The 225,308-nt window shown below is 53.9% G+C and overlaps 64 protein-coding genes and 1 pseudogene across 65 annotated transcripts, besides 1 other annotated feature; 27 read left to right on the forward strand and 38 right to left on the reverse strand.

Moving 5' to 3' along the window:
* Nucleotides 1–7,203: 7,203 nt before the first annotated feature.
* NCS57_00059100 (TRNA (guanine(37)-N1)-methyltransferase) lies at nt 7,204–8,895 on the reverse strand (the record flags this gene model as incomplete). Its single annotated transcript, XM_053050675.1, has 6 exons — nt 7,204–7,722; nt 7,785–8,203; nt 8,254–8,331; nt 8,389–8,490; nt 8,546–8,819; nt 8,890–8,895. The coding sequence occupies 6 exons, from the start codon at nt 8,893–8,895 to the stop codon at nt 7,204–7,206; spliced, it is 1,398 nt and encodes a 465-aa protein (XP_052919190.1).
* A 304-nt stretch (nt 8,896–9,199) lies between these two features.
* On the forward strand, nt 9,200–10,274 carry NCS57_00059200 (Fe2OG dioxygenase domain-containing protein; the record flags this gene model as incomplete). Its single annotated transcript, XM_053050676.1, has 3 exons — nt 9,200–9,295; nt 9,350–9,612; nt 9,671–10,274. The coding sequence occupies 3 exons, from the start codon at nt 9,200–9,202 to the stop codon at nt 10,272–10,274; spliced, it is 963 nt and encodes a 320-aa protein (XP_052919191.1).
* Nucleotides 10,275–10,341: 67 nt separating this feature from the next.
* Nucleotides 10,342–11,428, reverse strand: NCS57_00059300 (Ditrans,polycis-polyprenyl diphosphate synthase ((2E,6E)-farnesyldiphosphate specific); the record flags this gene model as incomplete). Its single annotated transcript, XM_053050677.1, has 3 exons — nt 10,342–10,817; nt 10,868–11,276; nt 11,330–11,428. 3 exons carry the CDS (start codon nt 11,426–11,428, stop codon nt 10,342–10,344), a joined length of 984 nt encoding a protein of 327 aa, XP_052919192.1.
* A 672-nt stretch (nt 11,429–12,100) lies between these two features.
* NCS57_00059400 lies at nt 12,101–14,710 on the forward strand (annotated as a pseudogene). The gene is made up of 2 exons: nt 12,101–12,308; nt 12,375–14,710.
* Nucleotides 12,101–14,710: a sequence feature.
* A 156-nt stretch (nt 14,711–14,866) lies between these two features.
* NCS57_00059500 (RING-type domain-containing protein) lies at nt 14,867–18,727 on the reverse strand (the record flags this gene model as incomplete). The annotated part of the gene is made up of 6 exons (XM_053050678.1): nt 14,867–15,494; nt 15,542–15,866; nt 15,922–16,024; nt 16,078–16,156; nt 16,539–18,008; nt 18,057–18,727. The coding sequence occupies 6 exons, from the start codon at nt 18,725–18,727 to the stop codon at nt 14,867–14,869; spliced, it is 3,276 nt and encodes a 1,091-aa protein (XP_052919193.1).
* A 1,160-nt stretch (nt 18,728–19,887) lies between these two features.
* NCS57_00059600 (Complex1-LYR-dom domain-containing protein) lies at nt 19,888–20,188 on the forward strand (the record flags this gene model as incomplete). Its single annotated transcript, XM_053050679.1, has 2 exons — nt 19,888–20,000; nt 20,065–20,188. The coding sequence occupies 2 exons, from the start codon at nt 19,888–19,890 to the stop codon at nt 20,186–20,188; spliced, it is 237 nt and encodes a 78-aa protein (XP_052919194.1).
* Nucleotides 20,189–23,815: 3,627 nt separating this feature from the next.
* NCS57_00059700 (Molybdopterin synthase sulfur carrier subunit) lies at nt 23,816–24,509 on the reverse strand (the record flags this gene model as incomplete). Its single annotated transcript, XM_053050680.1, has 3 exons — nt 23,816–24,132; nt 24,310–24,349; nt 24,432–24,509. 3 exons carry the CDS (start codon nt 24,507–24,509, stop codon nt 23,816–23,818), a joined length of 435 nt encoding a protein of 144 aa, XP_052919195.1.
* Nucleotides 24,510–24,835: 326 nt separating this feature from the next.
* Nucleotides 24,836–27,134, reverse strand: NCS57_00059800 (uncharacterized protein; the record flags this gene model as incomplete). The annotated part of the gene is made up of 7 exons (XM_053050681.1): nt 27,021–27,134; nt 26,910–26,969; nt 25,723–26,858; nt 25,299–25,352; nt 25,165–25,235; nt 24,990–25,073; nt 24,836–24,897 (listed from the first exon to the last, which is right to left on the reverse strand). Exons 1-7 carry the CDS (start codon nt 27,057–27,059, stop codon nt 24,836–24,838), a joined length of 1,506 nt encoding a protein of 501 aa, XP_052919196.1. The 5' UTR covers nt 27,060–27,134.
* Nucleotides 27,135–27,813: 679 nt separating this feature from the next.
* On the forward strand, nt 27,814–29,516 carry NCS57_00059900 (Restriction of telomere capping protein 4; the record flags this gene model as incomplete). The annotated part of the gene is made up of 2 exons (XM_053050682.1): nt 27,814–28,372; nt 28,423–29,516. The coding sequence occupies 2 exons, from the start codon at nt 27,814–27,816 to the stop codon at nt 29,514–29,516; spliced, it is 1,653 nt and encodes a 550-aa protein (XP_052919197.1).
* A 225-nt stretch (nt 29,517–29,741) lies between these two features.
* NCS57_00060000 (Glycoside hydrolase family 13) lies at nt 29,742–31,682 on the reverse strand (the record flags this gene model as incomplete). Its single annotated transcript, XM_053050683.1, has 5 exons — nt 29,742–30,246; nt 30,298–30,636; nt 30,693–31,095; nt 31,149–31,416; nt 31,482–31,682. The coding sequence occupies 5 exons, from the start codon at nt 31,680–31,682 to the stop codon at nt 29,742–29,744; spliced, it is 1,716 nt and encodes a 571-aa protein (XP_052919198.1).
* Nucleotides 31,683–35,128: 3,446 nt separating this feature from the next.
* On the forward strand, nt 35,129–42,177 carry NCS57_00060100 (Adenylate cyclase; the record flags this gene model as incomplete). Its single annotated transcript, XM_053050684.1, has 4 exons — nt 35,129–35,514; nt 35,670–36,360; nt 36,550–41,892; nt 41,944–42,177. The coding sequence occupies 4 exons, from the start codon at nt 35,129–35,131 to the stop codon at nt 42,175–42,177; spliced, it is 6,654 nt and encodes a 2,217-aa protein (XP_052919199.1).
* A 617-nt stretch (nt 42,178–42,794) lies between these two features.
* Nucleotides 42,795–44,577, reverse strand: NCS57_00060200 (Mannosyltransferase; the record flags this gene model as incomplete). The annotated part of the gene is made up of 3 exons (XM_053050685.1): nt 42,795–43,984; nt 44,042–44,491; nt 44,565–44,577. The coding sequence occupies 3 exons, from the start codon at nt 44,575–44,577 to the stop codon at nt 42,795–42,797; spliced, it is 1,653 nt and encodes a 550-aa protein (XP_052919200.1).
* Nucleotides 44,578–44,998: 421 nt separating this feature from the next.
* NCS57_00060300 (uncharacterized protein) lies at nt 44,999–45,515 on the forward strand (the record flags this gene model as incomplete). The annotated part of the gene is made up of 4 exons (XM_053050686.1): nt 44,999–45,101; nt 45,160–45,219; nt 45,274–45,381; nt 45,460–45,515. Exons 1-4 carry the CDS (start codon nt 45,074–45,076, stop codon nt 45,513–45,515), a joined length of 252 nt encoding a protein of 83 aa, XP_052919201.1. The 5' UTR covers nt 44,999–45,073.
* A 766-nt stretch (nt 45,516–46,281) lies between these two features.
* NCS57_00060400 (Ubiquitin carboxyl-terminal hydrolase) lies at nt 46,282–48,795 on the reverse strand (the record flags this gene model as incomplete). Its single annotated transcript, XM_053050687.1, has 4 exons — nt 46,282–48,304; nt 48,357–48,370; nt 48,466–48,609; nt 48,757–48,795. The coding sequence occupies 4 exons, from the start codon at nt 48,793–48,795 to the stop codon at nt 46,282–46,284; spliced, it is 2,220 nt and encodes a 739-aa protein (XP_052919202.1).
* A 4,741-nt stretch (nt 48,796–53,536) lies between these two features.
* NCS57_00060500 (Mitochondrial phosphate carrier protein 3, mitochondrial) lies at nt 53,537–54,803 on the reverse strand (the record flags this gene model as incomplete). Its single annotated transcript, XM_053050688.1, has 3 exons — nt 53,537–53,608; nt 53,681–54,469; nt 54,531–54,803. 3 exons carry the CDS (start codon nt 54,801–54,803, stop codon nt 53,537–53,539), a joined length of 1,134 nt encoding a protein of 377 aa, XP_052919203.1.
* Nucleotides 54,804–56,094: 1,291 nt separating this feature from the next.
* On the forward strand, nt 56,095–56,640 carry NCS57_00060600 (uncharacterized protein; the record flags this gene model as incomplete). The annotated part of the gene is made up of 2 exons (XM_053050689.1): nt 56,095–56,169; nt 56,215–56,640. 2 exons carry the CDS (start codon nt 56,095–56,097, stop codon nt 56,638–56,640), a joined length of 501 nt encoding a protein of 166 aa, XP_052919204.1.
* A 372-nt stretch (nt 56,641–57,012) lies between these two features.
* NCS57_00060700 (uncharacterized protein) lies at nt 57,013–57,667 on the reverse strand (the record flags this gene model as incomplete). The annotated part of the gene is made up of 2 exons (XM_053050690.1): nt 57,013–57,519; nt 57,614–57,667. The coding sequence occupies 2 exons, from the start codon at nt 57,665–57,667 to the stop codon at nt 57,013–57,015; spliced, it is 561 nt and encodes a 186-aa protein (XP_052919205.1).
* Nucleotides 57,668–59,590: 1,923 nt separating this feature from the next.
* NCS57_00060800 (uncharacterized protein) lies at nt 59,591–60,888 on the reverse strand (the record flags this gene model as incomplete). Its single annotated transcript, XM_053050691.1, has 3 exons — nt 59,591–60,215; nt 60,288–60,588; nt 60,687–60,888. 3 exons carry the CDS (start codon nt 60,886–60,888, stop codon nt 59,591–59,593), a joined length of 1,128 nt encoding a protein of 375 aa, XP_052919206.1.
* Nucleotides 60,889–66,220: 5,332 nt separating this feature from the next.
* On the reverse strand, nt 66,221–67,235 carry NCS57_00060900 (F-actin-capping protein subunit beta; the record flags this gene model as incomplete). Its single annotated transcript, XM_053050692.1, has 3 exons — nt 66,221–66,612; nt 66,716–67,143; nt 67,207–67,235. 3 exons carry the CDS (start codon nt 67,233–67,235, stop codon nt 66,221–66,223), a joined length of 849 nt encoding a protein of 282 aa, XP_052919207.1.
* A 1,081-nt stretch (nt 67,236–68,316) lies between these two features.
* Nucleotides 68,317–69,779, reverse strand: NCS57_00061000 (BAH domain-containing protein; the record flags this gene model as incomplete). Its single annotated transcript, XM_053050693.1, has 4 exons — nt 68,317–68,898; nt 68,954–69,084; nt 69,138–69,431; nt 69,497–69,779. The coding sequence occupies 4 exons, from the start codon at nt 69,777–69,779 to the stop codon at nt 68,317–68,319; spliced, it is 1,290 nt and encodes a 429-aa protein (XP_052919208.1).
* A 737-nt stretch (nt 69,780–70,516) lies between these two features.
* Nucleotides 70,517–72,533, reverse strand: NCS57_00061100 (Autophagy-related protein; the record flags this gene model as incomplete). Its single annotated transcript, XM_053050694.1, has 2 exons — nt 70,517–72,174; nt 72,239–72,533. The coding sequence occupies 2 exons, from the start codon at nt 72,531–72,533 to the stop codon at nt 70,517–70,519; spliced, it is 1,953 nt and encodes a 650-aa protein (XP_052919209.1).
* A 1,468-nt stretch (nt 72,534–74,001) lies between these two features.
* On the reverse strand, nt 74,002–76,770 carry NCS57_00061200 (Argininosuccinate synthase; the record flags this gene model as incomplete). Its single annotated transcript, XM_053050695.1, has 18 exons — nt 74,002–74,127; nt 74,180–74,344; nt 74,403–74,477; nt 74,843–74,889; nt 75,077–75,100; nt 75,163–75,201; nt 75,252–75,395; nt 75,450–75,504; nt 75,562–75,582; nt 75,637–75,730; nt 75,783–75,875; nt 75,954–75,972; nt 76,043–76,135; nt 76,188–76,211; nt 76,270–76,439; nt 76,582–76,606; nt 76,672–76,685; nt 76,748–76,770. 18 exons carry the CDS (start codon nt 76,768–76,770, stop codon nt 74,002–74,004), a joined length of 1,251 nt encoding a protein of 416 aa, XP_052919210.1.
* Nucleotides 76,771–80,253: 3,483 nt separating this feature from the next.
* On the reverse strand, nt 80,254–80,863 carry NCS57_00061300 (uncharacterized protein; the record flags this gene model as incomplete). The annotated part of the gene is made up of 2 exons (XM_053050696.1): nt 80,698–80,863; nt 80,254–80,513 (listed from the first exon to the last, which is right to left on the reverse strand). The coding sequence occupies exons 1-2, from the start codon at nt 80,834–80,836 to the stop codon at nt 80,254–80,256; spliced, it is 399 nt and encodes a 132-aa protein (XP_052919211.1). The 5' UTR covers nt 80,837–80,863.
* Nucleotides 80,864–82,459: 1,596 nt separating this feature from the next.
* Nucleotides 82,460–83,507, reverse strand: NCS57_00061400 (SGNH-hydro domain-containing protein; the record flags this gene model as incomplete). The annotated part of the gene is made up of 3 exons (XM_053050697.1): nt 82,460–83,041; nt 83,092–83,150; nt 83,204–83,507. The coding sequence occupies 3 exons, from the start codon at nt 83,505–83,507 to the stop codon at nt 82,460–82,462; spliced, it is 945 nt and encodes a 314-aa protein (XP_052919212.1).
* Nucleotides 83,508–84,520: 1,013 nt separating this feature from the next.
* NCS57_00061500 (uncharacterized protein) lies at nt 84,521–85,692 on the reverse strand (the record flags this gene model as incomplete). Its single annotated transcript, XM_053050698.1, has 3 exons — nt 85,494–85,692; nt 84,892–85,423; nt 84,521–84,839 (listed from the first exon to the last, which is right to left on the reverse strand). The coding sequence occupies exons 1-3, from the start codon at nt 85,597–85,599 to the stop codon at nt 84,521–84,523; spliced, it is 957 nt and encodes a 318-aa protein (XP_052919213.1). The 5' UTR covers nt 85,600–85,692.
* A 167-nt stretch (nt 85,693–85,859) lies between these two features.
* Nucleotides 85,860–86,307, forward strand: NCS57_00061600 (Glutaredoxin-like protein; the record flags this gene model as incomplete). Its single annotated transcript, XM_053050699.1, has 2 exons — nt 85,860–86,132; nt 86,182–86,307. The coding sequence occupies exons 1-2, from the start codon at nt 85,932–85,934 to the stop codon at nt 86,305–86,307; spliced, it is 327 nt and encodes a 108-aa protein (XP_052919214.1). The 5' UTR covers nt 85,860–85,931.
* A 267-nt stretch (nt 86,308–86,574) lies between these two features.
* NCS57_00061700 (HpcH-HpaI domain-containing protein) lies at nt 86,575–87,663 on the reverse strand (the record flags this gene model as incomplete). The annotated part of the gene is made up of 5 exons (XM_053050700.1): nt 86,575–86,816; nt 86,872–87,139; nt 87,189–87,214; nt 87,270–87,362; nt 87,414–87,663. 5 exons carry the CDS (start codon nt 87,661–87,663, stop codon nt 86,575–86,577), a joined length of 879 nt encoding a protein of 292 aa, XP_052919215.1.
* Nucleotides 87,664–88,422: 759 nt separating this feature from the next.
* Nucleotides 88,423–89,092, reverse strand: NCS57_00061800 (uncharacterized protein; the record flags this gene model as incomplete). The annotated part of the gene is made up of 4 exons (XM_053050701.1): nt 88,423–88,438; nt 88,492–88,661; nt 88,711–88,791; nt 88,844–89,092. The coding sequence occupies 4 exons, from the start codon at nt 89,090–89,092 to the stop codon at nt 88,423–88,425; spliced, it is 516 nt and encodes a 171-aa protein (XP_052919216.1).
* Nucleotides 89,093–91,120: 2,028 nt separating this feature from the next.
* On the forward strand, nt 91,121–91,862 carry NCS57_00061900 (uncharacterized protein; the record flags this gene model as incomplete). Its single annotated transcript, XM_053050702.1, has 3 exons — nt 91,121–91,153; nt 91,250–91,333; nt 91,407–91,862. 3 exons carry the CDS (start codon nt 91,121–91,123, stop codon nt 91,860–91,862), a joined length of 573 nt encoding a protein of 190 aa, XP_052919217.1.
* Nucleotides 91,863–93,248: 1,386 nt separating this feature from the next.
* On the reverse strand, nt 93,249–95,357 carry NCS57_00062000 (uncharacterized protein; the record flags this gene model as incomplete). The annotated part of the gene is made up of 1 exon (XM_053050703.1): nt 93,249–95,357. One exon carries the CDS (start codon nt 95,355–95,357, stop codon nt 93,249–93,251), a length of 2,109 nt encoding a protein of 702 aa, XP_052919218.1.
* A 2,886-nt stretch (nt 95,358–98,243) lies between these two features.
* Nucleotides 98,244–101,907, forward strand: NCS57_00062100 (Carbamoyl-phosphate synthase arginine-specific large chain; the record flags this gene model as incomplete). Its single annotated transcript, XM_053050704.1, has 3 exons — nt 98,244–98,586; nt 98,684–101,742; nt 101,800–101,907. The coding sequence occupies 3 exons, from the start codon at nt 98,244–98,246 to the stop codon at nt 101,905–101,907; spliced, it is 3,510 nt and encodes a 1,169-aa protein (XP_052919219.1).
* A 1,606-nt stretch (nt 101,908–103,513) lies between these two features.
* On the reverse strand, nt 103,514–105,607 carry NCS57_00062200 (Nuclear protein localization protein 4; the record flags this gene model as incomplete). The annotated part of the gene is made up of 4 exons (XM_053050705.1): nt 103,514–103,801; nt 103,851–105,291; nt 105,346–105,470; nt 105,524–105,607. The coding sequence occupies 4 exons, from the start codon at nt 105,605–105,607 to the stop codon at nt 103,514–103,516; spliced, it is 1,938 nt and encodes a 645-aa protein (XP_052919220.1).
* Nucleotides 105,608–106,308: 701 nt separating this feature from the next.
* On the forward strand, nt 106,309–107,104 carry NCS57_00062300 (uncharacterized protein; the record flags this gene model as incomplete). Its single annotated transcript, XM_053050706.1, has 3 exons — nt 106,309–106,461; nt 106,517–106,774; nt 106,829–107,104. The coding sequence occupies 3 exons, from the start codon at nt 106,309–106,311 to the stop codon at nt 107,102–107,104; spliced, it is 687 nt and encodes a 228-aa protein (XP_052919221.1).
* Nucleotides 107,105–107,598: 494 nt separating this feature from the next.
* On the reverse strand, nt 107,599–108,039 carry NCS57_00062400 (uncharacterized protein; the record flags this gene model as incomplete). The annotated part of the gene is made up of 1 exon (XM_053050707.1): nt 107,599–108,039. One exon carries the CDS (start codon nt 108,037–108,039, stop codon nt 107,599–107,601), a length of 441 nt encoding a protein of 146 aa, XP_052919222.1.
* Nucleotides 108,040–109,235: 1,196 nt separating this feature from the next.
* NCS57_00062500 (uncharacterized protein) lies at nt 109,236–111,677 on the reverse strand (the record flags this gene model as incomplete). The annotated part of the gene is made up of 7 exons (XM_053050708.1): nt 111,597–111,677; nt 111,326–111,538; nt 111,204–111,277; nt 110,918–111,152; nt 110,729–110,868; nt 110,407–110,680; nt 109,236–110,354 (listed from the first exon to the last, which is right to left on the reverse strand). Exons 1-7 carry the CDS (start codon nt 111,645–111,647, stop codon nt 109,236–109,238), a joined length of 2,106 nt encoding a protein of 701 aa, XP_052919223.1. The 5' UTR covers nt 111,648–111,677.
* Nucleotides 111,678–112,385: 708 nt separating this feature from the next.
* NCS57_00062600 (PWWP domain-containing protein) lies at nt 112,386–114,474 on the reverse strand (the record flags this gene model as incomplete). Its single annotated transcript, XM_053050709.1, has 6 exons — nt 112,386–112,424; nt 112,478–112,936; nt 112,987–113,196; nt 113,255–113,582; nt 113,632–114,157; nt 114,306–114,474. 6 exons carry the CDS (start codon nt 114,472–114,474, stop codon nt 112,386–112,388), a joined length of 1,731 nt encoding a protein of 576 aa, XP_052919224.1.
* Nucleotides 114,475–115,265: 791 nt separating this feature from the next.
* On the reverse strand, nt 115,266–121,940 carry NCS57_00062700 (uncharacterized protein; the record flags this gene model as incomplete). The annotated part of the gene is made up of 2 exons (XM_053050710.1): nt 115,266–115,806; nt 115,861–121,940. The coding sequence occupies 2 exons, from the start codon at nt 121,938–121,940 to the stop codon at nt 115,266–115,268; spliced, it is 6,621 nt and encodes a 2,206-aa protein (XP_052919225.1).
* Nucleotides 121,941–122,553: 613 nt separating this feature from the next.
* On the forward strand, nt 122,554–124,113 carry NCS57_00062800 (uncharacterized protein; the record flags this gene model as incomplete). The annotated part of the gene is made up of 1 exon (XM_053050711.1): nt 122,554–124,113. The coding sequence occupies one exon, from the start codon at nt 122,554–122,556 to the stop codon at nt 124,111–124,113; it is 1,560 nt and encodes a 519-aa protein (XP_052919226.1).
* A 108-nt stretch (nt 124,114–124,221) lies between these two features.
* On the reverse strand, nt 124,222–125,518 carry NCS57_00062900 (Replication factor C subunit 2; the record flags this gene model as incomplete). Its single annotated transcript, XM_053050712.1, has 4 exons — nt 124,222–124,386; nt 124,434–125,222; nt 125,273–125,351; nt 125,403–125,518. 4 exons carry the CDS (start codon nt 125,516–125,518, stop codon nt 124,222–124,224), a joined length of 1,149 nt encoding a protein of 382 aa, XP_052919227.1.
* Nucleotides 125,519–126,861: 1,343 nt separating this feature from the next.
* Nucleotides 126,862–128,668, forward strand: NCS57_00063000 (uncharacterized protein; the record flags this gene model as incomplete). The annotated part of the gene is made up of 9 exons (XM_053050713.1): nt 126,862–126,945; nt 126,979–127,012; nt 127,072–127,166; nt 127,227–127,248; nt 127,298–127,394; nt 127,442–127,453; nt 127,504–127,672; nt 127,722–128,593; nt 128,653–128,668. 9 exons carry the CDS (start codon nt 126,862–126,864, stop codon nt 128,666–128,668), a joined length of 1,401 nt encoding a protein of 466 aa, XP_052919228.1.
* A 552-nt stretch (nt 128,669–129,220) lies between these two features.
* On the reverse strand, nt 129,221–129,976 carry NCS57_00063100 (uncharacterized protein; the record flags this gene model as incomplete). The annotated part of the gene is made up of 1 exon (XM_053050714.1): nt 129,221–129,976. One exon carries the CDS (start codon nt 129,974–129,976, stop codon nt 129,221–129,223), a length of 756 nt encoding a protein of 251 aa, XP_052919229.1.
* A 4,061-nt stretch (nt 129,977–134,037) lies between these two features.
* Nucleotides 134,038–134,547, forward strand: NCS57_00063200 (uncharacterized protein; the record flags this gene model as incomplete). The annotated part of the gene is made up of 1 exon (XM_053050715.1): nt 134,038–134,547. The coding sequence occupies one exon, from the start codon at nt 134,038–134,040 to the stop codon at nt 134,545–134,547; it is 510 nt and encodes a 169-aa protein (XP_052919230.1).
* Nucleotides 134,548–136,771: 2,224 nt separating this feature from the next.
* Nucleotides 136,772–138,442, forward strand: NCS57_00063300 (uncharacterized protein; the record flags this gene model as incomplete). The annotated part of the gene is made up of 2 exons (XM_053050716.1): nt 136,772–137,215; nt 137,276–138,442. 2 exons carry the CDS (start codon nt 136,772–136,774, stop codon nt 138,440–138,442), a joined length of 1,611 nt encoding a protein of 536 aa, XP_052919231.1.
* A 2,863-nt stretch (nt 138,443–141,305) lies between these two features.
* Nucleotides 141,306–144,954, forward strand: NCS57_00063400 (uncharacterized protein; the record flags this gene model as incomplete). Its single annotated transcript, XM_053050717.1, has 4 exons — nt 141,306–141,680; nt 141,736–142,432; nt 142,491–144,454; nt 144,508–144,954. 4 exons carry the CDS (start codon nt 141,306–141,308, stop codon nt 144,952–144,954), a joined length of 3,483 nt encoding a protein of 1,160 aa, XP_052919232.1.
* Nucleotides 144,955–145,963: 1,009 nt separating this feature from the next.
* On the reverse strand, nt 145,964–148,947 carry NCS57_00063500 (uncharacterized protein; the record flags this gene model as incomplete). The annotated part of the gene is made up of 4 exons (XM_053050718.1): nt 145,964–146,605; nt 146,662–147,149; nt 147,967–148,204; nt 148,270–148,947. The coding sequence occupies 4 exons, from the start codon at nt 148,945–148,947 to the stop codon at nt 145,964–145,966; spliced, it is 2,046 nt and encodes a 681-aa protein (XP_052919233.1).
* Nucleotides 148,948–150,009: 1,062 nt separating this feature from the next.
* NCS57_00063600 (uncharacterized protein) lies at nt 150,010–151,395 on the forward strand (the record flags this gene model as incomplete). The annotated part of the gene is made up of 1 exon (XM_053050719.1): nt 150,010–151,395. One exon carries the CDS (start codon nt 150,010–150,012, stop codon nt 151,393–151,395), a length of 1,386 nt encoding a protein of 461 aa, XP_052919234.1.
* Nucleotides 151,396–151,848: 453 nt separating this feature from the next.
* NCS57_00063700 (HMG box domain-containing protein) lies at nt 151,849–152,800 on the reverse strand (the record flags this gene model as incomplete). The annotated part of the gene is made up of 2 exons (XM_053050720.1): nt 151,849–152,259; nt 152,321–152,800. 2 exons carry the CDS (start codon nt 152,798–152,800, stop codon nt 151,849–151,851), a joined length of 891 nt encoding a protein of 296 aa, XP_052919235.1.
* Nucleotides 152,801–153,387: 587 nt separating this feature from the next.
* NCS57_00063800 (Proteasome subunit beta) lies at nt 153,388–154,281 on the forward strand (the record flags this gene model as incomplete). The annotated part of the gene is made up of 3 exons (XM_053050721.1): nt 153,388–153,417; nt 153,473–153,620; nt 153,674–154,281. The coding sequence occupies 3 exons, from the start codon at nt 153,388–153,390 to the stop codon at nt 154,279–154,281; spliced, it is 786 nt and encodes a 261-aa protein (XP_052919236.1).
* A 685-nt stretch (nt 154,282–154,966) lies between these two features.
* On the reverse strand, nt 154,967–157,592 carry NCS57_00063900 (Glutamine--fructose-6-phosphate transaminase; the record flags this gene model as incomplete). The annotated part of the gene is made up of 4 exons (XM_053050722.1): nt 154,967–156,758; nt 156,891–157,122; nt 157,281–157,351; nt 157,588–157,592. The coding sequence occupies 4 exons, from the start codon at nt 157,590–157,592 to the stop codon at nt 154,967–154,969; spliced, it is 2,100 nt and encodes a 699-aa protein (XP_052919237.1).
* Nucleotides 157,593–161,046: 3,454 nt separating this feature from the next.
* Nucleotides 161,047–162,409, reverse strand: NCS57_00064000 (putative 26S protease subunit rpt4; the record flags this gene model as incomplete). The annotated part of the gene is made up of 4 exons (XM_053050723.1): nt 161,047–161,167; nt 161,243–161,699; nt 161,756–162,142; nt 162,199–162,409. The coding sequence occupies 4 exons, from the start codon at nt 162,407–162,409 to the stop codon at nt 161,047–161,049; spliced, it is 1,176 nt and encodes a 391-aa protein (XP_052919238.1).
* Nucleotides 162,410–163,349: 940 nt separating this feature from the next.
* NCS57_00064100 (Mago-bind domain-containing protein) lies at nt 163,350–164,048 on the reverse strand (the record flags this gene model as incomplete). Its single annotated transcript, XM_053050724.1, has 1 exon — nt 163,350–164,048. The coding sequence occupies exon 1, from the start codon at nt 163,947–163,949 to the stop codon at nt 163,350–163,352; it is 600 nt and encodes a 199-aa protein (XP_052919239.1). The 5' UTR covers nt 163,950–164,048.
* A 2,068-nt stretch (nt 164,049–166,116) lies between these two features.
* NCS57_00064200 (Calcium-transporting ATPase) lies at nt 166,117–169,866 on the forward strand (the record flags this gene model as incomplete). The annotated part of the gene is made up of 5 exons (XM_053050725.1): nt 166,117–166,781; nt 166,832–168,730; nt 168,785–168,854; nt 168,907–169,295; nt 169,350–169,866. 5 exons carry the CDS (start codon nt 166,117–166,119, stop codon nt 169,864–169,866), a joined length of 3,540 nt encoding a protein of 1,179 aa, XP_052919240.1.
* A 513-nt stretch (nt 169,867–170,379) lies between these two features.
* NCS57_00064300 (Complex III subunit 9) lies at nt 170,380–170,830 on the forward strand (the record flags this gene model as incomplete). The annotated part of the gene is made up of 5 exons (XM_053050726.1): nt 170,380–170,382; nt 170,448–170,470; nt 170,537–170,602; nt 170,664–170,712; nt 170,771–170,830. The coding sequence occupies 5 exons, from the start codon at nt 170,380–170,382 to the stop codon at nt 170,828–170,830; spliced, it is 201 nt and encodes a 66-aa protein (XP_052919241.1).
* Nucleotides 170,831–171,711: 881 nt separating this feature from the next.
* On the forward strand, nt 171,712–178,247 carry NCS57_00064400 (E3 ubiquitin-protein ligase; the record flags this gene model as incomplete). Its single annotated transcript, XM_053050727.1, has 2 exons — nt 171,712–177,923; nt 177,980–178,247. 2 exons carry the CDS (start codon nt 171,712–171,714, stop codon nt 178,245–178,247), a joined length of 6,480 nt encoding a protein of 2,159 aa, XP_052919242.1.
* An 812-nt stretch (nt 178,248–179,059) lies between these two features.
* Nucleotides 179,060–180,687, forward strand: NCS57_00064500 (uncharacterized protein; the record flags this gene model as incomplete). The annotated part of the gene is made up of 2 exons (XM_053050728.1): nt 179,060–180,138; nt 180,207–180,687. The coding sequence occupies 2 exons, from the start codon at nt 179,060–179,062 to the stop codon at nt 180,685–180,687; spliced, it is 1,560 nt and encodes a 519-aa protein (XP_052919243.1).
* A 9,824-nt stretch (nt 180,688–190,511) lies between these two features.
* NCS57_00064600 (uncharacterized protein) lies at nt 190,512–191,516 on the forward strand (the record flags this gene model as incomplete). Its single annotated transcript, XM_053050729.1, has 1 exon — nt 190,512–191,516. One exon carries the CDS (start codon nt 190,512–190,514, stop codon nt 191,514–191,516), a length of 1,005 nt encoding a protein of 334 aa, XP_052919244.1.
* A 2,115-nt stretch (nt 191,517–193,631) lies between these two features.
* On the forward strand, nt 193,632–194,403 carry NCS57_00064700 (uncharacterized protein; the record flags this gene model as incomplete). The annotated part of the gene is made up of 2 exons (XM_053050730.1): nt 193,632–193,869; nt 193,931–194,403. 2 exons carry the CDS (start codon nt 193,632–193,634, stop codon nt 194,401–194,403), a joined length of 711 nt encoding a protein of 236 aa, XP_052919245.1.
* A 287-nt stretch (nt 194,404–194,690) lies between these two features.
* NCS57_00064800 (Mitochondrial import inner membrane translocase subunit TIM54) lies at nt 194,691–196,073 on the reverse strand (the record flags this gene model as incomplete). Its single annotated transcript, XM_053050731.1, has 1 exon — nt 194,691–196,073. One exon carries the CDS (start codon nt 196,071–196,073, stop codon nt 194,691–194,693), a length of 1,383 nt encoding a protein of 460 aa, XP_052919246.1.
* Nucleotides 196,074–198,490: 2,417 nt separating this feature from the next.
* On the forward strand, nt 198,491–200,556 carry NCS57_00064900 (Serine/threonine-protein kinase cot-1; the record flags this gene model as incomplete). The annotated part of the gene is made up of 4 exons (XM_053050732.1): nt 198,491–199,107; nt 199,165–199,665; nt 199,734–200,207; nt 200,256–200,556. The coding sequence occupies 4 exons, from the start codon at nt 198,491–198,493 to the stop codon at nt 200,554–200,556; spliced, it is 1,893 nt and encodes a 630-aa protein (XP_052919247.1).
* A 752-nt stretch (nt 200,557–201,308) lies between these two features.
* Nucleotides 201,309–202,031, reverse strand: NCS57_00065000 (Matrin-type domain-containing protein; the record flags this gene model as incomplete). The annotated part of the gene is made up of 1 exon (XM_053050733.1): nt 201,309–202,031. The coding sequence occupies one exon, from the start codon at nt 202,029–202,031 to the stop codon at nt 201,309–201,311; it is 723 nt and encodes a 240-aa protein (XP_052919248.1).
* A 331-nt stretch (nt 202,032–202,362) lies between these two features.
* Nucleotides 202,363–203,781, reverse strand: NCS57_00065100 (uncharacterized protein; the record flags this gene model as incomplete). The annotated part of the gene is made up of 3 exons (XM_053050734.1): nt 202,363–202,974; nt 203,027–203,519; nt 203,570–203,781. 3 exons carry the CDS (start codon nt 203,779–203,781, stop codon nt 202,363–202,365), a joined length of 1,317 nt encoding a protein of 438 aa, XP_052919249.1.
* An 865-nt stretch (nt 203,782–204,646) lies between these two features.
* On the forward strand, nt 204,647–206,348 carry NCS57_00065200 (CP-type G domain-containing protein; the record flags this gene model as incomplete). Its single annotated transcript, XM_053050735.1, has 2 exons — nt 204,647–204,674; nt 204,733–206,348. 2 exons carry the CDS (start codon nt 204,647–204,649, stop codon nt 206,346–206,348), a joined length of 1,644 nt encoding a protein of 547 aa, XP_052919250.1.
* A 230-nt stretch (nt 206,349–206,578) lies between these two features.
* Nucleotides 206,579–209,580, reverse strand: NCS57_00065300 (S1 motif domain-containing protein; the record flags this gene model as incomplete). Its single annotated transcript, XM_053050736.1, has 2 exons — nt 206,579–209,334; nt 209,385–209,580. 2 exons carry the CDS (start codon nt 209,578–209,580, stop codon nt 206,579–206,581), a joined length of 2,952 nt encoding a protein of 983 aa, XP_052919251.1.
* Nucleotides 209,581–219,284: 9,704 nt separating this feature from the next.
* Nucleotides 219,285–221,676, forward strand: NCS57_00065400 (uncharacterized protein; the record flags this gene model as incomplete). Its single annotated transcript, XM_053050737.1, has 3 exons — nt 219,285–219,351; nt 219,630–219,710; nt 219,917–221,676. 3 exons carry the CDS (start codon nt 219,285–219,287, stop codon nt 221,674–221,676), a joined length of 1,908 nt encoding a protein of 635 aa, XP_052919252.1.
* Nucleotides 221,677–223,276: 1,600 nt separating this feature from the next.
* NCS57_00065500 (CBFD-NFYB-HMF domain-containing protein) lies at nt 223,277–224,368 on the reverse strand (the record flags this gene model as incomplete). The annotated part of the gene is made up of 4 exons (XM_053050738.1): nt 223,277–223,674; nt 223,731–223,849; nt 223,905–224,038; nt 224,114–224,368. The coding sequence occupies 4 exons, from the start codon at nt 224,366–224,368 to the stop codon at nt 223,277–223,279; spliced, it is 906 nt and encodes a 301-aa protein (XP_052919253.1).
* Between the last annotated feature and the right edge of the window lie 940 nt (nt 224,369–225,308).

The raw sequence follows: 225,308 nt of genomic DNA on the forward strand, positions 1-225,308 counted from the left end.
CTGCGTCTCATCTCCCACGCGGCTGTCGGTCCCTGCAGCAAGTTCGAAACAGCAACTCCGAGCATGGCTTGGGCCCTTGTCTCGCTATCAGCACGCCGCCGCCGCCGCCGAGGAGGAGCCTCAAGAAAGCGTTTTCGAGATGATATCAAGCGCCGTCCATAGCTCCTTGGCCAGGTCCAGGGTGCTCGTTGCATCGCAGGAATGCACGCCCAGAGCGTGGTGTTGTGGCCACAGTAAGTTGCGACACTGGGCCGCTAGGGTTACGGCATTCCAAGTCCTCTGCTCTGCTATCAACGGTACGGTCCGTGCGACCTTGATGATCGACCTCTAGGTCGATGCCTCGATGATCTACCGTCTCCATAAGTGGGAACCCGAACCTGGAGGAGAAACACCTCGACTGGACTGCGGATACTGTATCTATTCAATGTCTGGGCTTCCGTTCTTGGCCGAGTAGCCGGTCAGCTTTACAGTATTGCGTCTTTCCGTCGCTTCAGAAATCGAGGCTCTTGTGGGACGTGGAGGTCCTCCTTGCACTCCACTCGGACCTCATCGTCATAATGACATTCCGATTGCCCTGATTTCAATCCCACGTCGGAGACTCGGCCACCATGGCCAAGCCGACCACGAGCATTGGCAATTGGCAAGGAGCATGTCTGGATGACGGGTTGTCTGAAAGGCGTTCAGGGGCCGATGTGATGATGGCTGCCACGGCCAAATCTTCCGAGAAGCCGGTGTGCTGCCATCGTCAAGGTGGTGGCCACAGGGTAGCTCTTTGGAAGGCACCGTGGAATAACAACAGAAGCCCTACTTGTCCCTGATCCGAATTCCCATGACGGATGGCGGAAGTCTTTTGCCGTGGTGTTGTTGGTGGCACCAACAGCCATCCATTGATTTGCACGTTGGATTACCGGGATCTGAGAATTTTTGCATTCATACCTGGCATGTCTCCAGGGCAAACAAACAAGATACTCGTCGAGAAACCAACACGCTGACATCCATATCGCCTCTCGTCAACGCCATGTGTTTCCTCCCCTGGACCACATTGTGTCATGCTGTAGGGGTATCTCCCACCAACAACAGCTTGCTAACCGAGTTCGGGTCAACGGCCACGGCAGTCAAGCTTGCTCGCGACGATCCCGAGCTTTCCTAGTTGGTCTGTGAGTGAGGCAAGAGAAGCTATCACAGCGACCAGCGTCAATTGCCCTGTTTCAGTTACGCCATGTTGAAGAAGACAAGGACAGGGTTGCTGTCGATCCCAGCAACAGCAAAAAGCAAAGGTCAGAATACGTAACATCCAATCGATTGCGGGCTCTGTTGGCGACATGAGATGATGGCACTGGCAGTGAACACTGGGCTTGTTGGAGTTTGGCAGCCACCACCCACTGGGGCTCCTGCCCAGACCTCCATCCAAGTCCACCCCCTCACAACGAGAAAAATCCCCAGAATCTCTCCCCAGGATCCATCTCCCCATGGATCACAAACACCCCCCGGGGATCTTCGCGCACCCCCGGATTCATCGTGCTTGTCCTGAGCAACCTCTACACAAGGCCAAGGGGCTATCCATCCATCCATTGCTTGCTTATCTCTCTTATCAAGCATCCGGTCGTCGTTCATTCTCCAACTACCCGCCATGTCTTCAACCACCCACGTCGATACGAGTCACACAAGGCGCTTATCAGACCTTCTCTGGCGTCTCCGCCATCGTCTCCATCTTGCTCCATCTCTCGTCTCCCTGCCTGGCTTGGCTCTTGGTCATGGTGTTGTCTCGTTCCCTGCAACGTAACTCGGTCGGTTTCCGATAGCTTCTCTCGCCACACACGCACCTAGACCTAGGTACGCAGGAGTAGCAATGTCGGGGAAGCCAACTGGAACACTCAGCATCAAAGTCGAATCATTTTGGGTTGCCCTCGGACCTCTTGCGCCATGAACCATCAAGCACCAGCCATGAGCCACCATCAGACCGCCCTGGTCTGCCCCGGGTAGGTCATCCTGTTTCCTGACAGCCCCCCAGTGTTTCCAGAGGGGAAGTTCTGCTGTGAAACGCCCTGCAGGCGACCTCGACGGCCAATCCACGTTGACACCTGCTCCATGTCTTGTTCGCTATAGCCCATTGGCCACTGTGGCTTGCATCTGGCTTGCGTCTTGCAGGTTGCATTTGTCTCCGCAGACGCGGCTATGGATGCGGGCGCGGATGCGGATGCGATGTGGCTACTGTAGGGCCATCCTATCCCCGCCCTCGCAAAGGGTTAGCTACATCAAATTAGAGCAGCCTGACAGTAAACGAGCTGCCCGGAGACGAACAAGGTCGACCCAGGCGCCTCTCAAGTCGAGTGTTGGCGGCTGCCACGCACGAGGAGCTTGACCACCAGCCACGGTTGTCGACAGCCGAGATGCTGGATGCAACTCTCGGGTACGGTAACACGGTCTTGAAGAGCGCCTCTCATGCTGTGTGAGCTTGGCTGCGCCCTCGGAAATCGCCTTATCGGCCGCTACGATCACGATTCAAAGGGCTCCTCATCAATCTCAACTCATAGATTACGACGCACATAAGCCAAGTATTAACGGTATCCAAACACCGTCGATTTATATGGACACATCCTCTGTTCCACCTGTTTGCCCAGGTATCCAGTTGCTCTGGGCTAAACGTTGCAGTTACTTGGGCTTGGTTGGACTTGGCCCAGCCACAAGCACGCCTCTCATCTCTTCGCTGAACTATGGATGACGCCATCTGCTTCTCTTTTCGTGGAGCTGCTGGCATAGCTCGGGCGCTGTAGCTCGAGGCTTTCCGGGGGCTGTCGTTTCATGAGCGTCTGTGCGAGCGAATATTGATCTGTACAGGTTAATTGCCTCAGTTCTGGAGTTGCCGTTCACACAATTTGCACAGTACTTATTAGGTAAATATGAATATCCATGGTGTTGAGATATTTATGGATCGAACTAATCACCTATTGATGGGTCAGTTTCGGTCCTATCTCGCGCCGTCTACACAAGCACACAAGCTCGCTCACCATCCACGCAAGCCGCCTCGGATGAGCCTCGAAACCCACTCATGCCCGCTGTGGATATCTTGCTCGCCGTCTGCATCTCGAAACTCTGATGCGCAGGATGCACTTCTCGTCACAAACCGGTACACGACAAAGGACCCTGATCGGCATGCTGCACCTCCGTCACTTCCCACCTCAACACCATCTCGCCGTACACAACCCAGGTTTCCCGTTTCTGTTGATTGCACAGATACTGCTTGTTGAATGTACGGCAGTTTCGTAACGGGAGCGGCAGAGGCTGGCTGAACCTCGTGCTTACCGCTTGCCACTCTTTCAACACCAACCTTCCCGCGGAACCCGTCCGTTATAACGATGAGCTAACTCAAAGATCTAGACCCAAGTTCTTATCCAGATCGGCTGATATGGCCCGTGGTTGCTCTTGTCGTGTCCCCACCAAAGAGTAAGCTTCGGCTAGCTTCACTGGCGCGACGACTCGGGAGCGTCCCTGCTCACAACGAGAAAGGATCTCCGACGATTGCTACGCTGCATGCTGGCGGCAGATTCATGGTTCGTAAGAGTAGCATCACCTGGCAGCGAACCCAGGCCCTCGCACTTTTGCGTACTGCCCACTGGCAACGCATCGCGAGCTCCCACGACCTGCACAAATACAGGGATCTTCTGATGCCTTATGTTTTAAACAACGGGGGCGTGGAGGATGTCGCAAGGGTCCTCAGGTTGACCGGTGATGAATGTTACCCCCCAAATGCTAATCTCAGGATGCCAGGCAAGACAAGCTTTCCATCCGCGGTCTATCATCATCTTGGTTCAGCCAGTACCTGAACTTGGAGTTGCGATGTAGCGTCTCACTGTCGCCGTTATCTCGCCGGCTGCCTGGAGAGGTCTTGATCATTATGACATGAAACTGGGGAGCCTCTGCAGCAAGTTGTGTTCAAGGGCATGAAGCAAGTTTTCTGGTGTATCTCTCCTGTTTGGCTGTCCTATCACATTTGGTTGCTGGATTACACCTCTCTCCCTGCTCTTGGTCTTTTCTCTTGAATTCTGGTCTTTTCTCTGTAACCCCATCTTCTCTCTCCGTTGACTACCTATCATTGTCGCCCTTACACCTTTCACCTCCCCTAGCCCTATAAGACATCCAACTAAGAACTCAAAACACAGGGACCAGTGCCGATTCGATCGGGCCAATCGTGTCTTCCCCTCACCCCTCGTTGGTCAGCAGCCGTCAACTGGAGTTGCTTGTCATCAGCCATCGGATCGGCCGAGACGGAGGACTCAACAAGTCGCAAGTCCGTCGGTCCGAGACTATTGGAACTTGTGCGTGCGTGCGTCTCCAACGACAAGAGAGAAAGAGAGTCTTGGCAACTCGTGGCTCTTCAATGGCTCCTGTGCTGCCTGTTGCGGCTTCTGCAACCAGTTCTCGATTCTTCCTAGTATTGTGGCTCCCTTGCTGGGGTTGAGCCAACGGACCCAGGTATATCGACGGAACGGGTTCTCTGGCATGTGAATTATCAACTTTCAACCTGTCACCAGCATATCCAAATTGCAGGGGCCAACTTACGAGTTGGACTATCACGAGCGTTCCAGATGTGGAAGCTCGTGGATGGCTCATGGGGATTTTTCCTCTTTCCCGACTTGGCGCAAAGCACGCATCTTCTTGCGACATCTAGTCCCCTCTGCTATCATCTTGATCGACCGTCTTGTTGCTATCTTTACGCCTGCAATAGCTGGGCTGCAACCCTCTCGGTTGCGAGTGTGTTTACTAGCTCATCGACTTGCATCCTCAGCCTCCTACTCGACTATCCACTTTGCTTCATCTCAAGAGGCTCTCCACACCCTATTCGCTCCAAGCCCCGGCTTCCGCCGTGCTGCAGCAGATCATAAATGGAGATGGCCCCTGGTGCAGATATGCGATGTGTGATGTGCGCTGCATGTCAACCAGGCAGCGGATGATCTCCTTCAGCCTCCTCTGGTGGCTGCCCCAAGTAGCCCGTTGCTGTGGTCATGTCTCGGGTCATGGGTGTTTGATATCCCAGTCCCTGGAGCTGGACATCAACTCGAAGGAACGGCATCGTGCTTCCTTGTCCATACTGATTCACATAAGCGATTGAGGCCCCGCAACGGCCCGCCTCAGAGGGATCAAGGGGTAATGGTGACCGTGGTGGGTTGCACTTTTTCCATGTCAATTGCTCGAATACGGATGGCCTCGCAGTCACCGAGAATCCGGAGCCTCGCCGAGGTCTTGGAGAGAACAAACAATTGCCAACCGAAATGAGTATCGTTATTCTCGCCACCGGGTTGAATCTTTTCGGAGTGAGTACCGTTTTCTCAATCCATCGCCGTCTCGCTTCGAGCCGGGGCCTATCATGAATGTCGGCACGGATCATGAGTTCAGTGACCTGGCGCGAAGGACGACTTTCGGGCCTCAGCGCCTGTGAAATATGACCATGCTCCCCTCTGGAGTTTTGCTCCGGCCGCGAAAAGAGACGCTGAACGGCCCCCCACCCTGAGCATGGGTGCTGATATCCTTGCTCGATGGAGCCGTTAGCTGCGGAAGCGGCATGGAATGGCATCCGTGGCTGAAGGGTCCTGCTCTGCCGTCGAGCCGACGTGACTTGTCGAAGGAAGAATTAGTGCTCATTTGATTGACGGTAATTGTCTGCGGCCTCAAGATATGGAAAAGATGGTGGGAGCATGTGGCCTGGAGAGGATTGTTTATCATTCACCTATTCACCACAAGCACGCAGTTGGAGGCATGATCTCTCACCGCGCTGTCACAAAATGGCTGAAGCGCATCGATCGGTTAGGGGAACTTGCGTGGGATGGCAGCACTCTTCTCCATGGTTGCTGCGTGGAGGGTTACGAGACACCACACCGAGGTTGCCCGGGCTGAAGAAACCCTGGACTCGGAGAGCAGGGAAATGGGAGCATGGGAACAGAACAGGCGTCGAAAGAAGGATCCCGAACATCTCGGCATAGGTAGGTACCAACGTCAGTCAAACCCGTCATGGGCTCAGCCGCCTGTATCATGGCACGACATTGACACGATGCAGCCACATCAAGAAGCTCGTGGGCGCTACCGTTGGAATCGGCAAGCCACGCGCAGTAACGGCGCAAACATTTCTTTTTCCTTGTCTCATTGTCTCGTCTCGCTGTCTCAAGCAATCGGTTACCTTTCCCATTCCCCATGGGCCATCCCCGACTTGATTTAGGCACAGACAGTATTACTTCCCAGTTCCACAGCAGGGGAGAGCATGGCAGGGCAGGGCGCGTCAGCTCCAATGCATGCAAGACGCAGTCGAGCAGGCCGACTGTCCAACGGCGCTGCGGTGCGACCGAGCTCATGCGTGGAATCCAGGCCGGTGCTTCGTCTTGGTGTTTGCATATGTTGGTGGATGAGGACCTGGAGGGGTGCTTCTGAGTTGTCCTTGTCGAGACGTCCATCCACTGATATTGCTCCCCCATCCCAGGGCTTTGGGGTCGGCCACGCCTTTGACTCAGAAGAGGGTGTCGAGGCTGCATCTCTGGTGGTGGGCACCCGTGAGCATCCGTGGGCCACAGCACGTCCTGGGCGAACCAACCGTCCCACGAGCAGGGGGAGGGATGGATGGAGGGGAGGGGCGTGCCGCGACCTGGCATCTGCTGTTCGTATCGTATCGCATCGTCGATCTGCCAGAAAGTCCCGGGCGGCTTCTCGACGTGCGTTGACCGGCTGCATGCGAGGCTGTTGTTAGTTAGTGCCTTGCCTTGCCTTGTCCTGCGCTCTGCTCTGCTCTGCTCTGCTTTGCTTTGCATTGAGTCGCTCAGACGAGGCCAGACAGGATCAGGGTCGGGGTCGCCCGAGAGAGCCCCACGGGCCGTTATCGCGGCTATCATTCAAGCGTCATCGTGCCTGAACTGGAGGCGGGGAGAAACCTCCCGGACAGACGAGGGGCAAGATATCGAGCGATAAAGAAGCGCTTACAGTACGCACTTGGTCTTGACGGAATACGGCCCCGTTGGAATGCGACCCTGCTCACTACCTAGGGACGCAACGAGCGTCGCATCGGCCCAGGGCTCGCCTCGCCTGTTTTGACTTTTTCTTTTTGTCTCCCTTCTCAATCGTGTCGGGTCGTGTCGTCTCATCTCATCCCACGCACGGAGAGACCGTCTCGAGAACGCTCCGGCCGCCCGCCAGCCGGGACCCGAGATCAACCGGGGCTATCTAGGCCCTGGCGGCGAAGGCCACCTCGCGCGGCAGCCGGAACGAGGCGCAAAACATGCGTTTCGCAGGCGCGACGTCGCGGACGTCGTAGATAAGCACCTCACCTTCTTTCTCAGCATCGCCTGGCTTGAGCATGACGCCGATCTCCTTGTGTATCCGCTCACAAATGTCCTTGAGCGGCGTGTCGTCGTCCGTCTTGGCCGAGAAGCAGTGGGCGTGGACAATGGGGAGCTTGGTCTCGGTGTGCGGCTCAAAGAGGTCCTCGTGGCCGTGGTACAGGCCACGGTAGTTGTGGAGGAACTCGATGGCCGACGCCGGGAGGTTCATGACGAAATGGGAGATGGTCGGAGGCACGGGCACCCGGACTGGCTCCGGGGGCGGCGCTGTAGACTTCCTTGGTGGCCTCGGTGGCTTGATGACGGCACAATCACCTCGTTTGGATGCCTCAAGGACCAGGTCTGCGGATGTGCGGATGAAGTCATGCCCATCATAGTTGAAGGGCTTGACGAATTCCGAGACCTAGAATCAAGTGTCAGCAACCAACTATCAAGGCCCAGGAAGAGGACTGGAAGGGTGTCTACCTTGTTCTTCTGGATCGCATCCTCGAGATAGCGATGACTCTCGGGGTTCTTGTCGTTGGCCCAGACGAAGACACCCTTCTTACCAGCGGGCACGGCGAACGGTCCAATGCCGGCCATGACATCTGCCACAACCTCCCCAGGTTTGAACAAGCTTGTGATTCTCTTGTGCTCTGTATCAAGCTTGCTGTTCCAGTATACTTTGGAGTAGTCGAACCTGAAGGTACAGCCAGCCTCGCTCACCTCGACGTTCATGTCGTCAGGCCCGCCAAGGACCTCGTAAGCAAAGGTTCGAAACTCATTCTCCGAGCCGACATTATCGGTCTTGTTGATGACGGTCTTGATGTGGGGGTTCTTGTCTAGAAGTACCTGGGCGATGATGTTCTTGTACGGTAGGTACTGGTCCCGGATGTTGAGATGGGCTGTACGTGTTAGGATATGACTTGACGTCTCGAGACGGATATCAACTTACCAACATGCCCTACCGTGTTAAAACCACTTGGAATCTCGCCGTGAAGTTCCTCTGGGAGGATAGACTTTATTACATCCACTTTGTTTGTTCTGTTAGTCTTTTGGCCGTTGAGTGACGCACGTCTGAGTCACATACAGTAGTTCCAGAAATCATAGGTAATTTCAAGATCGTAGGGAACAACCTTGAGCTCTCCAAGTCTAGATGCTTCTTGAAGAGTCGGACTCCACGTCTCTGGCGCTGTATCATTTTGTAAGTGATTGCATCCGACATTGGGGAAGTCAACTCGACTCACAGGCAGGCTTGATCTGAGGAGACAGCACAATGCACTTTCTCCCCTGAGAAGCAAGCGACGGATCCGGATCAGGCAGGATAGGGTTGAACCTCTCCATGAACAAGACCTCTTGGGTCTTTTCAAGCTCCTTGCGATACTTGGAGAGCAGACGGTTCTCCGAGATGGACGCGGCGGCTGCGTTGAGCGTCTTTGCAAAGACCGACCTGTCTAGCGTCTTTGCCGCGCGTGCGGCGGGGGCTCTGAACAGGTTCATGTCTCTCAGCTGCGAGTTCTTCTGTTAAATAATTTATCTCATTAGTCTTTGCCCTCTTTATACAAAAAATATTACTTTCTGTTGGACTAACATCCATGGTTGATATATCCGTTGGGTTTGGGCGAAAAGCACTGACTGAGACAAGGGTGCTGAGGCTGAGATGAGTTTTAGGGCTTGGGTAAGGCTTAGGTTTGGGGAAGGGGGTTGTGCACCGCCACAAGGAAACGCCACATTTCTTGATGGGCCTGCGCAAGGCTGGGAGTGATGTCACGACTTTCAGCGTTGATGAATTCGAATTAGACGGTATCCTCACCACAACCATTCTTTCACTCGATGATTCAAGTATAAGCTCTACGTATACTACAGAATTACCATTTCAAGTTCGCACTCGTAGACGCATCATGTCAAAGAAACGAACCCTTGATGCCTTCTTCAGCCCTGTAGTCAAGAAGCCCCGGAATGAGACCAATGTCAACAGTGAGCAGACTGTCGAAGAAGTGGGCACATCCAAGGCTATATCTCATATTGACCAATTCTAACATATGATGTAGGTTACTTATTCAAAACACCGGCAGTATCCTCATCCCATCAAAAACTTGCCAACTTCTATTAGCAACGAGCTGGTCACTCTGCCAGCTCGACCCGGACGGGAGATCAATGACCAGCCCGACCTGGACCTACTATACTTTGAGCCGTTTATCCCGGGCCATGTTTCTAGGAAGCTGTTTGAGTTCCTCCGCGCAGAACTGCCTTTTTACAGAGTTGAATACAAGATTAAGCGCGGTGGCATAGAGACTCAAATCCGAACTCCAAGGTAACAAGACGGCATCAGCCTGGGCCCCAAGACATCACACTGACTTATATATCTCAAGATGGACAACAGTCTTTGGCATCGACGAAACATCAAAGTTCAACGACAAGGGTGAGCCAATCGACGCCAGCACCGGCTCCAGAGCGTCGGACAAGCGATACGACAGGTATCCGCCCCGACGCATACCGGGATGCCTCGATGAGCTCCGCCGGCGCACCGAGGCGGCCACGGGCTGCCAGTACAACTTTTGTCTCGTCAACTACTACGCTTCAGGAGCGGACAGCATCAGCTTCCACAGTGACGACGAGCAGTTCCTGGGCCGCGACCCCGCCATTGCCTCATTTTCTTTGGGAGCCCGGCGAGACTTTCTCATGAAGCACAAGCCGCCGTGTCCAGACGCCCCTCCTCAGGAGTCGAAACCCCTGAAACTACCTTTAGGCAGTGGTGACATGGTGTTGATGAGAGGCAGGACACAGTCTAACTGGTTGCACTCGATCCCGAAACGGACGGGCAAGAATGAACAGGACGGAGGGAGGATTAATATCACCTTTCGGAGAGCCATGGTCAAAGGTGGAACAGAAAATTACTACAACTACAATGTGGGAACAGGACCAGTGTACAGATGGAATGGGGAATCTCGTGAGATGCTGGTATGGAAACCATGAGCCTTGGTTTGGAATAAGAACGATGTAGTATGATGAAAACGACAAAGAAACATTAACTGGTAAGCCTCTATTTACCGCGGCGCATCTGGGCTCCGCCGTAATGTTGCAGGGCCTTGAGGAACACCTGGTAACCGACCCTCTCGTTATCCTGTAGACAGAAGATCTCGGTCAACCTGATCTGCCAGGGAGGGTAGCCTGAGAGCTCGAGGTAAGGCCCAAAGGTGATTAGGAGATCCGGCTCAGCCATGATGCCCTCGGACAGCTCGGCGTCGATCAGCTCCATCGAGATGTCCCTTGGAGAGAGCTTTCCCTTCTGGGACATCTCGGCCAGGGTGCGGGTGAGATCGACCATGGACTCGCGTCCATCCTGCTGCGAGATGAGGTGTAGTCGCAGATGCGACTTGGGGCTCTCGCCAAGAGTGGTCGGGAAGTCTTCCTTGTGAGGTGACGTAACAGTGAGGCTGGGGTGCTCAGGGCCAAAGTAGAAGGTGAACTTTTGGCTGACGGCGTCATATACCCGGGGCATGTGCTTCTTGAGGATTCCTACGTAACGTAAGCATGTATGAAGAGAAGTTGGAACCGTGAATACAAACCTGTCTTCTCATAGACCGAGAACATGGGAATCTCAGCACACGCGCACCATGTCGCAATCTCGGCCACTTCATCAAGAAGTCGGTCGAGGTCGGCCTTTGTCCGGTGGTTCTCCTCCAACTTGAGAATAACACTCAGATGCTTGGGCATCTTCTTCAGTGCCATGACGTCCTTCTTGATGTACTGGGGTGTGCCGTGGTGGTACTTGAGAACGGACGAGGTCTGGTAGCAGACCACATTCCACATCTGTCGGGTCTTGATGTAGAGGGAGAAGATTCCGTGCATGACGGCAAAGATGAGGATATGGATTTGGTTCAGGACAAAACGACGGAGTCCTAACCGAGACCTGCGCTGTGTTCGCGAACCGCCAGAGATAGTAGGCGGGGGATCGTTGGGCGTTGGGAGATAGGACTAGGTCTAGTTAGCACCAGGTCCAGGCATATGAGCGCAAGTGCCGCGCATACCTTGAGCATCCTCTGCCTCTCCTGCTCGGACAATAGCGTGTGGTCCTTCTGATCGTCGGCCCTGTAGGCCTGGCGATCGCGGGCGGTCATCATGGGCATGGTGTAGTCGGCGCAGCCTCGAGAGGCTGTCTAACGGGATTGGCGATGGCTTGTGGTGTTTGGAGGTTCAGGTATAAACCAGAGAACTAGAGGTCGTAGGAAAGGCTCAGGATCTAGGATTGCGACCGCGAGGCGACCGAGGGATGGTGCCGCTTATAAAGGAGCTTGGACGAGCGAGCGAGCGAACGAGTGTGGGCAGACGTGTCTCTGTCTTGGTATCAAAAAGCTCCAGCTGCCAGGGAATTAATGAATGGATTGTGGCGGTGCAGCCATGGGTTACGCATTGACTCCACTTGCCGAGCTCCTTGGCGTGTTCCTCAGCCACATTACGCAGGGCTGTCGTGGCATGTGCTTGTTGTACCTGTGGCTCAGCTCAGCTCAAACGTTGGCGGCAGGTACAGTACGACGGGAGCTTAGTACCAGCGCGGGGCTGGGGCAGGTACGTACCTTGCGCATGAGCCCCAGCCAAGCAAGCTCAACTCAACTCCAGACAGCAAGGCAAGCATCCATTCGCCATGACCATGAATGTTCCATGATCAACTTTTTGGACATCGACCACGCGTCTTCGCGATCACGACGACCTTGCCTTCCATCGATCGAGCCCACAAATCAACGGTCGATTGCCCCTCCCCACATGTAGCGCCTCTGCCTCGTTCAGCGTCACCAGCTTAGGTTCCCACCATGGAGCGGTCCGCTTCGGGCCCAAAGAGTCTCTTCCCCAAGGGGCCGAGCTTCACCCTCGATGACTTCTCCAGTAAAGAATTCATCGTCCGCGACTTCGTCGATAGCCTTGCAGAGAGCGCCGTACCTACGAACCGCCGATCTGGCGGCAACACCCAGGCACCTTTCGATCCCAAGCCCCTGATCCGTACATTCGAGAGTAAGATGTCGCCGGGTTACACGCATACATTGTCGAGGAACCGGCCATGCTGACCTGGTGCCCCAGATGCCCTCGATCAACTTGGCTCTCTTGGAGCTGAGCTCCAGGACAAAGAGTCGGAGCTCATGTCACAAGTGCGCCGTGCAGAGGTCGCTCACGATTCAACCCTCGACACACTAGGTCGGAAGCTCGATGAGTCCATGCGGGCCTTTGAACAGCTTGACCTCTCCCTCAGTCAAGACCACCGCCGTGGCAGGGGGCATACAGGGGGCAACATAGCCGTCCAAATAGGCGAGAAGCTGGAGGATCTGGACAAGAAGCGACGGCGCGCCAACGATGCAATGTTTCTGATCACCTGCTGGACCGAGGTCAGCGAGACTGGGAAGTTGACTTCACTTCAAGACGTGCAGAGGCAGGGCGGCTCCGAGAATAAGGTGCGCTGCGCAGTCATTGTGCGGCAGCTGATGCGCATCAGCCAGCGACTCGACCCGGCATCGTGGGGTCAGACCAACGGCCACAGCCCCCGGACCGGCGTTACAAACGGCGTTGTGGGAAACAACAGGTCGCACAATACCAGAGAGGTTCTCGAGAAGTTCTGTGAGACGCTGGAGCAGGAGCTTCTGCAGCAGTTTGAGAACAGCAGCAAGAGAGGCAACTACGAAGACATGATGGAGTGCGCAAAGGTTCTCTACGACTTCAACGGAGGCGCTAGTGTCATTGCAACCTTTGTCAACCAGCACGCCTTCTTCCTCGACCGCGACCAACTTCTGGCAGATGAGGTCGCCATGGACGGCGAGACGTGGGAGCAGCTTGCGGACCCCGACTCAGAGCCCCCGACGGTTGAGCCCAGCTTACAGAACCTGGTGGATGAGGTCAAGATCGTCATGCAGGACGAATCCAACCAGATCAAGCTGGCCTTCCCCTACTACGAAACCGTGCTTATCAAGTTCATCCAGCGAATATTTCAACAGTCAATCCAACAGAGGCTCGAGATGGTGCTGGATGAGACTGACAAGATCTCGTCTCTGGCGTTTTTGAGAGCATTGCACTCGTCGAGGAGTTACATTGGATCTCTGGTCGAAGACCTCAAGTCACACGGCTTGACTGAGCATCCAGAACCTTGCTCTGCTCAAATATCACAGACACTCGACCAGCAGATGGAAGAACTATTTGTGCCATATCTGGTTGGAAACTCGTATATCGACCGCGAAAGGAAGAGTCTTGAGGAAATGTACAGCTCTTTGCTGTTCAAGTTTAGTATTTATCACTCACGGCGCAAGAAGGCGCCCACCGGCTTCATGGCCTCGCTCGCCCAACAGGGCACGCAGCTGATTGCATCCGCAAAGGACGCCTACCTCGAGCGTCTCGACTCGTCGGAGCTCACGCCCACACAGAAGCGCATGATGCTGCGCGTTGCCGGTGTACAGGACAAGGACAAGGACAACAAGAACGAGATTGAGGTCTCAGAGGAAGACGGTGCCCTGAGCATCCCTAACGCAAAGCGTATGCTCAAGTGGCTGGCCGAGAGCGTCCAACGCACACTGGAGCTTGGCTCCCAGACCGAGACTCCCAAGGACGTCAATGTTCTCCTTAACTTGCTTCTGACGAGCATGGGCCAGGTCTACATCGAGACGGCACTGGATGCTGCCCTCGACCAGGTCTCGGTGCTGGAGTACGCAAAGACCGAGCCCGACCTGTCCTACTTGCCAGGACTACAACCGGCCGTCACCATCACGAGTCTCATGGATCGGTTCATCACAGTGGTTCTCATCCGCCTAGCCGAGTCAAACACAACAGTCAGGAGGAGTATGGAAGCGCAAAAGAAGGTAGCGATTGATAACATTGAAAAGAAGACCAACAACGTCATGAAGGGCACCATCGACGTCGTGGCCAACTGGGTGACCAAGTCGCTGGGCGGCCAGAAGAAGCAGGACTTCCGGCCCAGGGACGGCGAGCTGGATTCTCTGCAGACGGCGACTTGCCTGAGCATCTGCACATTCCTGGCCCGCGCTCAGCGGCTCGCCCGCCAAGCCGTCGACGGCCAGAACGCTGAAAAGTTCTTTAGCGAGCTGGCCCTGGTGATCCTGAAGCTGCTGTTTGAGCACTTCAAGAAGTTCCAGGTCAACGCGACTGGCGGTCTCATGGTGGCGCAGGATATTGCAAAGTACGTCTCGACGATGCGTGAGTGGCCGCTGACCAAGGAGGTCGGCTCCACTGTCGAGATGCTCACCGAGATCGGTTCCCTCTTTATCGTTGGACCTGAGGCGCTCCGTGAAAAGTACCGCACCCTGGCCACGGTGGGCACAAGGGGCAAGCTGTCCAGGGCCGACTTCCGGGCCTTTGTCCAGAGGCGTGACGACTCGGGGACCGTGGCTATCCAAAGCGTTCTATCTGGTCTTTGAGCGTCGGTTCGAGAGTGTAAGAGGTGGAGCTCTGTGTAGCCTTGTAGTAGAGGGTGTGTTTTTATGTAGCATTCATGAGATACCATGCTTGGTCGTTTGAAAGATGCAATTCATCGTGCATGACTCATGAGGATGGTGACGGGCGTTTCTGAATCCTCATAGGTCTCGTCTGAGGCCACCAGTTCTCCCCGTCTTCTCATCAATCTTGTCATCGAGAAAGTCCATGATCTCGCATGTATTCGTCAGCTTCATGAGCTCTGCACGCTCCTTTTTATCCAGGAGACATGACTTGTCAGGACCCATCCCGGGTGCAGTCATCTCGATGATGTGGTGCTGCACCAGCTTGAAGGGGAGTGGTGCACGGGCAACGTTGCACATGAAGGTCTCGATGGCCTCCCAGGGGCAGGCCTCGTGACCGGCGAACATGGCTGGGTTGGCGAGCAGGCCGCGGGCGGACATGAAGCCGGAGAGGTGGGTGTTGCTCGGCTTTGGCAGGTTGACGGCCGAGTTGGTGTCGTTGAGGACCAGCTTGTCCAAGGACGGCAAGGGGGCGTCGTTGTTGGTGGTGATTGTGGGCTGGAAAGGGAGCGTGCTGAGGTCAAAGACGTCTCCTGACAGGAGGATCGGGAGCGTGCCAGCATACTTCTCCGTCAGGATCTCGAGTGCCTCGGTTCTAATTGGGACGGTGGATGGCGTTGATCTTGTCCTTGGGTGGATAGTAACCCAGTCAACTAGGCGGTTCTGAGGATGTCCTATCACGGTGTCGAGGAAGTCCATGGTCTGCCTATACTCGAATGAGTCACAATATCTTGCCAGTGAAGGGGAACTTACCTCAGATCCTTATGTATCCTAATCTTGACACTCACGCTCCGGCCCTTGGAGTTTTCCATATCGGCCTCGAGGCCAACACCCCATCCGTCACTGGCCAGGCGCTGTCGAGTCTCGACAACCATGTCGCGGACCAACTCGCGATGGTTCATCAGGGCGGCGCCCAACTTCTCAGCGCAGGCCCAGGACTGTGGACACCCGCAGTTGAGGTCGACGCCCTGAACGTCGGGCGCAACGAGGGCAGATGCTCGAGCTAGCTCGAGGGGGACGTTGGCTCCGAACTGCACAATGGTTGCAGGCTGGTTGGGTTTGCTGGAGATGGTCAAGTCTGGTTTCACCGATTAGTTTCTGCGCATCTCCGTGTGTGGCGGATTGAAAATTACCGCTATCTCGAGCAAAGCTATTACGATTGAACTCCTTGGCCAGAACCATGGGAGTCCAGCAGAGGTCGACGCCATACTTGTGAACTGTCTGTCTGAAGGCGAGCTATTTCTGGTGAGCAGATGAGGGAAGAGGAGGCTTGATTGTCTGCAGTCTACCTTTCCGTACCGCACCATAGGCGCAAGAGCATATAGAAAACGGTCCTGTTTCCGAGTGACATCGAATATCTTGAGGGGGCTGTCGAGGTGTTAGCAAAGCGTACCCTAGATGTGTTGATTTTGTGTGAGCCTACTGGGAAGAGACCCCCGTATCGCCGCCTATAGACATTTTGCAAGAAGGTGCTTCAGGATAAATGTTGGTATTGGTAGTGAGAAGCGTTCGTTTAGTGATGGGGTTTATTGAGTCCCGCTTTGTGGTGTGGCGAGTTGAGATGGACATTGAATTATACACACCAAGTAGAGGTTTTTTGTGAGCAATGGGCCCACGTGATTGGACCCAACCATCAACCATAAGCTACCTGCTCATGAAGAGGTAGTTCAATTCACACCTTCAACAACAAAAACATGGACCATGATGAAATAGGGGTAGTTATTTTACATATATACCTCAACATGCTCACGAAGCTGTGCCCAAAGCCTCACGGGCATCCACAAACTCCTCAGACTCTCTCCCGAACAGGCTATCTGCGTCTCCTTCAACCTCCTGAACCTCCCACTCACCCAGCAACCTCTCCCTTTCCAAAATCACAACCTCGAGCCACTTCTTCTCAGCTGCCATCCGTCTCATCATCTCCGCCTCCTTCTCTTTGTAAGAATCGCTCAATCTGTGCTTGGCACTGTACATGAGCTCCTCGCGGAATGTCCTATTATCCTCGAGTGAAGCTTCATACTTCTTCAGCTCCCCAGCTTTCCACTTCTGCCACGAGTGGTGCTTCTGGTCCATGCGCTTCTTCAGGGCTAGCATGGAAGCCTCGATCTCCTGTTCTCCGTCCTTCTTGTCCTTCCAGTATTCTTGAAGTCGCTCGTGGTAGGCCTCCTCGATCTTGCTCTCCTCGGCTGCTCGGATCTGAAAGTCCTTGTTAAGCGTGTACTCCTTCTCAGCTATCTTTGTCCTCATGAGGGACTCCAAATCAGACCTCTCGGTTTCGTGCTTCTTTGAGAGCTCTTCCTTTGCAGCCCTGGTTTCGATGACCAACTCCTCAGCCTCCTTTTCTTGATCGACATCAACCAACACTTGCTGCAAATCGTGCAAATCGTTAAGTAAAACACGCAACTCTTGATACTTGATTTCAATATCCCTGCGGCGGATACTCTCTTGCCGGACTCTTTCCTCAAGTTCGCGTTGCCGACGCTCTTCTTCCAGCCTCTCCTGCTCCTGACGCAGTAGTTCTGCCTTGAGGGCTTCTTCTCGTTCAAACTCCTCAATCTGAAGTAGAATTTGGCGCAACTCTTCGGCTTCAGCCACTTCTTTGGCTCTTCTCTCAGCACGTCGAGCTGCTGCACCGTCCTTGTGTGCAGTGAGCTGCTCCATCGTGCAGCCGCATGTCCGCCATCGCCGGCAACAGACATAGCAGAATTGAGTACCGCATCGGCAAGTCATGTGTTGGCAAGCCTCCCTGTGCTCTACCAGGGCGTTGCAGTTGAAGCATCTTTTCCATCCTTCCTCTTCAGCCAAGAGATTGGTAAGGTTCATGTCATTGTCCTGCGGGCATTCCTCTCCTCCGTGAGCGGGAGCACGGCATATCGTGCATGTCACATGAGAATTATCGCAGACTCCTTGGCGTCTACTGGCATCGATGCGCTTGGGACTGATCCAGAGGCTGCAGCTTGGGCTGCTGCAGTAAACACGTTCGCTGACGGGGATCTCCCACTCCTTGGATCGGTCGTCAAATGTCTTCTTGAGGTCGGTCGGGATGAACCGCAGGATCGTCTTGAAAGGGATCTCGTTTAAGCAGCACTTTGGAGGCCATTGCTGCTCATTTTGACACGCAGCAGTAATGAGCCGGACAAAACAATCATGGCAGTAGCTGTGACATGTTACCCTGATGACGTCCTTGGGGTGGAAGTCATCGAGGCAGGACACGCACTCGCTGGAGGATGTTAGTTATGACGACACTACAACCGGACTCCCAACTTACACCTCTTCCTCAGGGTTCGGCTTTTTTAAGCGACCGAATCGACTAGAGAATGGCCCTGGCGACTCAACCTGCTCTCGTAATGCCCCGAGAGCTGCCCCAGTGGCACTGCTTTCACCCTTCTCATGCCTCCGTTGGAATAATCGACGGAGCGCAAACAGACGCTTCTTGTTGGCCTTTGCTTTCGTGATGGCTTCGGGTGTGTTTGTGGTTACAGGTGTGCCGACTTGACATATGATAGAGACCAGTGGAGTAGTAACCGGTTGAGCAGAAGTGTCGGCTGGAATAATGATGGGCAGATATGGCTCCTTGCCCTTGCCCTTGTCTTCCTCGGCCAGCCTCCGTTGCTCCTCAGCTTCTTGCTTTTGGCGATCTTCCTCGAGGTTACTAGCCTTGACATTCTCGAGTGACGTCCAAAGAATATCAAGCAGAACTTGAGATGTGATATTGGGGGCCTTTCTGAGTGCAGCTGGAGGGTCGTATTTATGCCAATCGATATCAGCGACGTCGATCTCTGAGAGGTTCTTTGCCGACCAGGAAACAGGCGGCTCGCGGTCCTTCCAAGCAGTTTGAATCTCATCAAGTGTTTCAAAAGGGTTGTCGTAGAAGTCAATGTAGTCTTCAGGCCCAAAGGACCCTGGCATGAGCTGCTGATCACGCCTCAGACCGATCATGGTTGTCGGCGCCTGTTTGGCCAACAACACAAGTAGGCAAACACGGAGATGCCCCCGCAGGCATACAAAGGGGATGCCTTGGCGATAGACAAAAAGGGCGAGAGTTTGCGGGTGCTGATAACAAGGAGGAGCAGCACCACTTGTACGAGGCGACCAAAGGTGTCAACAACAACTGCTCATGCGACAGGAAGCTATATAAAGAAGCAAAGGTCCAGGAGTGCCTTGGGCCTGCAGGCCTTCGGTCAAGATGGCAGGACTGTTGGCGTCCCAATCGAGTCTGGTCGAGCTCGGGTTGGTTGGCTTCAGTGTAAGAGCACGGAAGCCCCAGGCGGATCGGCGTTCCCAAAGGCCTGACAGTGGAGAAGACGCTGCAGACAACAGTTGACTAGCAGACCAGGCAGCATGTTGAGCACAGAATCAGCCCCGGAGGCGCTGTCCCAGACATGACGGCGAGGTGCTGGAATGCCTTGGGATGGAGCTTGGTCCTGGCAAGGCCAAGGCCTGGATAGGACTGGGCCAATGGTATCTCGCATGTGGTAGCACGCCCGCATTTGCCTGGTAATTCATGGACAGCTCCCGCACAGGCGGGCAAAGCGGCACGAGCTGGGGCGGAGTCTCAGCTCTGTATCTAGCGCGAGCAGGGGGAGCGCGTGGTCTGAAGCGATCGTCGGGGGTGTGAGGCAGTGCTACTGATGATTGCTGATGATGGAAGTGGAAGAGGATGAGATGACAGAGGACGTTCCCTGTGGAGTGACCTGGAGGTTTAGTGGTTAACAATGGAGGCACCTGGGGCTCAGCACACTCACTGGCTCTACAGGGGCTCATCATATCTATTCCGTCAAATGTTGTACCAATTCCGCTCTTTTGACACTTCTTAGGCTTGGGGCCCAAAGGTGAAAGTTGTTATTATTATATCCTTATTATTGCTACCGGAGAACATCTTTTCCCGTCGTTGTAGAGCAAAGTCATCGGATATGCTGCAACTTGACGCTTGGCCGAAAGTCCCCGGTCCCACATTGACGGGACGGGAATGATTTCAACGTCGGGCCGGGGAACTTTTCTACTTTGACTCAATTACATCAGCATCCTTCATTGACAACCGCAATACTACCTGACAGCTCCAATTGAACATCAATTCTTGGCCCATACAATCATTCCAAATGGCTCGTCTCTCAGGATTGCAAAAGGAGGTCCTGGCCCTCTACCGTAACTGCCTCCGGGAGAGCCGCAAGAAGCCACAGGCCACTCGTCCACACTTCGAGAACTTTGCCAGGTTTGCCCACTCCATGCCTCAATCAAGTCATGTTCAAGGGGTGTCTAACAATACATGCTACAAGAAATGAATTTGCAAGGAACCTGAAAATTGACAAGCGCGACTTTGCCGCCATCGAGTTTCTCTTGCGGAAGGGAAGACGTCAACTCGAGGTCTACGCTTCTCCTGGCATCAAGGATGTTAGGTAAACTGTCTCACCGACCTACCTACCTTTCAAGAAGCAGTGCCTTGCTGTCCACTTGGGAAACTGTGGCTGGACTTAGCAAAGAAGCTCCTGCCATGGAACCTTCTCTCTTCCTTCCCGAGCGGGTCTACGGGAACACCGTTCTGCCATCGCTTCACACTTCTCTCTCCCCTCTCCCCAACTTCTTCAACTACACGCTTGTATCATGACACAGAAATTCGATTCTATCTCGACTCTTTTCCATTTTGAATACCCTCCCTTGGAACGCATTATCCCGCCCGCCCCAAGATGGTCACGTTAGCATCTAACCCCAACTCGCACACCTCTTTATCGCCCTCTAGTACACGTGCTGTTCGCGCTTTCAGGCTTGGCTCCCTGGACACGGCAAGCTCTCGAACTCATGTGGTAGGACTACCACGACGTCCTCTACATGCACAGCTGCGAGGCCCTCGAAACCGATATCGAGCCAGTTCTGCGCCTGCTCATCAGATCCCCCCTTTGGTTTATCAGTATGGCAACACTGAGAGCGTGGAGACCATGCAAAAAGCTGCATCCAAATACAATTCGAGCCAACCCACTAAGAACATGAACTCGAATATCGATCCGACAGCCAAATCTGGCATTGAACCTCAACATCAGTCTCCCTCTCCCCGCACCTCATCCTCGGTCCAATGCTCTCCTTCAACTTTCAAACCCTCTCCAAAACCTGACCCACCGCTCAAAGAGATATCCAACATTACAGATTCTACGCGGCGGGCAACTCCTGCACCAGCAACACCTAAACAGAACATGTCCGATCCTAGCTTCAGCGACCAACCACACAACCAGTCCCACGCCAAGTTACCCCTGAAAAAAGCTATCCCCCAACTTCCCACTGGAGATGCAACCTGTGAGGCTTCAACCCCGAGACCACTTGAAATAAACCACCAGCTGGTAGAAGCCATCTCGAGGAACATTGCGCAGCAATTGCAGATGTTATCAATCAAGAACGAAGACCAACTTGAGCAGCATGGCTCAAAAAGAGCCGGGTCGCCAGTCACAGATGATTGTGATAACGAGTCCAGGACTCCAAGTCAAAGGGAGGCTCTTGATCGTTTCACCCAGGAACTTCACCGCTACGCCGAGCAGTCTGGAGCCAAGAACAAGTTGCCGGTCTTTACACCAACACCTCACTCGGGTGCAACGGTTCATACAGTATCCGCCCTTCTTCCCTTTCGTTCCGAGTTCACAGCCGCTAGTCTCGCTGTCACGTCCAAAGACCAAGCAGGGCCATTTTCTTCTCCAACCAAAAGGGGCAGAACTCAAGCTGCCAAAACTCGACCGTTGCGATTTCACTCCAAGCGGCCGCATCCTGGTCAACTGGATAGGAACGAAGGGTGCCAGAGCTCGAGCGCAGAAATCTCATTCACTGCCGCTCCAGATATGGATGACTGGAGATATGCCTTGGTAGATCAGGTTCCACCACAAGGGCATATAAGTTCCCCTGATGAGCAGGTTCCTGAGTCTCCTTGTGTTCCTTGCCTTCCAAACGATAGCAGCCAGTGGAGAGATTAGAAATGCTTTCAGCTTGCACAAAAACCGAAACCGCGGCCTGAGGACCATGCTCTAAGCAACAAGACACAGCCACTCTTGACTGGGCCCAAGTCCAAGATGCCCAAGGTTCAAGCAAAGGCTTTTCCAGAATGGCGCAACATGGCACCTCGGGATGACAAGGTGCTCAAGTATCGAAAAAATGACAGGATACAGGCAACGGTGCCAGCCAGCTTGGCTGGTCAAACAGTGAAAGAGAAGCAACATCCGAGGCCAGCCTTTTTCTCAGGGCCAAAGAACAAGGTCCAACCAGTCAGGCCTCTCCTACAACAACTAGCCAAAGACCAGGGTACCAGTGCTGGACCAATTCAACCTTCAAGATGCCGACCTCCCGAGGAGCCAAATCAGCCTAAGCTCGTTCACCCTTCTCCTAGGCGCTATCAAAGCTTTCCTCCTGCACTTCTCGCTCCGCCACCATCCCAGATGACAGGAGTTTTCAAACCCCTGCCTGATCTGCCATCACCAGATGGATCTCCGGCACCTTTCTGGGATGCTTGCAGGCTGCGTGTTGGGGCTGCCTTCGCAGAGGCAACAAAAGGGCAAGCCAATGAGGAATGTGCCAGCCCATCACCAACCCAGGAAAGGCACGGCGTCTCCCCCATAATTGCAAGTCATGTCACCCTATGCTCTCGGGAGTTTGCTAGCCAAAGGATTGCTCGACCAAACGTGCCTCAGAGGACATCATCCATGCGAAGCCTCCGTATAGCGAATCGGGGGTACGACCAAGGCGAAATTATTGATCGTGATGTTCTGAGAGGCCTTCATATTGCGGCTTCGGCGGCGTGCAATGAGCAGATTGATGCCTTTATTCGCGAACAAACCGGCTTACACATTCGGCGGTTTCTAGCTGACCTGATGCCGCTTGAAAACCTGGGCGATGAGCCGCTACGGGAAGTCAAGGTAAAGCGGACGAGAAGACGACAGGCAGAGTTGAGGTTGGCTAAGCGGCGAGTACGGATGTCTCGACAATTGAGAGAAAGGGACGTGTGTGGGCTTGATGGAGTTGATGCCGTTACGTGTGGTAGGACTTGACCATGTATTATTAGTTGACGATTCTTGTATACTTGATGCCAATGCTTTAATAGACCATGATGAAAGGCCATGATGCATCTTCACATCAATAAACAATGTTTCCTTTGAGCCTAGTTAATCCATGAGCTGCTCTACAGGGGTTGGTTGTTTGGGTTTACGCTTTCCCCGCACTGGGTCAGCCTTGATGATAACTCAGCCACGATGACACCTGTGCCTTATCTTCATACTGATGATATTTCTGCCTGGAAACTGATTGCTTTGCTCAATATCCTTCACCGCAGTGACTGAAAATGAATGCGCCCTGGCTTTCCTCTGACGAAATTCAGGCTCTTCGTGCCAATTTCAGTCAGACCGAGGACCAGGATGATCATTTCCTTCGCTGCTGGTCCAAGCAGACATGTCACAATTGCCTCGCAGCCTCGCAATGCAGCTGGTGTCCGTTTGTAGGTTTTCCTCTCCTTCGATCTATTCTCACCCAGCCTGCCTCGAGGCGACCTACTAGGGACTCCTCGCTCATCAAGTTGGTAGTCGTGGTCCTGTGTTCCAAATTCTCACAAAATCCCCCTCCTGGCCCCAGCGTATGACGAGAATGTGTGTCCACACTGGGCCGAGCGATGGGAGCTACGAACACGACCTCTGGGATGTCAGGTCTCATCGATAACGAGCATTACCTCCATCGTCTCCATCACATCTACTCTCGTCTTTGTCCTCCTGGTCTTTCTCATCGTGAAGGGCGTTCGCTGGTGCCGCCATTATCACAAGACGCATCCTAGATGGTGGCGGCAGCTGCACAGGTATCGCTGGTACAGGATCCTGACACTAAGAGAGGGCGAGTACGAGCCCTTGCTGCCGGGGAGTTGGCCGGGGAATCCGGGCGACGGGAGTCCCTAGGAGATGGCTTCTGCGAGACGAGCTCCCGTGCAGCTACGAAAGTCTTTGGCAGATCATCACGTCACAGATACGGGTGCACGGGGCGAGCTTCCATGCAATTTGACGTGCATGATATCCTTCAACCAGAGCTGACGGGAGGGATGATGGCCACTTCGTCTGCTTCCTGGATCACGGTGTCGTCGACGCCTTCCTCGCTGGACAGTTCTACATAATCGAGGTTGACCGTAACGAGGCACGAGTCAAGGATCTTGCTCTTCATGCCAGGGTACCTCGACTCCAGCTCTGCAAAGAGCTGCTTCAGTGACATGGCTGCGGGCAGCGCATCATAGTCCTTGCCCGTGAAAGAGCTGGCAGTCGCAAAGTAGAGGACGTTGAAGTGGCCAGGCGGAGGCTTGGGTGCCGATGCCATTGTGGAAGTTGATGTGCCTATGTACGCTTTGGATATGTTAGCCGACTGTAAAAGATCATGAAGTTCGACAACATTTTGGGTGGAAGGAGTTTGGGTCAGAGATCTTGGTGATAAAAGGTACATCAATGTGTATTCAGGTAATACATGCTTTTAAAGCATCATTCCAAAGAGGTGTGTATGTGAAAGAAGACAAGCTGACTTACCAATTGAGTTGTGGGAGTTGTAGAAGGAAGTTTGCGTTCCCTGAGAATGATGAAGAGAAAGAAAATGTTTTGGCCGCCCCGCCCAATTTGAGGTTGGACGTGTTCACGTGACCCGATCTCACAGTGAAGCGAAATTGAAGAATGACGATGTCAGCCCCATAACGAGCAGACGCAGTTCCTATGGCAATGTCAACAGTCATAAAAGACAATGCGATAAACGTAGTCGTAACACGTGTCGATTTGGAAAGACAAAGTGCTGCCTTGATGTCTCGAGGACGGGGGCGGGACGTGAAAGAGCCCAAAAATAATTCACTTTTCGTAGTAGTCGGATTCCATGCTGCAGAAGAATTGCTCTGGATTTCGCGATGCCAGATCCGTGACTCCTTCTAACAAATGAAACTGGAGTGCGGGTGACGCAGCCCCAGGCAATGTCCCAGTACAAGGCGCGCCCGCCTTATAGCATGCAAAGACCATCCATCCGTCGTCCGTCCAAGAAACCACCCTTGTTGCTCCCCAGAACGCACATTTATCGCAACCGCCGGGCCTCACGCTCGGACTCGAGCAGGCAGAGGATGTCGTCCTCACGGACTGAGTTTGTATGTCAGCACCAACACTATTCACTGGCTTCCCTCCGAGTCGCCCTCATCCGGGGAGGAAGGGTGCTTTGTTGTATATCGTACCTGGGCCCTTGACGTTTCGGATGATCGATCGGGACTGGTCGTCCATGAACTCGACGCGGACCTGAGTCACACCACCACGAGAACCTAGCCAGCATGTCAGATTGGGGTTCCGTCGATGTAAAATATTTCGAAGTTGTGTTTTCTTTGCATCAAATTCGAGATCGTGGGGACGCACCGGTTCGGCCGAGGACTCGGGTAACCTTGACGAGCTTGACGGGCTGCTTGGAGGCGTCCATTTTTTTCGACCTGGGGGGAAATGTGAGCTGAGGGGATTCGCGCGCGTGGGATCGAGGGGGATTGTCGCCGTACTGTGAGGAATTTGGTGGATAGGCTGTGGTCGCGGACGTGAGCTGGAGATTGGGGCTTGATTGGGGGGTGAACTTTTTGGTGAGTTTGTCAGGGTTTTCGTGTGCTCAAGCCCTTACCCCACCACAGCAGCCGAAGCGGCCAGCGGTTGGCTCTGGGGTTTGGACTAACTATTATCCGAGAGCTCCGAGCTTTGGGCGGAATCGTGAGATAGCACCAGCCACTGTGGCGTTGACTGCCTTCTGGAGCATCTTACACAGGTTCTACGACACATCCTGCTACGCAGCCTGGCAGCTTCTAGGCAATTGTTAGACGAACTTCATTAATATGACTCTGCTCATCTATCACAAGATTGTTTAATAGGGTATCTGACCAATGCATCATTATTCATAAATCCTCCATCCTCTCCTCAAGGTCCTTCACCCACTCCTCCATGACTTTCTTGTTGTTCTCGATGGAAACACTGCCCTCTTTCATGGCAGCCTCAATCTTGACAAGTCCCTCATTCCACTGCTTCAACTCAGCAGCCATCTCTGTCTGCTGTTGTTCGATACGGCTCAACGTATCGCTTGCTGTCGCGGCATCCGCGTGGATTGCTCTCAGAGATCGCAATCGATCCAGAAGAGGCGGCAGAATAGGGGTTAGATTCTCAATCGTAGGCAAGATGCCGTAGAGGGCGTTGATCTTGGCTTCCTGCTCGGATTCTTCGGCTGGGGCCGTTGGGGCGCCCCGGCCAAGTTCTTCCCTTAGGGACTTGGCCTTCTCTCGAGAGTCATTGAGCTTCTCTTGTTCCTGAATCAGGGTGCGCACTCGTCGACTTATAGTGTCGAGGTTGGCTGTAGAGGCCTCGGCAAGTGTAGAAATCTGCTTGTTCATAGAATCCAGCGTAGGCAGAATGGCTCGGGGAAGTCCATTAACGTCAGCTTCTGGCATCAGCGAGGCGTTAATTCCCAAGCCCTTCTCCAACATCAACAGCCGACGGTCAAAGTCGGCTGCCTTGGCGAGAGCGTGGCTTTGCTCATATGTCGGTGCGTATGTCACAGTGTACGTGGCGTCGTCTCCTGCCGGTACATCAGGCTTCTCTTCCTGGCTCGTAGGTGGAACTGCCTTGGAGGCTTGGGCAGTAACCCGACGTCCTGTAGGTTTGGATATCTCATCCAGGACTTGGCTCAGAGATACCAGTCTGTCGTCGCCTTTGGCAGCGTCGTCGTCTGCTTGCGCTGAGGCTTCCGTTTTTCGCTTCGCGTATTCGTCCTTTGCCTCCTCCACTTCACGCTTGAGGCGAGCAATGCGCCGTTCCAAGCTCTCGTCATCGTCATCGTCGGAAAGGTCGCCCAGCTCTTCGGTGCCGTCCTGGAGAATGCGCTGTCTTCGACTGGAAGCCTTGTATGACTTTCGTTTCCCATCAACTCTGTCCGAAAAGTCCACGCCGTTTGCGTCAACGTTTGCGGGTAGAAAGCGGGAGCGGGCTTCGTTTATTCGTAAACGGGATCGAGAGATGCCAGGGGTATCGTCTTCCACATCGTAGAATTCATCATCAGATTGGGTTCGAGCGGCGGTGGTCTATAGCTTATGAGGGCAAGATCAGACAGAAGAGAGGATAGATGAGCTCACGGGAACCGTAGAGTTGTCGTCTGTGAGCTCAGGGGTTTCGTAGATATCTGGAGCGGAATCCTAGCCAGCAGTTAGAAAGCGAAGCAGCTGGTGGTAGTTCTAGGAGCTCACCAAATCTGGAAGGGCCGCATACTTCCGGTTCAGGGCCATTGTCAGAAAATGGAGCGCGTAAGTGACGTTCTCAGCTTCAAAGCTGTCGGCAAGACAGATGTGCAGGCCAGTTTTCTCAAGATGCGACCCAGGTCCAAAGGGTCATGTCAAAGGCCAGGTGCTGGAGGTCGCGCAGTCAACGAACGGGCAATGAAACGGCCCGGAAATTCCCCCTTTCAGATTGGAGCACGCACCTGCATCAATGAGAGCTGCCCGGCCGGGGCCCGGGCGTCCATGCCCGTAGAAGCGGGCTCCCCGCGCCCTGAACCCCAGCGACTTTAGCGCACCTACAGCGCTAATGTCAGCTGCTCAGCGGGTGCTTGCAGTGCCCAAGCTTCTCATCATTTGACAACTGGCAGGAAGCTGCCGGGTACGGAGCGGGGGTTTGAATTGCCTGGACCGCGTGTGTACGCGTTTGGCCGGCAAACCAACTTGAACCTCTCTTGTCAATGAACCATGCACCTCAACGCCATGAGTGAATGAGCCCCCTGCAATTCAAGTCTTCGCCCATCAGTTCGCTTTGCTTCCTGCTTGCCTTGCTCTTTCCCATCTCACCTTTGCTCTTCTGCAAGGACTCTAGACTGCGCTTTTCTTCTCGTGCATTTCGCAGAACCAACTCCTACGTCGACAGCTTCATTCCTTAAGGCAGGAGTGCCACATCCGCCGCAGCAACACCAAAGTAGCTTTCATTGCATCCCCTCGCCATAGGCATCGTCTTTTCCAGGAAGACGGGCCAGGGGAGACCGGCGCGAGGATGCTTGGCTTGAGCAGAAACCAACGCCCCCAGCGGCTTCTCCGTCAAATCGGAGGCAAAATCCAGCCCAGCCCTGAACCACAGACCGTCGAAGATGTTTCCGCCCCGCCTTTATCTTCCGACAATGAAGATGACATTCCCGAGACTGCTTCACTAAAGCTAGTGTCGAAAAGCACCAGTCGCCAGTCTCCTGCTGAGGATTCCGAGCTAGATGAGCCAGCTCGGGGTGATATGAAGCGCACACGATTTCCCAATGGCACCAATACATCTCAGAGGGACAGTAGGCAGGCTTCTAGTCGGCAAGGCCTAAAACACTCAGTGGGTGAAGATACCGATGAAGCATCATCCTCCAGCGCCAAGCGAAGAAAGCTAGTCACCAGTAAAGAATCCGCTCCAGCGAAGACAAGTCCCTCCAGCTCAGCCACTTTCCTCAAGGACGAATGTGGTTTTACCAAGACCAGAAGGTCCAAGGCGACCTATGGTTTGAAAGGCAGGGGCTCGCAAGGGTCACAAGGATCTCAAGTGTCAAAGAGATCACAGGAGACTCAAGCAAAGAAAGGTTTGGGCGCTCGATGGCCAAATTTCGCAATATCACTGACTCGGAATCAGGCCCAACAAAGACTTCCAAAAACACGATTCGTGACGCAGACGAATCTGGACTCTGGAGCAGCCCTGAGAAGTCAAGCAAGGCCAAGTTCAAAGCGCTACCAGACGATACCCTCGGTACCCCAAAGAAATCGAACAAGGCCAAGTTGAAGATTGCACCGGGGGATTCATTCGATTCCCCTGAACAAGAAAACAAGATGAGGCCTATTCCCAAAGACAAACCTTCTCCCTCGCCAACAAAGGGCGGGGTGCTCAGGCTCTCGCAAAACGACGATCTCAGCCAGAGATCTTCCTCCTCACAACAGAGGAAATCTATCTGGAGTAGGAAACTAATTGAGAAGAAAGCACGAAAGAAGGCCAAAGAAGCACCACCCAAGATCGAGCGTGCACAGTTCATCGTACCAATCGACATTGATGACGCGATCGGGTATGGAAGCACAAGAACTCTCTTAGATACGGATTCCAGTGACGCGGAATCTGTCAAGGACGAGCCAGTTCAGGAGGAAGAGAGTCTTGAAAGCGGACTAACGAAGTGTCCATGGTGTCAAGAGTTGGTATCGGCAATAGCCCTGGAGGAATACTCGAAGGGAAAGAAGTTGCTGAATGTGCAGATGCAGAAAAGATTCTGCGAGAAACACAAGAAGGAGACGGCCATGGAGACATGGCGCGAGCGAGGCTACCCCCATGTGGACTGGGAAATGCTGGAACGCCGGTTTGGCGACCATCGAGCTTACCTATCGAGGGTCATTGACGGCAAAAAGTCACACTTCCGTGACATTCTGGCGGAAAAGATCGAAACCGGCCAAGGCAGATCCCTCAAGAAGGAAGGCAACCTGAACCCCGGGTACTACGGTCCGCGGGGTGGTAAGCTCATGCAAGATTACCTTGTGGAAGAGTTTAGCGAGCTGTTGATGGAAAAGGCCGTGAGCGACCATGTCATTGCCGGACGTGGATCGGCGGCTTTCATTCAGTCTGTACTGGTTGCCGAGCTTGCTGTCCAACTCATCATGGAGGACATGGATGTGTCTGCCGCGGAGGCGAGGGGGATCATGGAGGAGAGCAAAGCTGTCGGCGAGATGATACATGAAGAGGTATGACGCGATTTCGGATGTAAGGGAACAACTGTCACGGAGGTGTAGCATGGCGTGTAAGGTTTGGACTCTGGTTTGCACTTGGGCACCAGCAATGATTGCTTTAGAGGTTCTAATGTCACTAGATGTAGCCGTGGTGGTCACGATTTCATGAATACCAAGGTTATTCTCTGAACTATCTAGGGGCTGTTTGAGGTCAAGACTACACTTAATGCTTCCTCTAGCTTCTAATTACATGAGAATTGCAAAGGCCTCACAAGGAGCAAGCTGGATCTCTCTACCATTCAGCTCCTCCAAGGTCCTCCCGGTAGGACTGATCAACACCTCCCTGGCCTTGGCAGGCAAAGTCCACGAGACCGTCTCGGCCGCAAAGTTGCACACGACGAGCGCAGCATCACCGTTGTCGGCCTTCCGGGAGTACGCAAACACCTTTTCGTGCGCCTCGTCGACCAGCTGGAAGTCTCCGTAGACGAAGATGTCGACGTGCTCCTTGCGCTTCTCGAGCACACGACGCCAGCAGTGGTACACCGAGTCCGGGTCCGACGTCTGTGAGGCAGCATTGATGTCACGGTAGTTGTCGTTAACGCGCATCCAGGGCGTGACTTCGGCTGCTGTAAAGCCCGCGTTGGGGGTTGCATCCCATTGCATAGGGGTTCGGGCGTTGTCGCGAGACTTGAGCTGGTACTCGACCTTGTATGAGTCGAGGGTTGCAGCATCGGCGTTATCCTTGTGGGTGCTGGCTCAGTGTTAGCTGGCGATTCCCTCTTGACTATGTCCTTTTACTTACTTCCAATGGCTGAGGCAGTCAATATCCTTATACTCCTCCAGGGGCCAGTCCTTGGGCACATTGGTCATGCCAATCTCCTGGCCCTGGTAGATGAAGGGCGTGCCGGACTGGAAGCCGAGGAAGACTGCAATCAGCTTGGCGCTTGCGACACGATTCTGGGGATCATCGTGAACGAAGCGGCTGACGGATCGAGGCTGGTCGTGGTTCTCCAGATACAGGGCGTTCCAGCCCTGGTTGTCGTACATGAACTTCTGCCACTTGTGGGTGGTGGCCTTGAGCTCTGACAACTTCCAGGTCCTAGGTGTGAACTTGCCCCCTGGACCGTGGTCAAGATCCATCCTACGCCATGTTTAGTTCCACTGAGGTGAGAAGGCCATGTGAGGATGTTGACTTACAGCTCAAAGTGGAAAATCATACTCAGCTCCCCACGGTCAGCACGCACAGCCTTGATCAACTCGCGCTCATCGTGAACGCACGGCATCTCGCCGACGCTAAAGGCATCGTATTCCCGCAGGATCTCGCCAATCTCCTTGAGATACTCGTGGCATCTCGGGCCGCAGGCGTAAAACTCGTGGCCGCGGAGGACGGTCTGGTCCGAGTCGGGGAAGGCCTGGTCCTTGCTAACAAAGTTGATGACGTCCATGCGGAAGCCGTCGGCTCCGCGGTCGAGCCAGAAGCGCATGATCTCGTGGACCTTTTTCCGGACCGCTGGGTTCTCCCAGTTGAGGTCTGGCTGCTCCTTGCAGAAGAGGTGCAAGTAGTACTCGTCTGTTGTCTCGTCGTACTCCCATGTGTCTCCTTTGAGCAAATGTGAGCTTGGGGTGCGGGTTCGAATCATATGGTGGCCTCACCTTGGAAATGACCATGCCAGTTGTTCGGAGGCTGTCTATTCCCATCTGCATCGTACTTTGCAGGTCGCCAGACATACCAGTCACGGTACGGGTTATCCTTGGACTTGCGAGACTCCTTGAACCATTCGTGCTGGTCGCTGGTATGGTTCACGACTAGGTCGAGGACTAGCTTCATTCCTCGCTCGTGGAGCTTGTCCTTGAGGACATCGACGTCCGAGATGTCCCCGTATGGGGGATCGATGACCTCGTAGTCGCTGACATCATATCCCTTATTTTGTTGTTAGCATCCCTAGATCATGGCATTGGTTTCCAGGGGCTAGGACAGCAACGTACCATGTCAACCTGGGGGCTTTTGAAGATTGGTGAAAGCCACACTATGTCGACGCCCAGGTTCTTGAGGTAGTCGACACGAGATATGATGCCCTTCAGATCACCCACTCCGGTGCCTGTCGAGTCTTGGAAGGATGCAGGGTAGATCTGGTATACCGAGCTCTCTTTCCACCAAGCACGGGGGTTCTGGTTTGAGCTGCCCATTATGATTGTTGCGGTCTTGATTTATCAAGTTCTCAGTCTGATGGTTTGGGGATACTCTTGTTGCAAATATGCTTGCTCAACAAGACGTCAGCTACTGCGTTGAGGCCACTGATAAGGGGCTTGATACTCACGACTAAGAAACGAACACGCTGCCCGTATTCTAGTATCTAGATATGTTTCTGGCTTTGATATTTTGGTTCCGGGATGTGGTAATCAACTTGCAATTGGCGCTTCTTTATCATTCCTCTGCAGGTGACATCAACCTTGCGGGGTCCGTGGAATCGTGGTGTTTCCTTAGTGGAGGTGGCTTCGTCACACAGCGTCTCGCCCGCTCAGTGAGGAGTTCGCAGCAGGTAGCCCGCAGTGGAACGACAGAGAGAGTGAAGGAGGATAGCGGCGGCATCTTGCGTCTTAATTAATAGGGTGTCACGGAGTATTTCCCGGGGAATATATGCAGATCGATGGATCAGCCAGCCCCTCTAGGGTAAATTGTTCGGTAGCTGCTCGCAGAACAGAGATAAGTTGAAATCATTCATTGGAGCTTAGCTATGCGAGGTCCCGAGCCGTCTCTCGTGATCAACTTGTCGCATGCTGCACTCGCTGCCTGTGGAGGCTGTGTGGCAATATTAAACAGAATGCACCAAGGTCTCATGTAGAGCGAGGCCCTCTAGGCCAACACACAGTCCGCTTCAGATAGAGCACACTGGCACGATTATTGTTATTCGTGGTTTCGGGTTTCAAAAATGATAACCTGAAGCTGAGGGTGCGCCAGACATTCGAGATCGGCTGTGAGCCACGTATGAAGCAGGCTAGGATGGAGACTATGTAGTTGTGGGTTGAAAGTATTGTAGTGGCGGTGTCGACAACACCGCCTGCAGCCGTATATCATTGGTAGGGCTGCAGCATCTATTCCCTCCATATGGAGTAAAGCAACATGAAACCCTCTCTCGACGGAACCAAGTATCCCGCAAGCTTTGACAGGTGATTCAGATCTCCCGTCTATTGCCTCCCCCGCTGCCACGTTCCGCTGAACGGCTCGTCTAATAATAATAAAACCCATCTGCCGGTTGCGAATGCAGGATCTTACTGCATGCCGCACTGGGATCCGTGCAATCATGTACATATGGGATATCCGTATTGCCAGCTCTCCATCTGCCGTTGACCGTCTGGGGCCAGCAGAAGAGGACGCACAGATCGCCCAAGGGACATGCCGCGAATATTACTCCGTACCTTGTGATGTTAGGTAGCGTGTGTACGACCAACGGATATGCAGCTGTTGCACCGGGCGAACATGAAGGCGGAAGAGGAGCAGTAAGACGAGAGAAGAGACAGACGGTGCTAGGTTCCACCAGAGTCACATCAAAGGATGGGCCTTGCCCTTACGAAACACACACAAACGACACGATACAGTCGCGCCATTGTGTTTCTCCCTCGACAGATGGGCGGAGATAGGGCTGGGCTCGGTGCTTAGATGCGCCCACAGGCAGGCAGGGCTGGCTGGCTGGCTGACTGCAGCGGGATCAGAGGGACCCGACGAGAATGGATTGGATGGAGGAGGGTTTGCGCTTGTCCAGTTGCATATAATGGCTCATCAAGGCAGGCAGCCATATTTCTACTTTATCTCGGTCCATCCATTCCCATACCAGCTTCATACTGTCCTGGAGGGAGGTATTCCAAGGCGCCGACTAACATGACAACCTACCCACATGAAAGGATCCCCCTTGTCACGGAGGGCTCAACGTTACAGCGTCACCGACCGGGGCACAGAGGTGGTGACACACGTGAGAGCCCTCAATGAAGAGGCTGGAGGACAAGACACCCCTGTAGAGGAAGTGAAGAGAAAGAGAAATCCTCAAGTTGAAAATCCCATGGGGATCCAACCTATCCGGAAAAAGCAACGATAGCTCCCAACTAGAGACCCTGAGCCTGGGCGGAGCATGGGCCGTCCCCTCTTGGTGCATGATGATATGGAGCCCGCTGCCAGTGCCAGCCTGTAAACGGGCTAGCTGGGCCGTCTTTTTTGATGGAATTTTGATTTTTCTCTCTCTCTGATCTCGTACCTGGCTGGCGTGGACATGGGGATTCGCACACTGGGGCTTGGAGGTTCGGTCTACTTTGAGCGAGATTGGGAGAGTCAGAGAAGGACAATTATCTACCCATAGAGTCAGACCTCAACATATGATAGTCCAAGGCTCCATATTGCTTGCCTGTCTCTTCCATGTGGAATTTGCTGCCGGCAATGGCCAAGTCATGGAGATGGAGCTCTACCCAAGGTATTAGAGGCAGTGGTACGTGCCATGCCGCGCCTGTGTCGCCCGATTGCAAGGTCGCTACTTGGCGATACCTGAGCCGAGGTATTCGATCCTTTTGACTTTGCCCCGACCTGTTGTGACCTCGAGCGGTGCATCTTTTGCGGCCGACGTCTGTCTGGGCTGCTTGGTTCGTTCCTGGCGAGCGGCACCGAGTCAGAGGAAACCTACCCTTCCCCTGGCTGCCGCGTGGTAGCAATTAAGCTCTGCAACCCCATCGCATCTCCCCTTAGATCAAGATCAACAATATCGCTTCCAGAGACGGGGCACCATTCCTCGGTCGCTCAGGTACACCTGAATCTCTGCTCAGGTGTCACCTAGCGGTACCTCTGTCGGCACCAGTCATGGAAGCAAGCCCCCCTCCCAGGCGGTCCCCTCACTCTCTGGCTCCTCTCCCCTCCAGGTCTCCCTCGTGGATCCCATCCCATCCCATCTCAACCAACCAACCAACCATCGTCGTCATATCCCCCCAAGCACCGTCCATCATTTTTCTCTTCTCACACCCCGGTCGCCATCCCCCGGGCGGCGGTAGGTGCTTGCTGCACCGTCCAGTACAGTACAGCCCGTACAGCAACTAGCTAGCGCCCCCAAGACCAAAGCAGCCAGCATCGTCGACGCTTAATTCCATGTTGGGCGATGGACCTAGCAGCAGCAGGCGCTCGCTGGCTGCATTTGCGTTTGCCTGGGCTGCAATCCCGTTTGTTTGAGTGAGCTTTCCTCCGCACCTCACCTCAACCTACAGGACCACAACCTCCTCTTCCGCGAACCTCAGCTCAGCCTCCCGTCTCTATCACCGCATAACTCGAGATACCATCATCTGTTCCCTCTTCGGCTCCCCGCTCCATTTGGCCACTCTTTGAGACATGACTTGAACAGGCATCGCTTCTCATTTCCGCTCCGGCAGCCCTATAACCAAGCATCATTTACCTTTGTCTCCGTATCTGGACACCCCCCGCCCGCCAGCCCTTGCGACTCGACTCGCACCCCGAACCCATCTCATCCCAATCCCCATCCAGTCCACCAACCTTGGCCCTCGCCCTCTCTCCACCGCGTATGCTCTCAGCTGCCCCGTGCTGTCCTCATCCGGACCTTATGGCCTAGGGCCCTGCCATCGACGCCATCTACGCCCCGGCGACCATGACCAGGAATGAGGCCGGCAATCGCATCAGCTCCATCACGAGCTCTAGCACAAGCACCGACGGCAGCACCCACTCCGCCGTCACCGTGAAGCCCTCGTCGTCGCTGTCGTCGTCCACCACCACCACCACTGCCACTGCCGCCTCCTCCACTGCTCCCGCCTCTGCCACCTCCACTCCCATTCCCACTCACTCGCCTACTCCCAATCCGGACCATACTACCACTACCACTCCAACTCCAGCTCCGTCTTCCGCTGCTGCCGCTCCCGCTGTTCCAGGAGCTTCCTCAGCTTCCACTTCAACCTGGGCCCTCCCCACCGCGTCTCGCTGGCACTCTCACCCTGCTCGCTCCAGCGCCGACGACAATGCTTCTTTGATGAACCAGTGGTGAGTCGTCCGTCCCGCCATGCCGCCTCCCGTGCCCGTGTTCATCCCTCCTCGTCCCCCGTTCTCCCTGCCCGTCGGCGCTCGTCTGACCTTCATCTCGCCTCCCGCTCCCGCCGCCTCCCGTCTGCCAGCTAACGGCTTCCTGCGTCTCTCAGGTCCTCCCCCAAGGATGAGCATCAGGTCTCCCCGACTACCACCTCGTTCGCCGCCCGCGGCATCGCCAATGTCGCATCCAAAGACCGTCGCATGAGCGACCTCACCAATTACCGACGCGAGCTTGCCGTTCTCGAGACCCGAATACCTCAGATTCAGCACAATCCGCCCACCGCAAGCCCCAACCCTCACATTGCTCCGTGGATGAACCACAACGGTTCCTCCACGCCATCCTCCACCATGCCGACCAGCTTTTATAACGACTCTAGCGACAATCTGTCCCTCGCCTCCCAGCTCTCACCGGGCCATCCTCCCAACCACCGCCAGGTCGCCGCGTCTCACGATCCCCCGGATGCCGCATACTTTGATGGCAGGCGTCCATCTGCCGCCAGCATCCTCACCGCGAGCAGTCAGGGCTCCAAGACCAGCGTGACCCGTGGCGGTTTGCGTAAGTTGCAGGGCTTCTTTGGCGAGGAATTCCCCGGGCGCGATAGCTCCGAGAGCAGCCTACCCACTTCGCTCGTGGGCAGGGACCAGCGGTCGCGCTCATACAGCCACAGTCGCCCCACACACAGAGATCGCAACTATTCCAATGCCACTGATCATACTAGAGATGGTTCCCCGTCATCATCGAGACCAAGAACACCCGTTCCAGCACCAGAGGTGGTGCCGTTCTTGTATCAGGACAACACTGTACGTCCGCCACGTGCCTCCCTGTCTCATCACCCTAGCTACTCATGTCCCCCACTGGCCTGGTCCGCGATCGATTCATTCCTCTCCAATCTCCCTCCCTTGACCTGTTTCGCATCATCTCCAGATCCCGATGCTTTCCCGACAGCGTTCCTGCTTGCCAGAGTTGACTGGTTAACCTCGTTCGAATAGGACATTGCGCGATATGGCGAAGCCCCCGTACGAGATATCCTAACTGGCCCCGATCGAGATCGATACGTAAACGACGGATCCTCGCAGGTCCCTCCAAAGACATCCTCCTCGTCGAGGTCCGGCCATTCCATAGTGCATATGCCCGGCCACCACCGACACCACAAGAGTAACGATGATCCCCGGACTTTGCGACCAACTCTGAGCAGGGACGACACAGCCATTGGCACACAACTTCAGCGCGACCGAGGAGGCAGCAGCGTTGCCATGTATTCGACGAGGTCAAGAGGGCAGAGCCCTACGCCCAGTACTAGGAGCGGAGGAACGACATGGGGTTCGAAACCCAGCCAGTTGGACGGACAGACCTCACCTGGCCACCACGGCAAACGTGGATTGCTTGGTCGGTTTCGACGACATCATAAGGACAAGGAAGATGCCGCCAGGCTCCGCGATCTACCCCAATCTACAAAGTCCCTGCAACCCAAATCCTCAAAACCCGACCTCCACCGGCCAGAGCTATCACCTTCAGTATTACCACTCTCAGGGACATTTGGCCCTGGAGACCAGAGCGATGTTCCAGATTCGCGACCTGGGACGCGGGGCGCAGCGACCTTCAACAACAAGTTCCCATTCTCCAAGAAGGGGCGATCTCACCGACCACACGATTATGTCGACGAATCGATTGGCCCGACAGACCGTAATGATCCCGACAAAATTTACCACCTTGACACGAATCTGAACGACATGGAGGGGATCTTGACCAAGCCTCCGCCTCTCACACCCATGGACATTAGTTTTGTGAACAATGTCGAAGCAGATCGCACCGACTCGGTGGTATCGATAGCTCCTAAGGGTCGATGGGACGCCCCGGACAGTTGGGCGGTGCGGCGTAATACCGAAGACAACTCATATAACGGACCTGATCTCGACGAGATTGGAAGCCCCCCTCGGCCAGAGGAGAAGACGGCGCCGTACTGCATCCGAATCTTTCGGTCAGACGGGACATTCTCAACTCATTCCATGTCTCTGGACTCGAGCGTCACGGACGTCATCTCACAGGTCATCAAGAAGACATATGTGGTTGATGGCTTGGAGAATTACCATATCATCTTGAAGAAGCATGATCTCATTCGGGTGCTGACGCCTCCTGAGAGACCGCTGCTGATGCAGAAGCGTCTGCTGCAACAAGTTGGTTACGAGGACAAGGATAGGATTGAAGATCTTGGTCGAGAGGACAACAGCTACCTCTGCCGCTTCATGTTCTTGTCGGCACGAGAGAGCGACTTCCACGCCAAGACCACTGACATGGGTCTAGCTCGAGCACAGAAGCTCAACTATGTTGACCTTTCTGGCCGCAACCTCATTACTATCCCTATATCGTTATACTCCAAGGCCGCGGAGATCATCTCGCTGAACCTTTCGCGCAACCTGTCGCTTGACGTTCCTCGAGACTTTATCCAGTCTTGCAAGCATCTTCGAGACATCAAATTCAACAACAACGAAGCGAGGAAGCTACCACCAAGTTTGAGCCGGGCCAACAAACTGACTTTCTTGGATGTTGCCAATAATCGTCTGGAGCAGTTGGAGCATGCCGAACTCCATATTCTGACGGGGATACTCAAGATGAACCTTGCCAATAACCGACTCAAACACATACCATCTTACTTTGGAGCATACCTCTCACTCCGCTCTCTCAACATTTCCTCTAATTTCCTCGACAAATTCCCCCTATTCCTGTGCAACCTCCCAAGTCTGGTTGACCTCGACCTAAGTTTCAACGGCATTGCAACGATCCCCCCCGAGATCAGCGGCCTGCAAAACTTGGAGAAACTACTGATAACCAACAACAGACTGACACACGCCGTGCCCGCTTCGTTCAGACAGCTGATTAGTTTGCGCGAGCTTGACATCAAGTACAATGGCATCACGAGCATCGACATCATCTCTGAACTCCCGAAATTGGAGATCTTATCCGCCGATCACAACTGCGTCTCGTCTTTTGTGGGACAGTTTGAGTCGATTCGCCAGCTGAAGCTGAACTCGAACCCTCTGAACAAGTTCGAGATTGTGGCACCAGTCCCGACGCTCAAGATACTGAACCTCTCGAATGCGCAGTTGGCCAGTATTGATTCCTCCTTTGCGAACATGATCAATCTTGAGCATTTGATCCTGGATAAAAATTACTTCGTCTCCTTACCCCAAGAGATCGGTACTCTTAGCAGGCTTGAGCATTTCAGCATTGCCAATAACTCGGTGGGAGAACTGCCGGCCCAGATCGGTTGTTTGAATGAGCTGAGAGTGCTCAATGTGCGAGGAAACAACATCTCTAAACTCCCCATGGAACTCTGGTGGGCGAATAGACTCGAGACTTTCAACGCCTCTTCAAACGTCCTCGAACACTTCCCCGCGCCGGCCTCCCGGGCGCCGCGGATGCCCGGCGAGGAATCGCAGCCGGCGCCACCCCCTGTTAACGGGAGAGCCGCTCCCCTCGGGACGCTATCGGCCACGCCGAGCTCAGAGGAGCTCTCTGATGAGAGAAGGCCAAGTCAAAACTCGAGCACACTTCTCAGTGTCGGCCCGTCCCCCCTGGCTGGTGACCGCAAGAGTTCTGTAGTGTCTGTCTATGGGAAGGGTGGCAGGAAGACGTCGGTGGTGTCGAGAGCGACTACACCGTCAGTGGCCATGTCCTCGGCGAACCCCAGAAAGGATTCCTCATCTAGGTTTACTAACACTTTTGCCGGATCTCTTCGAAACCTCTACCTGGCCGACAACCGTCTTGACGATGATGTTTTCGAGCAGATCAGCCTGCTCCCGGAGCTCAAGGTGCTCAACCTCTCATACAACGATGAAATCAGCGACATGCCACAGAGGTCGATGAAGAGGTGGCCGCAGCTTGTCGAGCTCTATCTGTCTGGAAATGGACTCACAACATTGCCGGCAGATGACTTGGAGGAGTCCAGTCTGCTCCAGGCGCTGTACATCAACGGCAACAAATTCACCAACCTGCCTGCCGACATTTCTCGGGCTAAGAACCTTGCCGTGCTTGATTGCGGCAATAACTTTTTGAAATACAACATTTCTAACGTGCCGTATGACTGGAACTGGAACCTCAACCCCAACCTGCGGTACCTGAACCTGTCCGGCAACAAGCGCCTGGAGATCAAGCAGTCAACATACGGCCCTAGTGGACCCGGGGTTGTTGATCGTGAGGAGTACACAGACTTCAGCCGTCTGCTTAACCTGCGCATCCTGGGTCTTATGGATGTTACACTTACTCAACCAAGCATCCCCGATCAGAGTGAGGACAGACGTGTGCGCACCTCGGGATCCCTCGCCGGCCACCTGCCTTACGGTATGGCCGATACCCTTGGCAAACATGAGCATCTGTCCACTGTCGACCTGGTGGTACCGAGATTCAATGCTTCCGAGACTGAGATGCTCCTGGGTTTGTTCGACGGACAGGCTCTCTCCAGTGGAGGATCCAAGATTGCCAAGTATCTCCACGAGAATTTTGGTCACATTTTTGCCTTGGAGCTGAAGTCACTGAAGTCACAGTCCAAGGAGACCCCGATTGACGCTCTTCGGCGTGCATTCCTCGCGCTCAACAAGGACCTGGTGACGATCGCTATTCAGCACTCGGAAGAACGGCCGCTCAAAGTGCATAGGGGCTCTGGCCAGCCCGTGATTCTGACCAAGGAGGATCTCAACTCGGGTGGTGTTGCCACCGTCATCTATCTCCAGAGCACAGAACTATACGTTGCGAACGTGGGAGATGCCCAGGCCATGGTGATCCAGACTGATGGCACCCACAAGATGCTGACTCGCAAGCATGACCCTGCTGAGCCCAGCGAACGATCCCGCATTCGTGAAGCTGGTGGGTGGGTTTCTCGCAATGGCAGGTTGAACGACCTTCTCCAGGTGTCACGCGCCTTTGGTTATGTTGATTTGATGCCGGCCGTGCAGGCGGCGCCGTACGTCAGCAACATGACTCTCAAGGAGACGGACGATATCATCCTAATAGCAACCAGGGAGCTGTGGGAGTACTTGTCTCCTGGCCTGGTCACTGACATTGCGAGAGCAGAGCGTGGCGACCTCATGAGAGCGGCTCAGAAGCTCCGCGACCTCGCCATTGCATATGGCGCCTCTGGTAAAATCATGGTCATGATGATCAGCGTCGCTGACCTCAAGCGGCGGATGGAGCGGTCCAGGAATCATCGCGGAACTACTAGCATGTCCCTTTATCCATCCGGCATCCCCGACGGGGCTCAAGTTCTCTCGACGAGAAGGGGCCGTAGAGGCAAGGGAGATGTTCTCGACTCCCAACTCAACCGACTCGAGGCCGAGATCCCGGCGCCCACAGGCAACGTGTCTATCGTCTTCACGGATATCAAGAACTCGACAACCCTGTGGGAGATGTATCCTAGCGCCATGAGATCGGCCATCAAGCTCCACAACGAGTTTATGCGTCGGCAGTTGAGAAAGATTGGCGGATACGAGGTCAAGACTGAGGGTGATGCTTTCATGGTGTCATTCCCGACAGCTACATCTGCTTTGCTATGGACATTTTCAGTCCAGACGGGGCTCCTGGATTTGCCCTGGCCATCCGAAGTCTTGAACTCGGTGTCCTGCCAGCCGGCGTATGACAAAGACAACAGCCTCATCTTCAAGGGTCTGTCAGTGCGAATGGGTATCCATTTTGGAGACTGCGTGAGCGAAACAGACCCAGTCACCCGACGCATGGACTACTTCGGACCCATGGTCAACAAAGCATCCCGAATCTCGGCCGTTGCGGATGGAGGACAGATCACTGTGTCGACTGATTTCATCTCGGAGATACAGCGATGTCTCGAGAACTTCCAGGATACAGACCGGAGCAATGCCTCTGAGGCTGAAGATTCGTTTGAGGACGAAACGTATGCCAGCGCCATCAGGAAGGACCTGAAACACCTCACTTCTCAAGGCTTCGAAGTTAAGGAGCTGGGCGAGAAGAAGCTGAAGGGTCTGGAAAATCCCGAAGTTGTCTACTCGCTCTACCCCCACGCGCTGGCCGGACGTATCGAGTTCCACCAGCAGCACGAGAGACGAGAGGAAGGCGGCGGCGACAAACCAGCGATCCTCGCCCCAGGAGCTGAGCTCATCTTCGACCCAGATATGATCTGGACTCTATGGCGCGTGAGCTTGCGCTTGGAGATGCTCTGCAGCTCGTTGGAATTGCCGCGAGACGAAGCCCCTGGGGGCCTTCAATCTCCCGAGACAGAGTTGCTCGAAAGGATCAAACAGCGTGGAGGAGAGGTGACGGATCGATTCTTGATCAACTTTATGGAACATCAAGTGAGCAGGATAGAGGTGAGTCGGAACTGAAGCTGTATACATCATGGCCCCACTAACACTCGGTAGACGTGTATCTCAACATTGGCAATGCGCCACCTTGCTATTGGCGGTGGTGTCATCAAGGAGCTTGATGAGCTCCGAGGGCCCATGTCTGATATCCTGGACGAACTGACGGCTCAACGTAAGGAACTGGAGCGGTACAAGAAGCGATACGGCAAGCTGCCCAGCCCCGAAAGCAGCGACGATGACGAAGATGACTACGATACGGATGAAGGCAGCGACACGGAGCAAGAGTCCTAAGTCCTCGCGGCCGACTCGGCGTGGCGATGTTTCTCGCGCTTGTATATATGCTATAATCACCCTGGACGCGACATGGGCATTTCGAGCTTGGGAGGCTTCAACTTTATAGTTTGCTCGGGAGGTCACTTGCCGGGAAGGGAGCTCAGGAGATGGAAGGCGAGAAGGGGTCCTGGCATGGATGGGCAGTGTTTTTGTTTTCTGGGTTGCGAGCTTGTCTATGGGAATCATGGCCCCCCTATTCTAGGGGGTTTGCTCTTTCGGGTCCAGATACGTGTTGGGAGAAACTACTCATGGGGTTTTTGGGATGGAAAAGGCATTCGAGGGAGAAGAAGTGCACGGCGTTGGGGGATGGGAAAGCCATGGCTCCCCTTTTTGTAACTGTCGAGTCACCTACCTACCTGGGTCTGGGTCAAGGTCTGGGTCAAGGTCTGGTTCTGGTTGTTGGTGAGATTTACACTGTAGGCATTGCCTCATTTGGAGTTTTACGAACCGCGCCGTATGCCTTGGTTTTATCTGATACGATAGCAAGTACCAAAAAGCATTGCATTGATGTGTAGCATATTTTACAAGTCCCCATTCCACGTGGCTCTATGGAGTAGCCTTCTGATGCGATGCATCTATTTGCCCTGGTTTAAGATTCGGATCCGGGGCGACATTCGGGGTCCAATCCACCACCCACCTGTGTACTTTCTGACAAAGCCCCTGATGGCGGCGATACGAGCACCTTGGCCCAAGACCCTTTCTTCCTCCCGGCCAGCTTCGTCTTCCCCAGCAGCTGGGCTCCCCGGCTTGAGGATCTCAATGCCATCATAGCCCATCACCACCCCCAGAACTTGCCACTCACCTAGCACCTTGTTTCGGTCTTCGGCCAAAACGTAGTCGAAGCGCTCCCAGAAGGATTGCCAAAGGAGCTGGTCTCCCTTTTCCGTCTTGTCAAACAGCAGCACAGGTGAAGTCGCCTCAGGTTCTGGGCTGATGGGAAACGCGATGGGGTAGCCCGAGGGGTTCTGCCCGAAGAGCGTGAGCCCTGTCATGCAGGTCAGCACGTCAGCGTGAACATCGACGATAGGGGAAGGATCATCGCGAGATATGGCGTAGATCTCCCTCAAGGCGTCGCCGCCGGGATAGTTGAGAGAGGAGAAGAGGAGCATGACAAGACTGGCACCGAAACTAGCCACGGTGGAGAGGACGAGAACCAGGGTTATCGCTTGGTTCAAGGCGGACTTGACAGCACGCACGGCGATGAAGTTGGCGCCAAGCGCGGCAACAGCGGTCATAGACGGAACAACGTAGAAGACGAAACGGGCCTCTTTGTGTGGCTGGAGAGAGTAGATGGCAACGAAGAGTATGTTGGGGATCAACAAGTCTCGAGCAGCACGTGAGGTACCTGGCTGAATAAGAGCGAGAACCATGAGCAGCGGTACCACCGGATTAAGCAGAAGCTTTGGTAGCGCCGAGCTGAAGTAGTAGTACCAGGGGGAAATCCCCCACTCCGAGGAAGACCCAAGGATGGCGTTGAAGTAGAAACCCCAGAGCTCAGGCCAGAGGGGCTTCTGCCAGAAGTACGAGTCCAGGGGCACCGAAACAGCAAGTGCAGCGGTGAAAGAGCCCAGGAAGACAAGAACGAGGGTGCGCAACGAGATGCGATGAGTGGCAAGGAGATAGAAGGCAGTGGTGATGAGGAGAATGGCAACTTCGGAGCGGAAGATGGCGGCCGAGATGACGAGGAGGGCAATGGCCTGCTTCTGCCGGATGGAAGCCATCTGGGGGTTTGCCTGGGGTAGAAGGAACGCCAAAGCAAGAGTTGCTGATTCATGTAAGCCAAAACGAAGCTGAAGCTATCACTGAGAGATGGGCGACTTACTCAGGCCAAAAGCATACATGTTTGGCAAAGTCCGCGAGAGGTAATAGTTGATGTGGAACTGGCTGGCGATGAAGAGAGCCCACCACCCGGCCACACCAGGTCCATAGGCTCTCTTGAGAGCATTCTTGAAAGTCAGCAGGGCGGCGACGTTGGCTGCAGCGAGGATGCCGCGGACAACAAGCTGGGCATGTTGGAAGCCGACGAGGGCGACGATGGGCTGGCCTAGGCCGGCGAGGAGCACGGCACCGAGGAAGGTGCGGGGCACGGCGCCGGGGAAGGTGAAGTGATCATACGAGTCCAAGAGACGCTGGTGAACATCCTGAGTTGGGGTCCCGTAGATGAGGATATCGTGGACTGCCTGCAGGTTGAACGACTCCTCGACCTTGGTATAGGGAGACGTGAGGAGATGGACCAAGGGGGTCAAGATGAGGAGACCAGTGAGTGAGATATCTAGGAGAGTTGGTAAGTGGACTACGGCAAAGGAGGGGGAGGATAATATGGAAGAAATGGAAGCAATACTGACCAAGGGCCCTCATCTTGAACGAGGTTTTGTGCAAAGACCAAGGTTGACGCTACGTCCGTCGGGCGTGAAAGGAACGACTTGAAATAGATGGAGAGACGGCAAGAAGCGAAAGCGTGCCTGTTTAGGGGCATCAACTCAATGCCGTATCAACAATAGCATTGGAATGGATCAAGGCCGAGTTTGTGTTTAATCTCAGTTTCCAGGTGTAAGTTGAGCTGCCAGCGATACTTGGGTAGGTACATAGAGGGAGCTCTCTCAATGAGGAAGGGGCACGCTTGGGCCACCATTGGCTGGTCTCCACCTCAGGGGTCGTCGGATCGGTCCAACTGATCCCCCGCAGCCTCTCCCCCAGTTCAAGTTCAAGCCACCATGGCAGTGGCACCCAGGCACCGCAAGGCAGGCAAGGTACCCAGGTACCTAAGATAGTTACACATCATCGCCAACTCCCTCCCCTCCAGTTTCTGCGCCGACAACATCTACTGTCTCTGCACCCTCTTCAGTTGCCCACAATGTGGTTCTTTGGAAGCTTCCTCTACGGTTAGACTCGATTGCCTTGCTCATGACGCCCTGGCGCATCCGTGCTGACCTGTCGCAGTCTGCGTCCTCCTAATCAACGCCGTCGCAGTCCTCTCCGAAGACCGTTTCCTCGCTCGAAGTCCGTCGCCCGCCTCAAGCGTATACAAGCAACTCTTCTAACAGCATTTTCTAGTCAACCTCTCTCCCGCTTCGTACGATCCCGCATTCGGCTCTGGTCCCGACGCGAGCATCAAGGCCAAGATCATCCACCTCATCGCCAGCGTCCGAACCATCATGAGGAGTATGTCTGCCCCGTGCACCGAACCAACATTACTGTCGAGTCTTGTATAAAACCGCGTGAAACTGACCCGGTGTCTAGTGCCCTTGATATTTGTCAATTCCGTCATTATCCTGTACGAGCTCGTCCTGGGTTAATCCAAGGGGGAAAACACGGCCGGCATGTGGAATTTGAGAGGACACGGTAGACGTCTGGAGGCATAAATGGAGTCTGGGAAATCTTTGGAACTGGAGTTATTAATCTTTGTACGACTCACGGCGAACCCTGTATGAGTGTGTGGGAGCTATACTACCTACTGGACATGAATTCGATACGAAAGTTTTGTCTTGCTTCACTTTGCCATGATACTTATGACATGTGCCTGAGAATGCCCGTGTCACCTCGAGCTCTGCTCGAGTCTCTTGTTCTTCTTTCTTTACCCAACTTGCTAGACGCACAAACGTCTGAGCCGGGCTATCGCTATATGTATGTATATATGATACAGCCGTTGGTGACGGCGTCGCAGGTTTGACCTTGTCGCCCTTCAACGACCCACGAGAACAAAAACAGAAAGGAAAAAAGATCGCTACAGTCCCCCACCACAATTCCGCCCTGCCTTCTTCCTTTTTCTCGAGGCTCATGCCTGGGCACGTTCCCTCTTCTGGCTCTAGGCCATACAACAGGTCTAATCCTCCAAGAGCATCGTCGGCTGGGCTCCAAGACTACCACTGAGAGACGGTCGAAATGAGAAAAATCATTACTGCCCAATGCCTCTGGTGCCTTCCTTGTGCTTTTCTTCCATGTAATGGCAGCTTCGTTGCAAAAAAGTGCATGGGTATCCTGTCATCCGTCCAAATCCCCAAAGACCATAATGACAAAAACACCCGAGTACCCCCCTATATGTACGCTGTACTGTAAATGTGTTTATGACTGTGAAAGCAGGTTTGTGCTCTTCTTGCGTCCGAGCCCGAAACTGAGGCGATCCTTGAGTTTCTCGTGCTTTTCGCTCGCGTCGCCGTTTGACGCGTCCTGAAGAGCCTGGGCAGTACCCTTATCCTTGTGATGGAAGAGAGAGAAGCTCTTCCTCGACATCGATTTGCTGCCTCGTTTGGTCCGATCAAGGAGTCCGTGACTGAGCACCGTTCCATTCTCCTTCTTCCTCGCTGCCTCTTCCTGCACCGCAGACTTCTTGCTGGCCTCGAGCACCTTGTGCAGTTCGTCTTGCTCGTTTCTTCGTGCTTGTATCATCTTGGTTTGCTCGTCTCGTCGTTTCTTTTCCTCAAGTTTGGCCTGCTTCTCCCGCTCCTTTTCGGCCTGCTTTTCTGCCTTCTCCGCAGCCTCCCGCTCCTTCTTTTCCCGCTTCTTGTCCTCCTTCGTCTTGACTTCGGTATTTGTGTTCGTGTGCGTTATGCCATTCGTCAAGGGTGTTGCCGGAGCCGCCGCGGGTGTCGGGTCTGGAGTTGTTGTGGGCGCTATCGAGGATAACACTGGCGCTGTGCTCGAGTGTGCGAGTTTTGCCAGCACCTCCTGATCCGGAGCTGGAGTCACTGGCTGTGTGGCTTGTCTCTTGAGTGGTGCCGACTCTGCCTTTTCGCCATTCTCCTGGGCCAGGCTGGCCGCTTCGTTGGCAAGCTTGACCTCTTCCATGCCTTCCTTTTCCATCTCTTCTCGAACCTTTTCAAATGTGGTTTCTTGGTAGAATAGGACGTATGCGGTGGCCATCCCTGGCTTGTCGCCAAAAAAGTTGCGGACAAAATTCTTGTCCACGGGCTCAACCATTTCGTCGTCGAAAAGAACCCAGCCACGGCCAGGGACCTTGATGATAGACACATAATGGCCATGATAGGCGTTGCCGCCAATGTGAACCACGACAGCGTACAGCTCGTACAGGCGGTCGGGGTCCCCTGCATCTTCTGTTGTGTTGAACATGCGTAGGTGATAGGGATACACAACACGGTGAAACAGTTTCTGCAGGCGGCTGTAGTCCTCCGTGTACTTGAACCGCTTCAGGTGCAGCGTCAGGATCTTGGGTAGCCGCTTGACCTTCATTCGCTTCTCAGCTTCCTGAAGACCGCCACAGTGGTCGCAGTGGAACTTGTTTCTCTCGCAGAGCATCTCTTCTGCAGAAAACTTGCGTAAGCAGGAGGTGACGGAGGAATGCTCCTCCAGATCAATCGACAGATCTAGAAACGTCTCATCCCGCTGCGACGCTGTCTCGCACGTCAGGCACTTGGTCTCTGATGTCAAAACGCCCTCAAATATGTCATGGACCCAGCCCGTCCCCGGGGAGGAAGCCCCTGACGCGTTGTTAACCATGGCAGACCCAAGGGCGTGGCCCACCGAATTTGCCAGCCCGTCGAGGCCGTCAGCAGGAGCCTGTAGCTGCATTTTGCGGGCCGTTGCCTCAACACTATTAATGACATCATTCAGCACCAAACCGTAAAACTCATGGGCATCCTGATGCATTGAGTTTCGGAACATTTCGTTGTCGCGTTTGAAAATCTCGAGAAATCGCTGCGGGCTGAGAACGCCAGTGTGTGTGGTGCTTTCCAGCAAAGCCAAAAAGATATCCTTGAGCCCAGTGAATGTGCATTCGTCCATGCCGTAGGCGGCCGAGTTTTCTTTGGCCAGTTCCAAGATAGGTCCCTTGATCATGGCTTGCTTCTTCTTATATTCGGGGGTGTCTGGCTTGTCCTCGGGCCGAACACCAACCTGCCCAGGCAGTTGATGGTTCATGGCTTGCCGTTGCTTGATCACTTGTGATGTGCTGAGCCCCTTTTGTTTCGGGAGGTTGACCACTGGGTCAGTGGGCGGGGGTCTGATGGTGATGGGGACTCTAGGCCGAGTGCCGTTCGGAGTGTCAGAGGGCGAGCTTGGGGGGTAGTTGACGACATTGTTTCGAAACGATTCGGAGTAAAAGAGGGCCTGGACAATCGAGTTGCAGTAGCTATTCCGAGGTCAGCGTCACGGCTTGGTTAGATGATGCCTCGATAGCATACCATGTGTTTCCAAACTGTGCCAAACATTAGCTTAGTGAATCGGAAAGTAGCTTGATAGAATGAGAGATGGGAGAGGGTCCGGTGGTAGGAGTAGGCGGCGGGGACATACGTTCTCGAGGCCGAAGAATCGATCAGTACCATCGTCTCGCAAGGGCCCGGCATTCTGGAGCATCTTCTCTAGAGGAGTGAGGTCGAGAACGGGCTCCTCTTTCTTCTTCGCGATGGCATCTTTGTGGGATGGGGAGGAAGAGGCCTATGAGTATGAGCCGAGAGGCATTTTGTCAGTCATGGGAGGTCTTGGCGCAAGGCGGGAGGGCGCGTGGATAGTTGAAGCTGGTGGGAGAGCTCCATATGTCCAACGCCGAAGGGGGCAGCGGGAGTAGTCAAGCCGACGACGTACCGTGTTGGAGCCCTTGATTTTGTTGAAGAAGCCCGCCATGGCGGCGTTGTGGTGTCGTTGTGGATGCTAAATAGTAGCAGACGGCGGGCTTGGTGAGCCGAGCGAGCGAGTGAGCGAGGGACGAGGTCGAGCGGCCGACCGCTACAGCTGCGCGGCAGCAGCTCAACGATAACAGACACAATTGAAGCCAAGGATCATGCGCAGGAGCTTCTACTACCAGAGGATGATAAGAGAAGCGCGCGAGGCGGAAGGACAGAGAATCGCAAGCTGGGGCCGATTTCGAAGTTGCCGAGTCGTGGGCGAGGGATGGCTCTGGGCGCTGGGCTGGGGAAAGCGAGGCGCGAGTGTGTGGCGTGGACTCTGATAGCGCCGGGTTGAACTACTGGTCTGGGCGAGCGACAGAGCCGATCTAGAGACGAGGCAAGCTTCGTTTGGGGATGTTGTCTTGGGGGGAGGACGATCCGATGGGCGAGGCGAGGCGCGTAATAGTCGATAGAGATATCGAGGTGTAGAAAACTCGGCAGAGGGCAAGAGAGGCAGAGATGGGACCAGCAAGCCAGAGAGCACAGGCAAGGTACCTCGAGGCTGATGGTGGCGGGAGGATGGTCTGCTTCTGGATGTCCGGGGGAGGGAATAGTGGAGGAGGATAAGTGACTCCCCGTTGGATGGTGCGTAAGTAGGCGAGGAGGTACCGTGCCCAAGTAGGTAGGTGCTGTAAGGTGTCGATGGCAGGTAGGCAAGATTGGATTGGATTGGATCCAACAGCCTGCTCTGTTGTTACCTGGACCAGGCCGCTACGCTACAAGTACCTAGGTAATGGATTCCATAACCCGTGGGATGCTGTCTTGGTCAGCCATCAGCATCAGGCATCACGTCCTCAACGAAACTGCTAGAGTCCGGAATTCCCCTCATGCGCAATATATCGACTCGGCGAGAGCGGTCGTCTTGGCCATGGGGAACCGTCCTTCACTGGCCCTTCATCCACCTCCACCAAACGTTAACATCCGACGCCCGGAGATGCTGCAGCACCACCACCACAAGCTCGCAGCAGGCCTGCAACCGCTGCAGTCTCCTGCAGCGAGGAACGAAATGGGCGTCGCGCGACCCCAGTTTGCCCAGACCCCCGAAGCCCCCAAATGGTCCCCTCCAAGCCTCGATGGTGGTGCCTTGGTGGGCCCCTAGCGACCACCCCCAGAACCGGACGCGCAGGGGGGGAGTAAAGTCCTGGGCTGTTAGGCCACAAAGTACACAGGTCGTCACCCACGTAATCCCTAGCCCGAGCAGTCGGTGTCTGCCACAAGGCGACTCTGTCACTAGGTGACTAGTGGGGATAATCCGTGGAGGGGACCAGGGGAACAAGGCCCGGCTGGCGTGGTGTGGGCGGCTGAGAGACGCCGGACGGTGGTCCCATACAGGCCCAGGCGGGCGAGGGGCCTATTGGTTGCTGCGACAGGGCAATGAAAGCTCTAGAAGACAGGGCCACGAGGTATCGACAAGGGTACTAGACGCAGATGTCGGGCGTGATCAGTTATCGAGGCCAGGATGGATGAGCAGCAGCAAGGCAAGTGGGCACGGAGCTCAGAAGCACGGAAGATGGATAGAGGGCTTGACACTGACTGATCCCGATGGTTTGTGGGGATGGCAGTTGGTGAAAAGTTGGGTGCAAGATCAATGATGGGTCGTCGATTTAGTGTGAATGGATGCTCCCAAACCAGGCGGTTTGCTTGGGGAAGCAAGTACCTACTTTAGCTCATGCATCTCAGGATGTGACCGACGGCAGGTCCGACGCAGATAGTGAGTTCCATCCAGATTTCTTAGTACTGGACGGGTGAAACACCGTCTGAACGGTAGCAAATGAGACGAATTTTCTTCTTCTTTCCATCTTCCAAGTCCACATTGGCAATGAGTAGGTGGTTGGAAAACAGCCACGCAAAACGCTCACCAAGACCATCGGCTTTCTGGGCGGCACTGGCACTACTGTACATACCCTCTTAACACTTCTCCGCCGGTTCGAGAGTCCAGATCCTCCGGGAAAATCCACCGTCCAAGGATGGTTGTTCCAACCGGCGACATTTCTAAGCCCGAGTAGGGAATCTAGCTGCAACTCACGAGTCAACATGACAGCGACAAGCGCTAGCCAACGGCGCCACGACGCATCGGCTACCGGCCCCTGGCGCAGGACTGCCTGCAAATCATGGCATCGTGTGCGGTGAGGGATGGATGGCTGGTTCTCTCGTTGCCGAGGGTTGTTGGGGGACTTTAGCCGGATCTCTCCTTGGTTACGAACGGACGCCGAGACGGATCAACGACTGCCAAGAAGTCGGATACAGCTTTTCGGACGAGACGGTTGTGCTGACAAAAGCAGCTTTCATCCTGCCTACGTACACTGCAAACCTATGTTTAGGCTGCATGACTTGTCCCAGGAACAAAGGTCGGTATCGATGAGCCCGAGGCACAGTTCCGAAATCTGCCTACGTATGACCCACGGCCCACGGCATCGCCTGAATCTTGACAGAGGACGCGGGCACCAACAACAGCTCCTCGATGGACTACTACCCAGACGAAGGATGGAACTAGGATTCAAGCCAACACAAGCTATATTGAGGCAAGTCTACCAGCCCTCGCAGGTCGGTTGTTGGTTTGCGATGAGCTGCTTGGTGGGAAATGCCAGTTCCTCCACATACCGGCTGTGTCTTGAACAAGTGCAGCTTGGTCCAGTCTCGCCACCTGCAAGGTAACGTGCCTCGATCAACTGGACGACTGAATGGTTACAGGGACAGCAGGGCAAGGTGGGAGAAAACCACGAGATAGGGCACAGTGAATCAAGCCTAGGGAATCGTCACCCTGGTCCCTGCGTGCTCGGTACATGGTCAAACAAAATAGCCCCTTGGAATCATCAACTCGATCCAGTGGTCGTGTTTGGAGTCGTTTTCACCGGTATACCTTCAACACTTGCATCGGCAAATTGCAGAGTTCAGGTCGCTGCCCAGGTTGCCGGCCGCTCGCCACCAAGAGATCAGAGCTAGAGATATCACCCGTCCTCCTGTTCCACCCCTCATTCGAGGCATCAAGATGGTGGAAGCGAACGAAGCAAGTGTGGGGTTGCCATGCGGCACATCCCCGTATCCACTGACAACCATCACCAATCACTCGGCCCAGAGTGTCCAACCGCGACGATGGTATCCTATCACCTTGGTGCTCCTCCCATCCTGATCGCCGACCAGTCGGTCCGTTGCTGTCGATATGCCCTCCCTTTCGTCTAGAAAAGGGTCCCTTGACCGTTGGATGAGTCTGGTGCAACCACAGCACCAAAGTACTTCACGCCAGTCCGATGCGTCTTTCCACCAAGGTTACCTCGAGTTCCGGGTCTCACCAGTTTATTCGGCACCGATGATGCTGAACATATCCGGGACGCCTTGTTCCTGTCGACTTTCGGATTTGCTGCCCAACGAAAGAGAGAGAAGCACTTTCGCCCTCGATCTCGGTCTTTGAATTACACCGACTCCAAGACATGGATCGATTCGGAAATAGTCCGCTTGGCCCTCGTGCTGTGGCGTTCTACGACGGCCCGCGTCTGCGAGTGTGCAGCAATCTCTGGACGGTTTCTTGCTTGGCTCGGCTGGCCAGAGCTGGAGAGGGGGGTGATGCTGCAGCCAACGGACCTCGCGCCGCTAATTTTGGATGGAGTTTTCCATCATGACCCTGGTCTCAGTGTGACGGCTTTGCGGTGGCATTGTTCTGGAACAAACGTCACTGGCGCTAGCGTCGGGTGCGTGGGTTCGCAACGCAACCACGCACGCACACACGCATCGCATCGCGCGCTGCCGTCCCCATCTTTTCCAACGCACGCGCAACCGCGCCGTTCTCCCCGCCATTTGATCCTTTCCACTTCATGTACCATGACGGAATGCGTCCATTTTGGGCGACCGTCGGACCGTGTGGCGCTTACACGCTGAGTCCATGTCGCACTGTGTGCTATGCATCTGCTTTAGAGGAGGTCGCCCATCAGCTAACCACTCTGCAACTGACTTTCAGAACCAACATCAAGCTGATCCATGCTCGATCATGAAAAGCAAGCACGGCAGTTCTCTCGAGAGGCCATGCTAAACCATACCCACCTCGAGACCGTCGTAATCAAGGCAACACTATCCTCAACCTTCACAACTGCCACCCCACGCTCTGCTATCAGTGGACCATGTCAGCACGGCATGACTAGATCATGATAGAGGAGCAAGAATCCCTGCCTGCCTGAGCTCGGTCCACGGTGAAACCTGCCTACACTGCGAGCAGCGCATGGATATTCCCTTGTGCGATTCCCGATGCTCCCGCTCGGAGTAAGACGCTGCACTGTCGATTACGCCTTGCGCCCTGCAGGTTTCCTAGATTCCCGTCCGATCAACTCGTGTTATGCACGGAATGGGGACGAAAAAGGCACACCGTCTCTCGGTCTGATCAGCGGGGCGCTGCTATTTCCCGTGACAGGCAACGGTGGAGGCGGCCAAGTCTCACAATGGATCACAACTGAGTGAGATCAAAACACAGCCGAGCCCGGCTGACGTGATGGGCAATCACTTCTGGCAAAGGTTGTGTGACGTCTGGCAGTTTAAGTACTTGCTTAGGAATGACTTATTGATGGGACTCCTAACCCTGCTCTCCCTCACCCGTCATTATCGGCCCCTGATAGTGTACATGAGAACTGGGGACAACTGAAGGCAATTGCTCGGTAGTCCATCGTTTACTTGAGGACAAGGTAACAACCAAAGGGCTAACTCAAACACGTCTATTCCGTCTTCTTGGCAGGTGGCGGAGCGCCGCCGGTGGTCGGGAAACCCATGAAGATCTTGAAGTAGTCCTGTTATTCGTGTCAGCACTGAAACTCGAGACTTGAAGCTTTGCCGGGGTCCAGGCAACGAGAAATACTCACATAGATCATCCACTGGAGTCCAGTAAGGGTACCGATCATGACGATTCGCACAGGCAGGCCGTTCCAGAGGCCGCTGAAGCCAATGTCCTTGTATATCCTGCTCACGGCACCGCCAAAGGCCTCTCCTGGTGCGCGGTTGGCGTTGAGCTTGCTGACCATGACATCGGAAGGGTGAGATACGATGGCGCACAGGATACCAGCCAGGTAGCCAGCGGTGAAGGACACGCCGGTCTGAGCAGCCTTGCCATAGTCCTTCTTCTGACCAGGCAGGCGATCATAGATCATCTCGACGATGGTCTCGAACGAGGCAAACTTCATCATGGTATAGGGGATTTGGCGACCCCACAGAGGATACAGACCCTTGTACAGACCAGCGACGCCCTCCTTGGCCGTGACGGAGCTGATGCCATTGAAGGTACCGGTGTAGGGGTTGGGAATGGTGCCCTGCATACGGACCTTGACAGCCTCAAAGGGGCAGAGGGCGATGTCGGCAAGGAACTCGGCGGAGGCGGAGGCGGCGAGGTACAAACCCGTCTTGTACTTGTGAGCGGCCTCGGGGCCGGCCATGTCCGAGTATGTCTTCTTGAAGTATTCATACCAGCCGTACTTGAAAGCTCCCTGGGCCGAGTATCCAAAGAGGGTGGGACTCCAGCCGGTGAAGATGCCGCGGATGCCCTCGGCGCGGTAGATCTTGCCCCAGGCCTGGAAGTTGCTCGTGTAGAGCTTGGAGTCGACCTGGCGACGGGTCTTGACGAAATCAAGGGGAGTGACGGCAGTATGAGTGAGGCCCTGAAATGAAAGCTGTTAGATGTCGAGGCGAGGCAATGGATGGATGCTGTATGAGACTTACACAGGCGAGCAGTCCACCAAAGGTGCAGGCGGCATAGTACTTGCCCGAGTATAGCTCAATCTTTCCCCCGTTCGGCTTCGCCTTTGAGCTCGCCTTTTCGAATTCGGCGGTGGCCTCGGCGCTCAATTGCTTTGCCTTGTCCTTGGCAGTGTCGACGATGGAGTAGGCGCTGTATAATTCGGGACGGGCCTGATAGGGCGTGCGTGAGGTGGGTGAGAGGGGGCTGTATACGCTGCCCTGGAAGGCATCCCTAGGTGGATGTAACGGCGACATTGTGGCCGTTCTTTGTCTGCCTCTGGTGTGAGCGCGTGTAAGTGATTGATGGAGGGTGAAGCTGGGCAATTGGCCAATCTCCGGGACAGGAGATGATGCTTGGAGTGGTGATGGAGGAGAAGGGAAGGTGAAGCAACAAGGTGAGTCGAGCAGACATGAGCCGGAGTTACCGGACTTGTGCTCTGCGACCCGGGAGGAAAGACCCATGATTGATTACATGAAACCTTACCTGGATACCTAGGTACCTGATATCTGATACGATGTCTCGAGATACAAGGGATGGGTGTCGCGGAGACCAGAACGGTTGTTTCTTGTTACCTTGTGAAGTCTCCAAGGCTACACTTTTGAAAGAGAGGATGAGGGGAAATCACGCACGGGCAGAGAGATTATCATAGGACGGGATGGACGATGGAAAACAGGAATTGGATCAAAGACAAGGACAGGCAGGACGTGTGACGGATTTGGATGTCGACCTGGATGTCCAAGTCCGAGGGATGACGCCCAGGGGGCAGCTCTGATTGGTTGTGGGAGGTACATGGACGGATTTCAATCATGACATTGATGAATCCCATGTTTTGAAGAGAGATGATGAGATGGACAGTCCGAATTCCGATGGTGATTTGGTTGAATCATGCTGTTTATATCATGTTGATGGGTCCCGGGTTTTGAGTGCTCCAACTCTTTGCAAAGTGCTTTTGAGATCAGTGCCCGAGGTCGAGGTACATGTATGTGCACCTACCTGAGGTGAGGGGTGGTGACATCACGCAGTTGTCCATCACATGTTGTTTTGTATCGGAGCTTCAAGCTTGGTTGCTTAGGTAGGTAGGTTGCTTACCTACTGGTATGGCCGAGATGGATCAATACAGCTGAAGCTATGAAACAGGGCACAAGACATGCTACCTTCTAGGGCCCTAAATTCACTACGGTAACTTCTCTAGGCAGTTAGGACGCCAATGCAAACCGGGTCGATCTAATCCAGGGATTAACTGACTGAATTGATTGACAGACAACGGGTCCCGTCTCGCGTCCGTCTCGTGTGGATGTACATCTGGCGTGCTAGCGGGGCTTGTTTGGTCATGACAGTGGAGGAAAGAGTCCAAAAAAAGTTGATGTCCTTTTTTTTTTCTTCCAACCCCCACCAACTCGAACCACCTTTTCTGTGACCGCCTAAAGCCTGCCCCGCGATCCCTTCATACTCCCGGCCGCAGACCTGTCAACGTTGCTCATCAGCTGCATAACTTGCCCATTACATCATTCGCATTGACTCTTTGTCTGACAATACTCTTGCAACATGGCTACCGCTACTGCCACTGCCACAACCTCGACGCAGCCCCTCGTCACCAAGTGGTCGTCTCGATATCGCGGGGTATGTTCTCATACAGCCTCCGTAGAGTCCAGCTAACAAAGACAGGCTACCGTCGAAGACCTCGACCCTCCGGCCGCCCTCTCCCTCAACCCCTCGGACGCCATCTCTCTCGCCCTCGTCTCGGCCTTTGAGCGCGACTACACCCACCTGACCATCGTCGACGCCGACACGCGCGCCCTCCTCGGCTACATCTCCATCCCCCACCTCCAGTCGCTGCTCGACTCGGGCAAGGTCCAGCCCGGCGACCAGCTCTCGGCTGCCATGACGCGCTTCCAGCGCCGCGGCCGTACCTACCGCGTCATCACCATGGAGACGACCCTCGAGGAGCTCGAGGACTTTTTCCGCGCCGGCGTGCCCGACGGACCTTGGAAGGAGGAGTTTGCTGTCATTACCGATGAGAAGAGGAGGTTTGTCCTGGGTGTTGCTACTGTCCAGGATCTGGAGGAGTTTGTCAAGAGGAGACCAGAGTAGGGTGTCACTCTGCGGCGAAGGGGAAATGGCATACCAAATGAAGCAACGTTTTCGAATCAATTACACGACAAAGGCAGAATTCTCTTTTTTTCAAGCATCATGATGGGCGTTTGGGGGGTTTAATGATCTAAACATCAGGAGGATTATCGTGTTGAGGCTCAACTCGAGCCAGTTGGGAAAAGGGCCGCTTTCAACATAGCGCAGTACTTATGAGGCAATACACCTTGATGGACGCACACCGTCGCAGACAGCGTCAGTCATTCATGATCATCAATTGCCCTTCATGCCGTAGCTAGGGTATCCTGCTAGGTATCCTGCTAAGTAGGCTCCTGTTCTAGGTAGGTCGCAAGTCTATGTAGGTATAGAGGGTAATTACTCCTGTTGGTAGTCGTACACGAGCTTGGCCGTGACCCTCTCGCTGCCCTTGGTCACCAGCACATGCCTCACGTACCTCCTCTCGCCCTTGATCTCCTCAAAGCCCCAGATCTGGGTGGCGATCCAGCCGTTGCCCTGGCTCTCGACGTAGCTGCGGATGAACTTGGGCTGGTCGGGCAGCCAGCCCTGCTTGAGGAAGTCGTCGTCGATCTCGTCGAGCGTGACAAACTTGGAGCTGCCCTTGACGTTGCCAAACAGCCAGTCCGAGTGCTCACGGAACGTCTCGTCGAGGCAGCGGTTCTCCTTGGTGCTCGTCAGGCCCGACGCCGACTGCACAATGTCGACGTGGGTGAAGAGGTCGGTCGACGTGTTGGGCGGCTTGGGCGGGGCCGTGTACTGGTTGATGTCGAGGGTGATGGTGGCAATGTTGATGCCCTTGCGCGTGAGGTAGCCGATGCCCTGGAGCGCGAGGATGGGCTCGGAGCTATCGGAGAGCGTCTTGTTCTGTGGGCGTGGACGTGGTCAGCATTGGATCTGGATGAAGCCTTGTTGGCTCAAGGTGGGGGAGGGGCAGCAATTTATCAGGAGTTTAACTTACGAGAAGCCATTTACCGTTGAGGTCGGTGATGGTCTTTTCAGCTGGAGCAGCCATGTTTGCAGTGTTTGGTATATGAAGAATAAAAAAAGAGGTTGTGGTGAAGAGTGTAAAGAAGAAGTATGCAGGAAGCAAGAAGAGGTGAGGCGAGCTGGCTCTGGTGGACCGAGATGACGCTATCAAGAATATTGAAAACCAATCGATCGATAGTCAAGACAAGTACGCAGCTGAAGGTCAACCACGCAAGCCACAAAATAACAAGCAACACGCCAGATCTTGGGAGGTGAATGGTCAATTGTGACGAGATCCTGTTGGCTTACTTAGGATAATAGATGGGGGATGCGAAGGCGTCTAATATGCGTCAACAGAGACGAGGCTTCAGCGTCTCTATCACAAGCAAAGGCCGAGCAGTGACACAGCCGCCGAGGTCGACTGACGCAGACAAGAAAAGAGCCAGGCCTAACAATCACATTCATCTTTCGACTTTTTTTCCTCGTGCTTCAGCTCCCTCTCCAACAGGTGGTGCCCCTCGTTCTCGGCAGGGGTACACGTAGAAGGACATTGGCCCACATCTAGAGGTAGTCCAGAAATGTCTCTGGGTCCCCAAGAGGAGCGGGGGCTGAAAGAGGAAACTTGTTCGACGCCTGGAACAAGCTCTCAACGGGGCTCGATGCGAATGGGGAAGTTGATGCCGTTTTTGACGGGGGATGGGCATGGGTAGGGGCCACTTGCCAAGAAAGCGGAGGTGTTTTCTTTTCTTTAGTTACCTATGATCAAGTGGAATTGGGATTGTCGTGACTGGGCATCTGAATATACGAGGGCCATGATTCATCCTCAAGGTCATGATGTTGTCGAGGTAAGAGATGGAGTACAACCAACCATACATTCTCTCTCACTTTGCCTCTCTAAATACCTGTATATCTCTGGATGTCTATCTGTATCCCCCCTTTCAAAGGTTTCATAGCCCAAATAATAATTGCCATTGTATCCAATCCAAGGGTCATCTACACCACAAAGGTACCACCACACCATCACCACTCTCCTCTTCACCACAGCCACCTTGACAGCCAAGGCCAAGCCCAAAAAGCCTCGGACACAACCACAATTCATTCATTGCCAAGCCAAATTGGATCCCTCGTTCAACTCAGCTTGGGGACAGATGCACCGCCCGCCCGCTGATGCAACCATCCATCACGAACCGCCCCTTGCAGAAGGCCATCCATCTTGACGACTGACTGACTTGCTCGTCCGAGGTCTAGTAACATTCATTGGATCTCAACCAACAGAATCGGCCGAAACATTCTGGGGCCCCGCGATTCGCAATCTCCACGCCATGTCCCTCTCACTTCCACATGTCTCTCTCTGTCTTGCTCTGCCTCATGTCTATACAACCACCTCGGCTCATCTGTTACGCAACCTTGTCATGTCCACCCCCCCTCTGTCTATCTCCGGCCTCCAAGATTCAGTCCAATCCATTGCCAGACCCCCTCTCGTACCCTTCACGTCACCACCACTACCAATAACACACTACAAAGCAAACCTCTCGAGTCTGGTATCCAACATAGTAGTATATTTATTTGCCCATATTATTAACTGGCCTCCCATCAATGTGGGCGCCTTGGCCTCCCCTAGAACTCTTGTGTTCCAGTCATACATCACTATCCTCGTCATCTTCCCCTTCACTCTCCTCTCCTCTCCCCTCCCCACCCCGGGGCATCGCTCCCTCGATGGGCTGCAACTCCTTCACCCCTTGCCCAGTCGCAGCCTTGCCTCGGCCTCGTCTGCTCGCGGCTGTTCTTCAGGTCCTTTGTCCTCATCCTCCGGGGTATCGTCTCTTCCAACACCAGGCGGACTCTTCGCTAAGCCGAGTCCATGCAAGAAACAAGTCAAAAATCCACGCCGTTATCCATACATGTCTCGACGTCGTCATCCCCGTTTCCCTCTTTTCGCAGTCTGGGTACTGAGTCCTCCCTCATTTGATCAAGGCCACCAGTTCATCCTCCGATAACTCTCAATCACCTCTTCCAATAGCTCCTTGGTCATCTTGGGCTTGCTGTACTCGAAACCCAACAACGTCTTGAGTCGGCTCCCCTCCATGCTGAGGTCTGTGTCCTTGAGGAGTTCCTTCTCCATGAACGGCGTTAACGGTCCTGGTCTCGTGATCCCTGCGTCGGCAAGAATGTCCGCCCAAGGTCCCAGAAGCTCATCGTTGACATCGTCCACAACGCTGTCCAGGTTGAGTCGCGCAAACGTGCTGATGAGCTGACCCTGGAATCCCGTCTCGATCTTGAAGATCTCGCCGATAATGGTTGCGATGGTGCCCTGACTCGTCGCGCCATCGTCCACGATGTTAAAGATGGGAATCTTACCCATGCTGCCCTCATCCCAACCCGCCTTGCCCGCGTCGTACCAGGCCGCGAGCATCCACAAGGCGCGCGTAACATCGTCAATGTGCGCCGTGTTGGTGCGCAGGTCCTTGGTCCATAACCACTTCATTTCTCCCTCCAGGTGCTGATACGTGCGGGCCATGGACAAGGCTGTCGCAACCCACTGGGAAGCATATGGCCCGTAGACGTGTGGTAAGCGTACGATGACGAGGTTGAGGCTATGCGCCACAAACTGTTAGCAAATAACGCTCCAATTTTGCACCCTTCATGAGCTTCACGAGCCAACTCACCCTTCGATCTTTGAGAGTTCCTCCTCCGCCTGCAGCTTAAAGACGGCGATCCGGTTCCAAGGCTTCAGCTTGTCTCCTTCCTTGCTCGGTGACGAGTCCGACTTGTAAACCATACCCGAGCTCAGCTCAACAAAGGCCTTGACACCTCTCTTGGCCGCCTCCTGGCCTAGCGCGATAGATAGGTTCAGCGACCTCAGTTTGTAAACTTCGTCCTCCTGCGAATGTCTCGTCTCGCCGCCACAGTTGAAGACATAGTCCCATTGCTTCCCTTCCGGGCGGTCAAAGATTCTCGCTAGTCCCTCTACAAAAAAGCAGAAAGGGTCCCTCGTTAGCCACTGGTCAAACAGACTTGACAACTACAAAGGGTACAGGCCGTAGGATAAGTGGCGCGAGACTTACCAGGTCGGCTGGCATCAGCTTGCATAAACTTGTCCTGTGAACAGGCCTCGGAGAACTCGGGAGCCAGCCATGCGAGTTGAGGAAGAACTTTGTCGACGAGTCGCACCTCGGAGGCGAGTTCATTTTTGTGGATGTGGAGGGCCAGGAAGCGGCCGATATAGCCAAGCCCTCCAATGATCAACACCGAAGGCTTTTCGGCCATTGTCGTTGTATCTTTGGCAGTCGTCGAGTCGTAGTAGGAGAGTCGTGAGAAGATAACGTGGGGTCGAAGGTCGTGGACGGTTTGCCGGCGGCGCAAAGACGGGGAGGATGCGAGCGCGGGGTGGAACGGCCCGGTCAAGGACAAGTCCAGACAGTACAATGCAGTCGGGTTCTTGGATCAAAAAGCTCGTGCGCGCCCAAGGAATTCCGAGGGAGGAAGCCGGAGTAGTGCTGTCGGGGAGACTTTGTCTGGCCTCAGGGGGTGGATAGTTATGAGGCCCAGGAAACGGTGCGTACAACGCAGAGGACCCACGAGGAGACCAACGCGGTTGTATATGCGAGGATCGGGGTGGTTTAGCGTTTGACGAAGCGAAGCGGTTCGGGATTCTCCAGCGGAGGACGAAGTGGACGGACAATGACCTTAGTAGCTCTTGGTCTAGGTGGTTGGGCCAGGTTCAAGAGGAGGAGCCGCAGCCTAAGAAGGGGTCACGCAAGTCAGTACAGGGACGTCAGAACGGGTAGCGTGTGGGTTAAGCAGGCACCTTATTAGACCCGTCGGCGGTACGACACAGTAAGGTACGGTAGAGTGAGTCCCTGGGCAGGCAATTACTCTGCTGAGCCCAAGAGTGCTGGTGTGGCGACGGCGTAGCGGCGGTGCGCGGGAGCAAAGGGAGCAGCAAGATCCAAGGCGGGAAGGCCACGGGAGGACGGAAGACGGAAGACGGGACCAAATAGACGGGAGGTGGGAGGGAGTGGAGGGAAAGACGATCAACAGGCGCCCCAATTTGAACTTGCGAGGCACGAGGCGGCGCACCAGCCGCTTTCTGGGACGAGCGATGGAGGAGGGACTGGGGGGCTGATGGGAATGGATGGAGATGGGAACTTTGGGACCAGGTGGGCTGCAGAAGTAGAAGCAGAAGCAGAAGCAGAAGCAGGAGTAGAAGCGCAGCTAGCCAACCAGAAAGGCAGCTCAGGACCAAGAATCAAGACCCAAGCAAGACCAAGAGACCAAGCAAGGACACGATGACCACGACCACGACCACGGCGGCGGGGACCCGAAGACGAGCCCAGCAGAAACAAGACCCTTGGGCCCTTTCCAAGCTTGATGAGGGGTGGATTTTGATAGCTAATGCGCAGTAATGACAAAGTAGGTGAGTGGATCAGCGGTTGGGGAGGTCCAAGAAGGGGGGGCGAGAGGAGAGGAGTCCAGTGAGCCAGTGTTAGAGTGCGTGGGATGCAATGTGGACTCTGCTCCTCCTCCCAGCAAAAGGGGTCCGAGTCTTTGATGCCGGTTGAAATGAGGGGTGTGCTGTGGATAGGTACATAGCTCTGTGGGTGTGAAATTTCCCTACCTAGGTGCCATCGAGTTTACTTTGCGCCCTATTTCAAACATTCAGGCACCAAACCTACCTCTGCTGCTAGGTAGGTAGGTACAGAAGGCGCTCATATGCCTCGTTCATGTCTTAGCCGCTTCTGAAACTCTTGGTTTCAGGGCTGCTCTCTTCTGGTCTAGCGACTTGACCCAGCACCGTTCTGCGTAAGAATAGCAAAGCGGCGGGGGGCTCAACGATACGTATCCATGTCGCCATGAAATGACTGAGCGAACCGAAGGGAGTGAGAGAGCCTGAAAGGTGAGTTAAGAATGCACGAGTGTGGGCTGTGGAGGGGTTCTTCCAACTCCCATGTACCAAGTACGACTACCAAGTCTGAAGGGAGTCCGCTCCCGACCGCTCCATTCCTGGCCTGAGCTTGCCTCTCCTCCCCTGCCGGTTCTTGATGGCAGTCCCCTCGGTGGGTTGATGTCTTCATCAATCGATGGGCACTGGCCTCTTGTTGTCTCTTTGCGCCCAGCAGCGCTTAGTTATAGCTCTCGGCGCCAGGTGTCCGGTTGGAGAACCGATAGTGACCGAGTCAGAGCCGATGGCTGCAAGCTCAGAAACCAGGCGCATCCATCAACACCTCTCTACCTCTTGATGACGATAGCCCATGGCCGCCATCAAAGGGGCGCCAGGGGCATCTGGGGCGAGTTGGGCCATGCGGCTGCACCAAGAGCTGCAGGTTGGATTTGCAGAATGCCCCGTTCATCATATCGCCTAGTCGCCGGACTAGCACCTAGCTACCGAGCTTGCAGTGGACCTCCATGTTCGTCATTGTCATTGAAGACAAGGGACATGCCGACAGGGGACCGGGGGCAGGCGACCCGCCCATGGAGGATGACAATCATCGCCCAGGCCTGGCATGGCCCTAACTCGTCTTGGCATGTCCGGTGTTGAGTGTCTCTCTTCATCACCGGTTACCAGAACTGAAGGATCGACAGCTGGCTCTCCCGGGAGCTCGAGCATCATCAGCCCAGCTCCTGAGGCCCTCAACTGTGGCTGTTATAGACCCTATGTACGCTCGGTCCGGGTTCAAGGTTATTGAGCCTTCTTCCGTGTTGCAAGTCGTTGGTGTCGGCAGGGCTCCAAGCTAGGTAGATGAGGCCTCACTTGGCCCGAGACCCACGCCGCCATGTGCTGCGAAGACATGAGCCTCCCCTCTTGAGTGGTTACCCCCTGGTCAACAGTAACTAGTAGAGGCATACGACAAGAGAGTAGCCAAAGGGAACTGGTCATTTGGCGATGGCGTCTCTCCTCCAATCCGACTCTAGCGTCCGAGATCGTGTATTACCCCCCCAAAAGCGGAACGCATGTCCGGGAGCAAGCCAGCGAGGCGTTTATTCGTCTCATCTGTCACCTGCAACACGGAGAGTGTCACGTTGCCCTCCCGCGAAATCTGACGTGCTGCACAGCGCCCAGTTCGGAAAAGAGAGTCGAGGAATCCTGCATCTATATTATGGTTCGGGGGAGGAATATCTGCAGCATGTATGTCGGGCATGGACAAGGGCGCTTTGTCCCAACTCCCAACGCAACATGGAGGGACCCAGGGAGCATGCTTTGAGGGGTAGAGCCTCGAGCCTAGCGCTGGAAGCCGGCATGCGCGTCGATCAACGATCCCGTCCGGGCCGCCAGCACCAACAGGGCCTTTCCCATTTCCGTTTCTATCCATTTCCTCGAAATTACGGAGTACTGTGTAAGCCAACCAGTCAGTCACCAGTCTATGCATTGCACATTGGCATGCTCACCTGCTGCCGGTCTCATGATTCATGCGAGCACTCTACCGTCGTAGCATTTCGGTGAGCCTCACCTCTCCGCCTCAGTGGTGAAGCCACACCACACCACGCACACATTTGGTGATAACGGGGTTCTGTTCCTGAGAGGGCTGGAATTCAGGGGCACGGCACGCGTTTGGCAGGTGGCAGGTGGCAGGAACAGGAACAGGAACGGCACGCGTGCGGGGCTCTCTTCTAGAAGTCTTCCATCTCGTGTAGCTCCCCCAATGAGAGAGAAGCAAAGGAAAGCAAAAGAATGTCCATGATTGAATGATGAAAAGACTTGGATGGGAGGGGTGTTGATGATGGGGAGTTCCCAGCGGCCTTGTTCTACTATGTAGTAGATGGATGTCAGTGTCAGGACTGCACTTTCCGCCCAACACGTTGGGCCTGCCATGATACCGTCTCTACCTCGGTAGCACTAAGGCGGGCAGGGTCGACTAAACGCCGTGCCTTCCGATAATCATCAGTGTTGAAACCCCATCAAGGCATTCACGAACGACTCTCAGCTTTTCTTGTCATTCATGCCAATGCATCTGATCCCAAAACATCTCAAGGTTCGACCAATCCAGGGCAGTCCCGGCAATATCGACGCCAGAGCCAGAGCCAACACCACAACAGCGTCCGAGCGTCTATCGATGCATTGCAGATGCGCACGCGGCGCGTTACAGCACGCGCTTGGAGCTATTCAGACTTGTGTGCAGACTATTTGCAAGCCTGCCGCTGGCCGCCCATGCCAATGATCAAGCCCACGCTCAAGCTACCTAGGTACTGGACAACAAGGCCAAGGGGGCCTGCACCCGCACCCGCACCCGCTTGCGCGCTTCTCGTGTGCATTGCAGGCCATAGGCCTCCCTCCCAGTCTACCTATCCGTGCTCAAAGGTGGGTAAGTGATCGAGAGGATCGCGATCCATGCTTTGGATATGGTATCGAGTCAGTGGCTGGATAGACGACCACAACTCTGCTGTTTCTAGTATTCCTCGCTACAGACCTTCCAGCCTGGATCGACAAAACCTACAGTACTATACATCAGATAATCAACCCCAAGGTGGTTGTCGTCAGCTGCAGGATAAGGTTTCACTGGCTTCGACAACGTTGGCTGTCACATTTACACCATGGACGTGGGCTGTTGCGCCTCGCAACCCCTTCCCTGGACAAGCTCCGTCAACTCGCCCTCAAGCTCGCGCCCACCTCCACCATGCCGGGGTGGAACCCCATGACAAGATCCTCCCAAGCACTTCATCCGGCTCTGGACTTCGCAGCACCACGACCTCTCATCTAATCCCTCAGCGTCATACCCGCGCAATTCCGCAGCACTTGTGATCGGCCTGACTCAGGACATGCGCAGTCTGCATCCATTAGCGCAGCCTGGCGCTTAGCAGCAAACCGCAGGCAAGCCACGACCCGCAACGCAGCAGAGTCCTGATGTCCCGTTTCGACAAGAAGAGGCGATCCTGGATGGGGTAGGATGTATGTATTTCCAGCAATAATAGCCCAAGCACCAGGTCCCTTGGTTGTTTCCTTAGACCAAATGTCAAGGGGCTTGCTGGCGGCTTCTGGTGGCCCATGTCTACTCCACCAGTTCGCAACTCGCGGACGTCCATACGCCCGGTGATAAGACGCGATCTACGCCAAGGGTCAGCTGTGTACGAACAGCGCCGCATGTGCCCCCAAACGACGTTGTTTTAGCACGACAGATGTCTCGACTCGCGATCTCGGGCTTTCAAACATAGGCATTTCTCGAGTTTGCATGTCTCACTCGACGGGAGGACGGGCCGGCCCAAGCGCTCTGTACCTGATTCCGATACAGGCAGTCATGTCCCTGACCACGAATTCACCCACCCGAGTTTCGTCTTTGGTGTCGGACTGACAGTGGCGTTGGGATGCCGTCTTGCTGACTGTTATCAGGAATCCCTCTCTAGATTGCTGACCATGGCTGCGGATCCCGGGCATGTCGCAATTAGCAAGGCGTCTGAACTGGGGAGTGTCTGCAGGCATGCTCGGAAAATATCTTGATAGAACCAGGTTTGTACAACGGTCATCCACCACGCCTAATCTAGTCTTTCTGCATGGCGGTATACCGGACCGTGCTTGTCTGCTCGTTATGCGATCGACATATTCTACCAGGGCTGTCTATCAAACGCATCTTGCTCTTACCAAATATAGCATATCATGTCCGAGGCATCATTTCCTCATGCTTCCAATGAGCTCTCGCTGTGCCTCACGATCCCGTGCGCCCTCGCTCAGACTTCCGATGCTCCTGAGATCACCGACCACATCCTTGGCCTTGCCAAAGTACACCTCCTGCAAGAGATTTCGCATCTTGAGCTCCATGTCCTCTACCAACCGCCCCACGTTGGCAATGTGGCTGTCGTCGTTCTCGACGGGGAGGTCCTGCTCCACCTGGCGTGTCATGTTGCCGCTCAGATCCATCTCACCGAGGTTTCCGCCCGCGGTCGCCAGCGTCAGGATCACGGTCGACGTGAGCTTGTAGTGGGTGCTTCGGCCTCGCTCAATGGCCTCGAAAACGTGGATCGAGTCCCAGACTCCCTCGGTGCTGCCGCCCTGCGGTGAAGCTAGAGACAAAGACGTGAATTAGCTTGGGCGCACTCCAGTTTCAGGGATGATGTGACAGAAGCGCGGACGAAGACAGGCTATTCAGTCGGTTGGGGTTCCTACCTTTCTTCAGAAGCACCACACCTGCGAACCCATCGTCGAGGTTCCAGAAGTAGACGCTGCTCACACCACCCTCGTAGTACAACTCGCGGTAAAGGTCGAATGCCTCGTTGGCCTTAACCTCCATCTTGCGGACGCGCTCACTCGGGATGGCACCCTCGCCGGCGCCCTCGCTGCCCCCAGCGCCTACGCCGCCCACACCGCTCTCGTCCAGGGGCGGGTCGAACTGGTTGGACCAGGGGGAGCGGTAGCTGTCGCCATCGCGGTTGTAGTCGCAGAGCAGGTAGTCGCGGCCGGTCTGCTTGCAGCGGCGGATGGTGAGGGGTTGATCGACCGACGAGAGGAGGTCTTCGGTCAGATCCGGAGCGAGCGAGATGATGGCGTTGAGGTGGTCGGTCGTCTGCTTGGGGTTGAGACGGCGAAGGAGGTCGCTGAGGAGAGATGGACGCATCAGCCTGCGTCATTGCGCAGGGGGGAGAAGGGATGATACTCACAGAGCCGAGTCAAAGGGATCGACGGCCATGGTTGCGACGTTGCTTGGCCTTTGAAGTTGAAGGTTTGCGCAGGGGAGAGGTCGTTGATTAGGTCTTCAAGTAGGTATAGATGGATGTCTGGGGCTGGGTCCTGGAGGTGAAGCTCTTGGACGTTACGGAGTGGCGGGGTTGGTTGGCTGGACGGAGCTCACCTCACCTTAGGTGGAGTACGTACCTCCGGTCTAAGCTCAAGTCCCTGTCTCCGTCCAGTGCGATGAGTGTCGATATTAGTGCTCGGTCAAGAAAAAGGCCATGAGGTTATTTAGAATATCAAATTGAATTCCAGGCATAAAAGATTCTACATTTGATCATAGTCTCGGGTGCTTAAGCGCGAGGTGCCGTAGCAAGACTTCAAAGTGCAACAAACGTCATAGGCCATCAGCTATCAAACTACATACATGAAAACATCATCGAGAAGGGAACAAGGAAATCCATTAAAAATAAACAGGCAAAGATACATTCTTGCAGAAAACCTTAATAATAGCGAGACAAAACTACTGGCCAAATCACAAAGGCAGGACAGCTAGTAACATGCTCAACCTCCCCGAACCCAATCAATACTTCCTCTCACCACCTCTGCCCATCCCCAGCTTTCCAACGAAAGGTTTCAACGAAAGGTTTTCGCTTCTCACAGCCTCTTCTTTTGCAGCCATCCCCTGTCTCCTGTCCCGTGTATAAGAGAGAATAAAAAACACCAAAGCACACATATTCCTTCTCCTTCTCACAAGACCCACAGCCAGACCTGATACCAAACAAATCGCAGTACATCCCATTGTTTCGCCTCCAACGCCGCGCCCGGAATATCCATCAGTGGGCGAATCGCCAAGAATTTGACCTCGATACAAAAGAAATCGAACACGTCGGCCGTTCAAATAAGCCCCTGTAGATCAGGTAATTCGGCTTGGTCGTCTGTGCTGATTGCTGATGGCATCAACGTTGGATGCCATGCCGGCTCTTCCGAACAGAACAATCTCGACCAACCTACTCAACGTTGCATCGCTCCCCGAAAGGCCAATAAGCCCTAGCAGGGGGACTTCTCCGACATACGCTCACATCTCCTTGGTGGTGGACTCAATCAATGACAACACCGCACAAGAGACAGTAGGCCTTCTCGGTCCACGACTTTTCGCCGCCCGTGACGTTCTCGCGAAGATCACGGATTTCCCAGACTGTAGGTCCCTCGTTCATCTTGAGCGTCGCCTCGAAAAGTCCTTGGTAGGGCTTGTAGTCCATGTTCTTCTTCTTGCGGCCCTTCTTGGCAGATCCCTTGGCCGATGCAGTGGTCGTCCTCGATGGCGTCGGCCCGGGGGTTGGTGTATCGGTGTTTCGAGGAGTTTCTCGGGTTCCCTTTTTCACGTGGACGTTATCCTGAGTCTCCCCAGAGCGAACATCGATTGTTGGTTGGGTCTCCTTCTCTTCGGCGTCGGTCGGCGATAGAGGGCGCGTGGCCTCCTCGCTGGACTTTTCCTCCTTGACAATCGTCCCTTCGGTTCGGTGAGGCTTGGTTGTACCCAGGCGTTCGAAAACCTGCATGAGGACATCGTGGCTCAGACACTCGCGATGCATCCACTTTCCACACTCAGAGCTCGTGCATCCTATCAAGGTCTTGTCGGGGTTCGCGGGTGTTTGGCATTTGCACATAAGATCAACAGACTAGACACGATTAGATCATTGCAAGTTTCGGCAAGGTGGATATGGCGCGACGTACCGAGAGTTGCGAGTTGCGGCAGTCGTATGCTTGACGCCAATACAACGCGTCTTGGATCTCCTCATCATCCGATTCGATCCATTGGTTGACCGTTGCGGGTTGTGTAACGCTAACAACATTGATTACATCCACTGGTGGTGCATGTCAGTCGCGCTACCTTTTGCGTAGAGCTTTCATCACTTACTGTGGTTTGATGCGATCAGCTCGTTCTGGCCGTGGTAGGGTTGGCGACCCTGGACCGTCTTCTTGCCATCTAGAGTTCCGGAGGGAAGCTCGTCGGGCCAATACATCCAGTAAACGCGCGCGTAAACATGGTGCTCGTCGGCAGCTCGGATCTCAAGGATGCGCGCCACCCAGTCATCGTCAGATTTCTTGAGAGGGCCGACACTTCCCAGGGTACCGGCGGCACGCTGTCGCTCGATAGTGGCCTCGTTGGCCACAAAGACGAAGCCCTCGCTGTAGTATTTGATGCCATTTACTGCCAAGAGTCATTCGTCAGCCCCTCATTTTTTGAGGACAGATTCCCTCGGATCGGATACTTACGGACGAAACTGTTGTAGCGCGTCATGTCTTGCCATCGCTTAGAAGGCTCGACGGTGTAGTAGAGATCCATGGTGTCGTGGGTCTTGAAGCTGCCGGTAGGCGAGAAGGGCGAGATCTGAATTTGAACCCGCTTGTCGTCATCTTGACCTTCGCCGCGCTTCCGCTTCTTATTCTTATGTCGCTCCTGCTCGGCGCGTGACGGGCCGTTCGCGTACCCGATGGTAAAAGGGCATTCTGCGCGATTCTCCTCCGCGATGGAGCGCGATCGCTTTCGATTGCTCATTGTGGTGGCGAGTTTGAGGCGGTTGGGTATGACCGCGTCGAGGAGTGGAGAGAGAGGGAGGGGTTTAGGACAAACAGCGAGCGAGTCGCGGCAAGGGCGAGGAAAAGAGCAAGGTACCTAAAAGGAAGAAGAAAAGGAACCTGTGAGTACCCAAGATAGAAAAATGTGGTATATAGTGAAGAGCGATAATCGCGTCTGACCCGAGCCTTGCCCAAGCTGTCTTGAAGCGACAAGCCGCGGCCTGCGATGTCCTGTGCGCAAGAGGTATTCGATTTATTAACTGGGAGCAACGTCGCAATCCGCGGGAGAACTGACCCAAAAGCCCAAAAACTCTGGGTCACGTGACATGACCGGGGCCACCCAACCTCATCTCAGATGAAAACCGACGCGTCTTGTCCCCTCTTGGGGTCAAATACTGCGAAGCCGAGTTACACTGACTCTTTCATGACGGTAAAAGGTGTACAAACAACGACAGTGTTCTTAACATGACCGAGTACCGAAAACAGGAATTGTAGTGTTGCACACATTCGAAACAAGAAGCGAGGCTGGTAAACTCGCGACAAATCCTTCCTGTATCCATCATCGCGGAGCATCAAGAAAGGGCCAAAAGCAATTATATATCCTTTATTTATACCCGAACCCATTAAAAACTTCCGTCCATGTCGTCTGAAGCCCATATCATCGCCCAAAGAGCAGAGAAGACCTACACAAAACGCCGCCGCTATGTCATTACCCAGTTAGTTCGCTGCTCGTCCATTAACAGCCCCCTCCTCTTGTTCTCTCTCATACTCTGCCAGCATTCCCCGGCTCTCAGGCTCGGGGTCGTCTTCATCATCTTCCTGACTTGGAAAGCCCTCGATGGTTTCGGCCAACTTAGCGCCCTCTCGCTTGCCTCGCTCAACGTTGATGAACCAGATGAGTGGCGCCGGCAACCCGACCAGGGCTGCAAGAAACCAGAATGCAGGTCGGATTGTCCCAGTCTTGTCGATAATGGCACCGACAATCGTTGGTCCGAACACGCTCGAGCCCTTGTCCGTGATGGCATACAGCGCATAAAATGCTGCCTCGGATCCTGGCGGGATGAGTTCACCGTACAGAGACCGGCAGTATCCGCTGAGACCACCGAGAACAAACCCATAAACGGCGGCCAGGGGATACATCTCCCATGGTTGCTGCAGGCCAAAGACACCCCAGTTCTTGACGAACGGGAGATATCCCATCAGTCCATATATGGGAATCAACTCAAACAAGGCGATGCAGACGAGAATGGTCTGATGGGCCTGAAGATTAAAGAGCCGCGAAATCCAGGACCACCCGAAAGCGCCGAACACCCCTGCCAGTGTTGAAATGACATTTATCATCCCGAGTGCCCACGGCCGCATGTGGAGTTGGGTCTTGGCAAATAGAATTGCAGTAGATGACGTGGTCGCGATAGCATCCGACAAAAGAAACCATCCAGCGAGAAACAGCACAATATCCAGGAGGCGCCTTGCCAGCTGGATTGTGGTGAAGAGACTTTTCCAGGCATAAATGATGTATGCAAATCCCGCCATGAAGCCCTTTCGACCATCATCGGCCAAGGGCGGTCCTGGTCGGGGTCGTAACCACATGGCCGCAGGGATCGTGAAGACGGTCCACCAGAGTCCAACCATGAACAGAACGACTCTCTGGCCCCAGGTGGAGTTGTGCAGCGCGATGAGGACGCCAATGGCTATGCACTGCAAGAATAGAGCAGCGATATATCCAGTGCCAATTCCAATGGCCGATATGCGCGTGGAGAGCTGGAGCTCTTTTGATGTGATCTCTGCATGGCTTGCAGTCGGCTTTAGCCGCTCGCCGTCCTCCGGCAGCAAAGGTGAAGTTGTTGTCACCATTGAAGCTTCCAATTCATCCACAGATTCTTGCAGTTGGCGAGACTCGTAGTCAGATTGGCCCAGGTCGGGAGTGCTGGCAACGTTGGCCTCGATCACCTCAGGATGATATCGCACCAAGAGCGGGAGGAATGAGTTGAGCAGCACGAATGAGGCGCCGAATGATGTGTTGGAGATGATGGTCAAGAGAGCGCCCATGATATAGTTTTCCTTGGTGATGAAGATGTAAGCCATCACCGCAAAGCTGCCGATCCATGCAAAACTGAGGAGGAGCTTCTTCCGATAATTGCCATGGTCGGCGGCGCAGCTGATACTGACGACAAGCAGTGCTTGAATCAGGACGCTCACGGAAAAGGTGTACATGGCGAAACTGGCAGTATTGATCTCCATGCCCAGCACCCAGACAATGCATTGGCCGTCATCCTTGTCCTTGCTATAGCTTGAGCCGCATGGTGTCTTTCGGTCAGAGAGCAGCACGCCATTCTCTCGGGCGAGCGTCTCGAGCAGGATGGGGATGAAGGAGCCTGGATAAGCGCGTTAGCAGCCGGGATACGGCCTCTGCAGTCCAGAAGCTCCGGAATAACCCACCAATTCCACAGATCACGTATGTCTCGGCTGCAAACGCGTATGCGTACCATCCGAGAAGCTCCTTTCGACTCGTCGGACGTGAATCATGGCCCGCGTGGCTCGGTATCACCCGCCGGCGAAAGTCAGCTTCGCTATTGCGAGAGCTCATGTCGCCGTCGGTTGAAGATCGCTCGTCGTCTGCCTCAAATGCCGATGTTGTGCAGGACCTAAATGATCGTTTCGAAATTGCCGAGAGACCCGACCAGAGTCTATGCTCTTGAAGACGCGGGCGTTGGGGTTGTAAGTTCGGGGCCATGGCGACCTACCTACTTGGGTAGTCTACCACGAAAACTGAGAGACCAGCCTCCGGGCCTGGTTACCTAATTAGCACCGCCGCTCTTGCTTTGGCTTTAATCACCCTTGCTGGGTAAGCATTACTTTTACTTACCAGGTAAGTAAAAATAATAATATTAATTATTAATTTAAAAAAAATTTATTATTAATTATTATTTATTATTAAAAGTATTATTAAAATTATTATTAAAATTATTATTAAAATTATTATTAAAATTATTATTAAAATTATTATTAAAATTATTATTAAAATTATTATTAAAATTATTATTATTTATATATTTATATAAGCTAAGATATATATATTATATCTTTAACTAAATAAATTTAATTAATTAAACTTCTAGAATTTTATTTATTAACTACTTAAGCCATTATAGTTATTATTAATTATAGTTAAACTTTTTCTTATAAGAATAATATAAGTAATTTTAATTTCTTTAAGTAGTTAAGAATTATAAGTAAAAGGTTAATATTAGAAGAGAGAGCTATTATATAAAGGGGTTAGATTTTAACCTCTTTAGTCAGTTAAAATATATATTATTTATTATAAATAAAACTAGCTTTAATATATTATTAAAGCTATTAATAATTATATAAATAAATCTTATTAATTTAAGTCTATTAAGGCCTCTAGCTTAAAGTATAAAGCCTTTATTATTAAAATTACTAATATATAAATAAAAATATTTTAATTCTTATTTTAAATAATATAAAGTTAAATTATAATTTTTTTAAAAAATTAATTTTTTAATTTTTTTTAATTTTAATTTTTATTTTATTAATATTTTAAATATTTATAAATAGCTTTATTATATCATAAAATAATTTAATATAATAAATATATTTTTAAGTTTTTTCTAACTCTTATATAAGCTATATAAGTCTTAACCCTATTTTATAAATAATATATTTAAATTTACTTATCTTTTTATTATTAAAATAATAATATATTAATAATATAATAATTACTATTTTACTATTACTAATTACTAAGTAATTCCTAATTCTAACTTACCCTAACCTCCCTCCTCCCTCTAACGGGCCACATGCGAGCCTAGTATTAACTATTAATATAATCTTTTATTTATACTATACTCTATTAACTTTATGCGGCTATCACTATGGTTCGGGATTCAGGATGCGCTAGGAGCGAGGGGCGAGGTAATTGACTAGAAAGTCTCAGCAAGTAGGAAAGGAACAATACATTCTAAGGTGCTTAATCATACACGTCAGACGATGAGTTATCGCGGGGCTTTTGCCCACAACCTGCGTTAGGTAACAGTGAAGAAGGTATAACACAAGAGCTTTTCTTATTGTTTCTCGTACACGTGATGTCCAAGCCCAACATAAACCATTCCATTCTCGCCGATCTTCCTCCGTCTACCAAAAGCTTCTGCAGCGCTGGAAGGCTAGCATCCCAAGTCTGTCTACTTACGCTCGGAAAGGGGCTCGCCATCCCTGATCTTGCGCTCACCATACTTGGCGATGCGGATAGCATTCACGTTTATAAACCCAGTTGTGTCTTCGACACTCCAATCCATTTCAAGAGTGTCCTGCATTTCTTATGTTAGTTTTGATCCGAGGTGGTCCTCTTCAGGTACTCACCATGCTGCTCTCTTCTTCGCTGTAGAGATTGGATGTCTCGCTGGAGCGGCCAACGATGATAACGTTGCCCTTGTATGCCAGAGCTTCGACCTTGCCATCAACCTGCTTCTGGCTGATAGAGATCGCCTGCTGAACGAACTCGCGCTCAGGCGTAAAGTACATTCCCTGAAAAGATGTCAGCATTGTCTAATCCGACAGAGCTTGGAGAGAAGGGGCTACGCGCGTTGTATATACATTGCGCCCAGTCATCCGAGAGACGGTCGCGAATGATGCGCACCTTGCTATCCATCACGAGACCCTGAGCAATCGTTAACTGGAGTCCTATACTTATTAAAGATAGAGAGTGTTTGGATTGGCTCATGCTCAGGTGACTCTTGACTCCCTGGATTGGTATTGTATTGCAATGGGCAACGGCACAAGCCCAGAGCGCTGGTGAAGACTGCCACACGAAGGCCGGACTGCAGAAGCCATGGGCCTCAGGGGCTGAGGTCCAGCTGCTTTGGCCAGTAGCCTGAGCCCTTTAGGCTTTCGAGGGCTCTTGAGGCAGCCCCGCTTGTAAACGGCAAGAGGATTTTGACCCAAGAGACGACTCTGGAATCGCATCAAGGGATATCAAACACCGCAGCATGAGCCAATCCAATGCTCAAGGAGGTGACAATTTACCTCCAGGTTTTGATGCAGCTTGCGCAAAATAGTCAGGCCGGGGGTATCTGCATACAAGGTTAGAACATCCTATCAATATCCATGGGGGAGAGCGGAACAGGTGTCGCCTGCGACGGGGCCATGATCTACGTCGCCGGCCGCGCACACCAAAACATCGACAATGCATCCGCAACCTCAAAGGCGCGTCCAACAACAACAAATCATTAGAAAAGCAAGGAAATAAACGCGACTGACCGTAGCAACCACGAGATTTTAATCCTGAAATAAAAAAAAATTAGCAATCGCGTGCTGATGTTAAAGTTCCCTGAGAGTAGGCTTACCGATGAACCTCGACTCGACGATATCCTCGCGTCCAATACCTGGGACTACGTCAGTACTCGCTTAAAAGCCCTTCGGTTCGCAGTCCTACCGTTAGCACGGCCCAACTCGTTAGCCTCCTTGAAGATCTCTAAGGAGCCAGTAACGGCCTTGCTCCCAACTTCAAGCTTAACAGGAACACCCTTGTCAAAGTGGACGGTGAAGCGAGTAGGCTTGTCAGGAGCGTCTAGGGGATCTTTAGAGAGGCATTAGCGCAAAATCTAGAAGTGTGTAGGCTGAGTCGCCTCACCAACTGTGCGCTTCCACATATCCTTCGGGGGCTCCATGTCTGTTTGCTCAAGAATCTAGCAAGTTCAGGGTTAACAGGGCGCAAAGAGAGGTGTTCCTGTAGGAGGACTTACACCAGCCTCGTATGAGCAGTGCTATCGGGTCGATAGTCAGTATTACGAAGAAGCAATAGGACCTTTTATACATACGATGATGTTGTCGTCCATAGACCAGGGGGCCTTGGGAGTAGAGCTAACGGGGATGTTCTGCTCCTTGGCGAACTTGAGAAGATCGGCACGTCCCCTGCGGAATGATTAGCTTAAATATGCAGTAGTGAACATAAAAGGAGGCTTACTGGAATCGGTTGAAGAACGCAGGGATGCGCCAGGGGGCCAGAATCTTCATCTTGGGGTCACATGCCTTCCACGCCAGCTCGAAGCGGACTTGGCTAGAAGAAGGAAGTCAGTATGGTGCAAGAACGACAGAGGGCGACAACATATGTATCGGGATTATGATCAGGACTTACTCGTTGCCCTTACCGGTGCCTAGGGTTAGGGTTGCGTGTCAGCGACTGGATCGAACAGTAATGAGACCACTTGAACCACGACAACTTACATCCATGGCTGAGGATCGTGCAGTTGTTATCCTTCGCAACTTGCACCATTGCCCTGGCCAATACCGGCCGGGCTAGGCTTGTGCCGAGAAGGTCTTCAGGGCATTAGCGATGTCATCGAAGAGCGTCCGAGGTGAACCGTCTTACATTGTCCTTCATAGATAGCGTTGCCTGGTGGATTCCGTTAGTAAACCCGCTGCATTACTATAAACAGCCTGTGAAGACTTACACTGGATGGCGGGCCACACCAAGTCGTCAATCAGCTCCTGCTGGACGTTCTCGATGATCATCTTCTCAGCGCCGAGCTTCAGCGCCTTGGCCTTGACGGCATCGAAGTCTTCCTCCTGGCCGCAATCGCCGAGGAAACACACGACCTCATAGCCTTGAAGGACGAGCCACCTAAGAGTCATTGGTCAGCTCTTGTTAAACAATCCCACATCTTCGATGATTGTAGTCTCCACGTGGAGCTCGAAGACTTGACAGCGTCGAAGTCTTCTCCTTGCCGCAATCCGTCAGAAAGCAAGACATGGGGGCGCAGTACTTGAGAATAGTGGAAGTATCCAGGCCTGTCCATTGGTCAGAATATCTGATGTTGATGTTGATGATATTGCTTCTGGAGTTCTCAACTCACCGCCAGAGTAGGCACTGGACAAGGGTCAGTTATCTTGCTCGAACCAAAATAAGTAATTGAGTGGCAAATGACTTACAGGCAAACACGTTCGGGAGCCATGATGAATGTTGTCCGAAGTTTCGTGGATAACACAAGACGTTAACGTTGGAAGTGACTGATAGATATATCTCGACAAACTGTTGTTGTCGCGCGAGTGTCCAGATGTCAAGGTTTTTTAGACGCAGCTCCGAAGACGGCCGAAGTGAGTCACCGCCCGCAATATGTGGTGGGGCAATCTGTGCCGGCAAGTATCATAGAAAAACTTAGCATACCAAAGGGCCCTGACCCCGCTCGCGCCCATATATATATATATATATAGCTATAACTTTTACCTTTTAATATATATTATTATAATATCTAATTAATAATATTATATACCTAAGAAGACTAAAATACTTAGTATATATAAATTTATAAAGGCTAAAAAAATTATTTTTAAAAGACTAAGCGTTTTTTATATTATTAAATTTCTTAGAAGTTTAATTATTAGCTTTGTACTATATAGTCTTATTATATATATTATAATAACTTAAACTTAGAAGAGACTTATAACTAATTATAAATTTTTAATAAAGATAATCTTAATTATATTAAGGATCTTTTTAATAATAAAGACTTTAAAGCTTATACTTTTTTTTAAGCTTTTATTATTATTAAAGCTAAGATTAATAAAGATATTAATATTAAGATAATTTAAACCTTAGCTATAACTTAGTCTCTTTATAAGTAGCTTATTAAGAAAATTAATTTTAAAATTAATAAATAATAAAATAATTATTATATATATATATATATATTAATAAGGTATTTTAATAATAATTAAAGCTAAAAAACTAAAATATTATTTTTTTAATAAAATATATTTTAATTATAATAATAAGACTTAAGCTTATATTATTAAAAAGCTTAATATAAAAAAAATTAATAAATATCTCTAAGAATAATAAAAGTCTTAAAAAATAATAATAACTTTATTACTAAAAGGCTATTAATATTAAGTTTAAAAATAACCTTTATTAATATAATATACTTATTAATACTAATGAGTTAGGGCTCGGGCTAGCTGGGGAAAACACGTGCTTGGTCACGTGATTAACTAATTAAAAGAGGTATCTTCTGCTGCGGCTCTTAGCTAGTTATCTTTATATCCTTACTTTAAATTTAACCCCCTTTTTCTTCTGCTTATTAAGCAGCCCTCGCGGCCTCTAATTAGCTGTGGGTGGTCTATGTGTTATGTATTTATAATCTCTAACTAACTAATAATAAGCTTAATTAAAAGAAATATTATATAAAAATCTTTAAAATTAGTATTAAGTAATAAATTAAAAAAAGCTATAACTTTATATTTAAGAAAATAATAATAATAACTATAGCTCTAATTATTATAACTATATATAAAAATTAAAGAAAATATAATTTTAATTACTTTTTTAATTACCCTTAGTATTATATAGCTTTATATAAGCCTATAGAATAATAGGCTCATATATCCTAGCTCTTATAGTAGGGTAATATAAAGGAATTTTTTATCTCTTGCTACTAATACTATTATCCTAATTCTAGTAAGCTTTAGTATAATATAACTATTTTGCCTACTTAGCTTTATATAATCTAAGAAATTATAGCTATAATACTTAGATTTTAGATTTATTATTAATTAAAAATACTTAATTAATTTTGAAAAAAATATATTAAAAATATAAATATTAAAATACTAAGATTATTAAAAAATTAATATATATAAGCTAAAAGGCTTTAATATAAGAAATTATTAATTATTAGATCTATATAATATTAAAAAAGCTTTAATAAGTAAAAAATTTAAATAATAAAATAATTAATTAATACTTCTTTTAATTAATACCTTAATTTTCTCTTTATCTAGCTATAAAATTAGCCCTTTTCGCAACGCTGATTAAGGTAGGCAGCCAGACCCGATTTTTAGTATGCTGAGTTTTTCTATGATGCGGTGGCTGCGTACCACATACGCAGCAGCCTGGCACACAGTGCAGTGTACTGTGTCAGAAACTGTGCGGTTAGCCTAAGCAGGGGCCTAAAACAATGCCAAGCACTCAGCTCAGGCTTTAATCACCTTAGGTCACCTATGTGCTCAGGTAAAAGCAGAGCCAGCTCAGGCTTTGTGCTAAAAACGGATTTGGAAGGCACGAATTGTCGGGGGTGACTATTGAGGTAGTTACCTAGAACAACTCCCCTGATCTCACCTAGTGCACGTGATTGTCGTCACACGGCCCAAAACAGCTGAGCCAAAGTTCAACCTCCAAGTCTCAGTATAATCCCAGAACAAGTTCGACGATCCAGAACTGGAATAGAGCGCCGGTTGCTCTTGATCAAGAATGTGATGCGCCATGTACTCTGCCAGCAGAAATAAGGAGTGTGTGCTTCCGGAATGTCACCTATCGTTGGGAACAACACGACCCGGCGCGAGAGAAGGATATGCGAACGAGGCTCTGCGAAAAGAACAACCAAGAGAACAACAGGAAAGACCCTTGATCGTCAGTGGAAGCGCGAATGGTCGTATTCTTAAACATGGCTGGCACTTGAGAACCAGGGGCCGACACGGTCATGTCCCCAGCTCCCAACCTGTGTCATGAGGCAACACGGGCAGCCAACAAAGGATCCATCTATGCTGAAAGAGGGTTAACAAGATATTGATCGCAAGAATCACGACGGGCCTGCCGCGGCGTTTATTCGCTGCTTTTGGGTCTCGTCTCCGGGGGAGATGCAGGCCGGACGAGGGTAGCATAATCAAGGCCACCTTGGGCGATCTTTGGGCTGCTCATATCAGGGTCTTTGACGGACAACTTCGGCACTAACAAGGAGCCTGCAGTTTCTCTTAGTCCAGAGTTGCATTTGCACCGTGCCAAACTGGCTTAGCCCGGAGCTTGGAGAAACAAGAGCCGCAGGGAACAGCCAATCCGGGAATATCGACATGCTCTTTTCAGCACCCTCAGACTCAACTACGGCTACGCTAAACGCCCAGGCAATGCCTTGTGCGGGATGAACTCGATTTCCCGTAGTGTAATTATCGGCTCATTTCACGTATCAAGGCTTGCAAAGAACGACAGATGAGGGGAAGTGGACCAGGAGGGATTATCCTGGACGAGGATGCCCAACGTCATTTCAGCGATCTTGGGCCTGTTCCGTGTCCCTGGTGTTCCTATCTCAGCTTGCTCGTCGACTCTCCGAGCTGACTTGTCTTATGGGAACGAAGATCCCAAGGTTGGCAGCTGTCAGGTATCAGTGCCAAGGGATCAGGAGAACCGCAGGATCTGCGTGTGGTCACAGGCGGTGTTCGGCACTTGATCACACCAAGTACCCAGGGCAAATGTCCTGTTCTGTTCTTTTCTATGCGCACTCGCCAGCGCCATCAAGGGCAATCAAATTGATCAACGGGAAACCATGATATCAGGGGTATCTCAAGTCCAACATGGCCCTAGGCCAGCACAACACTGCCCAGGGGGACTCAGTCTGTCTCCTCCGTACTCATCGTCGCAATCACAACTCATCCCAACCAAGAGACCCCTACTTCTTCTTGCCTCCAAAGATCATGGCCTTGAGCTTGTCGGCGAGGCCAACTGGGGCCACAATTGCAGGCTTCTCAGTCACTAGCTTCTCCTCCGACTTTCTCTCGGCAGCAGCAGCCGTCTGAGCGTTACCAGCACCGCCTCGGCCGGTGTGGTAGTCTCGGCCGTCCATACTCGGCCGAACAGCAGCGTCTGGAATGATGTCCTTGTCCCTACGCTCGGTGGGCTTGGAGCCAACGTCGGAGATGTTTCCGGCGCCTATGATTAAGTTTAATCGTGTCAGCGGCGCGAAACAATGCTTCTTGGTCAAGAGTGCAATTGAGAGACTGCACGTCGGAACATGGAAGCAAAGGCAGAGGGTGTACCATGCCTGAGCGAAGTTGACGCCAGCATATGACCAGAATTCTGATGGAAAGGACCAAGGAAAGTCGTCAATACGTACCACCTCGACCGGAGCTGAATGCGCCGTCACCATGGCTACCCTCGACACCTGTGCGAACGACCTCGCCGTCGATATACTGGGTGTCGTCTGGCTGGAAGTTGCCTGCGCCGCCGCGGCCGTGAGAGACTTCAGCTGTCATATTTGCTAAAATGAACGGGTTGAATATTGCGCTTCGGATCCGGATATCTTGCTGTCAAGGCGTGCCGTGAGAGATGACGGCTGCGCGAGCGCAGGGCATGGCGACAACTTATAGCTGAGGCCGGGGGAATGGCAGCTCAGCCATCAGGTTAAGCTTGTTTTCTGAGAACAGGTACAACCTCTGATAAGGGCTGGTATTGGATGAACTATGGCATCATGGCAACAACCAAACCCGTTATCTATCAGCTTCGGAACGATATCACTATCTCTTATCAGTCGTCACAAGCACCCCCGGACTGCCACCAAAGAGGCTGAAGCCACTAAGAGCCCAGTGGGAGCCACTAGATGCGGGATGGTTCAGCGCGTGCGAGGCCCTGGAGGCTAGGCGCCAAGCAAGGAGCCATGAGAGACGAGAAGGGGTGTGGCAGTGATGAAGGCGAAGGTAGCCAGTAAGAGGCCGCGCTTGGGTCTCTGGTTACGTATCCGAATTTGGTGAGTTCAATGGAGCTCGCCCCCATATCGGGTGTGAGACGGACTGCTCATCTCCATCTCCACGGCCACGAGTCGTCTTCTTGTCTTGGCTTGGCTTGGTTCCGGGCTTATCAGGAACCTTGCATTTCTGACATTGGGTCTCGCAATGGCGGAGAAAAGTGGGATTCCCCAGTTTGCCTGGGCAGGGCATGGGGGGAGAGGGGAGTTTGCAGCGCAAGATGGAGATGAGCCTGTCAATCTTCTGGTCTGTGCCGTCTCCGATCTTTTGGCCTGTACTCGCTCGTTGGTCCGTGGAGTTTGGGGGAGAAGGTGAGTGACCCCTGCTCGAACATCGCTGCTGAAACAATACGAGCACACGACGGAGATGGTTTCCCGCACGATTACCTCTGAGTATCTTCTGCCAAGTAACGGACGGTCAAATCTAGCACATGAAGAAACGAATGCTGGCGATATCTATCCAGCATGACAAGGGGGCATAAGAACACCATGGGGTAGTAAGTATCGCTCGTAGCAACTCGAATTCCTTGAGACCCGCTAATCAATGTTCAGGTGGGATTTATCTCAGGTGTCCTTCCAGACCTGATGGTTTATTCGACTACTACGTATTTCAAAGCATCCAATCTGTTCCGGCCTCATGTAGGCAGTGATGGATAGGTTGAAGTGCCCAGACGTGCGTACCAGTCTCGCTCACTTCGATGCAAAGGCTACCTATTCCATCAAGGTCAAGCAAGCTACGAATTAATACAGAGTCACCCCAGTCTTTTCCACGAATCCTGCCCTGTCCGTTTAGACGTTCAGCTCAACAATCCCGGACTCGTCGAGGTAGACGCTGTATTTGGCCAGCTTCTCATCAGCCAAGCGCTCAGATGGCCGAACAGGCAGTTTGAGGGGCAGGGGTAATTGCGTGTACGTCGCTCGCTCACCTCACTTCATTGCAGACATGGGGCTGATGATGAGGTTGTAAGTCAAGCTTCATTATCTCTTGTCGAGAGAATTTCACAATCAAGTGACACCAATCATGCACGTTGCACAAACGTTGCCTCGACTCACTCAGGCAGCACTCACAACTCCATCATGGGGAAACATGCATCCATCATGAATATGAATACCTACATATCCAACAATAATCCAATCATGGAAACATGTCTGTTACACTCCAGCAAAATACCCAGAATAGCCCAGTACGCAATACATCATTCTTACTGATCCGCCGAGTCCCATCCGCCACGCTGCGCTGCGGATCATCCCCAACAGGCTCCTTGATCCAGCTGCTCGGTATCTGCGTAACAAAGTCGTACCAGTAATCGCCGAACAATCGATATCCCTCGTTCGTCGGGTGCACGCAGTCTCGCAGGTCTTGGATAGGATACGTGGAAAAGTCCACCGCCAGCACGTGGTGGCCGGCCTGCCGCCGCTCCTGAACGACACCCGGGATCAGGGCCTGGTACTCTGGCGTCTTTGCAACCTTGGTGGTATCGCATGTTCCGACGATGACTGCGACCAGGATGACTGCGTCCGGGCACGCCTTTATCATCTTGTCGATGAGCCTACCCAGCCGCTCTGCCGCGTCTGCTGGGGTTTCCGCCTGTGTGAGTCGAGATCTCGAGTTCATGTCATTTGTCCCGGCGTGGAGGAGGATGATGTTAGGTCTCTGATCAAGAGAAGGGCCGATCCTGTCACTTATGACCTGTATCGTCTTCCCCGGCCAGGCCGCCTATAGAATTGAGTGAGCGCAACGTCTCAGTCGCGAACGGGAGCACTTACAAAGTAGCCGTCCGTCATTGTACCCCCTTCAACCGTGCCCGCAAAGACGACTTCATCCTCTGTTGACGCCGAGTCAGTATTCACGCGTGGCCGAAGAAAGGATCCAACCTACCCGACAAGTCCTTCTGGAGTTGACGCCGATAGCCATCACCATCACCACCGTCCTGTTCGCTCTTCCACCCAGAAGTGATCGAGTCGCCAGCGCAGAGGATACGCAGCTTCGTCCCCGGCTTTACCGGCCGGCCTGGCTCAGTGGCAGTGTAGTTGAGGACATCGTAATGCGAAAAGTTGCCACTGGCCTTGCCAACGCTCAAGGTTTCCTGCTTGGCCCGAATCTCTGAGGATGCTATCACTTGGGCAATGGTCACGCAGAGCCATACAAGATGCCACATTCTGACATGGTACAAGATGAGCATACAATGCAAAAGAGGTAGCAATACAAGACGTGTCCCAAGAAGAGTGATGACGGATGCTATGGAAACAAGTACTAACTAACTTGCGCTGCAGCTGAGCTGCAGATCTCGCGTGGATAAATAAGCCGGCTCGGCCTCAAGGATCATGGAATCTTCTCTGGCACGTACCTGTAATTACCTACATGGGAAACCTCTTGGCCTTGTCGTAAGCTGCGGGCCTTGCGTGTTTCCGGTCAAGTTGTTTCAGAGCTCTCAAATGTTGGTTCTGGAACCAACAATTAACCCACCGGATACGCCGGGTTTACGAGGCAAAGCATCCATAGTGACGGCGATGATGTCCATCTGTGGGTCTTTGCCATGGATCTAAAGGGGCGTTCTGTCAGAGATAAATATAGTAATTCGCCGTCATGCCAGACACGTGCGTTCGATGCAGTTTGCTCATACGTCGGGTAGCCGACTTTAGCTTTGGTTAAACTGAGACAAGAGCATTGAATAGGTCTTGATAACCATGCAAGATAACGATCAAGTGTGCGAGCCGAAGTCTCGAAAGCTAATTCGAAAGCCCCTTGAGCGCAGGCCGCAAGAGGAGCATTGTGTCCGAACAAGGTTTGTTGAGGCAGTGTTGATGCATACAAGCATTAAAACGAGATCATCATGCATCATGCTCTGTAAACACTCATTTGCTTGCAAAATGCCGAGTAAATGGTTGTTTACCCTATCAATGGAAGGCATGAATAGTCAAAATCTCAGCAACTCCCTTGTTATGCCACTCAACTACCAAGGTTCTTCAGACCTCACATGAGTACATACCAATAGTCATTCTTTAAGGGATGCTTGTCATTTTGGTTCTTCCTGAATCTCTTAATCCTATCCATAACCTGGCCTTCTCCCGCTCGCTAATTTCACTCTCCAACCCGGTAAACACACTTGGCCAGATGTAGCCATCATCTATCAACGCCCTTTCAACCGTCACCTAAACTCCGTGTCATGCTCAATTCTTGCCATTCTTCACGCACTCATGCCCTTCCAGCCCGGCCAACCTGTAGGATCTCGCCCGTCAGCGCCTCATCCCCCCGCAGCACCGGCCACGAACTTCCGTCCGACTTGGCGAGAACCAGCTCCAGCTTAGTGCCGAGGATCTTGAATGAGGACTTCTCTGTGTCGATTGACGCAAAGAGGGGTACCTCGGCCGTGTATCGCTTGGGGGTTGGGTCGGTTGTCGTGAGGTCGAGGTTCACTTGCTTGGTCTGTAGTTCGACCTTGGCCGTCTCCTTGTTGATCTTCTTGAGGAAGAAGGAGGCGATGACGTTGGCCGGGGTCTGGTAAAAGTCGTGCCTGTACATTGTGAGCATCACGGTTGACAAGCCCTCGAGAATCCAACACTTACCGGACTGTAGTTAGAACCTCCTCAGCGCCGCCATTGCCGTTGCCATTCTTTCCACTGCCCACGAATAGATGCTTTGTCTTGGTCTTGCAGCCCTCAATCTTCATGAACTGGTCAAACTCCAGCACCCTGCGCTTGCAGCAGGAGTAACCCTTGCTTCCCTCGTGGAAGATGGGCACCCCAGGGTGATGCACACACTCTTCATCATCTCTAGAACTGCCCTTCTTGTAGACTGCGCCGCAAGTCTTGCGCTTGCAGGCAGCGCCATCGGGGATCTCGAGGCTAGGGTCGTCATCTTCGGACTCTGGCGGCGGAGGAGGCGGAGTCGGAGCGTGCTGGGCAGTCTGGATGGGTGTGCGGGAGGGAGCAGCAGCGTTGAGGGCGTCGATCTTCTGCGCGAGGGCAGCTTCGTCCTCCTGGGGCTTCTCCTCCAGCTGGGGAGGCTTGTCGGTCGTTGAGTGTGTACCTGTGGTGCAGGGGGGAATGTCCATGAACTCGTCAAAGGTCAGGACTCGAGGCTTGCAGCACTTCCATCCTTTACATGATGAATTAGCGTGTGCGTGGGTAAAGCATAAAGGTTGCTTCTTGATGAATCCAATGCTTACCTTTCTGCCCCTCGTGAAAGATTGGCGGACCGGGGTGGTACTCGCATTTCTCATCAGCATCGGTAAACTCCTTTCCACAACCCTGATGGACACACTTTTGGGCCATCTTGCAGATTCCAGGTGGGTATAGCTCTATGATCTCTCGAAGAATTGCAAACCCGTCTGTGAATAAAGGGGAGAGTAGAGATTTTGGGAGTTGTCGAGTCTGTGGGGTGGGAGCTTCTAGAATTCCAGCGATGACGATGCTGGAGAGGGAGCTTCAGGTCCACCGCCTTCCTGTTTTGGTGCGGGGTCAGTGATGGATGGTTGGCAGTTTGGTGCAGCTGAAGATGAAGCTATCGACCCATGTTGTTATTCCGTTTTCAAGCCATTGACATTCCAATCAAGAAAACTCATTTCTCTAGCCAGATTGATTGTCATTATTTAGCGCGGCTCATCATGTTTGCCACTCGTCGCCTCCTCCAATCCACCAGAATCACCTTCTTCACCCGCGACACCTGCGGCCTCTGCACCCAGGCAAAAAGCGTCCTCTCCGATGTCTGGGACAAGCGGCCATTCGCCTACACAGAAGTCAACATTGACCTTCCAAAGCCCGAGTCGAAGAAGTGGAGGGACCTCTACGACTTTGACGTCCCTGTGGTAGGCAAAACGTAATCACAGCCACGCAATCCGTTCACACGCGCAACAGATACACATCAGCAAGGCAACGGCACCAGAGGAAGATCCTGCCAAGGTCGGCAAGGCCATCAAGCTGATGCACAGGTTCACAGTCGATCAGGTCGAGGCCCAGATGGACAAGGCCGAGAAGAGCTAGCTAGTATCATTTGTAGCCGATAGAAGCGTACATATGCCTGTCCCCTGAATCCCATCAATTTCAATGTAGGGTAGTTAGTAATCGCCGTTTTCAGGATGTAAGTTTAGAAGCCCGAAGAGTGGACGCTGCCGGGCATAAATCATCACGGGACCATTGCGAATGAGCTTGAGGGTGTGGTTGCGCTCTTGTTTCTCACTGCTTGTTGAGCGCTCGTCCTGTAGTGCTATTCACAAGCTAGATCGCATATACTATGCATTTCTAGCAGAATTAGGGCCTCCCTTCGGCAAAGCTGAGCTGCTCCTTGGCCACAACGCCCAGCGCCGTGTAGTCCGTCACGACATTCATCATGTCAAAGCCCTGGTCCGCGAATAGTTTTGCCTGCTCGCCTCCCGTGCAGTACACTCCCGTCTTCTTGCCGGCTTTCTGACCTGCAGAGAGCACCTTGGCGATGGCGTCTTTCAGCTCCTGTGTCATGACGCCGTTTATAATGGGATGACCAATGTTATTTCCTGCTACGAGTCAATACGGTTTGCAAAAGCTGGCGAATGTCTAAAAGAAGCTGACCTAGATCAAATGGCCCAACAAACAAGACATCGATACCCTCAACAGCGGCAATCTCGTCAATGGACTCGAGCGCCTCCTTGGTCTCAATCTGGACAATAGTCAAGAGGGAGTCGTTGGCCTGCTGGAGGTAATCTGTGAAGGAAGGCACTGGGTTGAATCGCTCTGGGGCAATTGGAGAGCCGAAGCCTCGTTGGCCCAAGGGTGGAAACTTGGACGACTGGACGAGCTGTCGAGCTTCTTCGGGAGTTCGTAGCAACGGCACGACTATCTAGATCAAGTCAACACCCTGAATGCCATATTTTAGGCTCAACACCTACACCATGGGCTCCGCTGTCGAGAGCACCTGAGAAAGGTTAGCCTCATCTTCAAGTAGTGTGGTATATCTTCTGAGGTCTTACGCTTCACCATCCAGCCTTGGATGTCGGGCAATCTCACAATGGGTGACACTCCCAATGCTGCAATCGCCGGGACAGCATCATGCATAGCGCCATCTAAAGGCTCATCAGCGGTGCCCCTTCATTCTCTCGACCAAGAATCCCCACCATCCAAGTTTCCATGCTCGCAGTCAACCAGGACCCAGTCAACCCCAGACCGCGCCAACACTCGCGATATGTTTGCGCCGGGGAGCATCTGCCAGGCGCCCATAGACTTTCTACCCTCTTTGAGCGCCGTACGCAACCGGTTCGACGCCTGCATCGTGGTTAGATGTCTCGCTGTCCCCCGCAACCGTAGTGAGTTGCCAGCAGTGAGAGCTGGTCTCATTCGGAGAGCTGTCGATGACAAGAGCTTCATGGTGGACCTCTTCTTAGCAGTAGAGTGAAAGTGTAATTTCAAATACGCCAAGAGGTTAGAGCGACAGAAGAATATAGAAGATGTAGGGTTTTCAATCGTTGAACATTCAACCTCTTGAGTCCTGTATAATATATGTACCCATGGATGTAGATCCCAGGCACAACAGCGTGGGGGGTGCTATCAGTGTGGGGTTCTGGGGAAGTTGTCAGCCGATCAAAGACTGCAGCCAACGCCGCATCTCGGCTTTCACAGCCGTGGGACTTGTGTCAACGCTTGTCATAGGGCGTCAATGACTTGGGGTATCTGCTTTTCAATTTGTAACTGCATCAACTTGCGTGTAGCGTGTCTAGTTAGCCACTTGCTGCCGGATCTAGACAGACAGACAGATAGATAGCAATAACTGCCGCCAATCCCTTCACAGCAGGCTCTATGTCTGGCATCTCTAACTAAGCATCTGCTGCTACTGCTGCAGCCATCTTGACGTTTAGTAACATCAGTGAGTATGACGCTCTGCTTTCATTGCCCCCTCAACCAATATCATGTTTTGTCAGAAATCCAATGCCAGCGCCCAACCTGTCTTGCGCCAATTCAATTGCCCGAGAGTTCTGCACAACTAGCCAACAATCTGTCGAGGGCAGCTGTCCATATGGCGGATGGTTCTGGCAGTGTCAGTTGTGCCGTGCAAGGCGGTCCACTAGCCAGTAGAAGCTTGAACCATCCTAGTGTTTGTGTGAATTCATTCATCATCACGTTCGAGTATTAATCCTGGAGGCACCTGCGAGCAGCGTTAGCAGTGAGAGGAGAGCCGAGACCATGTCGTTTGCGTACCCCAAGTAGTCCTCCTTGATGCTGCCAATAGCCCACATCTCTCCGACCTCGGTCCTGGTACCAATGATTTTTACGCGAACGTGGGTATCGGGCTCAATGACTGTGTCCTCATTGTTGGTGAATTGGGGTGGTGTCGCGTTGGGATCCCACTTGATGTCGCTGGGAATCAACTGTGCCGATGGTCAGAAGGAGGTCACCTCGGCGCAAGGCTCAACATACATGCGCTGATACAAATAGTTGCAGTGGTCCTGCTCGAGCAAAGAAACCCTGAGGGTTGATCGAGTACACGACTGCATCGACCTGGGTCGTGTCAGACTCCGGTATCGTCAAGAGTCGGCAACTGCAGCCTTACCGTCTCGCCCTTGAAGGGCCGCCATACGACGGCGCGATAGCCAACTGTGAACTCTGCGAGGCCGTTTCCAGGGAGGATGCGGCCCTCGGAGATGTCAAAGGTGTCCATGATGGAAATGATGAAGTAGCTGCCGGCGCATGTGCCCTCGACGTCGGTTAGGAGCTTGTGTGTCACGAGATCGTGCATGTTGCGACCGAAGAACGATGGGTGCAGGGTGACCCTACGTTCCAGATTGTAGAGAAAGAACATGATGAAGGGTATAGAGTCGTATCGTGTCGTATCGGGGACGAGTTTTGCGACAAGGGGCGTTCAGTCGAGAGTCGAGATGGAAGCAACAAAGATGAGATAATTGAGGAAGCACAAGATCTAGCCGAAATTTATCGTTGGAAGCGGTTATACGATCGTTCGAGAGGCAGCGACAGGTGCGCGCGCGCGTCGTTGAAAGGCGTAGAGGAACAGCAACGGAAACCGGACAACGCGCGACGACGGTTTGCGGTTTTTGGGAGATGGAGAGGGAGGAGGACAAGGCGGAACGAATACAAAGATAGACTTCACGTCGTCGCGTCAAACTAGGGCCGCAAGCCTAAACGACACGGGCGCAAAGAGTGGCCAGGTGATAAAGGATGCCTGGTGAGATGCAAAGGTTTGGAGACATTCGACGAGGCTGAGAGGTGTTGCTGGCGCAGCAGAAATATTTACCCAGTCAGAGGCCGAGCTTGTCGCGCCTCATCTTGGTGGAGACTTTTCATCAGCCACAGGAGTGGCAGACAAAGAAGTGTGGCTCATGTCTTCTTTTTGGCTCTGGCATGGCATGCACAGCGAGCGGGAAGGACTGCAGGTGCGGCAATTCCCAGCTCCACCACGGCCGGGCCTTGATAGTGACGGCCCGGAATCAGGCAATGCAAGTCGGAAGAGGCCCCCCAAGCTGACCATTCAGCTGCTGCAGAATGTAAGCCGGCAGTGAGTGACAGACAACATCAACAACCGAGAGGGAGAGGTGTCTACCCTGGATGGTGGCCTCCAACGTGGGTATCAATCAATTGGCGGGTTGAAGTGGACGGCAAGAGCGGAGAACTAACAGTACTGGATGGAAGGGATCTGAGGTTCGGCGGTACTGTCTCCGTGTCATCATTTTGGAGGGATGGATAATACGAGGGAGCTGTCAGTGGAGGCCCCAAAGTGCTCGCACCTATCCAGTCCCCGGTGCCATGGATACCGGTAGTGGTACGATGGCCTTTAAGCGACGCTCCCCAAAACCTTGTCCCCTTGCAAAGAAAAAACCAAAAAACCCGGGGAAGAAGCAAGGGGCAATGGCAGTGCGCAACCAGTAGGCATGATTCCAGGTGCCCTTGGCGAGTTTGCTCTAGTCAAATGAAGGGTCTGATGAGTTTGGAGAATGGGCACACGACCATATTATAACATGGGCATGGGCATGGATAGACAGACAGACAGACATGGGATGGAAGGAAAGAAGCTCCAGTTGATCCGAGGCACGGACACGGACCCTGCCCCACATGGGAAGGTGCAGGTGTGAGGTGAGGTGCGCTGTGGAAGGTGCAGGCAGGTGCAGGCGCAGGCGCAGGTGCCCCCAAACCTGGAAGTGTCCCATTGCTAGTGGACACAGAGTGAGAGTGAGAGAGGGAAAAAACCTAGCACATGCCCGCCAGGACAACACAGCAAGTAATTCATCCATTCATTCATTCACTCACTCATTACCGGCCTGGCCTGCGACAGACGCTCTCACTCCATTCACTTCCAACCTCCCTCCACCTCGGCCTCTTCCACCTCCTTCACCTCCTTCCCTTTCATCTTCCTCCTCCCCCTCCTCTTTTTGGCTTTCGTCTGTCTGCATCTTTGGCTTGTTCGCTTCTGCTCTCTCCTTTTCTACTGCTCCTGTCCGTAACGCGCCACCGTACCGTACCGTCCAATAGGCCTCGGCTCATTCTCAAAGAGAGTCGGTCACCTGGCTGCACTGCACTGCGCTGTCTTTATTTACGTACCTTCTCCTAATTACCTGGGCCGTGACGATATCAACATCGCATCATCGACCAGGCCTTCGTCTCCTCTCCGCCTTATCCCGCCCCGGAATTTCCTAATACCGCCAGATCCACAACCGCAGCCAGCTTAGGTTCCAGCCAAGGTCTCGACTCAACTCGACTCAACTGACTGTATCCCTATTCTATTGCCCAGTTGTTGGATCTTGTCCTTTTCTGCTTGCGTCTGTCGTTTCGGTTTATCTCAACTGCCGCCGTCTTCTCTGCCAAGCCATCGCCCATCATGTCTCTAGACCTAGAGCAGCACTTGACCTTTGTAAGTCCCTCACACGGTCTTTTACTGCTCAAGCTCTATTGCGCTTGAGTCCACATCGATGTCATATCTCGAGTCCGCTAACCATGCTCTGTCCAGTATGGTGCTTACCACCATAACTCGATCAATATCGCCATTCACATGGTCTGCGTTCCTCTCATCCTCATCTCGGCCTTTTGCATGGTTCGTCTTATCCCTTGGTCTCTCATTGCTGATCACTCATTTACCGCGAATATCTGCTCACCGGTACTTGTAGGCCACATATACTGGCACTCTCATCCCCACACCATCCTGGCTCACCATCCCCTATCTGGAACTCAACCTTGGTACCATCGCCGCCAGCCTCTACTCCCTGCTGTATTTGCTCCTCGAGCCCTTTGCTGGATTCCTTCTGGCCGCTTTCTGCATGGGTGGTGCCGCGTTTGGCAACTACCTGCGCCAGCAGAGTCCCGAGACGACCTTCCAGGGTGCCTTGGCCCTCCACATCGTCTGCTGGATCTTCCAGTTCATCGGCCACGGCACCTTTGAGGGTCGGGCCCCTGCCCTGCTCGATAACCTCATTCAGGCCATCTTCCTTGCCCCCATGTTTGTGTGGCTCGAGATGCTCTTCATGCTTGGTTACAGGCCCGAACTGCAGGCTCGTGTGAACAAGAAGGTTCAGGTCGAGATTGAGAAGTTCAAGGCCAAGTCCAAGAACGGCAAGGCCCAATAAAGGGCGGTGCCTGGATCTGGCTTGCAGCGTCGTCCTTGAGCCCCATGTCTTGGCAGGCGGTCAATTACCCAAGGATGCGAATGCATGTCAGTTCAAGTGCCCAGACAAACCGCGATTCGAGCCCACGAGCCTGGCCGAACCGCCATCAACATATGAAAATGCCGACTTTTGTGTCGCATCTTACGGATGGAAAAGTCCGCGACGGTCTTTGGGCCATTATTGGAGTGCAAGGTGGTTTTGGTGACCTCACCCGTATCATCTTCTCACACGCTTCATGTTTACTATAGCAGTTTTCATTTGCTTACACGGCTGTTAGGTTGCTTTGAGAGCCACACATTATCAATCAAATTCAGCATGCACAATTTGGAGAAGGAATCTATCTATCTGTACGGTGAACGGGGTCATGTTGGCTGGCGTCTTGAATGCCGCCTGGAGTGTACGGAGTTGTTCTTGATAATCAAGTTAGCATTTAAGAAAGCACCATCTATATCTATTTATGCCATCATCTACTTCCCACGCCCCCTATTACAGATGGACTTGTTCCGCAACGGCCAGTCCTCAATGGGCTTGGTCCTGCAGCTCTCGCAGGCCCTATTCACCCGCTGCAGAGGGTTGGGCAAGTCGTCGCAATAGCAAGGTGGCCATAGGCAGTCTACCAAAGGACTCAGACAGTAGTAGTTTCTTCGCGGCGGTACCCTCTGACATGGTATGCGCTCACGACCCATGTGGCGACAATGATATAAGGACATCTGATAGCACATTTTGGAGCTCCTGCGTTCCGCAGTGTCCACGGCCTTGTTGTGTTATTGCAGGATAAGCGGATGATGGTAAAGATACAGATCTACGGGATATTAAAAGTTGAATGTAAGATGAAAGAGGTCTGTAAGAGGTCGCAGGGATTTCTGCTCTGGCAGGAGGCCGGCCATACCATCATATTTATGGAGGTTAATGGAACACCAACGCCTTTGTTCGTCGAGCACCCAAAAAAGCCATGGCAATGAACAGAACACCAAGTGTGCTTTGGGTTATTCTTCACCAATGGCACCAGAACAAAGAATCATGTGTAAAGCCAGCACAACAAACTTGTTCTATTTAGGGTGGCATTACCAAGAGCTACCAAAGCTTATGCCGGAAGACGAGTAAAGATATAACTATCTATTTCTAAATATTCACGGGGTAATTAAGGCGAGGCGTGAGTGTAATAAGCAACTGATACGACATTTTGATGAAATAAATCCTGACTGACTACTAAGCTGGCTAAGAATGAAAATAACGTTTGCTGAGAATAGTGAATGGATCCTTCTCTCCCCTTTCTGTCCATCGCTTTTTCTGTCCAACTCCTCCCCTAACATCCAACTGCCTCATCAAGCATCACAAACCGAGTCCCTAAGCAGAGACAGGGTCAACGGCAGCAACAGCCTCCTTAGTCTTTCCCGAGGCATCCTGAGCCACATCCTTCGCATCACCTGCCTTGTCCTCCACACCCTTCTTGATCGAGTCAATGGCAGGGAGCTTGATAGCACCACCCAGGACGGCCGCAAGAATTTCTTTGAGCTCATCGGTAGGAACATTGGCAGCGGCTTCGTGGTTGTTTGCCACCTCGCGCTTGTCATTGCCGCTGTCCTTGCCCTTGTTGTCGGTCTTGCCCTTCTTGGCACCCTCAAGCTTCTGCTGAATGAGGGCCTTGATGATCTCAGGAGTGAGAACGATGGGGTCTCGCCGCTCAACAGATGCTCCGTCGGCGATAATAGGGTCCACAAGCTCCTCAGCCTTTGGCTCCTCTCGCTTTCCTGACCCCTTGGTGAGCGGCAGGAGGTTGAGGCTAAGAATTCTGCCAATGCCAGCCACCTCGCGCTCAGATAGCTCCTGTCCATCTCGCTTGCCAAGACCACCCAGCAGACCGGCGAGCAGTTCCTCAACAGACAGTCCGGCAATGGCCTCCTCGCGCTTGGGGAGGGTCTTCTTACCACTCTTGCTGAGTCCGCCTAGAAGACTAAGAAGATCCTTGACAGAGATGGGCAATCCAGCGATAGCCTCCTCACGCTTGCCAAGTCCGCCCAGAAGACCAAGGAGGTCTTCAAGGGAGATGGGCAGGGTAGCCTCCTCGCGCTTGGAGAGACTCTCTTCGCCACGCTTGCCAAGTCCTAGGAGACCGAGGAGATCTTCGAGAGAGATGGGTAGTCCTGCGATAGCCTCCTCGCGCTTGCCAAGTCCACCCAGCAGACCAAGGAGGTCTTCAAGAGAGATGGGAAGTCCAGCAATGGCTTCCTCGCGCTTAGAAAGCTCCTGGTTATCTCTCTTGCCAAGCCCGAGCCCCTTCAGAAGAGCGAGAAGGTCCCCGACTGGTAGCCCAGCAAGAGCCTCCTCGCGCTTGGAGAGACTCTCTTCGCCACGCTTGCCAAGCCCTAGGAGACCGAGGAGATCTTCGAGAGAGATGGGTAGTCCCGCGATGGCCTCCTCGCGCTTCCGCTTGTCGGATTCCTTCTTCTTGTCGTCTCCGTCTTCACCAGACTTTCCGCCAGCCAGGGCACCCAGCTTTTCGGTAAGGTCTTTGGGAAGATCTCCAACGGCTGCAGAGCCACTGGCACCACCGGTCAAACCACCAAGCTTTTCAGTAAGCTCCTTGGTAAGGCCACCAGTCGCGCCGCTCACAGTATCAGTGAGCCCCTTGGTAAGTCCTCCAACGCCTCCGGAGCCGCCGGTCAGGCCGAGAAGACCATCTAGGAGTCCACCGAGGAGGGCTTCCTCACGCTTCTTCTTGTCGGATCCCTTCTTGTCGGCACCGTCTTCACCAGATTTTCCGTCCGTAAGCCCACCAGTTACGTCGCCCAGCTTCCCGGTGAGCTCCTTGGTAAGGCCTTCAGCGCTGCCGGTAACATCACCAAGCTTTCCAGTAAGCTCCTTGCCGAGTCCCCCAACGGGTCCAGAGCCGCCGGTCAGGCTGCCGGTAAGGCCGCCAAGCGCACTGAGGAGCTCGCCGAGGAGGGCTTCCTCGCGCTTCTGCTTATATGCTCCCTTCTTGTTGCCCGTGAGCCCACCAGTCAGACCACCCAACTTGTCGGTAAGGTCCTTGGTAAGGCCTCCAGCGCTACCGGTGACACCATCTAGCTTGCCAGTGAGACCCTTAGTAAGGCCACCAGTCACGCCGCCCACGGTGTCAGTCGCGCCCTTTACAGCTCCTCCAACGCCTCCGGAGCCGCCGGTCAGGCCGAGAAGACCATCTAGGAGCCCACCGAGGAGGGCTTCCTCACGCTTGGAAGGCGCCTCACCGTCGCGCTTTTCCTGGCCGCCGAGTGATGCAAGGAACTTGTCCAAGTCAGCCGTAGCTCGTGCAACGAGGGTGTCATCGCTAGCCCGTGGGCCGAGGCTACCGCCCTTCAAGTCGTCGAACAGGCCGGCTTCCTCGCGTGCGGATAGGCTAGAGTAGGTAGATTCGAAAGGAGCAGCCAGAGCGCTGCTGAGGAGCAGGGTGAGGACGAACGAGATGGACTTCATTTTGCTGAAAATTGACGAAGTAAAAAGGGAGTGGTATGATCAAGAGGCTGATGAGTTGACTGAAGGAGAGACTAGAAACTTTGGGAGCAAGTGCCAAAGTTCTTTGGGTGAAATAGTGATGAGGGTGGTTGAAGTGGTTGTGATGGTGATGGTGATGATGGATTTAGTTCTCCAGGCGAGTTTGCTGCCATCTTATAGCTACAGCTTTCGAAATATCCGGCCATCAATCGATTAGTATAGACTGTTGTCTCGGTGCGTTCTCGGTGCCATGATCCACGGGTTAGTGGTGAAGAGCAATGAGAGCTCTATCGATATTGACCGAAGGTGCAAAGCCTGCGACATTTTGCATGCGGGTGTGGAGGGGGATTTCCCAGGGTGGCAGGGTTGGAGTGATGGACGTTGCTCAGTGCCATCATGGCTAGTCCTGGGAGAGGCTACTCTGCGAGTTTCGAGGGAGTATGACTTGCAGGGACATCAAGGACGGAATGCCGACTACGGTCATTCATGATGAAGTTCTCGGTGATAATCCTGTCTTTTGAATGCCAAGCAGAAACGGCCTGGTTTCTACGATGACTGTTAGACACCGCTTGGTATCCTTCACTTGAACGGAATTGAGATCATCTGAGACCCAGCACACGTGAGCCGATAGCTTCGGAACAGTTAGGTCCAGCAGCGCCTGCGCCTGACCTTCTAGCAGCTTTGTTCTTGGCGATGATAATGTCTATGTTGCGGCCGTTCTGCTGCCTTGTGGGTACGGTTTCTGAAGGAGAGAGATGCCCTTGGGGCGGCTCGTAGCTGGAACGCGGGAGACTCTGTATTGGCCGAGGAATGCGGGTGGAGTTGAATGAGCAAGTCCTTCCTAGGTAGGTAGGGAGGGAGGGAGGGAGTAGTCGGAGGTGGGATCAACTATTTGCCGACATCTGGTCAACCCCTACAACAGCATCAGCGGTTGTTTCAAGGCTGAGATCACATACAGCGCTGTGCTTGCGGCATGGGAAGGTACGACGAAAATCTCAGTAGAGAGAGCTCGTGTGAGAGATTGCCTGCATGATGAAATCACCGGGACCGGAACCCTTCCCGATAGCTTCGGCTCTTGGGCGGCTACCGCACTAATACAGACCGGGCTTGACAATTGGCCAATGGCGTATAAGTAAATCATGTAGGGTAACCCCTGGTACAGGAGTTTGTTTTAAGATGGGTGATTGTATGGATATTGATACTGTACATCCAATTGATAGTGGAGGTGGAAAGATGGCATCCATGACTTCACCTGGTATTTAGTTTTCTAGTCACACAAGCATTCATGTTGCCGTTGATACTACGCTGCTAGTCTTATGCCGCGGTAACACAGTACTGTATTTGAGACTTAGGGCTTCACATGCATGAAGATACGTAAGGACTGCGCACGTTTTATACAACACCGTTATCGTGCCCAATGAAATTCGACACACCTAGTTGAGTCAATAGAAAACGCATCAAATCCGAATCGGACATTTGGACATGACTCAATTCCTTCTTGCAGGGTTTTCAACGTCGTCACAGGTCCGAGGAGCGGCGGGGCTGGGCGTTTTGTCCCCGCCGCCTCCAGTTTCGGGGACGCCTCCGGGCGGGATGCGGCCATAATTCGTTGGTTTGCTTGGAAGCCATCCCCGTGGTTTTTCGAGCTTTGACAGAGAAAAAGTCTCAAGGTCTATATCCTTAAGTTAGAGAGGTTTCCGCAACAAAAAAAGCCCGGGTAGCTCAATTGGTTAGAGCTTTCGACTTTTACGTAAGCAAACCTTCCTAATTTGGAAGTTGCTGTACCATCGAAGGGTTGCGAGATCGAGACTCGCCTCGGGCGTCTGCTTTTCCCTTCATTGGGCTTTTTGCTCCGCATGAGAGCTATTCTTTTTGCCCAACGGCTTGCCAATTGATTGGACATTGGATCTCCAAAAGTTTGCTTGCGCAAGCTGCGATCTCGCAGCGGGCCCTAGCTAGTCAAGCTTGGAGCTACCACACCAATTTGGACCAAGTGTGATGGTTGAGCAAACCCCACTGAATCGGCAGACAACAGACAAGATTACATACGACCTTCTGCAGTGCCATTGACGTTGTGCTCCGAACAAAATTTGACCCGTGTTAGACAGGGATCCGGCTTGTGTCCGACCATCGGCCATCGTCAGGCCCCATCTGCTTGCTAGCTTTATCTGGGGAGCTCAGCGATGGAGAGCTGCAGGGCAAATGTAACTCCCACCTCATACCTGATTCGGCATCTGGCTGCAGGTACCAAGTACCAAACAAACAAACATGGGAGATATTACAACAGTCAGATGGACCTAAAAGAAATGGACACAAACAAACTGTGAAGCTGTCCGAGGGGAGAAGAATCTGCACCGGCTACTGTATCTAACTTATCTGTGCACCAAGAAGGACCTACCGCCGCTACTAGTGACGGCCGATCACTTTCGCTTTTGGATAATTCTCTCAACCCCATCCATCCCGCCCTCGAGCGAGGAGGCCAAAGCAAGACCAAGCAAAGACCAAGGCCACCGATCCGACGCCAAAATGTTGGGGCGCCTACAGATATCTGACCACTGAGGACTCTGCGTCGAGATGCCTGCGATGCGTCACCGAGACTGGGAGTCACACACCAGAATAATTTTCGGCGCCAGGCCCCCCTCCTTATCTTATCAGTACCGCCTTTTTCTTCACGACGCCGCCCTCCACAGCTGCTTTCTCATTCCCCCCGCCAGAAACCTTCACAAAAGAGTCACCGGCGCTCACCTCCTTCACGTCGCAAATTCCCAGACGACCCTAGGACCCGGGACTCAGAAGGGCAAGCTTGCCAGCGGGACGGTGCCAAACACGCATTGATCCGCCTGCAACACCGCCGCCATCGCCATCGCCATGCCTGCGAACCTGGTTACCACCCTCGCCGGTCGAGCTCCGGCTCTGCTCCGACATGGACGCCGAGTCCCGCGAGCTCTGCCCGTCCGCTCCTTCTCCTCGGCCACCCTCGCGGCGTCATGCCGTGTCTCAATGGCCACCGTGAGGCCGGCTCAGTCGAAGCGCCTGGGATCCGTCAAGGTGATGCGCGCCTACAGCTCTGCAGCCCAGGCCGCCCCGAACCCCAAGGCCTATCTTGACAGTGGAGTCATCAAGCCTACCCAGACTGTTGATGTCAAGAAGGTCCTCGTCATTGGCAGTGGTGGTCTTGCCATTGGCCAGGCCGGCGAGTTTGACTACTCAGGTTCGTACTATCAATTGCGACTCACTCAATTGACCTGGATATTCCCGTGACTCACTTGCAAATGAGTATCCTGGCTAACCATCGAACCACTTTACAGGATCCCAGGCCCTCAAGGCCCTCAAGGAGGCTGGCGTCGCCTCTGTTCTCATCAACCCCAACATCGCTACCATCCAGACCAACCACAGTCTGGCTGACGAGGTCTACTACCTCCCCGTTACTCCCGAGTACGTCACCTATGTCATCGAGAAGGAGAAGCCCGATGGCATTTTCCTGTCATTTGGTGGACAGACCGCCCTCAACCTGGGTGTCGAGATGCAGCGACTCGGTCTCTTTGAAAAGTACGGAGTCAAGGTCCTCGGCACTAGCGTCAGGACCCTCGAGCTGTCTGAGGATCGTGACCTCTTCGCCAAGGCTCTGGAGGAGATTGACATTCCCATCGCCAAGTCCATCGCTGTCGGTACCGTCGAGGAGGCTCTCGATGCTGCCGAAAACATCGGATACCCTATCATTGTCCGAGCTGCCTATGCCCTGGGTGGTCTCGGCTCTGGTTTCGCCAACAACGAGGAAGAGCTCCGAAACATGGCCGCTCGTTCCCTGACCCTCTCCCCTCAGATCCTTGTCGAGAAGTCGCTCAAGGGCTGGAAGGAGGTCGAATACGAGGTGGTCCGCGATGCCAACAACAACTGTATCACCGTGTGCAACATGGAGAACTTTGATCCTCTTGGTATCCACACTGGTGACTCGATTGTCGTCGCCCCTAGTCAGACCCTGAGCGATGAGGAGTACCACATGCTCCGAAGCGCTGCCATCAAGATTGTCCGACATCTTGGTGTCGTTGGTGAGTGTAACGTCCAGTACGCTCTCCAGCCCGATGGTCTTGACTACCGAGTCATTGAGGTCAACGCCCGTCTTTCGCGATCTTCTGCTCTGGCCTCCAAGGCTACCGGATACCCCTTGGCTTACACCGCCGCCAAGATTGGTCTTGGACACACCCTCCCCGAGCTGCCCAACGCAGTCACCAAGACCACCACCGCCAACTTTGAGCCCTCTTTGGACTACATTGTTACCAAGATTCCTCGATGGGATCTTTCCAAGTTCCAGCACGTCAAGCGCGACATTGGCAGTGCCATGAAGTCGGTTGGTGAGGTTATGGCCATTGGCCGAACCTTTGAGGAGTCTTTCCAGAAGGCTATCCGCCAGGTTGACCCCCGATTTGTCGGATTCCAGGGCGACAAGTTTGAGGATCTCGACTTTGAGCTTCAGAACCCCACTGACCGCCGATGGCTCGCCGTTGGTCAGGCCATGCTCCACGAGAACTACTCTGTCGAGAAGGTTCATGAGCTGACCAAGATCGACAAGTGGTTCCTGTACAAGCTGCAGAACATTGTCGACTGCACCCGAGAGCTCGAGGCTGCCGGTGGCCTCCAGAACCTGAAGAAGGATCAGGTTCTCAAGGCCAAGAAGATGGGTTTCTCCGACCGGCAGATTGCTACTGCCGTCAAGAGCACTGAGGACGAAGTCCGTGCCCACCGATTGTCGCTCAACATCCGCCCCTGGGTCAAGAAGATTGACACTCTCGCCGCCGAGTTCCCCGCCGACACCAACTACCTGTACACCACTTACAACGGCTCTTCTCACGATGTCACTTTCGAGGATAACGGAACCGTCATTCTCGGAAGCGGTGTCTACCGAATTGGTAGCTCGGTCGAGTTCGACTGGTGTGCTGTCAGCGCGACCCAGGCACTCCGACAGATGGGAGAAAAGACCGTAATGATCAACTACAACCCCGAGACTTACAGCACTGACTTCGACACTGCCGATAAGCTTTATTTCGAAGAGTTGAGTTATGAGAGGGTGATGGACATCTACGAGCTCGAGAACGCTTCCGGTGTGGTGGTTTCGGTGGGCGGCCAATTACCCCAGAACATCGCTCTCCGACTGCAGGAGACGGGTGGGGCTAAGGTTCTGGGTACCGACCCTAAGGACATTGATAAGGCTGAGGACCGTCAGAAATTCTCCGAGATCCTCGACAGCATTGGCGTCGACCAGCCTGCCTGGAAGGAGCTCACCTCTGTCAAGGCTGCTGAGGAGTTTGCCGATGAGGTTGGCTACCCCGTTCTGGTCCGTCCCAGCTACGTCCTGTCTGGTGCCGCCATGACTGTGATCCGAAGCCAGGAGGACCTCAAGGACAAGCTCGAGGCCGCCAGCAACGTCTCCCCTGACCACCCCGTTGTCATCACCAAGTTCATCGAGGGTGCCCAGGAGATTGATGTCGACGGTGTTGCTTCCAAGGGCAAGCTTGTCGTCCACGCCGTTTCTGAGCACGTTGAGCAGGCTGGTGTTCACTCTGGTGACGCTACCCTTGTTCTCCCCCCCGCCACCCTCGACAGCACCACCATGGAGCGTGTCAAGGAGATTGCCCAGAAGGTTGCTGAGGCCTGGAAGATCACTGGCCCCTTCAACATGCAGATCATCAAGGCCGACAACCCTGAGGGCGGCGAGCCTCTGCTCAAGGTCATTGAGTGCAACCTCCGTGCCTCTCGATCTTTCCCCTTCGTCAGCAAGGTCCTTGGCACCAACTTCATCGACGTCGCCACCAAGGCTCTTGTTGGCAAGGATGTTCCTGAGCCTACTGACCTCATGGCTGTCAAGCGTGACTACCTTGCCACCAAGGTTCCCCAGTTCTCCTGGACTCGTCTTGCTGGTGCTGATCCTTTCCTCGGTGTCGAGATGGCCTCCACTGGTGAGATTGCCTGCTTCGGCAAGGACCTTGTCGAGGCCTACTGGACCTCTCTCCAGTCCACCATGAACTTCCGCATGCCTGAGCCTGGCGAGGGTCTCCTCTTCGGTGGTAACATCTCCAAGCCCTGGCTCACCCAGGTCATCGACTATGTCGCTCCCCTCGGCTACAAGCTGTACGCCGCCCGACCCGAGGTCAAGGAGTTCATCGAGGCCAACTCGAAGCAAAAGGTCGAGGTCGAGGTCATTGAGTTCCCCAAGGAGGACAAGCGAGCCCTTCGTGAGGTCTTCAAGAAGTATGACATCCGCGGTGCCTTTAACCTCGCCGAGGCCCGTGGCAAGACCACTCTTGATGTCGACTACGTCATGCGCCGAAACGCTGTCGACTTTGGCGTTCCTCTGTTCATGGAGCCCCAGGTACGTGCTTCTCAACCCGATAACCAAGCGTGAATAACTAGCTAACCTTGCCATTAGACCGCCATCCTGTTTGCTCAGTGCATGAGCGAGAAGCTCCCCCGACCCGAGGGCATCCCCGCCGAGGTCCGCCGATGGTCTGATTTCATCCACGGCAAGCCTCTGTAAAAACATCAACAACGATACACACCCCCCAACCCCCCAGCGAAGCGCCTGGATGTAAGGGAAGATGACTGGCGTTTTGTTTCTGGAAGTTTCATTATCGATACCATTCTCTGGATTCAGAGATTAGTCAAGGATAATATAAAAAAGCATCTGGGGGTATGGAAAAAAGGTAGCTAGAGGTTTCTCCCACTCTTTACAATCTCTAGGTCAGGGATTAGTTAAGGATAGTAAAAAAATGGTTTAAAATTATGATGAATGACTCTTCTTTACACTCTTTGTACGTTTTAGGAGAAGCATCTTCCTAAACTTAGTTTGCATATACCACTTGTGCCAGCTAATTCTTAGGATGATGATCGACTAGATTGGCAAGGGAACATGCTCCATGAACCCGTCCACGTCAACCCCGTGCCAGGAACCAGCAGCGGCGACTTGTATCCCTGTTAGCAAGAGACTGTGTGCATTCTGCTGGTCAAGTGGCAGAGGATGCTGGACTAGAACTGCCCCCTTTATGTTCTGTCACAACAGTGAAGGACCTTGCTATCCGGACAGGAATTCAAGGAAAGAAGGAGGTCAATACTATCACAACGATCATCTTCCGGCCTATACAAAAGGCCTACACGTAAATCTTGGAGCGCTTATCGGCGCTGCCTTGGGTTTCGAGACGTTGATGTAGCTGTGAAGGGTCAGACTACCAAACCGCTTCAAGGGCTCAGGCTGAAAGAGGAAGACAATCCACCACGAGCTACATTTTTCGGAGAGTCGAGAGAGAAGCCCTGGAGCCTTCGGACTACAAGCATGGAGTGCGATTCCTTGAATCCAGCCCGACCACAAACAATATCCGTATCTCTTGCTCTCGGACCCGCCTAACCCTCATCATACTTGATGCCACCCTCTTATAGGTAGACAAAGACCGCTGATACTCTTGACAGGAGGGTTCTTTTGTCTTAAGAACGATATTGTAGAGTCTGGATGCGATGGACCCTACATCCTTTTACAAACACAAGGGTACTGATGAGGGCGCTGAAGAGAACCGTTTGGCAGAGCTCTGATCTACACATCCACATTAAGATGATCTATTACAACAAGGCCACTTATCATTCAAAAATGACCACTCAAACAACAAGAGCTTGCGGGACTACCAGCTTTAGAATATTGACCTTCACTATACGACTACGGCTGTCGCTCGTTATCGTAGATTACGCACTCCCATTTCACCAAGTCTCGTAGTTGTAGAGCCGTACTTTGTCTCTAGTATTGCTCATTACTTGCTCGTCATATTCCCTACGTAATACCCATGTGAGCGACCTGGTATTTGGTCCAAATATGAATATGTCCATTAGACCGTGCTGCTCCTCCGTGAGTCGAGTTGGGCTCGCTCACATGAATAAATCAAGTCAAGCAAGCCTTCCCAATGCATGCCACATGCTCCGATTCCCATCCCAAACGCCGCCTCAGCTATAGAGGCAATAATAATGTCCATCCATATCGTTCAAGAGAAAACCTGACGAAACACCTGCCTGCCCATAGTCCTTACTTTTAGCCCCCCCTCACAGATCCTCGCTCAACCTCAACGTCTCCCCTCCTCCCCTTCACTGTACCTGACTAATGACTAGGGCGGCGACGGATGGGCGGACGTGGCACCGCGCTCGTTCAGCCTGAAGGCAGCAAATCGCTTAGCAAGGGGCTCACCCGAGTCGCGAACAGGGAGTGGGAAGGGCGACGTGGAAGATGAGGAGGGCTGGGGATCATCGTCGCACTCCCGCTGACGTTTGGGGATTCTCTCACCAGTCGATTGGAGGATGGCCTGGAGGGTCTGCCATCCTTCGGTGGAACGGAGCTGGAAAGTGTCGGCGAGGTCGTGTTGACTCGCCACACGGCAGAGCAGGGCTTCTTCGTCCTGGGAATGCGTTAGTCATGCCTCCAACAACCCGGCTCATAGATCGTACCTTGGAGAGGACGCTCATCTGGTGAATGAAGCACAGGAGATGAAAGTTGGACACCTCCTGTCCCGTTGGCTGCTTTCCGGGCGATGACTTGATGAACTTGGATAGCGCCGAATGCTCTTGGCTTTCACCAATGTACTCTCGGTTCTCGATAGGGAATCCTTGCTGGGTGAACATGGGCTTGGGCTCGGCAGGGAAGCCGTGGGTTAGTGTGACGAAGAGATACTCGACGGGGAAGGACGGTTTGGCGTTCTCCTGAACGTTGGCGCCGTATTCGTTGACTCTGCGGTAAAAGACCTCGGGGATGTATCGAGTGCGACTGACAGAACCATCGTCTTCCTCCTCGTCTCGCACGAGCATCACGTTGGGGTCGGCGGATGGCTCGACGATATCGGCGCGTACCATCTCGACTGACTCGTTGGACATCTGGTAAGACGAGATGGAAATCTCACCGTCCTCATTGCCTGTAATGATGCATGTCACAAAGTTGGAACCAAAACTGCCCGTGTCACTCCACTTGGAGGACTTGGGATACTGTGCTTGTAGCCTCGACGAGAAGGTAATCTCCAGAGACGAGAGAAAGTACGAGTCAGCATGACGTCTGCAGATGACAGAGCCATCTCCGTTGCCAGCATCCAGCAAGTCGGTCCAGATGACGCCGACGGGTTCCAGTCCGCAATGCTTGGCCACGGCGTCAATCTCCTTCTGTGACTCCCATGCGTTCATAGTTATGCCATCAAGCTCATCGACCTGAGGGGGCTCGTAGATGGCCTCCACAACGGCCTTGACGCCAAGCGGAACCTCGGTGTATTCGGCGTACTTCCCATAGAGATAACCCAAGCGCTGAGAACCCGTTTTCCGCCAAGTATCAATGAAGCTGTCGATGATGGCAGGTGACGAAAACTCTACATGGTCGACCATGCGGAATTGCTGAGGCTGTAGAGTGATGGCGCTGGGCTGGCACTTGGTGCAGATACCCTCAGGCCATGCGGGATGACCGGATGGGCATTCGTGCTTGACTCGATAGTAAGGTTCGACGAGGGGAGGAATGTACGAGGCCCCCAGCTCGGGCTTGTTCGTGGCGGCGTTGATCTTTCGTAGGTATGAGTGGAAGGATAGGTACTTGATCTTCTTCTCTGCTAGGTAGCCCTGGTCGAAGGGGTCCAGAGGCTGACAGTAGTCGCACATGCCCTTTGGGCCATGGCGGCACATGCGATCACGACCCCGGGGAATCTTTCCATCTAATCGATCTAACCGGTCGTCGAGGGCCGACTGACGGACCACCTCCCATGGCCTGGCGATTCTCTCGGGTTTCGGGTTGATGGGTAGGTCTTCGGTGGGAAGGACGGGCTTTCCGTTGAGCCTGGCTGAGGTGTTGGAAGCCGCGAGGTCGCCGTTGGTGGTGTCGGCATGCTTGTAGCTGAGGAAGATGAGGTCGCCGTGCCTATGGAGGTGTTAGATCTCCAGGGTCATGACGCACACATGGAACATGACATACTTGAGGCCGATCTGGCCAACCTTGAAGTTGATGATGTCGGCCAGCCGCTTCGAGTCGCCTCCGTTGGGTGCGTTTGACAGAGAAATGGTGGTCGGGTCGACTGTCTTGGGGAGCTGATCGAGAAGCTGGAGATGGCGGCGTTAGCGGGAGACGATAGGACAAGACAGCAACGACGAACCTGTTTCCCCAGATCTCCAAAGGTGGCGGTCGGCTCGACGGTCAGACGGGCCATGCCGTCAGGGCCCCGGAGACGCAGCAACATGACGGGCAATCTGTAGAGGCCACGGTCCTGATGTCGCTGGCTGTTTGGTATGGTGGGGTTTCCCTGGCGTGCTCTTACTCTTCTCCGCCTCTTTATTCAGGCTCTTGCGATGGTCGTTATATCGGAGACGGGATGTAGTGGACGGCGCAGGATCTGAACGAGGTTGAGGCAGACAAGGGAAAGAAGGTTTGTGCAAGAGTGAAGAGGAACAAGAGCTCAAGGCGTGGCGTGGAGTTGAAGCTCATTGAATCAATCAATCAATGGAGAGAGGAATGGATGGAGCTCCCGTCCCGTCGACAAGGCAGCAGGTACGTACCTGCCTACCCACGGCATCCGCGTTAATGGAGCGTCATCCTGCGGTGCCTGGCTTACCTAACGGCCAGTGACGTCGCACCTCAATTAAAGGTGACTGCGCCACAAGATCTCGGAGGTTCCACCAGCCACAAACAGCCAAGGAAGAGACATCTGGCCTAAAGGAAATCTTGCATGCGCCACACCACCAAGCGGTAGTGGTAGTCGTGTCGTGTCGATTAACATCCATCCATGCAGTGGCAGCAGCAACTTTAAGGACTAATCCACCCAACGCCCGAGTACTCGACTTGTTTGCGTGCCCTCGCGGTCGGCTCAGATCTTCTCTACGCTCTTTTTCTACTTTAACCGGCTATTTTTTTCGTCCTTGATTATTTACCTTTTCGCCCATCATGATTGACATTGACTGGAAGGGCCTTGCCCTCCCTTTTGCCTACGTCCTCGTCCTCGGCAGCGCTCTCATGACATTTTCGACCATTTACCGAAAACGAAAGGCTGGCAAGTCTATACCGCTTCAACTTCGAGTTGGAAACCTGGCTAACACTGTTATCCACAGCCCAGAACGCTAACCTCGCACCGTGGTTCGGCCCTCACCTCCAGCGCAACGTCTACCTGTCCCTACTGCACCTCACGCCCGAGGACGGCTCCGAGAAGGGCCCCAAGATCCCGGATAGCGTCCTCCGCGCTGCGCTACTGCGTCGCGCCGTCGAGGACATTCGCCGCTTGATCCAGATCAAGTCTGCCAAGCAGGCCTGCAGCTCTCTGCTGCAGCGCGGCAGCGTTGGTGATGACCTGTGGCAGCGCTTCCAGCGCGCCGAGAAGGAGATGGAAGAGGAGCTGAGGGATGTTGTCACAGAGGTACGGCGCGGCCCTCGTTACACACAGCAGGCAGCTTTTGCTAACAACTACTAGGCCAATGCCCTTGCGCCTAACTGGGGTCAGTCAATCTTCCAGTCCGCCCACGAAATGGCAGCCAACGCCGCGATCCGCACCCAACTGGACGAGCTCCTCGCCCAGGCCGACTCGGAGAAGGAGTGGTGGGAGAAGCGCCGCAGCCAGATCCAGTCCGACTTCATGAAGGAGCTGGACGGCTCCGAGCAGAGCTCCTCGGCCAAGACGGCCAGCGAGGAGGACGCGGTGCTAGTCGACACCCCGACCAAGAGCGGCAAGAAGAAGGGCAAGAAATGAGTGAGAGATTGAACGGGGGAGGAGGCGACGGGCCGAGCTTCGACTTTGACCATACAACCCAGTGTCAGTTGAACCTTGCTTGGTTTGTACAACACACTTTACTTGTCAGATAAACACTCTGGCAGGCTGGACGGGAGAGGTAAGAAGGAGAAGTAGGGAAGGGGACCAACATCCATATATAGGCGTTGAGGTTATTTCTTGAAAATAATGGCATGGGGCTTCTTTTCTATCGAATCCTATTAACCGTTTCTTTCCGCTCTAATACTCCTTTGAAAATGCAAATGCAACACCGAGTAAAGTAAACCAGCGCGGACCAGTCCGCAGCAATAATGCAACCAACCATGCAACCCTCTGATGAAATGCAGAACAAAGGCAAAGTAAAAATTGACAGACACGCAAAAAAACTCCCAAGGCAACAAAGACGATTTCCCCCCTCCCGTTCAGACGCCTGTCCTGTCCTGTCCGTGTCTTGAGAAAACTCCGGTTGTTGATGGTCAAGGATAATGCTTTCGCCGCCACATCTCCTCCTCAGTCAGCCTCGCCCTCCTGGCCTCATCGAGTATCTCCTCCTCCGACTTGAGCAGGATGGGCGAGTCGCAACCCCGGAGACCGATAAACTTGCCCATCTTGCGGCGCTTCTCCTCAAGGGGCAGCTCGGAGCTCCAGGTGATGGGGCAGGGGTACTGGTTCGTCCAGGGGTTGGGGGTCCTCTGGTGGTAAAAGTGCGCCAGGGACTCGAGCTGGTCGTCGGTGAGGAGCCAGAACTTGAGGACCGTCGTGGGGAAGGCCGGGTGGATGGCCCCCGTGGTGAGCTGGACGAGGGGTGCCAGGGGGAGCTCCATCTGCGCCAGCTTGCGCTGGAGGCCCGGGTTCTTGGCCAGCCGTCGTTGGCACAGGGCCTGGCGGTGCCTCGAGGGGATCTCGCCTCGCATCATGGTGACTGGAGTTGAAGGGTTGTGAAGAGTGGTGTTTTGGTTGAAGCGGTTATGGCAGTGTTGCCCGTGGTCTTTTGTATGTATTGTATGCCAACCCAATAGTCACTGGCTCTTAGAGTCAAGTCGCTGATTGTGTGTTTTCCAAGTTGTGGGTGAATTGTCTCTTCTTATCGACTGACGGCTCTTCCTCTGGATGTGAATGAATGGCAACGCAGTTTGTAGTCGATTCTATGACTAGACTTGACTTGTCGTTCTTGGAGCGGGGGGAGGTTGGAAGCAGCAAAGGAGAGAACACAGAGAGTGAGAGTGATATCTCAAATTAACCATGAACTCTCATTCAGCGAACCCGGGTCCTCTTGTATGAGACGACCGCTGAAGCCCGGATCGCCGCACGGAGCTGTTCTAGGCAAGGCGGCTCTTTGTCGTCACGGACCCGACGCTTTGAGTCGCTTTTCCCCTCCTCTCCCCCTCCTCCCAAGAAAGATTTCGTCAGAAGAGGGCCCCCTCCTAAGGAGAAAAAAACTCTTTGGACGGAGCCGGCCAGGGTTTATTTTGGTGTGTGGGCGTGTACTCCGTAGTGTGTAGTGCTGCTGTAGTGTCCGTGTGTGAGTGAGACAAGGCTGCCTTTGGCCTTGGACGGAACTGGGCTTGGGCTTGGGCTTGGGCTCGGGCTTGGACTGGGCGGAGGCGCTGAAATGAGAGACATGAAGGTGTTGGCGTGGAATGTGACTGGTGGTCATGACTCAAAGCGAATCTCTCAAGGACAATGGCTTCATTCATTCATTCAATTAGTTGGTTGCTCTACCGCCATTTGCTGTTATTATCAAGTTATTCTTTCACATGATCTCTTTGTGGCAACCTCCGCTGCTTCAACTCCTGCGTGTCTCGTCTTGGACCATGCGTTGGCCCTCATCCCACGCCGAACCTCGCCTCCCAGCCACCTGGTGTCTCACTCCTTCACTCACATGGTCGATACCGTCTGTACATTACGTAGCTGTTCTAGTTTGCCCGTTGAGACCTCCCGTCGGATCCGGGCGTCCGGCCTCGGTTCCAGCTTCTTTCTGCCTGTTCTCGGAATAACACTCTCGGGTCCTTTCAACACAAAGCATAGAGACAACTTTTGTTGCTTCCGGTTGTTCACCTAGTTCCCTTGTCTCTGCTGCTGACGGTGAAACACCCATCCCATCACTCTCTTGTTAGAGCCACTTCAGCTTGGCAATGTGGTCCGCTTTCTTCTTGCTCGCTTTGACGAATCCCAAAGCCCTCAGCTCGGCCAGTCCGCGGTAGAACTTGACCAGTGTCTTTCGCTCGTCTGCCTCGTCGTCCCCGACTAATGCCGCAAACGCCGCCCACAAATCTGCCACGTTGATGAGGCTGCCGGTTTCGAGGTATAGGCGGTAAAGAAGCGCCGTCGCAGGCAGCATCGCAGCTGTGTCTTGCTCGCCTGGTTTACAGCACGAGCATGAGAGGTAGTCGTGGGGTCTTGTGAGACTGCGCTCCAAGACGGCGCGTGGCCGAGGTACAAAGACATCTCGCGAGGGAGCTCGAGAGTCGTATAGCCAGCTTTCAGACAGTAGCAGAGAGCTGGGCTTGGGTGCATGCACATGGGTCGTGAGAAGCGCCGTCATGTCGTCCACGATCCGAGTGAGCTGCTTGCCCTCTTCTGTCAGCGCGGCCGAGTCGCGGCTCAGTTGGACTCTTTGTGCGATAACTGTAGTTCTCATCACTTTGCTCTGGCCGCTGTACTTGCTTCGCAACGTGATGCCTTGCTCCTCTGCCCTCGAGTGCAGCTCTTCAAGTTCGACAAGATGTCTAGTCAAAGCATCTTGGAGTTCGATATGCGCTGGTTTCGTTGCCGGCCCAAGGAACAGGTCGACTTCTCCATCTCGTAAAATAGCAATGACCTTGCGAATCATGGCCATCAACTCGTTAATTTCCATCCGTCGCACAGATTCAATGGCTCGCGACTCCTCAGAGATGGAGATGCCGTCCTCCATGGCCGCAACATATGCTCTCGAGAACTCGCCGTCTTGGGCATCAGTCTCCTGTATTATCAACAGGGCACGCAAAAAGTCTTTGATCGATTCCTCCCTGTTGACTAGGCTCTCTTCTACCCGAGCTGTAAGAAAATCGTCACGCTCAAGCAAGTCCTTGGCGTATTGTATATGCTCAAGATTGCCAGATTCGACGGCCTGTTCGACATGTTCCCGGAACGAGCTCACATGCCGCGAGGCCTCTGTGTGCTCTGCTTGCAACGATGAAGTATGTCCTAGGACGCTGAGAGGGTTGGCGTAGAAGTGACACATATAAGCGTACTGTTTTGCATCAGCAACGGCATGAAAACACCCTAACTGGTGCAGAACTCACCTTTAACGACATTGTGAATGTCTGGATACCTGAGACTTGATCATGCTGCCGGTCGAGCATGCTGCGGAGAAGAGAGGTTCCAAGGAGGATTGGAGCATCAGCTGCAGCCACGGCAGCTCTGAAGACGGTCTCGAGGATCGCCGAGGTCTGGATGACGTCGAATTGTGCTCCGTATATCAGCTGGCATGCTGACTTGAGCAGCCGGGCTTGGAGAAGCTCAACGGATGTGGCGATGCCGAAAAGCAGAGTGAAAGGGATACGCGGGCGCCAGGAACTTGAGAGAGTTAGCAGAGGTTTTCGTGCCAAGCAGAATATGACATACTTGAAGAGAATGATCAGATCAGACAAAAGGCTGCTGTCAAATCCTTCACTGTCCTGGAATGCCACAAAGATATGCTCACAACCTTGAGGATTGACAAATGCATGCAATGCTTCGAGGTCATAGTCGAGATATCGTCGGCCCTGTCACGAAATAAGCCCTGTACTACAAACCGCGGTTCTGGAAACTCACATTTCCGCCATCTCCAACATGTAGATCGTCATCTTCCTCGTCAGAGACCTTTGCTGTGACATCGCGGATAATCTTCTTCAGCGTCGCCTTGAGAGTTGATGCTTCTGACGACCGCAGCCTCACAAACTTGCTGGGGGTTGCCTGCTGGAGGGCATCGGATAGTTGCTGAAAGAGAAGATCCTGTGACGCAATGTTGGGGCCTGTGATGATGAACGCCGAAGGGATTCTGTCCCCACTGTGCATGGTCAGTAAAGGTCGACATGACCAAAGGGAGGCTGCCTGTTACCAATCCGTCTTTGCATCTTCTACAAAAGCCTTGACTTGGTCAAGCGTCTCTGAATTTGAAGTTTTGAGGATCCCCTGAGTTTAATGAGCAGAGATTCACTCGATGCAGCTTCCTCGACTCACCTCGATGCGGTCACCAATCTTAGCCCAGCTCTCCTGGAAAAGGGTCTCCCTCAGCTGCACAAGCTCAGGCTTCTCAGCTCCATTGAGAAGCGGCACAAAGGGTGATACATTTTCAACAGCCTCTGAAGCCTCCTGGGCCTGCTTAGATACCCTTCTGCGCTTGGCTGGCTTCTGGCGTGTCCCATCTCCCTCGGGGTCAAATATGTAGGCGACCTGTCTATTACGTTAGTGTACGTTTCCAACCCCAGAAATATGCAATGAAATGAGTCACCTGATGGTCTTCCTGGTTGTAAGTCTCTTCCTTTCCAGCTTCTCCGGTCATTTTAACAGGTCCTGAGATGGTTGCAAAATGTGTCTGTTGCTCCTGAAGCTTGGATATTGAATAAGGGAGTTGACGCGTTTTCGGCTGGAGACGCGTCTATACACACTGTACAACGCACTGTATACAAAGCCCCTTGAGGCCATCAACTCCATCACCCACAACCATACATTCACTGAGAGCATGATAGACACTAGCAAATCAACAACTTAACAGTATTCACTCAATCATAATTAATCTCTAGTTCTTTGTCCCATTGATCATTTGTATGCTACTTCGCCAATTCTCATTCCCATACGCCCCTCTCAAAAGCCGTCGCATTCTTGAACATCATCTTCCGACCCATGAAATCAGCGCAAGATGCCTCCTCCGCCAGTCACCCTCTGCCTCGCTCTCCTCTGTCCATTCTGCCATGTTTGAGGTCCCGTGTCGAGCCGGCCACCCCTCTGACATGGCAGATAATCATTGTACAACCGGAAATATCTCGCCTCCCTATCCACATCCCGCAGAACTCGTCGTGACCCCGGCGACCCGTTGAGAGCTTCTGCCGCCAGCTTTCCGTCCATGGCAGATACTCGTACAGAAGCGGAAAAAAGAAAAACAGATGAAATCACTTTTGCCAGAATAAAGAGTGAGAAAACATAAGACCGGAATTCGACAGACCTAAACCCTGACGCCGTGAAGAAAGTCGATCTAAAACACCACGAGTCCGATCAGACCATAACAAACCATCCTCATCAGCTAAGCCTCGGTTTCCATAGGCTCAGGAGGGGCAACGGTCTAGTTCACGGTTAGCTTCGTGCTTCCTCAGATAAATTGACAAGAAAGCTTGCCTCATCCTTCTCGCTCTTCACGGCCGCTGGCGCCTCTGGTGTTGCCTCAGGCTCGGCCTTGGGCTTTCCAGACTCCTCCGCCTTGGGCTCCTCAGTGTCCTCTTTGCCACTATGCGATTCTCTCTTCTTCTCTGAGTGCTTGGCTTCGGACTTTCCGTTAACTCCGTTGGCAGCGGCAGCAGCAGGCTCGTTGGCCATCAACTGATTCCACTGGTCCAAAAGCGCTTGGGAACGGTCCTTGAAATGGAATTCTTCCTCGCGGGGAATGGTCTGGAGCTTCAAGATGGCCTTGAGAACCTTGTTGATCTTGGTCGAGCGGATGATGGAGACCTCGAGATCCTTAAAGTTCTCCAGCATTGTCACGTACTCGGACATCTGCTTCATCTCAGATTCTTGAGGCTGCTGGTCTCTTGTGAGGAGTCCACGTTGAAGCTTATGTCGGAGGTAGAGAACTTCCTTCTATGAGGGCGTTAGTGATAAGCTGCAGTACGCAGTGCTGGGCGTCTTACCTCCTTGCGCTGCCGACGCTGCTCGGCTGTCATCTTGGGCTCCTTGGGCTCCTTGGGCCCCTCGGCCTTCTTCTCAGACGACTTCTTGACCTTGAGCTTTGTCTTAGTAGTTGATTCGTCTTTGCCCTTGGGAGTGCCATTGGCCGCCTTGGGGGTAGAAGTGTTGAGCTTGATCTTGGGCTTCTTGACCGAGTCGGACCGTTGCGGTGTCTGTATGAGCTTTGTCAGTATGTATCATTCCCAGGAAAGGGGTTATTGGGCCACTCACGCTGGCGTCGTCTTCGGCCTTCCGCTTCTTGGACTTGGGCTTCTCTGGAACGTCGTCATCCACGTCATCCATCTCCAGGTCATCAGCTGGTGCCTTGGCCTTGCCCTTCTTGGACTTCTTGGGTGTCGCGGCGGCCTCCTTCTTTGCCTCCTCCTGTGCAATCAGCTCTTCTTGGAATTGCTTCAAGACGTCTTTGTAGTAATCGATGGGGTTGTTCTGGGAGGCGAGCTCAAACGCTTCTCGCAAATCCTTGCGCATCTTCTCGGTGATCGAGTCAGAGGCCTTCTCGGGGGTGAGCTCTGTGAGGGATGTGTTGGGAACCCATCCGCTGTGGTCAAGGTCAGAAAAGCATGAGCATGGTCTCAGGGGATACATACAATTCGTTCGTGTACAGATACATGACAGGAAAGCTTCGGTCGTTGACGCGCTTGCCGCCGTCGGCATAAGCCTCGTTGTAGGTTCCATCGCGTCGTGCCGCGGTTACGGGACGGTTGACGACGAGGGCCTGCGGGAGCATTGACTCGTCGCAGATGATGGCTGGCCACGCGGGGAAACCCTTGAGCTTGACCAGGAAGTGGTCGCCAGGCTTGGCGTCCAGGTGTGTGAGGCGCGCCTTGGAAGCCTTCTTGCTCAGAGTCTTGCCTCCAGCCCCGCCCGTCGACTTGCGTCGGTTGTTTCTCCCCTTGGGTGCGGGAGTCTCAGCTGCAGTGTTTGCAGCTGTGGTCTCGCCATCAGCAGGGGGGGCCGCGCTATCAGCAGTGGCCTCCTTGGCAGCTGGTGTCTCGGTCGCGTCCTTCATCTCCGTGTCTTCGTCCTCAGCAGCAGGTTTCTCGCCCTCCTTGGGCTTCTCGATCGCGTCTTGAGCTTCGGCGGGCTTCTCTGAGCTCTCAGCTTCCTTGGATTCTGAACGCGCCATGTGGTCAGCATAGGTCTGGCAAACGGGAAGGACGCGCCCGCGACAACAGAGCATTGTCTTGGACTAAAGCGCGATAGCAGGAACGATGCGATCAAATGCGCAAACGACGTCAAGTGCGTAAAAATGTCAACTCACCCTCGGCGGCCTTGTCGTTCTCGTCGCCTCCCTTGGCTGTCTCGCCCGCGGGCTCTGCCTTGTCCTCGGCTGATGGGGCCTCGGCAGGCTTGTTCTCGGTGGCAGGAGCTTCCTGCGCGTCAGCAGCAGCGGCGGCGACCTCGGGCTTCTCGTTGGGCTGGTCGGCCATGGCGATGGAGGTGAGGATGCTTCACTGGTCAGAGGTCACAGGTGCCTGAAGCAGGGTTCCAGCCGGGGAAAAGACGGTCGAACGCGTAGCGGGTCGTGTATGGCGCGCGTCAATGGGGCGCAAGACTGGTAGCGCGATGAGAATCGGGTTGTGACGATGAGATGCGCAATTGAAGATGAGAAGCGCCTCGCCGAGTTGTGCCGGGATGTAGGTTGGGGTGACGAGAGAAAAAACACTGGTGCGAGTTGATGGGCTGGCAAGGGAAACACTTCAACGTCACCAGAGGACAATCACGTGATGTGTATATGCCGCCCACGTCGGGCGGCGTCATCAGCAACCCCAAGCACACACGACACCAGCCCCAGCGCGTATTCATCCCTGATTCGGCGCCTTCGGATACAAACCCGACGGCTGGACGCGTTCCAAGCATCTGCTTCCCATCGTCTTCACGCCTCATCCCTCTTGCTGTGGTCGTCCACCACCTGTGGCTCCAGCCGTGGCGAGGCGCGTCCCTGGCGTTGCCAAACAGCTCATCTCGCCCCTCGCGCCTCATAACTCGCGTTCCACCACTTCATGTCCACACAACTTGGCTTGTATCCGGATAACTGGTCTCAGGGAGCACATCTCGATCACATTGAATGTCCTGGGTCATGGTGCCATTTGAGGGTTCGAAAATTAACACCCTTTATTCGCGTTCGTAGGTAGTCTGCATCTGCAATAGGTAGGTAGGTAGGGTAGTGTACACAGCCATTCTTGGCACCGAGTCGCAGCTGGAGGGAGCTTCTACGCTCCTACTCCTCGTCTTCGTCCGAGTCCTCCTCATCGTCGTCCACATCCATGCCCTCGGCTGCCGTCACCGAGAATTCCCGCTCTTGGTCGACTCCAACATAACTATCGCTCATTAGGAACAGCTTCAGGTCGTGCTCACCTGGTGATGGCACAGTGTACTCGAGCCGGACGTTCAGTTCCCGCCCGATTGTCACTCGCTTGATGGCCAAAAGATTCTTGGTCTTTTCATCACCGACAACCAGCCACCAGTTCTCCATCTTCTTGACGGGGTAGAATGGCGCATGCACCGTAGAATCGTAATCGCCATCCTCCTCCTCGAGGTTGCGCGCAATCTTGATGCCCAAGTATGCTGGCTCACCAGCCCTGATCTCGTCCGCGTCCAGAATCTCGTGCTCGAGTTCCAAATCAGGGTACTTGTCGTTTGTAAAGTTGGCCGCTTCAGCCAGCTGCTTCTGCGACAGGCCAAGTCGCTTGACAAGCTTGTTGTAATCGGCATTCTCGTCTGGGTTCATCTCCTCCATGAAATCGAAAATGTCCTTGATGCTATGGGACTCGTTAGCCGCCATGTCAATTTCCATATCAAATTGTGTTACATACCCAAAATCGTTCGCCACCTTGACAACCTCTGGAGTAAAGTGAGGAATCTGCTTGAGAGGACTATCCCGATCCCACATGCCTTGGACAATCATTTGCGACATCTCCATGGCATTCATGGCGTTGAGATGACCGTCCGAGGACAGGATATCGACCATGGCACTGAGGAGGCTGAGGACCTTCGAGATCAACACCTCCTGGTCCTTGGCCAGATCAATTGGCAACTGCATCCGCGAGAAGTGAGCCTGGAGTAGCACAAAGGCCTTGAAGTGTGGTGAGTCATAGACTGGTTGAGACATCTTGACAGGGACCCGGTCGTAGATGCGTCGCAAGAGACCATCCTCGTGGCGTCGAATTTGGATCGACTCAAACTCAGTCGCAGATGTGACGATTTCCATGATGCCCTTGAGCTTCGTACGAGCGCTGAGCGAGAGCAGGAAGGTCTGCATGGTAATGTACGAGATGTTGTAGTAGGCGGCAATCATGGCAGCGTTCTGCGGCGACACGGAGCCGTCCTCTTCGTCAAAGTCGATAATCTTTGACTCGCTAAGCTCACGCAAGGTCGTCTCGACCAGATCAGACATGTAGTTGCTCAGGCCCTCGTGAGTTGTGCTTGTCAAGCTATAGTAGCTAGGGTTGGCGAGCAGTCGGCGGTAGAAATAGGTGAATGTCGTCCAGTTGATCGCGTCATCACCAGACTCGATCATCTTGGTGCTGATTTCAGTGACAAACGCGTCGTGCAGGTAGTTGTGAAGATGCGACTCTACTGGAAGAGCCTCGTTCAGGAACTTCTTGTAATACTCACGCTTCACTTGGGGAAGCATGAGGACACCACGGCCGCGACCATCCTTGGATGGACGAAGGGCCTTGCCAAACATGTGCAGCACCTCGCTGAGAGGGTAGTCAACATATCGATGCTCACGACCCTCAAAGTACTGCGTTCCCATGACGATGACGAGATGGGCAGTGCTGTTCAGTTCCCAGCAGACATCTCGGGACGCAACGAGAACCTGAATAGCGCCGTTGTCATAAAGATGCTTCACAATTCGCCTGTCACTCTGGCTGAGAGCCTCATGATAATAACCAACACCATGGGATAGCGCCTCCGCAAGCGCCTCCTCGTGGATGCGCTCAAGCAGGGGCTGCATTTGCTTTACTTCGGCGTGGAGGAAGCGATCCTCGTCGTCGTCGGCGAAGCAGGCAGCCAGAAGGTCACGGGCGGTTGCTCGTGTCTGCTTGCGGCTGGGCACGAAGATCATGGCGGGCTTGTCGGGAGACATTTGTGTGATAGCCAAGTATGTGGGCTTGGCCATCGCCAGCATCAGAGACGGGAAGTGAGGGTTGGTGAAAGACTGGAGATGAAGCTCAAGAGGTACAGGCCGAACATGGGGGCTGAAGTTGTAGATGTCGTGCTTCTTGGCATCAATCCACTCGCCGATATCTCGTGCATTCGCAAGCGACACGCTGAGAGCGATTATTCGCATGGGCAGCTCCGTCTGGCTGCGGATATAATGCATGCGGGACACGATCGTCTCATACACATAACCCTGGAAGCCTCCCAGAAGGTGAATCTCGTCAGCAATAAAAAGCTCCACGGTCTGAACGTTCTTGCGGCGCTTCCATTGTCTGGACAAAACATCCCATTGGGTTGGGGTGGCTAGGATCAGGTCGCCCTTCTCCAAGAGCTTAAGATCAGTGGCTGTCTCGCCAGTGAGCTTCACAATCTCCTTTCCACCGTTCAGACGGCTCAATCGCTTCTGCCAGTCCTGGAGGCGAGAATCGACAAGCTCCTGGAAAGGCGCAATGTACACGGCCCGCCCAGAGTCAGCCTGTGTCCAATGTCGGAGGAGAGCAAACTCAGCGCAAACTGTCTTGCCGCTGCCTGTGGGAGCTCCAACAAATACGTTCTGGTCTGTCTTGTACAGAGAGTTGAACGTTTGAGTCTGGATCCTGTTGAATTGCTTCCAGTCAGGGTAGAGGTCAACGTAGCTTGCCACCTTAAGAGCGGAGATAGGCAGAGGCTGAAGCTCGAGAAGTTCAGTGTGGGGAGGGAACTTCTCGGGCAGGATCAGCTTGTGGAAGGGCACGGGAAGCCTCGTCTCAGAATGCATCCATCGGTCAGATACAACTGAGACGAAGTAGTTGGGAGGCATGGGGTCTGTGATGGGCACCGTGAAATCGACGATGTGCTCATTCGTCTCAGACTCGGCATACTCCTTGCGGAGCAAGAAAGTGTCGTGGTAGAGAATATCCTCGCCGTCGCAATCTTCGACCAGGATCCAGAAGTTCTCGGCAGCTCCATGGACAGAATCATCCCATTCAAAGTTGGGAGTGATACTCAACTCAACACGTAGCATCGAACGAGTCATGGGCTGCACTTGAGCCTGGACTTCAACACGAGGGAACTTGGCGACGAGGCCACAGACAGTCCGACCAGCTCGAGGCATGCCCAGAAGCTCGCCCATGCGAGGGGGGTCCAGGTCGAAGTAACTGCTCCAAGCCACATCGATTCTCTCTGCCTTTTGAACGACATCCCGAGGGCATGAAGGGAATTGACGAAGGGGAGACATGGTCGGCCACATGCGCTTCTCGGCCATCTTGCAAAGATCCAGAGCGGTCTTGGCAACAGAAGCCCAGCCCTTCTTCAACGCGATCTCAAAGATGGCGCGGAGAATACGGCCGGCAGACTGGGTCACGTACACCATATCCGCCATCAAGGCCAGGCCATCAAGCTTGAGGCGCGAGATGTACGCTTGCAGCAGCACATTAATCTTGGCATGGGGCTCCTCGATACTCTCCTTGACAGGAATCGGCACACGACCCAGGAGCTTGGCTAGCTCGAGCTTCTCGTCTTGTCGAACAGGGATGTACTTAAACTCGGCGCTCAGAGCAAAGACGCGGAACAGCTCAATGGTTGTGATGGAGGGTTGAATTAGGTTGTTGTAGGTTTCCATGGATCCAAAGGTGATGTAGTAGTGAGAAGCGATGCGACCGAGCTCGGTTGACTGGAGCTTTCCCGTCTTCTCATCGTACTTGATGAGGTTGGATTTTCGGAGAACCATGGCAGCAGAATGAATCAGGTCAACCCGCTTCTGCTCAAGAGCTTCATCATCTTCATACTCGGCCCCGACCTGGTACAGACCAGGCGAACGGAGCATTCGGACGAACAGATAGGTATATCCCAACCACTCAACACCTTCGTCGCGTGTTCTGACATTGCCAAGAACGATCTCGGCGTTCAAGTTGTCGACCAATTTGCTCACGAACTGACTTTCAATCGGAAGCTGCTGGTTCAGAAGCGAGAGGTAGTATTGCATCTCGCTTTGTGTCGTGATGATAATACCTTCACCGTAGGTGTCGTACTGAGGTCGACCTGCACGTCCAAGCATCTGCAGAACATCCTGTGGACTCAGCTCAACCCAGCTACCCTTCTCGGGAGAGTAGACTTGTGTTCCCTTGATGACGACTGTGTGCGCTGGCAAGTTCACACCCCAAGCCAGTGTCGCAGTGCACACCAAAACCTGGATAGCGCCACGGGCAAAGAGGTCCTCCACGTCTGTCCTGTCTATCCTGCTCATACCAGCATGATGGATACCAAAACCGTAGGGCAGGATGTCCTTGAGGTCCTTGTCGGTTGCTTGAGACGATGCCTCGTTGAGAACTTCTCGACTGCCAGCGTCGTGTCGAAGAATCTGGTTGATCGTATCCATCTCGAGCGCCTTGTCTCGAATGTAACGGGCTGTCTTGGCTGTCTCCTTTCGAGAGTGAACGAAAATGAGCATTTGGTTTCTGTTTGTGCCCACGTGCTCGATGACCTTGTTGTAGCACACATCGTTCATCGTCTTGAGTTGCTTAATGGCCTTGCGATCCGTGACTCCAACAAACTCCTGACGCAGGGGGCATGGTCGGAAGGAGCCGTCAAAGTGGAAGAGGCCCTTCTTGGTGTCTACCCGCAAGAAGCTAGCAACATCTCGGTAGTTGGGTAGAGTAGCAGAGAGACCAATGATACGGACGGGTTCACCAGTCTGCTCGGTCTTGCGGATCGTTCTGCTAACGATGCTCTCCAGCACAGGTCCACGATCATCGTGCAGCAGATGGATTTCGTCGATGATGATCAGGCGCACCAGGTTTGTATAGGTCAGGTCATTTGACTTTCTGGTGATGACATCCCATTTTTCAGGAGTGGTCACAATGATCTGTGTCTCGGCGATTTGCTGCTTGGTGAGCTGACGATCACCAGTCAACTCTGAAACTCGAATGCCATAGGGCTCGAGTCGGTTTCCCAAGTTGCCGACCTGCTCCTGTACCAGGGCCTTGAGAGGGGCGATACACACAATCTTGAATGCATCAAGGTCGATATCACCAGTCTCAGGGTTGCGGTGCTTGCCGATTTCGCGAAGGATAGCAAGCATACCAACGTTGGTCTTTCCACTACCAGTGGGAGCACAAACAAGCATGTTGCCATCATCTTCAAATGCTGAAGGGTAGCACTTGGACTGGATCTTGTTCAGGGACTGGTTCTTGCTGAAGGGGTTGCGAGACCACTCTGGCATATCGGTAATGGGAATCAAGACATCGCCGGGCTCGTTGCGCTTCTTGGGGGTAGGAATGTGAATTTCCTCGTAGCCCTTGAATGTCCTCTTGGTCGACCCTTCAGGTAGTCGGACCTTGGGGTTTGTCATGAGATGGTTTCCTTGATCAAAGACCAGGTTGTCGAGGTTGATGAGCTTCCTGGGCTGAAGCCCGCCAACTAGCTGGCCTTCGGCGCGCTCAGGCTTGGGTGCCTCTGCGGTGAAAGAGGCCGGGACGTCGATATCCATCTTAATGTCCATCTTGCCCTTCTTGCCCTCGCCTGAACTATGGCCCTTCAACTCGTTGAGAATCCATTGCAGACCTTCCGAGCCCATCTCTCTTTCAACATCGGCGCGTTGTTCGGGAGTCTCTGCGCGAGCTAGCTTGGTGAGCCAGTAGACCTTCTCTCTGTTCTCAACGAGCTTCTGGACCAACTCGTGATGTTCAAAGTCGAATAATTCCATGAGGTCGTTTTCAATCTCGCGCAGCGACTTTTCCTCGCCATCGGCCTCGTCTGGCTCGCCTGAAAGAATGCGAAGCGCCTCCTTGGTCTTGTCGGTCTGCTCGTGAGCATCAGGGTATAAGATACCAATTTGGCGTTGTAACCAGAAGGCATCAATGTCTCGCGCGGGCACGCTATGCTTCTCTTTCTCGGCTTGTTTGCCTCCTGATGGTGCTGAGTCGAGGATCATTTCATCACCCACATCGACAACGGCATCTTCATCCTTGGCCTCGGCATTCTCGTCCTTCTCTTCCTCTTCCTCCTCGTCATCCGATGATTCGTCGCGAACTTCGTGAACAATGCCGCCTTCTTCATCGTCTTCGTCTTCGTCAAAGGCCACAGCAACACCTTGACGTTCGTCGATTTCGGCGTCGTCACCATCAGCACCTCCCATGGCGACATCCTCGTCATCATCCTGGGCATCGTAGTCTGTGATCTTCTTTCCTAGATTTACCAACTCGTTGAACTGCTTGGGGTTCAAAGCCACGCCCAAGATGTCGTCGATCTCCTTCTTTTTGTCCAGGTCCTTCAAATCGTCGTCCTTCAAATACTCCAGCACAGCGTCCGCCGCGCTGCGCACGACCTCGTGGGGTACGTCGCCGAGATTGTTCGCCACAATTGTAATGATTAGATCAAACGTCGCTCGTGTCGCTGGTGTGCGCGGTCGGTATGTGATGCCCTCCACCAGGAGGTCGTTAGCGCCGAGGACGCCGGCAGACTGGTGCGCTTCCGCCTTCCGCCTTCGCTGTTCTCGTGCCAGGATATCTTCGCCTTCTCTCAGACTTCCCCTCTCGATATCTGGGAGTCCGGGTTGTTTCTTCGGCTTCGGCGCGTCGTCGCGGGCAACTCGAGCGCCCATGTCCCGGATGCTCAAGCGCCCAGCCAGCGACTCTGGATCACCAGTGGCCTCATCGGTTCGTCGTGTGACGAATCGACGGTCCGCCTGGAGGACCAGGTTCGACATGGCTGAGTACTTGTACTGCGAGACATCTCGATTTGCTTCCGACATGGTGGCGGTGGTTGTGAAGCTTTGTTATTGCTGGAGAACGCCGATGTTCTCGACAAAAGCCCGGGGCACTGGGCCGTTAAATAATCATGGATTTGCCACCGACACGACTTTTCGGATATGTAGCCGCTGCCTAGATGACTCGAAGTATGCGATCGATTGATTCGCAGTTGTTGTTGTGGTTTGTATTCGTTCCCAAGGTTTTAGAGTGAAGTCGCGATCGCAAATTTGAGATCGCAGCCTGGAAGGCTACGACGCTAGGTCACGTTTGGGCTAGTGTTATTGGAGCGCGTCTGTGGCTGGGTGAAGGTGTGGCTGCACCCTCCACAGCCTAGGTAATCCATTCCATCCTTGATCTTTCAGAGGGGTACGGATTTCAAAGATATTCATCTTTTGTATTTATCACGAATGTTATAAATTTTCAAGACTCGGCGCTTTTGAGTACTAAATATCGCAGCAAACATACAGGGGAAGCGCAGCATCCAAATTCACACCAGCCACACCTAAAGCAGCCGAGTGTTGACCAGGGGCGCTCCGCTATTTACTCCCATGAGCAGAGCAACGAGCCCAAACAAATCCTCGACAGCTTCTCACCGACAAACCATGTGAAGCCAAGATGGCGAATTCATCCAACACTGCTGAAACATTTCAAACCGCTCTTGATCCGTTCATAAAGCCTCGGGAGCAAGTCAACTACATCCGACGGGTCTTGGCTCTTCACCTTGGGTCCTGCTCCCATGATGGCCCAATCAAGCAGCCTGTGTCCCTGACAGATACAGCACACGATGTGAACCTCGATCCCGACTCTAAGGGAGTATACAGAGAGTACATTGAGGCCCTCAAGGCCAATATGGAAGCACGCCGGAAATATGACGACATTGCCCAAACCAATGTTTCCCGACCATCCTCATCACAAGAAACACCCTCCAACGGCAGCGATTTACTAGAGGAACGAGTTGCACTCTTAAAACTTCAGACGAAACAAGAGCGGCTTTTAGCAGTCCAGAATCACCTCGATCTTCTCATGCAGAAACCCGCTGCTGCCCCCGAATATCTTGACCCTGAAGACATGTTTCATGAGGCAGCCAGTCTCCCCAGAGTACCCAAGGAAGTTGTGAATGGGCTGGTTGCGCAGCAAAGCACGAAGAAGCCTGATCTGACGGAACAAGTTGCCCAACTGGAGAAGACGGTTCTGAGGGCAAAGCTGCTCTTACGGCGGGAGGAGCAGCTCCTCCGCGAAACGAGGACGAATGCTCAAAACATACCGGATGTGATCAGTAATGGCACAAGGCTGCATGCTCTAAACACGACTCGCAATGAACTCATCTCCTGGATCGAGACTGAGCTCGGAAAGGCATCGACGGATGAAGACGGTGATGAGGACGCCGGGGGTAGCGCCAGAGGTCATGATCGAGCAACTTCAGATCAGGCTTCGATAAACGCCCAACTCAATGCCATCAAGGACAAATACGCCAAGTATCTCGCTGCTAGGCGATCCCTTCTCTCCACGGTTGCCGAGCGATCTGATTCATCCGCGGCACCTGTCCTCGCGCCCCCCGAGTCCAAGCAGCAAGTGGGTGATGCTGATCCTGTGCCGAGCACCTATCTCCTCACGCCATACATCGAATATCTGCTCTCTCTTTCTAGGAAGCAAAAGGTCATAATCACGCAAAAAGCCCATATAAATGCGACACTGAGCAAGGAAGTTAAGGATTCCTGTCAGTTGCTTGGTCATCTTGCTGAGGAGAGCCAACTACTCCCGGCCCATGCCGTGGCGCCCACCTCTCGAAGGAGGTCAGGCTTGGGAGAAGTCCTAACCTCTACCGAGCGACCTGGATTCACCGGCAAAGTCCAGCCCTGGGTTCTCGCAGCGGACTCAGCCAAGATTGCAACCCTTGAAAATGTGGCGGAACAAGTTGAGAGCGGACAACTTGCGTTGGAGGCTTCTATGCAGACCCTGCAAGAGGTTGATCACCTCTTGGGCCAGGGCGAGGTGGAACAGGATGAGGAGCCTCAAGCTGACACCACGGAGGATGACTTTTGGCTGGCAGGCTCCAAGACTCCAAGCAAGGCCAGAAAACATACCGAGAAAAAGAAGGATTCGGAACAGTCGAGGGATGCATGGTCTGGACTGCACGGCAATCTGGGTCTTATTGGCCAAGAGGACACAGCGTAGAATCATGCTTTAAAGTACAAGATTTAATATTTTGGTGGTATATGACCAGCTCAAACGCCAACACCATATCTACCCCCAACTCCATTCCTCATCCGAGACGCTGTGTGCTTATTTTCCCGCCATGATAGCCGACACCCTCATGGCCAAATCAAGGATAGATAGGTGCTCATCAGCTCCGTCTACTAACCGTTTATCCACTTCAGAGAAGATCAGGACGATCTTGTTCTTCTGGGGATCCGGGATGGTTTCATCGTATGTAAGGGCTTGGTACAACTAGAAAGGCCGTTAGAAATGTCTTGTCAGGCAGCCAAACAACTTACCTGGCCAACAACTTGTCCTGCGCTCCAGCCATCTGCAACCATATCTTCAACGACTTTGGAGACGTTCTGATATGAGGGTCCTGAGCTCTTTGGGCGTATCGCTTGAACCAGGTCTTCAATGGTGCTCTCGGGAATGACACCGGCAATGTCCTCAACGATCTTAACGGTCACTGCCTTCTTATCCACATCCATAGTGTCAGCACCATCGGCGTCCTTCTCTGGGGCACCGGCGCCCACGAGTCTAGCAGCACTCTGCAGGAAGGTAATAGCCTTTCGAAGATCTCCCTCGCTGCACTTGATCAGTGTGTCGACGGCGCCGTCCTCCAGCGGAACGCCCTCCTTCTCTGCAATCTCCTCGAGCCTCTTCTTTGCATTACTCTGGTCGAGGCTTTTGAAGCGAAACTTGCTGCATCGACTAGCAAGCGGGTCGATGATACGAGTGACATAGTTGCAAATCAAGCAGAAACGGGTGATCTTGCTGTATGTCTCCATAGTTCTTCGTAGTGCGCTCTGCGCATCTTGTGTCATGGAGTCGGCCTCGTCGAGGATAATGATCTTGAAAGGGGGGCAGGGATATTTGTCCTTATATCCAGGGCTCGGGTTGGTCAATTGCATGCGGGCGAAATTCTTGACCTTTTCTCGGACAATGGAGATGCCACGCTCGTCGGAGGCGTTGAGTTCGAGGACGCGGGACTTGATCATTTCGGGGCCGTACAGTTCCTTTGCCAGCGCGAGGACAGTCGAGGTTTTACCTGTACCGGGAGGACCGTAGAAAAGCATGTGTGGAAGCTAAGAAGTTGTCAGGGCATGGATCGATTCGCGAGGGTGAGGGGACGGACATTAGAGGATTGCAGTGTCCTTTGAAGAACATCGACGGTGTGATCTTGAGCAGTGACATCGCTGAGGGTCTTCGGTCGGCTGCAAGTCTGTCAGTCTTGATGCTAGCAACGTAAAATGGGAAGTGCAGACTATTTCTCAACCCAAGGTTGGGTTCGGGGATTGGTGGACTTGTCCTGCTTCTGGTCGGCATTCGCATTGGCAGCCGCAGCCGCCTTCCTGGCTTTGAGATCGAAGAAGCTCGCCATGTTGGCGCAGATGATCGGCGTACTGTAAGCACAGGTGAGGCTTCGCAGCTTGCGTAGGAGATTCCGATGTCGAGGTTATAGGTGGTGATAGCTTGGTTTGTTGAATTGTGTTGGAGTTGGAGTGAGCTTGGAGAAAATCAATTTACGCGTTAGGAGACGCGAAGCGCGTTCTGCAGCACCTTGGGAAGCTGCCATGGAGACGGGCCCAGCGCCGGAGCTTTTGGCCCCACTGAGTTCCATGGTTGCCTGCATAAGTACCTACCCAGATTCCGTAGTTTGGACTTCTCAGCAAGTAGTTATCACAGAATGAGTAATTGAGCACGCCTGGATATGCCTATACGCATGGTATCCATGCATTGCTACTTACTCGTTCTTAACTAGTCATATTCTGCCTGCTGTTAGGCTGATCATAAACATGGCAAATCCTGGTTGGATAGGTGTTCAAGTTGGTCATGGTATCATGCCCACAAGCGCTGTCATTCACAGTGGATTCTATGTGCTGGCTAGTTTGATGCGTGTACAAGTCTATGGGTGTTTGCACATCTTCACATTTTTATCCGGAACCCGGTTTCCTCATCGTGTGCTCGTGGACCTTGTCCATTGATGTTGTCTACTTGCGTTAACCGTATGGAAAAAGAGGAGACATGAGTCTGACGGACAAGGATCGTAGGTTGCTGCGCCCGACCTTCTGGTTTCCGACTTAAATCCCCCATAGTAATCATAAATCAGTCAAGAGTCTCGCAATCGCCCGAAAAGTGCCAGCATTACCACCCAAAACCCTTGCATGGATCATGGCAACTTGCATGCGAGTGTTGGCTGATGGACGCACGTAGCCGCCCAGTCAGTGACTCCTACCCTATGTGCTTGGCAAAGATTGATGTATACTATACCTAGGTTCTCTTCACCAACAGTAATTTCAGGTGCTTGCGTGTGATAAAAAGAGAAACAGAGATGTATTACAGTTGTTTGCCATACCCTGCATTCATGGCTTTATTCACGCTCGAATAGACTTTATCCTCCTCACCTGCACGTTGTCTCTTTGAAGTCTGTTGCCTGCCCTATAAATGGTTAGGCCAAAGCTTGTCCATCCCCGCCATTAGCCTGACCCTTGCCTCCCGCCAGCAGCTGAAGTCAAGTGCGAGTGACTGCCCACCTCCACTCCTGCCGTGCTCGGCTTAAACAATCACTCTCCCACCTTGCACCTCACCTCACCTCACGATTACAACTTCAAGGTTGGCCATCGAAAGCCCTCAACTTTATCGCGGCCTGTCCATGTGCGTCGCGCTCTGCAGACAGAGCATTTTCACAACATCTTTCGTCTGATCTGCATCCCACAAGACGCCATGGACCAGTCTATCATTCGCATCTCCAAGGTTACTTGCCCCGCACTCGCCTTCACCATCCCACCCTTGTCTCGTCTTTGCGCCGTGAGCTCTCTGGGTGCTAACCATCACGTATAGGAGCTCAGCGACATCCAGAAGAGTTCCGACTTGTGTATGTACGCCCATCAAGTTTCTGCATTCATTATCTGACGTCGCCGCGACCGACTGTAGCACTCGCCGTGGCATGTCGCGACATCGATGTTCGCAATGTCAAGGCTCTCATCATGGGCCCTCACGAGACCCCGTACGAGTTTGGCCTTTTCGAGGTTGGTCGCCAACGATTCAAAAACATGCCCAAGTCAGAAGTAGCTAAATGAGATATGCAGTTCGCTATTCGATTCCACAAAGGTTGGGCTTCCCTCCTCACACTGATGCTCTCTCTCACCTCCATTTGTAGATTACCCTTCCAAGTCCCCCACCGTGCACTGCGTCACTACGAACGGTGGGCGCTGTCGGTTTAACCCCAACATCTATTCTAGCGGCAAAGTCTGCCTGTAAGTTATTGCTCTCTGGCTGGTGACGTTCGAACTGACCGTCATAGTTCTATCCTAGGGTAATCGACAACACCTCACCACCCCGAGCGACGACTGACATAAAGAGTAGGACGTGGCGTGGAGAGCGCGGAGAGGAGTGGTCGTCAGCCCAAGGACTGGAATCCATCCTACTCTCCATCCAGAGTCTCCTGTCCTCGAACCCATACGAAAACGAGCCGGGCTTCGAGGATGCCAACGATGAATCAGACAAGAAGGCGCAGAAGGAATACGTCCAAAAGGTTTGCTTCTGTGTCTAGTTGCGCGATCTTATCACCTAATCATTGCTAGATCCGCCACGAAACGTTGCGAATTTCGGTCATCCAACGCCTCGAAGGTTACCTCGGGTTGACCGCCCACGGCCCCCAACACGTCGGAGAAGAACTCAGCGACGGGGATCTCGACGATGACGATATCGACGAGTCTAGTGTGCCATTTGAACCATTCAAAGATCTCTGCAAGCGTCGATTCTTGTGGTATTTCGAGTCGTACTTGGCGGCGGTTCAAAAGGGCAAGTCTGAAACCAGGGACGGCCAGGTGTTCGCTCGAATGCCTTTCGAGTCGCCCGGGAGCAACAGTATGGATGGGAAATTCAACTACACCGAACTTGAACGCCGTCTACATACAATCAAGGCCGCCATTGACGCAGAACCCCAGAAATGGGCCGAGGAAGGCCTGGCTTCCAAGGCACGAGAGACCACTGTGGCTGTCAACCTTCAGCACCAGTTTGAGCAGGTCGTCGAGGCGTTCAAAAGGGGAGATATGCCCCATAACGTGTTCCTTGAGAATGATAACCCCTTTGTATGGGTGATTACCTATTTCGGGCGCCCAATGACCAATCTTGACGGCGGTCTGTTCAGAATCAAGATGAACTTCAGCCCTCGGTTCCCCGAAGAGCAACCTCGAGTCAAGTTTGAAACCAAGATTTTCCACCATCACATTGCGTCAGACGGTACAGCGTGCTATACGCCCAACCCGCTCAAGAGAGAGGATGTGAGATCTCATATTGAGGCCATCTTTTCCTTCCTCGAAGACGACGAGCCAGCCTACGACCCACGCAAGATCGTCAACCCCGAGGCGAGCAAGATGTACTGGGGAGCAGGGGCCGACGACAAAAAGAAGTACAACCGACGGCTTCGTCGGTCAGTCCAGCAGAGCATGGAGTAAGTTGGCAGTGTCCTCATATCTACTGCGCAGGAACGTGGCTAACCCTCTGCCACAGGGACTTTCCAGAGTGATGTGCAAATCATCTTTGCTGGGATTGCTCTGGGGGTTTACTTTGTGAATTCAGGAGAGGCGTATGAGGCGAATAAGGGAGACATCTTCCGGATTTCACATGGCGTTTAGGTCTGTGACGATACACAAGGGAACTCGGCGTGGTTGGAATTCGGACTCCTTCTTTCGATTATGGATGGTTAGCCTGAAGTGAACCGGTCATTTGGGCTTCGCGGTGTGGATGGGGGAGGTTGGCCTGCCAGGAGCAGTGTCATGAGAGCATTCACTATTCTTCATACCAGTTGGCTTGTAGTGATGTGAATGTTTGATATCACATTTGGGACTAACGAAACTCCTCAAAGGGCTGAGGAGGCATCCTACTGTAAAGAAAGAAAAAGAAACCATTGCAAGGGGCTATATTGCTAATACCCTCTGAAGCGCCATCCCGTCTAATCATCAACGCCAATATAACAGATGCAACAACCTGGAACCCATTCCCGAAACATCGCTCAAACAAGGTAGGCAGAACTTGGTCATCATCCTCTTTGTAGTCATGATCGTGTCATCGTCGCTCATCATCTCTTCGACTTGGACTTTTTGCTCAGCCGTTCCTGCGTGGGGGCAAAAGGCGCAGCGACACCTGCGTATCTCTCCTGCTTCCCCTCTCCCTTGAACTCGTACATGCCGTTGGTGCCCACGACGGCCGGTGTTCCCTGGCTCGGGCGCGCAACCTGCTCGTTGTGCAGCTTGTCTAGAGAGTCGCCCACGACGGCGTATTGCGACCAGTTGATGGGTGGGCAGCGGACCACGTTCTGCGGCTGAGGGAGGTTCGCCCATGCCCGCGGCTCAGAGGCAATGCGCTGCTTGGAGGGTCCCTCGCCCGCATTGTCTTGTTTCTGATCCGCGCTGTCATGGCCATCATCCTCCTCCTCATCGCTGTCATCGTTGGCCGGCGCATTGATCTTTCCCGCTATGAGATCCTTCACAAAGGCCTCAGGGTCTTGGACGGCCTCATCCTTTGCGCGGTTCAGAGCCTGAATGTCGGCGGTGGCACGCTGTCGTTGGATCTGAAGGATCGATATAGCAGACTTGAGTGCGATGACGTCCGGGTTGGAGTCGAATGCGATCGGCACGGGCGCAGGCGGTGGGACTCCTGTCTGGTCGGGCTGGGAGTGCGTGAGACTCGGGCGACCGCCGGCGCCGGCGGCTGCAGCAGCCCCGGAGAGCTGCGCGGAAGCCAGCGTTGGAGTGAGGGGAGAGACGGGTGGCCTGTTGGGTGAGGGAGGCCTGTCGCTTGGGAGGTTGTCGGTGGAAATTGTCAAGGCGGGCATGATCGAGGTGCGTGGGGAGAGGGGTCAGGCTGGTAGGACGGATGCTTGCACGGGCCTGCACGTCGGAGGCGGAGAGGCAGGCCGAGCTCGGAAAGAGGTGATGGCGGCGGCAGCGGTGGGTGAGGAACCCGAAAGGAAGAGGCGTGCAGGACGCGACGACGGGAACAAGCAAGGGAGGGAGGGACAAGAAGAGAGACAGGGAAAAAAGGGAATATTGCACCAGGCTAGAGGACACTTGGGATGGATGCGATATGTCTCAAGAAGGCAGGCAACCCCCTCGCAGCGGGAGCTTTGGCGGGGTCGGAAGGCTAGCAGACGGCTCGAGACGGAGACTAGAGGGACCGAGTGCAACGTTTGGCCACCGCGGGAGCCTATTTCCAGGTTCAGGTTCAGGTCGAGTCTAGTGAGAGTTGGGCCGGCCAAGGAGAAGAGGGTTCATCAATGAGCGCGCATGAGGAGAGGTCAAAAAAGCATCAGGCATCATGAGGCTTCGACGACTCAGGCGGGGTGAAGTCGGAGGGAAAGTGGGCCAAGGTGGTATCGCCTGGCCCCACACCCGGCGATCGGATAAGATCTTGCGCCAGTTCCGATCAAGAGAAAGCACGGGCCATCTTGCGTTTTGACGCACAAGCACTCACACACAGACAGCCATACCCCAATCCACCAGGCACAAGCAAGAGCAGATGTCTTGTGAGCCTCTGAAGGCTGGGTTGGGTGTGTAGGACCCATACTGTCACAATGACGAAGCCACCAGAATGAGACACCCTTCGCCTTTTGTGTACTGGATGTACGGAGTCTGCGCACCTCCTATTCTATGTCCTCGTCACAATGAGAGTTTGCACCGGCGTCTGTCCCGTCATCACACGGCCGCACGCAAGGGGTAATGGTCCGCGGAGGTGAGCTATCAGGAACACAACGGCTTTGTTATCTTTCTTGTCATCGAGCAATGCTTCTGAGGTCCCGGCATAGTGGTTGACGTTGTCAACGGTTTGTCGATCTTGGGATCGTCATCGAGCCGATGGACCTTCTCGAATGTCTACCCGAGTCATTATGCCACAACTTCGACGTCGATCCCGGCAACCCGTCGATCACAGGCAACTTGAGCCTCATCGTACCAACCTGCTGGAAAGGGATAATATCCCTCGGTTTCAGATCCTGCGCCCAGAAAAGCTTGTGCGCTTGTCTGGCTTGGTGTTGCAGCGCCTTGTCTGTGACCACCCACACTCGCTGCATTAGCGGCTGTGCGCCGCACCAGACTACTCGGCTTTTGAAGGGAGCTATGGCTGCTCTGAACAATATTTTCTGGGAAATGAGTCAGCTGTCACCAAGGACATGGTCACTCCCATCGCTGTTTTCTCTTCTCGTCAAGAAGTTCATCTTGTGATGGGCTGTAACGTCCTGTTTCTAAGTCTATACTCCGTAGCAATCGAGTGGTCTAGATCTGGCCCGAGCCTAGGCACAGTCGTGAGCCAACGAGAACCAGGGGCGCTGGAAATAGACGGCAAGCCAGCCCTGCGGTGGGAGTCCAGGACCCGTCGTCAGTGACGGGACATTGGCGGGTTGTTTCGCGTTCTTGCAGTAATGGCCCCAGTCTTGCTTCCAACTGGTTCACCGTGGCGGCTATCTGCACGAGTGTACAATAAGACAATGGGAATCTTGCTTTTGCCCATGCCTGCAGTCTAGATTGCTTTTTCCGATGCTGAACCCGCATTAGACTCGATACCGCAATGCCGAGGCCCTTGTAGAACACCTGGCCGGCCTTAGGAGTTCCCTCCTGAAAGCTCCTCGTTTTGTTCCATCTCATCTGTGCACCGTCCATCTCTACCCTTCACCTTCGATAATCTCCCATCTTGACGGCGGAGCAACTCGCCTGCTGTCTCATGTCGAACAAGGCTTGGAACCGTCATTCGAGAACACAAGAGTTCCCCAGCTGACCCGCAGGTTCCACACGTCCGGAAAGGTCTGGATTCAAGACGGATCTCCACGTCTCCATGACAAATTTGGGCCCTGGACGGCCTTTGCAAGGGAGCCGTAGACTAGGAGATTTTCGACAGCCCGGCTGCCAGGGTACAATAGTGGACTATCAAACCTGTCGCTGGCTGGATCGCCGCTAGACCGGGACGGTATAGCTCCTGGGAGGGTCGCTCAAACGTTGATGCCATGATGTCGTAAAGGTCGGCATTGATGATCCCGTTTTCCTCAGTGATGGCCCTTAGCTCAGCCTGGGGCAACATCTCGCTGGACGAGGCGCCTGACACTTGACTGTCGACCGACCGCGGCCGTAATATGGGGGTTGATTCAGCTCCAGGCATCTTGGCACCGTTGACACGAGACTAGACGTCAGTAGCTCGATTAGCTGTGCGCAAAACTGCGAGAGCAGAGATGTGGCACATGCGCTAACGGCAGCTCCGGCAAATGACGGGCCAGGATTCACAAGAAGCATCTGGCATCCCGGCGGACCAAAGCGGGCTTTTGTCCAGGGACTCTGGCCAGGAGAGATTGAGTTGCTGGACGCACCGTCGACGCCACCTACCGAGACGTCCATTCTCAGCTGTGAAGAGACGAAGCCACAGGCACCCACCGTTGCACCGTTCCGCCCTCCACTGCAGCTCGACAGGGCAGCTCAAGGAAAGGCCTCGACTTGTTGTCCCTTGTTGGTGTCCCTAGGCCCAATACAGGCCCATCCACACTTGCCGGATTGCCCACCTGGGCCACCAGCAGATGCCAGCTCTCAAGTGTGAAGCCAAGATGTGGGTAACGATGCAAGTCGACCCCCGAGGGTGTGGAGGATTGTGATTTGTGAAGGTGGGTGTGAAGATGACGCCGGGGGCTTTGAAGGAGGGTGAGGCGGGAGCAAGTTCATGGTTGGTATAACGGGGCAGGTACGCGACTCCCATTCCCTCCTTCCAAGTTCCTCCCCCAGTCCCTCGGCTCCTTCCTTCAAGGCTTCCCCCCTCTGCCTTCATTTATTGTCCTCTTCTTCCCAGCCTCATCTTCTTCTCTTGACACCCGTTTCATTCGCATCCTCACTAACCTCACAATCCTTTTCGCCAACGAAGCGCCTCACCTCCGCTTCCTTCTTCCATTTCTCCGCCAAGTTTCCGCCGTCTTTCTAGTCGCAGCCAAAGTGTCTGCCACTTACACCGTTCACGACTCGTGCACCTCGCTCACCTTTCCACCACTGTTCTAAAGGCCAAGGCCTAACGAATCGACGTTCCACTGCTAGGGACTTGACATCGGTTCCTGCATTTGTCAAGACTTGGAATCTGCCCTCCCTTCCGGCCTTTGGGCTATACTTGTTCCCTTCTACTCCGGCCTTACAATTCAAGCAGATATCTTCGGTCTGTTTCCGCTTCTGTTGGGAGCAAACATTTTCACCTTTCCTTGGATGAAGGATTATGCCTGCCTCGGATACACCTATTGATATCAATTATCCACCCATTCGGATTCATCCCCAACCACCAGCACCCAGCAAACCAGTACTCGTGCGAAATTTCTCATATCCTACCTCTCTTGGACTACCTCGTCGTGTCCTGATATCTCATACCCAAGACCCAGAGGAGATACCACCCCACTGGCAAACCCAGACCTCGGCCCCATCCAGTTCGCACGACGTTCAAGTGACTGCACTGCCCTCAAAGACCTCGCCTCTACCATACGTCGGTTAGGACCAGACAAAGAGACGTCGAAAGAGTATTATCTTTGGCCGTTTCGCGCTTTCGGACCCATTCGAGACTTCACCAGTTGTTCAAGACGGAGACTGGACAAGAGCGAGTGCAGAGACGGCGCGCCCAGCCACTTCTCCGTACATCTTCAACAGCACAATCGACACCTCCGGTTCTTCGAAATCACCACGGACAACTCTCATCCGGCACAAAAATACACGATCTCTGGATGCGAAAGTCCTAATTTCTCAGTCCTTTCGTGATCCGGATTCAGCACACAAGTTGCACACGGGAGAGACGAACACCGATTGGAGTCCTTTCTCAAGCAATTATCAGACGACATCGGCATCAATCGACCTTAGAGAGCTTCATCCAATAACACCAACAATCCCAACCATGGCCATCCCAGGAGGTTCATCGCCCGACACTTTTACCAGCTCAGGCACATCAATCCTCACATCACGTCCCTCGCAATCCGACTATGACCCTTCTGTCAGTGGGGACGAGAGACTGCGCAGCTCTCTACAATCCTCAGACAAGCACAAGTCCAAGTCAGGGAAGCCAAGATGGTTTACTCAAGTCAAGGACTGGCTTTCTGTGAGTGAGCCGTCCGCGCAGGCAATGAAGGAGCAGAAGAGGAACACGTACAAGCGACATGGCATCGATATGAACGACCCTCGGGCAGCAGCCAAATTGCATTTACCAATTGGAAAGATCCCCGAGAACGCCATCACTTCTACGAGCGGCCCAAGCCCAGAAAAGGCACTGAAGCGAGCACAGCAGCAGCAACAACAGTCGAGACAGTCTTACTCGGGGCTTAGCCAAACGTCGCACTCGATGTCGAGCAGTATCTGTTCGGTCCCGAGCGCCAAGGAATTCAATCCAGTCGCACCATGGGACACTTGAATGCCACTTATGATCTACACCTAATGATGAATGAGGACCTGGAAGGAGCATTTCTTTACCTTGATTTATTTCCTATGTCAGGAACACAGCCAGGAGTCAATGGGAAAAAAGGAGTCTGGAACAATGGAGATGGGATTTAATATACCCAACAATACCTAGCTGACTATGGAATTCACACGACGAGATACACACCGACAGCCTCTGTCTCACTGCCTGTTGTTTAGTTGCGACGATAGCTAGAGAATGAAATTGGCGCCATACAGTTCAGAATGGAGCAAGCCACTTGAGACATTATCTGATGAGATGGCTTGAGTCCTTGACTCGGGCTTCTGCCGTACGATGACAAATGGCCAGTGTGGTGAGAACCCGCGTGGACAGCTCGCGCCCCTGTTCCTCTGGTCCGAGGATCAACTAGTTGGCAATCTCCTCGCGCCCATTGCATGCTAGTGCCCATTTGGACAGCGATCATGTTGGTCTTTGATGCCAATACTGAAGAAGTCGTGATATGCCCGACTGAATCTCTTTTGTAGCTCTTTTCTCACTCTCAGATTGGCCCTCGAGATCCAATGTGCGCTTACCCCATGTTCCTCGTTTCTCTCTTGGTCAGGATAGTACATAGACTCTTGTGCCTTGATAGACGCCCCAAGCTAGGACTCTTTAATAATAGGGGTATGCTCGACTTTGAGCTAGCAATAGATTGAGATACTCTGGTAGAGGATCATGGTGTTTTAGTACAGGCATACCGAGTGATCCAACGTAAAGAGCCGACACATCATGTTCATACTTCTCCAAGACTCCGGTGCTTCAAGCATGAGGAAGGTACTGCTTTGGATTAGCTGTAGGTCCCCAAACTCGCTGATCATTGCTCCTCATGATATTGGCACTTTCTATAGAGCTGTCTATCCCCTGTCTGTTTCAGCGTGCTGGCTTCTATCCATCTATGCCACCTACAGGAATTCAATTTCCTCACAGCTAAATTTAAGAGTCGACATTTACACTGTCATTCATCTCACTTATTCCATGGCTTCTCTCGATCACATTTCCTTGTTTCCCCCTTGTTGCTCTGCGTCTATATACTTTCCCGCGATGTCCAATACCAACAAGCGTCATTGGTCTAGGGGTTAGGATTCAACTCTTCCATTGAGATAAGTTGAGGCTCGGATTCGAATTCCGGATGACGCATTGTGACTTTTCTTTTGCTTGATTGCAAGCAAAGAGTCTTTTTTTGCTCGCATAATGCTCCTTGTGTTGTCCTTTTTGGCTTTTTTTTGGTGTAGCATCACTCACTGGTAGGATTCATTGGTCCATGGCGGCGACGGTTGTTCGATCACGTGGGTTGTAGTTCGAGGTAGTATTTGTACACCAACTACATAACCAAGCAGCCAGATTAGCAAGAATGGAGACAGCCAAGGGCGCAGCCGTTGAAATAAGGTGTCGCGGGATTCCTGCTTGTGAGGAATGTGAGTGATGATGCTGAATGCATGTCATTGGAGCTTGCGTAGGCGGGGTGGTGATTGTGTGAGAGTCATGTCGAATTGAAGAATGGGAGGGAGATCAATGGCAAATACCGACTGTAGCCTCATTGCGGAATGAGGAAAAGATTATTTTCTTCCTCTTCACGTCGTACGACTCTTCAATTTGTTGTTTAAGTAATCAAGAAAGCAAGCTACCTACCTATTCTATGTGATCTAGAATGCCGGTTTCAGCCTTGGACTGCTGAAGTACCGTACCGACAACCTTACAAGAGCTCGACGCTAACAGCAGGCTAGAGCATCTGGATCACACACAGCACGTCATCGAAAGCCCTCCATCGTCAACTTCACGCAATCCAGCCCTTCTGCGGCTCTGTCAAGATTGCACCGATGCTCGTGGGGTTACGAAACCATTCACACAGGAGCTCTAGCTCAGCCCAAGTTCCCGAACCCGGAGGCTTGCGTCCGGCCGCTAGTGTTCCCACCGAGCGCCGCCGGCATCATTGATTGGTGACACGGCGAGCTGAGTTGGCTGGTAATGACGTATTCTACTTTTTGGCATCGTTGATGGTGGCCTTGGTATATAGACTCTGTGGAGGAACAGGGTGAAGCTGGGATCTAAGGGGATTTTCTGGGTGCTTGCATATAATTGTACGACAACCAAGACAGATCGATCGCTTCACTACAGAGACTGGTTCTTATGCAGATTGGAGCAGGCGAAGCATCTATTCGCAGGTTGAACTACGCCCACGATGCCTATTTTTGCTAAGAGAGATTCGAGCGAGGATGGCGAGGATGGCAGGCACACGAATGGTGCCAATGGTGCCAATGGTGCCAATGGCGTCGAGCACGAGGACGGAGAGCACTCAGCGCCAGATGAGCACACGCGACTCCTCCCCAACCGCGTCAACTCTGGCCAAGGCCTGCTTGCCCCCGACGATCCAGCAGTGACTCCATACAACCTATGGAGCATCCGAGTCTTGCGATATCTCTCAATCCTCTTCACCCTGATCACTCTGGTGTGGTGGGTCTTGCTGCTCGTGTCTACCTTTGCGACGCCGCCTGGCATACAGACTCGAGGCAGCGTGTGGTTTGCCTTTGGATACACCACCTGGACCCTTGCCAACTTGATCTTCACCCTCCTCTTCTTCGAGGTGCCATCCAAATCTGTCAGGATACTGGCCATCTTCATGTCGGTAAGTTTACGAGCCACAGGGTTTCTACACGCCATTGAACAGATCTAACCCGAAACACAGGCCATCTTGTTTCTCGACATGGTTCTTATCCTGTCCGTACAAAAGACCCGATACGAAGAGAGGTGGGTCGGTGTCGTCAGTGTCATCTGGGCTCTTCTCACGAGCCTTTGGACCCTTTTGACAGACCGCATGGTGGAATGGGGCAAGGCAGAGGAGGAGGAGCGATTGACCGGTCGAGCCGAGACGCGCCGAACCCTGTTCGAATGGTCCGGGGTGATGGTCTCAACCATTGCCTATGCCATCATGTCGGTGGCCGTCTTCCTCATCACTCTCACTATTATTCTCCGGGCACTCGACGCGGGCGTGGCGCCTCCAGGAAAGCTGTACTGGGTTGACAATAACAAGTATCGCATCCATGTGTACTGTCACGGGAACAAGACCGACTCCAAGGGCAATGACCTGCCCACGGTCCTGTTTGAGGGCGGCGAGCGACCCGTCGAGTACGAGTTCTGGGACTTTGCCGAGAACGCCCTCAAGAACGGGTCCATTTCTCGATACTGTTTCACAGACCGTCCTGGCTACGGCTGGTCAGACAGCGCACCCTCGCCGTCTTCGGCAGGCTTCATAGTCGATACCCTCAGCGAGGCTTTGATCGGCGCTGGAGAGAGAGGCCCATGGGTTCTGGCCAGTGCGGGTATTGGATCGATTTATTCCCGAGTATTCTCGTCGCGCAACGGAGACCACGTCAAGGGTCTACTTCTCATAGATCCGCTCCACGAGGACCTTCTCGGCGAAGTGGGATCGCCTGGCTGGGGATTCTTGCTCTGGCTTCGGGGTGTCATCTCGCCGCTTGGTCTCGACCGACTGCCAGGCGCCATTTTCCGAGGACGAACGAGCCGAGACCGAGTATATGGGCGATCCGCCCAGCAGGGAGGCAAGCTGATCTTTGCAAAGCTGCAGGAGAGCCTCGTGGCGGGTTCATTCACACGACGTGATGCCCAGACAAGCCGTCAGATCCAAGACAAGGACACGCCGCTGGTGGTGATTAGCTCTGGAGTGCATATCAAGCGAAGTCACACGTGGGAGAAGAAGCAGCGAGATCTGACCAAGCTGACGGACAAGTTGAAGAACTGGGACATTGTCGATGGAGCGCCTCACGAAGTTTGGCGGACTCGTGATGGCCGGGACAAGATTGAGAAGCGGCTGAAGGAGCTGGTGCATGGTTGAAAGTTGAAACAGAGCCGCGGGAGCATCTCGCACGTGAGTGAGTTTCAAGATCTGGTCAGCTCCTCCCGCAGCAACTTCGGATACACCCGAGATGTTACCAAAAGGATGTTATTGGCCGGGATTGAGCATCGACGATGCTTATAAGACGGGTACACGAGACGAAATGGACGAGCTCGGCATTCTCAGGGGTTGGGTTTTGGACAAACCATCCATCAGCAGCAGGACAGGACAGGGCAGGGCAGGGCCTCCCCTCCAGTACGACGGGGACGGGAAGAGTGTGGGGACCTTGATTTCCCGTTTGCGCGTGTGTGCATGATTTGTTTCTCTTGGCTTTACTGGCGCGTCTTCTAAAATGACGTCGAATGATGGGGGGTGGGTGAGAGAGAATATTTGTGTGCTATAGGCTTGCTGCTGCGTTATAGCATTGTAATTGTAATTCATGCTGCTGCTGGCGAGAACCAAGCAAGGGCCGTCCGTGACTATCCCAGAGCCCGGAAGCCACCACATTCCGGGAGTTTGACTGATTTGGTTGATGAGCCGGAATGTTGTTGTTCTTGTGTAATAAAGACGTGCAATCATCCATCATTAGCAGCTGCTCATATCCGTCCGTGGCCCAATCCATGGACGAGAGATTGCAGGGGGCAAGAGTCAAGAAAGGTTCCAAGTAGACCAAGTCAGCGATGCAACATAAATTGCGACAGGTAAGATGGCACAAAAACCACAGCACGCTCCCACCCGTCGACATAAATATTCGCTGCTCATCAGTGCGCACTCAATGGCCCGTGACATGTTTTATTTTGACTACTCTCATCCATCTCATGCACCGTCTTTTTAGTAGACACATGCCTTGACCCTCTTGCAGCTTAAAACCCCCCTAGGCTCCTGCACACGTGATGAGATCTTCATTGCAATTTCAAGAAGGGCAAGGTTATGTGCGGTACCAGGGCGACTCTGACGGGGGCTGTTCTGGTTTTTTCTCTCTCTCAAGGAGCCAAAGCGGACCTCGTCTGAAGGCGGCCGATCCATTGGACGTGTTCCATGTCTGACAGGTCCGAGGGAAATCTGGGGACTGGAACTGACCTCATCAACCCATGATGAATGGTGAGAAACCTGCGAGTGTCAGGTAAGCCGGGGGGCTCTGCCCAGGGTCCGTCATGGGTAACTCTTGGGAGCGAGCAGTAGCACTGTAGCAGTAGTAGTAGCAGTGGTAGTGCGCCCCCAGCTTTGACCACGGATGGCTGATGCGGTCGTCTGCGGTCCAGGTCCAGAGGCTCAGGCAGACTTCAGGCTCAGGCTCAAACGCCTCAAGACCCATCCATGCGATGGAGACATTCCCACTTCTGCAGCAATGCCTTGCCTGGGTCCTGTCGGGTCGGGTCTCGAAGGGGAATAGGCGGGCTGAGAAGATGGCTCTGGGGCTCCATCTCAGTGACATTGGATGCCACAATATGCTGACGGCAGTCCTAGACATCTGGGGCCCTGCTCAGCCTGAGCAAGAAAGCAGAGGAGAGGAGAGGGCAGACTCGAAGGCAAAATGGCGGGCTGCCATCCCATCCCATCTGATCGGTCCAATCCCAAAGGTATTCTTTATTGTGATTGCCTACTAATAATACCCGCCCTGGCAGGCAGTGCTGACGGCGACCTGCACCTGAAGGAAGCGACTTTCGAAACCTCCACCGTTTATTTTTATTTTAGTATCGCTACCTCGACGTGGCTCCCCGTGGCCGGCCTGGAAATTGCAGTATCCAACGCCCCTAACGCCTAAACACGCACAGGGTCCGGCCCGTCAGCAGCAGCAACCTAACCTCCATCCATTCGCATTGCGTTAGATGGGCCGCCTCTCACCAAGTCAGCTCTTGCAGGAGCCAGAAAAAATTGCGCTATCAAGTTTTGCGTATGCCTTGTCTCTCTGGGTACCAATCTACCTATCTATCTGCCTTGTTGCCCGGCTTCCATCGTAAAATAATCTATACCGGGCTACCCAGTGTAGGTGGGACTCCTGCTGCTATCCGATCGCCCAGGAAAGTACCTCTACCTCGACTCCCCTGGGCCATCTCTTACCTAGCTCCCTGATCTGGCGGCGCAGAACCGCTAGGTAACCCCCCGCCGTTAGGTAGGTACCCAAGCACCTCGAGGTACCTGCCTTGGCCCCTAGGTAGCCCGTCCTTGGTGCTAATCCCCTATTGTTGGTGAAGGTACCCTCTAAGCGGGAGTCTCCTCCGCCTGGGCTCCTCCACCACCACCACGTTCTTCCCCCCATCGTTTCCACGACTTCAGCTCCCCTACCACCAGGCGCCTCCTGCTACTCCATACCTTACTCTCCCACGACAGGCTTCGACTTTACTCCCACGCTCCTTCATCCACGCCGCCGCAGACGCGCTGCGCCGCGTCTCGTACTGCATCTTCTTCCATTGTCTCTGTTTTTCTTCGTTTCAGCCTCGCTGTTTACATGCTCCAGCCTCGCATGCTACCGGGTCCCTGCTGTCTTGTGCCGCTTCACTTCACTGCCACCGACTTGCTCCTCCCGCCGCCTCCTCCATCACCCCAGTCCGAACTGGGTGGCTTATCGTTGGGCCGTCACGCGAACACCAGCCCATACTCGCTCTCACCTCTCCCTCGACCGAGACTATCTTCTGCTGCGTACCACATCACACGCCTGCCCTCGCCAATTGGCATCGATACCTTCGTCGTCGTCGCCGCTACCGCTGCCGCCGCCCACCACTGCTGGCGCTGATGCCGACCGCTGCGAACGCCCGTCGACTTCTGTTGGATATTCGGCGCCGAGGACCCATTCGCAACTGATTAGTTTGGAGTTTGGAGGGGGGCTTGAGCATCTCGACGACGTTCCGGATTGCTTCTCATCATGGCGTCGGGCTACGACGACGCGATGCTGGGCGAACCTGGTCATGGCGACCAATCCCGCGACCATACCGGCTCCGACGTGCCTCCGCATCCCGATTCAAGCTGGCAGAACGGTGGACACCGGACGAGGACGCCCGACAGCAGCTATCGCCCTAGGCCGCCCGCCTCTGCACCGGGCACTCCTAATCCTCCTCCCCCCGGATGGGCTGAGGATCAGCCGCCCCGCAAAAGTGGTGAGCGGAACAGGTCGCGAGGGCGAGGAGGAAGATCTGCCAGCGGTCAGACGAGGACCTGCCAGGCGTGCGGTGAGCCCTTAACGGGCCAGTTTGTTCGAGCCCTCGAAGGAACCTTTCATCTCGACTGTTTCAAGTGTCAGGTGCGGCGCCCAAGGCACCCCGTATTGTTCTGTGTCGATACTAACCAAGGGACAGGACTGCGGTGAGATAGTAGCATCCAAGTTCTTCCCGGCCGACGACGAGAACGGCCAGGGGCAGTATCCCCTATGCGAGACGGACTACTTCCGCCGGTTGGGCCTCCTCTGTTACCAGTGCGGGGGTGCCCTGCGTGGCTCATACATCACCGCCCTAGACCGAAAGTACCATGTCGACCATTTTACCTGCTCATTATGTTCGACGATATTCGGCGCCCAGGATAGTTACTACGAGCACGATGGGAATGTTTACTGCCATTATCACTATTCGACACAGTTTGCGCAGCGCTGCAATGGCTGCCAGACAGCCATCCTGAAGCAGTTTGTCGAGATCTTCAGGAACGGCCAGAACCAGCATTGGCACCCCGAGTGCTACATGATTCACAAGTTTTGGAACGTGCGCCTGGCGCAGCCCACAGATTCACCGCCCGCTCTCCAGAGTTCGGATGACCGTGCGGGCAGAGACCTCATCCGCGAGGAGGAGGAGCGCATGGAGGAGAAGGTCTTCCGGATATGGAGTGTACTCTCGACCTTTGAGGAATCATCGGCCGCTTGTATATCCGACATGCTCCTCCACGTTAGCAACGGCGCTTATGTCGACGGGGTTTTGGTCGCGAAGCGCTTCATATGGCACGTCGAGATCCTGTTCCAATCGGCGGACCGACTCGACGCGACAATGGTGGGCCTGAATGAGAAAGGTAAAGACAAGACCCTGCATGTGCCCGAGACGATGTGCGCCAGTCTAACTTTGGTCAGGTATGTCTTACGGCCGAGAAGCCAAGCTTTTATGTAAGAAGATTGTGTCCTTCTTCTCCTTGCTGTCAAAGACACAAGACAGCGGCGGCCACAAGCTGGGTGTCACACAGGAACTGCTGTCCCTCGTCACTGGTCTCGCCCACTACCTCAAACTCCTCATCCGGATCTGCCTCCAAGGGGCGCTGCGCCTCGAGCGCGAAGCCAGCGCCTCCACCGGCCTCTACCAGTTCCTCGACGACCTGAGCGACCTAGACGCCGTCAAGAACGACAATGGCCAGCTGCAAGTGAACGCGGACGGTTCGCGACTATCATCGCACGACTCGGATCACTGCACCCTCTGTCATAGATCTGTCGAGGACGAGTGTGCCAAGAACGCCGACATGAGGTGGCATCTGACCTGCGTCAAGTGTACAAGGTGTGGACGTGAGCTCGGCCGTGCCTTGCAGGAAGCCCGTTACAACGCCTTCGACCGCAAGATTTACTGCACAAACTGTGTTGGCCCCAACGCCGAAGCGGCAACGAAGTTTGAGCATATTTCCAAGCTACAGCAATACGTATTCCTTCTCCGGGTTGCTCTGGCTCGCCTGTTGGACATTCTAAGAGCCAATGGAACCCTTCCGCGCTCCGGCGAAGACCCCAACAGTAACGGTTATGGCGCGGCTGGTGGCCATGACAACGATGCAAGGCCGCGTGCAGATTCTCGGTCACGCGGCCCAGGTGATAACAAGGACAGTCATCGTGAGTCGTCTTATGAGAACACTCTGAATGATGTACGCAGACTCCGGAGTACGCGATTAGATCGTCACTTGTCATCTAGTGTACGACAAGCCCGAACTTCTCGCGTAATGGATCCCGACGGTCGGGCACCACGCCCCGGCTCAGCTGGAGACGGTGGGCAAGGCCATGGCCCCCAAGGTTCTACCGATCTCATGTTTGGGCAGAATGATGGCATCACCCTCGATGACATTCCGAGGATAGTAGCTGTCGAGCAGTCCCGAGAACAGCAGCAAAGGACTCCCCAACCCTTCTCTGACCGCTCCCTTGACGCGCCAGGCGGCCCAGGCCATCAGCGAACGCAGTCGGCCGATCGTGAGCGAGAATTCCGTGGTGATGCCTTCCCTGAGCGAATCGGCCGCAAGTTCTTCTCGGAGCTTTCTGGCCTCGAATACTTCAACGTCCGCCACCTCGCCGTCCTCACCATGCAACCCATGATTGAGCAAGAGTTCACATTAGATGAGCTTCTAAGCTTCATCGAGTCGCGTAAGCAGGCGACCTTCTGGAAGAATCTTGGAAAGGCATTCAAGAACGACAAGAACAAGAGTATCAAGAAGAAGGGCGTGTTTGGTGTGCCGCTCGAAATCATCATCGAGAGAGACGGTGCAGAGTCAACAGACGGCGTCGGACCCGGCACACTTCGCATCCCAGCCGTCATCGACGACATCGTGTCATCGATGCGCAAGATGGATCTCTCAGTCGAGGGCGTGTTCCGAAAGAACGGCAACATCAAGAAGCAGCAAGGCCTGGTAGAGAAGATCAACACCGAAGGCTGCGACGTGGTAAACTTTATGGAACAGCCCGTCATCCAGCTTGCGGCTCTTCTCAAGCGTTACCTGCGAGATCTGCCGGACCCCCTGATGACACACAAGCTGTACAGGCTATGGATCAGCGCAGCCAAGATCTCAGACGCAGAAAAGAGGAAGCAGTGTCTACACCTCACATGCTGCCTTCTCCCCAAGAGTCACCGAGACAGTCTCGAGATTCTCTTCAGCTTCCTTAAGTGGGCAGGGTCCTTCCACCAGTTGGACGAGGAGGTTGGTTCCAAGATGGACATCAGGAACCTTGCGACAGTTATTGCACCCAACATCCTTACGAACCCATCCAGAGCACCCGCCCTGGATAGCGAGGCTATTTATGTTATTGATGCTGTGGAAATGATGATTACGCATATCGAGGAGATGTGCCAGGTAAGATACCTTGGTTGTTCAGCCTAGTGGAGTGTTTTCTGACATTGATATAGGTTCCCGACGAGATCCTTGGCCTCCTCAACGACCCCTACATCTTCAGCAACAGCGGAGAGATCACAACCAAGGAGATTCTCAAGCGGTTCCAAGATCGGCGGGGGCAGATCTCGATCACTGATGTAAACGAGGTCTACAACCGTCAAGACAACTCTACAAGACCACCAGCCCGGCGAGTAGAGACGGACCCAGCCCTGTGGCAGGGCGAGGCCAGTGTTCGGCCCATGCAAGATCCTCCTATGCCCTATGCCAACAACGGTCCCGGCACGCCTCCGACACGCTGGAGGGGTCGGAACGATCTAGCCAACCCTTCACCGTACGGCGCCAACCAGTTCAACCAGTCGGACAGCCAGCTCGATAGCGCCGAGCACAGCAGGCGACGGGAGTGGCGCAACTCGGGTCTCGCCCGGCAAGGCAGCGGGCTCGGTGTGTCGGGCAACTCATGATACTTTCCAACGATATCCTTCACCTTCTGGGCCAGGCAATGCCCAGTCCTAAGCTTCGTTTCGTTTCCCTACTCAGTTCAGGAGGCATGATTTGGGAGTAGAGTCATTTGCATAGTCGACGGCGTTCCTCTTCGCTTCCCCCTCCGCCTGTTATTATCAATCACCCCCTTGAAAAAGGAAAAAGCAGATCGCCAATAAGCCCTTAACCCTGTTCCCGCACGACACGATGGACCTGGTAGTTTCTCGACTTTTGTCTCCCCACAAGACAGTGGATGTTTGTCCCCCTGTCTTGTTCACTTCCCACCTACTGCTCTATGCCGTTCCCTTGCTCCTCCTATCACCAAGGTGACATGCAAGAGCTTGGTTCTTTTTTTACCCTTTTTCGATTCTCGACTAAGTTCTTATTCTTTTTTGGGGGGCCCGGAGGTTGATGCCTTTTTCATGAAACCAAAAAAAAGGGTCAAAAGGGGGTGTTGTCATTTTTTTTTTTTTCGTCTTCTTTCTTCTATACCTGTGTTGGATGGAGTAACCATGTGAACGGGTTGATTCCCTGGCGAGACACGGAAGCAGAGCGATGAGGATGCACAGAACATTCCTCTCGCGGGTGCGTGGATGATGGGTCAGATGTGAGGATGCAACATGTTGGCTTCATTCTGGGATCAGAAGGGGTTTTTGGTCACGGATGGAACATGGCATGGATGGATGGATGGATGGATGGCAGAGAGATAGGAACAATAGAATCTGTTCCGATTGGGTATTCACGACTTGACAATCGAGTACCAGCTGGTTCCTTTGCGCTTATTGCTGTATGAGTGTTTATGATCCTTTGTGAAATGGTTTGTGCGTCGAAATCGAAGCGTCTTTGTTATATTAAACCTCGGCTTGTGTTGATATAAGAGCCAGGTATGTACATTCATGGCTGGATATGGATTTTCCCCCCCTCGATCCTTTTTCATTAGAGCCCTCCTCTTACTCGTTTGCTCGTTCTAAGCTTGGCCCTGATCATCAATCATGCCTTGGCAGCAGCAGCCTGCTGTCTGTCCTGCTCAGCGAACCACTCCACACCACGGTTGATGCCCTCCTGCAACGTCCACAGGGGCTTGTAGCGCAGGACACGTTTGGCCTTGGTGATGTTGTAGTAGCGGGTCATAGAGCTCATAATGATGGCCTTGCGGGTGAGAGTCGGGGTCTTGCCCAGGATGCTGCCAAACACCTCGCTGATGAAGCCGAGGCCGATGCCCAACTCGCGCGGCAGGGTCCAGGTACCCTCCTTTCCCTTGTCGTGGCCGGCGGCGTGCCAGATGGCGCGGGCAAAGTCCCAGAAGTAGACGGGCTCGTCATTTGTGATGAAGAAGGCCTCGCCGTCGACGCGCTCGTGGTCGAGGGGGACAGTGGGGGAGGCGGCGGTGACGAGGAGGAGCTGGGCGGCGAGGAGGTGAGAGTGGGCGACGTTGCCAACGTAGGTGAAGTCGAAGAGGTTCTCGTTGTTGCCGACCTGGACGTTGTGCTTGCCGCGCTTGTAGACGTTGAGGATGCCTGCGAGGGTCTGGACGTCGCCCTCACCAAAGATGCCGGCGGGGCGGATGGCGCAAGTGAGGAGCTTGGAGTCATCCTTGCGATTCGCCTTGAGGACGAGCTCTTCAGCAGCAGCCTATAGCAGGTATCATGTTAGTTGTGTTCCTAGCGAGGCAAGACGCGACGACGGACCTTGGTCTCGGAGTAGTACTCGGTCTGCTGATCTCCACGGATCAATGGCCACCGCTCATCTGCGTTAAGCAGATCAGTGACATTGTCGCTGATGACACTGGCAGAGCTGGTATAGACAAGAGCCTTGACACCTGCCTTTTCGCAGGCATCAACCACAGATTGTGTTCCGTCGACATTGACCTTTTTGAAGATGTCGTTGCCGATCTTGGGGTTGTTGGCGACGGGGGACGCCGTGTGGATGACGACGTCGGGCTTGAGTTCCTCAATCAGAGACAGCAGGCGCTCGGGGTCGGTGATATCGCACTCGCGGTACTTGGCGGCGGGATTGCGGTTGCGCTCGCACCGCAGGTCGACGCCGAAGACGGCGGTGGTGGTCCACGACTCAATGGCCTGGTTGACGATGTGGTGGCCGAGGAAGCCGTTGCCGCCGATGACGACGACGCGGCCGAGGGGGCCTCTAGACTTGGACTCTGTAGATTCTGACATGGCTGGGATTAGACGGAGGAGGACGTGGGAGGGGAATTGGAGAGGGACGAGGAATCGAGCCAAGTGTCTCGGAGGAGAGCGAGCACTCGATGGATGGATCCTGGGGTAGTACTAATCTGTCGTCGATAGTGGATACGTACCTTTTTTGGTGGTTGAGCAGGGGTCCTTGTGTGGCTGATTGAGTAACCTTAGGCTAATGACACTGACCATTAGGCTGTTGTGTGGCTTGACCTATCCCATGAGTGCCCAAGGACCTCCAAGCAGGTCACGATGGGGGGTTATAGCCAATTAAAATGCGCCAAATGAGAGGTACAAGATTTCTCACCTAAATTATATGGTGATAGAAGTCCCAGCAATTTTGGCTATTACAAATAGCGACATTGCACAACCGGCAGCCAAACCAGGTCTGCTTGCGAGGCCTCCTTTGATTGCCGTTGAGCTCCTTAAAAGGGCTTCTTTTCTGGCCCTTTGACCGCACCTGACCTTGCCGAAAGCCCTGACAAGCAATGCAATCTGATTTTACCTTCCGGTTGACATGATTGACCTGCCGATTGGCGTGTTGACGCTGTAAATCGGGGTCTTGGAGGTCATGCTCGTCTCCTGACCGGTAGAGCTTCCTTGCCTGACTTTTCTGGCCGTAGGCGTTGAATAACTCGTTATAAATGCACTCTCGCCACTCTCTCTGAGTCGTGAATCGCTTCCACTGTGGCTCGGGGCCTCGTAGCTGGATAATATAGCTATTTACGAGTGCAACGTCAAGAAGAAAAGTCCAGCAAAGAGCCTGCCACGGACCCCGGCGCAAGGGATGATCATACGCACAATATGACCTTAACTGATCGCCCCGATCAACGTGGTTCATTTCATCATTATAGTCAGCGGCGACTGTGGGAATGAGGATATCCTTGACGGCTTCATCACCGAAGAAGCGGCGGATCTGCCGTGCCTCGGGCTTCTTGGAGGTGGGTTTCTTTCTGCGGCGTTCAACGCGTTCCTCGCCGGAAAAAACAGTCGTGAAGAAGAGGACGAGGTGGTTATCCTTCCAAGCGATTTGGTTAACCTTATGATATAAAGGAAAGATAGATTAGTAAGGGATTTACATAGAAAAGCGTCCTGGCATGATACCTTGTTGTCAGGCGTGGGGATCATCTTGATCTGGTTGAAGTCGTAGCTAGTGTTGAGTCTTTTATCGCCCCGGAGATCGTGAACAAGCTCCTCGTGGATGCCGCTGTTAGGTCGAGCCGTGCCTGTGGCTCCGTGGCCATGCATGCGGAGGCTGCGGAAGAGATCTGACGACGAGAAGAGGTTATCGACGAAGACGTGATATGTCGCTTTTGGCAGTGTATTTGCTAGGGCCACGACGACGCTTTGGGTCGAGTTCAAGGCGATAGGCTCGTCTGAGGAGCCTCCCTGTGTCTCCTGCGATCCTTGCGTGCGGCGGGTGCAGCGGCGCTTTACGGGAGGAAGCTCAACACCAACGGCGCCGTATTGTGCGCCCGTGATATGCCAGAACCAGCGGAAAAAGAAGCCGTGCTGTGCGATAACCCAGATCTTGAAGCCTCGAGGAATAGGCTTGCCTTTGACGACTGTTGTCTCATTAGACCTGCCCGTGAAGCGGATCATACACTCATCTACAGCGAGATGAGAGCCCGGGATGAAGATCTCCGCTGACACAGCTTGTATATGATCAGACCACTCATCACAGGCTTGGAATACCTTCGGGAGAGGCCCGGTCTCATCGATCTTGGCGTAGTCAAAAGGGCGAAGGTGGCGGTGAAGGATCTGAAACTTCCAATAGGGCATGAACTTGATGATGGAGTGTAAAGGGCGCTGTTCCCCCTGGCTTTGGAGTACTCCAATGGCTCTTAATGGTCCTTTCCTTATGTATACCCATATAAATTAGTACTCCAAGCCATACATATACTTCTGCAACAGAGGTCCCTTGCCAAGCTCGCAGCCTTGCATTCTTCGTCATCGGGTGACTCCAGCTATCGACAACGTTATTTTCCTTGAGCCACGAGAGCCAGCTTTGAGTGTATTGGACCCATCTCTCAACAAGGGAAATAGGAAGGAAAAGCTGGAATAGCTGCAGCGGCGATGGCGGCGGTGTGTTGATGTGGAAGTTGCGTGTCTCTACGTGGAAGGGTTCAAAGTTGGTGCCGCGGGCCTTTTCGGCCGGAAAAATAGCCACCCGGGTCGGGTCATTAGGGTGCATTTGATGGCTATGATCTTCCTTGATAAAGCTCTTGTCATCATAGGCATTGAGGGCTTGTGCCTCTTGTGGAATTAAGAGAGTGGCCATTGTTCAGTTCAAAATAATTTGTATGTGATTTTGGCTGTGATAGCTTCATTGAACTAACTTTTCGTACCCCGCTTGTACTGAGGCTATCACGTGGTCAGAGTGGGGCAAGGTACGGCTTGGAGGTCCTTGGGCACTCATGGGATAGCGGGCCTGGCACCCGTCAACTCGCTGGGGATGGAAGGTGCCAGGTGCTCTGGCCTTGCCTTTACTTGCATGCATAGGTAGGCTTGAATCTTCAGCGGCGTCTACTTCAGACCGTGAATCTCGTGCGTCACGGGACCTCACTCCTCCACTATTCATCAACCACCTTCTCCATGTTTGCCTAGGGATTATAGACCTCAGGCTCTTCTCTAGTCTCTCAGGACTTGGATCTTTTGTTGCCTGCTGCCCTTCTATATCCTTACATGACTGGCGACTGGCTCGTGCTTCTGGTTGCTCTGTCTTGGAACGACGTGGATAACAACATATAACTAGCAACCCACCTGAACCACGCCTCTTCTTTCTTCTTCTTTTCCAGGCTCGCGCATCCATCGCCATGCTTTTCTGCCTCCAGCACTCGAATCATGGCCAGCAGCAGCAGCAGCGCGGAAGACACCGAGATCCTCGTCCACATTACCGCACCCAGCCGCGCAGCCGATGATGTCGTCTACCGCCAGCTGGCACGGGCATACCTTGCCTTCCAGCCCCAAACGCGCACGGCGCTTCCGTCAACGGAGTCGTGGGTGAATGCGCAAGCGCGCGTTACACCGCAGGAGCAGCCGCGGGCTCGCGCAATGCCGTCGCCCAGCGAGGGCATGGCTGCCGCATCGTTTGGGCAATCCTTTGAGATCGGGTCCCAGGATTTGAGCTTTGAAGGTGCTTTGGATAATCGCTCATCGCCTTGCATACGGTACACAGCGCCAGCCGAGAAAGGGGTCCTCATGTCGTCTCAGGAGACTGGAAGTGGTTCTCTCAAGTCCTGGTACGCACCGCCCAGCCAGATTAGTGACTCGTACCCCATGCCAGACGCCGGGCTGCTGAGCGTTTCGCCTTCCCGTGTGCTACAGCGTTATATCGGCCGGGCTGGGTCGCCACAGGCTTCGCCGACGTCTCCATCCCCGACTACTCGGAAAAGGCCCCCTCTCCCGTCAGACTCAGACAAGATTGACGTGCCGTCCTCTTTGCCGATCCCTTCGCAAGATGAACCGTTACCATCTGAGCAGCCCAGATATCTAAAGCGCAATACTATAATTCCAAGGACACCGCAAGTGCCAAAGACAGCTGAGGCGCCAGGGGCTTCAGACAACACTGAGAATGCGCTTCTTGGGGATTTGGGCCCTGACATCACCCACATATCAAGCAGCATAGTTAGTTCTCGGTCACCAGTTGCATCACCCCGTGCTGGCTCAGAACCTCCGCCGGCCAAACGACCCAGGGTGAACCACCCACAGCATGGCGATCTAGTTCGAAGCTCGAGCGACACAGTGCCGGCGCTGTTAGTCAGAGGGTCGCAGGTGGAACAGCTCAGCAACAGCCTCGAGATACGGCCGCCCTCTCCCCCAGTTGGGGTAGATGATGTGGACCCTTGCGATCTGATCTCAGTGAAGCTCGCCAAACTAGCCCGAGATTTGTCGTCTCGATATCGTCCAGACCCCAAACGGGCTGTAGACCCTTTTGAACGGGGCTACTGGCTTCTTGACTGCACAGACTGGAGTGCTGAGATCCGTTTCGAGACATGGGGGTTTCTGAGCAATTACCTGCGTAGTGGCCTAGCAGGCTGGGGTACATGGTGCCGTCGAGACAAGAGTCACGACTGGATCCGCCTGTATTGTTGGGGGCACGTTGCGAAGCATACATATCTTCTCCTATACCTGGCTAGTGGGAGGCAGCTCAAGACGACAGGGGCGAGCTGGTATGGCGCAGACGGGCAGCTGGCCATCGAGGTTCCGCCATACGAGAAGCAGGCCTGATTATAAAACCTGCGGCGGTGAACTGAGGGTTTGCAGAATGGCTACGCCTAGGAAACATACGGCTTGTTGGTGCTGGGACTGCTTTCAACATGAGAAGCGAGGCGTTGGTTGGTTTTGGGCTATATCATGATTATCGATGCTTGGGGAACGGTGGGTTGGGTTGACGATGATGACACGAGAGCATGAGGCAACATTTGAATGAATGAACCACACTATTGACATTGCGTTTTTATGTTATCATGAGCATCACCGCGTATCAGAACCTTCTTGCGTAAAAACCAGCCAGCATCAGCACCGTACAGTTAATTTCATACAGTCGCGCGTGCAAAATAGATATCCCTCTCCCTTTATCCGGTGAACCTACAGCCCTGCATTTCCGTTACCTATTGTAGCCTCGGTGAAAATAAAAGACATTGTACACACTCTCTTTCTTCAATTGAGTAACAATCCCGTCTATTTCTTGCTCTTGGGATCCGCCTCGGCCTTGATGGCATCGGCGCGCGCCTGGATGACCTCCATCTCAGCTTCGTACTTGGCCGAGGCTTGGGCGGTCTTCTCCTCGTAGACAGCTTTCTCGGAAGGGCTCAGGGCCTTCCAGGCCTCGCTGATATTCTTGGAACCATCGATGGCGTCGCTGCCACCTAGACGCGGCCAGTTCTCGACAGTGAAGTTGGTGTAGGAGCTCAGGGGCCTCTTGGGCAGGCGGTCGTCCTCAAAGACTCTGTAATTCTTGTCTGTAAGCTTGGTGAGGCGGCGGCGGGCCTGGTTCGCGATGTGAATACGCGCCGGCTCGTGGGTCCTGATCCAAGCCTTGAGGTTGGCGGCGTTCTTCTCACGGTTGGCTGCAGCTATGTTCTCAAGGTTCTAGAGGAATTCATGTGTTAGCTTAGGATCGGACACTGCGGGGGCAGTTGGGGGCGCGCACGCTAATCTCGGCAGCAGAGAGACTGTGAAACTTGCTGGAAAGACCAGCCATATGAGGACCAAGGCCGGAAGAGCCCTTCAGCACGTCCTTGTTGTCAGCGACGAACTGGGCCCATTTGGTGTGAGGCAGCGCGGCGGGTGTGTCCCTGAGAGCCCATTTCTTGAGCTGACGGATCTCAGCCTTCTTATTCTCCTCGGGGTCAACCTCCTTCTTGGGTCTCCCGTTGGTCTTCTTGGCTACGGGCGCGGCCTTCTTGGTCGTCGCGGCAGGCTTCTTCTTGGCGGCGGGCTTCTTGGCCGTAGCCTTGGACTTCTTGTCGCTCGCGGCGGGCAGGTGGGCGGGAGCAGAGGCTGAGAAGGCCCGGATGGGGAGCGCAGAGGTTGCCGGGGCCTGGCGGAGGAGCAATTGGGCGGCGGCCGCGGGGTGGGCAGATGGTGCTTGGATGCGGCGGGCAGTGGCCCTGCCGACGGCGGTGAACATTTCTGTCTAAAGAGAGGGACCGAGCAACTTGTTGAAAAATGAAATCTGGTATCGCGGGAAGGCGACGACGCGATTGGAGGCTACAATTTAGTGTCGCGTGTCGAGGAAGCAATTTGAAAAGGTCAAGATGAGGCTGAAGAGGATGAGATGGTGTTGACGTTTTGGCTGGGCTCCTTCCCTTCTGCAATGCCCGGAAAGCTGCAAGGGCACAAAAGCTCCATGGGTATCATGTACTTGGATAGCCCCGCCCACACCAGCCGAATTGCCTTGTACCATTTACTTGGAGCAGCTGCAGCTTGACCAGCTTCCCCCGCCGAGCCAATCACTGTGGCTTATGTAACCCCCCGCCCCCATCCGCGCCTACCTCATCCGCTGCTTCGTTGCAGGCTGCCGTAGGACGCGACAGTTAAGGTCAATCCAGCAAGTACCTACCCACCTAACAACCTCCCATCATCACCAACAGCATCAGGCTTTGCTATCGGAACGATATCCGTCGCAAGCCATCTCATTTAATTTCTCCATTCTAGCTTCCTCGACGACGACGACCACGCAACTCTCTTCCCTCTCCATCCTCAACCACAGAAACCATGGATCACCGTCCGCAAGCTTGGGGTCGTGTATGTCTCTTCACACTATACCTCTCCTCTAGGCCATGTGCTAACTACTCTCCAGCCCAGAGACGATGTCTATGGTGCTTATGATGCTTCCTACATGGGCGAGAACGGCCCCAAGCAAAACACCCAGCAGCCCATCGTCACTGGTACCTCCGTCATCGCCGTCAAGTTCAAGGACGGCGTTGTCATGGCCGCCGACAATCTAGGTCCGTCATTGCTCCTCCTCCATCAACATTCATAGCTAACCATCCTTCCACAGCTTCGTACGGATCTCTCGCCCGCTTCACCGACGTCAAGCGACTCCGCTCCTTCGCCGACTCGTCGGTCGTGGGCTTCAGCGGTGACATCTCCGATATGCAGTACCTCGACCGCCATCTCATCGAGCTCTCCCTCGATGAGGCCTACACCTCCCCTGACGCCCCGCGCCTCAACGCCGCCAACCTCCACCGCTACCTCGCCAAGCTTCTCTACCGTCGCCGCTCCAAGTTCGACCCTCTGTGGAACCACCTCCTCGTGGCTGGCCTCGACGACGACGACAAGCCCTTCCTCGCCGCCGCCGACCTTCTCGGCAGCACCTACAGCTCCCCCAGCTTGGCCACCGGCTTCGGCGCAATGCTCGCCCAGCCCATCATGCGCCGCCACGTCCCCGATGAGGAGGCTGCTCAGAACCTCGACAAGGACGGAGCTGTCGAGATTATCAAGGAGTGTATGAAGGTGCTATTTTACCGCGACGCCCGCAGTCTGGACTCATACTCCTTGGCCATCGTCACCAAGGATGGTGTCGAGATTACCAATGACCTGAAGCTCGAGGCCCAGAGCTGGGCATTCGCCGAACGGATTAGAGGATACGGTACACAGACCGTCTAGAACCAAGGGAATAGATGGACGAGTGGCGCAGGAATTGATCTGTGGCGCAGGCCTAGTCACAGTTGTAATACAAACAATACACGTATAGAGAGCTTCTCCTGTCCATGTGCACTTGTTTTCTTTGCTTGAATACAGTCGTACCCAGCTAATAATGACCTAATAATCTAAGCGTATTTTAGGTAAATCTCATGAGGGTGATAAGGTAAGAGGATGAATTTATAGAATTCGTTCACAATATTAGACTATCTTGAGCCGGAGGAAACTACAAACCAACAACCAAAGGGTTGAAAGACGAGGTATTCCCTAACAATAGACAAATCACAGGAACTTATGCCTTGTTCTTCATTCTCAATATCTTCATGATTACGTTGCCTACAGCTAGCTTATCATAAACCAGGTCGACTGCCTGTCTTCTTTACCCATCTAACATGACCAGCCAGATCCCTGGCCTTCCTCCCATTTTCTCCATTCATTGTGTCAAACATGTATCTCATGCAACCAAGCAAGGCAGGCAAAAAGAGACTTGATTATCCATGTCAACGCAAGCCCAGTTTTGTCCGGAAACCAACTCCAAATGTTATCATAAACCTCGTGCGCACCAGCGCGACGAACTAGGTACCCAAGCAGCCGCGCGCGGCACTGCTCTATACCACCCATCAAAACCCATCAATTGACGGCAAGCACCTTACTCGACAGTGACCGACTTGGCCAGGTTGCGAGGGAAGTCGACGTTGAGACCCTCGAGCACGGCCAGCCAGTAGGCGATGAGCTGCAGGGGGATGACGTTGAGGAGACCCTGGAGGACGTCAACAGTCTTGGGGATCTCAATCTTCTCAGCCTCGGAGGCCTTGAACTCCTCGTCGTCGGGGTTGCAGATGACAATGGGCTTGCCACCACGAGCAATGACCTGCTGGTAGGCGTTGAGCGACTTCTTGAAGAGGTCGTCGCGGGTGAGGATCATGATGATGGGGAGGTTCTCGTCAACCAGAGCCAGCACACCGTGCTTCAGCTCACCAGACATGACGGCCTCGCAGTGGAGGTATGAGATTTCCTTGATCTTCAGGGCACCCTCAAGGGCAGTGGAGAACTGGCTGCCGCGGCCGAGAAGAAGAAGAGACTTCTGATCCTTGAAGGTCTTCTCGCACAGAGCCTTGATGGACGAGTCAAGCTCGAGGATCGACTTGATCTGACCCGAGACGTTGGCGAGACCCTCCATGATCTCCTCGCGACGGGCCTTCTTGGACGCGCGGTCCTCACTAAGAGACAGAGCGAACATGACCATAGCGATGAACTGAGATGTGTAGGCCTTGGTGGAGGCGACACCGATCTCAGGGCCGGCGTTGACGTGGACACCGCAGTGGGTGAGGAGAGAGATGGAGGAACCGACAACGTTGACAATACCGACGGTCAGGGCACCACGCTCCAAGCAGTAACGGAGGGCCATCAGGGAGTCAGCAGTCTCACCAGACTGGGAGACGAAGACGCAGGTGTCGTCACGGAAGACGGGGGCCTGTCGATCAAGGAAATCCGAAGCCAGCTCAACGGCGATAGGGATCTCAGCAAGCTCCTCAAAGATACCGCGGACAGCCATGCAAGAGTGGTAGCTAGTACCGCAAGCAATGAAAATGATGCGGCGGCATCGGCGGATGGTAGAGATGTAAGAGCGAAGACCACCGAGGGTGACGGTCTTGTTGGCGATGTCGAGGCGACCACGCATAGTGTTGACCACCGACTCGGGCTGCTCGAAAATCTCCTTCTGCATGAAGTGGTCGAACTTGCCCTTCATGATCTCCTGAAGCTCGAGCTCCAGGGTCTGGATGGTTCGGACGTTGGAGCTACCATCGGCCTTCTTGAGACGGTGAATGTTGAGGGAGCCCTCGTGGATGTGGGCAATATCGTCATCCTCAAGGTACATAACCTTCTTGGTGTGCTCGACGATGGCCGAGGGGTCAGAGGAGAGGAAGAACTCAGTGGGCATGGGCATGCCATCATCGGTCATGAAGGCACGAGACTGAGATCGGTGCAGAAGAGACTTGTCAGCGGCGCCAAGGCCGGCATCAGGGACAAGAAGATCGTTCTTCTTGATAGCGACGTTCTGGGCGGCAGCCTCAGCGGGGAGGGCAGCGTTCTCATCGGAGTACTCGACATCGACAAAGTCGACCTTCATGCGGCGCTGGGTCTTGACACCAATGACAAGGGGAGAACCCTTGCGGGCGGCAATGACCTCATGGGGGTAGTGGACGGACTTGATGAGAAGACCGTAAGCTCCCTCGAGCTCCTGGATGACAGCCTTGGCCAGGTCGGTGAAGCCGATCTGGGGGTGCTGGTCGTGGATGTACTTGGTGAGCTTGGCAATGCACTCGGTGTCGGTGTCAGTCTCGAACTTGAAGCCCTTGGCCGAGAGGAGGGTCTTCAGCTCCTTGTAGTTGGTGATGATACCGTTGTGGACGACGGTGAACTCCCAGGTGGGGTCGGATCTGCATTCAGGGGGAAACAGGTCAGCAAAAGATGTCTCCAGACGCACCCAATCCAGCGCCAGTTCCAAGTTTCAAAAACGGGAACCAACACCGCGTCTAAATCAGGACAAGATTTGCAGGCTAAAAACGTACCGGTGAGGGTGGCAGTTGATGGTGGAGGGAGGACCGTGGGTGGCCCATCGGGTGTGGGCAATACCGGCGTGTGAATCAAAGATCTTCTCGAGGTCGATGTCCGACTCATCGACGAGCTTCTTGAGCTTGGCAACCTTGCCAACCTCCTTGAAGGCCAGAACCTCCTTCTTCTTGTCGCCATCGATGGCTAGACCGGCCGAGTCATATCCTCGATACTCGAGACGGGACAGACCTGTTGGACAAGTTATGTCAGCAATACGAAGCTTGTGTCGTCTCACCATTGACTGGCGGGGCGGGGCATGGCTGATGAAGGGGCGGCCGAGGGGGCGTTTGACGTTGTGAGGAGGGGCAGCTGAGGAGGGGAAGGGGGGGCGACGTGGGAGCACTGACCGTTGATCAGAGTGTCGAGGATGAACTTGCGGTCCTTTTCCACCAAGTAGTTGATGTATCCAAAAATGCCACTGCGAGTCGAGTGCAATTAGCCATCGTGTCCTTGTCAATTGGGCCCTTCCATTGACCGCCAGCTCCATCCCCATCTCTCCCCTTCGCCCATGGCCATCATGACCATTCCCCCCGTCTCTTGTTGCATCTCTCGGAGGCAAGAGTCGGTGGAAACGCAGTAGGCGGCGGGCGACGGCGGAGAGGGGGAGGATAGAGCTAGGCGGCAACAAAAGCGGTGACGGGGAAGCTCCCTTACCACATCTTGACTGAGCTCTGTGCGGGAGGAAGACGTTCGCAATGGGTTCGGGTTGAAAGGGCGGTCGGGGTGGAGAGCGAAGCGCAGAGCAGAGCGGGAGAACAGGCGGATCAGTTGAAAGGGGGTATCACGAAGCAGAATGTATGGTATGAGAGGAGAGAGGAGAGGAGAGGAGGAGGGAAGAAGGGAAAGCTGACGGGGGAGAGCTTGTTGTATATGTAGTCGTTTGGTGGTCGGGACTGAGAATGGCGGGCAAAGCGGTAGGTACTGTACAGTAGCAGCAGCAGTAGCGGTATCCATGAGAGGCTTGGCCCCAGCTTCCCAATGTGGAGTATCCATGGTGAGGTAGGTACGGCCCTGGCCCTGCTGCTTCCAGTTACCTCCAATGGAAGTGCCTGGACCTCAGCAACGAAACATGTCCTCCCCTCCCTCTCTCACCTTTCGGACTCTAGCTTCTGGCCCGCCTCAGAAACCCGAGGAGCAGTCTCTCACCCTTAGCAAGTGGGCAGAGTGGGGTTGCGGATGACAGTGGGAGGGGAGTGGAGGGGTGTGTGCTTGACAGGGGCTGCAGATGGCTTGCCAGCCCTTTCTAGGGGCGAGAAAGAGGGATTCTTCGATTGTTGATTTGTTTGTCCAGGCTGACTATCAGAGGGAGTTGACCGGTCCCCGACCAGTAGGTTCCAAAACATTCCTATCTTCCTGACTATTGATGATTGAAAGCTGACAGGTCAAGCACGCCAGAAAGAGAGAGCTAGAGCTGTCTCTGGCCATAGCGATAATCGTGTGTGGGGGGTGTGCCCCCCAAGCCGGGCGGCTCACCAGTTTAAGATGGCTCAGGGATATTCCGCCATCGGGTGTTTTGAGTTGAGTCGACTCTATGCTGCTGCTACCAACAATCACTCGCCCATTGGCCGTTGTTGTCCTCGTTGCACTGCATCTCATCAGAGCACAAGAATGCCCCCAGTGTTATCGTGGCCGTGGCTCTCCCGTGTTGTCAAAGGGCGAGTTAGAACGTGATGGAAGCCAAGGTCAGCCATCATTCATGGTTGCATAAGGGTCCAGATGGGGCTCTGGCTCAATCTTGGCCACCACTCTATTACTTACCTCTTACACTCGAGTAGGTAATCGCAAAGGACCACCAACCGCGGCCAGCATGTTTCCATGCTTCTAAGAATACCACTTCGGGCCTTGCCTCGTCGACGCTAGCTCCATCATGGCCCGGTGGGCGGTGCCAGGCCGAGTTCATGGGTCTGCGAAAAAGACAGCTCTAGCTTCGCATCATGAAAGCTTTTGTCACGGCAACGCATCTCGCCGAGCCGCCCACACGGTAGCCCGTCATGGCAAACCCAATTTGGCCATTCGTTTGCGGGACGCACCTTTCGAAAGCTTGATGGTACTGTGCTGTACGGAATCATGCCTACAGTGCACCTGCTAAACGTTTGCTCCGGGGTCCATGGGGGCAAAGAAACATCAGTCGAGCCCAATTGTTTACCGAAACACTCGCCTCAAGCTTTGTCTCAATACTACCCTACCGATGCGTGCCCGCATGTAGTCTATCACCTATCATCATCAACAACAGCCAGGTGCATCATCACCACCACCACATCACCAGCCGCACGGGGTCCCCGAGCCCTTGTCCCGCCGCTACGGCAGAGCCTCCGTCAGGCACGCACCGGAAACTTGCATCTCGCTTCTCCAGGACGCCTCTCCACCAAGAAACTGGATCTCAACAACCATCACGAACCAAAGATCTGCTCCTCCATACGAGCTCTCAACCTCGCGTGTTCCTTATCACTACAGGAATAGCTTCTACTAAAATAAGGCATGCATCCTGTGGCGAAGCTCGCCCCTGGACTTGAGCCGGTATTTGTGTCGCCCGATCCTGCCCGGCTCAGGACACACAAACGTCGTCATTCTCGTTCGTATTTCTCCAGGCTCGGACCTCTTAGCACCACCAGTGTCCCACTCTCTTCTCTCGGCACTGGCAGATCCCCTGCGTTGACCAAGACGCAGGCCCCTGACCCTCGCCCCCGAGACAAAAACGTCACCCAGAGAGACAAGACAGGATCCCCAGGGGCAGCCACCAAAACCGTCCTCTGGGGCGGTGGACATGGCGCCAGATCGTCCCCAGGTCGTGGGTCTCTATTCTTCTCACAGCCTCAATCGCCGCCTCCGGGCTCCCCTACAAATGAAAAGCCTCCAAGAATAGCACTCCTAGCGCTAGTTCCGCTCGGCGTTCCCTCCCCTTCTCAAGCAAGCCAAGCGCAAGCGCGGGCGGCGTTGGCAATGGGGATACGGATGCGGTTCTTATTCTCCATCTCCAGCATTCCTCGGAAGAACTTTGCTTTTCTCTACCGGACTCTAGGCCTTGTCATTCTACCGCTGTTGCTATTGTTGGCTCAATTGTCTCGCCTTGTGGTGCCACCATCAGACGTCATACTCTTTGGTCTTGTCCTTGACGTTGGTTTAGATTGTACGCTCCTCACAAAGAACCAACGGCGAGGAAAAGGGCCATCCACCATTCATCAGCCGCCAGCAGCGGGCCGTCAACCAGCCATCCAGCTCTCTGACATCAGCCACGTTGCCTGAAGAAGGGGGCGTGTGAGTCCCCGCTGAGCTGACTCCCGTCATCAAGCAAATGATCAAGTGGGTGTCAGCCCCAGCCAAGGACAGGGCCCCGCGCGTTGCTGCGGCTGTTGCTTGTTTAGGAGTTGGAGGTTGGAGAACCCAAACAAACGCCAAACGCCAGAGTTGATAACTACCTAATGATACAGCTCGCTATCAAGATACCTCTTTCACGATAGTCCTGGGCTCGCCTTAAACCGCGGCACCCTCAACTCACAGAAACAACTCGCCAGGCGCTGTAAGCACCGCACGAACTGAGCCAAGCTTGACACAGACCGCTCGCAGGCGTGGCTTGACCCTTAGCCGGTGCCAAAGATGCTCAGCCCTAAGCTAAAGAGAGCCGTCGACATTCCTCGTTTGGTGTTCTAGACGGGTCCTGATGCGCGTCCTTTTCTCCCGTCACTCTCATGGCGCTCAGCAGTAAACCGCGTTCAGCACCCTCGGCCGGCCGTGAGCTGACTGGGGCGGAAATCTCGCATACTAGAATTCAGCCTTGCGAACTCGAGTGGGGATGCTCCGTTGCTCGCTGACAGGACGAAACGTCTGGCTGCTTGGCTGCTTACACGGACATGGATCTCGGGGATCTGACGCTCCCCATGTCCTATCACATCACATCCCCGACCGTAATCGTTTATCCAACGGTTGTTCTTCCGAGACGCCATGTGCATTCCTGCTTCTAGGGCTGAGCCAATCTATAGCCGCCGGCCCTGACTCTATTGTACAGTCCAGTCCAGTTCAGTATTGGTGGATTGATTACCCAGCGACCCTGTATCCTTCAACCTCCATCATCCGTGGAGTTTCTCCCCGCCGTAGTATCATATTCACCTTCCCTGCTTACAGCTTCTGATACTCGAGCTTACCCTCGAGCTTCTTGGCCTCGGCCACCTTGCGAACCGCCTTGTTGAAGTCATCCTGGTTGATCGATTCCCGATAATCCTTGATGGCAAACAGGCCACTGTTCTGTGTGTCAGCAATTCGGTTCCAACGTGGTTTCATATGAGCTCCTGGTTGGAGAAGAGGGAGTGCTTACGCTTCAGTAACCACGTTTCGCAAGTCAGCACCGTTCAGTCCGTCACTCATCTTGACCACGCTCTCAAAGTCAATGTCACCATCAACCACGACGCTTTGCGAGTGAATCTTGAGAATCTCGAGTCGCCCGACCTCGTTGGGCAGGGGAATCTCAATCTTTCGGTCCAGACGACCAGCACGGAGAAGAGCGGGGTCCAGTGTGTCGGGTCTGTTGGTAGCCATGATGATCTTGGTCTTGCCCAGGTAGTCGAAACCGTCAAGCTGGTTGAGCAGCTCCATCAGTGTTCGCTGAATTTCGCGATCGGCACTTGTACCCTCGGAGAATCGTCGTCCACCGATGGCGTCAATCTCGTCCATGAAGATGATACAGGGCTCGTGCTCCTTGGCATATCCGAACATCTCGCGGATGAGTCGCGCCGACTCACCAATGTACTTGTCGACAATGGCAGAGGAGACGACTAGCTCATTGTTAGTTCGGGGTACGCAACACGAGATTTGGTTGTAGAAACCGTACCTTTCAGGAAGTTTGTCTCCAGACTGCTTGCGACTGCTCGCGCCAGAAGAGTCTTGCCTGTTCCAGGAGGTCCATAGAGCAAGACACCCTTGGGAGGCTTGATGCCTACTCGCAAGAACAACTCGGGGTTCTTGAGGGGAAGCTCAATGACCTCTCGCAGCTCTCGGATCTGATCGTTCAGTCCACCGATACCGGCAAAGCTCACTTGACCGGGGTCCTCCAACGACATGTTGTACACCAGGGGATCGACCTCGCGGGGAAGCATTCGCATGATCGTGAGTGTCGTCATATCAAGGGCAACACGGGTACCTTGCTTCAGCTTCACCTTGTCGACCTTTGATCTGCAGCCGACGACATATCGTGGTCCGGAGGAAGCCTTGACGATGACTACAGAAGTAACGATTAGCTTTCGTCTCCCTCGTTGATTCGCCTCGCCGTCTCACATCGTTCATCGTCGAGCTGTTTTAGGACCTCGCCAATAATCTGTCCCACGCTCTGAAGTGCCTTGATGTTGTCCTCGGTCCTGTCAAACTCCCTTTGCATATCCTTAATCTCCAGGCGTAGGCTCTTGAGCTTAGCCTCCCACTCTCGAGACTCGAGAAGCCTCGCCCGGTACGAGTTGAGGGCGGCTTGGCGCTCTTCCTCTGCGGTCATGGTCGCAAACGTAAATCTGACGGTTTAAATGCTGAGAGTTTTCGGGTACGGCTGAAGGGGCTCGCGAGTCGGGTATTGGGAGGTGAGTTGCTTGGTGAATGGGGAGGTGTTGTGTTTGGCTGGCCAAGGTGGTTGCTCATGGCAGATGGAGAGCTTACCTCACCAGCTGGAGCCTTCCGCTAACCCCTGCAGGTCAACAGGGCAGCTTGGCCCGGTAGAATCTCGGAGCTTGAACCGTGCTTTTGGGTAGATCTAATCGTGAAGTTGCCTACCCTGTATAACAATCATGGCATTCGAGGGCGTCCAAAGAATGGCTACCTGTTCCTATCTTTTAAGACACGGGTTGAAGTGATAATTTATTCCAAATTGCCAGTTTTTCGTTGTTGGGACTGAGAAAGAAGGTGTGGGAATATGAGAATCTGGGACGCATATAGTACCTTAGGCACATGTTTGATTGAGCATCTATGCAACCTTCGTTCGAAGTATATGGCAGAGGATTATACTAAATACCACGAAACCATTATACATGCTATACAAGATCCCCAATTCAAAATGCTCCTCACTTTGCCACCACAGAGCGTGATGTCTCCAGGGCGGCAGCTCGCCATACTGACCCAATTAAGCAGTCGAGTGCGATCGTGCCTCGAGGACCCAACTCCATGACATGGAGATAATCAATGGTGGCCTCGGCGAAAAGTCCGGGCATCATTAGACTCTGTAGTCTGGGTTTATAGTGGACGGTGGCGTGATCTAGGCCGCAGGTTTGTTTCCATGCTCATCCGAGTTTGCGGCTCGAGACGGACGTGAGCTGTCGTGGGTGCATTGAACCGCACCGAGGAAGTTCTCCAAGAAGTTGTGCCTGGGGCGGGGGTTGCGCCCGACAGGCTCGAGTATCTGTCCAAGGTTCTTCGTCTAACAGCGAAATAGACGACAGGCTCCATCACTCCTTGTCGCCGTCCTCACCCTCAGCAGGAGCCGCGGCATCTGAGGCTGCCTTTGGCTCTCCCTCGGCATCAAAACCGAGGGCATCCAACTCTCGGATCAACTCGTTAATCTTGATGACCTTGGCGATTTGCTCGGGCAGCAAGGCCTCGCCGCCCTCCTTCTTGTTCTTGAGCTCCTTGGCCTGCTTCAGCTTCTTCTTAAGATTGCGTGCCTTCTTCTCGCGCTCAACTTCGGGGTCGACTTCCTCGGGCTTGGACTCTTGCGCCGCAGCAGCTGCGTCGTCGCCTTCCGTAGCAGCCTTGGCCTTCTTCCGGGCCTCGCGCCTCTTTGCGTTCTTGTTGCTGGCGGCCGACGACTGCTCAGTCTTCTCGTCCTTTAGCCCCGCGGCGCCGGGGATGCCGATCCTCTTGCCACGCTCGCGGAAGGCCTCGGCGGTGCGGTTCTTGTAAACCTCGACATCTTCCGCGGGGCGGTAGCCGGGGCGGATCTTGATTGCCTTGCGGGTGCTGCCATCGGCGCGGACGGACTGGGGGATTTCGCGCTCGCCGCTGGCCTCGTCGGTGACGATGCCCGAGTTTGTGGGTTGCGACGGCATTCTTTCTTTTCTGATAGAGAAGCGCGAGTCTGTCGGGAGGATGGAAACTCGGACGTGATTATCGTCGTTGGGCGTGGGGGGGTTTGTTCGGCAGGTGCCGAGGCAAGCTAAAGCAGAGCAAACTTGCGCTCGAAGCCTGGAGTTTTGGAGGGGTTGGAGGGGTCGCGTGTGGCTGAGAGTGAAGCTCAACTGAGCCACAGGTTGACCGTGGCTGGTGAGCAATTGCTTCCCAGCTGGGGCTGACTTCTCTGAAGTAAGGCATGGTTTTTGTACCAAGGTAAGAAGCCTACCAGATCTACGTAAAAGAACATGACTTTGCTCATTAATTGTGATTCTGGGGTGATTTTATGTGTGCTTGTTTGACATTGTACTTGTTGTTTGATGCACAGAAACGAGCACCTCGCAAAGATGACTGCATTCCATGGAAATGAGAATAAACTGTTACACATTCAACGGGAATGACACAAATGTTTACGCATTTCATGTGACAGGCCTTGCACAAAGTGCTTTGCCCTTTATTATTCTTGAAACATTTGTTCTCATCTGCCGGAAATACATGCCACCCCTGACGATGGATCTCAAAATGAGCTTATTGGACTTTGGCTCGACGCGAGGGAGCTGAGAAGGTCGTTTGACCAAAAGTGTAAAAACTACCGAGCTTCTCATTGGATGATTACTCCCTGTAGCTTCCTGGATCCTCCTTGCTTTGGGGCGCCCCGTTTATAAGTCCCCGTCTCACGTAAAACGTCGTCCACGTTACTGCAGGACGTTCATTGTGTTATTTGGAGTGTCACTGCATTGATTCTGGGGTTATTCTGCGACCGAGACTCTTGACAGACCGGTTTGAGCTTCTCTTGGGTTGGGTCACCCAGGCCAACGCATAAGAATAGTGTCATCCATATCTCTGGTCAGCCTGAAGGCCTCCGGGTGCGTGGATGTCAGGCATATGACAGCCCGACCAAACAAGCAAGCAAAATTCATGACACTGGGTCCCCCGAGGCGGTGTAATACGGACATAGGATTACCGCACACTCCTTCTTCCTCTCCCTACACGGTGTTCCGTACCCTCGACTCCGTACTCTCGCTGATACATGGCTGGCTGAATCCCTGCAACATAGTGGGATGATGGCTTGCCGTGTTTGATGAGCAGGCCCCTACCCGAAATCGCCAGCACTGGCCAATGCTTTGGACTTTGGAGGAGACTCACACGTCACATCGTCCAATTAGAATGAGATGGTCCGTCATCATCTCATGCGTTGGTGAACGTGGCAGGCCGACAGTCCACACAAAATGTGCCTGAATCAAGCCTTGAGAGAGAAGAAGGGCTCGGTTATGGTGATGATGGATCCAGGGCGGAACACTACGGATCAATGCTTCCCTGGAGTCGGTGACATGGAGCCTTGGTCTGGTGCGTTACTGTCCATTCACTAGGCAAGGCATTCCGTCAGGTTTATTCAAGCCACCCACTTACTCTCACTCCCTTGGATAGTTTCAAGTTTTGGCCGAGGCCACTCTCCCTCACACGCAGTGATCAACACCCTCTTCTGGCACGGGATCATTCTGTGTTTGCTGTAAATACCAAACGACAAGAGTAAAAACAAGGCAATGAATCATAGTGTGACATCATGTCCTGCCGCTTCACGAGATGCCCTTCCGCTGGCGTTGTCCCCGGTTAATGAAAGGCCAATCAAGCCTCCCATGCCCCTTGATGACACTCATTAAGCTTAATCTCTGTCTCTTGTTAGCCCGGCCTGGATTAAGGCCCAGCTGCCCCTACGCCCCGTCGTGCGCCAACGTGCACCTGATGCCCATCTTGCAGGTGGTGCATCGTTTAAAGGGTAATATTAAGAGACGCCCAAAAGCGTCCCTGCTTTAAAAACAGCCGGTACATAACAAGTGCCTACCCTGCCCCATTGGATCTGCCTTGTGTGATGCAGGAATCCCACCGCCCAATTCCCAACTCTGCTTCTATTTCTCCCGACTCTCCCCCAAGCTACACGGGGAGGCCTCTTCATCCAAAGGCAGTGCCTTTTATGATCACGTTATTCGGCCACGAAGCTATTTACGAGAAGCACCGATGGGCTTATAAGCTGGTGTTGGTTACACAGCTCCCACACCGAGATCATCGACCATCTATTCTATAACTCCACCGTCATCGCTGCCAAGAATGACGGCTCCCGATACATCGCAAGAAGCCAAGACGGCCGATCACGGGCATGCGGCCCCCAATACCAATACCAAGACCAGTCTGGTGGATACCTCGGATGCCCTGACCCCGGATCCAGGCACCGAGGACATGTTCAAGGTTGAGCACAACAAATTCGCCTTCAACCCGGGCCAATTATCCAAGCTGCTCAACCCAAAGAGCCTCAACGCCTTTTATGCCCTTGGCGGTATCGATGGCCTAGAGAAGGGCCTGAGGACAGATCGAAATGCCGGTCTCAGTGTTGAAGAGTCGACGCTCGATGGCGAGGTCGCCTTTCACGATGTTGCGCCTGAGGGGACCCCAAGACATGGCACGGCTGGAGATGCTGTCCCAGAGGCCACCACAGAGGCTGCGGTCCATATTCCTCCCCCAGAGGATCCCCATCCCACAGGCGTCTTTTGCGACCGCAAGAAGGTGTTTCGTGATAATCGTCTCCCCGAGAAAAAGACAAAGTCCTTGCTCGAAATCGCCTGGACAACATACAACGACAAAGTTCTTATTCTCCTCACTATCGCTGCCATCATCTCCTTAGCTCTGGGACTGTACCAGACTTTTGGTGGTGACCATAAAGAAGGCGAGCCCAAGGTTGAGTGGGTTGAGGGTGTGGCTATCATAGTTGCTATCGTGTAAGCCAGGCCATCGCCAAGAACTGGGATGCGTTAACTGATGATAACAGTATTGTCGTGCTTGTCGGTACCATCAATGATTGGCATATGCAGCGACAATTCACACGACTCACCAAGAAGACAAATGATCGCATGGTAAATGTTATTCGCTCTGGAAAATCGCAAGAGATATCCATCTCGGATGTCATGGTAGGAGATGTGATGCATCTCGCCACCGGAGACATTGTCCCAGTTGATGGCATCTTCATCCAAGGCAGCGCCGTCAAGTGTGACGAGTCCTCGGCCACGGGAGAGTCTGATCTGCTCAAGAAGTCGCCGGCGGCCGATGTATTCCACGCCATTCAGAAGCTTGACACCAAAGAGGCTGAGAAGCTTGATCCCTTCATCATCTCGGGAAGCAAGGTCAACGAGGGCAACGGAACATTCCTGGTAACCGCGGTTGGTGTCAACTCCAGCTATGGCCGCATCTCGATGGCGTTGCGTACTGAGCAGGAGGACACGCCACTCCAGAAGAAGCTCAACATCCTCGCGGACTGGATCGCCAAGTTCGGTGCTGGCGCTGCCTTGTTGCTCTTCATCGCCCTCTTCATCAAGTTCTGCGCCCATCTCCCAAACAACCACGGCACTCCCTCTGAGAAGGGCCAAGAGTTCATGAAGATCTTTATCGTTTCTGTCACTGTCGTCGTCGTCGCTGTCCCGGAAGGTCTCCCCTTGGCTGTCACCCTGGCACTTAGCTTTGCTACTGTCAAGATGCTTCGTGATAACAATCTTGTCCGTGTCCTCAAGGCCTGCGAGACCATGGGAAATGCCACTACTGTCTGCTCTGACAAGACCGGAACTCTCACCCAGAACAAGATGACAGTTGTCGCCACTACTCTCGGCAAGAGCACCAGCTTCGGTGGTACTAATGCTCCCATGGACAAGTCGTTGAAGATCGACCAAGATGCCATCACCATCCCCAATGTGTCGGAATCCGAGTTTGCCAACGGGCTCAGCCAGCAGGTCAAGGAAATCCTCACACAGTCCAATGTGCTCAACTCGACCGCCTTCGAAGGCGAGCAGGATGGTGTCAAGACCTTTATCGGATCAAAGACAGAGGTTGCTCTTCTGACCTTTTGTCGAGACCAGCTTGGAGCAGGCCCTGTTCAAGAGATTAGGGCCTCTGCCCAGGTGGTCCAAACGATCCCCTTCGACAGCAAGTACAAGTACAGTGCCATCGTGGTCAAGCTGGCCAATGGAAAGTACAGAGTGTACGCCAAAGGTGCTTCTGAGATTCTCCTCGAGAAGTGCAGCAAGACCCTAGAAAACGTGTCTCAAGGCGAGCCGACCACAGCCCTCCTGACAGACGCAGATCGTAACATGTTCAACCTGATCATCAGCTCCTATGCTGGGCAGACGCTCCGGACCATCGGCTCTTCATACCGAGATTTTGAGTCCTGGCCACCCGAGGGAGCAGTATCCAAGGAAAACCCCAGCCAGGCCGACTTCAACGCTGTTCACAAGGACATGACCCTCATTGGCATCTATGGTATCAAAGACCCTCTGCGACCGACCGTGATCGATGCCCTCAAGGACTGCCGCCGTGCCGGCGTGTTTGTGAGAATGGTCACTGGCGACAACATCCAGACGGCCTCTGCTATCGCTTCTGAATGTGGCATCTTCCGCCCCGACGAGGGTGGAATTGCGATGGAAGGCCCAGACTTCCGTAGACTTCCACCCGAGGAGCTCAAGCAGAAGGTCAAGCACCTTCAGGTCCTCGCTCGCTCAAGTCCTGAGGATAAGAGGATTCTGGTCCGTACTCTAAAGGAGCTTGGAGAGACTGTCGCTGTCACTGGCGATGGAACCAACGACGCTCCCGCACTGAAGATGGCGGATATTGGTTTTTCGATGGGTATTGCTGGCACTGAGGTTGCCAAGGAGGCATCCTCTATCATCCTGCTTGATGACAAGTGAGTGAACCGTCTCTGGAGATTTGCAATGACTTGAATACTGACAATATTTAGTTTTGCATCCATCGTCAAGGGTCTCATGTGGGGTCGTGCTGTCAACGATTCAGTCAAGAAGTTCCTCCAGGTAGGCTTGATATCCCAACAAGTTTCGACTTGGCTAACTGGGTGACGTCTAGTTCCAATTGACCGTCAACGTCACAGCTGTGGTCTTGACTTTCGTCTCGGCAGTGGCAAGCAGCAAGCAAGAGTCTGTCCTGAATGCTGTGCAACTGCTCTGGGTCAATCTCATCATGGACACCTTTGCAGCACTTGCTCTGGCAACGGATCCTCCCACTCGTAGTGTTCTCGACAGGAAGCCTGATCGAAAGTCTGCCCCACTCATCACCTTGAGAATGTCCAAAATGATCATCGGCCAGGCCATTTGCCAGCTTGCCATCACCTTTGTTCTGAACTTTGGTGGTAAGAAACTTCTTGGCTGGTACGATGACTCCGAGCATGACGCCAAGGCTCTGAAGACCCTCGTCTTCAATACCTTTGTTTGGCTGCAAATTTTCAACGAAATCAAGTAAGTTGTCCAACGCCTGGATGAGGCTTTACACTCGCTGACTGAAGCCTATAGCAACCGCCGATTGGACAACAAGTTGAACATCTTTGAAGGCCTTCACCGCAACATCTTCTTTATCATTATCAACATCATCATGGTTGGAGGCCAGGTGCTTATCATCTTTGTCGGTGATCAGGCCTTCGAGATTGTGCGCCTAAACGGCAGGGAATGGGGTCTTTCGATCGGACTCGGAGCCATCTCTCTGCCCTGGGGTGCACTCATTAGACTTTGCCCTGACGAGTGGGTTGCCGCTTGTCTCCCTGGCTTCATCCACAGGAGGTGGCTGGCCCCTCCTGCTGAAGAGCTGGCATCTGAAAAGTCTCTTGATTCCGACGATGATGACTTTGCGCGACCGCCGCTGCGTGTCATGAGCTCCATCCGTGGACCTCGCGTACAGCAACACATTGGTTTCCGAGAGAGAATGCGTAGGTACAAGGAGAAGACCCAGGAGAAGGCGCAGGAGACAAAAGAAAAGACGAAGGAGGTGAAGGACAAGGCGAAAGGAGCTGAGTCTGAAGTTGCTGAGAAGTAGATCAAGGCAAGAGCCTTGAAAACATAACTAGACTAGCTTCTCTCGCGAGGGAACCATTAATAAGTTTAATCTTCCCATGGAGATATTGTTTTGATTCTGAAGTGAGCGTGACACCTCGGAGCGATGTGTAACTCTTGGCTTTAAGTAGCAGTTTCGAGCAAAGCCATGTAGACGGAAAGAGTTCTGTTTACATAGTCGTTTTCGCCTCAAGTCGATTGGTTTTATGATTCTCATCAAAGATGAAGAATTGAAATGTAAGTTGATGTTGATGGCAATAACTTCGAGTTGAGGTTGAATGCTCAAGAGCCGAGAGAAAAGTGGGGCTCGGAATCGCTGGTGAAGGCAGCCAATCAGGAGCGACCTAAAGCTGTCCCCGGAACTTCGCGAATTTCCTGGCCTGACAATCTCTAGACCCTCTCCAACCTTCAACCGAAGCCTCAAATTGCCGGTCGCAGACGTCCATCACCCACTTGAAGTCGTGTCCCAGACGCTCAATTGCGCTCGATATCCAAGATGGTAAGTGCCTCGCACCCTTTCAGCCCCCTCCTCCGAGCGTACCGGCTAATCGCGCACCCTCACAGGCCATCACCAGCACCCTCTACAGGCAAGTCCACCGACGACGAGACGACGAGACCGACAACGCCCGATGCTAATACGAATTGCTTCACAGGAGCCTGTTCTCCACCAACTACCTTATGCTCGCGACCGTCTTCACTGCCGGCTTCGCCTGGGAGGTGTAAGGACTGCTCTCCGCCCGCCGCCGGGCCAGCGGGAACGAGATGCTGATTGCGATACAGGGGCTTCAACAACGTCATGGACAAGGTTTGGGACAACCACAACCGAGGCGTACGTCTTGTATCACGGCAAATATGAGAGAGATTTGGGTTGCTAACAGTGGCTGCAGCGACAATGGAAGGACATCCGACACAAGTTCATCGAGGGCGGCGACGAGGATGAGGAATAAAGAGAGGCCGACCGACGACGTGATTACCCATCGAGCAACGGGCGAGGGATTGATTCTGTGCCAGTAGCCGTGTACAAATTAGAGGAGAATTAGAGGCAGGATTTCACACATCAACGTTTCCCTATGTCCTGGATGGCATTCCCGCTTCCTTTCCATCCCAGGCTGTCTTTGGAGGCCGTGGGAGATTGGCCAGGCCACTGTTATGAGCGGCGTCTCCAATGTCGCCTCCCGCCCGTGTCAAAACATGCATCCCGTCCATTGAATGAAACTCGTTTTGTCTGACTCATCAATGCCGCCTGTGGCAATCATTGCTTTCGCCTTTCATCTGCCGTCCATGTTGCAGGAAAAAGAGGGCCACGCAAGTCTCTGAGGCATTCAAGGTCGCAACTGACGTCGGCAGCCCTGCAACCTGGAACCGGCACCTGAGGGGCAAGACCTGCCACGCCAAACACGCAGGCAAGCAACCGTTCCATCACACCTCGAGCCTCAGGATACAAGCCTGTGAATGTGGGCTTTAACCTCCATCCATCCAAGCTGAATAAGCCCAGCCCGCCCGTCTCGAGCACACTCCAACATCGACCCGGATTTTTAATCCATTGATTTGATTCATTCGCCTCTTGGCACGCATCTTGAGAATAGTACAGCTGTCTTTTGCTTCTGCACAGGATTTTGAGCGCTGACTCGACCGTTAGTTATCGCTTGCGGCAGCTTTCAGCTGTTCCACCGACCTTTCTCCAATATTTGCGGATCCCCCACTTCCATTGCTATTACTATCTATCTGCCTGCCTGACGACATCGCCGACACCGCAACCGCCTCTCTTCTTGCTTCCCCATTTCACCTCACCCAACCCGAAAAGGCCTACCATGAAGTTGGTCTGACCATGGATCACAACATGTCGACGCAGGAGCAGCAGCTCTGCCAGTTCTTGGCGGGGCTGCCCGCCCACTTCAACTATCGATACACCGAGGAGGCCTCGCGGGAGCTGCTGCGGAGCTTGTTTTGGTCTCTGGCGGGCGGCAGCAGCGAATACATGCGCCTGCTCTTCCCCGAGGGCAGGCCTGGGGATACCCTCAAACTGAGTGACGCCCAGGGTGCTGTCGAGGGTGCCGAATACACCGAGGCTGCGCGGGGGAAACGATGCGGGCACATCTTCAAGCCTGGCGAGGCGAACTACACATGCCGGACCTGCGGCACCGACGAGACCTGCTGCCTGTGTGCACGCTGCTTCGATTCGACCGATCACACCGGGCACATGGTTCGGATACAGATTTCTGTGGGAAACAGCGGCTGCTGCGATTGCGGAGACGACGAGGCCTGGCGGAATCCCATGTTCTGCACCATCCACTCCGACCTGCAGGCGGGCGCCGATAAAGGGAAGGGAAAGGAGGCAGCTGGCCTGCCCGAGGATCTCGTGGCGAACCTACAGATGACCATCGGCCGGGTCTTTGACTATATCTGCGACGTCATCTCTTGCTCACCGGAGCAGCTACGCCAAGCCAAGACTGAGGAGTCGATACTCGAGGATGAACAGTCTTCACGTCTGTCCTCACACTACTATGGCCCAGACGCCGAGCCGTGCAACGAGTTTGCGCTTATCCTGTGGAACGACGAGAAGCACACCGTTCAGGAGGTGCAGGACCAGGTCGCAAGGGCCTGCCGCAAGAGCCGGAGGGCTGCAGCCGAGAATGCTTGGGAGACGGATGCCATAGGACGGAGCATCTTGACATATTCATCCGAGATTGACCGACTCCTACACATGGCGACTATAATGGAGGCGATAAGAGTAACGGTCACGATTCGATCTGCAAGAGATACTTTTCGAGAGCAGATGTGTGGAACCCTCGTGGAATGGCTGAGTGACATCTCCGGCTGCACCGTCGGCCATGATACTCACATTCTTCGTCGCACCGTCTGCGAGGAGGTCATGAAGCCATGGCGTCAGGGCAGCGCGGCAACTCATACGCTGGGCCTTATCGACGATGAGGAGGAGGATGACCAGGCAGTTGCGAACCGACGCCGGTTCGACGGCATGAATGCGCGTTTCATCTTGGCCTTGCAAGCTGCTGCTGGAGGCAATGGTCTTCAAATAGAAATTGACGACGACGACGACGACGACGATGATGACGAAGACGACGATCTCGACGCCGACATGGACGACCAAGGCCATCATTCGCCGTCCAGTTCCGTGGCTGGGGGTGACGAAGATGAAGATGACGATGTGATGATGGTAGATCGAGGAGAAGTTGGAGATCTTGGCGTCAACTGGAGAGACAACGACCAGGCTCTGGAAGAAGACGAGGCCACCATGGCTGGATATCCTCCCCCTCCTCCACCTCCCCCTGCTCAGGCCCAGGCCCAGGGGCAGACTCAGGGGCAGACTCAGACTCGTACTACAACGCGAGATAGAGAAGCGACACCCTCCGACTCGGATACGGCCGAGCCCCTCGTTGCACCCTCGATCTACGCCAAAGCAAATGCCGAAATCCCAAAGACGCCTGGCAAGACCGAGAAACTGACAGCTCGACCTGGACGCTACTGGATCGAGACACCCACAATTTACACACAGCGTGAGAATGTGCCCCCGGCCGAGGATGTCTTTCGACGTGTCCGTCTCGACTGGCTTCTAGTTTTCGATCTGCGCATGTGGAAGAAAGTTAGGAATGATCTTCGGGCCCTATACATATCCACTGTTGTCCAGATTCCCGAGTTCAAGCGAGTGTTGGCTCTCAGATTCGCGAGCTTGTACACGATTCTGGCTCAGCTCTACCTGGTTGGAGACCGAGAACCGGACCACTCTATCATCAACCTCTCTCTTCAGATGCTGACGACTCCCTCAATCACCGCCGAGGTTGTTGAACGCGGAAACTTCATGACCAGCCTGCTGGCGATTCTCTACACCTTCCTAACAACGCGTCAAGTCGGACACCCCTGGGATGTGTCTCCTGACGCCGTCCTCGCCTTCGAGAGTGGCTCTGTTACCAACAGGCGAATGTATCATTTCTACCAGGACTTGAAGTACTTGTTTGGTGCGCCTCATGTCCAAGAGCGCGTGCGATGCGAGCCCCGGTACCTCATGCAGTTCCTTGATCTTGTCAAGCTTCACCAGTGCATTGGCCCCAATGTTCGAGCGGTGGTCGAGCATGTGGAATATGAGGCCGATTCATGGATTACTGCCTCGCTTGTGACGAGACAGATCAACCTGCAGGCTCGAAACCTCGCCGAGGCATTCCGCAACTGCCCATCTGACGAGATCCATTACCTCCAACGAGCCATCCGCTTCACAGCAAAGACGGTGATCCTCAACTCGATCGGTGCAGAACGCCACCGGTTCAAGCAAGGTGAAATCAAGGATGAGGTTCAGTTCAAGAATCTCAGCGACTTTGAGTTCGATACCGAGGCTGCTTCTTATGACGTGGTCAAGTTTGTCGTCGAGAAGGATGCCATTAGCTTCCATCACGCCCTTCACTACACCCTGTCCTGGCTCATTGAGTGCGGACGATCGCTTCCTGCCTCTACCATGAGAACTCTGATGAGCTTCACGCAGCAGGAGCTCAAGTCCAAACCCAAGTTGATGGGCAGGCCTCAGGTGCCAAGAAAAGACTTCACCTCTGAGGACTATCTCATTGCAGCCTTCGATTTCCCTCTCCGTGTATGTGCCTGGCTTGCTCAGATCAAGGCCAATATGTGGGTTAGAAACGGAATCAGCCTACGGCACCAAGCAAGCACATACCGCGGCGTTGGTCAACGAGATGTTTCGCACCACCGAGACATATTCCTTCTGCAAACTGCCTTGGTGGTCTGCAACCCCAGCCGTGTTCTCGCGTCGATTATCGACCGCTTCGGAATGGAGAGTTGGGTCAAGGGCTTGTTTGAGCTCAAGTCGGAGGCTCAGGATGACGCTCAACACCTGGACGTGGTGGAAGACATGATCCACCTCCTGATTGTCCTTCTCAGTGATCGTACCTCGTTAATATCGTCTGAGGACGAGACCAAGTCCAGGCTTCTAGCCATGCGCCGGGACATCACTCATGTCCTGTGCTTTAAGCCCCTGTCATTCAATGAGATCTGCAACAAGCTCCCCGAGAAGTATCAGGAGCAGGAAGATTTTCATCGAGTCTTGGATGAAATGGCTACATTTAAGCCGCCCGAGGGTGTTTCTGATGTTGGCACATTTGAGTTGCGTCCCGAGTTCATTGAGGAGATCGATCCTTACATCGCGCACTACAACAAGAACCAGCGAGAGGAATCCGAAATGGCGTATCGAAAGAAGATGGCCAAGAGGACAGGAAAGACAGCCGAAGAGATTGTGTATGAGCCCAAGGCTCGAACAGTTCCATCGGGCTTGTTCGAGAACCTGGGCGCCTTCACCAGCACAGGCATGTTTGCCCAGGTCATCTACTACTCGCTCCTCTACCCCCTAGTGGCCAACAAGTTTACCCCTTCGGTTCCATTCACCCGGCTAGAGACTTTCCTACAGGTGGTTCTGCATCTCATCCTGATTGCCATTCTGGAGGACAAGACGAGTGACGATGACATGAGCGAGGAGTCGACAAAGTCGTTCGTCTACATTGCTCTTACCAAGTTTGGCCGCAGCAACTTTATGCCCGAGGCACAAAGTTCCAGAACTATCGTGTCCCTCTTGAACATAATGTCTACCAAGGACGAGTTCAAGGCGGTTCATCCCAAGATTGCACTCGTTCTCAAACGATTGCGACAGAAGCGCCCCCGTACCTTCGAGACAGCGTACGTCAACCTCGGGGTCTCGGTTGATCGCATCAACACGGCCTCACCAGCAAACACTTCTGCTGAGGAGGAGCGGGAGAGGAGAAAGAAGGCGGCGCTAAGTCGCCAGGCCAAGGTCATGGCGCAGTTCCAGCAGCAACAGAAGAGCTTCATGGAGAACCAGGCAGCGTTCGACTGGGGTTCGGACCTGGATGAAGATGAAGAGGAAGAAGAGCAGACAGAAGACCGGAAACACAACTGGAAATATCCCGTTGGAACTTGCATATTGTGCCAGGAAGAGCCAGACGACCGACACCTCTACGGAACGTTTGCCCTTTTCAACGAGAGCCGGATCCTTCGGCAGACAGACTTCCAGGACCCCGACTTTGTCCGCGAAGCATCACAAACACCTTGCAGTCTCGACCGATCTGCCGAGGAGGTCAGACCATTCGGTATTGCCCATGAAAACAGGAGGATGGTGGAGAAGATCAACGTCCAGGGCGAAACTTTCCTCGCGGAACGACAAACTATTGGTAAAGGATTCCCGTCCAACGTCTGTCTTCCAGGTCCCGTAGCCAGCGGTTGTGGGCATATGATGCACTACCGCTGCTTCGAGGTCTACTATGAAGCAACAGTGAGGCGTCACGCGCATCAGATCGCCAGACATCATCCTGAGGACACCCGTCGGAATGAGTTTGTGTGCCCTCTATGCAAGGCGCTTGGAAACGCATTCGTGCCCATCATCTGGAAGGGGATAGACGAGTCGTACCCAGGCTACCTTCAGTCTCAAGGCCCCTTTGAGGACTTCCTGGAGAAGCAGATGGGCTCCGCTTACTGGATCGGCGGAAGCAAAGCGCCCGAGGATGAGCCATCGTTCCCCGACATGTACACTCCTAGTCTTCCTGGAAGCCTTGTCGAGTCTCTACTACCAGCCCAGACTCAGGCCGAGACTTCATGGGGAAGGGAGGACGCCGAGGCGCAGTCATCAGCCGTGGGCACACCCGTCAGTTACGCATTCTCTGACCTGAATACGCCTGAGCAGAGCCATGCTCAGCCAGCTGCTACGGATGGCAACCAGTTGATGGTAGAGCTGCTAGCAGCATATCGTCGACTGCGAAACACTCTTCGCATGAACGGCCTCCGCACCAGTCACATCATCGACTCCAAGGGCGACAACGCTGGCGAGCTCTGCGCCAGTGATACACTAGTCAAGACCGTGGGCTTCACCATCTCTTCCGTGGAAGTCCAGCAGCGAGGAGTGGAAGCTCAACCGGGCATGAGCCTTTTGGAAAAGATTCCTGAGCACATTCTCACACACTTGCGAGTCTTGTCAGAGACAGTTTCGTCGTACATTGCGGTCGGGGCACAGAATAGTGGAGCTGAGAGCAAGATTGATGCCGAGTTCAAGAAGGATAGCGAGAGACAACATTGCCAGCTCTTCATGTCACGGTACTTTGGAACCGGCACGCCGTATGCTCGACGGCCATTGGATGTATATCCGCCTCTGCTGAGCATGGATTCGTTCTTGTTCTTGGTCGAGTGCTCGTACGGGCTGGTACCGGCACAGAAAGCCGAGATCTCGCACGTTCTCCGACTGTGCTACCTGGCGGAGCTTGTGAAGCTCGTATATCATATGGGCCGAAACATTCCTGTTGCCAGCTGGGTTGGCAATCTCACCAACAGGCAAACTCAAGATCCAGCCATCAACAACTTTGCCGACTTTGCCCTCGCCGTAACCAAGTGCGGCCTCGAGTTCCATGCAGCGCAGTTCCCGGAGGGCGTCGAGTTTGGCGAAAACCGAGGGTTCCAGCAGCCTGGCGTGGATACGCTGGAGAGTTGGTACACGTTTGCAAAGAAGTACGCACTCACGTTCCTGAGGAAGAGTCTCATCTTCCTTTACGTCAAGTACGGCGTGGACTTCAACAGCCACATCTCGCCAGCGCCGGAGGCGGATGAGCTAGAGCGCCTGACTGAGAGTCTCCGCGTTCCCAGCTTTGACGAGATGTGTGCCGCCATCACAGACAACGCGGCTGCTTGCGGCTGGCCCCAGACGACGTCATCTCTTGTGTCGGGATGGGTCAAGCATCAGGTCATGTGGCCAGGCGACAGCAGTGACATGCCTCGGTCAGCCATGATGAGCCATCCTGGTATATTCGAGCTTATTGGCCTACCCAAGAACTACGACGCCCTCATTGACGAGGCGACGAGGCGGAAGTGCCCGACGACAGGCAAGGAACTCGCGGATCCCGTCATCTGTCTCTTCTGCGGCGAGCTCTCGTGCAGCCAGGGCACATGCTGCCAAAAGACAGACACCTCTTCTGACCGTATAGAGTACACCAAGATTGGTGGCGCGCAGCAACATATGCGCAGGTGAGTATCACTTGATCTGATGATTTACAGAGCAGATTACTGACTGGATATTCCAGGTGTCAACGAAACATTGGAGTTTTCCTCAACGTGCGCAAGTGTTCGATAGTGTACCTCTTCCGTCTGTCGGGGTCCTTCACACCAGCACCATACATCGACAAGTATGGAGAGACGGATCCGCAGCTGCGTCATGGGCGACAGCTCTTCCTCAACCAGAAGCGATATGACTCGATGATACGCAACACGGTGCTCAACCATGGGGTGCCGAGCTTGATCAGCCGGAAGTTGGAGGCGGAGATCAACAATGGCGGATGGGATACTCTGTAGTGAATGGTGGAGAGACATCGAGGGTAGCATTTATGAACTTGCATTGACACGGGGTTTACGGGATTACGATTACTGTCTGGTCAAGGTGTAAGGTTGCGTTTTTGTTTGTCGAATCTTAGCTACCTAGCATGGAGAGGGCTTTCCAGTATCTATAGAGACGAGGCATTTACACAGTTTATTAGTGATGGCAATTACTACGATTGAAACCAACTTGTATAGATTGTCCGGAGTCTGAGAAGAGGTATAGTAGTGTCGTCAATACAGTGTGTATTGTGATACACACTGTAGGCGGGTCACTAATTCCGGCCAATCACGTCAAGCGAATGCCGCGGCGCGTCTCGACCGTGGCTCAAGCCTTGTTCTTGCTGGAAAGAACGACGGAAAGCAGAACCAACGAGGGCAGGAGCGCAAAAATAACACAGACACTTTCACGCAAACCTCCAATCCCACCCCCTTTGAGCCTCATTTTGGCTGGCCCTCCCTCCCTCAACTTCCCTTTCCCGCCTTGCACGCACGCACAAACAAAGGCTCCTTCCCTGTGACACTCGATAGACGGACGGGTGGATGCCGCATCGTCACTGCAGCGAGTGAGTGAATCATGGCAGGCAGACGTTCAGGTCGCGCTGCCGCCAAGCGGGCTGCGGCTGCTCTAGGTGAGTCTTGAAGTGTTTCGTCGATTTCGCCTTCCAATCCCAACACCATCCACCAACAAACAATCAATCAATCAATCAAAGAAACTTCTGCAAGTGCAAACCTCGACCTCCTTTTGCGCGTCTTGGACGCAACCGTCGCATTCATCATCCTCCACCATCATGGCGCCCCGTCCAAGGATCCGCCTCAAGCTGACGCGCAGTTCCCAACCCGCAGAGAGCACGCCAAAGACGTTTGCCGATATCGAGGACGAGGCCATGCCCGACGCCGACTCGGCCGCTGACGATACGAAGCCTCAGGCGGTTCCCGACCCCGACGACGAAAAGGACGAGGACCACCAGCCCAAGGAGGAGTCTGGCGACGACGATGATGCGGCGGACAAGGACGACGAGTCGGCCAAGGAGCCCACCCCGCCGCCTGTGCCAGTCATTAGAAGAAAGAGGCTCGGTCGCCCACCCAAGAACCGGCCCCCGGACTGGGACAACATGATTACCGTGCCCGCCGACGAGGCCAACACCCCGCGACGCCGCGGCCGCGGTGGATGGCGAGGGCGCGGCGGTCGCAAAGGTGGTCCAGCAGCGCCCAAGGCTGAACAGGTCATTGACGCTGAGGGTACTATCGCCGAGATCGCCAATGACGAGTGTGTGCTGCCCGAGGACCCCGAGGGCGAGACCAAGGTCGACAAGCTGGGCAACCTCCAGGGCGGTCGCGACTACCGCTGTCGCACATTCACTGTGACGGGACGCGGCGAGAGGCTCTACATGCTCTCGACAGAACCGGCGCGATGTGTCGGTTTCAGGGACAGTTACCTCTTCTTCACCAAGCATCGCAAGCTCTACAAGATCATTGTCGACGACGATGAGAAGCGGGATATGATTGAGCGAGATATCATCCCTCACTCGTACAAGGGCCGCTCAATAGGTATCGTAACAGCACGCTCTGTATTCCGTGAGTTCGGCGCCCGCATCATTGTTGGCGGCAAGCGTATCATCGACGACTATAGCGTTGCTCAGGCTCGTGCCGACGGTGTCGTCGAGGGCCAGCTCGCAGACCCTGATGATCACTTTGTCGAGGGGGAGCCGTACAACAAGAACCAATACGTCGCATGGCATGGAGCCAGCGCCGTCTACCACACCAACGCTCCCTCGGTGCCCATCCCCAATGGCAAGGTCGAGTCCAAGAAGCGCAAGGTCAACGTCAATGACATGAACTGGATGCTGGAGCATGCCCGCGAGGCCAGGTACGTTCCTCTGGTTGGCGAATAGCAACACTCTGTCGAGGACTCATCACTAATATGTCTCACCCTAGTACGTTCAATGCCGGCATTAATGCCATAAGAAAGCTCAACAATGCCGGCGTGTACGACATCCACACCAACGTGGTGCAGTACCCAGCAACGATGCAGCCGACGCGCGCCCGCATCGAGCAGGTCGCCCCAGAGGACGAGCAAGCTACCAGGGGCAGCAGCGTGTTCCCTCCTCTCCCCGGCAAGATGGCCCGCAACTTCTACATCGCCGACACTTACTTGGAGACGTCGTCTGCGGGTGTCATCTCGGCCTCAGGGGTGGACGATACGGCCGGATCGGCCGACTTCCTCGCCTCGTTCCAGGGACTGAGCGCAGTATCAGATGAGATCAAGGATCTCCTACCTCCCGAGTGCCGAAAGGCCTTTGATAGCGCTGTGGACAAGGAAGCATCGTGGCGGTCACAATGGGGGCCCGAAAGCGAAAAGATGTCGCGCCGACAGCCCGTCATCGACAAGGCCATTGTACCGTACAGCATGACTTGATGGGAACGCAGGGCGAAGACTCAACTCCCTTTACGACGGGTGGATCTATGTCTGTTATGCAACTGTGCTGTACACAGGTCTTATTACTCTCACGGCTGCTCCCTGGTGTCACGGTCGGCGATTGATGTGTGCTTTTTGGTGGTTATGGATGGGGAATTGAGTGTGCCATGCCATTCTATGCCATGCCATGCCGGGCAGGCTTGGGAGAAGGAAAGCAGGCGTTTGGTGTCATGGATATTGATGTGTTTCTTTTTTTTCTACCTGCACATTTCTGGTGCGGCCTCGCGTTGTTGGGCATTGTGTGTACCGAGCATTAGCGAGGACGTCTCTCTCGGAGACGAAGTGGAATACCATAAGATGTAATTCCGGACGATTTTGTTATGGACATGGGTCTCTCGTCCAGACGATATGTATGTACTGTCGAGGACAAGCAATGTGTGCGTGCGTGTGTGCCCTGATGAGAATCAAAACAAGAAAGACCTCGGTCCTGTTGGGTCTGCTCAACTCGTCGCTTGCGAGCAAGGAGCTGCAGCTTGCCTAGGTTGCCTTGCATTAACCTGTTGCACTCGCGCCGACAGTCTCTAACCGCCGGTAACGCGCCTTCGACAGTTCGGTAGCTCCGAGCCCCGGCTTCGGCCTCTTTGCAACGGGCTACGGACCTTGGCACACGAGAGCAGCCGTCAAGATGGAAAGCGATGCGATGCGAGGGAAGAGGCTTTTTTCCCGCCCCCTCCTCTCGGTCCCCGTCATGATTAGCTTCTTTCTCTGCTCTTCTGTCTCTTCCATTCCGAGGCCCGTGATAGGTACGATCCTGCCCTGCCTCTCTAGTCTCGGGTGGATTTCCATCGTCCATGTCGCCAACCACTTCGCTCTGCTCCGTGGCCCCCGCCTCGCTTGGGCTTGGTCCTCTTTTTCCCTCTTTATTCTGTGTGGCTGGCATTTCCTGTTCCCTCCTCCCACCCCACGCGGATCCGATGGACAGATGGTTGCAGTAGGGCGAGATGATGGTGCAAAGTATTTCACGCAGAAGAAAGAAAAAAAAAATTGTTCAATTCCCCAATACGGGTGTTGGCAGGTGGCGACCCCAGCCAAACTGGAGGTCAAGCCGAGAGAGTTGGAGCTAATGTTGAAGAGAAAGGGCAGACAACCAGAAACCAGGGTCTCGATCGCCGTGTCTGGCGGACGCTTGTGACGCAGGTGCTGATTAGTTGGCATCGACTACATGAGGCACATTGACTTGACCGGTCGGACGTCGCCTTGCAATGGATGATATCCCATGTGCGTGTATTCGTACAGATACCTGCTGTAAGCTGCTGGATCAATGTGCGGTGGTGACGACGACGACATGGTCAGGAATATTGTACAGTACCGTAGATGACGACGCGAGTTGGCCTGTACTGTACTGTGAACTGTAAGTCTTGACTCTTCTGGGGGCGTCTGGCTTGAGCCATGTATCAGAGATATTGCCATCAAGACGTCAGCTCAATCACTCGTGACTGTGTCTATGACTGCGAGTCTGACTGCTGCCTTGGTTACATAACCGACCGTGACGGGTCATGAGTAAGATGAGGACGACATCGCTGCTTGCTTGTCGTCCGTCATGCCTTTCATGATGGGATGCCGACTCCTCCCACGCGGCAGCCACCTCATGGAGTTTGCCAGACACAGCAACCCCCGAACTGCCGAGATGCACCAAGTTACACTGATATTGTACAGTACTGTACATGCGTACGGTTCAGTACACGCATGCAGCGTCGCAGCACCGGCGTCGGGGCACGGGGAGCACGGATCGAAACACCACCCACACTGGCCGTTGTATTGATAATCATGGATGGATGGCATCTCCTGTGCCTGGCAGGCACCCGAGGGCAAAGTCAAATGCGCTGCTCCCGACTAGGCAACGAGTCGGACGCATTCGCCTCCTTCTTCGTCATCTGCGAGCGATCTTCACGGCCGGATGTTGAGTGCTAGATGCACAGGTTGGCGGGTTCCGCCTCCCGGGGGACGGGATCAGTCTCGCCGGTGAACAGTGACGGTACCCCTAAAGTAGGTACGTACAGTACAGTAGCAAACAGCAACGAGCAGGGTTGCTCCGGGCCTGGGGTTCGGATCCTCACAGGAGCCCAGAAATGGCCTGTCGTTGGCTGATCAAAAGACTCATCAAGTCAGGACAACTGCTCGCCAACCACCTGGTGGAACCGCTGTGCTGGTTGCCCTCTCTGGGGATGCACTATGACGCCCAGCCCATCCGATGCCTAGGGACTTGGGCTAGACTCTTCCACACGGCTGGGTTCCATGGGATAGCTTTGGCCGGAAACTGCGGTTTGGGTCACGTATTTGGTGACCCAGTTAACCTCGCTTCACACCCAACTGCACTTCGTCAGTCTGGATCGCAACTTGATACTCTTCCTGCAGTACTCAATAGATGCTCATACATACGCGCCCGCTCATGGTCATATGCATCGCCCACCACACCCAGGTTGGTCTTGGACGCCGGCTACACCTCAATATTGCCCGGGGCGCCAGCTCGATGCCGCTGATTCTTCACCTCGCGGTATAGGGTAGGGACCCGTGTTGGTCGCCATGTGGTTGGTTCAACAGATGATGCGGCGTGTAATACCGGATGGCAGTGGATTGTCATGTTAGGTGGTGCACCAGTATCCGTACGCCGGTAGGGGTTGGGTCCGGTCAGGTTGTCGGACGGCCGAGTCGTGTAAACTCGTGAGGCTGATGAGCAAGACTCTGGTGTTTTCGCTTCCGCCAGGCTCTGTTCACACATGTTCACCATGGACGGATGACCATGTTCCATCGAACCGCTGCTTCCTCACCGCCTCTGCCCATATACACCAGTTCTTTCTGATCAAGTCGCCGCCACAGCATGCCTCAAGATGCGGCTGACACTTCTCGAATGTGAGGCCAGCTGACATGCCAGAATCTCTACCCTGCATGCCGTACAGGTGGTACGGGGTTTGAACACGGCCGAAGGAGTTGGCCGTGCGGCCGGATTTCTTTCTTTCCTTTTTTTTTTTTTTTTTTTTTTTTTCTCTCTAACGATCGACGCTAACCCCAAAACAAAGGGAGAGGAAGCCAAACCACTTCATCTGTTTCGTGGATGTTGAGTTGGCAGAAATAACTCGGCTGCACGTCACGGCTGGGGGATGAGTAGCATGGCGCTTAGGCGATGAGGGGTTGACTCCATTGTGATCCATCACAGCAAAGCCCATGGGTTCGCCCCCACGAATATCAAATGCTTGGCTGCCATCCAGCGGTAGAGGTCGGGCCCTGGAAAACACAAGTACCATCACGCGAGTGAGAAGGCGCTTGTTGCGGTGAAGACGAGATCCGCCAACAGCGCTCCGCTCCGCTGGTTCCAGTACACCACCAAAACGAGCTCAGACACGACGGCGGACTAAAGGATTCGCCGTTGAATCTGGACCCGGAGCGAATCAAGATTCGAGGTGAAGCTTCCGTTTCCTCTCTTTGGCAACGACACTTGGTGATGGTGTTGTGCTCAGATCTGGCTCCGCTGGCCCTAGGCCAACCGTGATCCGTCTGCCAGGCCAAGATTGCGGTGAATCCCCATGTGATTCGGTTCACATTTGGAAGTAAGAGCTTGCTTGGATAGTTGACAGACAATCAAGTCCCAATGTGCCATCCAGAAAAAGTCGAGATCCCAAACAGCAGACAGCCGTCAACACAGAGGACACCGAGAAAAGACAAGCCTCAAGTTTCCATACTGCATTAGTGCTAGGGCGTCAGTCCCTTCAAAGCGGAGACTGTCTCCATCGCGATTAGCCTCCGTGCTGCTGGTGGCTTTGGCCGTCAATCGCCGCAGCTGCGTCTGTGTGTTGCGGGTTGTGAATGGTCCCTGCTCAACGTCCCACATACAACGCGCCAACCGTTGTTTGTACTGTCCAATGCGAAAATTCGGGTGAAGATGAAATACCACCGAACCATCACCAGACAGTGGCCAACTGAGGATATGGATTCGGCGGCGGCTGGCTGGCAAACACTTTTGCCTAGGTAGAAGGCACCCGTCGATTCATGTCCTGTACTGAGCCGTCATGAGGCCGTGCACATGGAAAAGACCCTGACAATGAAGGGTTGCCAATTCTGTGGCCCCAATTGGCAACTAGGACTTGGCGGCTCTAGCACAGCAACGCTGGGTCGATGGGCTGGACCCTAGACCCATAACTTGTCGTCTCGAGCTTGTTCGATGCACCATGGCAGCAGCCACCGGTACTTGTTCAGCCTAAAGAGTCTGACTCGGAGCGTGATCCTGGGATAACCATATTGGGCGTCACAGGATGACATGTCCCCTGAACGAGTCAACTCATTAGAGTTGAGGCCTTCACCAGCGCGTCTTGGTGTAGGCACAGTACCAACGTGGTGTCAGGTCCATGTCAGCCGCTGCCGCCAGGCCCGGAGGTTGCAGATCTCCACGAAGCCGCCCTGACCAGCTCGCCCGCCAGACCCAGGCACATCAACAACTGACATGCGTGCATGTCAAACTGTACTCCACACCATGATTTATGTTGGATACAAACACTGGATGGAATCGAGATGGGACTCAGCCCTTCTGACAAGTCAAGATCCAATCTGCCCCATGGCAGAATGGCATTCCGTCTGGTGCAGGACAACAGAACTGCAGGAAATCGCATCTCGAGCAAGCCTGCGATCCATGTCGACCAACTGCGGGAGCAGGGAGAATCCGCTTGTGTTGAACACATGTTTCGCCTCATGGGCTAATGCCACAGCGCTCACATGGCAACCTGGCCCGGACGGTTCGAAATGATTGACCAAGTAATCTCCTGGGGGAAACGGCGCTACTGGCCTGCAACGCGACACCTGCCCTGACCTGTGGGCCCAAATCTCCCAGAGCAGGGCTTGTGTGGCCAGTCAGGGAACCGTCGCTGCAGTATCGTTGGTGGCAGTGGTCGAAGACAACAGCGGTGAACAAGTTGGGGAGAGGAGAGGGGATGAAGCGCGTTACGTACGCCTCTATCACGGCGCACCCACCCTGGCGCAGTTGTCGAGCAAGTACAATGTACTGTAAATGTGCTTGATCGGTGGTCCGCAGTGTGTTGCTGCGCGGGAGAAAGGGGTTGTTGCTGCACGTCCGACCCAAGTGTCCCTTCACCATCGAGTTACACGCCGGCAATGGTGGACCTGAGGCATTTCCCTCCGCATGTTCGGGTCCAGGATGCTAAGGAGCTGGTTGCTAGTTGCCTTCTGAAGACTTCGTGATCAAATGAGCGAGAGGGGACGCGGAGGCTTCACATGCAACGCAACTGGTGTTTAATCGTCTGCGATTCTCGGGGGCGTTTTCATCATGATCCATGAATAGAACCCCCTGATTTGTGCTTGCTGATTGTTTGTTGTTTTGGTTTATTTTTGAATTCTGCTGACTGGGCATTGTACGTGCCAGCCCCCCTATATGCGGCCAAACTTTGAGAGATGTGTTGAGATGGAGCGGATATACTCCTCCATTCACCAGTTGGTGGTCAAGCGCTGTTGCACCGACTCAGCCATCCAATTCCTCTTAGAGTGCGGCCAATTCTGGCAACCCTAGAAGGGTCGTTCCACCGGGCTTGGGCTTCAAGAACCGCTATGCTCAAAGGGCTGATGGGCGATGGCAGCGTCGAAGAACCCCGGCCCACTCTGGGAGAAATTCTGCACCGGTGACTCGCTGGGCAGTGTCTTGCATCCTAGTCGCCCTCGAGAACGGTGAGGTCTGATCGACGGCGTCGGGAATCCCTGCAGCCAGCGGTATTTTCGTACCTGGGTGCCGGGGTCGACTGGATGCCAAATCTCCTCCTCCGCCCCGTTTTGTGGTGAGTGGAAGGGATTCTGGAAGCACGCCTCGACAAGTCGGTTTGCCACCCCTACCTGGGCAGGCTTGGTAAAAATCCGACCAACCAGAAGTCGGATGAAGACGGGGAGCACTGAAACGGGGACTGGCCGAGGCACCGAGACGACATGATCTCATGAGCGTTATTCTATGAACTTTGTTATTGTTGTCGTCGTTGCTGTAATTTGATAATATCGCGTCTCTGCATTTGATTGGGATGCCGGCACAGGGTTTTGAGAAGGAGCAACAGCAGTCTCACTCAGAGGACGGCCTCTGTGCTGCGCCTTGCTAGATGATTAAGACAGGATGGTACTGTACATAGGGCACGGAAAGGGGTAATGAAAGAACGACTTGCGTGGTGTTGATCAGCAGAGGAGGGCAACGAAACCTGATGATGACGACGAAGTTGACTGTTGATGAAAGTCATGTCCGAACTCTGACGCTGGACGAATGAGCAGGAGGGGAGCCCGGTGATCGCTTGCCACGCAGAACCTCCTGGTGGGAACCCGAAGGCACCTCTGATGCACTCCTTCCAACCTTTTTTTTTTTTTCTTTCTTTCTTGCCCTGACGGTCAAGTCAAGCCACCCGACACCAAAGAAAAGAGCCCAAGAAAATAATGACCATGGCTGACGGCGGGCGGGTTGGAAGGTTGCTAGTGACGTTCTCCAACCACCCCCAAAAGCCCTCAGGCTACTGCACCGCGAGGCGCTACAATTGCACCCTCTGACGCAGACCAAGCCCCCGAGGAAAAGGCCATCAGGAGGTTAGGCCCTGTGGCCCTGGTTCAAGTCCCGTGTCATCGAAGGCACAATGGAAGAGCAGGAGGGACGAGCAAGAACCAAAACGAGGCAGGCACATGGAAGTCTCCACATGCGGCCACGATGGGACGGCGCTGAGTGGATGGGCAGATGAAAGCTTTCTGGATCCTTTTGCCTACTGGCTGGCCCGTTGAGCGTCGAGCATCAAGGTTGCGAGGGGACCCCGTGAGTGGAGGACCTCGCCTCTGTCCGTGAAATGGCCCCCGACGGCTCGGATCAGGTGAGTGCTCATGACTGGCCAGCCATGCCAGAAATAGTGTCCACAGCCCACAGCCGTCTCGGAGTTGGCGCCAGGGAGGGAAGCTAAGGCAGAGTGTGAACCAGGCCGAGCGAGGGTCCCGTTGTCCCCATCGGCAAGCGCAGGCAAGAAATGGTTTTACCGCTTGGGGACAGCCTAGAAAAAAAGTTGCTGATGGATGTTGTTCGAGCCTGGATCTCTACAGGTACCCTGGCCAACTTGAACACGTCGATGAGATGAAGGCTGACGCTGCTGGCGAGGATGGATGGATCGGATGGATAGGGTTACGCACTGTGATAGCAGCCGAGCTCATGGATCACTCATGATCCGAATGCCCGCACGCCCATCCATTCTCCCCATGGCCGCGTGAATACCTAGACAAAACCCCGGGACAGCCACTGAGCCGATGCACAGTACCTTCACTCGTTCGTGCGTGCCGGTCGACTGAGATGTTTCGTGGGCACCACCGTATCTGAAGCGAGCCTAGGTAGCTAGCCCAAGCAAGCCCAAGCCCAAGTCCAAGCCCAAGCCGTGGAACCACTGTAACGACTGCGACGCCAACCCAAGAACAAACCCTGGGGCAGAGGGACAACCTACAAAGGCCGACGACTCCGAGATCCCGGCTGGGAGGAAGAGGAAGAGACGGATGCCCGTGATGGAAGTTTGCTGCTGCTGCTGCAACTGAGGCGAACGTACCCGGCTCTCCGTGGCCTTGCCTCCCCTCCGCGCCAGATTCGGGAGTCTGTGTGTGCATCCATCGTGCGCACCTTGGCACTTCGTCCATCTGGAAGGAATTCGACTGCTGACAATCGGCTGAACTCACATCGTAATCATGGAGACCGGGGGCTGCGAGTCACCGGTACGTACACACACATGGATATGGACGACACGACCAGACCAGGAGGACGCACAACCGCGGTGGGAGTGGTGGTCATGACCTTGCACCTTGCCCTGGACAGCACAAGCCTGTTGCATGGCTCGTTCGCTGATTCGACCCCACTCAATTTTTTTCTTGCTGGGTTCTCACGCATCCATCTGAGGTTCCACTCCCTGACTCCCCTTCCATCATCCCCTCTGCACCAGCTCCTACTGTCATTCGCTGTCACCGGCCGTCAGCCCAAAGAGTGACCTCTGCCTGCAGGTACTCCAGGGCGGTAATGGCCGCTGGATGGTACATGGATTCTCCGCCTGTAGGTACTGCGTAGGAGGTACCTCTGCCCAGTCCCGTCCTGCAATAGCGTCCCGTCCATCGAGTCTTGCCCCCTTCCAGGCCTCTTCTTCTAGGTTCCCACGGGCGGGCAGCCAACCCCATCCCATCCATGGCCGTCCATGATCCATTGGCTCAGTCTTGCCATGGGCTCTCACTCGTCGGCGACTCGCTCACCCCATATTTTATTTTTCGTTGCTCCACGCCCTCCACCGTTACAGTACAGACAGTAGGTACTGCGTACTCGCTCTTCCTTAGCCATGTCTGCCATGTACCCGTAGCCGTGCGTGAGTGAGGTGCGCCGCGCCGCCCACCTTGCCATTGGATCCAATCCACCTCACCATCCACGGACCCATCCCATGCCTGTCCGCCTGCCTGCCTGGTCGGTCCCGTCGGTCCCCCATCATCATGCTGGCTGGGGCCATCGCATCGAGTGAGAAGAGACTTGGCTGGGACTTGACGGGCACTGCTACAGACCTGTACGTAGTAGTAGCGCACGCCCACTACAACAGTGGTGGACACCTGAGCCCGCCACGCCCTCCTCCACACTAACTGCATCATCCCCATCTCCCCATCTTGCCATCTCCTGTCCCTGCTCGAGCATTCTCTTCCTTCATCCTCTCACCACTCCCTCTCCCATTCTCTCTTTTCCCCTTCTTCATCCTCATCCTTCCTCCTCTCTTCCTCTCCTCCACGACAAAAACCGAATCCGCCGAATCCCCCGACAACTACTAGTCACAGACCTCGCTGGTTTGTAGACGTCAGGATTCAGGTCTTTTTTCGCGCGAGTCTCTCCTTGCCCCGTCGACCGCCTACCCAGCCCGCCGCTGTTGTAGGTCGCTGTATATCAACGAACGGTTCCTGTCCACTTTTTGGCTTGCCCTCAAGTCAAGTGCAGACCCTCACCAACACCTTTCGGAGATCGCAGTTTCGGGTTCTCTCTCCCTCTCTATTTCCTTGTTCACCCTCATCCGCTTTTCTCTCCTCGGTGAGTGCTCCTCTTGCCTCTCGCCCGTTGTTGCCGTTCCATCCACCGGCCTGGCCACACCTTGATCCGATTGCATGCCGCCGAATTCTCCCCTCTACCTTTGCAACGGACAACGCGACAGCAGCCACCCGATAGCTTGTGTACACGACCCGAATTTCGATACTCATGTTGATGTCGCTTCGACAACGCTATCCGATTACCACCAGTCGCCGTCAACACAACACATGGGGCGTGCTGGGTCGATCTCGTCGTGGCCTTGGTCGTGGATGTGATGACAATGGACGGTGCAATTTCCGCACCATGTTGCTAACCAATCTCCCAGAGTACTAGTTCTCAGCACTCACCGGATTTCCTATCATCCTCCCCGCGACACTGTTTTTCTTCCCGTTTACGACAAAAGCAAGTTTCCTTAGGTCGCTGTTGGTCGACCATCCTTCTACGTTAAAACCGATCCGTCCCGAATTACTCTCGATCTAGACGTTTTGCCCTTATCCCCAGTCGACACGACATCGGAAATTGAGGTGCACCGTTAAATGGCCTGTCAAGCCTACTAGATACACGTCGATCCTCGCTCTACCGCCATCAAACACACGCTCACACCCACGGGACGTTTTAGCTGTGGTGCTCATCCACAGCTTTCCTTCACGCGTCCCATCACCGCTCTCCTCTCCGACAAAGGTCGCGTTCCGATCTTCGTCGGACCCCCCTCCCAACCTTCATCATGCCCGGTGGCGTGTGTGCCGTCCTCGATTACGAGGTCGACATGATGGCCGAGTACGTTGCTGAGATGGCGCTGCGAGTTGTCACTCCCGAGGCCTCTCTGACCTCGCCCTTCCGCAAGTTCGTGTCTCAGATCCTCACCTCGACGAGGCTCCCGAGCACCACGATCCTTCTCGGAATGAACTACCTCGCCAAGAGGATCAACACCTTGAAGGGCCAGGGTCCCTACAAGGCCTCCGAGGGTCAGGTCTGGCGATACCTGACTGTGTCGCTTCTGCTGGGCAGCAAGTTCCTCGACGACAACACCTTCCAGAACCGGTCTTGGTCCGAGGTTAGCGGTATTGCTGTGTCGGAGCTCAACTCGCTCGAGTTTGAGTGGGTCGAGTCCATGGGCTGGCGCCTGTATGTCAACCTTGACCTCAGCAAGGACTACCAGGCTTGGCTCGAGAACTGGCGTGATTGGCAGGATATGAAGAAGCGACAGGCTGCCCAGGCCAGCCGCGAGAGGCTCGCTTCTCTTGTCCCCGCGATCGACACCGAGCTCGCCAGGTACTCTGGCCAACGCCAGTCTCCTCACTCGCGCTACCTCCAGGAGCAGGTGGCCGAGTACGAGCGTTACCAGGCTATGAAGGTCCAGCAGCAAAGCTACCGCCCTCGCGGCGAGGTTGCTTGGACACACAACCCGTGGAGTGCTCCCCTCACACCTCCCGACTCGGGCTATGGCACACCCGATTATGCCATGTCCGCTTCGTCGAGCAATGCACGCTACAACGAGTGGTTCTCTCAGGCTGCTGCCCAGTACACCAGCCGATACCCTCAGCCTCCCGCTCACAACTCGTTTTACCCCAACTCCCGCCACAATTCATACGGCGGTCACTACCCATACACCCAGAACATGTGGGAGCATGGCCTTGCTGAATGCAGCTGTGCTGGCTGCGTCGACCCGATGAAGCAGCAGGTCCCCTACTTTGTTCCCCACGGCTACAGCCAGCCGGTTATGGGTTAACGTCACAAAAGTTATATGTCCTCGTCGATGGAGGATTAATGGCTCTCTGACCGAGGGCGTTCGGTCTTGGAAAGAAGAAAAAAGTTAGGGATTTCATTTTTTTTACGGCCACGATTTTCTTTTACACGCATCCCGAGAACGATACATTCGCATCTTCAGATACCCAGGCACGACAAAAATTGTTCATAACATGACCTTTCGGCGGATCATTCTCAGGATTTTTTATCACATCGTCGCGATTGGCAAACACGAAACGAATAGCTGAGCTTGGCCACATCCCGCGATGTGTCATGTCCCAGTCTCTTTCGTGGACCAAGACAAAATAACGCGGCATTCTCCTTTTGTCTCACTGGTATACGCTCTGTAATGGTCATCTTCGGCGTTCTGGTTTTTTCATCATTCACATTATACGGTCCGGTTCCGATAGACTTTGCGGGTTTTACGGTTTCCAAACGGCTTTGGCGCTCTCTTTTTTGAGATGGCATATGCGCTCAGGGAATCACCTTGGACTTACTGCTCTACGACAGCAGTTCTGCCCTGGATCGAGAGCCAAAAAATACCCACGATGGGACTGGCTCAAGACCCGAACCAGTGGCCCGAGGCACAGTATTCTCCACTATAGATGGCGGAAACGGCGATTGATTAATCGCATCCACTCGCTTGGACTCATTTGTGCGGCATTCGATTCGCACTTCGATTTCACTTTCTTCTTCTCTGTCCCACGAGGCTCGCATCGGTCGCACCGACCACGGCTCCGCAGCTACTCGTGCCGCGGCCACCCAGCGGTCTCATCAGTCAAGCTTCGATCGATCTTGCGGGCGGTATATATTTTCAACTTGTCTTTGTTTGTTCTTGTACGTGGCAGACGGCTCTTGACCACGGAAATGGGTTTATATGACGGGGTTTCATGCATTGCGTTCAGCGGGTAAAATAAGGATCTGGGACGGTTTACGGGGTTTGACATTTGCTTCTTCCGTGTTTTTTTTCTCTGCCTCTAACCATCTTGGCGCTTGGCTAGGCTTGAGTATCAGTTTGATACCAGCTACCTAGACAAAGGTCATGGAGTCAAGGAGGCTTTTTTTGTTTTCTTTTTTCCATCTTGACGACTCTGGCGCTGTCTTTTCTCCTGGTTTTGTCTTCAGTAGAGAGGGACATCGGGATTTTTTTTGCTTCTTCGCGTCGGTTTAATGGGGATTCGTTTCGATGGCGGTCCTGTGTGACCGAGGGCATCAGGGTTTTCTTCTCTTGACGAATTGGGACGATTCTTACGGAACATTGAGGGCGATATCGAAGGCACAGGACGACAAAGCATGCGAGCTCAAGCTGCTTCGAACCTTGATGCTGTGATACAACGAGACGGGTATAAGTTACCCGTGGTATCTTTTGACAGCTGCGCAGAATAAAAAGGTGGTTTGGAAGCACGCTTCATTTGTCCATGACCTCAATGGCCCGGGAACCATTTATCGATTGGCACTTACGAGATTCGAGGATGCATTCATGGAATGGACGGTGTGTATTGATTGTGAGACTTCAACAAGTTGGCTTGGAGTTGTGTTTGTTAAAGCAAGCAAGCAAGCACCTAAGGTAGGTAGGTAGGTACTCGGGAACAAGGTCAAGACGCGGGATTCATTCGTTGTCTTGCTCCGTTCACCGGCAGGGCATATCCCTCCCCTTGGGTCTTCCTCGATCAGCAAATACAAAAAAGAAATAAAGAGACTTGTCTCGGCCCTTCGTCCCTGAAATGTTTGGTGTGCGATGCATGATGTTTGACCTGAGCGAGATTTCAGGTGTGAATACCTACGCCGGGAAATCATCGGATGATTCCGTCATCTCATATCGCCTTCAAGTCTCAACTGGAGTAATTCAACACCTCGATATTTACGAATCTGCTGTGCCCACCTCATCTTCCCAACATTGAGATACAGGAAGTTGCGGACTTGTTGAATTTTATCCTTCGTGACTCTGATTGAAGCCATTGGCCCTTCATCTGTCAATTGGTCATCTATTGTTTCTCGCCACCTTGTGCTGGTCGCGTTCTCATCACTGCTCTTTCATAACCCCATCATCGTTTCTACACGCCCGCTCAAGGCTCAAAAGGCGCGAGAAATTCTAATCATGTCTAACCGCTTTGTATCGGCGGGGACAATTGGCTCCTCAGGGGAACTCTCTAAAGACACAGGCGCCGCAGCAGCGCCCACTGAGCAGCCCCTGTACGACTCTGCGAAGAATAAGGAGTGGGAGACGGTTCAGAAGGAGCTCGATGCTGAGCGGCGTCGGCGCGAGGAGCAGCGCGTCAAGGCCGCCACCGGAGAGGGCGAGCAGAGCCTGTATGACATTTTGCAGGCGAATAAAGGCAAGCCAACACCTCACTGATGTTGCCCGTGGATTGAAGAGCTGACCGGGAACTGCAATAGCGGCAAAGCAAGCTGCGTTTGAAGAACAGACCAAGCTGCGCAACCAGTTCCGCGCCCTAGATGATGACGAGATAGAGTTCCTGGACGAGATACGCGCCAACAAGCGCGCAGAGGAGGAACGCGTGCGGCGCGAGACGGAGGAAGGTCTCAAGGCGTTCAGGGAGCGGCAGAAGGGCGATGCTGGAGAGGGGCCGCAAGATGAGCCTGCTGCAGAAGGGGAAGGTGAATCGTGGGAGGTTGGACGGAAAAGAAAGCGCGTCAAGGAGAGGGATGTCAAGGGTCTGAGGAGAAAAGTCAGCGCCGCAGAAGAGGACAACAAGGATGAAGAGCCCGCAAAGCAAAGGGAGACTGAGATAAAGAATCAGCCGGAAGAAGCAAAGACAGAGACCAAGACCGAGACAAGTACGAAACCGCCCGAGAAGAAGGGCCTCGGGTTGGTGGGTTACGGGAGTGATTCAGACGAGGACGATTGAGAACCAAGAGATAAAGAGATTCGTAACTCTTGAAGGGGAGTAATGCCTTGGGATTATAAAGTACAGTGAGCCATACCGCAAATACCATCCCTCGCTCTATCGTAGATGCAACATAGATATGGAACCAAGCCCTTCGCCCTTGGTATGACATGGGTAGATAGATATACAAGAATAGTTTTCCTCGTCGCGCCTCCACCAGGTTATTGTACATGAAACCACATAGCAGCGTCCTTTTCTTCATCACGTTCCTTTTTTGCGTTTTAGCACATGGCAGGATAGGCTCCTGTTTACTCGTCGTTGTTCACATCGCCGACATTGGGCCTCATGGGCTTGGCGTTCCAGGAATCGACTCCCCAGCGCCAAAGGCTGCGGAAGCTGCCCTTGATCCATCCCTCGATCTCCGCCTCGGGGACGACGATCTGAGCAGCGCGGGCCTCGTCCTCAGAGCTGATCTCGAACCGACGCATGCGCTGCATTAGACGAGCATCAACGACAAGGGGCGACGCCCAGATCTTCTCCTTGGCGGGCACGGCAGGAGCAGCAGCGCTGTCATCCTCCTTGGGGGCCTCGTTGTCCCACACCGACTTGACCCAGTCCTTCTCCTCATGCTGTAGGACGAGCTGCTGCTCGTACTGGCCGTCAGCCTCGCGCCATTCCCGGGAGGAGGCGGCGAAGCACACGGCGGCGACCTCGCGGCCGATCTCGTCGGCGAGCTTGCGGCGGTTGAAGAAGCGGTTGAGGCGGACAAAAGTATGGCGGAAGCCGAGACGGTGGGGGAAGGGGATGGGGTTGGAAGGGGAGAACTCAAAGGGGATCTGGGCAGGGAGGCTGGCCAGAGAGTAGTCGTCGGGGGAGTTGTAAGGGGGTGGTTGAGGTGGTCGTTCAGGCTTCTTTTCATCCTCCTTCTTCTCGTCTTCCTTCTTCTCCTCCGGCTTCTCTCCCTCTCCCTCAGTCTTTACGTCCTCAGGAGAACCCTCAATAGCGGTCGTCGTCGTTTCGGGCTCAGGTTTAGCAGGAGGATCAAGAGGTCCAAGCCAGCCCTCGTGCAGACCTCTCACGTACTCCTTCCATGTATGCCGTCCAAAGATGATATCACCCTTTGTGCCCTCGTACTCTGGCACACTGTTCTTTTTCCTCAATGCCTCGATGGTAGCTTCGTCTGTTTGTAGATCCACCTCATCTGGTCGTTCATCCTTTCTCCGCGCTCGGCGAATCTTCTCTGCCACGGCGGCTCTCACGTCACCCTGTTGCCTTCCTTGAACAAACTCCCAGTCCAGACCCGAAGCCGCGAGGACGGGCTTCGCATACTCAATAAAGTGGTCCTGGGCAACGCGCAGACCGTCGCCGGGGGGCGCCTCGAGGTAGATGGTCAACTTGCGGGGAAGCTGGCTCGCCGAACTGATGGTGTCCTTGGCAAGAGGGGCGACGACGTGCTTCCACTTTGCTGTGGCTCGCTTCTTCTCGCGCTTGTCGTAGATGATGGCAGCGGAGATGGTGCCTGTGATGGCCCAGAAGATGAGCCAGTTGCGGGAGGGCAGCTTCCGGGGGAGGTTCGGCAGGCCCATCATGCGAAGAGCCGGGTTCTGGGTCGGCTTGGGAGTGGGCGCCTTGTAGGTGGCTCCGGTGCCGGCGCCGGCGGCGGGCTGCGCGGGGGGGTTCTGCTCGGCCATTGCGAGTCCGGTGCCGCTGAATTTGTCTGACAGGGCTCGCGGAGGGACGAAACGCTTCGTCAATGGCGTCTGAGGGGTCGTTTATACGACGGGCGGGCGATCTTGATATCGGCCTGGCGGTGGTAGTTCGGACCGCTTAGAGGGAAAAAAATGATGGCGATAAGCGACGATGCGATAAGGACCGGGATGGAAATACCTAGGCTCCGGGAACTAGCTTTGGAGGGGCTCACTTGAAGATTTGTGTGGTTCGGATTGGTGTTGCGAGGCCAAAATAGAAAGAAAAGTTGGAAACCTCAAGTTGATTTCTTAAGAATCTCTCATTCCTGAAGTTTTCCATGTTGCTAATTGATTCTGTAATGGGCGCCGCATGGTGTTGGAATTGAAATTGACAACTTTGTCAGATACTTTCTCACCTGGATAATCAAGCTTCCACAATGCTTCTGGAAGGTGTCGGGACCCCTGGTAGGACATCTCGTGTCTATGGTTAATAAGGTTATGAGTGTCTAGTGTTGTCTTACTGGAAAGGTGCCCGAGATCTGATGTCTGCGATACATGGCCATGTAGGACCTGTGATCAGAGAAGGCCATGCTCATGACAGCAGCCTAGTCTCATCCGTCAGTCTCACAGCAGTTGACAATAACGGCGATACTCTCTCCTCGTCCATGGATGGATCCCTGGGGAATTGCCATGTGGGAAGCACAGGCGGCGGATGCAACCACACGGGCCGGAACCGAAGCGAGCGTGGCGCCTTGTCATATGGGAGCGTATTAATAAAAGCACGACCCAACTTGAGACATCAGGTAGAGAGGCTCATCTCAACTGGATGGTTTGTAATTATTCGCAACCCAAGACAGTCCGACCCAGAGTGCTGAGCCATTGCGGTGAGCCGTGAGCCCCGTTGGTCACCGCATCCAGAGACGCAAACAACCTACAGCGAGAGGAGCAACCCCAGTAGCAGGCGCAGTCCTCATGCAATCCATCTCTGTCTGCCCAACTGGAGATGAGGCTGGGTTGGCTGCAGGTGCAGGTGCCAGGTTCACCTGAGGCTCAGGAGTCGTGGTGGAGGGCCAAGACGGTGTCTGGGGAAACACAGCGGCAGGGGTGCAGCCCCTGAGGGATCTCCCAGGTAAGGAACCTACCTCTGGAGGACACGCCCCGAAATCGAGTCCGTTCGTTGCCCGATGGGTAGAGAGCCCGAAGGAGGAGACTGGCGGGTGCCGAGCCAGAGAGTGGCCAATCCACGGTTGGTTGACCACCAACACCGCCGCTCTCCAATAATATTCGCTTGGGGAGATGGGTGAAGGGAGCATGTTTTGAAGCATGTGTGTGTTGGTTAAGTAGGAGGCGGCAAATGAGAGGAGGGAAATGGCCTGGTTATGAATGAACCATTTGCCTCTAGCTGTCGTGTCCAAGTAAGAGTCTCACCGAGGTCGATAATTATAGTTGACCGTCAGCGAACGAGCATCCATCCAATCCAAGTTCCATCCCGTCTCTACCTGCAGGATACTTGCATGCTGTAGCACCTATATTGGGTACGGCCGATCGTCGCATCTGATCCATCCATTCCTAGGTTCCATAGATAGACATATCCCACAAACATTTCCGGCCCAGCACTGCCTCTGTGCTACCCAGGCGGATTTCTGGTGTGTGTATTACGGCGGGAACTGGACCCAAGCTCCTGATCAGCAGCCGGTTGACGGGAGACTCTTCATCACCGCCCAGCAGCCGTCAGGGGCAGTGGTCGAGCAGTGGCATTGAAGGATGGGTGGTTGCAGTTGGCGGCTCGGGGAGAAGTTATAGCGGCCACAGCGGCCACCACCACCGCTTCTTAGAGCACCACCTAACTGCAAGCAGCACATCCACTGCTGCTACGTACTTCCCTAACCTGCCCCGGTCCAGGCCGCCCGCCGCCCGTGGACCCTCGACCCCTCGGAACCTCCCCCCCCCAAAACACTCCCGTCGTGTGCCAAAACCAAAACGTTCACGGACGATCCCTGCGCGTTTCGACCTGGAGGAGGCGCCGACTTGCATCTGTCATCAGCCCGGCAGCACTACCTAGGTAAGTACACGACGGGGCCTTCTCTCCCTCTTGCGCATCCATCTCTTCTCTTCTTCAAGTCATCACTCCGCTGCCTCGTGCGTGCTGTTCATCGCTGGTTGCGCTCTGGACTCGAGTCTTTTGTGCCCAAAGAGACTCCAGCCCGCCGCTCTGCTAGCTCAGTCCCGCGCCCCTCGCTCCCGTCCCCTCCACAAGTGGAAGCAAGCCCCTGGACTTTGTCCTCCCCTGAAACTCTGGTTGTTGGCCATCTCCCACGCCGCCCTCATCTTTTTCTTCTCTCTCTGTCTGCTGTCCGTCACCGACTGCTCGATACCGCATAGCACGATACGAGGCGACCGCGACGCCGCAATCAGACAGGATGGATTCCAACAACAACCGCCTGTTCCTCAACTTTGGGAACAGCAATGACAGGTTGACCGCCTCGGATCGGGCCGCCTATCCCACCACGCCCTCGACCTTTCCTCAGCCTGTCTTCCCTCCCGCTTCTGGTCAGCAGCCTGGCCTACAGGCTCAGCAGCAGGCATACGCTGGTGGTTATGCGCCCCAGGGTTACTTTAACCAGAACCAATACGCCCAGTATCAAGGCCAGCAGCTGAACGACTATGCCCAACCTGCTGGCTATCAGCCGCGATCCAATACCCCGGGCACCAACGATCCCAACACCGGTCTCGCTCACCAGTTCTCCCACCAGAACCTCGGAGGCGCTGCTCGAGCGCAGGCTTACGCTCGAGGGCCCTCGCCTGGCCAGCGTCCCAGAACCGCCGGCGCTTCAGGGCAGCCAGCCTATTCCGGGTACATGAACGCTCCTCCCATGCCCAACCAACCTGCTGCTCCTGTCGAGGAGTTCCAGCGAGCGCCCGAGAGAAATCCCGACCGATACGGCACCAATGCCAACAGCAACCAGAAGAAGTGCTCCCAGCTTGCTGCCGACTTCTTCAAGGACAGTGTCAAGCGTGCGCGCGAGCGTAACCAAAGGTATGGTCTGCACTCTGTTACCTTTCCAGTACTGTGTAGCTAAACGTCCTGTTATAGACAGAGCGAGCTGGAGCAGAAACTCCAGGATCCCTCCCAGGGTTCTGCCAGACGCGAGCAGCTCTGGTCTACCGCTGGAAGAAAAGAAGGCCAGTACCTGCGTTTCCTGCGCACCAAGGATAAGCCCGAGAACTACAACACGGTCAAGATTATCGGAAAGGGTGCCTTTGGAGAGGTCAAGCTGGTTCAAAAGAAGGGAGATGGCAAGGTCTATGCCATGAAGTCCCTGATCAAGACGGAAATGTTCAAGAAGGACCAGCTCGCCCACGTTCGATCAGAGCGAGACATTCTCGCCGAGTCTGACAGCCCCTGGGTCGTCAAGCTGTACACGACTTTCCAGGATTCTTACTTCCTCTACATGCTGATGGAGTTCTTGCCCGGTGGAGATTTGATGACGATGCTCATCAAGTACGAAATCTTCTCTGAAGACATTACACGGTTTTACATTGCCGAGATTGTCCTCGCCATTGAGGCTGTACACAAGTTGGGCTTTATCCATCGGTATGCGCCACCCCTATCCCTCGGTAACCCTCGGTATCCCCCCTGAAATTTGACTGACTCTGAAACAGTGACATCAAGCCCGACAACATTCTTCTGGACCGTGGTGGTCACGTCAAGCTGACTGATTTTGGCTTGTCGACGGGTTTCCACAGACTCCATGACAACAACTACTATCAGCAGCTGCTTCAGGGGCGATCTAACCGGCCGCGTGACCGTAACTCGGTCGCCATCGACCAGATCAACCTCACTGTCAGCAACCGATCTCAGATTAACGACTGGCGACGATCACGAAGATTGATGGCGTACTCGACCGTTGGAACTCCCGACTACATCGCCCCTGAGATCTTTACTGGACATGGTTACACCTTTGACTGCGATTGGTGGTCGCTGGGAACCATCATGTTCGAGTGTCTTGTGGGATGGCCCCCTTTCTGCGCTGAGGATAGCCACGACACGTACCGAAAGATTGTCAACTGGAGACAGACCCTGTACTTCCCCGACGATATCACACTGGGCACCGATGCTGAGCATCTGATCCGAAGGTACGATATTTCGTCGAGATGATGGACGAGATTGCTAACGTAAATCAGTATGGTCTGCAACACGGAGAACCGTCTTGGCCGTGGAGGTGCACACGAGATCAAGAACCATGCTTTCTTTCGTGGCGTCGAGTTTGACAGCCTGCGCCGTATCCGCGCACCTTTCGAGCCTCGCCTGACCTCTAACATTGACACGACCTATTTCCCCACTGATGAAATCGACCAGACGGATAACGCGACGGTCCTCAAGGCCCAGGCCATCCAGAACGGCCGACAGGCGGAGGAATCTCCCGAGATGTCCCTGCCCTTCATCGGCTACACCTTCAAGCGGTTTGATAACAACTTCCGGTAATTCGCGCCAAGAAATCTTTGACTCCGGCATGTGTTCATCTTGGAGAAGGCCCAGTTCTGTGAACGGGCTTTGCTACACTCGAGCTGGGAAGGGGCAGCACTCTGGAAGCGCAGAGACGACGCCTTACAACACTCAGCAATGGTTTGACGGCCGATCAGGTTCTTGGATGTTCTCGGGTCTACGTGCCCTTGAGCTTTGTGCTTTTTCAAGATGCCTCCTTGAAGGCTGTAATTGCAGGGCTAGTCTAGATAGCAGGCTTCTGGCTCGGGCAAGCTTTTTATCATGTATGGATTTCATTGTACTGAGCATGTAACAAAAGAGGGTAGTTCAGACCTTGCTGAAGAAGTCAAAGACTAATAAAACAAGTTGAAACTTGAAGGGGTATTTGCATTGTCTCTTGTGATTGTTGACACCTGATTAATGATGGATACGTGACAACATGTAGTAATGTTGTGAGCCTTAATATTGTACTATTTACATTCTACTACAACTGGAAAGGCCTTGGTCAGCGAAACTCTTGGTTGCAGCAAGATTGTTCCTTACTCTTGTACATGGAGAGCCCGAGCTTGAGCCTCAGCTCGTATCGACCGTAATAGCAATTGTGGATGACAGAGCTCGTGTAGCGCCTTGACATGGCGGACGGCCAATCTCTGCGCCGTCATGGGCCAAATAACTATCCTTCAACGCCATATCCTAAACCGTATAACCTTTTAATTACTCCCACCCAAAAGAAACCGCGATCACATCCGTATTCATCTCCGTGCTGTCAGACCAGGTGCCGCGTTGAAGCGCTCCTCACGCTCCGTCATAAACATGACCTGGATCCAATACTCCTTGGCGTCGGGATCCCAGAAGCAAAATTGTCGGTCCTCGCGCTTGTCCAGCTCGCGGGCTGGGATCTTGAAGCCGACCGTCTCGTAGGGCTCGGCGGCGACGAGTAGATACTGGAAGTTCTTGTCGGGCTCCTCGACGTGCTGTGTGAAGGCGTTCATGACCTGCCACTTGGGTGTGGTCTCGGGGGTGGCGTCTGGGTACTGCAGCTGGAAGAGTAGGCCCTGCTGGCGTGTGACGGGGTCTCGGATCTTGGTGATCTTGTAACCAGGGCGGCCGATCTTGACGACGTTACGGCGCTGTGCGAAACCGGCTCCAGTGACGCCGACGGGGAGCCCCGTGGCCGGGTCGACGGCGCCCTGGCGGCCCTCCTTTTGCTCGCGGGCGGCACGGCGGGCGAGGTTGGTCTGATGCTTTTTGCCCTGGGTGTGAGCGAGGTAGGAACCGTCGTTCTGGTGAACCGTGAGGCAGAGACGGCACTCGAAGGAGCCGACATGGTTCTTGAAGAAGTAGGGGTCCTTGTCAAGGTCGATGGTCTCGAGGGCGAGCTTGCGGAGACGCTCGCGACGGTCCGCGTTGGTGGCCGACTGGGACGCGACGCCGCCGCCGCCAAACTTGGAGCCTGCGCGGTTCTGGAAGTCCATTGTGGAGAGTCGCGGTTTTAGATTGGGATGTGAGAGGTTGCGACTTGTTGCGATCGAGGGTTTGGCGATTTGGTTGCTTTCGCGAGGTTGAGGACGGGGGAGGATGAATGTCGCGAAAAGACAAGGTCAGAGGAGCATTGAACCTGGAGCCTCACCGAGGTGAGAAATAATTGTGGAGATGCTGTCAAGGTGGCTGACCAATCAAGCTCTGCTCTCCATTGACACAGCTATTACAACTCAAAACGGACATGCAGTTCACACATTTTAGTTAGTTTTTGTAAGAATGAAATTATTACAACTCTAGCTTTGCCCGAATCTACAGTATCGAAGTTTAAGGAGTGCAGTTCACAACATCCGCGTGCCTGGAAAGCCACGCCTGGACACATCCCACGAACCTATCAAACTCAGAAGTTGGAGTCTCAAGTACAAGGGCAATGAAGCCTCTCCGCACCAGCCAGAATCCCTCCTCCATCATCTCAAGCCAGAAGAGGTCTCTAAGAGCGTCAATCTCTTCGACCTCTCCAGATCTCTCAATGGAACGGGTGCCGTTCTTGGGGAAGTGCACACCCATGATGGTGCCCAGCCCGGTAAAAACCACTCTGGTGCCCTTGGTCACCTCATTGAGCTTATTTCTCAGCTCATCGCCCTTGTCTGTGAACTGGATAGCAACCTCGGGGGTGTAAATCTTGCTCAGGCCTGCGTAGCCCGCGTGTGTCACCAGGGTGTTGTTGTTGAAGGTGCCAGAGTGTGCGAGAGCACCAGGACGTCGGGGATCAAAAGCCGCCATGATATCTGCTCTGCCGCCGAAAGCACCGAAAGCAAGTCCTCCGCCGAGCCACTTGCCGAAAGTCTTGAGATCGGGGCTGAGACCTAGCAGTTCGGCGATGCCTCCTCCAGACATGCGAGAAGTCATGACTTCGTCTATGATGAACAACACGCCCGCCTACATCTTGTCAGCTAACGGACCATGATACAAAGAAAGCGAAAGAACTTGCCTTTGATGCAGCTTCTTGAATTCCCTTGAGGAACTCGGGCTCCCCGGGAAGACCTCCTCCAGAGCCCTGCATTCCCTCCACTAGAACCGCAGCAACACCCTCACTCGTGATGGCGGTGCGGGCGCTCTCAAGGTCATTGTACCTTGCCACGATCCAGTCGTCAAGGTCGACATTGTTGTCCTCAGGCTTCCCACCCTTGAAACCTATCACGGCCCCGTGATAGCCGCCGCTGAAGGTGACGATCTTGCGCTTCTTGGTGAATGCACGGGCTGCCGCCAGAGCATGCAGATTGGCCTCGGTGCCAGAGTTGGCGAAGCGCACCTGCTCTATGCTGAAGCGCTGGCATATCTCACGAGCAAAGATCTGCTCCTGGGCTGTGTTTGCGCCGACGTTCAGGCCCGTGTTGTCGAGAACATCCCGGATAGCTGAAAGGATGATGGGGTTGGAATGTCCGTAGAGAGCTGCGGTAAACTCGCACGTCAAGTCTGTGTATCTATGGGTTTGTTAGCGATGTGGTACATGCACGGCCTGCTTGAGACTTGCGTGTGCCCATCCTCAGATGTGACCTGATATCCCTTTCCCGACTTGATAACCACTGGGAATGGGCTGGCGTAGAGGACTGTGCGAGTGTTTCCTCCCGGCATTGACTTGATGGCTTCTTCATAGAGGGCCTTGGAGCGTGGGTTACGAGTAACATATCGAGTTGTGGCCGCATCAAGCTTGGCCTGAATAAGCTGTGTCAATTCTGTAGCCATGATGAATAATGATAAATTGCAGGTGGTAGTTGCAAGATGAAGCAATAGTTTAGTGGTAGAACTGAAGATGAGAGCTTCTGTTATATACTTCGACTGGTAGTAGAGTGATCTGGATCCGATGTCGCTTGTGATACCCCAAGGATGCTATTCGTAAGTGAGATAACAACCAACTGAGCCCCGCAGAGTTCAGGCCATTTGCGATAATTCAGAAGGCTCTATTGGCCGCCATCGAGCATGATGGGATGCCTATCGCCTTTCGGGCCGGGGTTGGCCCAAGTCGGAGCCATGATACCCGAGTCTGGATTAATCGGGTCTCGGGTTTCGCATTTGGGCATGTGAGCCGCATCTCTGCAAGTCTTGATAGATTTTAGAAGAGCATAGTAACCGAAACGTTAAATTCAACTTTAGTTAAAACAGATTGTCACTTTTTACACGATCGCCTTGTATCGTTCAGAATACCATCTTCTCTGGTGGTTCTGGTAGTGTTGAAGTTGGATGAACTACAGGCCGAGGTTGGATACAACCATGGTCGTTTAGAAACAAATCTGGTCAATTTGAGCTCAGATATTTAGATCAAAACATTCCCTACAAGCCTTAAGCGTAACTACAGTCAGATATTATAAAAATCCTTCAACCAACCTCAACCTCATGGTGTTCAGATCGATCTGGGCTGCTGGGATGATGGGATCTTGGTGGAGTGGAGGTACGTACCGTTCAAACGCCAATGTGGGGAAGCAGAAAAGCGGTGTGTGACAAAAGCCGGCAGAATCGACATCCCACTTAATTTTTTTGCCCAATTTTTGAAGGTGCTCGTCTTGCCTGGAGAAGAGAAAGAAGTCAAGCCGACGACATTCGATAATTCACAATGGCCGGCTCAATCAACAAGCCCAAGAGTCAGTATAACCTCTCGCGGATTCATATCCATAACCGGTAGCCCCTAACAACTCCCAGAGCCCAAGTCCAAGCGGACGCCCGTCCGTCTTCGCCACAAGATCCAGAAGGCATCCGTCGCAAAGCAAAAGAAGGAGCGCAAGCTCGCAAAGAAGAACCCAGAATGGCGAACGAAGCTCAAGAAGGACCCCGGAATCCCTAACCTGTTCCCTTACAAGGAGAAGCTGCTCGCCGAGATTGAGGAGAAGCGCCTGAAGAAGGCTGAGGAGGCCCAGAAGCGAAAAGAGCTGGCCAAGGCTGCAAAGACGGGCGCCAAGGATGAGGAGGTGATGGAGGATGTCGATGTCGAGGACGACGGCGAGGAGGATGTCGATGAGATGGAGGACGAGGATATGGATGAGGACATTGACGAGTCGAATCCCATGGCTGCACTGATTGCCAGCGCTCGCGCTGCTGCGGCCACCTATGACCGACAACTGGCCGACGACGACATGGACGAGGATGACGATAGCGAAGAGTCCGACAATGAGCGCGGCCCTGAAATGTCAATTGGCCAGGCCTCTTCGAGAAAGACCTACGACAAGGTCTTCAAGTCGGTGGTTGAGCAGGCAGACGTCGTCCTCTACGTCCTCGACGCCCGCGACCCAGAGGGCACACGCTCTCGCGAGGTCGAGCGCAGCATCATGGCCGCTGCGTCTGGCGGCAAGCGTCTCATCCTCGTCATCAACAAGGTCGACTTGATCCCTCCCAAAGTCCTCCGAGATTGGCTCGTCTACCTTCGCCGCTACTTCCCAACCCTGCCTCTCCGGGCCTCTAACGCCGCCCCCAACGCCCACACCTTCAACCACCGTGACCTGACCGTCCAGAGCACATCTGCCACGCTTTTCAAGGCCCTCAAGAGCTTTGCTGCTAGTCGTCAGCTCAAGCGTGCTGTGTCTGTTGGTGTCATTGGCTATCCTAACGTGGGTAAGAGCTCTGTTATCAACGCTCTTCTCTCAAGGATGAGTGGAAAGGGTAGCTCCTCTTCAAAGGCGTGCCCTGCTGGTGCCGAGGCTGGCGTGACGACGAGCATCCGATCTGTCAAGATCGACAGCAAGCTTACTCTGCTCGACTCCCCTGGTGTCGTCTTCCCCTCTTCCTCCTCGACCCAGTCTGCCGGCCTCGTCTCACTCAAGAATGCCACCGAGGCGCACGCCCACCTGATCCTCCTTAATGCTGTCCCACCCAAGCAGATCGATGATCCTGTCCCTGCCGTCTCACTCCTGCTGCGACGTCTGTCATCATCCCCTGAGCTCATGCGGAAGCTTACCGATGTCTACGACATTCCTGCCCTCCTCCCAGACCGTAAGGACGGCGACACTACAACCGACTTCCTCGTCCAAGTCGCCCGCAGGCGAGGCCGTCTCGGCCGCGGTGGAGTCCCCAACATCAACGCCGCCGCCATGACCGTCGTCACCGACTGGCGTGACGGCCGTATCCAGGGCTGGGTCGAGCCCCCTGCCTTGGCTGTCGAGTCCAGCACCGCGCCGTCCAAGCCGGCCCTGAAGAACGCCGGAGAGGATGAGGTTGCCGCCGACCAGAAGCAGATCGTCACCGAGTGGGCCGCCGAGTTCAAGCTCGAGGGTCTCTGGGGCGACGACGGCAACGCTGACAACGACGATGCCATGGAGCAGTAAGAGAGGGGGAATTTGGACTTGAGTAAAAAACGTGACGGACGGTACATGAATTCTTGACTGGAAAGTTTGGCGTTTCAAGGGTTGGCTGGCAGAACGGACCTAGACCGTGCATATACCTTTATAAAAACAATCTGTCTTCCCAAACTCCTGCGTGGTTCACCCTGTGCTTTGTAGATTGTGCATCATGCCATGTACCTGTACCTCTAACTACCTAATACAAATGATCCCTCTTAAGCCTCGAGCAACTCCATCTTAACACCCCGCTTGCCCGTCATCTCGTCCTTCTCGTCATGGACTCTAACCTTGACCTTTTGGAACAGCTCCACCTGCACCTCCCGGCTTCCCTTGGTAGTGAGCGTAAACGTCTCAGGGTCAAAGTCGGCCTCTGGTTCGGGCTCGGCGAGATCCCTGAGTCGGATCAAACCTTCGATGCCGAAGCGCGGGACGAGGACGACGAAGCCGTTGCTGAAAATCTTCATGACAAACGCCTCCTCCTCAGCGACCTTGCCCTTGAGGGCCTGGCCGACGTAGTAGGCAATGCTGGCGCGGCCCGCCATCTGGGCGTTGCGGTGTCGCACGTTGATGTTCTTGCACACGGCCTCGAGGCGTCCCCGGCTGCGGACGTTGGGGTGAACAGCCTCGTAGTCGATGGCGGCGGCAAGCTGTCGGTGAGCGAGGAGATCGGCGTATCGACGGATGGGAGACGTGAAGTGAGTGTAGATCTCGGACGCAAGACCATAGTGACGGAACTCGGGGTAGGCTTGGGTGCCTGAGCAGAAATACTCTGCACTCATCATACAGCGCGTCGCCATGATACGCACCAAAGTGTTGAAGAACGGTTCCTTGGCATCGACACACTGATCCAACGAGTCGGCGAGGGCCTTGCTGGAGTCGGTGCGAAGCTCCAAGCCGCGCTTGGTGCGCAGTTGGTTTGCTAGCTCGTCAAAGTTGGTCTTGGGAGGAGCGGCGTGACGACGGAGGATGGCAGTCTGGGGGAACGCCTCGTAGATCTTGGCTGCGACGCTGACGTTGGCGAACAACATGAACTCTTCGACCAGCGAGTTGGTGTCGAGGAGCTGCTTCGTCTTGACATCGATGGGATCAGACGTCTCGGACTCGGTCTGGACCTTGACCTCGGGCGACGAGAGGCTCAGAGCACCGGCGTCCATTCGCTTCTTCTTGAGCTTCTTTGACAGCATGAGGAGCATCCGCATTCCCTTGGTGAGGTCGTCTTGCTGAGAATCGTCATCGATTCTGAGTTGAGCCTGTTCGTAGCTGAAAGCCTCACGGGACTTGATAACAGACTTTGTGAAGCGAACGTTGACGATATCGGCATTGTCATTTAGCTCCCAGAGCACCGAAAAGGCATATCGTTCCACATATGGCTTGAGAGAGCAAAGGTCTGTTCCAAGCAGTGGCGGAAGCATGTCAATACGCTTGTCCACCAGATAAACAGTGGTGCCGCGGATGCTGGCCTCAGTGTCCATGGCGTTGGCAGGCTTGACGAAGTGCGAGACATCGGCGATGTGGACGCCAACCTCAAAATTGCCGTTCGGAAGCTTCCTGGCGTGGAGAGCATCGTCGATATCCTGACAGCCGGGAGGATCAATACTGCAGATGAGAAGTCCTCTGAGATCCTCCCTTTGTCTCCAGCCGGGATCCTCCACGCTGGCTGGCACCCTCCAGTCATGGCCTTCCTTAGGGAGACAGTCAAGGACAGTCTTGGGGAACGGTCGGTACTGGACATCCCATTCTAGCAACAGAGCTTCAGTCTCGGCCGCCTTGGTCTCCAACTCTCCCAGAGAGCGTACAAAGTGTCCAATGGGGTGTCTAGAGTCACGCTCCCAGGCATCGATGGTAACCAAAAGTCGCTTGCCGAGTAGGTCTGCAACTTGTCGTGTACGAAGTCGAATCTTGGGAATCTTCTTGTCCATGGGGATGAGGAAGACGCTGTCCTGCTTGCGACCCTGGCTGGACGCTTTGCTCGCAGAGGAAGGGTCGATGTGGCCAACATACTGGCGCCAGTTGCGCTTGATTACGCCAACAACCTTGGCAGTTGGTTGTGGGCGGCCTTCTGAGAAGCCCTTCTGGGTCTTCTTCACCTGCTCCTGCAGAGCCTTGCGCTCCTTTTCAGACACAAGGTCTTGGCTCTCCTCCACGTCTGCGTTCTCGTTCTTTGTGATGGCTTCCTCCTCAATGATCTTTGTCGAAGGCTCCTTCCATTGATCTTGAGGGAGAACCTCGACAACGACCACGTCGCCGTCAACAGCACGGTTGATGTTCTCGCGGCCTAGGACTAGCAGAGGTTTGGGGAATGCCGGAACCTTGATGGAGCCCTCTAGATAGTTGTATGGCGAGACGTTGAAGATGCCCTGATGCATCAAGCCGGCCTTGACCCCAGTCATCATCCTTGAGAGTGTAAAGTACTCAGGATATAGCATCTGCCCCTGTTTCTTAAACGACCCTTGGTTTTGCGACTCTGCCACCATGTCGAGCAGCCTCTCGCCATCCTCGAGTCCGCTGACATAGTCTTTGAGAGAAGATGCGTGAAGCCCGTCTGCCTTGGCTTTGCGGAGGTTGTCTTGGTCGTCGCTCAGCATCACCACTGCCGGGAGTTTCTTGGCCTTTGTGCGCGCTAGATGCTCGCCGTACCATTTCACGGCCAGTCGCACAGCCCGATCATTTCGGTCATTAACGGTTTCATTTGCCTCGCGGTGGACAAACGTTTCCAGTCGAAAGTCGTTGAAGAAGACATAAAATCTCTTTTCCTCGCTCTTCGTGAGTCCTATTAGCCGATTATAAAGCGGCAATGACCGATTCCGTAGCTCCTCAAGCACAGTCTGCAAGATGATGACGTCGTAAAAGGCGGAGCTCTGCTCAAACAGATCCATGGCGTTGAGCAGCGCGTTGGTATCAGGGACCAAGTAGTGTCCTTGGGGGAATGCTTTGGTGCCTGCTGGCTTGTCCGAGAGGACAAAGGGCTGAGCTGCATCTTTGTCAGTACATCGGAAAAGAGTGAGAAATACTAGAACTCACCCTGCTGAGCGGCATTTCTAGGGGCATACTGAAGACACGCCTTGCAGAGCTTGGAGGAGCAAGGAATGTCTGTTCGCAAGTAGACTTCTCTAACAATTTTCTGCACCTTGCCGCTTCGAGTCGAGCGCACATAGACCTTGCTCGAGATGTTGGATGCTAGGGCATCGCCTTCCTGAGATCTTTTTAAGCTCGCCATCTCTTCTCGACTTCGTCACAAGTGGTGAAGCAGATTGTGAGTAGGTGATGAAAAGTATGTCGTTGAGCAAGCATCTAGTTTGGCAGGCGAATTGAAAGTGATAGTGGGGCCGTTATCGATAAGGCCCAGGTCAAAACAAAATGGCAGTCAAAACCTCGACTTTATAATGGATGCGTAATTGCTTCAACATCGGCGTTTCGACACTCTAGAGCGATCTAGAAAGATACCAAAGTTTCCATTACCCATGGTACGAAGTCTTCAAGTCACGTTTGGTAAGCAGCTTGGAACACGCTCTCGGCCTTGGAAGAAGTCATCACATGACCAGCAAGAGCTACCGTGGTTATCACGTGATTGAGTAACCACTTCAACTACCTGCCTACCTACCTACCTACCTACCTTCCTGGTTCGCCCTTCATCATGAATCCTTATTCTGCGGCACTTTCTTCAGCTCCAAGGCATTTGAGAGAATAATCTGTGGTCAATTTGATGTCCTGTGCCGATTCTAGAACAACAGCTCTGAGATCTTCGGCATCTGTTTCGTCGTCAGGAGCAAGATATAGGCCCTCCGCTGCAACCACTACCACCAGGAGTCCTCCGCCTTCAAGCGACAGAAGCTAGGACTGGCTATCTCGTTCAACGCTCTTCTAGAATTAGAATTCGAAATGCCATGCTTACCTTCATCATCTGGATACCCCGGCTTTGTCGAGTACGGTTCAGTATCACCAACTGAACTGCTTGATGGGACATGGAAACCCACGGTCTACACTGAGGCGTCTAGATTCAAGAGAATACGCAAGAGTGACAGTCGCAATCAGCCATCCACTCTGCTCTCTTTCAGCCGCACATCAACGACGCGTCCCGGCCCGGACAGATATCCCGCTCTCATCAAGGACCAAATTATTAGCAACATCGCCAGTTCTCATGCAAAACGCACTGGCCTCGCATGGACGCAAAAATCCTGTTTTTAAGTTTCAAATGTGCGTTTGCTATTAGGTGGGACGGCTTCAGCTTCCAGTCGTCTTACCACACCAACCGCTATGATGTTAGGAAAGCCATGGTGTCTCAATAGCATCCGACTACAATATTCCTCAAGGAACAGCAACATAGCCAAAAACTCTGATGGAGAGACGGCAAGGAGCCAGCGAACTCCAGAGAAAGACAAGATCAGAGTCACGCTCACCACACCCTTCTGGGTGTTGTTGGCCAGTGATGGCAGTGGCGAGCTCAGGATGCCTGCCGCATGATTATCTAGCCAAGTCTTCCGAAGTACCAGTCTTGGCTGTGTAAGTGTGGCCTCGTATGATGAGAGTTGCGCAAGACTTGACCAGGGTCTCGAGCAGCATGTCGATGATCTTGGCACTAAAAACATGATGGCTTCACGACGTTGGCGTGCCAGTTGACAGCACAGCCCGGTACAACTTGGCCACCATTCAAGTCAACCACAAACTTTCATATCCCCCAAGTACACCTTATGAGTTGACTGAATATCCGACTTGATCGATGTCTCCAGTACGCGAACCAGGCCATTCTAGATAGCCGCGCGCCCCGAGACGGTGGAGTATGCGCTTCTTTTGAGGCCAGACGTCTTCAAGCTCCAAGCCAACGATATTGCAGCTAGGTATCGAAGCGAACTATCCAGCTAGACAACGTCGGCTCGCCCGGAGGTACCAGAGGATAGACATGCAGTGACATGTCGACCACTGTCGCAGTGGGGAGCAAATGGGTGGGCTCTTCGTCCAGCCTCAGCATGCACGCGAGGGTCAGAACCAATCGAAATGGCGTCGTGAGCGCCTTTCTTGAGCCACCAAGTATCCCTGGATGGTAGGAGGTATCAAAGCTGCATTCAAACGCAGAGTGTCATCACTAAGCGGCTGCGACCTGGGCAGCCGGTTTCGACCCCAGACAGGGGAGACAGCATCAATCTTTGAGCAGGTGATTATAGCTTGTATGGTTAAGAGCAGAGGTGTATCAACTTGACCAGCGTTATTCAGGTACGTGAGAAAGAAGACAAACCTGTTCCTTGACATGCTGAAGAGCAACTAACAAGGTCGCCGTTACACAATCGGACAGACAAAGTAGACAAGATACATGATGGCCACGGTCACTATTCGTCGCACGTCCTGCTGCAATTACAAGTACCGAGTCGCTTATGCGGAATCATTACGCTCACGACTAATCCGTTTCCACCTCGTCGAGACATCAATACACCCACAATACCTGTACAGGCACTCTTCGGGGTGAAGAGTAACATCGGCGGGCACAGAGCACAAGTCAGGGCTCGCAAGCTGGATCATGATTTCCTACTAAACGGTGGAATTGGTCATCTTTCTCGGCATCCTCACTCTTTGGGATAGCATGAAAGAACGAAGTTCAGCTGTGGCGGCGGAATTCATGTCACCGATGGCTAGCATCCCGAAGGGCAGGCCAATCAGGCAGGATGGCCAACATTCAGAGCTTGGCTCCGCCATTATTGTCATCAAGATCCCTGCAGCCTGATCTTGATTCACTGGAAATACCAGGATTGTGACTGAGGGGCATCGCGAGCGAGATGGCAGACAGCCTGGTGACGAACGAACTCGATGGAACCTAACCCATGAAACCTGTCCGACTGGATTTTGGAGTCGAGGACGAAAGGCACATAAAACACCTTGAGAGCGAGTTCCCGACTTCCCTGCGTGCACGTCAAGGCAAAACCAACTTTCACAACATTCAAATACATCGGCGGACCACGAATGACGGACAGATCGGTGCCACCTCCGACTGTCTCTCTGCTCGGGCCCGCCTGACAGGACCGAGCGCGACCAGTCGTGATGGAGCTAGCGTTAGTTCAAGCAGATGAGAGCTGCGGTGTGCTAGGACTTACAGTAGCGACGCATTCTGATGGGTCTTGTCATACCTGACTTGCTTGACGAGACAATGCGGGCGCGTCAATTCTGTAAAGCTCTTGGGCTCTCGCATCTTTATCCCTACGGCACATGGCGAGCAATGTCAGCATCGGTAATATTCCATCCAAGCGTGGCTGCGGCCGGTGAGAGGATGCCCTGGCCCGGCGCGTCGATCCATGTGATGGCGAAGGGGGGAGCAGCAAGCTGCTGGATTGGGAAATGCATGACGCCGGTTACTCTGCTAGACCCGGCGGTTTGCGAAAGTGGCCCTCTCGGAGCTCCCCTCGAAGAAGCCTGATAACGCGCCGCGTCTTGACAAGAGCTCACGAGGTCGCGTTTAGCGTGCTATGTGCATGCATCTGGGGTTTAGAAGTGGGAGAGGACCGACACGCTGGACGAAGGAAGACGCGGCTCTCGTGGCATCAAGACTGACTGTAGTCTGACCTCATCTTTGACGGCTTCAACGCGGACTGGGCATCGACGTTTGCTGCTTGACACCAGTACCTTGTCAGTGTGGCGCGGTTGCTGAGAGGTGACTCGCTGAGCCAGCCAGAGCCCGTATCCGCCCTGATGGTATCGGTAGGTACTGGTATCAGTGCCTGAGCAAGTAGACGCTGCTGTCTCTATCACGATAGCCGGTCCTTCAACGCGGGCACTTGCTTCGATGCTCATGCAAGAGGCCAAAGCTGAACGGAACAGCATCTTCTGATTCAACAAAAGGATACGGATACGGGTCCAGACTTGCGGGTGCCAAAACCAACACCATGGACTTGAGCAATCTGAGCAAGCAGATCCAGCAGAACAAGGGTCTTGGGTGTGAGGATATGGAGGAATTGAGGGCCGAGACAAACGCCTCTCGCTCGCCAAGAGGACCCCAAGCAAACGATGCCACAGACGAGCCGGCCGCACGGGCCGATATGATTGGCCCCGTACTCGCAAGTCAGCCAAAGGGAAAGCCTCCAGCCGGTCAGGCGTCACAAGACGAGGAGCCGAGGGGAAGCTGGACAAGGGTGATGCATCAGTATGATGCAATGCGGGTCCGGATTTATGGAGCAGGCTGATCTATTGTCAGCGGGTCAAGAAGGACGACCGAGACTCTGTTGCTCGAAGACGGAGAGATTTAAGGAGGAGACGGAGGGAGACAGCCAAACAGAAGAGAGGAGATTATGTCCGACCGGTTCAGCGAACCAGGATACCGGCGAGGGGAAATGCAGCCACCTGATGGTGATGTTCCCTTTGAGATAAAGCCGAGGCGAACAAAGACTGGGGGTAACCGGCGCCGGCAAAGTTTCACGTGCGGGCCGGCCGAGAAAGCAACCTCATACGACGTTGGCCAACATGCAAGCGAGAGATCTACGTGACGGTTAAGGCAGGTACTCGAAGCACCACGTTGGGTCGAGTCTACAGAGATGAGTTGGGGATTGGATCGAGTGGACAGCAAAAGAGGAAGCGAACTATGGCCACAGATAAGGCCAATAGGCTTGCATGAGGTGAGATCCAAGCGACGACGATTAAAACGGCGACAAGAGGCCAAGTGAGATCGAAACGGCCCCAAGTGCTGGGTCCATGGTTGGTGGGATGGTGGCGGGCCAGACATGGAGTTCTGGGCAAAGGTGAGGGGGAGGGGAGGAAGAGGGTGGCGGGCCTGGCTGACCCTCCACCAGCACTGTTAAAGCCGCGGCGGGCTAAGTTAGTGGGCGTGAAGAACGGCGCGGAGTGCATCGGTGATCGATAGCCCCCGCCCTGAAGGGGACTGTGGCTTGTTGGTTCGCGGGCGTGGATGGGCGTGTCGGAGCGTCAAGCAACGCCTGTGAGTCGCTGGATTCGATCCAGGAGTGGATGATGAGCTGAACGTCACGAGGAGGCGCTGCGCGGGGCAGAAATGTCTCTGGCAGAAGGGAAACAGACCATGGTTCTCGCGTATCTCGCCTGCTAGTCACCTCGCCGGCGGAGTCTGTGAGCCTGGGGGTGAAGAATCGGGATCATAGTGCATGGCATGTGGCATGGGGATCCTGGATCTAGAGCATCTTTGGGGACACTCGCATGGCTGGCTGGCAGGTAGGGCACGCCAGGCAAGGCAAGGCAGGGCATGGCATGGCATGCAGAGTTGCAGCCTCTTGCTGCCGCACACTTCTCCAGGATTTGCAGAGAGCCGAAGAGCGGGAACTGTGCGTGGGCGGGGACCGACAGCGGGCGAGGGATCGTTGAGCTCGTGGTTGTGGATGGTGGGAAGACGAGAGTTGGTGTGGTCTGGGGTCTTGGGGGCGATCGCTCCCGCACCTCCCCTCCCACGGTCTGCGTGCGCCCCTCGTTGTGTTGGGTTGGGGAGGGAGATTGGCATTCCCCTTGGGGGTTGATCTCTGTCGGAACTCTGCTAATTACTGTGTAGGCTGTCAAGGTTGGGTCGTCAACAAGTCGAAGCAGGTTGCATCACAAGAGCTTGGTTGACAGGGACAAGGGGGGCTTGGTGGGTGACGGTGGAGCGGATCATGAGCCCTGTGCTTGCTTCAAGCAATGCTTCTGGGGTTTTTGATAACCAATTTGTCTGGTCTCTGGGAGGCCTGGAGCTGCTCTCCAAGCGCCGCATGGTGGCCGGAGTTTTTGGAGACGCATGGCGGTGGTTTGCAGTGGTTGACAAGTAGGTTGAATGGCTACTAACCACGAACTAGCGCCAGTTGCAGGCATCGCGCCGCCCTGGTGCGGATCCTAACGTCTCCCGGTCTTTCCAAAGTTTCATTGTTCAGTTGAACTTGTCTTTGAAGGTCCATATATCTTGGCAGATAAACGCCAACATGGCCACGCTGGAGTTCAACAACAAGTGGACAAAGAAAACCTATCAAAGACTTGAAAGCCCTATCCGTGGGTTCAGTGGATGTATCTGTTATCTCCGGCGGAGACTCACAACATGTTATGACAGATAGGTCGGTTGGTTCTCGTCCAGCCTCATCAGCCCACTAGGGACCTGCAACGGCTGAGCGACCACAGTACGATAACGGTTCGTCCGAATGACGTTTTTTCATTGCAAATGCGGGCTGGGAGAGACAACGGAAACATGGCCAAGGAAACCTACAGCCAAGCCTTCAAGATGGTTTCTCTAGGCGCTGAAGTGAAACTGGGGTTGGTATGCGCTCCGTGGATATGTGTCAGACAACAACCTGACAAAGGCACTCCAAAACATGAGACACGACATCACGGGAGAAGCTGAGACATGAGACAGTTCAATACGAGCAGCATCCGAAGGATGATGCCACTAGCCCGAAGCGGAAGAGAACTCGGTGAATGTTGGATGGGACACTGTCGCGTCGCTGAGTCCTTGACCGAGAGAAGGAGGCATGTAAGTGACAAATGCGCTTCACGGACGTGGGGAGCGCATGAAGGCATGCAGCAAGATTCTGACACAGGACCAAGGCCTCGCATAGAACAGGCCAACGGCACAGAATAACAGACAGTCCAACGACAGACAGCAGCATCGCATGAAGACGGTGATTCAGACGTTTCATGTCTTTGAAGAACAGCTAGCCATGTAATGGAGACTGTATGCAGTTAGCATGGTCGCGCACAGGGCAGAGAAAGCCATGTCCTGTACGCAGCACGGGCTGGAACTGGAGCTGCAACGACAGTGCAGGCGCTTGGTTGCTTGCCCACAGTCTTGCAGAGCGGAGGCACACGCACGCACACCCCCCATCACAAGGAACTGAGCACGGTGCGACAGTCAGACCCGGCAACACGGATCGGGGCGACAAGGCTCTCGTGCTGGAGTTGACGTTGACAGCCCGGCCAGGCCGTGTGTCTGTCTGCGTGCTTTGCAAAGAATGCGTTCTTTTTTTGCCGTTTTTCAACGGGAGGACGCATGCCATTAGAGCCGGGCTGCTTGATGGCTTGGGTCTGGGCCTGCCTATTCCTGGAAACCAGGTCTTTGGATGTGGAGCGAGGATAGAGATTGGTGCGCAGTATTATTCGCGATGGGAGATTACACCAGCCTGGGATGAGTCCTAAAAGACGCAGTTGTTGGTAATGTCGCTTGCTGGTTACCTGTCTATCCGGATATCTACTGATGGTTGAGAGCAGATACGTCTAGCAGTCAGAGACACTACGATGCCCGTTACGAGATGCTGACAATTGATGACATCTATTCATTGACTTTAGCCCACGCAGTTCGGGGGAGGCTTCAGCCGTTATCCCATTCCCTGGTTTGGGTTTGGGTTTCTGCTTTCTTTTTTGGCGCATGCTTTCAATAATGGGAACCTACCTTGCACGGTGACATCTCACTGGGCTTCCGGGCTCTGGCCTGATCTGCTCTATTGGAGGATCATGATTGACGCGGGTGCTGATGCTGCTGATGCTGATGCAGCATTCTTGCTCTTCTTTTTTGGGCAACTCTACGGATACTTTCCTTTTCCCTCTTCAACAACATCCGTCTCACCGTCCGTCTTGGAAAGGCATCCTCCTTGTTTCCCGCCCGAGCCGCCCACACTCCTCCTCCTCTGGGCTCCTCCATCTATTCAATGCTGTAGACAACATCATCGCCATCTTCAACCACCGTCGGATATCCACCTCGCCTCGGCCGGCCTTCTCCTCTTTGACTGTCTGTCTCACCCCTGATATACACACGCCTCTCCTCACCCAGAGACCAACCAGGGTATTCTCTCCCCTGCTCAATCAACTCACCCTTGCTCCTGTCTTTGCCTGGCTTCCATCTCCACCACGTCCCCTCCTCCCCCGGCTTGCGCCATCTCAACCAACCATCCTTCGTCATCCGTCTCCCTCCATCCGCGCCGCTTTTCAAACGGTAAACCCTTCCCCCCTCCACTCCATCCTTCTCTGCTATCCCAGTAGCCTCTTCGTCCCACTCCTCCCTCCTCCATCTACCGAGGACGGATACCATCTACACACAAGCATCTATCAAGGAGTCAACCGACGACACGGTGAGCATCATCAACAACAACAACAACAACATCGGCATTACCCATCACCAACAGCTTCTATACCCTCTGCTCTATCCGGTACATCTTCCATTGAGCAGCACCACCATCTTCAGCAACAGAAGTTACCCATCATCGGCAGCGCATCATCATCCTTCTCTGGTTGCCATTGTCTCTCGGACTCGAGGGACACAGCCCGCGCGCGCAACACGCGCAAACCTGTGCAGCATCAAGGAAGCGTACCAAGTCTCGGTTCCTTTTTTTCATGAAACCCATTCCTTTCCATCAAAGATCCTTTCTGTTGCGCTCAGCCCTGCGCAACTCACATCTTATCTGGCGGTTCTCTCAATCACGTACTGATTGCGACTGGCGCGCCGTGCTTGTCTGCGCAATCGCATCGCATCGCATTCATCATCAACCTTGAACCAGAGGTCCCAGCTGCTGCGCTACGGTTGATACAAAGGCACTAGCCAAGCTCCGCTTCAGAAAGCTCGTTTCTCTTCTCCACATTCACGCGCGCCTCCTCGGTCGCATTATCTCATACGACGCTATCACTCGCGCGCACTCGCGTCGGGACCCTCAATCAGAGTCACTCACCGTCGCTGACGCCCCCGCTGCGCCGCCGCCGCCGCCTCCTCCACCTCCGCCTTCACCAGGCTTTTCTGGCTTGGTGCTGCTACGTCCCCTCAGATCCCGGTCGTCACTTCTGGGTCCTGGTCCTTGCCTTGTCTGCTCGGACCAATCTCTGCACACCTGCCTGGCCGGGTGATTGGATCCTTCCAGGGCCTTGCTCCTGCCCCCCGGAGGAGTGGTTTTTGCCTAGCTTCCTTCCCGGGTCTCAAAGTCGCCACTGCACCTCACTGCAAGCAAGTGCGACTGACTGCAACTGCAACTGTCTTGCCTGGTAGCTCGCTACTTTAGCTCGCGCACCCACTACTACTGCACCTTCCCTCCCACCCCATTCATAGGTTCAGCGCGATCCCATCCCGTCCCCTCCACCTGCCACCATCCATCATCATCATCCATCCCACCACAACCACCACCACCTCCATCGCCATTTTCTCCGCCTTCCGCCATCACACACACACACGCACGCACGCACGCACGCATACACCCGCTCCATCGCATCGTCTAACCATCCACCTTTTGATCAACGAGCGCACGCATTTTTCGAGGTTTTTTGCAAGGCACGCACGCGCATTCTATCATCGCTTTGTTACGCGACCACCGTTTGGTCTGTTTCGCATCCGCTGCGGCCCTTGTCCTTTCCATTTGAACCGCGAGCCTCGTTGACGTCGTTGCCGCCGCTGTCGCACAACGCGCTCCGCGTCCGCATCCCGTTCCATCACCACACAAAGGTAATTCAGCATCCCGTTCCGCTCCTCGTTCCCTCTCTGTGCCCCGTCCCTCCCTTCCAGCCTTGCATCCTGTGTCTGTCTTGTCATCTGGCCTCGTCTTCGCCTTTTTCTTTGCACGCCCGTCTGGACTGGAGCGCGCCGCCGCAACCGCGCCCGTTTCCCGGATTCCTATCTTGTCTGGCTTTGGATCGCTAGCCCATGCCTGCCTCTGGGAGTTTGCGCCCCAGCCTGCGCATCCGCCTGCGCCTGAGCCTCCCCTCCACGATTCCGAGCCTTGGCCTGGCCGGCCGAGTCTCATCACAAGACGAGGCCAGTCAGGCAGGCTTCCCACCTCAAGGCCCGGCTTATAACCTGCGATTCGCCATTCGCAACCAACGACGCGCCTCCTCCAGGCGGCCAACCACGTGCGACTGACGTTGCCCTCCTCTGCATCTCCTCCAACCCTTCAGCTTGTCAGTCCAAACATCTCACGACACGTTGCCATCGCCATCACCGTGGTCGCTATCCTCGTCGCTCCCTGTTGGCCTAGCCGCTCGGTCATGTACTCCGCCCAGCAAAGCGGCGCTGATAACGCGACGATCAATCCCGCCGCTCTCAACTCGCCTGGTACGTCTAATAGTTATTTGCTTGGTACTAATTGTCGCCTCACACCACCCTGCGGTCTGCCTTTCCCCTCTTGTTCATGTCCTGCCCGCGCGCAAGTTCAGCATCACTGTCCTGCGCTTCACATCATGTTGAAAAGCCGAAACACCCCACCTTCTCCTGCCTACTCTTTTCATAGCTACAGTTGCGACATAGGCCGAGTGCGCGCGCGCTCAGCGCCGCCTCTCTCTTGCGCTTTGCTCTCATCACTTCATCATGCTGATCCTTCGCCTTGATTGCAGGTATCTCTCACCCGCCACTGCGCAACCTTAAGCGCAGCCACTCCCCGGACCTCTACGACACGCCGCAACCCGGCAATGACGGTATGTCGGGTCGGATGAAGCGAAAGGAGCAGCTTGGCGCTGCACTGCTCTTGCCGCGCCCGGCCTCCTGCTGCAATCCGTTCGCGATACTTGCTTCCGCTGTGATTCCGGACTCTACGCCGTGCTACTTGCTACATACATCACAGCCTCATATGTCATGTTCAAGATGGTGGTTGGAAACATGCTGACTGATCTCACCTTTGCAGGTGATTCTAGGCCGCTTCGGAAACGAGGAAGACCGATGAAGGCGAGAACATCAGGGAGCATTTCCGAGGCTCCCGGACAGGCTCCGGCCTCGCTCCCCCAGGCGATTCCCCCGCCGCAGACACCTCAGTCTCAGAACACAGCATTGCCGCAAGCCAGTCCCGCGTACACGCCCGCTCCGACGCAGATGCCCCCCAAGACCACCCCGACGAAGTCGACGCTCAAGGCGCTACCGACCGTTCGAGATCATACGACCGACCAGCTCAATGCGACCGGCGATGAATACCTCCCGCGCGAGATTGACGAATTTGGAGAGAAGAAGGTGCAGCCCAATGGCACACTAAACGGAAATCGGGAGTACAAGTGCCGGACCTTCTTGGTCCCTAACAGAGGGGATAAGTTATTCATGCTTGCCACCGAGTGCGCAAGGGTGTTGGGCTACCGAGACTCGTACCTTTTGTTCAACAAGAACAGGTCCCTCTTCAAGATGATTGCAACCCAGGCCGAAAAGGATGATCTGGTCCAACAGGAGATTCTTCCGTTCTCGTATCGCTCGAGACAAATCGCCATTGTCACTGCCAGGTCCATGTTCCGACAGTTTGGAAGCCGTGTTATTCGCGACGGTCGAAGAGTTCGGGATGACTATTGGGAAACCAAGGCCCGGAAACAAGGCTTCACCGAGGCTGATCTTGCTGGAGAGAAGCGCCCCGGCGCAACCAAGGCCAGAGAGGCGGCTGAGGCCCAGAACAACGTCCTGCTGGCTGGCCCGCACCCAGAGATCGTGTACAGCAATAACCCTGGACCCTTCCCCGGCCCCCCGCAGCCGCACCTCGTCCAACCAGGTATGATCGGACCACCACCCGGGACCACCACCAGAATGCCTGGATTGACACTAGGATCAGAACTGAGCGATTCCCGGCCACGCGATTACTCGGGAATCCTCAAAGGCGGACCTCGCCAGGAGATCACCGGCCCTGCTTACCAAGACCAGACCCGTCCCTCGCCTCTTGGAGAGCTCAACGCCCAGGCTCACCATGCCGCCGACTTCAGCCGGTCAGTTAACCAGCAGCGGGAGATGCGCAACGAATACCTCACAGGGATGTGGCGACGATCTCACGAGCAACCGTCTTCGAACCTGACCCAGCAGCCCGTGGCACCGGCCGACACGTCGGTTGCTACCAGCAGGCCGTCGCATTCACCACATACCACGGCGACGGCCATCTCCCAGCAGCCTGGAATGGTTTCTACGCAGAGTCCGCAGATGATGATGACGACAGCGCCTTATTCTCAGTCTATCAGCGCCCAGAGCAACCTAACTCAGGCGCCCATGAGAGGTATGGCCCACTCTCCAACGCAGTCGAGCACAAGGCCAACACCTACTCTCCCAGGTTCGACCAGCTCCCTGTCGCAGGGAACGCCCAGCTACAACTACCAGTCGGGCCAGAGCATGTGGCCGCAGGCTCAGACGCAGCAACACACGTATGGTAGTTACACGGCGCAGTCGCAAGCGCCCCATCCATCGCAGTCGCCTGCGTCACATCTGCGCCAGTCGAGCTCGGGACAGATGCAGACCAACATGCAGTTCCCCGGCATGGCAAGCATGCAGTACGGTGCGGGTCAGAGCATGTACCCGACAGATCAGACGCCTCGGCAATACATGCCCCAGGGTGGAGCCGGAGGGCCGGCGGTCACTCAAGGCTGGTCTGGTCAGCATTCGCCGGCGCAGCAGCAGTGGTGGACTCCTGGGCAGCAGCCACAATAAGGGCTGTGACGACATGTGCTGACGCGACATGACGGAATGATTTGACATACGATGACCTACCTACTCCTGGTTTCACTGGGAGATTCGACTTAATTGGTGCGGTGCTGTATTGTGTCGGATTCTTATTTTTGGATATATGTTTTATGGAGAGACTTCTATCCTCTCTTCGGTCTGAACTCCTTCAGTATTCCTGGACAACCACGCATACACCACGGTGGGGAGGCTATGTGCTTTTGTGGGCTGATTTGGCTCGATGAATTGCAAGTAGCGATTGGGCTGGGTGGGATAGAGGAGTCGGAGGAATCAGGAACCGAACACGGGCATTCCTATCTTGTTGTTCTTGGGCGGTTTGGTTGGATGCAGAAGGGCTGGGGTACATGCATGGCTCGTAACACATTTTGTCCTTCCCGTTGATGGGGTCTTGGATACTCATGGGTTTCATTTTTGAACTTGTTTGGAGGCATTTTCGGGTTTTCCCTGTTTGGAAAGTCAGTTTGTTTTGTTTGGCTTGCGTCTTGTCTTGTCTTTTTGGACGAGGGAGGTTCTATCGGCGGTTCGCTTGTGCGTCCCTAGGAGCCGTTTGCTGCGTTGGCAAGGCAGACTTTTATCGGGCTTTCATTTTGATACCACGTCACCTCTTCGATTCGTTCTTCCCAGCACCATTTTTATCTATTCCTTCTTCTTCTTCTGCAGACACGCATTGTTTCTTGTTGTTGAGCGGGCACGACGTGCAGCCACCTGGGCAGACCATGGAATGAATGTCGCATCTGGGAGGATTCAGGGCTTGAGGCAGGTTTTCGGCCTGGGTTGGATGCGAGACGTGGTGACCATGGTGTTGTTGCTGCGCGTCTGTCTTGGCTTGTTTGCCGAGTTTTGATGCTGTTGATCAAGTTCTCTTCTTCTCGCTTGGGGAGGTTTCTACTCGTGTAACTTTTGCTGCCTGGACGGGAGCATATATCTTTGTCACCCCGGTTAGTACATCGCGAGTGCGGTCGGCATTGAGCGGGTCGTTGGATCTGGCAATGAGAATTGATTTATTTTGATCTTGTGCAACTTGTTCAGCTTTTGACTCGACGAATGATGGTGAGGCTACGTTTCATGGGGGATAAGGGAAGTGGACATTATCTTTATCAACCCAACTCACCTCCATCTCAGCTATATATTCCCTCATGCCGTATAACAAGGACTTTCTTGACCTGGTCTCCCCCGATTCCCTTGCCCACCCTGCCGCCTGCTGACCTGACAGAATGTCTCAAAACGACCCAGCGAATCGGGCTGTCCGGGATACCTACAGGAGGAGAGGCTCGCACGAGGTGGACAGGCGTGGTAGCACCCGTCGGGATGTTTGTCTCGGGGACAAGTACCTACGCCCTACGAGGCTGGCGTGTCTGTGAGAGGGCAGGGTTTCGAGATGTGATGCGTGAGGTGGGTTGCACGGCATCGGGAATGCTAACAATAGGTTCACCTAGGGTTGACAAGTTGTGATATGCTTCTGAGACTTGGGGAGACGGTATGTTGCAAGATGAGGAGGCTAGACAGGTAGCCAAAGATTAGAGTAATAGTACCGCTACCGAGAGAGTGGCTTATCCAATAGGCCACACTAATCACTATCATCTCCATCCAAAGCTTCGTCCTTTTCTTCCTTTCCTTCTTTGATCTCAAGAGCATCCTGGGTCTCGTCGCCACTAGCTTCGCCCTCGTCCTCTTCCTCTTCTTCTTCCTCCCCAACCTCATCTTCATCATCATCCTCAGGCACAGGCTCGTCCTCCTCCGTCTCGGCATCGTCCTCAACTTCGGCAGCCGCCCCGGCGCTGGCGGGGTCGACACGGGCACGCTTGGTGCGAGGACCCGACGCCTCAGAAGCGAGGGTCGTGTCGGGATCCACGTCAGTCTCGACGTGGGAAGTGTCGGGCATATCCGTGTCAGGTCCGTCAGTCTTCTTGGCGCGGACCTTTTGGCGGTAAGATGTGCGCTTCTCAGTCTGGATGGCATTGAACTCTGTCACAATGTGTCAGCGTATCCTTGGGGAGATCAAGGTTAGAGAAAGGGCGTACTAGCAAATTCGGCTTCCAGGGGGGCGCGGAGGAAGGAGAACTCGGTGTCCTCTAGGGCCTTGAAGACGTCTGCGGGAGCGATGGTCTTTTTGCCAGCGCTGATGGTGTTTTCGTTGGCACTGCAACAAGATGTCAGTTGCCGAGTACAGACCTCGTTAGAGAGGATGGACGTACTGGGAGGCCAGATAGTTGATGAATACTGTGGTGCTCTGACTCAAGGCCAGGATGGCATTGGCCTGAATCTGCGTGTTGGGCGGAAGAACGCCCTTGGCCAAGCGGGTTATTATCGATTTGGGAAGTGTCAGGTCCTGTCACAGAGTTAGCTGGAGCTCGAGTCATCACCACCCTTCCACTTCATCATCCCCTAGCTTGGCATGTCTTACCTCGATAGTCACGGCATCCTTATGGTCTTTGTCCTTATCTTTGTCCTTGTCCTTCTTATCCGCCGCCGCCGCTGTGGGGGAGGTGGTGTCGACCGCCTCGGCAGCCGCAGGAGCTGGCGTCGAGGCGGGAGCAGGAGTGGCAGCAGCCGCTGGCGTAGGGGCCGGGCTGGGCTCTGTGGGTGTTGCGTCGTCCATGGGGACGAAGCGGGCGGTGGATGTGTCGCTCTTGCGCGGGTTGGACTTGCGCGGCGGCATTGGGAGTGAGGGCTGAGCAGTGGTGGTGGTGGTGGTGGTGGTGGTGAAGGTTTGGCGAGAAAGAGGCCGGGTGAGATGTGGCGAGAGCAGAAGAGCAGCACTTCAACAAGGCAACTATCGTGCAAAAGGATACCGCCCGGGCACAGCGACCACTTGGCCTTTGCTGTGATCTCGTCTCTCTCCTTTCCGTTGAGATCCTAGCGCGACGGGGGAGATCACCAGGAGCCGTATCTCATTCCTCGATATGAATGCGTTCCTTTAAGGGGATTCAGAGTGTGTATAGTTCCTCCAAGGGATACGAGAGTGTGATGGCAATGATTCGTCGTTGAGTGAATGAAGCCTTGACAAGCGACGTTTGGTGTTGGTGTCTGTGTCATGTCAAAGTTGAAGAAGCGCGCGTCTGTGGGTGGCGACGCGATGCCCCGCTGTGAGTGGTCGAGCACGCGTTAAGTGGTTGTCCGGCTGCGGCAGGTACGACTGGCAACGGCTCTTGCGATTGTAATGTCATGGTCAAAATAAAATTTGCAAAGAAGCTTTGAGAGTTTAGCCCAGTTTTACTGCTACAATAAGGGTATACTTTGCTATTCGTTACCTTAGAATGCACGAATCAATTGGCTGCCTCCAGTTCTTGCTGCACCTGCACGTGCCGCTACAGGAAGAGATAAAATGGAGGCGAGCAACTACTATGCCTGACCAATAGCTTCAACACCCAGCAATCACTTCAATTCACACAAAGAAACATGATGGGTTCAATCTGTTCATCAATTGAGTCGAGTATATATGTATATATATATCTTGCTAGCCGTCTGGCCGCTGGTACCCTTTCCGTCATGGACATGTATATCTGTCTTGTTCCTGATCATACAGGATACTTCTCATAATGCCAGGCGCTAGCCCTCCAGCATGAGCTGTTGCTTCATGTGCGGACTGTTCATAGTCC

Source organism: Fusarium keratoplasticum, chromosome 1 (genome assembly GCF_025433545.1).
Source record: "Fusarium keratoplasticum isolate Fu6.1 chromosome 1, whole genome shotgun sequence".
NCBI classification, from domain to species: Eukaryota; Fungi; Ascomycota; class Sordariomycetes; order Hypocreales; family Nectriaceae; genus Fusarium; species Fusarium keratoplasticum.